A 288,358-nucleotide genomic window follows, 5' to 3' on the forward strand; every position below is an offset into this window, starting at 1 on the left:
AAGTAGAAAACAAAGGAAACCATAAGGCTACTTTTTCAGACGTTCCAGAGGGGAATGACCGATAAAGTGTTCTTCAATGGATCTTAATGTTAGCTAACAATTTTCAGCCATCACAGTAACGTGGGTATGATGATAAAGGGATTCCGTGTAAAAGGAATAATGGTGGTCTTTTTCACAGAGTTGCGTGCAGAGGATGTAACAGAATATAACGCTGGTGCCATTTGTTAAAGAAATATAGGCTTGCTGCCTCTTCACTCCTTAACATGCAGTTCTACAGTACATGCAACCAAAATTCTCAATTATCTGCTGCTGTCACTCATTTTAACACCACCACCAAAGCGCTCCACAAGCTCCTGTCCCATTTCTTGCGGGCTTCACTTTTAGGCCTAGGAATGGATGTTTGCAGGTTTGGGCAGTCGAATCTCCTCTCAGCAGAGTACAGAACAAAAAATTTGGGGATGTTAAAGATTCTCTTGTTTGGGGGCTTACATTTACAGCCTTCACTACTGAAATACCAGTTGCTTACTTCCTGGTGAAGCTCACAATTCTTCAGCATACTGCCCCTGAATAGCTCTGGGGAAGTGAAAATCTAGGGAGGACGAGCCAGAGAGAAGAGTGCTGTTGCTGGGCTCTCCTTGCTTACCTCAAAGACAATGCTTGGGTCGAAGCGGGGCATCTTCTGTGCAAAGACACAGGCCCCTTGAATCCATGGGGAAAAAATGCTGCTCCAACCTGACTTTGCCCAGCCCGTGTCTGATGTATTCCAAAATATATCTGAAGGAGTCAAGTCCAGCCAGTACCTGGGTGACACAGTGCAAGAGTCCACAATCTCTATTTGGCAGAAAGAGGGCCAATATTAAAACATCAACAACAGACGTGCCAATGAAGCACTGTTTTTCTTGGCTAGATGATGATCAGCAAATGACGGAATTTCTGAGCGGGAGTGGGTCACAGTGCAGTGAAGATGTCATCAGGATAGACTGATGTTGCATTTTTCTAGGAGAAAAATTATACTGATGGACAAGCTAATACCACCTCGAAACAGGATGCTGAATAAATAGGTATGAGATTGCAGGAGTTTTGTTGAAATCATATTGTAGGGATAAGGATTCTTTGAGGTTTACTTACTTTTTAGTTTGCTCTCTTCTGATTTGTTACTCTTTGCCAGTTAGAATGAGATGCATTGCTACGCCAATTTTCTAAACAACACAGTTTTATAAACTCAGAGATCTCACGAACCTGTGTAGTCCTTCCTATGTTCGGAACTATCAGCATTTTGTTCCTGTGGGACTTGTCTCTAAAGCAGTCACGCATGAATTCAGAAGCCTAAGAGCCATGTCTTTTCCCCCTTTTTACGGTACACACCTCATAAACTTGTTCTTTGCTGATGTTCAGTAAATGGGCAATCTATTAATTATACACAATGAAGAGTTTAGAAGAAGTTAAAGAAAATGTGAAAAAAGAGGTTAGTGACTCTGTATGACTGCCAAGTGCAATACACACTAAGGCAGCTAACCTCCAACTACGCCTTGTTGCACAGAAAAAAGGCTTGTTGGGACTGAATAGAACTGCTGCTTTTTAAAATAGTGAAACACAGAGCTGCTGGTAAAATCTTCTCTTCCCCTTCTTTCTGCCAATTTACCAGCTACAGAAATACATCTGTGATTTAAAGTGATAGCCTTACCTTCCACTTACTGTGAGGCCAATGCCATAGCTGCTGTGGGAATGTGCAGTCCTTTTTGGAGCCCCCGTAGTTCCACTGGTAAAATAGATGGCCATCGGGTCTTGACGCTTTGTGGTCACGCAGTGGTGATCAGAAGGAGCATGCCTTTAAAATGTGCAAAATGAGGAATACAGTGATTTGAAAGGGTGAATCACACATTCTTGAAAACGCTTGGCTAAAATAACTTCTGCAGCAAGCAAAAGTGTCATAAACATTGACATTTTCCCACTGTGCAGTCCTAAAGGGAGAAAAATATTTTGGCATGTGCCAACATTTCCTGTTCACAACCAATCACTGTGCTTGCCTTTCATTGTTTCTGTGGCGCTTTCACAGTAGTGGTTACTCACTTCAGGAGCTCTCTGAAGTTCAGCCATCCTTCTCTGTGGCCCTCTGATACAAGCAGCTTGGCTTTCAGAGACTGCCATTCAGGCCCACCTGAGCCCACAGCTGGTGCCACAGAACCATCAGTGATGACACACTTTGCCTTTGATTTCTGTAGTCCATGGAGAATGTCCTTTGCTGTCAGCTGCTGCCTGCCAGGAATCGGGACAGTTCCTAAAGGAGAATACTTTCAATATTTAAGAACAATACTTGTACCTAGAAACAGTCTCTAGCTTGCCTTGTGCTTATTAGTGGGACAGGGCTGCGCTGAAAGCAGGCTTTGGCTCTGCATTTGTAAATATACCCTTCTTTTTCATGCATTAAATTCGACGGGAGGATCACTGCAAGTTAGAAAATACTAGGCTCAACATGAGACAGCCAAAGAAACCAACAGAAGGACTTTTTTGGGGTGGAAAGCATTGCCACTGGGACATGCTACCCCTCTGGATTTGTATTCTTCACTAGTAAATACAGGTGTACCTGTCCTCACAGGGTATGCTGCTAGTGTTTGTGAGGCCCCGAGACATTCTGGGCTGTAAATACTGGCAAGCCGAGTATTTAACATAGCCCACAGGGGAACATGTGAAACACTCGGGTAAGTATGTGCTAATTGCATTGTAAGTTAAGAAGACGATGCATTTGCGATGCATCACAAGTGCTGGAAAGAGGAGAATGACAGAGGTCCACGGACTCCCAGAATTTTCTTAACAGCTAGAGCATGTTCAAAAAATCCTAAAAGTACCATAAAGACAAAACTTGGCATGAAGGGTGTTGACCAGCATGGCAGTGATGATCATCCCCGTTAGCATGTTTGTAGTTCTGAGTCTATTAAATAGCAATGATCGGTGTATGTGACAGCAGCTATAGCTATACATCATTTCTATGCTTTTACTAACCTGTTCGCATGCAAGCCACATTCAGCAGCCACCACTCCGGGATCCTGGGCAGAATCCAAATAACTCTGTCTCCCGGTTGCAGACCACAGGCACCAGACAGTACATTAGCCGCTTGCCTGGACAGGACTCCCAGCTCTTCAAAGCTCCACTTCACTTCTTCTCCGTCACCGCTTACCCACCACAATGCAGGGTTTTCAGGCTTTTTGCCCTCCTACAGGACAACAGGGCACAGTGCAAATGCTTCATTTAGGGAACATGTTGCCTTTAATTTAAGCCTGAGGAAGGAAAACAGTCATCATTTATTGAATGCTGAATAAACCTGGGGCATAATAAATATGAATGAATAAACCGGGGGGTGTAAGCCATAAAGTTCAACTGAATGGTTACAGGGCCAAGATAGAATGGATTAGTTTAAGACTGAGAGAAGGGATTCATGGTTCTTCCCATTCTGACTTGTTACAGGGTAAGTTACTTACCCTTATGCTTACTTACCTCAATTGTAAAACAGACACCTGACTTGTACAGTGACCTTGAGATTTATTAAGTGCGAGGTGGTATTTCTGAAGTCGTTTTTCCTTTACCGTGAAGAGGCTATGAAATGCTGTATATTAATCACCTGCATTTTTCTTCTTAGTTATTCTAGAATAGGAAGCCTAAAGGGACAAAAGGTGCCTTGCAGGATCTGGGGATAGCTTTTGCAGGACGGGAGCATTCTGGTAAGTATGATATGATGATTCTCATCTTATAGATATATATTTTTATAAAGCTAAACAGCTACTGTAACTTTTTCAAGTTACGTAATGCTCTGTTCAACAAAAGCATCAAAATAAGAAAGACCAGATGCTTCAAAGATTAGAGTTTGTCATCTCTAAGTTTATGCTTTTTTCTGAAATCTGGCCTAGTCCTTTGAAGTGTATGTTGCACAACACAGCCAAACGTCAAATTATTAGGGTTCAAAAGAAAAAGACAGTGGGGGAAGAATAAGGAAATCGAGGGAGAATCAAGGAAACTTGATCTTACTGGATAGGTCTGGACATCTTATTAGTGTAAGAGAATATTAGTACAATCGGAATTTGATATAAGTGATAAAACAAAACAAGAATGTTAGTAATCAGGACCATATATTAAACTCTGGTTAGATGACCATTAGATGTTCAGCAAAGGAAACTTCACTGCCACTGCCCTTTTCCGAACTTTCTCTAGAAAACCATGTGTCAGAGTTCCGTGAATCCCTTCCATTTATGTAAGCCTTACCTGAATGCCTTTTCCCCCACTAACAGTAGTTTAAAAGGAAGAATATGAACATAACCATTCTTTTCAAGGCTTGGATGATTCTCGGAATACTGCCCGTCTTGCTTGGAGGATGATTTGTGATGGATGTGTGCTGAAGGTTACTAAATCTTTGGCTAAGCTTAGTAACTTCCTCACATCTTCCCTTCTACTTGCTTCAGAGCCTGGCATCCAGATGAAAGATGAGCTATTCAAATAAACAACCCAGCATCTTGACTATGAATTGAACAGAACATCATTAGGCTAATATGCTTATTAATTTAGAGCATTGATTTCTACTTCTGGGGATTCATTTCCCCAAATCTCCATTTCTTTGGGGACTCCCTAGGCACATCCAAAGGGGAACCTGATTTCCCGAACACTGAGTATAAACTTCACTGACAAGACTCCACTGGGAAGTAATAGCAGACCTGAAACATCTGGAGATACAACTTGCAAAATAAGCTCTCCAGCGGAGGAAAACCACAACAGTGCTACCGGAGTTATGATAAATTCCAACGTACAAACAGGAGAACAACAGGAGAGAAGCACAATCAATTCCTCTACAGCCATCCATGTTGCATCTAGCAGCAGCTTAAGGACTGATTTACATGATCAAGCCCAAAGCTCTTTAACAGCATCTGCTGACAGATTTGCTTTTCCTCTTGGACAGCCACAGCTATCTCGCGGTACAGGCATTCAGAAAGGGTTCCGCAATGGGCACCTGACGACTACTGCCAAATACAGCTCTCCAGTACATGGCTCAGGACTAGTGCTTGTCTCCACTACCATCCCCTCAGTTAATATCTCTGAGGAGGATACTAGTACTAGTTCCGATTGTTTCTCTCTGCTGACTGACTGGGAAGAGGTAGCTTTCATACCAGAATCACAGTATGAACACAATTCAGATTGTGTTCCATTCAAAGATGACTCCAGTACAGCTATTTTAACAGCATCTGAAGAAACAACAATTTCTAGAGTATCAGTTGTGATGAGTTCAGATCTTCAAAGTTTGGGGAAAACTGTGGTACCTGTGGAACCTCGGAAGTCTATCGTTTACAAAAGTCCCGATACTATGATCTATAATGTAGGAATGGTCCAAAGGCAGACTTCAAACTTTTCTGCTTTTAAGTTACCACCTGCAAAGGCAAATGCTACTTCACCACATTCAGCATTAACTGGAAATGATTCCACTCCCGAGGCTCCTCAAAGAAAGCCAACAAGTCCAAAAATGTTCCCACCAGCAAAAAAACACTCTTTTGCTATCTAGAAAGAGAAGACTGCATCTTTTAGGCATTGCTTACCTTCAAGAAGTTCAAACTTGTCCAAAGTGTCTCCTGCCATTCTGAACTCCACAGTCAATTTGAATCAATCTGTAAGAGCTGCCAAAAATGAAAAACCAACCCCCCCTCGGTGTCATTGTGGTCGAAGAGCTAAAAGACTGTATGTATCAAATACCGGTCCAAATCACGGCAAAGCATTTTGTGGTTGTCCTGTCAGTAAGCAGGAAGGCAATAAGAAAGGCTGTGGATACTTCAAGTGGGAATATGCATTTCTGAAAGAGAAATCTAATGTTCTCACGGCGAATGCAGATGCTTTGACCTCTCCCGGAACTTCTTCCAACACTGCAGGAAATTCTTCCAACAGGAAATACTTGCGTCTTAGACCCTCTATGAGAACTTGAAAATTGATGGGGTTTTGTCCAGATCTTAAGCTTAATTACTTGTTGCTGCTTACTATTATCAGGACGGTCAAATGATCTTAGATATGTCTTCTGAGAATGGGACCAAAATGACATGCTTGGTTAAAGTAAATAAAAGTGGAAATTGCTCAAGCATGTCATAAACTATCTCATTAATGAAGTGAGAGAACTGATCAAGCTGCGAGTATGAACAGCTGATGGTAAATATTTTACACTTCTATTTTATCATCTATTTTAAACTCTTTACTAGTCCAGTCTTTAAACATCACTGTCATGATACAGATTTTATTTATACTCATTTTTCTAAACATACTTGTATTGAGCTGCAACTTTTAAAAATGTATTTATTGTTGCACTTCTGAAAAGTGATTCTCCAAGCAACAGCGCTCTCAAACTTTTCCTGTTTTATTTGAATTAAGCAACAATAAAGACAAAATGCCTACAATTGTTTATTACATTTATCTAACATGGACCAACTACGGTGCTCTTGTCGGTGTTTCCCATTTCATTTGTATCACTCTGCCTGTTTGCTTGCCATGGGCTGTTACTGTAGCATGTGGGACAGCCAAAGGGCTGGGAGTCAGACCAGAATTTGTGAAAACCTAAACTAAGAAGGCCGTAATATAATGTCTTTTACTTTACATTACAGGGTAAATCAGCAATATCTGACTTTGTAAAAGATATAAAAAAGCAGCAAGTAATTCTAAACTTTTCTCCACTCCTTCTGGCGCAGTTCATTTCTTCTGATCTTCCCACTAATAGTTTTTGGCAACTGTTGAACAAACTCCATCTATTAGGAGAGGGGGGAAATTGCAGTAAAAGATAAAATACCATTTACTGAAAGTTTGACTTTTTCTTAACCTCAGTAGCATATATTTGTGAGTCATATAGTAGTTAATGCCAACTCTTCTATGGTGATGAATAATTAAAAGAGTTGTGTTTGAGCACCCACCTTCCTAGGATACTTGCATGGAGCAGTAACTTTCCTAACATGGTCCTGTAGCTCATGCATCAGTTTTTCTGGATCATGTGAAACATACTTGGATGCTAAAACAACAAAGGCTTTCACTACCTTAAAAAAATAAGGGAGCAGGGGTTCAAATGCCAATGAAACAATAACACAACAGTAAGATGTGAATTTTAAACAAAACATTTGCAGACAAACTGCAGAATAACTAATGTATAGGGCAGACAGCTTTCTCAACATTTGTGTGTGCTCAGTATTTGTCTGGACTGGGGAGGCAGTTTATGCATGCTCAAAACATACCAAGCACTAAGTATTTCAGTGACAGGAAAAGCTTCATATGCTACTTTTGTCTTATTGGCAACAGGGCAATCATCTTGGACAGTTTGCTCCTATGTGGAGTCTCCAGTGTCTTCTAGGGTGCAAATACTGATTTAAATTTAGCTTAAAAATTCAACCAACAGCTAGGCAAATCCGCTGGGAGTCGGCCTTTATTAGCTCTGCCATGCACAAAGCTATGGATGAGACGATAAGCGTGTTTAACTTGTCTACCTCGCCTCTGATGGGGTCCGGACTGCTGACAACTGCTGCTTCCACCACTGCAGGATGCTCTATTAGGGCACTTTCTACTTCAAATGGGCCAATGCGATAGCTTTAAAATGGAAGAAAGGGGCTGAGTTATGCTTAATAACACAATGTCATGGCTGAATCACCAGGATTATCCAAGTTTAATGAGGGCTTGTTTACAAGCATTAAATTACCCAGCAGAATTGATGACATCATCAGCTCTTCCAACAAACCAGAAGTATCCGTCTTCGTCCAGAATCCCCCTGTCTCCAGTGACGTAAAACTTCCCGCGTATTGTTGCCTCGGTTTTCTCTGGATCATCCTAGGAAACATTACATTGCATTTCACAAACAAAATTGCCTGAAAATAAATGAAAATTGTACTCTAGCATAGTCAGTATTTAAGTTATAGTACACGCAAATATTTGAAAAAGTCAGCTTCTTAGACTGGTACATATGGTCATGTGCATTAAATTCAAGTGAGTTGTAATACAGGAAACGCATAATGCGGAATTCTTAATTCAACATTACGAAGCTACAAAACTAGGAATAAAAAACAAACTGTGATACATGAGTACATTTTACTAGTTGTGACTTCAAGTTCTAACAATACCATATTATGGCTTATGGCTTTAGGAACCACTGAAGGTTGCACGAAATATGCAAGCAAATGGTCCTGAGAATTTGCTTTTAAGTGATTATCCTGTAATGTTCTGGGTTTTTTTCCCTCCTTTGTACTGCTAGCATCTCCTATCCCGATATTTTTCATCCCAATGACAAGTTTAGGATCAGCACAGCTTAACTAATAAGCAGGTAAGTGCTCTTTGCATAGCAAATGCAGCTGACTGCTGGAAGAGGTTATCTAGGCAGCATACACACTTAGTACTTCTATTTTATCATCTATTTTAAACTCTTTACTAGTCCAGTCTTTAAACATCACTGCCATGATACAGATTTTATTTATACTCATTTTTCTAAACATACTTGTATTGAGCTGCAACTTTTAAAAATGTATTTATTGTTGCACTTCTGAAAAGTGATTCTTGATTCCTCGCCAACTTAGAACATTTCCAGGAATGTCCCAATCTGCAACCTTTTCCAGGGAACCTCGACCTGGAATGGCACTAGACTCCTGCTGACCTAAAACAGTTCTGGACAGAATCTCCAATTCAGTTCTACACTCACTCAACTACAATGGTTCTAGACTTGAGCCACACCTCTAGAATGCTTCTAGGTGCACTGGCTCCAGAACCTTTCCAGGAACCCCTCAATCTGGAACTTTCACAGGCACCACCCCCCCATGACCCAGAACTAGTTGACTGCAAAGTGTTCTAGGCCAGTGAGTCTGGAACCATACCAGGGGGAGTTTGCGAGCGGCTCTAGACTTGGCGACCTAGAAAGGTTCTTGACTTGTCGACCTAGCACGGTTCTCGACTCGGTTCTAGACTCGGCGACCTAGAACCGTTCTAGACTCGGTTCTGGATTGGCGACCTAGACCGCTTCTCGACTCGGTTCTAGACTCGGCGACCTAGAACCGTTCTAGACTCGGTTCTAGACTCGGCGACCTAGAACGGTTCTCGACTCGGTTCTAGACTTGCCAACCTAGAACCACTCTAGACTTGGCGGCCTAGGACCGCTCTGGACTTGCCGGCCTAGGACCGCTCTGGACTTGCCGGCCTAGAACCATTCCAGGGTGAGTCTAGCAAGCAAAATTTGGCATGCAGCAATGAGGAACACACCTTTTTTGTTTTACTTCCCAAGCCAAAAGCCCACTGGCATGAAAAGCAGTCCTTGGATTTGGGGGGCAACTGTTATGATTATTCTATGACTTATACAAGCTACATTTTCCCACTCTTCATTACTCTAATTGACTTCTTCACATTTTCTTGGCAACCCTAATGGAATTTATTGCTGTAGCTGCAAAGTGTCTGAACATACGGTTTCTGTCTGTCCGTAGCCTTCGTGAATATCCAGCCCAGTGTGCTCTTCCCATTCTCCCATCACTTCAGGGTTGATTGGCTCCCCGGCACTCACACAGTGCCGCAGGCTTCTGAATTTGTAGCTTGGTGGGAAAGAAAAAGCAAATAATTGGCAGAGTTAAGCAGACACAGTGATCTATCTGCAATGTCCCCTTCCTTATTGTATTCCTGGATCATGGAGTCCTTTCTACACAAAAATAAAATCTTCACCAAGTCCTATACATTCCATTCCAATTGTGTGGAGCTAAACATAAACAAATCTGCAAAAATGCAAACGCTCTTTTATTTCTCCATTATTTTAACATCTAGTAATTGATACAGTGTTTCTAACCCTAGAATCTAAACTGGGGTCTCCAACAAAATGGTAACAAAAAGTCACAGGAGAGTTGCCAAGCTGCACTGACACGCGCTATTCTTGTAGAGCATGGTAGTGGGAGAATGCAGGGGAAAAACAAAGGGAAGGGGAATCCAACTATAAAAGCACTTTGGAAAGTAGGTCAATCATGCTACGCTATCATTATTATCCTACTATTTCATCAGCTAAACTGCTTTTCAAAGTCTCATGCAAGTTTGCTACAATTTGTGGCATCTGTGATGGTTACGCTGTCCCTGAAATGTTTACTCTGGCTTTGTTCCTAATATGTCAGATTCAAGATGTTGAGAAATACATGACTACCTTTGCTGTTACATCATTGTAACTCTGAAGTAAAGTCAAGGTGAGAAGAGCATTTGGTCCACTGTTTTGATCAAATACACTAATAAGGATCTTTTCTTTGGCTTACCTGGACAGTCTATGTTGCACCAACATTCGATAGGCAGTTGGAGCAGAACAGAAGACTGTTATGGGAAATCTTGACAGACTCTAGAGAATTAGAATTAAAAAAAGGAGATGTCGCTACTGAAACACGTGAGGTCTCACCTACATCACAAGAGATAACATAACGATCTCTGTATTCAGCTTACAAAACACAAGAACAAAAGCAGTTAGCTTTGTACTCGCCAACACGAATATACAGCAGTTCTATTTAAACAGGTTCTTCTTCAAAACAGAATCTACATCTTTTTACAGCTAGTTCAACGCACCCAAGCTTTGTGCTCTGGAAAGCTTTTCAGTCTCCCTTGCAGAATTTCTTCATAATTCCAACTTAAGTAGAAAACAAAGGAAACCATAAGGCTACTTTTTCAGACGTTCCAGAGGGGAATGACCGATAAAGTGTTCTTCAATGGATCTTAATGTTAGCTAACAATTTTCAGCCATCACAGTAACGTGGGTATGATGATAAAGGGATTCCGTGTAAAAGGAATAATGGTGGTCTTTTTCACAGAGTTGCGTGCAGAGGATGTAACAGAATATAACGCTGGTGCCATTTGTTAAAGAAATATAGGCTTGCTGCCTCTTCACTCCTTAACATGCAGTTCTACAGTACATGCAACCAAAATTCTCAGTTATCTGCTGCTGTCACTCATTTTAACACCACCACCAAAGCGCTCCACAAGCTCCTGTCCCATTTCTTGCGGGCTTCACTTTTAGGCCTAGGAATGGATGTTTGCAGGTTTGGGCAGTCGAATCTCCTCTCAGCAGAGTACAGAACAAAAATTTGGGGACGTTAAAGATTCTCTTGTTTGGGGGCTTACGTTTACAGCCTTCACTACTGAAATACCAGTTGCTTACTTCCTGGTGAAGCTCACAATTCTTCAGCATACTGCCCCTGAATAGCTCTGGGGAAGTGAAAATCTAGGGAGGACGAGCCAGAGAGAAGAGTGCTGTTGCTGGGCTCTCCTTGCTTACCTCAAAGACAATGCTTGGGTCGAAGCGGGGCATCTTCTGTGCAAAGACACAGGCCCCTTGAATCCATGGGGAAAAAATGCTGCTCCAACCTGACTTTGCCCAGCCCGTGTCTGATGTATTCCAAAATATATCTGAAGGAGTCAAGTCCAGCCAGTACCTGGGTGACACAGTGCAAGAGTCCACAATCTCTATTTGGCAGAAAGAGGGCCAATATTAAAACATCAACAACAGACGTGCCAATGAAGCACTGTTTTTCTTGGCTAGATGATGATCAGCAAATGACGGAATTTCTGAGCGGGAGTGGGTCACAGTGCAGTGAAGATGTCATCAGGATAGACTGATGTTGCATTTTTCTAGGAGAAAAATTATACTGATGGACAAGCTAATACCACCTCGAAACAGGATGCTGAATAAATAGGTATGAGATTGCAGGAGTTTTGTTGAAATCATATTGTAGGGATAAGGATTCTTTGAGGTTTACTTACTTTTTAGTTTGCTCTCTTCTGATTTGTTACTCTTTGCCAGTTAGAATGAGATGCATTGCTACGCCAATTTTCTAAACAACACAGTTTTATAAACTCAGAGATCTCACGAACCTGTGTAGTCCTTCCTATGTTCGGAACTATCAGCATTTTGTTCCTGTGGGACTTGTCTCTAAAGCAGTCACGCATGAATTCAGAAGCCTAAGAGCCATGTCTTTTCCCCCTTTTTACGGTACACACCTCATAAACTTGTTCTTTGCTGATGTTCAGTAAATGGGCAATCTATTAATTATACACAATGAAGAGTTTAGAAGAAGTTAAAGAAAATGTGAAAAAAGAGGTTAGTGACTCTGTATGACTGCCAAGTGCAATACACACTAAGGCAGCTAACCTCCAACTACGCCTTGTTGCACAGAAAAAAGGCTTGTTGGGACTGAATAGAACTGCTGCTTTTTAAAATAGTGAAACACAGAGCTGCTGGTAAAATCTTCTCTTCCCCTTCTTTCTGCCAATTTACCAGCTACAGAAATACATCTGTGATTTAAAGTGATAGCCTTACCTTCCACTTACTGTGAGGCCAATGCCATAGCTGCTGTGGGAATGTGCAGTCCTTTTTGGAGCCCCCGTAGTTCCACTGGTAAAATAGATGGCCATCGGGTCTTGACGCTTTGTGGTCACGCAGTGGTGATCAGAAGGAGCATGCCTTTAAAATGTGCAAAATGAGGAATACAGTGATTTGAAAGGGTGAATTACACATTCTTGAAAACGCTTGGCTAAAATAACTTCTGCAGCAAGCAAAAGTGTCATAAACATTGACATTTTCCCACTGTGCAGTCCTAAAGGGAGGAAAATATTTTGGCATGTGCCAACATTTCCTGTTCACAACCAATCACTGTGCTTGCCTTTCATTGTTTCTGTGGCGCTTTCACAGTAGTGGTTACTCACTTCAGGAGCTCTCTGAAGTTCAGCCATCCTTCTCTGTGGCCCTCTGATACAAGCAGCTTGGCTTTCAGAGACTGCCATTCAGGCCCACCTGAGCCCACAGCTGGTGCCACAGAACCATCAGTGATGACACACTTTGCCTTTGATTTCTGTAGTCCATGGAGAATGTCCTTTGCTGTCAGCTGCTGCCTGCCAGGAATCGGGACAGTTCCTAAAGGAGAATACTCTCAATATTTAAGAACAATACTTGTACCTAGAAACAGTCTCTAGCTTGCCTTGTGCTTATTAGTGGGACAGGGCTGCGCTGAAAGCAGGCTTTGGCTCTGCATTTGTAAATATACCCTTCTTTTTCATGCATTAAATTTGACGGGAGGATCACTGCAAGTTAGAAAATACTAGGCTCAACATGGGACAGCCAAAGAAACCAACAGAAGGACTTTTTTGGGGTGGAAAGCATTGCCACTGGGACATGCTACCCCTCTGGATTTGTATTCTTCACTAGTAAATACAGGTGTACCTGTCCTCACAGGGTATGCTGCTAGTGTTTGTGAGGCCCCGAGACATTCTGGGCTGTAAATACTGGCAAGCCGAGTATTTAACATAGCCCACAGGGGAACATGTGAAACACTCGGGTAAGTATGTGCTAATTGCATTGTAAGTTAAGAAGACGATGCATTTGCGATGCATCACAAGTGCTGGAAAGAGGAGAATGACAGAGGTCCACGGACTCCCAGAATTTCCTTAACAGCTAGAGCATGTTCAAAAAATCCTAAAAGTACCATAAAGACAAAACTTGGCATGAAGGGTGTTGACCAGCATGGCAGTGATGATCATCCCCGTTAGCATGTTTGTAGTTCTGAGTCTATTAAATAGCAATGATCGGTGTATGTGACAGCAGCTATAGCTATAAATGATTTCTATGCTTTTACTAACCTGTTCGCATGCAAGCCACATTCAGCAGCCACCACTCCGGGATCCTGGGCAGAATCCAAATAACTCTGTCTCCCGGTTGCAGACCACAGGCACCAGACAGTACATTAGCCGCTTGCCTGGACAGGACTCCCAGCTCTTCAAAGCTCCACTTCACTTCTTCTCCGTCACCGCTTACCCACCACAATGCAGGGTTTTCAGGCTTTTTGCCCTCCTACAGGACAACAGGGCACAGTGCAAATGCTTCATTTAGGGAACATGTTGCCTTTAATTTAAGCCTGAGGAAGGAAAACAGTCATCATTTATTGAATGCTGAATAAACCTGGGGCATAATAAATATGAATGAATAAACCGGGGGGTGTAAGCCATAAAGTTCAACTGAATGGTTACAGGGCCAAGATAGAATGGATTAGTTTAAGACTGAGAGAAGGGATTCATGGTTCTTCCCATTCTGACTTGTTACAGGGTAAGTTACTTACCCTTATGCTTACTTACCTCAATTGTAAAACAGACACCTGACTTGTACAGTGACCTTGAGATTTATTAAGTGCGAGGTGGTATTTCTGAAGTCATTTTTCCTTTACCGTGAAGAGGCTATGAAATGCTGTATATTAATCACCTGCATTTTTCTTCTTAGTTATTCTAGAATAGGAAGCCTAAAGGGACAAAAGGTGCCTTGCAGGATCTGGGGATAGCTTTTGCAGGACGGGAGCATTCTGGTAAGTATGATATGATGATTCTCATCTTATAGATATATATTTTTATAAAGCTAAACAGCTACTGTAACTTTTTCAAGTTACGTAATGCTCTGTTCAACAAAAGCATCAAAATAAGAAAGACCAGATGCTTCAAAGATTAGAGTTTGTCATCTCTAAGTTTATGCTTTTTTCTGAAATCTGGCCTAGTCCTTTGAAGTGTATGTTGCACAACACAGCCAAACGTCAAATTATTAGGGTTCAAAAGAAAAAGACAGTGGGGGAAGAATAAGGAAATCGAGGGAGAATCAAGGAAACTTGATCTTACTGGATAGGTCTGGACATCTTATTAGTGTAAGAGAATATTAGTACAATCGGAATTTGATATAAGTGATAAAACAAAACAAGAATGTTAGTAATCAGGACCATATATTAAACTCTGGTTAGATGACCATTAGATGTTCAGCAAAGGAAACTTCACTGCCACTGCCCTTTTCCGAACTTCCTCTAGAAAACCATGTGTCAGAGTTCCGTGAATCCCTTCCATTTATGTAAGCCTTACCTGAATGCCTTTTCCCCCACTAACAGTAGTTTAAAAGGAAGAATATGAACATAACCATTCTTTTCAAGGCTTGGATGATTCTCGGAATACTGCCCGTCTTGCTTGGAGGATGATTTGTGATGGATGTGTGCTGAAGGTTACTAAATCTTTGGCTAAGCTTAGTAACTTCCTCACATCTTCCCTTCTACTTGCTTCAGAGCCTGGCATCCAGATGAGAGATGAGCTGTTCAAATAAACAACCCAGCATCTTGACTATGAATTGAACAGAACATCATTAGGCTAATATGCTTATTAATTTAGAGCATTGATTTCTACTTCTGGGGATTCATTTCCCCAAATCTCCATTTCTTTGGGGACTCCCTAGGCACATCCAAAGGGGAACCTGATTTCCTGAACACTGAGTATAAACTTCACTGACAAGACTCCACTGGGAAGTAATAGCAGACCTGAAACATCTGGAGATACAACTTGCAAAATAAGCTCTCCAGCGGAGGAAAACCACAACAGTGCTACCGGAGTTATGATAAATTCCAACGTACAAACAGGAGAACAACAGGAGAGAAGCACAATCAATTCCTCTACAGCCATCCATGTTGCATCTAGCAGCAGCTTAAGGACTGATTTACATGATCAAGCCCAAAGCTCTTTAACAGCATCTGCTGACAGATTTGCTTTTCCTCTTGGACAGCCACAGCTATCTCGCGGTACAGGCATTCAGAAAGGGTTCCGCAATGGGCACCTGACGACTACTGCCAAATACAGCTCTCCAGTACATGGATCAGGACTAGTGCTTGTCTCCACTACCATCCCCTCAGTTAATATCTCTGAGGAGGATACTAGTACTAGTTCCGATTGTTTCTCTCTGCTGACTGACTGGGAAGAGGTAGCTTTCATACCAGAATCACAGTATGAACACAATTCAGATTGTGTTCCATTCAAAGATGACTCCAGTACAGCTATTTTAACAGCACCTGAAGAAACAACAATTTCTAGAGTATCAGTTGTCATGAGTTCAGATCTTCAAAGTTTGGGGAAAACTGTGGTACCTGTGGAACCTCGGAAGTCTATCGTTTACAAAAGTCCCGATACTATGATCTATAATGTAGGAATGGTCCAAAGGCAGACTTCAAACTTTTCTGCTTTTAAGTTACCACCTGCAAAGGCAAATGCTACTTCAGCACATTCAGCATTAACTGGAAATGATTCCACTCCCGAAGCTCCTCAAAGAAAGCCAACAAGTCCAAAAATGTTCCCACCAGCAAAAAAACACTCTTTTGCTATCTAGAAAGAGAAGACTGCATCTTTTAGGCATTGCTTACCTTCAAGAAGTTCAAACTTGTCCAAAGTGTCTCCTGCCATTCTGAACTCCACAGTCAATTTGAATCAATCTGTAAGAGCTGCCAAAAATGAAAAACCAACCCCCCCTCGGTGTCATTGTGGTCGAAGAGCTAAAAGACTGTATGTATCAAATACCGGTCCAAATCACGGCAAAGCATTTTGTGGTTGTCCTGTCAGTAAGCAGGAAGGCAATAAGAAAGGCTGTGGATACTTCAAGTGGGAATATGCATTTCTGAAAGAGAAATCTAATGTTCTCACGGCGAATGCAGATGCTTTGACCTCTCCCGGAACTTCTTCCAACACTGCAGGAAATTCTTCCAACAGGAAATACTTGCGTCTTAGACCCTCTATGAGAACTTGAAAATTGATGGGGTTTTGTCCAGATCTTAAGCTTAATTACTTCTTCCTACTTACTATTATCAGGACGGTCAAATGATCTTAGATATGTCTTCTGAGAATGGGACCAAAATGACATGCTTGGTTAAAGTAAATAAAAGTGGAAATTGCTCAAGCATGTCATAAACTATCTCATTAATGAAGTGAGAGAACTGATCAAGCTGCGAGTATGAATAGCTGATAGTAAATATTTTACACTTCTATTTTATCATCTATTTTAAACTCTTTACTAGTCCAGTCTTTAAACATCACTGTCATGATACAGATTTTATTTATACTCATTTTTCTAAACATACTTGTATTGAGCTGCAACTTTTAAAAATGTATTTATTGTTGCACTTCTGAAAAGTGATTCTCCAAGCAACAGCGCTCTCAAACTTTTCCTGTTTTATTTGAATTAAGCAACAATAAAGACAAAATGCCTACAATTGTTTATTACATTTATCTAACATGGACCAACTACGGTGCTCTTGTCGGTGTTTCCCATTTCATTTGTATCACTCTGCCTGTTTGCTTGCCATGGGCTGTTACTGTAGCATGTGGGACAGCCAAAGGGCTGGGAGTCAGACCAGAATTTGTGAAAACCTAAACTAAGAAGGCCGTAATATAATGTCTTTTACTTTACATTACAGGGTAAATCAGCAATATCTGACTTTGTAAAAGATATAAAAAAGCAGCAAGTAATTCTAAACTTTTCTCCACTCCTTCTGGCGCAGTTCATTTCTTCTGATCTTCCCACTAACAGTTTTTGGCAACTGTTGAACAAACTCCATCTATTAGGAGAGGGGGGAAATTGCAGTAAAAGATAAAATACCATTTACTGAAAGTTTGACTTTTTCTTAACCTCAGTGGCATATATTTGTGAGTCATATAGTAGTTAATGCCAACTCTTCTATGGTGATGAATAATTAAAAGAGTTGTGTTTGAGCACCCACCTTCCTAGGATACTTGCATGGAGCAGTAACTTTCCTAACATGGTCCTGTAGCTCATGCATCAGTTTTTCTGGATCATGTGAAACATACTTGGATGTTAAAACAACAAAGGCTTTCACTACCTTAAAAAAATAAGGGAGCAGGGGTTCAAATGCCAATGAAACAATAACACAACAGTAAGATGTGAATTTTAAACAAAACATTTGCAGACAAACTGCAGAATAACTAATGTATAGGGCAGACAGCTTTCTCAACATTTGTGTGTGCTCAGTATTTGTCTGGACTGGGGAGGCAGTTTATGCATGCTCAAAACATACCAAGCACTAAGTATTTCAGTGACAGGAAAAGCTTCATATGCTACTTTTGTCTTATTGGCAACAGGGCAATCATCTTGGACAGTTTGCTCCTATGTGGAGTCTCCAGTGTCTTCTAGGGTGCAAATACTGATTCAAATTTAGCTTAAAAATTCAACCAACAGCTAGGCAAATCCGCTGGGAGTCGGCCTTTATTAGCTCTGCCATGCACAAAGCTATGGATGAGACGATAAGCGTGTTTAACTTGTCTACCTCGCCTCTGATGGGGTCCGGACTGCTGACAACTGCTGCTTCCACCACTGCAGGATGCTCTATTAGGGCACTTTCTACTTCAAATGGGCCAATGCGATAGCTTTAAAATGGAAGAAAGGGGCTGAGTTATGCTTGATAACACAATGTCATGGCTGAATCACCAGGATTATCCAAGTTTAATGAGGGCTTGTTTACAAGCATTAAATTACCCAGCAGAATTGATGACATCATCAGCTCTTCCAACAAACCAGAAGTATCCGTCTTCGTCCAGAATCCCCCTGTCTCCAGTGACGTAAAACTTCCCGCGTATTGTTGCCTCGGTTTTCTCTGGATCATCCTAGGAAACATTACATTGCATTTCACAAACAAAATTGCCTGAAAATAAATGAAAATTGTACTCTAGCATAGTCAGTATTTAAGTTATAGTACACGCAAATATTTGAAAAAGTCAGCTTCTTAGACTGGTACATATGGTCATGTGCATTAAATTCAAGTGAGTTGTAATACAGGAAACGCATAATGCGGAATTCTTAATTCAACATTACGAAGCTACAAAACTAGGAATAAAAAACAAACTGTGATACATGAGTACATTTTACCAGTTGTGACTTCAAGTTCTAACAATACCATATTATGGCTTATGGCTTTAGGAACCACTGAAGGTTGCACGAAATATGCAAGCAAATGGTCCTGAGAATTTGCTTTTAAGTGATTATCCTGTAATGTTCTGGGTTTTTTTCCCTCCTTTGTACTGCTAGCATCTCCTATCCCGATATTTTTCATCCCAATGACAAGTTTAGGATCAGCACAGCTTAACTAATAAGCAGGTAAGTGCTCTTTGCATAGCAAATGCAGCTGACTGCTGGAAGAGGTTATCTAGGCAGCATACACACTTAGTACTTCTATTTTATCATCTATTTTAAACTCTTTACTAGTCCAGTCTTTAAACATCACTGCCATGATACAGATTTTATTTATACTCATTTGTCTAAACATACTTGTATTGAGCTGCAACTTTTAAAAATGTATTTATTGTTGCGCTTCTGAAAAGTGATTCTTGATTCCTCGCCAACCTAGAACATTTCCAGGAATGTCCCAATCTGCAACCTTTTCCAGGGAACCTCGACCTGGAATGGCACTAGACTCCTGCTGACCTAAAACAGTTCTGGACAGAATCTCCAATTCAGTTCTACACTCACTCAACTACAATGGTTCTAGACTTGAGCCACACCTCTAGAATGCTTCTAGGTGCACTGGCTCCAGAACCTTTCCAGGAACCCCTCAATCTGGAACTTTCACAGGCACCACCCCCCCATGACCCAGAACTAGTTGACTGCAAAGTGTTCTAGGCCAGTGAGTCTGGAACCATACCAGGGGGAGTCTGCGAGCGGCTCTAGACTTGGCGACCTAGAAAGGTTTTCGACTTGTCGACCTAGAACGGTTCTCGACTCAGTTCTAGACCTGGTGACCTAGAACCGTTCTAGACTCGGTTCCGGATTGGCGACCTAGAACGGTTCTCGACTCGGTTCTAGACCTGGCGACCTAGAACCGTTCTAGACTCGGTTCTAGACTCAGCGACCTAGAACGGTTCTCGACTCGGTTCTAGACTTGCCAACCTAGAACCACTCTAGACTTGGCGGCCTAGGACCGCTCTAGACTTGCCGAACTAGGACCGCTCTGGACTTGCCGGCCTAGAACCATTCCAGGGTGAGTCTAGCAAGCAAAATTTGGCATGCAGCAATGAGGAACACACCTTTTTTGTTTTACTTCCCAAGCCAAAAGCCCACTGGCATGAAAAGCAGTCCTTGGATTTGGGGGGCAACTGTTATGATTATTCTATGACTTATACAAGCTACATTTTCCCACTCTTCATTACTCTAATTGACTTCTTCACATTTTCTTGGCAACCCTAATGGAATTTATTGCTGTAGCTGCAAAGTGTCTGAACATACGGTTTCTGTCTGTCCGTAGCCTTCGTGAATATCCAGCCCAGTGTGCTCTTCCCATTCTCCCATCACTTCAGGGTTGATTGGCTCCCCGGCACTCACACAGTGCCGCAGGCTTCTGAATTTGTAGCTTGGTGGGAAAGAAAAAGCAAATAATTGGCAGAGTTAAGCAGACACAGTGATCTATCTGCAATGTCCCCTTCCTTATTGTATTCCTGGATCATGGAGTCCTTTCTACACAAAAATAAAATCTTCACCAAGTCCTATACATTCCATTCCAATTGTGTGGAGCTAAACATAAACAAATCTGCAAAAATGCAAACGCTCTTTTATTTCTCCATTATTTTAACATCTAGTAATTGATACAGTGTTTCTAACCCTAGAATCTAAACTGGGGTCTCCAACAAAATGGTAACAAAAAGTCACAGGAGAGTTGCCAAGCTGCACTGACACGCGCTATTCTTGTAGAGCATGGTAGTGGGGGAATGCAGGGGAAAAACAAAGGGAAGGGGAATCCAACTATAAAAGCACTTTGGAAAGTAGGTCAATCATGCTACGCTATCATTATTATCCTACTATTTCATCAGCTAAACTGCTTTTCAAAGTCTCATGCAAGTTTGCTACAATTTGTGGAATCTGTGATGGTTACGCTGTCCCTGAAATGTTTACTCTGGCTTTGTTCCTAATATGTCAGATTCAAGATGTTGAGAAATACATGACTACCTTTGCTGTTACATCATTGTAACTCTGAAGTAAAGTCAAGGTGAGAAGAGCATTTGGTCCACTATTTTGATCAAATACACTAATAAGAATCTTTTCTTTGGCTTACCTGGACAGTCTATGTTGCACCAACATTCGATAGGCAGTTGGAGCAGAACAGAAGACTGTTATGGGAAATCTTGACAGACTCTAGAGAATTAGAATAAAAAAAAGGAGATGTCGCTACTGAAACACGTGAGGTCTCACCTACATCACAAGAGATAACATAACGATCTCTGTATTCAGCTTACAAAACACAAGAACAAAAGCAGTTAGCTTTGTACTCGCCAACACGAATATACAGCAGTTCTATTTAAACAGGTTCTTCTTCAAAACAGAATCTACATCTTTTTACAGCTAGTTCAACGCACCCAAGCTTTGTGCTCTGGAAAGCTTTTCAGTCTCCCTTGCAGAATTTCTTCATAATTCCAACTTAAGTAGAAAACAAAGGAAACCATAAGGCTACTTTTTCAGACGTTCCAGAGGGGAATGACCGATAAAGTGTTCTTCAATGGATCTTAATGTTAGCTAACAATTTTCAGCCATCACAGTAACGTGGGTATGATGATAAAGGGATTCCGTGTAAAAGGAATAATGGTGGTCTTTTTCACAGAGTTGCGTGCAGAGGATGTAACAGAATATAACGCTGGTGCCATTTGTTAAAGAAATATAGGCTTGCTGCCTCTTCACTCCTTAACATGCAGTTCTACAGTACATGCAAGCAAAATTCTCAATTATCTGCTGCTGTCACTCATTTTAACACCACCACCAAAGCGCTCCACAAGCTCCTGTCCCATTTCTTGCGGGCTTCACTTTTAGGCCTAGGAATGGATGTTTGCAGGTTTGGGCAGTCGAATCTCCTCTCAGCAGAGTACAGAACAAAAATTTGGGGACGTTAAAGATTCTCTTGTTTGGGGGCTTACACTTACAGCCTTCACTACTGAAATACCAGTTGCTTACTTCCTGGTGAAGCTCACAATTCTTCAGCATACTGCCCCTGAATAGCTCTGGGGAAGTGAAAATCTGGGGAGGACGAGCCAGAGAGAACAGTGCTGTTGCTGGGCTCTCCTTGCTTACCTCAAAGACAATGCTTGGGTCGAAGCGGGGCATCTTCTGTGCAAAGACACAGGCCCCTTGAATCCATGGGGAAAAAATGCTGCTCCAACCTGACTTTGCCCAGCCCGTGTCTGATGTATTCCAAAATATATCTGAAGGAGTCAAGTCCAGCCAGTACCTGGGTGACACAGTGCAAGAGTCCACAATCTCTATTTGGCAGAAAGAGGGCCAATATTAAAACATCAACAACAGACGTGCCAATGAAGCACTGTTTTTCTTGGCTAGATGATGATCAGCAAATGACGGAATTTCTGAGCGGGAGTGGGTCACAGTGCAGTGAAGATGTCATCAGGATAGACTGATGTTGCATTTTTCTAGGAGAAAAATTATACTGATGGACAAGCTAATACCACCTCGAAACAGGATGCTGAATAAATAGGTATGAGATTGCAGGAGTTTTGTTGAAATCATATTGTAGGGATAAGGATTCTTTGAGGTTTACTTACTTTTTAGTTTGCTCTCTTCTGATTTGTTACTCTTTGCCAGTTAGAATGAGATGCATTGCTACGCCAATTTTCTAAACAACACAGTTTTATAAACTCAGAGATCTCACGAACCTGTGTAGTCCTTCCTATGTTCGGAACTATCAGCATTTTGTTCCTGTGGGACTTGTCTCTAAAGCAGTCACGCATGAATTCAGAAGCCTAAGAGCCATGTCTTTTCCCCCTTTTTACGGTACACACTTCATAAACTTGTTCTTTGCTGATGTTCAGTAAATGGGCAATCTATTCATTATACACAATGAAGAGTTTAGAAGAAGTTAAAGAAAATGTTAAAAAAGAGGTTAGTGACTCTGTATGACTGCCAAGTGCAACACACACTAAGGCAGCTAACCTCCAACTACGCCTTGTTGCACAGAAAAAAGGCTTGTTGGGACTGAATAGAACTGCTGCTTTTTAAAATAGTGAAACACAGAGCTGCTGGTAAAATCTTCTCTTCCCCTTCTTTCTGCCAATTTACCAGCTACAGAAATACATCTGTGATTTAAAGTGATAGCCTTACCTTCCACTTACTGTGAGGCCAATGCCATAGCTGCTGTGGGAATGTGCAGTCCTTTTTGGAGCCCCCGTAGTTCCACTGGTAAAATAGATGGCCATCGGGTCTTGACGCTTTGTGGTCACGCAGTGGTGATCAGAAGGAGCATGCCTTTAAAATGTGCAAAATGAGGAATACAGTGATTTGAAAGGGTGAATTACACATTCTTGAAAACGCTTGGCTAAAATAACTTCTGCAGCAAGCAAAAGTGTCATAAACATTGACATTTTCCCACTGTGCAGTCCTGAAGGGAGGAAAATATTTTGGCATGTGCCAACATTTCCTGTTCACAACCAATCACTGTGCTTGCCTTTCATTGTTTCTGTGGCGCTTTCACAGTAGTGGTTACTCACTTCAGGAGCTCTCTGAAGTTCAGCCATCCTTCTCTGTGGCCCTCTGATACAAGCAGCTTGGCTTTCAGAGACTGCCATTCAGGCCCACCTGAGTCCACAGCTGGTGCCACAGAACCATCAGTGATGACACACTTTGCCTTTGATTTCTGTAGTCCATGGAGAATGTCCTTTGCTGTCAGCTGCTGCCTGCCAGGAATCGGGACAGTTCCTAAAGGAGAATACTCTCAATATTTAAGAACAGTACTTGTACCTAGAAACAGTCTCTAGCTTGCCTTGTGCTTATTAGTGGGACAGGGCTGCGCTGAAAGCAGGCTTTGGCTCTGCATTTGTAAATATACCCTTCTTTTTCATGCACTAAATTCGACGGGAGGATCACTGCAAGTTAGAAAATACTAGGCTCAACATGGGACAGCCAAAGAAACCAACAGAAGGACTTTTTTGGGGTGGAAAGCATTGCCACTGGGACATGCTACCCCTCTGGATTTGTATTCTTCACTAGTAAATACAGGTGTACCTGTCCTCACAGGGTATGCTGCTAGTGTTTGTGAGGCCCCGAGACATTCTGGGCTGTAAATACTGGCAAGCCGAGTATTTAACATAGCCCACAGGGGAACATGTGAAACACTCGGGTAAGTATGTGCTAATTGCATTGTAAGTTAAGAAGACGATGCATTTGCGATGCATCACAAGTGCTGGAAAGAGGAGAATGACAGAGGTCCACGGACTCCCAGAATTTCCTTAACAGCTAGAGCATGTTCAAAAAATCCTAAAAGTACCATAAAGACAAAACTTGGCATGAAGGGTGTTGACCAGCATGGCAGTGATGATCATCCCCGTTAGCATGTTTGTAGTTCTGAGTCTATTAAATAGCAATGATCGGTGTATGTGACAGCAGCTATAGCTATAAATCATTTCTATGCTTTTACTAACCTGTTCGCATGCAAGCCGCATTCAGCAGCCACCACTCCGGGATCCTGGGCAGAATCCAAATAACTCTGTCTCCCGGTTGCAGACCACAGGCACCAGACAGTACATTAGCCGCTTGCCTGGACAGGACTCCCAGCTCTTCAAAGCTCCACTTCACTTCTTCTCCGTCACCGCTTACCCACCACAATGCAGGGTTTTCAGGCTTTTTGCCCTCCTACAGGACAACAGGGCACAGTGCAAATGCTTCATTTAGGGAACATGTTGCCTTTAATTTAAGCCTGAGGAAGGAAAACAGTCATCATTTATTGAATGCTGAATAAACCTGGGGCATAATAAATATGAATGAATAAACCGGGGGGTGTAAGCCATAAAGTTCAACTGAATGGTTACAGGGCCAAGATAGAATGGATTAGTTTAAGACTGAGAGAAGGGATTCATGGTTCTTCCCATTCTGACTTGTTACAGGGTAAGTTACTTACCCTTATGCTTACTTACCTCAATTGTAAAACAGACACCTGACTTGTACAGTGACCTTGAGATTTATTAAGTGCGAGGTGGTATTTCTGAAGTCGTTTTTCCTTTACCGTGAAGAGGCTATGAAATGCTGTATATTAATCACCTGCATTTTTCTTCTTAGTTATTCTAGAATAGGAAGCCTAAAGGGCCAAAAGGTGCCTTGCAGGATCTGGGGATAGCTTTTGCAGGACGGGAGCATTCTGGTAAGTATGATATGATGATTCTCATCTTATAGATATATATTTTTATAAAGCTAAACAGCTACTGTAACTTTTTCAAGTTACGTAATGCTCTGTTCAACAAAAGCATCAAAATAAGAAAGACCAGATGCTTCAAAGATTAGAGTTTGTCATCTCTAAGTTTATGCTTTTTTCTGAAATCTGGCCTAGTCCTTTGAAGTGTATGTTGCACAACACAGCCAAACGTCAAATTATTAGGGTTCAAAAGAAAAAGACAGTGGGGGAAGAATAAGGAAATCGAGGGAGAATCAAGGAAACTTGATCTTACTGGATAGGTCTGGACATCTTATTAGTGTAAGAGAATATTAGTACAATCGGAATTTGATATAAGTGATAAAACAAAACAAGAATGTTAGTAATCAGGACCATATATTAAACTCTGGTTAGATGACCATTAGATGTTCAGCAAAGGAAACTTCACTGCCACTGCCCTTTTCCGAACTTCCTCTAGAAAACCATGTGTCAGAGTTCCGTGAATCCCTTCCATTTATGTAAGCCTTACCTGAATGCCTTTTCCCCCACTAACAGTAGTTTAAAAGGAAGAATATGAACATAACCATTCTTTTCAAGGCTTGGATGATTCTCGGAATACTGCCCGTCTTGCTTGGAGGATGATTTGTGATGGATGTGTGCTGAAGGTTACTAAATCTTTGGCTAAGCTTAGTAACTTCCTCACATCTTCCCTTCTACTTGCTTCAGAGCCTGGCATCCAGATGAAAGATGAGCTGTTCAAATAAACAACCCAGCATCTTGACTATGAATTGAACAGAACATCATTAGGCTAATATGCTTATTAATTTAGAGCATTGATTTCTACTTCTGGGGATTCATTTCCCCAAATCTCCATTTCTTTGGGGACTCCCTAGGCACATCCAAAGGGGAACCTGATTTCCCGAACACTGAGTATAAACTTCACTGACAAGACTCCACTGGGAAGTAATAGCAGACCTGAAACATCTGGAGATACAACTTGCAAAATAAGCTCTCCAGCGGAGGAAAACCACAACAGTGCTACCGGAGTTATGATAAATTCCAACGTACAAACAGGAGAACAACAGGAGAGAAGCACAATCAATTCCTCTACAGCCATCCATGTTGCATCTAGCAGCAGCTTAAGGACTGATTTACATGATCAAGCCCAAAGCTCTTTAACAGCATCTGCTGACAGATTTGCTTTTCCTCTTGGACAGCCACAGCTATCTCGCGGTACAGGCATTCAGAAAGGGTTCCGCAATGGGCACCTGACGACTGCTGCCAAATACAGCTCTCCAGTACATGGATCAGGACTAGTGCTTGTCTCCACTACCATCCCCTCAGTTAATATCTCTGAGGAGGATACTAGTACTAGTTCCGATTGTTTCTCTCTGCTGACTGACTGGGAAGAGGTAGCTTTCATACCAGAATCACAGCATGAACACAATTCAGATTGTGTTCCATTCAAAGATGACTCCAGTACAGGTATTTTAACAGCATCTGAAGAAACAACAATTTCTAGAGTATCAGTTGTCATGAGTTCAGATCTTCAAAGTTTGGGGAAAACTGTGGTACCTGTGGAACCTCGGAAGTCTATCGTTTACAAAAGTCCTGATACTATGATCTATAATGTAGGAATGGTCCAAAGGCAGACTTCAAACTTTTCTGCTTTTAAGTTACCACCTGCAAAGGCAAATGCTACTTCAGCACATTCAGCATTAACTGGAAATGATTCCACTCCCGAGGCTCCTCAAAGAAAGCCAACAAGTCCAAAAATGTTCCCACCAGCAAAAAAACACTCTTTTGCTATCTAGAAAGAGAAGACTGCATCTTTTAGGCATTGCTTACCTTCAAGAAGTTCAAACTTGTCCAAAGTGTCTCCTGCCATTCTGAACTCCACAGTCAATTTGAATCAATCTGTAAGAGCTGCCAAAAATGAAAAACCAACCCCCCCTCGGTGTCATTGTGGTCGAAGAGCTAAAAGACTGTATGTATCAAATACCGGTCCAAATCACGGCAAAGCATTTTGTGGTTGTCCTGTCAGTAAGCAGGAAGGCAATAAGAAAGGCTGTGAATACTTCAAGTGGGAATATGCATCTCTGAAAGAGAAATCTAATGTTCTCACGGCAAATGCAGATGCTTTGACCTCTCCCGGAACTTCTTCCAACACTGCAGGAAATTCTTCCAACAGGAAATACTTGCGTCTTAGACCCTCTATGAGAACTTGAAAATTGATGGGGTTTTGTCCAGATCTTAAGCTTAATTACTTCTTCCTGCTTACTATTATCAGGACGGTCAAATGATCTTAGATATGTCTTCTGAGAATGGGACCAAAATGACATGCTTGATTAAAGTAAATAAAAGTGGAAATTGCTCAAGCATGTCATAAACTATCTCATTAATGAAGTGAGAGAACTGATCAAGCTGCGAGTGCTAAAATTAAAGTATGAACAGCTGATGGTAAATATTTTACACTTCTATTTTATCATCTATTTTAAACTCTTTACTAGTCCAGTCTTTAAACATCACTGCCATGATACAGATTTTATTTATACTCATTTTTCTAAACATACTTGTATTGAGCTGCAACTTTTAAAAATGTATTTATTGTTGCGCTTCTGAAAAGTGATTCTTGATTCCTCGCCAACCTAGAACATTTCCAGGAATGTCCCAATCTGCAACCTTTTCCAGGGAACCTCGACCTGGAATGGCACTAGACTCCTGCTGACCTAAAACAGTTCTGGACAGAATCTCCAATTCAGTTCTACACTCACTCAACTACAATGGTTCTAGACTTGAGCCACACCTCTAGAATGCTTCTAGGTGCACTGGCTCCAGAACCTTTCCAGGAACCCCTCAATCTGGAACTTTCACAGGCACCACCCCCACCATGACCCAGAACTAGTTGACTGCAAAGTGTTCTAGGCCAGTGAGTCTGGAACCATACCAGGGTGCGTCTGGGATGGTTCTCGCCTTGGCGACCTAGAACGGTTCTCTGGGCTTGGTTCTAGACTTGCCGGCCTAGGACCGCTCTGGACTTGCCGGCCTAGGACCGCTCTGGACTTGCCGGCCTAGAACCATTCCAGGGTGAGTCTAGCAAGCAAAATTTGGCATGCAGCAATGAGGAACACACCTTTTTTGTTTTACTTCCCAAGCCAAAAGCCCACTGGCATGAAAAGCAGTCCTTGGATTTGGGGGGCAACTGTTATGATTATTCTATGACTTATACAAGCTACATTTTCCCACTCTTCATTACTCTAATTGACTTCTTCACATTTTCTTGGCAACCCTAATGGAATTTATTGCTGTAGCTGCAAAGTGTCTGAACATACGGTTTCTGTCTGTCCGTAGCCTTCGTGAATATCCAGCCCAGTGTGCTCTTCCCATTCTCCCATCACTTCAGGGTTGATTGGCTCCCCGGCACTCACACAGTGCCGCAGGCTTCTGAATTTGTAGCTTGGTGGGAAAGAAAAAGCAAATAATTGGCAGAGTTAAGCAGACACAGTGATCTATCTGCAATGTCCCCTTCCTTATTGTATTCCTGGATCATGGAGTCCTTTCTACACAAAAATAAAATCTTCACCAAGTCCTATACATTCCATTCCAATTGTGTGGAGCTAAACATAAACAAATCTGCAAAAATGCAAACGCTCTTTTATTTCTCCATTATTTTAACATCTAGTAATTGATACAGTGTTTCTAACCCTAGAATCTAAACTGGGGTCTCCAACAAAATGGTAACAAAAAGTCACAGGAGAGTTGCCAAGCTGCACTGACACGCGCTATTCTTGTAGAGCATGGTAGTGGGGGAATGCAGGGGAAAAACAAAGGGAAGGGGAATCCAACTATAAAAGCACTTTGGAAAATAGGTCAATCATGCTGCTCTATCATTATTATCCTACTATTTCATCAGCTAAACTGCTTTTCAAAGTCTCATGCAAGTTTGCTACAATTTGTGGCATCTGTGATGGTTACGCTGTCCCTGAAATGTTTACTCTGGCTTTGTTCCTAATATGTCAGATTCAAGATGTTGAGAAATACATGACTACCTTTGCTGTTACATCATTGTAACTCTGAAGTAAAGTCAAGGTGAGAAGAGCATTTGGTCCACTGTTTTGATCAAATACACTAATAAGGATCTTTTCTTTGGCTTACCTGGACAGTCTATGTTGCACCAACATTCGATAGGCAGTTGGAGCAGAACAGAAGACTGTTATGGGAAATCTTGACAGACTCTAGAGAATTAGAATAAAAAAAAGGAGATGTCGCTACTGAAACACGTGAGGTCTCACCTACATCACAAGAGATAACATAACGATCTCTGTATTCAGCTTACAAAACACAAGAACAAAAGCAGTTAGCTTTGTACTCGCCAACACGAATATACAGCAGTTCTATTTAAACAGGTTCTTCTTCAAAACAGAATCTACATCTTTTTACAGCTAGTTCAACGCACCCAAGCTTTGTGCTCTGGAAAGCTTTTCAGTCTCCCTTGCAGAATTTCTTCATAATTCCAACTTAAGTAGAAAACAAAGGAAACCATAAGGCTACTTTTTCAGACGTTCCAGAGGGGAATGACCGATAAAGTGTTCTTCAATGGATCTTAATGTTAGCTAACAATTTTCAGCCATCACAGTAACGTGGGTATGATGATAAAGGGATTCCGTGTAAAAGGAATAATGGTGGTCTTTTTCACAGAGTTGCGTGCAGAGGATGTAACAGAATATAACGCCGGTGCCATTTGTTAAAGAAATATAGGCTTGCTGCCTCTTCACTCCTTAACATGCAGTTCTACAGTACATGCAACCAAAATTCTCAATTATCTGCTGCTGTCACTCATTTTAACACCACCACCAAAGTGCTCCACAAGCTCCTGTCCCATTTCTTGCGGGCTTCACTTTTAGGCCTAGGAATGGATGTTTGCAGGTTTGGGCAGTCGAATCTCCTCTCAGCAGAGTACAGAACAAAAATTTGGGGACGTTAAAGATTCTCTTGTTTGGGGGCTTACATTTACAGCCTTCACTACTGAAATACCAGTTGCTTACTTCCTGGTGAAGCTCACAATTCTTCAGCATACTGCCCCTGAATAGCTCTGGGGAAGTGAAAATCTAGGGAGGACGAGCCAGAGAGAAGAGTGCTGTTGCTGGGCTCTCCTTGCTTACCTCAAAGACAATGCTTGGGTCGAAGCGGGGCATCTTATGTGCAAAGACACAGGCCCCTTGAATCCATGGGGAAAAAATGCTGCTCCAACCTGACTTTGCCCAGCCCGTGTCTGATGTATTCCAAAATATATCTGAAGGAGTCAAGTCCAGCCAGTACCTGGGTGACACAGTGCAAGAGTCCACAATCTCTATTTGGCAGAAAGAGGGCCAATATTAAAACATCAACAACAGACGTGCCAATGAAGCACTGTTTTTCTTGGCTAGATGATGATCAGCAAATGACGGAATTTCTGAGCGGGAGTGGGTCACAGTGCAGTGAAGATGTCATCAGGATAGACTGATGTTGCATTTTTCTAGGAGAAAAATTATACTGATGGACAAGCTAATACCACCTCGAAACAGGATGCTGAATAAATAGGTATGAGATTGCAGGAGTTTTGTTGAAATCATATTGTAGGGATAAGGATTCTTTGAGGTTTACTTACTTTTTAGTTTGCTCTCTTCTGATTTGTTACTCTTTGCCAGTTAGAATGAGATGCATTGCTACGCCAATTTTCTAAACAACACAGTTTTATAAACTCAGAGATCTCACGAACCTGTGTAGTCCTTCCTATGTTCGGAACTATCAGCATTTTGTTCCTGTGGGACTTGTCTCTAAAGCAGTCACGCATGAATTCAGAAGCCTAAGAGCCATGTCTTTTCCCCCTTTTTACGGTACACACTTCATAAACTTGTTCTTTGCTGATGTTCAGTAAATGGGCAATCTATTAATTATACACAATGAAGAGTTTAGAAGAAGTTAAAGAAAATGTGAAAAAAGAGGTTAGTGACTCTGTATGACTGCCAAGTGCAATACACACTAAGGCAGCTAACCTCCAACTACGCCTTGTTGCACAGAAAAAAGGCTTGTTGGGACTGAATAGAACTGCTGCTTTTTAAAATAGTGAAACACAGAGCTGCTGGTAAAATCTTCTCTTCCCCTTCTTTCTGCCAATTTACCAGCTACAGAAATACATCTGTGATTTAAAGTGATAGCCTTACCTTCCACTTACTGTGAGGCCAATGCCATAGCTGCTGTGGGAACGTGCAGTCCTTTTTGGAGCCCCCGTAGTTCCACTGGTAAAATAGATGGCCATCGGGTCTTGACGCTTTGTGGTCACGCAGTGGTGATCAGAAGGAGCATGCCTTTAAAATGTGCAAAATGAGGAATACAGTGATTTGAAAGGGTGAATTACACATTCTTGAAAACGCTTGGCTAAAATAACTTCTGCAGCAAGCAAAAGTGTCATAAACATTGACATTTTCCCACTGTGCAGTCCTGAAGGGAGGAAAATATTTTGGCATGTGCCAACATTTCCTGTTCACAACAAATCACTGTGCTTGCCTTTCATTGTTTCTGTGGCGCTTTCACAGTAGTGGTTACTCACTTCAGGAGCTCTCTGAAGTTCAGCCATCCTTCTCTGTGGCCCTCTGATACAAGCAGCTTGGCTTTCAGAGACTGCCATTCAGGCCCACCTGAGTCCACAGCTGGTGCCACAGAACCATCAGTGATGACACACTTTGCCTTTGATTTCTGTAGTCCATGGAGAATGTCCTTTGCTGTCAGCTGCTGCCTGCCAGGAATCGGGACAGTTCCTAAAGGAGAATACTCTCAATATTTAAGAACAATACTTGTACCTAGAAACAGTCTCTAGCTTGCCTTGTGCTTATTAGTGGGACAGGGCTGCGCTGAAAGCAGGCTTTGGCTCTGCATTTGTAAATATACCCTTCTTTTTCATGCATTAAATTCGACGGGAGGATCACTGCAAGTTAGAAAATACTAGGCTCAACATGGGACAGCCAAAGAAACCAACAGAAGGACTTTTTTGGGGTGGAAAGCATTGCCACTGGGACATGCTACCCCTCTGGATTTGTATTCTTCACTAGTAAATACAGGTGTACCTGTCCTCACAGGGTATGCTGCTAGTGTTTGTGAGGCCCCGAGACATTCTGGGCTGTAAATACTGGCAAGCCGAGTATTTAACATAGCCCACAGGGGAACATGTGAAACACTCGGGTAAGTATGTGCTAATTGCATTGTAAGTTAAGAAGACGATGCATTTGCGATGCATCACAAGTGCTGGAAAGAGGAGAATGACAGAGGTCCACGGACTCCCAGAATTTCCTTAACAGCTAGAGCATGTTCAAAAAATCCTAAAAGTACCATAAAGACAAAACTTGGCATGAAGGGTGTTGACCAGCATGGCAGTGATGATCATCCCCGTTAGCATGTTTGTAGTTCTGAGTCTATTAAATAGCAATGATCGGTGTATGTGACAGCAGCTATAGCTATAAATGATTTCTATGCTTTTACTAACCTGTTCGCATGCAAGCCACATTCAGCAGCCACCACTCCGGGATCCTGGGCAGAATCCAAATAACTCTGTCTCCCGGTTGCAGACCACAGGCACCAGACAGTACATTAGCCGCTTGCCTGGACAGGACTCCCAGCTCTTCAAAGCTCCACTTCACTTCTTCTCCGTCACCGCTTACCCACCACAATGCAGGGTTTTCAGGCTTTTTGCCCTCCTACAGGACAACAGGGCACAGTGCAAATGCTTCATTTAGGGAACATGTTGCCTTTAATTTAAGCCTGAGGAAGGAAAACAGTCATCATTTATTGAATGCTGAATAAACCTGGGGCATAATAAATATGAATGAATAAACCGTGGGGTGTAAGCCATAAAGTTCAACTGAATGGTTACAGGGCCAAGATAGAATGGATTAGTTTAAGACTGAGAGAAGGGATTCATGGTTCTTCCCATTCTGACTTGTTACAGGGTAAGTTACTTACCCTTATGCTTACTTACCTCAATTGTAAAACAGACACCTGACTTGTACAGTGACCTTGAGATTTATTAAGTGCGAGGTGGTATTTCTGAAGTCGTTTTTCCTTTACCGTGAAGAGGCTATGAAATGCTGTATATTAATCACCTGCATTTTTCTTCTTAGTTATTCTAGAATAGGAAGCCTAAAGGGCCAAAAGGTGCCTTGCAGGATCTGGGGATAGCTTTTGCAGGACGGGAGCATTCTGGTAAGTATGATATGATGATTCTCATCTTATATATTTTTATAAAGCTAAACAGCTACTGTAACTTTTTCAAGTTACGTAATGCTCTGTTCAACAAAAGCATCAAAATAAGAAAGACCAGATGCTTCAAAGATTAGAGTTTGTCATCTCTAAGTTTATGCTTTTTTCTGAAATCTGGCCTAGTCCTTTGAAGTGTATGTTGCACAACACAGCCAAACGTCAAATTATTAGGGTTCAAAAGAAAAAGACAGTGGGGGAAGAATAAGGAAATCGAGGGAGAATCAAGGAAACTTGATCTTACTGGATAGGTCTGGACATCTTATTAGTGTAAGAGAATATTAGTACAATCGGAATTTGATATAAGTGATAAAACAAAACAAGAATGTTAGTAATCAGGACCATATATTAAACTCTGGTTAGATGACCATTAGATGTTCAGCAAAGGAAACTTCACTGCCACTGCCCTTTTCCGAACTTCCTCTAGAAAACCATGTGTCAGAGTTCCGTGAATCCCTTCCATTTATGTAAGCCTTACCTGAATGCCTTTTCCCCCACTAACAGTAGTTTAAAAGGAAGAATATGAACATAACCATTCTTTTCAAGGCTTGGATGATTCTCGGAATACTGCCCATCTTGCTTGGAGGATGATTTGTGATGGATGTGTGCTGAAGGTTACTAAATCTTTGGCTAAGCTTAGTAACTTCCTCACATCTTCCCTTCTACTTGCTTCAGAGCCTGGCATCCAGATGAAAGATGAGCTGTTCAAATAAACAACCCAGCATCTTGACTATGAATTGAACAGAACATCATTAGGCTAATATGCTTATTAATTTAGAGCATTGATTTCTACTTCTGGGGATTCATTTCCCCAAATCTCCATTTCTTTGGGGACTCCCTAGGCACATCCAAAGGGGAACCTGATTTCCCGAACACTGAGTATAAACTTCACTGACAAGACTCCACTGGGAAGTAATAGCAGACCTGAAACATCTGGAGATACAACTTGCAAAATAAGCTCTCCAGCGGAGGAAAACCACAACAGTGCTACCGGAGTTATGATAAATTCCAACGTACAAACAGGAGAACAACAGGAGAGAAGCACAATCAATTCCTCTACAGCCATCCATGTTGCATCTAGCAGCAGCTTAAGGACTGATTTACATGATCAAGCCCAAAGCTCTTTAACAGCATCTGCTGACAGATTTGCTTTTCCTCTTGGACAGCCACAGCTATCTCGCGGTACAGGCATTCAGAAAGGGTTCCGCAATGGGCACCTGACGACTACTGCCAAATACAGCTCTCCAGTACATGGCTCAGGACTAGTGCTTGTCTCCACTACCATCCCCTCAGTTAATATCTCTGAGGAGGATACTAGTACTAGTTCCGATTGTTTCTCTCTGCTGACTGACTGGGAAGAGGTAGCTTTCATACCAGAATCACAGCATGAACACAATTCAGATTGTGTTCCATTCAAAGATGACTCCAGTACAGCTATTTTAACAGCATCTGAAGAAACAACAATTTCTAGAGTATCAGTTGTCATGAGTTCAGATCTTCAAAGTTTGGGGAAAACTGTGGTACCTGTGGAACCTCGGAAGTCTATCGTTTACAAAAGTCCTGATACTATGATCTATAATGTAGGAATGGTCCAAAGGCAGACTTCAAACTTTTCTGCTTTTAAGTTACCACCTGCAAAGGCAAATGCTACTTCAGCACATTCAGCATTAACTGGAAATGATTCCACTCCCGAGGCTCCTCAAAGAAAGCCAACAAGTCCAAAAATGTTCCCACCAGCAAAAAAACACTCTTTTGCTATCTAGAAAGAGAAGACTGCATCTTTTAGGCATTGCTTACCTTCAAGAAGTTCAAACTTGTCCAAAGTGTCTCCTGCCATTCTGAACTCCACAGTCAATTTGAATCAATCTGTAAGAGCTGCCAAAAATGAAAAACCAACCCCCCCTCGGTGTCATTGTGGTCGAAGAGCTAAAAGACTGTATGTATCAAATACCGGTCCAAATCACGGCAAAGCATTTTGTGGTTGTCCTGTCAGTAAGCAGGAAGGCAATAAGAAAGGCTGTGAATACTTCAAGTGGGAATATGCATCTCTGAAAGAGAAATCTAATGTTCTCACGGCGAATGCAGATGCTTTGACCTCTCCCGGAACTTCTTCCAACACTGCAGGAAATTCTTCCAACAGGAAATACTTGCGTCTTAGACCCTCTATGAGAACTTGAAAATTGATGGGGTTTTGTCCAGATCTTAAGCTTAATTACTTCTTCCTACTTACTATTATCAGGACGGTCAAATGATCTTAGATATGTCTTCTGAGAATGGGACCAAAATGACATGCTTGATTAAAGTAAATAAAAGTGGAAATTGCTCAAGCATGTCATAAACTATCTCATTAATGAAGTGAGAGAACTGATCAAGCTGCGAGTGCTAAAATTAAAGTATGAACAGCTGATGGTAAATATTTTACACTTCTATTTTATCATCTATTTTAAACTCTTTACTAGTCCAGTCTTTAAACATCACTGCCATGATACAGATTTTATTTATACTCATTTTTCTAAACATACTTGTATTGAGCTGCAACTTTTAAAAATGTATTTATTGTTGCACTTCTGAAAAGTGATTCTTGATTCCTCGCCAACCTAGAACATTTCCAGGAATGTCCCAATCTGCAACCTTTTCCAGGGAACCTCGACCTGGAATGGCACTAGACTCCTGCTGACCTAAAACAGTTCTGGACAGAATCTCCAATTCAGTTCTACACTCACTCAACTACAATGGTTCTAGACTTGAGCCACACCTCTAGAATGCTTCTAGGTGCACTGGCTCCAGAACCTTTCCAGGAACCCCTCAATCTGGAACTTTCACAGGCACCACCCCCACCATGACCCAGAACTAGTTGACTGCAAAGTGTTCTAGGCCAGTGAGTCTGGAACCATACCAGGGTGCGTCTGGGACGGTTCTCGCCTTGGCGACCTAGAACGGTTCTCTGGGCTTGGTTCTAGACTTGCCGGCCTAGGACCGCTCTGGACTTGCCGGCCTAGGACCGCTCTGGACTTGCCGGCCTAGAACCATTCCAGGGTGAGTCTAGCAAGCAAAATTTGGCATGCAGCAATGAGGAACACACCTTTTTTGTTTTACTTCCCAAGCCAAAAGCCCACTGGCATGAAAAGCAGTCCTTGGATTTGGGGGGCAACTGTTATGATTATTCTATGACTTATACAAGCTACATTTTCCCACTCTTCATTACTCTAATTGACTTCTTCACATTTTCTTGGCAACCCTAATGGAATTTATTGCTGTAGCTGCAAAGTGTCTGAACATACGGTTTCTGTCTGTCCGTAGCCTTCGTGAATATCCAGCCCAGTGTGCTCTTCCCATTCTCCCATCACTTCAGGGTTGATTGGCTCCCCGGCACTCACACAGTGCCGCAGGCTTCTGAATTTGTAGCTTGGTGGGAAAGAAAAAGCAAATAATTGGCAGAGTTAAGCAGACACAGTGATCTATCTGCAATGTCCCCTTCCTTATTGTATTCCTGGATCATGGAGTCCTTTCTACACAAAAATAAAATCTTCACCAAGTCCTATACATTCCATTCCAATTGTGTGGAGCTAAACATAAACAAATCTGCAAAAATGCAAACGCTCTTTTATTTCTCCATTATTTTAACATCTAGTAATTGATACAGTGTTTCTAACCCTAGAATCTAAACTGGGGTCTCCAACAAAATGGTAACAAAAAGTCACAGGAGAGTTGCCAAGCTGCACTGACACGCGCTATTCTTGTAGAGCATGGTAGTGGGGGAATGCAGGGGAAAAACAAAGGGAAGGGGAATCCAACTATAAAAGCACTTTGGAAAATAGGTCAATCATGCTGCTCTATCATTATTATCCTACTATTTCATCAGCTAAACTGCTTTTCAAAGTCTCATGCAAGTTTGCTACAATTTGTGGAATCTGTGATGGTTACGCTGTCCCTGAAATGTTTACTCTGGCTTTGTTCCTAATATGTCAGATTCAAGATGTTGAGAAATACATGACTACCTTTGCTGTTACATCATTGTAACTCTGAAGTAAAGTCAAGGTGAGAAGAGCATTTGGTCCACTGTTTTGATCAAATACACTAATAAGGATCTTTTCTTTGGCTTACCTGGACAGTCTATGTTGCACCAACATTCGATAGGCAGTTGGAGCAGAACAGAAGACTGTTATGGGAAATCTTGACAGACTCTAGAGAATTAGAATAAAAAAAAGGAGATGTCGCTACTGAAACACGTGAGGTCTCACCTACATCACAAGAGATAACATAACGATCTCTGTATTCAGCTTACAAAACACAAGAACAAAAGCAGTTAGCTTTGTACTCGCCAACACGAATATACAGCAGTTCTATTTAAACAGGTTCTTCTTCAAAACAGAATCTACATCTTTTTACAGCTAGTTCAACGCACCCAAGCTTTGTGCTCTGGAAAGCTTTTCAGTCTCCCTTGCAGAATTTCTTCATAATTCCAACTTAAGTAGAAAACAAAGGAAACCATAAGGCTACTTTTTCAGACGTTCCAGAGGGGAATGACCGATAAAGTGTTCTTCAATGGATCTTAATGTTAGCTAACAATTTTCAGCCATCACAGTAACGTGGGTATGATGATAAAGGGATTCCGTGTAAAAGGAATAATGGTGGTCTTTTTCACAGAGTTGCGTGCAGAGGATGTAACAGAATATAACGCCGGTGCCATTTGTTAAAGAAATATAGGCTTGCTGCCTCTTCACTCCTTAACATGCAGTTCTACAGTACATGCAACCAAAATTCTCAATTATCTGCTGCTGTCACTCATTTTAACACCACCACCAAAGCGCTCCACAAGCTCCTGTCCCATTTCTTGCGGGCTTCACTTTTAGGCCTAGGAATGGATGTTTGCAGGTTTGGGCAGTCGAATCTCCTCTCAGCAGAGTACAGAACAAAAATTTGGGGACGTTAAAGATTCTCTTGTTTGGGGGCTTACATTTACAGCCTTCACTACTGAAATACCAGTTGCTTACTTCCTGGTGAAGCTCACAATTCTTCAGCATACTGCCCCTGAATAGCTCTGGGGAAGTGAAAATCTAGGGAGGACGAGCCAGAGAGAAGAGTGCTGTTGCTGGGCTCTCCTTGCTTACCTCAAAGACAATGCTTGGGTCGAAGCGGGGCATCTTATGTGCAAAGACACAGGCCCCTTGAATCCATGGGGAAAAAATGCTGCTCCAACCTGACTTTGCCCAGCCCGTGTCTGATGTATTCCAAAATATATCTGAAGGAGTCAAGTCCAGCCAGTACCTGGGTGACACAGTGCAAGAGTCCACAATCTCTATTTGGCAGAAAGAGGGCCAATATTAAAACATCAACAACAGACGTGCCAATGAAGCACTGTTTTTCTTGGCTAGATGATGATCAGCAAATGACGGAATTTCTGAGCGGGAGTGGGTCACAGTGCAGTGAAGATGTCATCAGGATAGACTGATGTTGCATTTTTCTAGGAGAAAAATTATACTGATGGACAAGCTAATACCACCTCGAAACAGGATGCTGAATAAATAGGTATGAGATTGCAGGAGTTTTGTTGAAATCATATTGTAGGGATAAGGATTCTTTGAGGTTTACTTACTTTTTAGTTTGCTCTCTTCTGATTTGTTACTCTTTGCCAGTTAGAATGAGATGCATTGCTACGCCAATTTTCTAAACAACACAGTTTTATAAACTCAGAGATCTCACGAACCTGTGTAGTCCTTCCTATGTTCGGAACTATCAGCATTTTGTTCCTGTGGGACTTGTCTCTAAAGCAGTCACGCATGAATTCAGAAGCCTAAGAGCCATGTCTTTTCCCCCTTTTTACGGTACACACCTCATAAACTTGTTCTTTGCTGATGTTCAGTAAATGGGCAATCTATTAATTATACACAATGAAGAGTTTAGAAGAAGTTAAAGAAAATGTGAAAAAAGAGGTTAGTGACTCTGTATGACTGCCAAGTGCAATACACACTAAGGCAGCTAACCTCCAACTACGCCTTGTTGCACAGAAAAAAGGCTTGTTGGGACTGAATAGAACTGCTGCTTTTTAAAATAGTGAAACACAGAGCTGCTGGTAAAATCTTCTCTTCCCCTTCTTTCTGCCAATTTACCAGCTACAGAAATACATCTGTGATTTAAAGTGATAGCCTTACCTTCCACTTACTGTGAGGCCAATGCCATAGCTGCTGTGGGAACGTGCAGTCCTTTTTGGAGCCCCCGTAGTTCCACTGGTAAAATAGATGGCCATCGGGTCTTGACGCTTTGTGGTCACGCAGTGGTGATCAGAAGGAGCATGCCTTTAAAATGTGCAAAATGAGGAATACAGTGATTTGAAAGGGTGAATTACACATTCTTGAAAACGCTTGGCTAAAATAACTTCTGCAGCAAGCAAAAGTGTCATAAACATTGACATTTTCCCACTGTGCAGTCCTGAAGGGAGGAAAATATTTTGGCATGTGCCAACATTTCCTGTTCACAACAAATCACTGTGCTTGCCTTTCATTGTTTCTGTGGCGCTTTCACAGTAGTGGTTACTCACTTCAGGAGCTCTCTGAAGTTCAGCCATCCTTCTCTGTGGCCCTCTGATACAAGCAGCTTGGCTTTCAGAGACTGCCATTCAGGCCCACCTGAGTCCACAGCTGGTGCCACAGAACCATCAGTGATGACACACTTTGCCTTTGATTTCTGTAGTCCATGGAGAATGTCCTTTGCTGTCAGCTGCTGCCTGCCAGGAATCGGGACAGTTCCTAAAGGAGAATACTCTCAATATTTAAGAACAATACTTGTACCTAGAAACAGTCTCTAGCTTGCCTTGTGCTTATTAGTGGGACAGGGCTGCGCTGAAAGCAGGCTTTGGCTCTGCATTTGTAAATATACCCTTCTTTTTCATGCATTAAATTCGACGGGAGGATCACTGCAAGTTAGAAAATACTAGGCTCAACATGGGACAGCCAAAGAAACCAACAGAAGGACTTTTTTGGGGTGGAAAGCATTGCCACTGGGACATGCTACCCCTCTGGATTTGTATTCTTCACTAGTAAATACAGGTGTACCTGTCCTCACAGGGTATGCTGCTAGTGTTTGTGAGGCCCCGAGACATTCTGGGCTGTAAATACTGGCAAGCCGAGTATTTAACATAGCCCACAGGGGAACATGTGAAACACTCGGGTAAGTATGTGCTAATTGCATTGTAAGTTAAGAAGACGATGCATTTGCGATGCATCACAAGTGCTGGAAAGAGGAGAATGACAGAGGTCCACGGACTCCCAGAATTTCCTTAACAGCTAGAGCATGTTCAAAAAATCCTAAAAGTACCATAAAGACAAAACTTGGCATGAAGGGTGTTGACCAGCATGGCAGTGATGATCATCCCCGTTAGCATGTTTGTAGTTCTGAGTCTATTAAATAGCAATGATCGGTGTATGTGACAGCAGCTATAGCTATAAATGATTTCTATGCTTTTACTAACCTGTTCGCATGCAAGCCACATTCAGCAGCCACCACTCCGGGATCCTGGGCAGAATCCAAATAACTCTGTCTCCCGGTTGCAGACCACAGGCACCAGACAGTACATTAGCCGCTTGCCTGGACAGGACTCCCAGCTCTTCAAAGCTCCACTTCACTTCTTCTCCGTCACCGCTTACCCACCACAATGCAGGGTTTTCAGGCTTTTTGCCCTCCTACAGGACAACAGGGCACAGTGCAAATGCTTCATTTAGGGAACATGTTGCCTTTAATTTAAGCCTGAGGAAGGAAAACAGTCATCATTTATTGAATGCTGAATAAACCTGGGGCATAATAAATATGAATGAATAAACCGGGGGGTGTAAGCCATAAAGTTCAACTGAATGGTTACAGGGCCAAGATAGAATGGATTAGTTTAAGACTGAGAGAAGGGATTCATGGTTCTTCCCATTCTGACTTGTTACAGGGTAAGTTACTTACCCTTATGCTTACTTACCTCAATTGTAAAACAGACACCTGACTTGTACAGTGACCTTGAGATTTATTAAGTGCGAGGTGGTATTTCTGAAGTCGTTTTTCCTTTACCGTGAAGAGGCTATGAAATGCTGTATATTAATCACCTGCATTTTTCTTCTTAGTTATTCTAGAATAGGAAGCCTAAAGGGACAAAAGGTGCCTTGCAGGATCTGGGGATAGCTTTTGCAGGACGGGAGCATTCTGGTAAGTATGATATGATGATTCTCATCTTATAGATATATATTTTTATAAAGCTAAACAGCTACTGTAACTTTTTCAAGTTACGTAATGCTCTGTTCAACAAAAGCATCAAAATAAGAAAGACCAGATGCTTCAAAGATTAGAGTTTGTCATCTCTAAGTTTATGCTTTTTTCTGAAATCTGGCCTAGTCCTTTGAAGTGTATGTTGCACAACACAGCCAAACGTCAAATTATTAGGGTTCAAAAGAAAAAGACAGTGGGGGAAGAATAAGGAAATCGAGGGAGAATCAAGGAAACTTGATCTTACTGGATAGGTCTGGACATCTTATTAGTGTAAGAGAATATTAGTACAATCGGAATTTGATATAAGTGATAAAACAAAACAAGAATGTTAGTAATCAGGACCATATATTAAACTCTGGTTAGATGACCATTAGATGTTCAGCAAAGGAAACTTCACTGCCACTGCCCTTTTCCGAACTTCCTCTAGAAAACCATGTGTCAGAGTTCCGTGAATCCCTTCCATTTATGTAAGCCTTACCTGAATGCCTTTTCCCCCACTAACAGTAGTTTAAAAGGAAGAATATGAACATAACCATTCTTTTCAAGGCTTGGATGATTCTCGGAATACTGCCCGTCTTGCTTGGAGGATGATTTGTGATGGATGTGTGCTGAAGGTTACTAAATCTTTGGCTAAGCTTAGTAACTTCCTCACATCTTCCCTTCTACTTGCTTCAGAGCCTGGCATCCAGATGAAAGATGAGCTGTTCAAATAAACAACCCAGCATCTTGACTATGAATTGAACAGAACATCATTAGGCTAATATGCTTATTAATTTAGAGCATTGATTTCTACTTCTGGGGATTCATTTCCCCAAATCTCCATTTCTTTGGGGACTCCCTAGGCACATCCAAAGGGGAACCTGATTTCCCGAACACTGAGTATAAACTTCACTGACAAGACTCCACTGGGAAGTAATAGCAGACCTGAAACATCTGGAGATACAACTTGCAAAATAAGCTCTCCAGCGGAGGAAAACCACAACAGTGCTACCGGAGTTATGATAAATTCCAACGTACAAACAGGAGAACAACAGGAGAGAAGCACAATCAATTCCTCTACAGCCATCCATGTTGCATCTAGCAGCAGCTTAAGGACTGATTTACATGATCAAGCCCAAAGCTCTTTAACAGCATCTGCTGACAGATTTGCTTTTCCTCTTGGACAGCCACAGCTATCTCGCGGTACAGGCATTCAGAAAGGGTTCCGCAATGGGCACCTGACGACTACTGCCAAATACAGCTCTCCAGTACATGGATCAGGACTAGTGCTTGTCTCCACTACCATCCCCTCAGTTAATATCTCTGAGGAGGATACTAGTACTAGTTCCGATTGTTTCTCTCTGCTGACTGACTGGGAAGAGGTAGCTTTCATACCAGAATCACAGCATGAACACAATTCAGATTGTGTTCCATTCAAAGATGACTCCAGTACAGCTATTTTAACAGCATCTGAAGAAACAACAATTTCTAGAGCATCAGTTGTCATGAGTTCAGATCTTCAAAGTTTGGGGAAAACTGTGGTACCTGTGGAACCTCGGAAGTCTATCGTTTACAAAAGTCCCGATACTATGATCTATAATGTAGGAATGGTCCAAAGGCAGACTTCAAACTTTTCTGCTTTTAAGTTACCACCTGCAAAGGCAAATGCTACTTCACCACATTCAGCATTAACTGGAAATGATTCCACTCCCGAGGCTCCTCAAAGAAAGCCAACAAGTCCAAAAATGTTCCCACCAGCAAAAAAACACTCTTTTGCTATCTAGAAAGAGAAGACTGCATCTTTTAGGCATTGCTTACCTTCAAGAAGTTCAAACTTGTCCAAAGTGTCTCCTGCCATTCTGAACTCCACAGTCAATTTGAATCAATCTGTAAGAGCTGCCAAAAATGAAAAACCAACCCCCCCTCGGTGTCATTGTGGTCAAAGAGCTAAAAGACTGTATGTATCAAATACCGGTCCAAATCACGGCAAAGCATTTTGTGGTTGTCCTGTCAGTAAGCAGGAAGGCAATAAGAAAGGCTGTGAATACTTCAAGTGGGAATATGCATCTCTGAAAGAGAAATCTAATGTTCTCACGGCGAATGCAGATGCTTTGACCTCTCCCGGAACTTCTTCCAAAACCTCAGGAAATTCTTCCAACACTGCAGGAAATTCTTCCAACAGGAAATACTTGCGTCTTAGACCCTCTATGAGAACTTGAAAATTGATGGGGTTTTGTCCAGATCTTAAGCTTAATTACTTGTTGCTGCTTACTATTATCAGGACGGTCAAATGATCTTAGATATGTCTTCTGAGAATGGGACCAAAATGACATGCTTGGTTAAAGTAAATAAAAGTGGAAATTGCTCAAGCATGTCATAAACTATCTCATTAATGAAGTGAGAGAACTGATCAAGCTGCGAGTGCTAAAATTAAAGTATGAACAGCTGATGGTAAATATTTTACACTTCTATTTTATCATCTATTTTAAACTCTTTACTAGTCCAGTCTTTAAACATCACTGCCATGATACAGATTTTATTTATACTCATTTTTCTAAACATACTTGTATTGAGCTGCAACTTTTAAAAATGTATTTATTGTTGCACTTCTGAAAAGTGATTCTTGATTCCTCGCCAACCTAGAACATTTCCAGGAATGTCCCAATCTGCAACCTTTTCCAGGGAACCTCGACCTGGAATGGCACTAGACTCCTGCTGACCTAAAACAGTTCTGGACAGAATCTCCAATTCAGTTCTACACTCACTCAACTACAATGGTTCTAGACTTGAGCCACACCTCTAGAATGCTTCTAGGTGCACTGGCTCCAGAACCTTTCCAGGAACCCCTCAATCTGGAACTTTCACAGGCACCACCCCCACCATGACCCAGAACTAGTTGACTGCAAAGTGTTCTAGGCCAGTGAGTCTGGAACCATACCAGGGTGCGTCTGGGACGGTTCTCGCCTTGGCGACCTAGAACGGTTCTCTGGGCTTGGTTCTAGACTTGCCGGCCTAGGACCGCTCTGGACTTGCCGGCCTAGAACCATTCCAGGGTGAGTCTAGCAAGCAAAATTTGGCATGCAGCAATGAGGAACACACCTTTTTTGTTTTACTTCCCAAGCCAAAAGCCCACTGGCATGAAAAGCAGTCCTTGGATTTGGGGGGCAACTGTTATGATTATTCTATGACTTCTACAAGCTACATTTTCCCACTCTTCATTACTCTAATTGACTTCTTCACATTTTCTTGGCAACCCTAATGGAATTTATTGCTGTAGCTGCAAAGTGTCTGAACATACGGTTTCTGTCTGTCCGTAGCCTTCGTGAATATCCAGCCCAGTGTGCTCTTCCCATTCTCCCATCACTTCAGGGTTGATTGGCTCCCCGGCACTCACACAGTGCCGCAGGCTTCTGAATTTGTAGCTTGGTGGGAAAGAAAAAGCAAATAATTGGCAGAGTTAAGCAGACACAGTGATCTATCTGCAATGTCCCCTTCCTTATTGTATTCCTGGATCATGGAGTCCTTTCTACACAAAAATAAAATCTTCACCAAGTCCTATACATTCCATTCCAATTGTGTGGAGCTAAACATAAACAAATCTGCAAAAATGCAAATGCTCTTTTATTTCTCCATTATTTTAACATCTAGTAATTGATACAGTGTTTCTAACCCTAGAATCTAAACTGGGGTCTCCAACAAAATGGTAACAAAAAGTCACAGGAGAGTTGCCAAGCTGCACTGACACGCGCTATTCTTGTAGAGCATGGTAGTGGGGGAATGCAGGGGAAAAACAAAGGGAAGGGGAATCCAACTATAAAAGCACTTTGGAAAATAGGTCAATCATGCTGCTCTATCATTATTATCCTACTATTTCATCAGCTAAACTGCTTTTCAAAGTCTCATGCAAGTTTGCTACAATTTGTGGAATCTGTGATGGTTACGCTGTCCCTGAAATGTTTACTCTGGCTTTGTTCCTAATATGTCAGATTCAAGATGTTGAGAAATACATGACTACCTTTGCTGTTACATCATTGTAACTCTGAAGTAAAGTCAAGGTGAGAAGAGCATTTGGTCCACTGTTTTGATCAAATACACTAATAAGGATCTTTTCTTTGGCTTACCTGGACAGTCTATGTTGCACCAACATTCGATAGGCAGTTGGAGCAGAACAGAAGACTGTTATGGGAAATCTTGACAGACTCTAGAGAATTAGAATAAAAAAAAGGAGATGTCGCTACTGAAACACGTGAGGTCTCACCTACATCACAAGAGATAACATAACGATCTCTGTATTCAGCTTACAAAACACAAGAACAAAAGCAGTTAGCTTTGTACTCGCCAACACGAATATACAGCAGTTCTATTTAAACAGGTTCTTCTTCAAAACAGAATCTACATCTTTTTACAGCTAGTTCAACGCACCCAAGCTTTGTGCTCTGGAAAGCTTTTCAGTCTCCCTTGCAGAATTTCTTCATAATTCCAACTTAAGTAGAAAACAAAGGAAACCATAAGGCTACTTTTTCAGACGTTCCAGAGGGGAATGACCGATAAAGTGTTCTTCAATGGATCTTAATGTTAGCTAACAATTTTCAGCCATCACAGTAACGTGGGTATGATGATAAAGGGATTCCGTGTAAAAGGAATAATGGTGGTCTTTTTCACAGAGTTGCGTGCAGAGGATGTAACAGAATATAACGCTGGTGCCATTTGTTAAAGAAATATAGGCTTGCTGCCTCTCCACTCCTTAACATGCAGTTCTACAGTACATGCAAGCAAAATTCTCAGTTATCTGCTGCTGTCACTCATTTTAACACCACCACCAAAGCGCTCCACAAGCTCCTGTCCCATTTCTTGCGGGCTTCACTTTTAGGCCTAGGAATGGATGTTTGCAGGTTTGGGCAGTCGAATCTCCTCTCAGCAGAGTACAGAACAAAAATTTGGGGACGTTAAAGATTCTCGTGTTTGGGGGCTTACGTTTACAGCCTTCACTACTGAAATACCAGTTGCTTACTTCCTGGTGAAGCTCACAATTCTTCAGCATACTGCCCCTGAATAGCTCTGGGGAAGTGAAAATCTAGGGAGGACGAGCCAGAGAGAAGAGTGCTGTTGCTGGGCTCTCCTTGCTTACCTCAAAGACAATGCTTGGGTCGAAGCGGGGCATCTTATGTGCAAAGACACAGGCCCCTTGAATCCATGGGGAAAAAATGCTGCTCCAACCTGACTTTGCCCAGCCCGTGTCTGATGTATTCCAAAATATATCTGAAGGAGTCAAGTCCAGCCAGTACCTGGGTGACACAGTGCAAGAGTCCACAATCTCTATTTGGCAGAAAGAGGGCCAATATTAAAACATCAACAACAGACGTGCCAATGAAGCACTGTTTTTCTTGGCTAGATGATGATCAGCAAATGACGGAATTTCTGAGCGGGAGTGGGTCACAGTGCAGTGAAGATGTCATCAGGATAGACTGATGTTGCATTTTTCTAGGAGAAAAATTATACTGATGGACAAGCTAATACCACCTCGAAACAGGATGCTGAATAAATAGGTATGAGATTGCAGGAGTTTTGTTGAAATCATATTGTAGGGATAAGGATTCTTTGAGGTTTACTTACTTTTTAGTTTGCTCTCTTCTGATTTGTTACTCTTTGCCAGTTAGAATGAGATGCATTGCTACGCCAATTTTCTAAACAACACAGTTTTATAAACTCAGAGATCTCACGAACCTGTGTAGTCCTTCCTATGTTCGGAACTATCAGCATTTTGTTCCTGTGGGACTTGTCTCTAAAGCAGTCACGCATGAATTCAGAAGCCTAAGAGCCATGTCTTTTCCCCCTTTTTACGGTACACACCTCATAAACTTGTTCTTTGCTGATGTTCAGTAAATGGGCAATCTATTAATTATACACAATGAAGAGTTTAGAAGAAGTTAAAGAAAATGTGAAAAAAGAGGTTAGTGACTCTGTATGACTGCCAAGTGCAATACACACTAAGGCAGCTAACCTCCAACTACGCCTTGTTGCACAGAAAAAAGGCTTGTTGGGACTGAATAGAACTGCTGCTTTTTAAAATAGTGAAACACAGAGCTGCTGGTAAAATCTTCTCTTCCCCTTCTTTCTGCCAATTTACCAGCTACAGAAATACATCTGTGATTTAAAGTGATAGCCTTACCTTCCACTTACTGTGAGGCCAATGCCATAGCTGCTGTGGGAATGTGCAGTCCTTTTTGGAGCCCCCGTAGTTCCACTGGTAAAATAGATGGCCATTGGGTCTTGACGCTTTGTGGTCACGCAGTGGTGATCAGAAGGAGCATGCCTTTAAAATGTGCAAAATGAGGAATACAGTGATTTGAAAGGGTGAATTACACATTCTTGAAAACGCTTGGCTAAAATAACTTCTGCAGCAAGCAAAAGTGTCATAAACATTGACATTTTCCCACTGTGCAGTCCTAAAGGGAGGAAAATATTTTGGCATGTGCCAACATTTCCTGTTCACAACCAATCACTGTGCTTGCCTTTCATTGTTTCTGTGGCGCTTTCACAGTAGTGGTTACTCACTTCAGGAGCTCTCTGAAGTTCAGCCATCCTTCTCTGTGGCCCTCTGATACAAGCAGCTTGGCTTTCAGAGACTGCCATTCAGGCCCACCTGAGTCCACAGCTGGTGCCACAGAACCATCAGTGATGACACACTTTGCCTTTGATTTCTGTAGTCCATGGAGAATGTCCTTTGCTGTCAGCTGCTGCCTGCCAGGAATCGGGACAGTTCCTAAAGGAGAATACTCTCAATATTTAAGAACAATACTTGTACCTAGAAACAGTCTCTAGCTTGCCTTGTGCTTATTAGTGGGACAGGGCTGCGCTGAAAGCAGGCTTTGGCTCTGCATTTGTAAATATACCCTTCTTTTTCATGCATTAAATTCGACGGGAGGATCACTGCAAGTTAGAAAATACTAGGCTCAACATGGGACAGCCAAAGAAACCAACAGAAGGACTTTTTTGGGGTGGAAAGCATTGCCACTGGGACATGCTACCCCTCTGGATTTGTATTCTTCACTAGTAAATACAGGTGTACCTGTCCTCACAGGGTATGCTGCTAGTGTTTGTGAGGCCCCGAGACATTCTGGGCTGTAAATACTGGCAAGCCGAGTATTTAACATAGCCCACAGGGGAACATGTGAAACTCTCGGGTAAGTATGTGCTAATTGCATTGTAAGTTAAGAAGACGATGCATTTGCGATGCATCACAAGTGCTGGAAAGAGGAGAATGACAGAGGTCCACGGACTCCCAGAATTTCCTTAACAGCTAGAGCATGTTCAAAAAATCCTAAAAGTACCATAAAGACAAAACTTGGCATGAAGGGTGTTGACCAGCATGGCAGTGATGATCATCCCCGTTAGCATGTTTGTAGTTCTGAGTCTATTAAATAGCAATGATCGGTGTATGTGACAGCAGCTATAGCTATACATCATTTCTATGCTTTTACTAACCTGTTCGCATGCAAGCCACATTCAGCAGCCACCACTCCGGGATCCTGGGCAGAATCCAAATAACTCTGTCTCCCGGTTGCAGACCACAGGCACCAGACAGTACATTAGCCGCTTGCCTGGACAGGACTCCCAGCTCTTCAAAGCTCCACTTCACTTCTTCTCCGTCACCGCTTACCCACCACAATGCAGGGTTTTCAGGCTTTTTGCCCTCCTACAGGACAACAGGGCACAGTGCAAATGCTTCATTTAGGGAACATGTTGCCTTTAATTTAAGCCTGAGGAAGGAAAACAGTCATCATTTATTGAATGCTGAATAAACCTGGGGCATAATAAATATGAATGAATAAACCGTGGGGTGTAAGCCATAAAGTTCAACTGAATGGTTACAGGGCCAAGATAGAATGGATTAGTTTAAGACTGAGAGAAGGGATTCATGGTTCTTCCCATTCTGACTTGTTACAGGGTAAGTTACTTACCCTTATGCTTACTTACCTCAATTGTAAAACAGACACCTGACTTGTACAGTGACCTTGAGATTTATTAAGTGCGAGGTGGTATTTCTGAAGTCGTTTTTCCTTTACCGTGAAGAGGCTATGAAATGCTGTATATTAATCACCTGCATTTTTCTTCTTAGTTATTCTAGAATAGGAAGCCTAAAGGGCCAAAAGGTGCCTTGCAGGATCTGGGGATAGCTTTTGCAGGACGGGAGCATTCTGGTAAGTATGATATGATGATTCTCATCTTATAGATATATATTTTTATAAAGCTAAACAGTTACTGTAACTTTTTCAAGTTACGTAATGCTCTGTTCAACAAAAGCATCAAAATAAGAAAGACCAGATGCTTCAAAGATTAGAGTTTGTCATCTCTAAGTTTATGCTTTTTTCTGAAATCTGGCCTAGTCCTTTGAAGTGTATGTTGCACAACACAGCCAAACATCAAATTATTAGGGTTCAAAAGAAAAAGACAGTGGGGGAAGAATAAGGAAATCGAGGGAGAATCAAGGAAACTTGATCTTACTGGATAGGTCTGGACATCTTATTAGTGTAAGAGAATATTAGTACAATCGGAATTTGATATAAGTGATAAAACAAAACAAGAATGTTAGTAATCAGGACCATATATTAAACTCTGGTTAGATGACCATTAGATGTTCAGCAAAGGAAACTTCACTGCCACTGCCCTTTTCCGAACTTCCTCTAGAAAACCATGTGTCAGAGTTCCGTGAATCCCTTCCATTTATGTAAGCCTTACCTGAATGCCTTTTCCCCCACTAACAGTAGTTTAAAAGGAAGAATATGAACATAACCATTCTTTTCAAGGCTTGGATGATTCTCGGAATACTGCCCGTCTTGCTTGGAGGATGATTTGTGATGGATGTGTGCTGAAGGTTACTAAATCTTTGGCTAAGCTTAGTAACTTCCTCACATCTTCCCTTCTACTTGCTTCAGAGCCTGGCATCCAGATGAAAGATGAGCTATTCAAATAAACAACCCAGCATCTTGACTATGAATTGAACAGAACATCATTAGGCTAATATGCTTATTAATTTAGAGCATTGATTTCTACTTCTGGGGATTCATTTCCCCAAATCTCCATTTCTTTGGGGACTCCCTAGGCACATCCAAAGGGGAACCTGATTTCCCGAACACTGAGTATAAACTTCACTGACAAGACTCCACTGGGAAGTAATAGCAGACCTGAAACATCTGGAGATACAACTTGCAAAATAAGCTCTCCAGCGGAGGAAAACCACAACAGTGCTACCGGAGTTATGATAAATTCCAACGTACAAACAGGAGAACAACAGGAGAGAAGCACAATCAATTCCTCTACAGCCATCCATGTTGCATCTAGCAGCAGCTTAAGGACTGATTTACATGATCAAGCCCAAAGCTCTTTAACAGCATCTGCTGACAGATTTGCTTTTCCTCTTGGACAGCCACAGCTATCTCGCGGTACAGGCATTCAGAAAGGGTTCCGCAATGGGCACCTGACGACTACTGCCAAATACAGCTCTCCAGTACATGGATCAGGACTAGTGCTTGTCTCCACTACCATCCCCTCAGTTAATATCTCTGAGGAGGATACTAGTACTAGTTCCGATTGTTTCTCTCTGCTGACTGACTGGGAAGAGGTAGCTTTCATACCAGAATCACAGTATGAACACAATTCAGATTGTGTTCCATTTAAAGATGACTCCAGTACAGCTATTTTAACAGCATCTGAAGAAACAACAATTTCTAGAGCATCAGTTGTCATGAGTTCAGATCTTCAAAGTTTGGGGAAAACTGTGGTACCTGTGGAACCTCGGAAGTCTATCGTTTACAAAAGTCCCGATACTATGATCTATAATGTAGGAATGGTCCAAAGGCAGACTTCAAACTTTTCTGCTTTTAAGTTACCACCTGCAAAGGCAAATGCTACTTCAGCACATTCAGCATTAACTGGAAATGATTCCACTCCCGAAGCTCCTCAAAGAAAGCCAACAAGTCCAAAAATGTTCCCACCAGCAAAAAAACACTCTTTTGCTATCTAGAAAGAGAAGACTGCATCTTTTAGGCATTGCTTACCTTCAAGAAGTTCAAACTTGTCCAAAGTGTCTCCTGCCATTCTGAACTCCACAGTCAATTTGAATCAATCTGTAAGAGCTGCCAAAAATGAAAAACCAACCCCCCCTCGGTGTCATTGTGGTCAAAGAGCTAAAAGACTGTATGTATCAAATACCGGTCCAAATCACGGCAAAGCATTTTGTGGTTGTCCTGTCAGTAAGCAGGAAGGCAATAAGAAAGGCTGTGGATACTTCAAGTGGGAATATGCATTTCTGAAAGAGAAATCTAATGTTCTCACGGCGCATGCAGATGCTTTGACCTCTCCCGGAACTTCTTCCAACACTGCAGGAAATTCTTCCCACAGGAAATACTTGCATCTTAGACCCTCTATGAGAACTTGAAAATTGATGGAGTTTTGTCCAGATCTTAAGCTTAATTACTTGTTGCTGCTTACTATTATCAGGACGGTCAAATGATCTTAGATATGTCTTCTGAGAATGGGACCAAAATGACATGCTTGGTTAAAGTAAATAAAAGTGGAAATTGCTCAAGCATGTCATAAACTATCTCATTAATGAAGTGAGAGAACTGATCAAGCTGCGAGTATGAATAGCTGATAGTAAATATTTTACACTTCTATTTTATCATCTATTTTAAACTCTTTACTAGTCCAGTCTTTAAACATCACTGCCATGATACAGATTTTATTTATACTCATTTTTCTAAACATACTTGTATTGAGCTGCAACTTTTAAAAATGTATTTATTGTTGCACTTCTGAAAAGTGATTCTCCAAACAACAGCGCTCTCAAACTTTTCCTGTTTTATTTGAATTAAGCAACAATAAAGACAAAATGCCTACAATTGTTTATTAAGTTTATCTAACATGGACCAACTACGGTGCTCTTGTCGGTGTTTCCCATTCCATTTGTATCACTCTGCCTGTTTGCTTGCCATGGGCTGTTACTGTAGCATGTGGGACAGCCAAAGGGCTGGGAGTCAGACCAGAATTTGTGAAAACCTAAACTAAGAAGGCCGTAATATAATGTCTTTTACTTTACATTACAGGGTAAATCAGCAATATCTGACTTTGTAAAAGATATAAAAAAGCAGCAAGTAATTCTAAACTTTTCTCCACTCCTTCTGGCGCAGTTCATTTCTTCTGATCTTCCCACTAATAGTTTTTGGCAACTGTTGAACAAACTCCACCTATAGGAGAGGGGGGAAATTGCAGTAAAAGATAAAATACCATTTACTGAAAGTTTGACTTTTTCTTAACCTCAGTGGCATATATTTGTGAGTCATATAGTAGTTAATGCCAACTCTTCTATGGTGATGAATAATTAAAAGAGTTGTGTTTGAGCACCCACCTTCCTAGGATACTTGTATGGAGCAGTAACTTTCCTAACATGGTCCTGTAGCTCATGCATCAGTTTTTCTGGATCATGTGAAACATACTTGGATGTTAAAACAACAAAGGCTTTCACTACCTTAAAAAAAATAAGGGAGCAGGGGTTCAAATGCCAATGAAATAATAACACAACAGTAAGATGTGAATTTTAAACAAAACATTTGCAGACAAACTGCAGAATAACTAATGTATAGGGCAGACAGCTTTCTCAACATTTGTGTGTGCTCAGTATTTGTCTGGACTGGGGAGGCAGTTTATGCATGCTCAAAACATACCAAGCACTAAGTATTTCAGTGACAGGAAAAGCTTCATATGCTACTTTTGTCTTATTGGCAACAGGGCAATCATCTTGGACAGTTTGCTCCTATGTGGAGTCTCCAGTGTCTTCTAGGGTGCAAATACTGATTTAAATTTAGCTTAAAAATTCAACCAACAGCTAGGCAAATCCGCTGGGAGTCGGCCTTTATTAGCTCTGCCATGCACAAAGCTATGGATGAGACGATAAGCGTGTTTAACTTGTCTACCTCGCCTCTGATGGGGTCCGGACTGCTGACAACTGCTGCTTCCACCACTGCAGGATGCTCTATTAGGGCACTTTCCACTTCAAATGGGCCAATGCGATAGCTTTAAAATGGAAGAAAGGGGCTGAGTTATGCTTGATAACACAATGTCATGGCTGAATCACCAGGATTATCCAAGTTTAATGAGGGCTTGTTTACAAGCATTAAATTACCCAGCAGAATTGATGACATCATCAGCTCTTCCAACAAACCAGAAGTATCCGTCTTCGTCCAGAATCCCCCTGTCTCCAGTGACGTAAAACTTCCCGCGTATTGTTGCCTCGGTTTTCTCTGGATCATCCTAGGAAACATTACATTGCATTTCACAAACAAAATTGCCTGAAAATAAATGAAAATTGTACTCTAGCATAGTCAGTATTTAAGTTATAGTACACGCAAATATTTGAAAAAGTCAGCTTCTTAGACTGGTACATATGGTCATGTGCATTAAATTCAAGTGAGTTGTAATACAGGAAACGCATAATGCGGAATTCTTAATTCAACATTACGAAGCTACAAAACTAGGAATAAAAAACAAACTGTGATACATGAGTACATTTTACTAGTTGTGACTTCAAGTTCTAACAATACTATATTATGGCTTATGGCTTTAGGAACCACTGAAGGTTGCACGAAATATGCAAGCAAATGGTCCTGAGAATTTGCTTTTAAGTGATTATCCTGTAATGTTCTGGGGTTTTTTCCCTCCTTTGTACTGCTAGCATCTCCTATCCCGATATTTTTCATCCCAATGACAAGTTTAGGATCAGCACAGCTTAACTAATAAGTAGGTAAGTGCTCTTTGCATAGCAAATGCAGCTGACTGCTGGAAGAGGTTATCTAGGCAGCACACACACACACTTAGTACTATTTGAAAAACCTGACTATATGCTGATACCACTCATAAAATTTAATTAGGTTTCTAGTTGTCAGAACTAAAAGCACTGTGCATTTGTTTTTCCTGGCTGTTGGACCGAAACGAAAATTCTTACAAAAAAAAAAAAAAAAAAGAAAGAAAATCCTGCTGTGCATGAAACATTTCACAAAGCCCAAGTCTACCCTAATTCAGGGAAGGGATTTGAATGGAGGGCTCCTACTGCTCCTAGCCATTAGGCCATGAAGTATTATGGGACGAAGGGGTCCTTGACGCCTTTCACTTTATATAAAAGACATAATTATTGAAAGAAAGTGGATCTTGACTTGCCAGGCAGGACAGTCTCTGTGTAAGCAGAAGAGCATCTGCAGGAAGGAATGAAAACCCCTGTCCCCTCCCCACAGGCTTTTTTTCAAGCCAGGTAGCAGAGTATTTGTGAATGAAATGAGGCAGCGCGTTCCTCATGACGGATATTTAACAGGGCATATAATTTAACTGCAGGAGTGTCCTTACAGTATAGCAAGTGAAAAGACAAAATGGTCTTGTAGGTTTTACTCTGATGGCAATATCTCCTTCTTTTCCAGGAGGCAGAATGTTACTGTTTTCATCTATAATCTAAAAACAAACAAAATACCATTTTATTATTATTTTGGAACCACGTGACAAAACATTAAATTGAGATTATAGAATCTTGGTGCTTGTTTAAAATACTTAACTGAAATATTTTTCTTCATTGGAAAACAATTTAGAGAAGTGTGTGCGGGTGGGGGGGGGGGGGGGACTTGCCCTGACAACTGCCTTGTAAGAATACTAGTAATCCAGTGTACTTTGCATCATGTCTTGTCTCTGAGGAATTCCAAGCACTATGCAAACAGGGAATTAAGCTAGTAAGAGTTCAGAGAGGAAGATAAGTAATGTGCTGGGAAAATTTAAGAGCAGAAAGAAAGACACTAAAATCCTACCAATATTACAAATTGATCTGGTGCTAGAATCTGCCTCAGCAGTTCTGTTCTCACCATGAAACATTCCGTCCTGCTCTTCCTTAACTAAGCAATTTAATTCCAGTCATTATCTAACGGTTTGCTATCTAGTTGTCAGCAGCAGGTTGTCATCTCTGTAATCCTGGTGAGGATGGTGCAACAGAGTAGTCCAATTGCTTATTTTGTATACTCAGTTCAGGGCAGTAACACATGTATTTTTTGCATTCCCTGTTAAATGATGGTACATGGCACAACTGTGTTAGAGCTTTCAAACCTCTTCTGATAGTTATGCAAAGAGAAGGTGACAGAGAGCAAGACCAAGAGATGTTTCTTATCCATAGTGCCACCAGAGGTATGATACCTTGACATCATACCCTGGGGATGGCTTCCCCATAGAGCCAGGCTTAATTTTCATTCCCTTAAAGTTTCCACAGATCAGCACCTGTAACAAGTGGTTTAAAAAAAAATAAAGTGTGATTTGTATGTTCAGTCTTCAGCTTCAGTTTAAAATGCTCAGCTAGTAAAGGCAGAAAATGATCTCCATGAGAAATACTAACTAAGTCTTCATTATAACCACATATCCAATGATTACTTCTAGAAATAAATGGCAACTTTTCTAGGAATCCCCCAATCTAGAACCTGCCTAGGAATCTCCAGACCTAGAACCTTTCCCAAGAATTTTGCCACTGTAGACCCCTTCAAGAAATCACCGGAACTAGAACCTCCCTAGGGAGCCCCCTGACTGAGAATGTCCTCACCTCACCAACCTAGAACATTTTCAGGAATGTCCCAATCTGCAACCTCTTCCAGGGAACCCTGACCTGGAATGGCACTAGACTCCTGCTGACCTAAAACAGTTCTGGACAGAATCTCCAATTCAGTTCTAGATTCACTCAACTACAATGGTTCTAGACTTGAGCCACACCTCTAGAATGCTTCTAGGTGCACTGGCTCCAGAACCTTTCCAGGAACCCCTCAATCTGGAACTTTCACAGGCACCACCCCCCCCATGACCCAGAACTAGTTGACTGCAAAGTGTTCTAGGCCATTGAGTCTGGAACCATACCAGGGGGAGTCTGCGAACGGCTCTAGACTTGGCGACCTAGAACGGTTCTCCACTTGGCGACCTAGAATGGTTCTCGACTCGGTGACCTAGAACGGTTCTAGACTCAGTTCTAGACCTGGTGGCCTAGAACCACTCTAGACTCGGTTCTAGACTTGGTGACCTAGAACCGCTCTAGACTTCCCGGCCTAGAACCATTCCAGGGTGAGTCTAGAAAGCAAAATTTGGCATGCAGCTATGAGGAACACACCTTTTTTGTTTTACTTCCCAAGCCAAAAGCCCACTGGCATGAAAAGCAGTCTTTGGATTTGGGGGGCAACTGTTATGATTATTCTATGACTTATACAAGCTACATTTTCCCACTCTTCATTACTCTAATTGACTTCTTCACATTTTCTTGGCAACCCTAATGGAATTTATTGCTGTAGCTGCAAAGTGTCTGAACATACGGTTTCTGTCTGTCCGTAGCCTTCGTGAATATCCAGCCCAGTGTGCTCTTTCCATTCTCCCATCACTTCAGGGTTGATTGGCTCCCCGGCACTCACACAGTGCCGCAGGCTTCTGAATTTGTAGCTTGGTGGGAAAGAAAAAGCAAATAATTGGCAGAGTTAAGCAGACACAGTGATCTATCTGCAATGTCCCCTTCCTTATTGTATTCCTGGATCATGGAGTCCTTTCTACACGAAAATAAAATCTTCACCAAGTCCTATACATTCCATTCCAATTGTGTGGAGCTAAACATAAACAAATCTGCAAAAATGCAAACGCTCTTTTATTTCTCCATTATTTTAACATCTAGTAATTGATACAGTGTTTCTAACCCTAGAATCTAAACTGGGGTCTCCAACAAAATGGTAACAAAAAGTCACAGGAGAGTTGCCAAGCTGCACTGACACGCGCTATTCTTGTAGAGCATGGTAGTGGGGGAATGCAGGGGAAAAACAAAGGGAAGGGGAATCCAACTATAAAAGCACTTTGGAAAGTAGGTCAATCATGCTACGCTATCATTATTATCCTACTATTTCATCAGCTAAACTGCTTTTCAAAGTCTCATGCAAGTTTGCTACAATTTGTGGAATCTGTGATGGTTACGCTGTCCCTAAAATGTTTACTCTGGCTTTGTTCCTAATATGTCAGATTCAAGATGTTGAGAAATACATGACTACCTTTGCTGTTACATCATTGTAACTCTGAAGTAAAGTCAAGGTGAGAAGAGCATTTGGTCCACTGTTTTGATCAAATACACTAATAAGGATCTTTTCTTTGGCTTACCTGGACAGTCTATGTTGCACAAACATTCGATAGGCAGTTGGAGCAGAACAGAAGACTGTTATGGGAAATCTTGACAGACTCTAGAGAATTAGAATAAAAAAAAGGAGATGTCGCTACTGAAACACGTGAGGTCTCACCTACATCACAAGAGATAACATAACGATCTCTGTATTCAGCTTACAAAACTCAAGAACAAAAGCAGTTAGCTTTGTACTCGCCAACACGAATATACAGCAGTTCTGTTTAAACAGGTTCTTCTTCCAAACAGAATCTACATATCTTTTTACAGCTAGTTCAACGCACCCAAGCTTTGTGCTCTGGAAAGCTTTTCAGTCTCCCTTGCAGAATTTCTTCATAATTCCAGAGTTGCGTGCAGAGGATGTAACAGAATATAACGCTGGTGCCATTTGTTAAAGAAATATAGGCTTGCTGCCTCTTCACTCCTTAACATGCAGTTCTACAGTACATGCAACCAAAATTCTCAATTATCTGCTGCTGTCACTCATTTTAACACCACCACCAAAGCGCTCCACAAGCTCCTGTCCCATTTCTTGCGGGCTTCACTTTTAGGCCTAGGAATGGATGTTTGCAGGTTTGGGCAGTCGAATCTCCTCTCAGCAGAGTACAGAACAAAAAATTTGGGGATGTTAAAGATTCTCTTGTTTGGGGGCTTACATTTACAGCCTTCACTACTGAAATACCAGTTGCTTACTTCCTGGTGAAGCTCACAATTCTTCAGCATACTGCCCCTGAATAGCTCTGGGGAAGTGAAAATCTAGGGAGGACGAGCCAGAGAGAAGAGTGCTGTTGCTGGGCTCTCCTTGCTTACCTCAAAGACAATGCTTGGGTCGAAGCGGGGCATCTTATGTGCAAAGACACAGGCCCCTTGAATCCATGGGGAAAAAATGCTGCTCCAACCTGACTTTGCCCAGCCCGTGTCTGATGTATTCCAAAATATATCTGAAGGAGTCAAGTCCAGCCAGTACCTGGGTGACACAGTGCAAGAGTCCACAATCTCTATTTGGCAGAAAGAGGGCCAATATTAAAACATCAACAACAGACGTGCCAATGAAGCACTGTTTTTCTTGGCTAGATGATGATCAGCAAATGACGGAATTTCTGAGCGGGAGTGGGTCACAGTGCAGTGAAGATGTCATCAGGATAGACTGATGTTGCATTTTTCTAGGAGAAAAATTATACTGATGGACAAGCTAATACCACCTCGAAACAGGATGCTGAATAAATAGGTATGAGATTGCAGGAGTTTTGTTGAAATCATATTGTAGGGATAAGGATTCTTTGAGGTTTACTTACTTTTTAGTTTGCTCTCTTCTGATTTGTTACTCTTTGCCAGTTAGAATGAGATGCATTGCTACGCCAATTTTCTAAACAACACAGTTTTATAAACTCAGAGATCTCACGAACCTGTGTAGTCCTTCCTATGTTCGGAACTATCAGCATTTTGTTCCTGTGGGACTTGTCTCTAAAGCAGTCACGCATGAATTCAGAAGCCTAAGAGCCATGTCTTTTCCCCCTTTTTACGGTACACACCTCATAAACTTGTTCTTTGCTGATGTTCAGTAAATGGGCAATCTATTAATTATACACAATGAAGAGTTTAGAAGAAGTTAAAGAAAATGTGAAAAAAGAGGTTAGTGACTCTGTATGACTGCCAAGTGCAATACACACTAAGGCAGCTAACCTCCAACTACGCCTTGTTGCACAGAAAAAAGGCTTGTTGGGACTGAATAGAACTGCTGCTTTTTAAAATAGTGAAACACAGAGCTGCTGGTAAAATCTTCTCTTCCCCTTCTTTCTGCCAATTTACCAGCTACAGAAATACATCTGTGATTTAAAGTGATAGCCTTACCTTCCACTTACTGTGAGGCCAATGCCATAGCTGCTGTGGGAATGTTCAGTCATTTTTGGAGCCCCCGTAGTTCCACTGGTAAAATAGATAGCCATCGGGTCTTGACGCTTTGTGGTCACACAGTGGTGATCAGAAGGAGCATGCCTTTAAAATGTGCAAAATGAGGAATACAGTGATTTGAAAGGGTGAATTACACATTCTTGAAAACGTTTGGCTAAAATAACTTCTGCAGCAAGCAGAAGTGTCATAAACATTGACATTTTCCCACTGTGCAGTCCTAAAGGGAAGAAAATATTTTGGCATGTGCCAACATTTCCTGTTCACAACCAATCACTGTGCTTGCCTTTCATTGTTTCTGTGGCGCTTTCACAGTAGTGGTTACTCACTTCAGGAGCTCTCTGAAGTTCAGCCATCCTTCTCTGTGGCCCTCTGATACAAGCAGCTTGGCTTTCAGAGACTGGCATTCAGGCCCAACTGAGTCCACAGCTGGTGCCACAGAATCATCAGTGATGACACACTTTGCCTTTGATTTCTGTAGTCGATGGAGAATGTCCTTTGCTGTCAGCTGCTGCGTGCCAGGAATCAGGACAGTTCCTAAAGGAGAATACTCTCAATATTTAAGAACAATACTTGTACCTAGAAACAGTCTCTAGCTTGCCTTGTGCTTATTAGTGGGACAGGGCTGCGCTGAAAGCAGGCTTTGGCTCTACATTTGTAAATATACCCTTCTTTTTCATGCATTAAATTCGACGGGAGGATCACTGCAAGTTAGAAAATACTAGGCTCAACATGGGACAGCCAAAGAAACCAACAGAAGGACTTTTTTGGGGTGGAAAGCATTGCCACTGGGACATGCTACCCCTCTGGATTTGTATTCTTCACTAGTAAATACAGGTGTACCTGTCCTCACAGGGTATGCTGCTAGTGTTTGTGAGGCCCCGAGACATTCTGGGCTGTAAATACTGGCAAGCCGAGTATTTAACATAGCCCACAGGGGAACATGTGAAACACTCGGGTAAGTATGTGCTAATTGCATTGTAAGTTAAGAAGACGATGCATTTGCGATGCATCACAAGTGCTGGAAAGAGGAGAATGACAGAGGTCCACGGACTCCCAGAATTTCCTTAACAGCTAGAGCATGTTCAAAAAATCCTAAAAGTACCATAAAGACAACACTTGGCATGAAGGGTGTTGACCAGCATGGCAGTGATGATCATCCCCGTTAGCATGTTTGTAGTTCTGAGTCTATTAAATAGCAATGATCGGTGTATGTGACAGCAGCTATAGCTATACATCATTTCTATGCTTTTACTAACCTGTTCGCATGCAAGCCACATTCAGCAGCCACCACTCTGGGATCCTGGGCAGAATCAGAATAACTCTGTCTCCCGGTTGCAGACCACAGGCACCAGACAGTACATTAGCCGCTTGCCTGGACAGGACTCCCAGCTCTTCAAAGCTCCACTTCACTTCTTCTCCGTCACCGCTTACCCACCACAATGCAGGGTTTTCAGGCTTTTTGCCCTCCTACAGGACAACAGGGCACAGTGCAAATGCTTCATTTAGGGAACATGTTGCCTTTAATTTAAGCCTGAGGAAGGAAAACAGTCATCATTTATTGAATGCTGAATAAACCTGGGGAGGTAACTGGATTTTGCCTCTGATTCAAAATAAGGTTAAAAAACAAAATTCTCCTTCAGAAAGAATAGTGCATAAATTCAATTTTAGAAATATAAATTCATATTCCCTTCCTGAGATCATTGTGCTACACCCTGAAGAGGCTGTACAGTAATCAGCCCCGAGAAAGAAAAAGCCTTCCGGTTCAGTCCATGCCAGTGAAGCAGCTGAGGAATGTGGGTACCTCTGAGTTGTGCCTCAGATCGTTTCCTGAGCCCTCAGAGCTCACTTCCAGTTTCATCGGGAATCGGGTCTATTTTGTGCTTCTAAAATTAAAAGAAAGATTCAAAACCACGGGCCCACACAATGTGACCTTTGATCAATGTCTCACCTAAATGATGTGTGAAAGGTGAACTAAAATGTTTGTCTACAATGTGCTCCGAAGGGGGCCAAAATGAACTTAGCTGTAGCACTGCATAAGTCAGTGAAAAACTCACTGGGGCAGTAAGAACATGGGACCTTATTATCAGTTTGAAGGTATAACAACACTAAGGTCAATTTTCAGGGGAACAGATTTTAACTGTGCACTTTGGAGAGCAAAGCGTCTTCTCCAGAGGCTGTTCTGTGCTCCTTTTGTTTACAACCTGCCAAAATCTGTTTCTCCTGCAAAAGGAACAATGCTTACCTGGTGTCAGAGGGGTTATACCCCTGCTTTGTTCCTGCTGGCAATTGGGACATAAATGGGTTTAGTCCCTCATCATGAACAACCTGAGCCTACAAAACTCATACATCTACAGAGACCAGACCTACACAGTAACAAAGGCGAAAGACTTCACGGTTTTTCTATATTCCCTGTCTTTGCATAGACCTCATGTCTATTTTGGGAGTCACAATCATCCAGATTTGTATGTTCAAAGTCCCTGATGCAAAGACTTTACCTTTAGGATAGAAGGGTGATGTTTGACATCATTTATTCATGGCCATGTTATTCACTTTACAGGCAGGCCGTGAGACACAGGGAAGTCAAGTGATTGCCCAGCACATCCAGCTAGCATGCAATTCAAGGCAGATGGGTGAACTGGTGCCAGATTTAGAGTGGTTCGGTTCAGGGACTCATTCACCATACACTTATTTATTCACACTCACAGTCTCACTGGAGTTACTGATTAAAGGGAGGAACTATTTGACACGTGGACAGGGCAGCCACGTGGCACATGGGAACTCCAAGCTCAAATAGCACGAGATGATCACCAGATCATAATCAGAAGACAACCCCAGTGTCTTGCTTATTGGATTGGTACTGATACCCAGCATGAAGTACATTAGCATCACAGAAATCAAATAATTGTTACCTTTTCCATTTCAGTCCATCTGTCCAGCACATCCTTTGCAAAGTTGAAATACTCTGGCACTTCTGGTCTATACTGTTGCTTTATGGCTTCGTAATTCTTAGAGTTCTGAGAGGTGCAGACTGGATAGCCCTGGCTAGAAAGCTGGAGAGATCTTCTCAGGGGAGCCTGCAGGGACACAGCACTCGGGACCTTCAGCAGAAAACGCACAGCAGCAAGAACCATGATGGTCTCTTCCGAGGTTATTCTTTACTGATTATCTCTCTGAGAAATGCTACAGTGACACAGATACAATCCCAGTATTAACCGCGTGGTTTCAAAACAGTGTAATACAGGCCTTGCGCTTACACAGGAATAGCTTCCAACTGCTAACTGAAATAACTGCTGAGGACAGTTCCAAATCTGCCACTGTTGGTCCCTGCTCTCTAGTTACCACCATGCAGCTCAGATCCTGATTCTGCATCCAGCCAGCAGCGTTCAGTCCTGTCAGGGGGTAGCTGTCCTATGACTCATATTCCTTCCCTCCTCGCAAACCCCGCTAATCCAGTAGATCACATTTCAGTTGCCATCCATAACAGAGAGGCACTGAACACTACCCAAGCACTTCAGCTGTGACTTCTGTAAAGGAAATGAAAAAAACTATTGATCAACAACGCAGAAATAACAGCGTGGACCAAGACGCTTCACAGCTAATCCAGCAATTCACTAGTTACTGGCTGACCACTGTGTTACTTGGTGCAATGATATTTCCAGTTTTTCTAGTTTATCGACACTGGGGATATACTGGCTGCCAGAAATGAAATGAAGCCAGCAAAGCCCTGGAAAGCTTCTAAGTACTGATGCTTTACACAGCATTTTGATGTGTGGCCAGCAAAAAGCAACATTTTATGAGATGGGGAAACTTTAAAAGACTCCATGAAAAAGAATCCAAGATGCAGAGCCTTTCATCTTAAAAAAAGTCAACTTTGCAGAAGTTCTGAAAACTCTAGAGTTATTATTTTCATGCATTGTCAACTGTTTTTTATTTACAATGCAATATAAATACTGCTAGTCCTTACTGAATTAATAATTATCTAGCTGTAAAACCACATGATTTTAGTGATTTAGTGAAAGAAAGGGATATTTTCTGGATTTGTAACGTTGTCTGTATATAACAAACATAGTTGAGAAACCCAGCCAAAAGAAAGACAGAGAGGGACAGGGAGAAAGGAAAACACAGGCAGACAAGAGGCAAATCAGGACAGTTCCTGCACCAGAAAATGTCCTGTCCAGCAGTTTGCAGGGGTGGGTGGAGGACCAGCCAGTTACCTTGTCAAAAGATTGTCAGTCCCAGCTTACCGCCTCTCTGCCTCGCACGGAAACGGAGGCCTCTCAGATCTGCTGAGATCTGTCACAGCTTTGACTCCTGACACCGATTTCTGACTCCTGGCTGTGCACCCGCACCACGGAAAGCCTCCTCTTGCGATGTTACTTCGCCCAGCAGTGGATTCCTGGGCTCGTTCCAAGTACTTTGGACTCACATGAGGGGCAGCCAAGCCCTGCACAGCGAGAAGAGCCGATGTGCTTCTGCACAGCTCGGAGGTGAGGCAGAAAGCGTGAATCCCAAATCTCCCCGGTTTCCTTCTCCTCCCCTGTTCCCACCCACAAGCCCACGGAGGAACACAGTGATAAGGCCTCACTGCAGCCAAGTCACACCTGCGCTCTGGCTGGGGCAGCACAGGGAGCAACTGCATGGCAACCAGCTTTGTGGCTGCAACCCCCAGCGCGTAGCTTAGGGCACTGCAGGTAACCACAGCAGTTCAACCGTGATGACGCTGACTATCAGTCCCTGGCGTGCTGCAGCTCGTGCCTGGCCCCGCTTTCCTAATGTGGGTTCACCACACTGTGCTCAAACCTCAGTGTGAGTGGAAAGACTGCAGCCAGTGCCTCTATCATGGGATCTCCAGAGCCTTGGGAGCTTTTGTAAGGTCTCTGCCTCACATTCACAGAGCAAACAGCTACCTGGGGCTCCAGCATTACTGCCTCCTCCGCTCCCCACCAACAGGAGAGGCAAAAGGGAACGTGTGCCAGCTCCTTTGCCACCCAGTTCACAGCCCAGCACCTTGCACAGTGCCCTGTCATCACTGGGGGTTGGCTGCAGCATTGGTATGTGCCTCTGCCTTCAGCCTCTGCTCTAAGGGTGCAATCGCTAGAGAGCTAGAGACAGCCATAACTTAAATTTGGGCATCAAGATTCACAAGTCAGCTTGGCAGCGCCCTAAATCACTCCTGCTGGATGATCTGCATCCTCAAACCATGGCTCTAAGGGCAGCAGACAGACTGCAGACACTATCTACCTGTTCAGAGCAGAAGGAGCCTCTGGTGCTGGTCAGTGAAGACGACCCTACCCTCTCCGCCGGCACTCAGGTCTCGTGCTTTTGCCAGAACTCCCTGCTGGGGCTCTGCCCACGTCTGTGACAGGCAGCATCAAAGGAGACATTAACCAGCTCCCTGAAACGTTCACTGCAGCAGAAAGAAACTGATTCAAACCAGAGTCCCCCAAAACAGTAAAGCTGCTCTCTGCCTAGCAATAAGGGAAACCTGCAGTCAATCTGCAGGAGTGAAATTTTAAGCAGCTCTTTGAAACGCATGCAACAAAATCCTCCCGGAGAAAAGGCAGAGGAACGGCCTTAAAGGAATTCCCTACACACAAGATTACATTGCCCCAAAGGAGGCAGGAGATAACAGAAAACAACAGCAGCTGGATTGTGATGAGAAAGTCAGAGAACATTACAGGAGTATGTCGGGAAGAAGTCCTCCAGTTCAGGAAGAAAACCGGCATGTCCACAGTGACTACTCTCCTGCAATTTTTCCAGCGTATCGTTCTTTTGGTGGGGCACAGAACTACTTTTCAGAGCCCCCTGTGGTCATTTCCAACCCCCTCAGCACTTCTCAGCAGAGAAGCATCCTAGTTAAATCATCAGTGGTCCACTGCATTTCCTCCGCACCGCTCAGGGCTGCCTGGAGAAAACCCCCCTCGTGGGTCAAGCAGAGGTCCTGACACGCTCCGCTCCAGAGACCGCTGCTACGACCCTGCGAAGATTTACCATGGCTTTCGATCTACGAGCAGTGAATGGTCTCATCGACGTCAAAAAACTGCAGCGGAGTTACGTGAGTCTCAACGGCTTTGCAGGAACAAAGTTTTAGGTAAGATGAAAACACCCTCTGCTCTCGCAGGTGTAACTGATAATTTCTGCCCTGAATTCGGGGAGCTTTCTCCCTGCTCCAGCGCACAGACTCCGGGTGTGAACAGCGTACCAGTCCTCAGGGAGGTCACCTTAGCTCTCTCCTTCACTTCTTGTCACAAAATTTTTAGGATCTTAAAATTTTTGCAAAATTTCCTTAAACCGTCCAAGATGCTCGGCAGTTACCGGAGGGAGAGGAGGCCCTGACGGAGAGCGACGCGCAGAGGACATCTAGCTTTAGAAACCATATGTTTTTTTCTGTTTCAACACACGTTTTTTTGCTATTCGAGGCCCAAAATTACCTGCATAGAGCTTCCCTTTCAACCGGCCACTCCACACCACGAAAACGTGATGAGGAAACCAGAAGAAACAGCGCGACCCGGCCGCGCCTGCCCCGGGGAGGGGGGAGCCCGTCGGGGCCGTTCCGCGCCGCCAGGACGGACCCCGCGCCGGCCGCGGCCCCAGCGCACTTCCTCGTTAAACGCCGGAATCATTAACGCAAACGCCGGACTCCGACCCCGCCGCCGCAGCTCCGGGGAAGGCAGAGCCCGGCCGGGGGGGCAGCGCGGCTCCCCGGGGCGGGCGGGGCGCGGCCGCCTCAGCACCGCCTCAGCCCGCCCCTCGCGGCGCGGCGCGGCGCGGGGCGGGGCGGGCGGCGGTGACGCCATCGCGGCGCGCGGCGGGGCGGGGCGGGGCGGGCGGCGCGGCATGGCGGCGGCGGGTGCTGCGCGGAAGCGGCGGCCCAAGGCGCACTTCGCGGCGGCGGCGCGGGCCAAGCGCGCCCGCGGCGGCGGCGGGCGGCAGCTGGAGGCCGGCATGCGCGGCATCCTCATCACCTGCAACATGAACGAGCGCAAGTGCGTGGGGGAGGCCTACAGCCTCCTGGGCGAGTACGGGGACCTGCTGTACGGGCCCGAGCAGGTAACGTCCCCGCCCCCGTCACCGCGGCGCCCACGCCCTCCCCGCGCCGCACCGGCCGGGAGAGGATTAAATCCACTTATCCTCCCCGCGCGGAAACGCGACGGCCTGTGCGGCCAAGTCGCTTCGCCACAGCACAGCGGTGAGGCGACCCCGCGCTGCCTCCCGCGCAAGGGCCCCGCCAGCCCCCGGGGTCGGGCCCTGCCTGGCGGCTGGTTCTGCCCTGCCGTGCGGCGCTTACCGAGGCTGCGTCTTGTGTGAACAGTTTTCAGACCAAGAGGAGCGGCTGTCTGGGAGCGAAAGGGAAGAGGAGGAGGAGGACGACGACGACGACGTTGAGGCGGCCCTGAAGAAGGAGGTGGACCAGATCCGCGCCTCCACGGAGCAGAAGCTGCGGCGGTTCCAGTCGGTGGAGAGCGGCGCCAACAACGTCGTCTTCATCAGGACGCGGGGCATAGGTGTGAAAGCGGCACTGCCCGGCACCACGGGGATAGACCGCTTGCCACAGCGTGAGCGACACGCCACAGAGCGCGACTTCTGAGGAACTAGCTTGTACCAAACACACACAGGGCTTTTCCTTCCCTTTTGCTTCCCCACCAAATTTTGTCATTAACAGAATCACTACAGGTAGTAGCGCCATGGCTTTGGCAAAATAACCTGTGATTATCCAGTTCTGGTGCAATAAAACTACCCTTTTCAGAAAAGGATTTGATGCTGATAGCGCAGCCAAGCATGCATTTTCCCAGCTTATTATTTAAAGGGGGGAGAATGGAAGAAAACATCTCCAATTTATTCCTCATACCTGCCTGTTTTTCTTGTAGAGCCTGAGAACCTGGTGCACCACATATTAAAGGATATGCATACCACTAAAAAGAAGAAAACAAGAGTGATTCTGCGCATGTTACCCATTTCTGGAACTTGCAAAGCTTTTATGGAGGATATGAAAAAATACACGGAAACGTTTTTTGAGCCTTGGTTTAAAGCCCCTAATAAGGGTACTTTTCAGATTGTTTACAAAGCTCGTAATAACAGTCATATGAGTAGGGAAGAAGTAATTAAGGAATTGGCAGGTATGTATGTATTTCACATAGAATTAAAAACAAGTATATAAGCTGCCCACTACTGTATACGTAACTTAGGTCAGATTATTCCAGTAAAGTAGACTTAATGGGCGTATATTTTTGTTGCTAAAGTCTTAAGTATGTTGAATTACAAAAGCTTTTTTCTCTAAGACTCTGAAAAGAGCTTGACATCAGTGTTCCTCGTTGTGTCTTAAGAGATGACAAACAGAAGAGAGTGCAGGATTGAATTTAGTGTGGAGTGCCAGTTATACAGGCTTTGAAGTGACTGCTCTCAGAGTTTTTCCCTGAATGCCATATTGAAATAACATGTTGCTATTTCACTTGAATACATGACTCATGAAATAGCTCTCTGCCTTATTGCTTTCCCTCTCTAATTCTTTCATTAGGGTGCACTAATGCTATTTTTCCATCTTTTAAACTATTTCTTGTTTTATAGGAATTGTGGGCAGCCTCAATCCAGAAAATAAAGTGGATCTTAATAACCCACAGTATACTATTGTGGTGGAAATAATAAAAAACGTCTGCTGCTTGAGTGTGGTGAGAGACTATGTTCTATTCAGAAAATACAATCTACAAGAGGTGGTGAAGAGCAACAAAGAAGATGCACAGCAAAAGCCATCAAGTGTGACAGAAGAAACAAACTCAAAGGTAGTAAAACCAGAAGCGGAGGAGGAGAACTCAAAAGAAGTAACACAAGAGAACAAGAATGAGGGTGAACTAGAAACGAAGCCCAAGGGGAATGGTATGCTGACAGCGTAAAAAAATATGGTAGAAGGGGAAGATAAACAGAAAGGAAACCTATTTTAAAAAAAAAAAAGAAAAGCTGCCCTAGAGTTCTGAAAGGGCTTTTTAAAAAGGAGAATGGGTTTTCATTTGAAAACTTTTTTTTTAAATCCAGATGTGTAAGAATTTTAATGCTCACTATATCTGCAGGTGGAGCTGGCATTATTGCAGACATAAGTGCTCAAAAGAGAAAGGTGAAACTTGCTGTCATTTTTCTACACCTTTGTCCTGCATTGCCTTTACCAAGCACAAAAAGCACGTGTGTGTGCATGCATACATAAATGTGGTCAACCTGGTGTACACTGACTCTCCTTTATTGTATCTGATGACTACAGAAATCAAAAGGCAGTGCAGAATCAGCCCTAGCAGGATGCACTGACAGAAGTGAGAGATCTGGAAAAGACAGTTGCTTGCAGAAGATTTTTAGGGAAGCGGGTGATCTGACAGTTTGAGCAACTGCAGAACTTGCATATATTTTTGTATGTGAACAGAGCAAGATAAAATTCCTGATCCTTCCCTGTATGATGAAGGGATATATATATATATATAAAAATATATATATACACACACATCTTTCTACAAGGATATACTAAGTCTTGAAAGTATATGGGAAGAACTGCTATGATTAAAATACTTGAATAGTGTGAGAGAATTTACAATAATAGAATTGTGTTCTAGAACAGTGGGAGTACAGTGCAGGCATTGCAAAGAATTTTAGCAAAAACTACATGTGTGTTTATCTTAGCTGTGTATGCAGCAGTTACTGGCTCATAGCAAATGATCAATGTAGTTGCTGAACAGAATCCTTTCGAGTAATTTCCTGCAAAGAGCCTTTTGCTGCTCTTTCCAAAGACAGAATCAATGGGGGTGGGGGTTGGAATAGTTTTTTCTGTTTTTTTTTTCTTAGGTCTCAAAACTTGAATTTAAATATTGGTTGGAAATTTCTTATGAAGGAAGCTTACTATTATACCATATTGGATGGGGTGGGGGCAGGGGTAATTTTTGGTTATAGTTTTAGCTTTATAGTACTAATTTTGTTTCACACTGGAAATGATGTCTGTCAGTGTGTGTTTCCATTGTCAGCAGCTTTTTGGATATCCCGGTGAATTTAAAAAAACAACCAAAATAGTGTAGCTATAATCTGCTTTCCAATAGGGTTTGGAGTATGCTTTCTATACAACTGTCGAGCTTCAGTATTTCATTTCTAGCATAAAAACCTGTGGGTTGTAAATGGAAAAAGACTTGTCTTGAAGAACACCATGTGTTACTTGTCTTGGTTTAATGAAAAGGATGTGTTCAAGTCACTCAACAGTGTTTCTTTTATAATTTCCTCTTCTCTCAAAATTGTTTTAGAAGTTGGAAAATTAAGAGGACTTTTTCCCTACTCCTGCCACTTCCCCTCCATTTATTAAAACTCTGCTTTCTTACTTCCATTAGTGTTTTCTTTAAATCTTAAACCTTTTGTGTATGGATTAAAACCAGTAGTGTCTAGGTCACACCTCGGAAAGAATCATTTGAGACTAAACACAAAGGCCAGCTGTGAAAGTTTATTGGTGGGTGATGCTGATGATCAGGATTAAAGATGGCCTACTTGCATTACCCAGGACAAAGACAGACCCATGGATGGTTCAGGGTTTTTTTTCCTTCTACCGCTAGCCCTACTGTATGCAAGATCTACTGGTCTTGAGAAGAAACTGCCGAACAGCCACCATTTATTTGTCAAGCTTAGGTCTGACATTTAGAAGCTGCCTATAAAGATATCCACGTTTTTCTACTTCTGTTTTTTCATAATTCACCTTAGTAAATATTCATTGTAAATACATTCATTCCTAAAAATCTTGAGGCTTTCAAGATTCATACAAGCAGGGTACTCAATTTGGATACATGCAAGAGCTATAGCCTTCTCTGGGAACTTCATTACCTGCTATCACGATTTCCTTGTTAAATGTAATAAAGCCTCTTGTGAATTAAAATATCTGGTCTCAAAGTGTTAGGTGGCTAGAAGATGCTGGGTTTGCATATACCTTGTTAGTAGGCTTGATTTTTTGTTAAGCAAGAACACACACATTTAAAGTCCATACAGTTGGGTTTTTTGAAGCTTGCAAATTATCACATAATCCCTGTCTAATGAGTGCAGTATACTCCTATGCTGATACTTGCAATTGTAATGGAAAAGCTCCAGCATGAGGGGACAAGATTTTTAGGCTAACAAAACTAAATGTGTCCCCACTCCTTCTTCCTCAGTTCATTCCGTCTGATTTTTCCAGCGATTGTCTTTGGCAGCTGCTGGACAAATTCAATCTGATGCAAAAGAGGAAAAAAGTAAAATGAATAGACTTAACTTTCAAAATTTTGATTCAGAACAGCAGATGTCTCCACCTTATTTAGTTTAGATAAGAATATGATGACTGGGGAAATACTGCATTATCTGAAAACAGATGTGAGTTATCTATTTTCCACAATATGTTTGAAAATAATGTTTGTCATTTTTATTGTATAGTACATACTTAGCTTTTTGGTCTGTTATAAAATCTGATGCTATGAGCTGAGTCTAATCTTTTTATTCGTAGCCTTTCCCCAGTTAAAATAGGTAGATTTTTGTGGGTTTTTTTGTTTGTTTTCACTTGTATTTACTTGCCTTTCTGGGGTACTTGTATGGAGCAGTGACTTTCTTAACATGATTTTGCAATTCACAGGTCAGTTTCTTTGGATCTTGTGACTTAACAGAAGGAGATAAGACCACAAAAGCTTTTACCACCTATGAAGGGAAAATAAATAAGAATTACAGTATTAATTAAAATTAGAGCAAGCTAGCAAATGAGGCAGTTAATTGAGAATAAGTGAGTATTGCCTGCAACACAGCCTTGCTGTTTCAGACCTGTGCTGTAAGCAAATTTAAAATTGTGACTAAAGAATGTTTCTACCTTACATTAGTCCAGGTACTAAGTAGTACAAGATAAAGTTTCAAAAGCTGCTTCCAAATTTGTAAGAGTTCTCTGTAAAGGACTGTTTTACAGTTTTTAGACTCTAGGGCTTTTTTCTGTAAACCTATTTTGTTAAATTAAGGAATATAATTCTCCAGGTAGTGGATGAAATTGTGCTTCAGTTCTGACCAGAGTCACCTTTGTATACAGTGGCATGTTCTTTAGGAAACTAATGATCATACTGGTATATAAATATGGAATATGGGGCACACAAGCTGTATCCGCTCCCCTAGCTGTTGATAAAGCTATACTAAGAGTCTTGTGAATTCTGTGCAAGCTGAGTGTAACCTCTGTGACACAAGCTACCTTATGAACAGGAAAGGGACCATTAATTACCTCTCCCCTGACAGGATCAGGGCTGCTGACAACAGCTGACTCAGCAACAGCTGGGTGCTCTATCAGGGCGTTCTCTATTTCAAATGGTCCAATACGATACCTAGGCGAGGGAAATTAAATGCTTACTACGGGAAAGGTATACAGTTATTAAACATTTCTTGGCATTTTAACTGAAGTCTACAGACCCAGAGGAGATGATGACGTCGTCAGACCTCCCCATAAACCATATGTATCCATCCTCATCCATGCTCCCTCTGTCTCCAGTGATATAGAAGTTTCCACGGATTGTTGAAGCAGTTTTCACTGGATCATCCTGTTGACAAAGCAACAATTAAATATTCTAAATATTGAGCAGCCTTAAGCTTAGAGATGAACTTGGCCTCTTTGGGCACTATCCATAGTATCTTTCATTGCATTCTTCTTGTCTAAAGAGTGTAAGAGCTTGTGCTTGCTTTTTACAGAAAGGAAGATGTATCACATGGGCACATACAGAACTGAAGGTCAAACAGTAGGTATACAGAAGAAGGGGGGAGAGAATGGAGGTTTCTCATCACATAGTCCTTGCTCAGTCCAAAAAGAAATACCTTATTTCTATAACACTATGGATGTTTTACCCTGCCCCTATGAGGTTGTATCTTAGTTGGAATGTGAGAAATAGAAAAGTCACTATCTTTTTAGCTAGCCCTGATTCAGCTGCTTTTCCTTGGGGTGTTTATAACTGTACCCTGGCTGATGTCCAAGTTTGAAGAAGTTCAGATCTGAGCAGTGCAGTTCAGATTCTTATCAGCCAGTCCTTGCTGTAGACTTTTCTGGCTAAAAAAGGATAAAGATAAATTGTGGAAGGAACAAATACAGATACCCCATATCTGTGCATTATTTGGGGTACATTTCAAGAAGCTCATCTTGCCTTGTGAGCTGGCTGTAATTATGAAGAGGGTAACAGTAGTGAAAGACTGGTGTGCCTAATACTTCTGCACCACAAACAAGGGGAAGAACAAGCAGTGCAGGAGCTGGGGAGCTGCACACTGGAAATATGCTAGAAACAAGCACCCTTTCTTTTGAAATTGGAGAGAGAGGCTGCAGCTTGGCAACTTGTTCTGGTACTAGTGTTACAGGAGTCAAGGTGAGATACTCAGGGGAAGTGTTTGGGTGACTAGCTGAAGTCTCTGTTGTTGCATCTTGCTGCCATCAATACTTGAGCTAACACCTTTAAGTCAAAAAGTCACTAAGCCAAAAAGAAGAGCCACAGCTCGTTTGTGCTGCAGCTCCTACTGTTGGTATAAATACATTCCACCCTGCAGGCCAAAACCAGCTTTCTGGAAATTCGCTGTTGGCTTACCAAGTAGTGATTGAAAAAGGTAAAAGGCCGCTTGGCACTGATTTTGATAGCAATGTCTCCTTCTTTCCCAGGAGGAAGAATGCTGCCATTTTCATCTACAATCTGCAATAAGAAAGGCACATGAGTGATTATAGTTTCCCGCTGTAAGAGAAAGGCACATGAGTGATTACAGTTTCCCAGTGTAAGACAGCTGTGTTCTAAGCACTACCCAAGCAATGGATCAGCCAACACAGGTTGACTCACAGCCCTAAATGTGACTGTACAGTACTGAAAGCTGTACTGTACATTGTACTTTCCTGTGTTTTACTTCCCAAGAAATCAATGGCAAACAGAAAAGGAGACCAACATACTTGAACATCATAGGGGGTAGCCGCCTTTCCCAAGGAACCTGGCTTAATTTTCATTCCTTTCATATTTGCACATACCATTCCCTGTTGCAAAAGAGAAACAATCAGCTCAGGTATTTTATTCTTATCATTGCTGAGGCTATTCCTGTTCTTCTATTGCGCTCACTGTTGAGCTAGCATAAGAGCTAAATCTTCCTCCTGTGTGAGCCAAAGTGTTTGCGGACTTCACTGAGAATCTTGGACAAAAATTTCAAGATGTTTTAGAGCTAAAGTCTTAAAAGCAGTATCAAAACCAAGTTGTAAGCAAAATAACAAACCCTCTTGTAGGCAATTGCCATGTACTCTTAATGTGATCTTTTTTCTGGTCAATATATATAGCAAAGTTATATATTTACCAAAAAGAATGTTGTATACAAGTCCTCTGAGAATTTTAAGTGATAGTTGAGTTGTAACACTTTACAAATGAAGCTGAACATACGGTTTCTGTCTGGCCGTAGGCTTCATAGATATCCAGTCCTGTCTGCCTTTTCCACTGTGCCATCACTTCTGGGTTGAGTGGTTCCCCTCCAGTCAAACAGTGCTTCAGTGCCTTAAATGTGTAACTTCATAGACAAAGGACATTGCTGATTATCATAGAACAGCCAGGTACAAACTCTGCTCTGACTCCCATGTATTGAACCCTGTGACTTCAGGGCATGCCAGACTCCCTTAGTGTAAGGGTTACGGTTGGCAGAAAGCCTAGAGCTCCAGCTGGAGCAGGGCTGGAAGGGGGCTGCCAAAGAAAAGGGTGGGCAGCAAAAGAAATTGGGTGCTTTATGGTCTGGGCTTTGCTGGGGTGAGGGGGGGGGGAAGCTTATCTAAGGCTCAGCCTTAGATAGAGCAAGGTAAGAGTTAGGGTTGAGAAAACGCTTTGAGCTCCACTTGGACTGGGGCTGGAAAGGGTGAGCTGCACAGACATGGACTGATGCCAGTGCAGCCACACACGCAGCTTCCAGCGCTGAACAGTCCTCTGCATTTACTGTCTGTGACACCTCAGAATTCGTCTTGATTTGCCACCTCTCTGCAATGCTAAGGAAAAGGCTGTGCCTCCTGACAGCCCCCTGCATTCAGCACGTTCTTGCCACCACTCTGACTTTAAGTGGCTATATGGGCCCATAGAAAGCACGGCTAGAAAGCAGACAGCAGCTTGCACAGACATGGTGACAGTCGCAGGAGGGAGGTACCTGGTGATGTTGTGCTGTACCAACATGCTGTAGCTGGTTGGGGCACTGCACAGCGTTGTCACTGGATACGTGCACAAGGTCTGACAAATGAAAAAGAAAATAGAGGTTGAACAACATCATTTCGGGGGGGAAGAAATTTGCTGCTAGCTATTAATTTCTATTCTGTATTAGGACATAAATTATAAGGCCTGATGGTAACCTCGATTACATGGAAAGCCATGGTAATGGCTGTGACTGTCAGCATTCAGTTACAGTGCCACAAACATCAGCTGAAGAGGTGACACATCGACAGTGGTGAATCACTCTTGTGGCAGGACTGGTGTTTGTCCTAACATTCACTTCAACCACAAAGACAATTTCTTGGTGTGAAAACCTGGCTCTGGAGGCACAACCTAAGTTTTTCAGGTGACTTCAGTAGAGCTCACATTTCACCCTAGGGCAAAATCAGGCACTTCAAAATGTAAGCACCTAAAAATGAGGGGTTTCTTTGAACATTTTGCCTATGTCAATCTTTTATCTGGTCTCATACTCTCTGAGAGGGACAGCCTCAATGCTTGGGACATGCTGCACTGCCCTCATCTGTCCTGACATGCAGTACAGCAGGCAGAGATGCATCACCAGGAGCTCAGCCTGGGTCAAGAGTGATGCTGTATTAAAAGGGGTGTTTTTTGGACAGGTAAACATATATCCTTTGGCTAGAACTGAACACAGAGGACGTGAGTGCCTTGCTAACAAAATAAAGATCTCAGCTGAGCCTCTGTTTTCTAACATATCTTCATTTCTCATCCATAACACTAGCAGATGATTCACCATCACTCAGGCAGAACTTAGTCCCACTTTTTACCTTGCTTCTGTCTTCAATGACATTTGCTCAGCAAGACGGACCGACAAGTGAAATAAAAGCAAGGGGAAGGCCTCTCATTCACCAGTCTTCACTCTAGCCACCCCATGGATAGAGCAGCCTCTACTGTCCACTGCACTTTGCGCCGAGATGTGAAACCCCAAACACGTTGCAAGCAAGTGCTTGCAAGGCCATGAAATTTATACAAAAATGAAAACCAAACTAGCAGCCACCATTTTAAAAAGAAAATGAAACTGAGGGTAACAATCCCCAGATAAACCCTATGTGTTAGGAACATACAATTTTCCACATAATGTGCTTTGAGCCATTTAATAATAGCACTCTTTTCTCTGTATGTCACAAGATTAAATGTGGCATTGGTTTGAGAAGCTTAAACATAATTTCCTTTAGAAACAAGCCGATCTCACTCCTTCAGTTTCCCAGTACTGACTTGCCTTTCTTAAGGGTCATAGCAGCTTACTTTAAATATTAATTTACATGTAATTCAGCTCATTTATCATTTCAATACTGAAATACAGGAGGGGAGACGTTTAAGTAATGCTACTAACTCCCACTGATCGGAAGCAGCTGATTATATCCTATGCCCAAAAAAGTCATGCTGCAAAATGTACTGTATTCCTATTCAAAGTGCAATCGCCTTGTGGTTATGCTGTCCTAAAACAGCTAGTCCCATAAACCCAAGAGACTCAGTATTTGTGGCCTGCCTGGAAAACAATATGAAACATGAGTAACTGCTCATTGTCAGCATAGTGCTCTTACGTTTAAGATTGCTCTTGGATCAAACTGTGGCATGGCATGTATAAAAACACATGTACCCTGGAACCACGGACCAAAAACACTTCCAACAGCTGCCTTTACCCAAGCAGTGTCTGACATGTTCCACAGGATGTCTGAGGGAGTCACATTCATCCAGTATCTGTTGAAGACAAAGATGATTAATATGAGGGAGTCTGCAAGTGGAGAATTAAACTTTTTTTTTCTTTGCTTAGAAAGGCATGGTAAATCTGATCCAAAACTCCAGAGCTCAAACAAATACCTCTTGCTTATCTTTTATATTGATGGCAAAGATAAAGAGAAGCAAACGATACTGTAACTTATTCATTGAAATATGTTATTTAGCCTGGATTTAAATAGGTAAGCTGTCATTTCTAAAATGGTGCCATATACCATATCAAACAAGATCCTTGTTTCCTGGCTACAATTCAGCTGAGGACACCAAAAGAAATTACATGTTAGTACCATGGGAGGCTTGTCATCTATCAGAGTTGCATCATGCACAAAAACCTGTTTGTCTGCTTCACATTTCAGAGCTGTAGTGGTATAACTGAGCTGAACGCTTTACCTTCCACAAAGAAAAAATCCCAGACCAAAGCTTCCGTAGGAGTGTTCAACCATTTTGGGGGAGCCGGTGGTGCCGCTGGTAAAATAGATTGCCATTGGGTCCTGGCTTCTTGTCTTCACGCAGTCATGGACAGCAGGGGCAGCCCTTAGAGAAAAAAGAAGGTTACATGTAATAGTGGCTGATGTTATTCAGCGAACTGAGCTTGGATCCTTGGCCCGTGCCTTGCCCCCGTGGGGCTCCCAGCCCGACTGCCAGCAACAGTCTCTACAGGACTGCTGCAGTTCTAGACAATGTTTGTTTGTTTATTTTTTCAAATCAGTGTTATCCTCCACCATGGACCTGACCCCTGCAATGTCAGCGCAGCATGAAAACAGATTCATCAAATCCACTTAATCATATTTTAGTAGCTCTAGGAGGTTTGAGAACGCAGTGTTACTGCTTCCTTGGTCTTTCGGCTTGGTGACACTGAGGTGGGCAACTGTTTGAAGGAGCTGGCAGAAGTACAGCAAGACAACTGCTGTACAGGCTATGCTAGCTAAGATTTCAATGGCTGTGAGAGCAAATGCAACATCCTAGAAGGCTCTTAAAATGATGGAAGAGTTGGATCCCACCCTGAAACAACATGATTTTAGTTACATAGATACTTATAACAAAATGTTAGCTGGCAACATCACACCTAAGGCCTTGGGCACATTGCAGCAGGATATTTTGCTTTCCTTCCCCACAAGGCTTTGTCACCCCTTCGGTGGTTAAACGCGCTGTAGGGCATGAGCTGCCCATCGGGTCCTGTTTTGGTAGCTGCAGTTCAGTACGGAGTGAGGTGGATTTCTAAATGCATTAGGACCATTTTGCAATGTGCTTTTTCAGTCTTTCCTAATGAAAGGCCATCCATATAAGTCTTATTATCATCAAGTTTTAGGAATATAGATTGGTGTAATATGGAGATAATGTTTTTATTTGATCTTTAGAGGGTAAGTAGGCCACAGCTGTCAATGAAAGAAGCTTTCCTGTCCATTTTTTCCATATTATTTCCTAGTCATATATAAAAAACTGAAATGCTACAAGACTGTACTTATTTTTTAATAACTTATTTGGCTGTTCCCAAATATTCCCTTTCTTCATGATATGACTAAAGTGCCTTCTCTCCCACCCCCTCAAAAGTATCTAGTTCATTAACAAGATAGAAGTAGGTGTGTAAACAATATATTTTAGAGAAATATTCCAGTTGAGATAACTGTGATGGAGCTAAGGCAGAAGGCACTCACTTGAACAAATTGCTGAAGTTCAGCCACTTGGCCCTGCTGCTCTCAGATACAATTAGCTTTGTTTTCAGAGACTGGCACTTGGATGCAACCGAATCCACTGCAGGAGCAAGTGCATCGGTGGTAACAATGCACTTAGCCTTGGAAGTTAGCAATCTATAGCAAATGTCTTTTGCTGTCAGTTGTGTTGTCCCTGGGATGAAGATAACACCTAAAAGTGCAATAAAATGGAAAATACATTAAGTATTTTTCACTTTCAGTCCTTATCACTTCATAGCTTCCCCTGACTTGCTGAATGCCAGCACCATTCAACCCAGAAATGAGGCGAGGGTAAAGTGAGTCATACTTCCCTGAGCAGATGGACTCTGCTTCTACATGAATACAGATGTGCAGGTGGGAAGCACAAAATCGCTTCTGTTTCTATGAGATCCTTTGCCCCAGGCACAATGTAAGTATAAAATACTAATTTAGGGCAGTAAACTTCTCTAGCAGCTTTAACTTAAGTCCAGTTGAAGTTAATTCAAATTGATTTCTAAATCCACACAAGCCACAGAAAGTGAAGGAAAAGCAATGAAGGTAATTCCATCAGTCATAAGAGACTACCCCTGTCAGCACCTTTGATTGTCAAAAGTTCAAGCTGCAAAGTCAAATAAGAAATGTAATTGTAAATGAACTGTTAACCGGCTCTTGGCACAAGCGTTATACACACGACTAGGAATGATATAATTCACCTGTTCGCATACAAGCCACGTTCAGCAGCCACCACTCCGGGATTCGGGGTAGAATTACTATAACTCGGTCTCCTCTTTGTAGATCACAGGGGCCAGAAAGCACGTTGGCTGCTTTTCGAGACAGGATGCCCAGCTCTTCGAAGCTCCACTTCACTTCACTTCCTTTTCCATTTATCCACCACAGGGCTGGGTTTGATGGTCCCTTTCGTTCCTACATACAAGACAAGGGTAAGTGACATGGTGACTACAGGGGCTCCTGTAGTTCCTTGCAGATTTTCTGTGATACTGCAGACGGTGCAATTTGGCAACGTTACATGTTCTAGGGCTTTGCAGGGCAGGGATATTAAGCACATTTAGCTTTTGTTTAAAAGAGCCCTTTTGAAAGGCACCTATCTAATTTGGTGCATATACCTATCTGATTTGCAATGGCATTTCTGCTCAAAAATTATTTAGAGGCTTTTACGAACCCAGCACCGCACACACTGCTGAAGCAGAGTCATAAAGAGAGAGACAAAGCACCATATCCCCTTTGATGCTAAAGCAAATTGCCTTTCCTTTTTCTACAATGCAAGATTATGCTAAAATGAAAATATGGGAGGAAATTCTGGTCCTACTGAAGTCAGTGAGTTTTGTCCTCGACTTCAGGGAGGCCACAGTTTCACTTAAAATACTGAACCCACAGGGTCATAAATGCAACCTTTTCTATTTGAGACCACTTGTCCAGGACATCACTTGCAAAATTAAAGTATTCAGGCACTTCCTTTTCACAGCGATTGATGGCTTCATAATCTGAGAAATTCAAAGGTGCAAAAGCCCTGTGATACTGGTGGAATAATCTGCAGAGCGTCTGGATGCTCCAGGGGGACCGCAACACTTGAAATTCAAGGAAAATCTTCATGGCACAAAAGCAGGTCTACAGGTCCTTTTTGCGATGATAACCATCAGAGATTTTTGATTACTTCCTTCCTACGAGAGACAGAAAAATCAAAATAGTAGTATAATGTACAAATTCCATACTGAACTGTCAGCCAGAAATGGAAAAGATACATACAGAGCAGAAAGTCTACCTCTTTATGACATTTTATCCTACCCCTTAGGGGTAAGCTAGGGACCCAGTAACCCTTTTTAAGCCTCCTGTTTTCTCAGCTGTCCACAGGTTCCTCAGAGAACTCGCCTTCCAGCTGATAACTTCTCTTCTGCCCAGCCAAAGAAGGGACTTGAAACTTTGGACACATGTGACAGAGTTCTTGCTGCACTGTGTGACCACTGAGTTTGGATGGGTATGGTTGCCGCCGGATGTTTCAAAGACAGACCTGGATCCAAAAGATCGCGGAAGCAGCATGAGGATTTGGCCCATGATTGGAAAGGATGAACCCCTGGAACAAAATGTGCCCCAGCACTACATCCAGTACCCCTCGGGACTGGCTGCTCACTCAGTCCTGGAGATGGTGTACTGGGAACGTTATAGTTGTTACTAGCAGAAAATGGGCACCTGAAACAGCTTTGGACTCAGGAGAAACTGTTCTCAGCTGAGACACTGACTAGTAAACCCTTTTTACTTTTGATTTCCTCAAAGGCTTTTTGATTTGCTGATGTTCCCTGCTTCACAAAAAAGCAAAAGAGTTTCTCTTCGCAGGCTGTCGGTTGGTCTCCACTTGTTTCCCTTCTTGCTGCTATCTTTAAATAGCTCCCGTATTCAGCCACTCTGTGGCTATTCTTCCTGGCTCATTCTTCCCTTTCAGTCTCTGTTCTTGAGGTAACGCCCACAACCTTGCTTCCAGGGACTCAGATTATTTATTGCTTGGATGTCGTGTGCATGACAGAGAGCAAGCGAGAGGCCGAAGCCGGTAACGGCTGCGGGTACTCGCTGTGGATCAGTGCCAGGGACAGGCTGTGGGGTCCCGTCGGTCCAGCAGCTGGGTGCCAGCAGGGACACCTTGCGCTAGGTGCTACAGCCTCTCCCTGCACAGCGGGAGCATGGAACAAGCCAGTGAAGTGCCCTGCTACCAGCCTGGGGAGGTCCCACCTCGCCAGCCTGAGCAGAACACAGACGACACCAGTGACCCTGCCCCAGGATTCTCCATCTTTCTTCGTATCTGCAGGTGTTCTTTGGTGTACCTTTCCCATAGCCCATCTGTAAAGCTACTGTCCCTGTTTAGAACCTCACCACAAGCGTCTTGCTCTTGTGATGCCACTAGGAAAACAGACCTCATCCTCCCCATCCCTAGGATTTCTTTACTTATAATAGATTAAAAAAAAACCCCAAAAAACGTGTTCCAGAGATCCACAACCACCTCTTCTGTGTAGTTAATCTAAAGGTCATTCTGGTCCTTTTATACCTCTTACCCTCCCACCCCTATTCCTTCCTTCCATTTATGAGACCTTTTTTGGTGTCTGGTCCTCAATCCAGCTGTCAGCTTGTCAGGACTTGGATGCACTATTCCCATGTTTTAGGCACCAGGGGACTCTTACTCAGCCCTGCGGCTACCAATGGCAAACGCAGATTTATTTACAGAATGGATGCCATCTTTTGTCCCCGGTTTTGGCCTCAGAATCCAGGATATGACCATCACACACAACTATTTGAAGACCAAGGTACTTGCTAGCAAGCAGGGGCAAGGGCGCTGCAACGGCGCTGTGTACATTTAGCCAATACGGAAGATATGCAATAAACTTCCTTATTGTTGCTTTTCTTGCTACTGTAATAATCATCAAACAGAATTTGGTCCACATTGCTCTGTTTGCTCTGCTTTCCTTGCACCCAAAGAAAAGATTATGAATCCCGCAGCACTTGCCTTATTATATTAATTGAATAGCAGTGTATCATGAATAACTTAGAGGTAGTTTTCTACATTGATTGGCTTACTGGACTAATGCCTTCGCCATGTCCGCGCTTATCCCTAAATACACAGTCATTTGATTTCCCAAAATACCAATTGTAATCACGTATTATCCTGAAAATGCTCTGCAAAAGAGTGAACTGAATTAAAGTTGTATGTATGGGAACATGGTGCTCATGATACATGCAGCCTCAGAGACTAAAAGACAGATGGAGGCTTTTTCTTTTTTCAAATTGCCTGGTTGTAACATACTGATTCTTATCTTCATCCTTAGCACGTCATGCAAGAAAAGCCTGATTCCAGCACTCACTGTAAATCAGTGAAATCCTTGTACAAATTGGCTATTGTTTTGTTTTTCTTTTAGATCTGAGCTAGTGATTGGAGACTCAGACCTGGAACATGTTCCTGAAGAGAGAAGCTATTTCTTCAGTTTGCTTGATACAAAACAGAAACGTGTAACTGCTCTCTAGCTGCTTAACCTGCTTCATAAAAGTAAGACTCATGTGAAGAAAGAGGAATAAACCAGATCTGCTTTACAGATTTTTTTAACATTAGCGGAAGGCATCTTTCATTTTTGAGAAGATTAAGTATTTGAACAATTCTGAAATAAATACAAATTTCTTGGGATGTTTAAAAAACAGGTTGTCCTTACCTGGAGATGTTATTTCTAATCAGGTGAGATTTCTTTTAACTCTACCAAATGTATCTTGCAATGTCCTCTTTGCAGCATCCCTGTCCCCTCCAGGTTCACTCTAGCTTGCTGAACGGCTCTAGCCCTTCATTTGTATTGCAAGTCACGTTCCGTGGTGGGGATTATTTCCTCCTGAGAACGTAGCTTTTGTTTCTCCAATTACCTTTTGAAGACAGGCACAATCACTGAAAAAGGTAAAAGAAGATGGAAATAGTGTATGAATGACTGCACTTCTGGTTCATTGACTTTGGAGAATGGATAATCCACCATATATTAATCTATAACTCTATTCCACAGCACCAACGACTTTGGAAACCGCAATGGTGGGGATTTGTTTTCAGATCTTGGAGTTAAACATAGTATGAGAATTGCTATGATGAACAAACAGAAAGATTTTCATATGCCTGGTGCCAATAAATATCACCTGTAACATGCGACGGAAACTTCTGCAGAGCAAATGCATGCAGTTCAGAAGTGGTGAGGAGGACAATGAAAAGGAAGACGACAATGAAAACTCAAACTATAGAGCTATTGCTACGAAACAGGGTGACAAAGAAGGGACAAGACACACAATTCATTCTCTAGAAGGCAGCAAAACAATACACAAACTACAGCTATTCAATTATGAGAGACTTAGTTTAGATGAATTTACTGTAGTCATGATACAGTATGTTAGTAATGCTACCTCAGGCAATGAGTCCAGGAAGGGGAAAATAAGATCTAGATAAATAAAGGCTACATATAAATGCACATATAGACTATATATATCATAAAGACTATAAACAACTATGCAGAGAGGCAATAAACTCTATACAACTAAGGATCAGAGGCATGAAACAGTCAGAGATGATGCTGGAAACAACAAGTACAGACAGTGGCTAATGGAGAATCACGATCGAGTTGTCAGCGCTCACATGTGGGAGCTCTGCAGGCAGCACAGTACAGCAATGTATGCCCATCTTCCAGGAGGATCACTGAACTGCAGAAATGTTTGGGTTGGGATTTGAGGAAGAAGTCTGAGGAATTTCATGCCTTGTAGCAGGGACAGTATCTTCCACCTTCTCTCCTCACGCTGCAAATGACTTCTCCCATCCCTCACTTTACCTTGGTTGGTAAGTGGTCTTTGAGCTGTGTCACACAAAACCAGCACGTGTCCTGAACACATTATGTTTCCAGCACATGAACGTGAGGCAGCATTAAGCCATCATCTCAGTTCGGAGAAACTGGTATCAATGAGCGAGCTGGCTCACAGGTTTGTATGGCTGCCAAATCTCTGCCCTGGCCCTTTTCCCAGGGTGAAATGGGAAATGCCTAAGAGCACTGGGGGGTTTACAGCACCAACTCCAGTGACATCCCCTGGCTGCCTGCATCGTGTGAGTGCATTTTGAGACACAACACAGCTGCTACTGTTTGGAAATGTCATTAACCATTATTCAGTGCAATAATGAGGGGCAAAGCACACACAGATGGGGCAGACTAATTCATCCTCAAAGTCCCAGAACAAACAAATAAAAAACAGGACAACCCTCAAACAGTGCTGTTGGACAGCGTGTACTACAGCAGCCTTCTGCCAGCACATACAGAAAAAACAGCTGACCAATGATTTTCATGGCAGCAGTAATAAAAACCAGAGAAGTTTCTCATTTGCTCATCAAAACATAACTACCTGCTCCCAGAAAGTAGGATTCAGAGCAGCTGCCGATGAGAATATATTAGCGAAGCATCCAGGGGAGATGCTACAGTACAACACTTTGGACTGGAGACAGCCTAAACACTTTCTCTGGGGGAATGAATCCCCAAGGGGCTGATTAACAAATCCTCCCTCCTTTCAGTCACTTTTGTCTTTCCCTTAAAAAATATAATACTCACAGCATGCAAATATGCCAGAGAATGGGTTTTATTTCTCATTTGAGGTCTGATTCTGCTCCTAAAGAAAACAATTTTAAACTTTCCCCTAGTTTCAGTAGTGCAAGATCAGATCCAGTTGGATTGATGTATTCTACCTGGACGCAATATTTTGTGTTCTCTTTGTTTTTTACCTCAAGCAATTACGTGCTTAGTAGCTGGAAAGCAAAGCAATATCCATTTCAGAGCTTAAGGGTATGAAAGAGGCAAGATCCACCTGCACAGCCTCTCCTGGGACTCGTGTTTGTTTGCCAGTTAATAACGCAATTAGTCGTCCTGAAAGGTCATCAACAGCTTTACTATAAAGCATGTTTGCTATTTTCCTTCCCAAGCTCTTGATACAACAGCAGATGTGCTCAAAAGTGCCACATAGTGGGTTTACAGCAGAACCAGGAAATTCCGAGTTTAAATAACCCTGGGTTTTTGGTTCACTGGTGTTTTTGTGCTCCCAGTAAATGCAGCAAGCCTTGGCCATGGAGCTGAACTGTTACTCGTGTCTTCTGAAGCAAGACGAGAGTACACAGGCTGTGCTGCCGCAGGAGCGTGCGAGGTGCGAGCAATGTGGCGGGGTAACAAGAAACGTGAGACGAGACCTAACAGGGATGATCTAAACCTCTCTTTGCTGCACCTGTACCCAGGTAACTGTGCTCGACTGTTACGGAAATATCTCACAAACTAAACTGACTACTCAGCCCAGGAAATCCTTGATCATATTTAATCCTAAAATTATATGAGACCCAGCACTGGTTAAACCTAATGTGGAATTCAGATCATTAAAACCAGTTAAAGAACATTCTCACTAAATAATATTTGACACATACTTGCAGTTGTCCTAAAACTCATTGTGCCTTTCAGCAAGAAATAACAACGTACACATGAAAATAAATGCAAAAGCTAAAGGAAAGTCTGAGTCCCTTCTCTTATCATTATCTTCAATACAGTTTCTACTGTATGCACTTAAAATTATAGGGAATATATTGCTTTAGAAACACTCCAAAGCACCAAAACAAAAAGTGGCATCTTCTATTCTTGATGAGGAGGCTTTCCAGCACCTCTTGAGATTGACAGGGCATTAGATGCCAGAAGGCAGAAAAGCAATGCAGGACGAGGATGTTCTGACTGGGAGTGCAGCAGCAAAGCTAAGCTCTTCCCCACTCCTTGTTCCTTAATTTCTTCCTTCGGATTTTCCCAGAGATGGTCTTTGGTAGTTGTTGCACAAATTCAACCTCGCTTATAAAGAGGAATGATAACAACACAGTTTAATACAGCTTGATTCTCAGCTTTTTCTTTTGGGTGGCAAGCCTGCTTTTTTAAAGGGTATGAGCTCGTCTGAGGATGAACTCGGGCAGGCAGCACCCCAGTGCCAGTGCTCCACAAAAAGAGTAAGTTACTTTTTAGGGAAACAGAGCTTGTCAGTTAGGCGACTTAGTAATCCTTCAAATCAGTGGTGTGAGACAATCACACGCCACTGAATCTGAGCACAACATGGTTTTCAGAGGGAGCAAGAGAGGGTCTGTAGTGGGCTGCTTGAAACACTGGCAAACAAGGGAGCACTAGGACTGCTTCCCACACACTCAATGGAAATGTGCTGATTCCCTGGGTTTTTTGTTTGTTTGTTTTTTGTTTTTTTTTCTTTTCCCCCCTCGGGATGTTGCTGGTCAGGTTCAGTTTAAGATTTTATATCATTATAAAACTACTAACATGCTGGTGAGTCTGACTGACCCTATCTTTACATCGGGTACTCTGTGACTGCAGCAGAAAGGAAACCTCCTGGGCCAGATCTTCCCTGGTGTAAATGAGCGATTTACACCATTAGAACAGGTCCCAGGGGAAAATCCAGCCAAATCTGTTTAAAACCCAGTGTCAGTTGGTACCAAAAACAACCAGAATCTCTTCCAGCATATATCTTTTAGATTGCTCTTAACCCGATTACTTCCCAAGGTCATAATTAGATTATGTTAAAAAAAAAAAAAAACCTTATTACTTACACAGAATAAATGGATTACATGAACAATCTGATTACTTCACTTCAGAAAAAGTTAAGTGGATTACCTTGCCAGAAGGTATTTACTCATATTCGAGATCTGAATGTGCTTAAAAAGAATCAGATTCTGAAATGGTGACCAGATTACATTTTTCAACATATTTTTACAATTGCTGTTAAAAATCTAATGCTATTTATAATTATTCCCCTCCAAAAATGGAATTATATTTAAAATCTCCAACATATTTTCCTTCTGCTCTGTTTGAATGAAGGAGATAAAAATTAATCTCCCAGAAAAAGCTATTACTCAGGAAGAGGGAAGAGAAGCATAGGAAAATATAATATCCTATCTTAGTCTCTAGAAAACCTGTGCAGAAACTGAGGGAAGCCAAATGCAGATAACCATATCCAGTGATTTTGGTGGCAACTGGTGTGTTATGGCTTATCCAGATAAGGCTTATTCTGCTGCTTCCTGACAGACTAATCATGTTTAACACTGAGTGTGGACACGTTGGGGTTCTTTGAAGCTATTCTGGATACAGTGTTGGTGGAGTTTGATTCCTGCCTCATATGCAAAAGCTGTGTTACTGTTTGCCTTTGCACACTCCCCTGACACCAGGAACCAGCTGTGAAAAACCTGCTGTGATTCCCCAAAACCTGCTGTACCAGTGCAAACTGCGATAACTCTACTGAAGAGCTTGACAGGCCACTGACTGTAACCAGCCAAGGCTCTGGCCCACTCTGTAGTATCCAAACCCTCCGTTATTGTAACATCCAAAGCATCTTCTTTCTCTGTTCAGTGTGTCATTAAAAATGTCTAGCAACATTGCAATATTCTATAACTGTATTTAGCCTAAATATTTTAAACAAATGAATCAGAGTTTACAAATCAAATTTACGCTCATAGACACCGTTTGATCAGATGAAGGAGCACTTCATTTCCATGTACATAATCACAATGAAATCTGAGATAAACTTATCTGTACTCTCAATGTAAGATGACAACACCAGATCTTATCAGCGTAGGCCTATGAAGTTCAACTGAGCTGTGTTTATTTATAGAGCTTGGAAGGAGCGACATCTTTCAATGTTATATTTCAAAACCTGATTAAAAGCCAGTGAGGTGCCAGGAGAAAAATGGAGATAAAATTTTACTATTCCAAAATGTAATCTGACTGTATTTCTAATCTGATTATTAGGGTTGACTAGAGCAGTTTTCATTTTAAGGTGCATTGCCAGGAACTATTTGTATTTTCAGAACTCTGTGCTACTTGCCTTTCCGGGGTATCTGTAGGGTGCTGTAACTTTTTTTACAGGTTCTTGCAGTTGAAAAATTAATTTTTCAGGATCATGAGTTGTAAATTCAGGAGACAGAACAATACAAGCTTTTACCACCTAAAAAGAAAGCTAGAGGTAGGCAACACTCAGCCATCACTAACTTGATGAATAATGTTCAATAGAAAGACTAAGATGAATACTGCAATTTTCTACCATAAAATTGCTTTCAAGCTAGTGGAAATGCAAGCTCCCAGCCAAATGCTGGGTTACTTTTTTTGGTTTTTTATTGCTTGTCGAGCTCCACAAAGGGGCCTTTAATTCCCCACAGGAAGCACAGTGGAATTCCCAGCATCCAGGAGCTCTTCACCAGTGTTTGAGCAGCCATGCCATGTCCGTTCAGGAGACAGGGGCTATTTGGGAGAGAGGTGACTTAGGCATGCCACGCTTGCTTAACGGCCTTCGTAAGAATAACAGCCAGGGGACATTGTTTCAAGGCATTGGATCTCACTGGGATTCACAGAAGCCACTGGCAGATTTTCAAAGTGGCCTAGCTGCCCCTAATTCTTCCTGAAATCAAAGGAAGTTAGATGCTTAGTCTCCTTAAATGTATTTGAAGATGTCTGTCTACACCTTTACTATGTTAATACCAGCCAAGATTTCCCCCACGGGTATAGTTATTTCATCAACAGATGTTTTATATAGCTCCTAAAAGCAATGTCCTTACCTCTCCTCTGATGGGCTCTGGGCTGCTGCTTCTGCTCCCGCGGGGTGCTCTGCCAGGGCGTGCTCTGCTTCAGACGGCCCAGAGCAACACCTAGGAGAGGAAATGAGAACCTGGGATTTAGGAGCAGAGCTGGGCAAATCGTTCTGAAATCTTTGGTTTGGTGGCAAAGCAAAGCAAAGCAAAGCAAAGCAGCTACTCATGAACCTCAACACATTTCCTTGCTTTCTTTCTAGTAAAATGAAGAAATTAAAAGATTTCAATCGATTTCAAACCGAAACATTTCATTCAAGCAAAATGAAACACAGCAGAGTTTTTTTGGTTAAATAAAATATTTAGAGATCATTCGATTCTTCTTTTCTTAAATTCAAATGAATACTCAAAAAGGTGTACTGTTCTAAACGAAGAGCCAAATCTTTTGATTTCAACAATATCAGAATACAATGTTTCACTAAATGAATGCTGTAAATTAAAAATTAAATGAATGGTGTAAATCAAAAATTACAACCATTTTGAGCAATTTTTTTCTTTCTTTAGATTCAAAGTCACATAGAAGTCCAATCCTAAGTCACAATTTTGGTGAAATTCTTATTACAAGTCTATTACCATTTAATATCCAGTCATAGCAGCTGAATTTGTATTTTTCAGATAGCTCAAAATTCTAACAGAATAATATGAACCTTCTGACAACAACCAGAAACATACCCAGAAGATGTGATGACATCATCAGGTTGCCCAGCAAACCAGAACTATCCATCTTCATCCTCCTAACTCCTGTCCCCAGTGACAAACTGCCCCCCTCCAGTGTTACCTTTACATTGTAAGGTGGAACTGCTTGTCCTAATGCACCAGCTTTAATCTGCATCCCCTCAAGAGCTGCACATACAACGTCCTGCAAAAGAAAACTGAGTTTATGAGGTTCGCTGTTCTGTACGAATGGACAATTTTGTAGCTGACTCTAGATAATCTCCTCTAGAGAAAAGATGTTCATTTAAAAACATGCTCTCGCACTGTGATTTTAAAGCCAATCACCTGTTCCTCCACTGGTGTAAACCAGCACAGCTGGGAGAAATCCATGCAATAACACTGACTTACATCAGTGAGAGATCTTACTCAGTGGGAAAAATCCTGTTTTCATTCAAAGCGTTGTTTCAGGTTAAATCAACTGGGCTTGAAATGCTTCTGATTTAAATTTGCTTTACACTAATTTGTCTCCATTTACTTCTCAGAAACGTCCTCCAATTTACACCAGTGTGCGAGCAGCAGCAGAACATTGCTCCTGGCTATGGTGTCATTAGTGTGAGCATTTTAAACTGGAAACATATATTTCTTGTAGGGAGACTAACAAATCCACAAACTTGGATTTATGGCACTTGAGGTTTCTCCTCATCTATACCACTGAAGAGGCTCCAGGGAACAACGTGACGGATTCGTTCTGAATTCAAAATTTGTTCCAGGGAACTTCTACTCTAGGTGTTGCTAGGGAGGCATCTTCAAGTTATACGCTGTCTGTGAGTGACTGCAAATATACTGGTTTGGTCTGGCTGTAGCCATCATACATATCTAGCCCTGCTTCATTTTTCCATTCTGCTGTCATGCCAGGCTGGTCTGACTTCCCTCCACTCACGCAACGTCGCAGGCTCTTGAATTTGTAACTTCATTTATGTTGGGGGGGGGGGAGGGGGACTCAAGAAATAAACGCATCAGAATCACTGACAATCAGTCCAGAAGGAAAGAATGTGGCTTGAATCTAGGGCCCGGCTGCATACAAGCAGAAACAGATCAAAACCATGCAGGTTTCTGTGAGGATCCCAGCTTCCGAAATCATTACACTGTGAGAGCGTGTGACCGAAATGGCATGGGATGGGGCTGGAAGGAGGAAACTGCAGGCGGGGACGTGGTTCTGGTGGAAGGGGCAGGATCATGGTGGAACAGTGGAATGGATAAGATCTGGTAAGATCATGCTGCACCATCATGCGCTAAAAAGTAGGTGTACCGCACAACTTTGTGATGGGAAACGCAGACAGACTCTGGGGGTTAAAAAAGAAGAGTTACCTTTGCTGTGAACTCACTGAAACGTCTCGTCACGTACAAAGCAGTGAGGCCATGCTGTGCCACATTCCTAGCTCTGACCTATCGTGAGCAAATATCAGACCTTCTCCCCCTGCACACACTCGCTCACATACACTTTGAACATGGCTTAAGTATACATACGCTGCCCCAAGTGGGCAGACCATGTTTGACAAGTGGAACTACATGTCTCAAAGCAAATGAAAACCTGAGACAGCTGGATCTGCACAACTCATGAGAGCTTACGTAGCCCTTCCTTTCCTCTGCTATACTGAAATAAAAGTTGCAATTTTTGTTCAAGCCATTCCACTCCAACAAGCTAACACCAAGCAATAATCAAAGAGACAGTGACAACATTATTTAGTGGGAACAGAACAGATTTCAGAATAGTTTACAATGGAAAGGAAAATTTCATTATTGATTTCTGCTAAGGGGGAATCCCTGATACAGCAAGAGATATGTCTGTGGGTGGTACAAAAGTTGAACCCACGTTTCTGGATTTCCACTCTGCTGAGTGCACCGTCTCCCCTCATGCCCTGCATCTGACAGTCCTTCTAATAAAACAGCTTCTGCATTCAATCACACTGACTGGTTTTAGTCTTACATTCAAAATAGTTGTTGCATCATACTGTAGTCTGCCATGTGCAAAGATGTATGATCCCTGAATCTATGGAGCAAATAAACTGGAAAAGGCAAATTTTATCCAGCCTGTATAAGATAGACCCCACAGTACATCAGAGGAACTCAAATTCATCCAAAGCCTGCTAATAATGAGGAAAAAGTTGTAAAGGAAACATTTAATGGAACAAGAAATGAATTTTTCAAATAGGATTAAGTGAATGCAGTCAGTTTATTCACTGTGAGTTGACACAATCCTTTTTCTGTTCACTAATGGGCCTGATTGCTTTCAGCGTTCATAGACACTCTCTGAGCTATTTGCACTAACAGTTTGCAGCCTGGAAGAGTTTTGCCAGCTGCCCAAATCACCTAGCCCTTTTTTCATATGTGTTATCTGACAGTTCACTTATATCACGTCTCTGCTGTTTGATATCTGTATTTCGAACTTTTCTGAACTGGAGAATAAGAAACCAGAAAGAAACAGGAGACAGAGAGTATCAGTTGTCAAACTGAAGCGAGTAGCTGTAGACATCTTATCCGTCCTCAGCCCGAGGAGCCTGAGCTGCCGGGGTCACGCTCGCAGCCTTGCCTGACTGTCCTCTCAGCTGAGCGGGCAGGTAGGGACGGCATATTGAGTAACGTCCAGGATGCTCACTCACTTAAATGCAGAAACGCTGTTCCTGAGCAGCTTGGCAGCGCTCGGAGAGTCCTTAAAAAGCTGAGCCCCCGGTGCCCGCAGCCCGACTCCCTCAAGCGGGCACAGGGCGGGGAGCCGCGGGGAGCACGGGCTCCTCAGCGCACACAGCCCCTCGTGCCCGGAGATCTGACCACAACGGACTTCTGCTCAATTTTTTTGTGGCAGAATCACATTAAAGAAAATCCCTGCTCTCATGGGGGGTTTCATTTTCTGCGCTCAGAGAGATTGATCCCTCACTAGACGCCTGTGAGATGGTGCTTGAAGGTAATTTTCTCTTGGCTTGTAGGACTGTAGAGGAGTCTGCCAGGAAACAAGCAGTCGCTGGAAACTGGTGCTCTGCCACAGACAACGAAAGCTCAGACAGCAATGGTGAATTCTAGTCTGCATCTTAAACCCAGGACTTCGACATGAAGGCCAAAGCCAGCAAATTGCCTCTTCTGTAACTGGTCTCTTCAGTAATGAATCCCCTCCCACGTGGGTTTGCTTAGAGCCATTCTGTTTAAAAACTGTGTTCATGCTTGTTTCTGTAAGCGGACTGTTAGACTCGGATCATGCATTAGCGTAATAATTGGTTTAACATCAACAATCTGAAATGTCTTATGAATAACTAAAACCAAACTCACCTCATCGCTGCTCTGTTTTTCGTTATGCCATTTTTTTCCAGTGTGGGAAAGGAGACGAAGTTGTAGATCACTTACAAAATGTTCCTGCTCAATGGAGTGGCAAAAGTAACGCTGGAAAAGTCACAAAAATCACCACCCAGCAAATCTGCAAGACCAAGTTCCAAACATAATCTGGAAATCCATTACAGATTTCTAGACATAAAACTAAATATTAACTTTCTTACCAGTGCAAGCAGAGCAATTTTATGTGCCAAAACACACAATATATACACAAAAGATACGCATATATCCAATATTACAACTCATTATTAGTTTCTCATGATTTATAATAGCATCGTACATGAAGGAATTATTTCTCATATACTACATATAATCTCAATTCTCAATTTGTTTTTTTGAATAGTTTTGGAGATTCTTAATGAAATATACTGCTGCTCTCATGTCATCAACCTCAGAGGGTTTGTTAGAGCACAGCACGTGGTCCCATGTTCGTCTCCATTTTAAGACAGTCTTTAGTAAATACATGTTGTTTGTGCAATTTAGTATTCCTTCATTATGTTTAATAACATGCCTCGCAATTAAAAAAAAACAACAACAAAAATTCCCAGTCGAACTTTGCATTGGGAATTCCCCTCCCTGCCAGCGCTTGGAGGACCAGAGCCACGCCATCGAAAGAAGGGGAGTCCTACACGCGGCTCTCAGCCTACCACCAACAACGGAGATTTCGAATCTTGCTGAAATAAAACCATTCATCCCCCATATGGAAGAGTACAATTTCAGGACTTGTGCTTTCACTATCTCAGACCATAAAAAATTGGTATCACCACTAAGGGGAAAACAACAAACAAGAAACTTGTTCCCTGTACCCAGCTGAAACTGAAGCTTTCCAGCTACTTTGTAAAACTTCAGAAGAAGGAAACAAATCATTTAACAGAACTAGAATTTTTTCCACTTTCTCAATCACTGAATTACTATAAATAGTCCTTATTTTTAACCAGAAAAAAAACTAACTTTGATAATAAGGCTTGCTTTTATATCTGTTCAAACTCTCTACAGGAGAATGGTAGGTATCAGCTATCTTACCTGTTTGCTGTCCTTAGAACAGCTGTGTCATCCGTTCTAAAAACACTTGAAACACCAAGAAAAAGGGCTAATTATCTTCTGAAGCACATGGCTGGAAATCACAGAGTCACAAAAACACAACCGATTCCTCTTTGTGATCCATTTCTGTTTAGCGGGTGTATCCTTTACAACAAGAGAAAACAGTCTGGTCTTTGCAGAAAAGTTACACAAAGCGGGCAGAGGCACCGGCAGTATTAACACCCGGGGGAGGCTGCTTTGCAACTTCAACGTAAGGATGCACTTCTGCAATTCCAAAACAAATAGAGACCATATGTAGCAAGATTTCCATGCCACTTATACAAGCTTTGGGTGAGAAGCTAATCCCTAAGGAAACAATCCTAATAGGAAAAATAAATTTGAGACAGAAATGTAAATCTGTTACCTTTTCTATTGCCTCTGAGAATAACATCAAATTGAAGCTGGGCTCTGTTATGGGTGGAAGGAGGACTGAAAGGGAAAGGCCAGTCTGTTGAAAATTATATATTTCAGCCAGAGGGATACAATCCAAACACGTTTCAACCTCTGGGGATCCAAAAGAGAGCTGCGTGTTAGAGAGACTTATTTTGCTTCCAACTGCTTGTAGCTGGCAAGCTTGCATTTCTGAAATCATTCCACATGGATCAGAAGAAATTCAGTGGCGACTCTCTGATCCTGAGCAGAGGAGAAGAATTAAACAAACTATCTACCCTGAACATGAGACAACAAAGTATACTCAATATTACTAACATGACGTAGCTGCAGCATGGAGCAGTGGCACCTAGCAGGACTGCAACCACAGGATATGGAATGAATGACCTGGCAAGTTGTTTGACTTTGAACCCAGCCCATTCATGCAAAAAAATAGATAACCAAAGCACAATGGAAACCCAGTGCTGGGTCAGCTAAACATGGATGACAACAGGCAATAGTTCCAGTGCTGAAGCCTAGAGCAAATTATCCTAATTAACCACACAATAATTTAGAAAGACAGAAGAGTCTCAACCACACTGAAATCATTAGTAAAACTCTGGTCTTCTTTGTGGTATGGTTTCATCCAGAGCTTTTCTTAGACTTTTGACTTTCCAAACTCTGGGTTTAGCTGCTTGATTTTAGGCCCTTAAATTTGGGGAGAAAAAATAAAAACCCCAACCCTCGAACATGACTTGAGTTTAACTGCCCAACTGGCTAAGTGCAGGGCCAGGGACAGGTTCTAGGGGCTCTGAATTCCAGTCTGTACAGGTATTTATCATCCCACTTTTTGTGTCTGGCTGAGTGCACAACAGTAAAACACTTGACTGAAGCCAAGCAGAAAGACCTAGAGGATGTAAAGAGCCCCTGGGATGTCCAGGAGTACATGACTTTTAAAGGAAACTGAACTGTGTACAGAAAAGAGCTTGAGGCTGCAACAAGTGACACTTCCAGACAAGTGCATTCAAGAAACCTGAGGACGAAGATGACTGGTAATTTGATGATTAGTTTTATAATAATGTAATCTGTGTGCCTAAAAACCTGAAAGTGTTCTGAAATCTCTGTGAAATGCTAAGGAGCATGAAAAAAATGAAGCAATTGTCAAAAAAGAGGAATGAAGTAAATACTGTATTTATTGACATTTGCTTTCATTTCAGTAGTCACTAGTACAGAAGTTATTTCATTGACATAACCAAATAAAATGTTTTCTTTTCTCAAAAGTAGCATTCTCCAAATCTCACTCTATGATGGTAGCAGACAGAGAACTCCAAGCAGTAAGACACAGCTGCAAAAGACCTTCTTACCTGCCCAAAGACACTGCTGTTCTCCAGCAATGTCTTGTTTAATGAATGGGACTGCTGAAGGCTGGAGACATTTTTGTCAACTAATGAAAATTCACCTCAGAAAATGAAATCTTTTTTGAGTAGACAAAATTAAAAAAAGCCTGAGGATGAACAGCTAAGAACTAATACAGCCTTAAAACATGGCACGCTATTACATGTGCAACTGTGACAAGTAAGGCTGTGTACAGTACATGCTTCTTCATAAAGCTAAACATTAAACAGAGATGTGATCATCCAAACCAGATTACAGAAGTTTGTTCACTGATTTCACCGCTATCTGAACGGCTGCTGTGATGACCTTGTCCTGCAGCAAGCAGCCAGGACGGCAAACAGCTCTGGTCTCTTCTACAGATTGCATTAGTCGTCCAACAGCAAACTTCTTTTCACAGACTGTCAGAAGCAGTACAGGAGTTTTGTCTATGCATGAAGATCAGTATAGAGGGTGAGCAACAAAGCTATGGCTACTCTTGGTGTCAGACAGTACTTGATGAACGTGGGAGAAGCTGGCCCTGCTTGTCATCAACACACGTATTAAACAGAGAGGTCTGTGAAGGTGATATGGTGATATCAACACAGAGGAGACTTTCCATTTTCAGTAAATGCTAGGACAACTGCATTCTGCTGAAAGCACGCTGCTTTTTAAGGACAGAGCATTTGAACCACTCAGACCCATGCCTGTCCTTTTCTGAAGCTTGGAGTTAGGCAATCACTATCAGCAACAAGTTTTCATGGATCTAGATGCTAAATAAAAGAGATGGGTCACCAGCCAATTTCTGGTGAACTTTGGGACATTCAGGGCTATAATGGAGTTATACAGTTGTTTCTTTTTCCCAGCAGTACTTCAGGAGCTGAAACCCTGGCACTGACATTAGAGGCTTTGCAAGCAGACTTGAACGTCACATCTTGGCTTTATCTATGATTTTAGATACTCAGGCTTTTAAAGAAAACAGATAAGAAGGAGGGCAGTTATATCAGAGAAATTTATACAGCGTTAACTGAATGAAAGAAGCTCTGTTAGCTTCCAACAATGTTACATCCGTCCCCACTCTTTGTCCCTCAACTCGTTCCTCTTGATCTTCCCAGTGACTGTCTTCGGCAGTTGTTGGACAAATTCCATCTACATAAAAAAAGACAGAAAACAATGTAGCATATTCTCTACAGAGTCAGTTTGAGTTGGTTTTGCAAGACTGGCTCTCAGCACATGGGAAAAACTAGGAGCACTCCATCGGTGAGAACTGCTTGCCTAAAGGACCAAGTCCAAGCCCAAACCAAGGCAACACAATGCGCAGCTTGTGAAACAATTTCTTTGGCTGCCTAGATGGCCAAACATCTGTGTAGCTGCCTCCCTGCTAACCAAACTGGGTACTGGAGTAGAATGATGAAGAGCCGAAGGATATCAGAGGACAGAGATGAATGGAAAAGAAGAGAGAAGGGATGTTATTGGGACAAAGTCTTTAATGGTCCTTAGTTCCTTTGAGTTCTGCACAACTGAACCAAAGCTCTACCAGTAGCTCCTTTCCTGCAGTGCTGGGATTTCTGAGAAACACCAAGTGTATCCTCCTATATTCTTCTTATTTGTTTACTGTGAGGATCAGCGGATAAATCCTTATTCAGATTCAGTCAGGTACTTCCACTAATGTCACTGGAAGGTGCTTGGTTACAGATGAAGTAAAAGATGGAGAATTATGATTTTGACCCTGAGTCAGAATATGGAGAAGATCTAGCTAGCATATCATACTCAGCCTAGAAATATTTGTAAGGTTTAAACAAACAACTATATTCTAAATAAAAAACAACATAAACTAATGATACATTAGAAAGGTCTTCTGGAGTCAGTACTCTACCTGAATCTTGACCACTGTCTGTTCCAGATCAGTCATGGAAGCCCAAATAATAATTCACCTAAGATTTATGGATGTGTGCCCTGTATTTAAAGTTTTATGCAGAAGTGTTTACCTTTCTGGGATACTTATATGGAGCAGTAGTTTTCTTGACATGCTCCTGTAACTCATGGGCTAAGCTCTTCAGGTCACCACATGAAAAGGTGGAAGACAGGACCACAAATGCTTTCACAACCTACAAGATAAAAGCAATAAAAGTGATCTGACACCACCAATTTTTAAGAGCTGATACAATGTTTACCAGTGCATAGTATTGCTCTGAGTCATGACATGCAAAAGGGAGGAACAAAGAAACCAGCACAATGTGTGAAGTGGTTGTGCCCAACTTCATGTATGTGGAAGAAAGAAAAGTTGAAAGTGCAGTTTTCTGACACTCATTTCAGAGCAAGAGCATTTGCTTTATCCTCTCAGAGGGCGTCTAGAAGAAGGGCTTAACAGGTGCCTCTGCAGAGTTCTCCCTGAAGCTGAGGGATATTTTATTTCTCCGACATTCACACTGGGGACAATAGCCCTGTATCATCCCAGGGCAGATCTGTGCGTTCCTTACACATTTCGGCTAAGTCTAATGCTGAATCAGTTATGGTACAACTCTGGCTACACTAAGATAGCCAGAAAAGACAATTTCAGTGTGTAGATAAGTGCTTAATAACAAGGTCTGGCGAGGGAAAAAAGCATATGTCACTGTAATGTTCTCCACAGCGATGACCCTCTTGGGATGAACAAAAACTAAGAAGAGCAGAGCATGTAAATGGGAAAGGGTGTACTCATCACACCCAGTAGGATTATCCATGGTGACATGACTGCCTTATAATCGTACATTATTCAGTAAAGCAGGAACTGCCTTATATAGTTACATATTTAGACAAGCATATTGCTTCCTCAACTGCTGTTCAGCATCATTACCTCTCCTCTGAGGGGATCTGGGCTGCTGACAACAGCTGTTTCTGCTACTGCTGGGTGCTCTATCAGGGCACTCTCTACTTCAAATGGTCCAATGCGATACCTAGGTAAGGAGAGAATAATGAAGGATTTGGTTTTATGAAAACCAGTACCAAGAAATTTTTTAATTGCTGTTTTTTAAAACAACACTACAGAATCTTTAGGCAGAATGGAAATTTGTTAGAAAGCAGGAGTATGTCATGATGGTCACGTAATGGAGGACTGTTTGTGGCACTGGCTACTTCTCCATCTCTCCCCTTTCCTTGGGGGCTCCCTGACTGCGCCTGCATCCTCCTCATAGTTGGGGTCTGTAGTACTAGTGATGCCATGTTACGGCATCACATAATATAAGGGCTTCATTTTGCCAAACACTATACAATATCTAATCGTTTCATTTCAGTATGTTCAAAATACAATGTTTCAATGCTCTTTGACTTTGATAGAAATGACCTTCAATTCTAGTTAAAAAAAAACCCAAGAAACAGAACCCCACAAACTAATTAAACTAAATTAATATCCCTCCTCTACCACAGAAGTCTCCACTCTGTTTAAACAGATGAGATATTGAAGGGAAACAGGGGTGCAGAGACACCACTGACATGATCAAGATGATACTGCAGATATATGAAAGCTAATAATAAAAGCCAGTATTCCTAAGTCACAGACCAGTGCATTCACTGCAGGACTGTCATGTCAGGAACTTGTCAGGAGCACAACATGTAAGTTTATACAACAACAGATTTAGAAAAGAAGCATGCAAACTGACCCTGAAGAAATGATGATATCGTCGTCTCTTCCAATAAACCAAAAATATCCATCTTCATCCATAGTCCCTTTGTCCCCAGTGACAAAAAAATCCCCACGTTCACTTGCTGCTGTTTTCTTAGGGTTATCCTTGCATGGTTTACAAATAGGAGTTTAAATTTTGAGTATGTGTTAGCTATACATTATGCTATGATACATGTAATGTTAAATTCATTGGAACTTAATTTTTAATTCAAAGATCTTCAATAATTGTACTGACATTGCTATAAAAGACAATAAAATGGCTTTAAAAAAGCACTTTGTTTGACTGATGACTTTTTACAAATTTTCCAGTTTCAGTGCTTGAAAATACTTTTTTTGCCTCAAAGTCAGACAAATTCTTCTCTTCCCTTTTCTAATTGCCACGGATCCAAACAAACCAGTTACTCAGTTGTGCTCTAGTTTTTTGGATCTCTTGGTCTACCCTTAACACAGATATTTATATAGCATCTCAGATAGTGTACGCTTCACATATGGTACTCCTCAGTGAGATCATGGTCACTACTAAGGATATGTTAGGGAAATGCTTTAAGCTGCTTTTTCAGATCCCGGTTTTAAAGGTCTTGAGCCAAAATTTGAATCAAAGAATTGGATGAACTGAAGCCTGGATCTACATTTTCCCACTCTATTCTGAAGTGAATCCTCTCAGATTCTCTCTAGAAAGTCAGATTGCTACTGTAGTTCATGAATCAAAGACAGGCTAGTAAGCCTGGAAACTGGAGAAAAATATGGAGCCTCTGTAACCACTACGGAACTGGAGAGATTTTTGGGAGATCGGGGGTGTGGGGAGGGGAAGGATAAAATAAACTCCTTACTACATATTTAGAGAAAAAACCAAGCGGTCTTATAGGTTTGCTTCTGACAGCAATTTCCCCCTCTTGTCCTGGAGGCAGAATATTAGCATTTTTGTCTACAATCTAGAATGAAAAACAACATGTGTTTTACTCCAGGGGACAAAAAAACACTTATGAAAACCATGTACACAGCAGCCAAACTACATTAACAAACCTGAACATCATAAAAGGGAGCTGCTTTTCCCATTGATCCAGGTTTAATCTTCATTCCTTTAAAAACAGAGCAGATTATTCCCTGCAAAAATCACAATCAAAACCAAGTTTTAGCTACAGTAAACAAGTAAACTACACTTGCATTGAATTCATTAAATGTATTCTCTAGCATACCTCTAAAGTGAGGAATTAAGATCCACAGGATCCTGTATGTTAGTGCCATATGGTACAAATAAGCAAGATCAAAAAACTCCCCAAAAGAACTCTGGTCCATTGCCTGCACAGAAGTCATGCCTCCTGCTAGCCAGTCTTTTTCCTTAGACACAGGCTATACCCTCATCTATCACAGTCACTTAGAAACATTTATGGAAAAATTAGAGCACGTCCTCTCCCAACGACCCATGTTTCTGGCAGGTTTTGTAAGAAAAGCCATGTAAGGCTGTTCTTTCAGTGATTATCTCTGAAAGAGGTTACTGCAACATTCATAGAAACATGAAGGAAGAAATAGGCCGCGTTCTTGGAAAACAAACATGAAAACGCAGTAAAGCAAAAAGGAATTTAAATGATCTAAGAGAATATTGATCCTATGAATATACCATTTCAGTCTGGCCATATATTTCATGGATGTCCAGCCCTGTCTTGCTTTTCCACTGCTCCATGACTTCTGGGTTGAGTGGCTCCCCACCACTCACGCAGTGCTTCAGGTTCATGAATTTGTAGCTTCACAGGGAGTTAAAAATCAAGAGAGGTGCTTGAATCCACTGGCCAACACAAGGACCTGTTTAGTTTGCAGCTGTCGCTGGTAGCAAAATGGCATGCAAGTATAAACAAATGATACTGGAGAGCTGGTTACTGGGACAGCTATTCTCATGGAGTGTAGAAATCAGGGTATTCCTGCTACTTTAGCTCCTGATAAAGCAAAGATATTAGTCTGGGCTCAACATTATGCACACCAGTAGTAAAAGTCAGAGTTAAGCATACATGAAACCTAAAGTAAAGCTTCTGCTGGAGTCAGCTGGGATTTAAGCACATGTTTATAACCAACCACACAAGGATTTGCTGAGCCACAGCCCTGACTGCTGACCCTCTGCAACAGCCCAAACGAAAGGTGTGAAAGGGGAGGAATAAGCAGCAGCAGAGTCGGTGAGAAACTGGTGCAGAGGACGATGTACAGTGGCCACATGAAGTCACGCACTGAGGGAATCAAGTTCCTCTGCACCTGACCATGAAACTCTGCAAAATCCACACATTTTGTATGACTGTTTTTTCATGAGGGTTATTTTAAACTAAATTACTCCCCTATTTTGGGTCAAATAGCTAGATCCGGGAGATCATTAAAGTGTAGTTAAGGTAATTAAATGCTAGTAAATCATCTCTTGACGTACCTGGAGAGATCATTCTGCACCAGCATGCGAAACAATGTTGGAGCACCAACCAGAGTGCCCACAGGGTGCCTAGAGAGGGTCTAGAGAGTTAAATAACAAGGATATATGAAGTTTCGACAAAAAATTGCCACATGGAAGTACAGTAAACCAGCAATGTAGGGGGCAAACATAGCTCTCCCTTCTATGTGAAAAAACACTAAATACTCCCTGTTGGGATGAGAAACCCTCCTACGGTTGGTGTAGCATCCTGAGAATCACAGTATACTCAATTCAACAAAATCCCATGCTAACATGTCTACATATCATTCACACTGCAAAGCTCAAGCATGGGCAGAATAAGCCTTTCTCTGTCCATATCACGGGGAGATATTCACTTTCATCTTGGTCAGCATGGAGAGAATCGCTTCTGTTTCAGTAGACATTAGTACTAGCTAATATTTCCAGATTCACTGGAAGAAAAGGCAAGCAATTCGTGCGGTGTTTGGGATGATTTTCATTCATGTGCTTGCCAGCTATGAGTGAAGGGTATCAAGGATTGGCCCCTTCTGTGTACATTAAAAATCTAAATGGCGGCTCTAGAGAAAGGATACAGCATCTTAAATAAAACAACATGCACAACCTTCAATTAAATCTGTATATGAAGCTGAGAACTAGTTTTGCTCCCTACTTTGTGCACACTAACACATCTCCATAAGCTTTTCCTTACATTTAGGATGGTGGCTGATTCAATCTGTGGGAGGTGGTGTACAAAAATGCATGATCCAAAAACCCAGGGATCGAAAAGAGATGCCAGTGAAGTTACTATCCAACCTGTGTCTGCTGTGCTCCATATTATGTCTGAGGCAGTCAAATCCAACCAGTACCTAATACAGCAGAAAACAATGAAAGGTAATGAAAAACTTAAAAAAGCTTAAAAACAAACAAGAAAAACCCACAAGCCCAAGGTTTTTAACTAGGTACATGGGCAATGGGCACTCTCAGTAAATTCATTTTATGAGCTAGCTATTGGGCAAAAGAACACCTAAGGTTTAAGCACCTGTATATGTGCATATGTGTATATATATATATATATATATAAAAATAAATAAATGATGCCAGTCACAAGACAGGGTAGAGTAAGGGAAAGAGAGGAGTCCAAATTCCAATGAGGTGACTTTCTATTAGGGAGGAAGATAAAGCTGAAGCAGCAGCAGGCATGAATGCTGTGTTGGACAGCAGGTATTTCACCATGACTTGTAAAGCTGCTGAGGCACCAGGGGGATCTGTGAAATCAATATTAACTCTGCCTGTTTGCAGCTACATGTCACAAAGCTTTCTGTAGCCCAAATAGCATGATATCTCTTGGTGCTGTGCTCCAGACTATTCCCAGCTGACGGCTGTCCTTTGAACCACTCTAAGGAAAGGTTAGGAGACATTCACTGACAAAAGAGAAATACAGGGGCTGATCTCACTCCCCTGGAAATCTGCTGGAACTTCTAGTCTGATGTTGGAGGGAGTAGGACTGGGGCCATACATGAAGCACTTCTTACTCAGTACTTTTTAATCGTCTTTACTATGCAGCTCAAATTAACGCTTGTTCGACCAGGCCCAAACCTTTCATACCTTTCACTTAACAGGGGTCTGAAACCAAGACTACTCTGGGAATGTTCAACCATCTTTGGAAAACCTGTGGTTCCACTGGTAAAGAAGATACACACCGGGTCTTGAATCCTTGTTTTGACACAGGAATGGTCAGCAGATTGGTTCCTTTAAAACACAGAATGCAACCATGACTTCAGTAGTTACTTTACATAGACTTCAAAATATAACCACGGATTACATGTTGCAGAACTCCTCTTCTACCCTAAATAAGCTTCACAGAAGCTTTTGACCAAATTAGACTAAAGTAACATAGAGTTACACTTTACTCTCATATAGACTTCTCTTAACAAAAACAGAATAGAAACTTCCTGGTATAAGACCACTATTATTAAACAACTCTGATGTGGAAACAGCAACCAGGCAGTTATGATTAACATCACAAAGGCTTAATGTCGGTATTTGATGAATACCTGTAGTCAAGGAATACTGGTAAATGAGCACTTGTGGACAAAACTCTGCTTTCTTCATCATGACCACAGTGTCACTAATGCATACTCACTTGAACAATTCAGTGAAGTTGAGCCATCCCTCCCTACTGCCTTTGGATACGATTAGCTTGGTTTTCAGAAACTGGCATTCAGATGCCACTGAGTCCACTGCAGGAGCCAGCGTGTCATTGGTGATGATGCACGTGGCTTTTGAAGCCTGGAGTCGATATAATATGTCTTTGGCTGTTAACTGGGATATCCCTGGAATTAAGACAATTCCTGGAAGAGCAATAAGGTTATTTTGGGATGGCAGTTTTTAAATCTGATCCTTTTCTAAGAACATAAACTCAGTTAATTATTCCCAAACTGACCTCTGAGATGAATTTGCCCTGACATTCCCAGCCAAACAGTTACAATGGAGTAATGTAGCTGCTCTGTGCTCTCCTGTAAGGAATGAAATGCAGACCTATCTGGTGACCTCCATGGCCTTCTGTCATCTCCACGCTTGCTGCACAGGTCACCCATCCTTTAGTACCTAGCGCAAATCCATCAGGACTGCCTGCATATTTGGTAGCTAGGCCAGCGACTAGGTTAATAATTTACACTATTTTTTTCATCATAAACAACAGAAATTCTTGATTGTCTCAACCTACTTGCATTATGAAACACTTCTCCAAAGCTCAGATATGCTCACTGACCTGCTCGCATGCAAGCCACGTTCACCAGCCACCATTCTGGGACCCGCGGCAGGATCACAATAACTCTGTCCCCCTTTTGCAGCCCACATACTTTAGTCAGCACATTGGCCGCTTTCCGAGACAGGAACCCCAGCTCCTCAAAGCTCCACTTCACTTCTCCTCCTTTTCCATTTACCCACCAAAAGGCAGGGTTTGATGGTCTCTTTCCAGCCTACAAAACAACACAAGGATTCAAAACAGAAATAGTTTCTTCTGAAAGACAAGGAAATTATAATGCACAAATATCTGCAAATTATAGAAGATCCAAGTATCTCGCAACTTGCACGTAAGCTGTTACTTTTCCTTTGTCCTTAGTGGGTATGGGACTCACTATGGCCACGGATCAAGCTCAGATATTCCCGATAAAATTGCCCTTTCTAAACCCTAAATCTTTACCAGCCCAGTTGTCTCTAGACGCAAGTACTGCTCCAGACCTGTTTCAGTTCAAGCCTCATGCTGAGCATTAATGCTCCTATATTGTGAAATATTTCACCTAATAACCCTGATATTCTGGACACAGTTGTGGAATGCTAATAAACAGAAGTAGCACAGGCAGAGGACAAAACAAAACAACAGGAAGATGCAGTATCACAGGACTCATTCTAGCCTGAGAGGTCAGGAAGAGGGGGGATAATTGAGGGAAAGGATACTTTTACAATAAAGGAGAAAACAGTGAGATTTTGTACAACTTTCTAATGCAAATTGTTTTTAGTAATTGATTAAGTAAAAAAATTGAAATGAATTCAAGTATCTCATCTGCACAACAGAGATCATCTACCTTTTCAATCTCAGACCATTTGTCCAGTACATCACTTGCAAAGTTAAAGTACTTTGGCATTTCCTGCGCACCCCGCCTGACAGACTCATACTGCGAATATAAATCAGAGGCACGCAACCCGGGGTGTTCATGGAAAGCTCTACAAGGAGACTTCAGAGTCCACGACGATTTTAGAGTCCGTAATTTAAACAACATCTTCATGGCAGAAGAGGATGTATATGTAGATGCTGTAGACTATATAAGAAAATAGGTAGAACTGTTGCTATGAACCCTGGAACAAAAATAATGGAAAAGAAAAGACAATCATTATCCTGAAATTTTCCAGACAAAGAAAGAAAGATCATCCAGTTATGAGCTGATGAATTATTAATTTAAGTCACTTAGGCTAATCATGGCAAAGCTGATGTTTTTAACCATTCAATTAAATGGAAAGCTCCCCATCTTGCTTTTTTATATTTTGCACTACCAGCTTTTTAAGGACTTAATCCAGCACACTGATCCGGCATCCTGTCTGTAGCTCAGCTGATCCTCATGGATTCATCATGTGATCCCTGGGGCTGCTAATTGCCCACAACTCTCATTACTCGAACACAAGATCAGATGTGTTTTCTGCACTGTAAGAAGGTTACTTCTTCTTACACCAAAGCACTAGTAGCTGATTCTCTACTTCTCTTCCATTACACAGAGCTGGAGGATGTTTCCAAGCTATTTCCATCAAGTTTCTCACTGCCTTAGCTTGACCATTTGCCGATTTATCCATTCACCACATATATCCCAAGACCCTATAACTTCAGTATTTCTATCATATAGGTTCCCCAATTTGATTTAGACACTTCTGCATTTGTTCACTGTGAATGCTGTCTTCCATCTGTACTCGCCATATTATTCCTAAATGCTCTGAAGTCCAATTACTCTCTTCTTTTCCACTGCCACTCTTTTTTTCTCTTTTTTTATTTTCAACAGCCTGGAAGCTCGTTTCAGGACGTTGCCAAACTGAGATTTTAATGCTATTTAGCAGCTTCTGGTAAATGTCCATGAACATTATCAAGCATGGAATAAAACCTGGTTCCTCTCTGGAAGGCCCTGCAGTGGGAGCAGGAGCCAGTGCAGTCCTGGAGGTGTAAAACCAGGGTCCATCTACTGATTTTCTTTTTTTAACCATTAAGCACAAGCAACTAGGATCAATACAAAGTTAAGTGAGTTGCTGGTGATACACAGGTTTAATTTTCTTTCCTATTCTCACAAAGGATGAAGCCATCTACTAACTAGGAAAAAAATGACATTTATAGGTATGCTCTTGATTTAATTCTTTTCCATGTGGAACATCTCTGGCCTGAGTGAAGTTGCAAAGAGAGTGAGTTTTGCCTTTGTCCCTATTTTTTAAGTTTTGTATTCAGCACCGTACTTACCCCTCGTCCCATATCTTCAACCATAACCACTTACCCTCACATCCCTGATGTGGTACATTCCCCAAAGCCCTTCCCCCGGGACCGACTCTTTCTACTTCCCCAGGCTCATGGTGGCAATCTTCTCAAAGCAGACCAAGAGCAGCCAGACTAAGCTGGAAAATGCCCAAAGGGTGAGAGCCAGGAAGACCCCAGGGTTTGTCTTACAACTGAAACATCAGTTCATGGCATTGTGATCATCATTTTACCCAGCTCAGCCACTCTACATCACATTTACGACTTGCTACCTTTAGGAGGCATCCCCAAGTGAAACTGCTGCTGTGGAACGGACCAGTCCCTTGACAAACCTTACTCACTTTGCGCAGATGTGCCTGTAACTTTTTCACACCATCTGTCACTGTCATAAACTGTCTGCTTGCCACAGTGTGCTACAGCACCTCTTACACTGATCTCAGTTTTGGTCAAACCTTTATTCCCCGAGGCAAAATAACTCATCAGTGTGTTTCTTTTCTTATTCCTCAGCAGGAGCTGTCACAGTAATATTTAATCTCCCTATCAGGAAAATGAACTCAAATACGTAGAGCTTGCACAATTTTATCTTTTCAGTGATATTTGACAGCATAAAAAATCTGTTGGGCTGGATGCAGAATGGTTATTCGTCTCGTCACAACTGTGATCTTAATGAGGCACTGAAATCTAATGAAGCAATGAGCATCTTTCCCAATAAACAAGCATGACTTACTGGATATACGCAGTACAGAAACTCTCCTGTACTTAGGCAGGACCTGCTGCAGTCTAATGCATGATCATTTCCCCCATGGTAAAACATTTCATGACTAGCAGTATCATTCACTATCATCACTGGAAATGGTGATACCAGACACCCTCACAAGAACTACTGATTTTTCACTTCTAATTTGCCGAGGGAAGGAAAATTCTTATCATTAACGAGGAACTTCTACAAGGGCCGAGACTCTGGTTTTGTACCTGAATCGCGAGTTTCACCAATGTACCTTCGACCTAGCAGAACATCGCATATGTGCAAATAGGCAAGGATTAGCTGACCCTAGAGTCAGCAGGGTCAAAAAGAAACATGGTCTTGGCCACAGTGGCTGATGGAAAGGGCTGAGCCAGGGCTCGCAAGCATTCCCCTGGGGCGCCAACGCTGCTTGCCCCCAGCTGTGCCTGCCCACCCCCAGTAACGCTGGCTCGTGCTTACCAGCAGGGTTCAGGCAGGAAGGGAGCTACTTGCACCCCCACAACCACTAAAAATGTGCAAAACTTGATCGGATTAAAACCAATTAATTTGATTCAGACTAAACATTTCAGTGACCAAAAGAAAGTGTTTTGCTTCAATTTACAAAGCTTTCTTAAAGATATAAAATTGGAATACATTAAAAAGATTGTTTTAAGAGAATAAATAGCTTCACATAGAAAATAGGATTTTTCTCGAATTTTGGACCTTGTTTTTTTCCCTCCAGAACAGATAATTTGGCAAAACCAACAGTATTTCATAGCGTTGTCAAGGCTACATAGAGAAAGGTGATGGAGAAATACTGACCAGCTGTAAATAAATCTATAGCTCCTGAACAAAAATGATAGAACACAGATATAAAAATTGTTATTATGTCTTTAAGTGCCCTTTTTTACAATGAGGGAAAGTAAAGCAGTCCTCAACTCAAAAAATAAACCCATTAAAAATAACAGAACCAGGTTAACAGCACTAAGAGGAATTTTCCTCTTGACAGAGAGAGTCAGGTTCCCGCGTGGCTGCTTGATACAGGGAATGGACAGCAAAATTGATTAAAACCCAGCACATGCATTCAGACAACTACAGTACATACACTGGAGGGATCACGACAGCAGGGATACAGGGGAGCCATCCCATCCACAGCAGAATTAGGTATGCCATCCACTTCCGAATCAGGTTTATAGAGCAGAAAATTAAGAACTTAGATTGTACTTAGCTTTCAAATCAAAACTCTACTAACGAAGAAGCTGGTGGAAAAACATTAATCTAAAGAGGTTTTGTTGGTGAAAGGTCATCTTTTAAATATCCCCGAAATTCTATACCAAAAATGGACATTAATGAAGTTCTTTTTATGTAATATTCTAACTGAAATATACGTTTATTTTAATGTTTTTCTCAAAAAAAAGCTTGCAGTAAAAATACCAAGCTTTTTGTTAAATGTAACGTTTCTCTGAGGTTGTGACCAACACTGTTAACAATGAAAAAGAACATATCCTCTTTCATTCCTGTAATAGCAAAGCTTAATAAATTTGATAATTCTTTTTAATAATATAGTAAGATATTTCCTATTTCTTAGTCTGCTTTAATTCTACAATTTAGCTATAATCTATGGATTTTTAACAGCATTGCAATGACAAAATCTATACAACCGTAGATAAAGAAAAGAGGAGTTTAAGAATATTCAAGAACAGCATTAAGACTGGAAACAGTATTCAAGATTGGCAAGAGGAAAACGTTCTAAATTCAGGATTCCCTAGGGGTCCACAAAAACGTCTTCAAAATTTTGAGAGAGTACCTGCAACAGCTTTAACACTTTTTCACCTCCAAACTTAGAGGTGGAAATGAAACAAGAAAGTTGAGGGAAAGATCCAGCAATGGCAGAGTCCTCTGAATACTGCAAGAATCAGAAATGATTATTCCTGATTAGTACCAAGTGCTTTTTCTCAATGACTAGTTGCGACAAGCAACATGTTTTCCTGACCTGTTTGCTGTGGACAGCAAAGACGGAGAGCTGCCGGGGTTCTTCGCCAGTCTTCTTCACTGGTTCATTCGGCTTTCAGGGCATGTGCTTCCCAGAAGAGGCACTGTAAAGATTAGCTTTTGTTTGGAGAGGTGAAATCTGGACACTCAATCAGAAAGGATTTGTAGAGAAGCCCTTTCTGCTTTATCATTTGCTTCTTTTGAAGTGATGAGAACAGAATATTGTACAAAACAGACCAGGCAGTACAATACTTTTTCTTGTAATCATTTACACTGGTGTAAAGTGTGTACAGTTTGCACCTTAACCCAAAGCACTTTGTCTCTTCTCTTTTCTCCCATTTAAACCATTTAACTAGAACATGAATTCATCAAGGCACAGAGAAGTTGTTTGAAAAATGTGTCCTCCTCCTTCCACCCAAAAAGACTTCAGGAATGTTTCAGTGACAGTTTTTGAAGGGAGAATACCACGTCATCACTACTGATACTGATTACAGGACAAACACTTTTATGAATTTCTCATTTCATTTATTTGTAATTGTCAAAATGTTGTAGTTAGAAATTTTTTTTAAAAGGAAGCTATTTATATTAATTCTAGTAAAAAACTGAACCTTTGTACACTCCCAAATCTCCCCATCTCTCTTCCTCATTCTTCTTAATTATTTGCATTCTCTTCTTTCTTAAAAAAAACTGTAAATTTATGGCAAAAGTGGTCCTAAAATCACATATCCTGCTATAGTCGTAATGGAATTATTCTTCAAGATATATGAAAGTCATGAGTGCTGTCTCCTTTCTTTTGTTTCTTTGGTAGCTTGTTCTCCCATATGTTCTCTTAGTGCTCTGGGTAATGATAACATGCCAAGTCCAAACGCTGTGCTGTGGCCAGTATAGATGGTAGAAATATTGTCTCCTCAGTTTCTGGATCACATTATGCTCTTCCCCACTCTTTGTTCCTTAGAACCTTCCTCTGGATTTTCCCAGCAACAGTCTTTGGCAGAGCCTGAACGAACTCAATCTGAATGGCAAAAATGATCACTTTTAGCCAAATACATTCTGAGTGATCTCTGAGACGCAAGGAAAAGCACACCTGTATTATGGCCACGGCATAAAGGTGGGAAGCTGCACAGCCTGGGCTGGGACAGTGAAATTCCTTACTATACATTTTAGCCAGACCGCACAGGCAGCTGCAGGGGCAAGTACCACAATCCCAAAGAGGTCAGTGCTTAAGCTGTCGGGGTCAGGGAGTTACTGGCGTCTTCGCTGGGTATAAGGGATGGATTCCACCCCCTGATGCCAGCAGGAATTTCTCTCTTGCTCGGGCTGGGAGTCTGAACAGAACTCAAGGAAGGACTTGGTGAGGACTGAATGTCCTGTCTATTGGAGTCCCTTGAAAACCCTATTATCTCATGAGAGGAAGACTGGAACCTGGCAAAGAAAAATCACATCATTTCCTTCTCCCTTTGGGTCCTTTCTAGCACACACAGCGAATCCAAGGCTACAGCTACAAAAGACTATTTTCTTTATCTTTATTTTACCTAACTATGTTTGGAGCGTTTGTCAGAAAACAGTTGACAAAGGAGCTGAGGCAGGACCAAACCAGTTCAGTTTCTGGCACAATTAGAAGACCTGTCTTTTTATGGTGAAGATGGGGAAAAGTGGTGTACTTACCTTCCTCGGATACTTGTAAGGAGCAGTCACATTTTTGACATGCTGCTGAAGATCGCGAGTTAGTTCTTCCGGATCATGTGATACAAAGGCAGGGGCCAAAACAACGAAGGCTTTGACTACCTGTACCACAAAAGTTAAGGGACTCCGTTACTTCCAGATGTGGGAATAAAGGCATATTTCTATTGCCAAAACTCAATATCAAAATTGAGAAATGTGAAAATTTGAGTTTTCTCTTTAGTTTTCTCTTTTTATTGGCTGTTTGTTACGGAATACAATATAATGAAGGATATATTCTGAATTACGGAGGTTGCTAAATTTTTTTCATTTTTTTTCTTCTTAACTTTAAACACACTAAACTTTTAAAAAGTTTCAGAACAGAAAAAAGTAGCTGAAAATCTCACTCCAGAGCTCAAAGAAATGTTGCAAAGTTGAGAAACGTAAGAAGAAAAATGATACCCTCTGGATATCATTTCATACGCTTAGTGGCAAAAAGAGAGAACTAAAATCCTGAATACAATTTCTTGGACAAAAAAATGCCACAATAAATCTGAAAATGCAAACCTTTTTTCCATAGCAAACTCTGAAAACAGGGGAGTAATTCTGAAATTCTAAAATCTGTCAGGGCATGATTTTTAAAAAATTTTTTAACCTACTTTGATTTCAAAATCTGAAACATATTGAATTCCAGGTAAGCCTAGTACACATAGGGAACTTGATGCTTACAGTAAAATGCAATTCTATTTTTTTTTTTTTTTTTTTTTTTTTTTACCTCCCCTCGAATTGGATCAGGACTGCTGACAACAGCTGACTCTGACACTGCAGGGTGTTGTATTAATGCACTTTCAACTTCAAATGGACCAATACGATACCTAAAAGAAAATGCAGATATGAGAGCAGTAGCAAGCTAGCCATTCAATTGGACTTTCCCAACTGAATACTGTGATAAAACACAGTATCATTAACAAGAAAATGAGAGCAAATTTGAAGGCAACCGACTTACCCAGAGGAATTAATTATATCATCAGCTCTTCCAACAAACCAGACATATCCTTCTTCATCCATAATCCCCCTGTCCCCAGTGATGTAAAAATTTCCACGCACAGTGGCAGCAGTTTTCTCTGGATTATCCTGACAACAGTCAAACAACATTTCAAAATATTTACCTAATGGTTAATGAAATCTAATTCTCACTTTGCAGTGGTGCTAAAAATGATCAAGACTATTTTATAGCTTTTTTTTTAATGCCTTCAGCTAAAAAACCAGAACCACATGAATTAGCAGTTGTGCAGTGAAATATGAGAGAGCTGGAAAAGATGTGTATTAATGTTCTAGAGAAAAAAAAGCTGTGTTCCATCAGAATGCCCATCCATCACAGCAACTAATTTAAGGGTATAACCTACTCTCCTTAGATAAATTATTTATTATTGCAGGGGGTCTCCACAATAACCTTTTGTCAATGGAAACTTTTCACTTCTGACTTTCAGGACCAAAGCACAGACCAGGTGATCTACAAGAAAAACTTCATTAACTACATTGATTTATTGGGGCTAGATTGTACAGGAAAAACAGCTTGACAATGGAAGACAATGAACTAAAGGGAAGGTTTTTTTTTTTTTTAAAAAACACAACAAGCAATTAATTTGTGCCAATTGCAGACAGGAGATGTTACAGAGACTCAAATACTGTGTGGGTTCAGAAGGGGATTAAGCACATGGACAGGTTCCCTAAAGGTTTTTCAACATGATGGTCCAAATGCAATGGAGAAGAATATTTTTATATTTGCCTGATCCTAGTTTTTTCTTAAGTATGTGCTACTATTCAGCACCACCAGAGAGAGTACGAACCTACACTGACCTTTGACCTGAACCAAAACAGCCATCCTTCTGACACATTTTTTTAGCCTGTTCCACTTTCAGGCTATTTGAATAGTCCCATTTGAATAGTCATGTTAGGTCATATACGCCACTACCATAAGGCCATTAGATTATCTACACTTGATGGTCTTGTGCTGTAGTTCGTTTTTGTGCTGCTGATCTTGCGCACATCATGTGTGTGATGGGTAATTACACAAAGACCTGCTCTGACACCAGAGACACTGAAATGTGTTATTTTTAAAGATTTAACAGAACAATATTTTACGTGCCTCAGACGGTTGTATGAGGCAAAAAGATGCTTCTTCTGCCCTTTGGAGAGTCTACCTGAGCTAAGAGTGTATTACAGCAGCCTTTATGGGGTTGCTTCATTAACCCTTATCCAAGAATAGAGGTGGAATAGATGGGGAGTGATGCACTGAACATAAAGCCCATCCTAACTGTGCCAGGTACAGGTCCGGAACAAGGTATCTCCTGGTTCACATTGGATCTTGAAGTTACACCAGTCAGTCAATCTGCTCTAGGAAGAGCAGCACAATGTACTCATCAGGCTCAAAGTGCTCAAGGAACCTAGTGAGACCTTGTGAACACACCGGATGAAATCCTGCTCAATAAGGATTCAGTAAGTCAACAGAGCTTTGCACTAGCTCTCTCTTCAGATTCTCAACAGGCACAGCCAAGTCAACTCAAACCTACCAAGTACTGAGAGAACAGACAGAATGGTCGCTTAGGTTGGATTCGGACAGCAATGTCACCTTCTTCTCCTGCAGGGAGAATAGCCCCATGGTCATCTACGATCTGCAGAAAGGACATATCATTATTGCTTGGATTAGCTCAGGGAAATATCTGTGATATCACACAGGGAAGACAGAGAGGGGCACAGCCAGCATTCTCTTACTCACGTACCCACAACTGCAGCTGAACTCAGAAAACGTAACGTAGCAACATACCTGCACATCATAAGGGGTCAAGGCTTTTCCCAAAGAGCCAGGTTTAATCTTCATTCCTTTCACATTGGCACATATTGTTACCTGCATAACAGATGGTAATCTTTTTTTTTTAATGCAGCATCTTGTAAACTTTATCCTTGACTTGGATTAGGCAAAAATCTTCCTCCACATGACTGTGTCATGACAAGGACCGAATCAGGAGCTGAGAGAATGCCTGTGTCATGACAAGGACCGAATCAGGAGCTGAGAGAATGCCTTAAATCTGACTTTTGGTAGCTCTGTTATGATCAGTTACGGAGAGGTCTTGGATATAAGTTGATTTAATACTTTCCATTAGACCTCCATACAGGGCAAGTTGATACCCAAAGCAAATTATTTTTTATTTTTGATGTCTAAACAAAGATGAATGAATCTACTACAAGTTATCTGATCAGGATTTGTGCACGGTTTGTGCAGGGGGGTGGACTCTGTAGTCATCATACTTCCTATAAACCTTAAAAAATACAACTAGCTGATTTTGGAACTATATAATCATATTATATAGAGCTAATTTCAAAAGTTTATCTAAATGATTCTCACCTTTTCCACTGATTTATCAAGCACTTTGTGCCTTTAGTATTGTTACCTTTGAAAGGGCATATTGCAGGAATGAATACAAACATACCGTCTCTGTCTGGCCATAACCTTCATGGATATTCAAGCCTGTTTGGATTTTCCACTGCTCCATCACTTCAGGATTGAGTGGTTCCCCTCCAGATACACAGTGTTTCAGACTCATGAACTTGTAGCTTGAGAGACATAGAAAAGAACAGTAATTCTCTTAACTTTTGAAAAGAGCAGTAAATGGTCTTGATCAGGCAGCCTCCCTCAACTTTCAAAGGGTATTGCATGCCTAAAACTTCACAAGCTACTTTGGAAATGACAATAATAATCCTATTACAGAATCCTGAATTAGGCTCCTAGATTGTTCGTGCTACCACCAAGGGCAGGGCGGTTTATCTCTGGAGTAGTCTGGGCAAAAAAGTGTTAACACACTTTGTTGGAAAGAGAGTGAACAAAGGTGTTTTCTTGAGGAAGCTTACAAGATAGTAGAAAAGATTTGGACAAGCACATCAGATGCTGGTGGAAAGCAGATTCTGTATGGGGCTACATGCCAGCATCCAAGATTAAATAAGACAATCAGAATTTTCCAGAGTAAAAGGAAGGCTGAAGGATCTGATACCAGCAGCAGAGAGCCTGGGCACAATACTAAAACACAGTTGGTTTGTGTCTAGATGAAAGACCTGTGTGAGAATAAGAAGTGCATTGCTGAAGGTGTGAAAACTGCTTACAAATCATTTTGAACATTTCTCCTGAGCTGAATATTTTATAGTGTAACAGGTCAGTGGGAACACCGGCTAAATAACTCTCAGCACGTGAAAGTCCTCTAACAGCTCATTTCCATCTTCAGCTATCTGGGAACTCCACTGTGCTCCAGAAATTCCCTGATCCAGTGCTGTCTGAAACCCTCCCTAACTTAAAGCTAACTGTGAACCCTAAGTTCAGATGAAGTGACACTTTAAACAACTCATTTATTTCCATTGCACTGTCTTTTCAAAGACTCATTCTTGGAGCCTGACTGGCCTAAGGTATGACTAGTTATTCACACACTTCAGAACATAGCCTTCTCCTTTGAGAGCAAATTTTTCTCATTAGCTTTCTTTTAACTGAAAAAATAAAGCAACATAAGCAACTAAACAGCCACAGCTGTCATAGCATTACATCCCAGCCTTTCTGCTACTCCTGCAGTAGAGAGGCGTGCAGTACCTGCTCAAACCATGTTGCACCAGCATGCGGTAGGCTGTGGGGGCTGTGCAAAAGGTGGTAATGGGGTATCTTGAGAGAGTCTAGAAAAAGAGAAAGTTATTTTGTTGAAAGGAAAAGGCAACAGTGGATCTGACCTTGCAAACATGTGGGTGATTAACATGACTTACATACTCGAATGTTTGCAAAATGAAACCTATAAAAATGCAACATGAATTCAACACAGAGAATTACTGTGTCTTAATGAGAGATCCTGACTGTGGAGTGGTTCTATCAGCCAGTCCTGCTCTTGTAGAAAATAAAATACTTTCCCTCCAACAAACACCACTCATGGAAATGTATGACCACTGAGTGCATCTAGTCGTTCTAGGTAAGACTGCTTTTGCTTCCTGGGGCAACTATGTCCTAGACTCAATGTTAAGTGAAAACAGTGAACTAGAATGAAGCTTTTCCAGTTTTATTGGAGAAGACTGGTTCTCCTCTCTACAGGAGAGACTGATGTTGAGGAGAATAGGCCAGCTGACTGGTTCTGAGAAACACAAGGGAGGAGGAATAGACATGCTGGTGACTCATTGAAAATTCAGGTTAATAGGGCCCCAGCTCAGGTCTATGTCATACTCTGAGTACTGACCCATGCCCACCCTCAAACAGGCTGGATGTTCATACTCAGAGTGAGCTTTAGGCTAAGTATGGGACAGGACAGCAGTAACCTTGAGCTCACTTTATCCTCCATCTTTCACATCACATCTCTCCCACTTTGCAGCAGTATCACATGGCCTAATCAGGAGGGAAATGCCTTGTTCCTTTAGTTTATTGGGCATCAAAGGACAGGACAATTGCTTTAGAGGAAAGATGTGGGAAGTACCATGAACGCTGCTGCAGAGCAGTGGGTAGGTATGCACTGGAGTCCAGCTAGACTGCTTCAGTTATGCAAAATGGAAATAAAACCCGCAGTATGAAATGTTATGCTTACATCTGCAATAATTGCTGGTTTAAACTGAGGCATATTGTGTATAAAGACACATGATCCATTGATCCATGGAGCAAAAACACTGCCCCAAGCTGACTTTACCCAACCTGTATCAGAGGTATTCCACATTATATCTGAGGGAGTCAAGTTCATCCAGTACCTGATAAAGCAGAGAGGAAAAAAAATGCTTCACACAGTGTGAGAGACCTTAACACAGGTCACAGCACAATTAAAGCAAAGGACAGGAGGCTTCCCTTAGAAGATGTGGTGTCAGCAAGCAAGTCCAAAGTTCACAAAAATTAAAGGGAATCTTAAACATTCTCTCATTTCCCTTCACTCCCTCCTGTTTAACATTTCCAATGTTTGCTTTACTCCAGAATAGTGCAAAACATCCATGGCTTGAATTACAGAATCTGGTTCCAGATCAAAAACTGAACATACCATTTGGGGTAGGCTTTCCCCACCTTGTAAATTACAGAGATCTGCTAAATCACAGCTTATTTCTCCAAGAAACTAACTAAATTCTATTGACTCCATACTACCAAGTGCCAACTCTGAATGTCTTGGGAAATATATTCTTTGGTTTTCATGATATTTCTCTCTCCTTGGGATGCATAAATCAGAGGGAAGGATATTCAGTGAAAGCAAAGCAGTGCTAAGCCATAGATTGCAATCTATGAACTATGACTTTTAACAGATAAGGCTATGGTCCAAGGGGCTCTAGTTTTCCAGAAATGTCCACGTAATACTGAAGAATTCAGCTTTGTCTGGTTTTGCTATAAGCAGGTTATCCTGACTGCTACTCTTCAGTCAGCCCTGTGAGCGATGGAACAATGTAGCTGATGATCTCAACTGAATCTATAAAAAGCTTTTAATAACCAGTGTTCTACTGCGAGAGGGGAAAGGTAAGGAAAAAAGTAAGATCCTGCACTCACGAAATATCTGCATTTACTGGAGTTTTTACTGTCACACTTTCATTTAATTGTGATCATGTCACTTAATCAGGACATTGGGAGCAACTGTAAATTATACCTGCCACTGACAGTAAATCCAATGCCATAACTGCTGTGGGACTGCACCACCATTTTTGGAGAGCCTGTACTTCCACTAGTAAAATAGATCAGCATCGGGTCTTGACTCCTTGTCTTGACACATTTATGGTCAGCAGATGCCATCCTTCAGAAGGGAAAGTATATGACAGTTACTGTTTGAACTTTTTTTTTTTAAACAAAGGAAGCAGTATTGTTTAAGGTTTAGGAGATAAATAGGAAAATGTTCAGTCCAAAATTATTTAAGCTCACAAAAACAGTTGGACCAGGTATCATACGAGAGTGACAGAGCACTTTCTGCTAGTGACTAGTGTGCTTTGTACATCATAACCTTCAAGATATGAGCACCTAGAGCATATTCCACTGCCTTTACCTATAACTATTTTGTAAGGGCTCTCGAGGTGCTTGTGGCTAAGAGCAGGTAGATGCAAAAAGAATTTCTGCCTCAACAAACACAGTCTCCCAATCTGAAATCAATAGGTGCCATATACAGGCACTGATTATGGTCTTAGGGATACATTACTTCATTTAAGTTCAAGAGACTGACGAGCAATCCAGACTGTCTGCGCTACCAAGATTGTCAAGGAAAAGAAATAACTGACACCATGTTAGCTGAGCACCCAGAGTCAGCAACGGATATCTTCTGGTTGAATTCAAGAGGCATTAGGGCACTGCGCTCCAGAAGACGGGCACAAAATGACTGTTCGCAAGATTAGTACTACGTGCACTTGCTTTGTGATGACAGTGGAAGCAGCGAGGTGTTAGAAGCTGACAGGCTGCTGAATCAGGAGAAGCTGACAGACCTGAACCCAGCTCCCCAAAAGTGTGTTGGAAGAACTTGTACTTAATACAGCGATGACAATGAGCTGACAGAGGGATACAAAGATTTAACTCATCTGTATTTTGGAAATGAACCCCAAAACAAAGGATTCCTCCAGAACTCAGCAATGCCACCTGATTGATGCAACATCTTTTGTCTCACAGAGGTGCTGATAAGACAGCTGATACTCACGCAAGGAGTTCTTTGAGGTTCAGCCACCCATCTCTGCTGCCTTTGGATACAATTATTTTGCTTTTCAGAAACTGGCAGTCAGGCATGATAGATTCCACTGCAGGTGCCAGTGCATCACTGACAATGATGCACTTGGCCTTTGAGGCCTGGAGTCGGTATAAAATGTCTTTGGCTGTTAATTGAGATGTTGCTGGAATAAAGACAATTCCTGGAAGAAAAAAAAAAAGCAGCAATTTAGAAAAATGACCATTCCTCCTTACTATGTTTATATGAGATGACCCCAGCCATAGAAAAGTTGAGTTCCTTGCCAAGAATTTATTCCTTGAGAAACAGAAGTCATATACGAAGGCACAGCTTGGGTAAATCTGCAGCCAAGGAATGACCTGGGACACACCCAACCTGCCAGATCTTAGCTGGTTCTGAAAGTCCCCAAAATCTGCAACACTGATGCTGGGGTTTGTGTCACCCATACTAAAGGTATCTGCATTATCAGTAAGATCTAGATTTGGGGTGTTTTTCAGAACCTTCTTTGTGCTTCATAACTCAGGAAGTCAGTGGTGAGATAATTACCTACTTAATTGAGTATATGAATGAGGCCAGCATTTGGATTATATTTACATTTGGGATAAAGCTATTGTTCATTTCAATATGGAACTAATACCTCTGATGTGGGATAAACAGATGGAAGTCAGGTATCTTAAGTATTTAAATACATAGCTCAGTCAACACATCCCTCAGTTTTATAACACAAACAGATGTGCATTTGGATAATGGGCACAATGTGATTGAAATCAAGTTTTAAGAGGAAAAAGATCAAGGTACTGGGCTTCTATGCCTCCTTTTCCCAAGGATTATAGCAGACTTGTTCTAAATGATGGATTTTGGTCATCTTGCACCTTCAGGAGTACCTATCAAGTTCTACAATTGGAAATCTGAGGCACTGAGATTCTGAATGACAACCCTGAATCATGATGCAGGAAATCTTGGATAGATCAATAAGAGTCACAGAGCTTAAGAGTGGGACAAAATCACCTAGCCACGTCCCTGTTAATGCTGAATTGTTTCATTATGAACGTTCAGCCAATATTTTGTTCAACCCAATTTCTACTAAAAATGCAATGAGGTCAAATTCTTCCTAACAATTTACAAAACTGTAACAGCAAATCACAGAATGTTTGGGGTTGGAAGGGACCTCTGGAGATCACCTAGTCCAACCACTCCTGCTCAGAGTCACCTAGAACACGTTGCCCAGGATTGTGTCCAGATGGCTTTTCAATATCTCCAAGAAAGGAGACTCCACAACCTCTCTGGGCAACCTGTTCCAGAGCTCAGTCACCCTCACAGTAAACAAGTTTTTCCTCATGTTCAGATGGAACTTTCTGTGTTTCAGTCTGTGCCCATTGCCTCTTGTCCTATCATTGGGCACTATTGAAAAGTCTGGCCCCCTCCTCTTTATATCCTCCCTTCAGATACTTCTACACATTGAGAAGATGCCCCCACAGTCTTCTCTTCTCCAGGATGAAGAGTCCCAGCTCTCTGAGCCTTTCCTCATATGAAAGATGAAAAGATTGAAATCTGCATTATACTGAATTGTTAAACGGTCTGGGTATATAATTTACTGCATTAAAAATGTCCACACTGATAACGTGACTGTCCAAATTTGGCCTTAGACTGTAAGCATTCAGCCTCCACTGGCTTCAACTTAGGATGTGATTTGACTGACTGGTGTTTGCGTAGCACCTAGTATAACGTGGCTTCAGTCCCTGTGCAGGTGCTGCCAATTCTTCCACTGTACAAAGAGATGAACTGTACAGGGCACAGCAGCCTCACTCCTGTTTATATTTTTTAAATTAATTTAGTGTGTTTTTCACATCTTTTCTATTTTCTTTCTTTCTGTCCAAGAGATCAGTAAAGTTACTCACCTGTTCGCATACAGGCTACATTCAGTAGCCACCATTCAGGGACCCGAGGGAGAACTGCTATAACTTTGTCTCCTTTCTGCAAACCGCATGCCTCAGAGAGTATATTAGCTGCCTTACTGGACAGAAATCCCAGTTCTTCAAAGCTCCACCTCACCTCCTGTCCCTCATCATTTATCCACCAAAAAGCTGGATTTGCTGGCCTTCTTCCATCCTAAAAGGCAACAGAAGAAATTAAAATAGGAAGTCAAACTTTAAAATGGTTAATACAACCCAAACTAACTCCAACATCCTTGGCAAGTAGTTTCATAAGTGATACCTGTATTTCTGAAAAAGAAAATACTGAATTTTACTTTGTAGCTAATGCTATCCAGCATCCATCAGCAAAATTGATTTCCATCATCTGAGATTTCCATGAAGTAAAAGAAACTACCTTTTCCAGTTGTGACCATTTATCCAAGACATCACTTGCAAAGTTGAAATATTCTGGTGGTTCCTTTTCACACTGGTTTATAGAATCATAATATGAAATAATCTGAGATGCAAGAAGCCTGTGGTATCCGTGGAATAATCTGCATGATGACTTGAGAATCCGCAAGCACTGAGGAATCCATAATTTAACAAATGCTCTCATGATAAATGATGATTTATCAAGCAACGTGAAAAAAAATCAGATGAAGACTTACAGGGATCGGTCATCTGAAATAAATAAGTAAACAAAACATTTAAAAGCAGTCAGGTATTGGAAGCTGTCTAATTTGTGATGCTGGATGAATTAATACAAACCAGCTTAAATAAACAGGTTGTTTTTGTCTCTTCCCTTTCTCCCCCAGGATTCTTTGCAACTCTTAAAATAGGTGTTCTGCCTCTGCTGGCAAAGAGACTGTAAACCTTTTTTTTCATTATAATCTTTGTCCTCCAGTTTATCAGCTGATGAAGGTGTCTCATACCTCATCTCTAAGATTTCACTTGCAAGTCCTTCTCTAAATATCTAGCTCTTGATTCCTATAAGTTTTACTTTTTGCTTTAACCGCTTATGGAAAAACACTAATGAAACAATGCACTGCCATTAGTTAGAAAGTGTGTTGAGCTCAGAACACTTTGTTTACTACGTTGATTTAAAATGATCCATATAATTATGCTATGTCTTAAATATACACTAGATGGCGATTCACCACACTAAACACACCAATAAAACTGATGAATTTAGTTATTTATTTCTTTGCGAGTTCTGTTTTCATTGGAGGCATGGAATAAATACAAAATTTTATTCTGGAAGTCACTATATGATGACTTAAAAGGTTTTGTAACACTTTTTCAGTTTAGCTGTTATTTCTTTGTACGAGTTTTTCAGAAGCTCTTCATTTCCTCACCCTTAAAACATGCATCATAGCAAGGATGATGTAACACCAGGCAAGCGAAGGTGAAATTCTGAAGACGTTCATTTGCTTTTCACCTCAGCAGAGGTGTGCAACTTGGAAAAAGCTACGTGTTGTAAAAACGTACTTGCAAAGAAAGTTCTACCACTTCCACTCTCTCCTAGTCTTGGCTACACAAAATACAGGAAGAGACAGAATAGATGATACTATAGTTATTTAAAGTTGCACTCTAGAAGTCAAGAAAATCAGGTCTTTACTCATAGATCCAGAATCTAGTCTGGTGTGAGTCTAACCAAGTCCTTAGGGATCTACACCCTGTTAAATCTACGGAAACCTTTCCCTCAACTCAATGGAGCCAGCTTTTAAATCTTCCTGGACCTTCCCCTTGTTTTACAGGCAACAGTATGTACCCATCTTACAGGGATACCGTGCAGTTACTTTCACCTTGGCATTATGTATTTCAAGTGTAGTTGGAGAGTGGCAGCTCAAAATGTTCAAATAAAAACGAGTAACTAATGTCACTAAAATCTCCATTTTTGTGAGACAAATGAGCAATGGAAAGAAAATTCACTCACATATGAAACATGTTTCATTGGTTTTCAAACACAAAACAACTTTTGTGGTGTGAATGGCCACAAAGCAGAAGGCCCAGCCACTGTATTTATACCGCACCGGGCCCTTCCTGCTGGCTGCCCCGGCAGCTCTGCAGAAGGCGGACTTTCCACAGACAGCACTCTCACACGGTAAAGCACAAAATGAGAGAGCCAGATCTAGTTAGCACTGATGAAGAAATGAGCAGAAACAGTGACCTAATTTGCTGTGCACCTAAGACAAAATATCATACTCCTAAAATGTCAATTTTATGTTCAGCTTCGCAAAATTGTAACTTGATCCCTCACTGGAAACACGTCCCAGCAGGACTGACTTCTGTATTCTCCCTTCCTCACTTCAGTTTCCTTCCAGGACATAGAAGTCGACAGCCCTTTCCAATATGGTGCCTATTCCCCAACTGGAGGTTTCCAGGAAGGATTTGAGGTGATTTGCTTCAGCGGCAGCCAGGGGAAAACCAACTCTCTAAGCAAATGGCTTTGTCATCCCGCGTGTGCTCCAGGAGCCTTAGGCTGCCTTCTGGGCTAACTTAAGAAAGGGCCTGTGCAGACCAAACACGCCTTACTGTTTTTTTCCTGCTCTTCTGGAAGATGCTTTTTACCCTCCTAGGATACTATTTGAAAGACAACTTTGGAAAAGAGCCTGTTACAGACAACAAAGTCAAACAGGAGACTCTTATCTTCCTGATTTATTTTTCTTTAGTATCTGATTGTTCCATCTGTATTTATGTGCGATCTTATCTTGCAAGCAGCCTGAATACACAACTCCTTATTACCCCATTAGGTGCCCTGCAGGAGGGCTAACAGGGCATGTCTCACGGTGCATTACGACCCAAAGCTTTTGAGAGTGATAAGAAAGGGTTCGCTTGAAACCAAACCCCACTCACACCTGGCACAAAAACAAACTAATCTGAATGTCACCTGCTGCCCCCAAGAATATGGAGACTACCATATCAACCACAATTATGAACACTTCTGCCTCTCACTCCTGTCCTCAAGTCAGCTCAGTCCTTGCTTGTACAAATGAACCAACCACCGGGAAGGAGATGCTCGATCTCCTCTGGAGAGGCTGCAGCTTCCAGTGTACAGTCTAGCTCCAACTTTCAGCACAGTTTAAGGCTGGGTCAAAGATGTTTCTGCTACAATTAGAGATTGACAAATATTTACAGAAAGAATCATTTGTTAGTAGATGGCATCTTCTTAATATTCTTGCAAAGATACTTCTTAACATGTTTTGAGAAGACTAGCTAAGGAGGCCTCATACACAGACGTACAGTTTATAGCTGTCCTAAGAATCACTAGATGATTAATGCGGGTCACAAGCTCTTCAGGCCAGATGAAATTCTGCCACCACTGAAGGCCAATGGCAAAATCTTCCGTTTTAACCCACAAAGTAGTACCTTACTTGACCTATAACATGGCACTTACTTAAAGCAGAGATTGGAGCCTCACAGACAAGGCACAGGAGAAACACAGACATCGAAACTACTCATTCAAAGCAATGAGAGTTTTTCCTTGAGTTCACTATGCTCTGAAACAGATCCACAATAAGTAGCTCCATAAGTGCAACGGACAACCAAATACTAATCAGAGGAGCAACCACCAAATACTTTCCCAGGTACCTTACTTACTGCTGTGTCTCTAGGTCTGTGCTGGGTAACAGCCACAGAAGCAGGTTCTCTAACTCGAGAAGAGCATTATGAATCAACACTCATGCTTCTCTGGCCAAGTATTTCTTCACGTGCTCCCTCACTTTCTCTCCAGATATTCTGGTTATTTATAGGACCAGAAAGAACCCACCTTCCCCACTGAAGCTGTTTTTCCAAACATTGCTAAAAATGAGAAAGTATTTAACTGCATTAATCTTCCAGCGAGGAGGTACATTTGGCTCCACTGGTGGTAGACTCTGTTATCGGCCTTATCAACCACTTAGTTTGGCTGATATAGCAACGGCCATTTGAGCAACAAACATTGCCACTTAGTGCTCCTTTCCTTCTTTTCCAGTGCGAATAAAGGCAGGGCGGGATGAAGGCACATCAGTTTTTCTTTCTGGCATTATTATTTCTCACAGGCTTCCCAGCAGTAAACAGCATAAGTCCAAATGAAACGAAGACGAAAAAAGCCAAACTCCCAAAAATCAAAAAGGAGAACGACGTCCTCCTGCTGAAAAAGAACAACTTTGACCAAGCACTGAAGGAAACGAAGTACCTGCTGGTGGAGTTCTGTGAGTACCCGTCTCCCCTGCCTCTTACCCTGACGGCTCTGCAGAGCATGACTAATACCAGGGCACTAATGCATGCTTATTTTACTGTTGTCTTGCCCTCCAGTAGTCCTTGTTTGTTTTGTCTACGTGTCTATTTCTCACTAAAACTACAATCATTTATTCATTTTTGGGGTGGTTAAATATCAGCCTGCTACATAAGACAGCTATTGATATGAAGATGGGTCCACACACATGCACAGTCCTGACTCAGCTCTCTCTGCTTCCACGGCCTAATTTTGCAAGCATGTGTTTTGCAGCAGTAACGGGTGAAACTCTAGTTACGCAAAAATCAGAGAGGGCTTTTCTCTCTCTCACATTTTTGTCAGTGCTTTTACGAGGTTTTTGCTGCATGGCGTCTCTCCTCTATAGGTCTTTGGCCTTCAGGGAATGGCTCTTTACAACATTCTGGTGTGTGTAATTTCATTACATAGGACTGCAAGACTCTTTCCTTGAAATTAGCACTTGGTTAGGTGAAGGCAGGCTCGCGGTCTTCTATTAGTTTCACGTACTGCGTGAGGGGAGGAAACAAGCAGGGCATCTTGAGTAATTTTATTAGTTAGAAGGTCTGACCATCTGAGCTGCACCTCAGAGCCTTACAGAAAAAAATGGTAGAGGCAAATGCCAAAATCTATATCCCTGTGATGTTACTCATCTAGAAGTTCAGATGCTGCATCATTTCCCACTCCACACACACGGAGCTATATTTCTTGGCACTCGGCTGGCAGCAGAGAGCCCCACTGCCAGAGCAAAACAGCTCCAGGGGATTGTAAGCTGCAATTCGTGCCCTCTCCCAGCCTGAGGCTGCTGTTTCATGCTCAGTAATGCAACATAACGGTGAGCTGCCACGGGGGCAGAAGAGCCAGCCCTTGCACCATGCACGCCGGATCCCTCCCAGCACCAGCACGCCTCTGGCCTGCCCGCTGACCACTCTGGCTGAGCAGGCAGGGAACTGAGCACTTTTTGGTAAGGTTAGTTATCGGCTGGTTTAGCTCCCTGAAGTGGCTCCCTGACCAGTGCTGAGGAAACAAGGGCAATACCTGGCCTGAGTGGGAGCGGGAGTGCTGGGCCTCTCTGTGCGGTGACAGCTGGCTGCTAGAGTGGCTTAGCCGGACCACGGAACCACATCTGAGGGCCACCTTACAGTCTCTTTAACCTGGCAAAAAGTCATGTTGCATCTGAAAAGAGCAATTCGGCACCCCTGGCCAGTGCCCAAAGTCACATATTCCCATTCCCACACACAGAGCAGCAGCTGGAGTGACAGGGCGCAAGGAAAGCCTCTGCCTGGCACAGGGGCATGATTTTCTGATCAAAGGAGGTTGGCCAAGTTCAAAGGCCCTTCTGAGTTTCATTGCCAGTGGCCCTAGTCATAATAAGCCCATATATGATCTCTGTGCAGCTCGTTAGAGAACAAACGTTGCTTTAGAGCAGATTCCCCAGCAACCAGCACAGCTGGAGGAGAATTCAGCTGCTGGGGAACTGTTTAACAGTAACACATTTTTAAAGATGTGATAAACATTGATGCTGTGAACACTTCCTGGGCATGGCTTTACCTGGGATCCAAAGAGGACGACGGCCCTTCCATTAGCCTCCATTTGCCACTCTCACAGAGCTGAACCTCACGGGCTCCCAGTGTGGTCTCACAGCCCCACAGTAAGACACAAGGAGATGGGGTGGCTCTGATTACACCACCCTCCTGCAGCCCCCCTCTCATAGCACCACAAGGTACAAGATGTAAGTGGGTTTATGGAGCATCCCCCATTCACAGGGGCCTGGGGATAGTATTGATTTTGCATTGATATATTCCTTCAGTGCATTCTTCTTTCATTTCACGTTGCCTACCAGGGAGCCCAGTCTCATGGGGCAATGCTCATTCTGTCCCTTCTCCAGACGATCGCTTAAGCTCACACTGAATTTGAACGGATATGCCTGTGATTTCATGTGTACGTGCCTTGTGTTTAGTGCCTTGCTGGATCATGAATGATCATTCAGCCTGTAGCAGGACTGAGGTCAAAATGCATAGAGACTTCACATTTCACATTAGACACCATGTACTGGGACCAGTGAGGAGGGAGGCAGAGATAAGGCAGTCCTGTAGGAGACAGCAGTGTAACTAAAAAGTGATGGAAATTTCCAGGAAGAGCCATTTCTGCCAAACAAGCAGGAAAGGACAGTACTTAAGGCAGGAACATTTTCTGAAATAGGTTTATTATGGACATGTCTAAGGATTATGGGCAACAGACTCTTTAATCTGCATATGACTGCAAAAGCCCTGGCTCTGTTCCTTGGGCTTGACCTTGATCTGCTGCACTATCGACTGTGCCTTGCTCACTGAGCTCTGTACACACACCCACTGGACTTTTTATACAGCTTTTTAATCTTAAATGATACAAACACCTTTCAAACTAGCACTCATTTGGAGGAATTGTTAGAGAGAGACACAAGCTGAAAATCCCAAATCTATTCTGAATTTGAAAGAGATATTTGAAATTAAGGCAATAACCTAACTTAGCAGAAGTGTATATAATTTATTCTTTTGCCTCCCCAGCAAATCTGAACAGCAACAACAATAAATGTAGGTCAACCTGAAAACACTTGTATTTTTTGTAACAAAAAAAAATAAACAAAATAATAAAATAAAATAATTTTGGATCATACCAAACATTTCATACATCCTGAAACAATTTTATGAAGCTTTAAATATTTTAAAAACTTTTAGAACTATCACTTTGGAAATTTCTTTAAATGTTGATTAAAAACACTTTTGAAACTGCTGAGATTAAGTGAGACTATTTTTATTTGTTTAAAACTACTTGCCAAATACAGCCTGCAGTTGTGAATTGTTTTGATCCCTCTGAAGATGAATTGTTTTGGTGAAAAATAATTTACCAGAAAAACCCTGGTAAGCTCTATTCGCAGCTCTGTGAGAGCTGATTCAAACCACAGAACCTAAAGGCCCAGGACTAAGAGAAGTTTGTAGCCAAGCCTCACTAGTACCGTCCGAGCTGATCAACAAATCCATTCTGCAAACAGTGCTGAGGTTTCAGGATTTCAGCCTAATGCCAAATGGAAAGCAGACATGTGGAAATTTTCCTAAAGAAATGAGAGATGAAGAAAGAATTATTCAGAACATAGTAGTCCAGGGATTTGAGCACTCACAGGATGTGGGAGATCCAAATCAAGACTTGTTCCACCTACTTCAGGGTAGAGTCTTGGACCTCTCTCTCTCTCTCTTATATCCCACTACCCTCACTACTGGCTTTCTTCAGAAGCAAGAACAGATCTTCCCCTTCTACTCCTCATCTTCTGAAAAAGCCAGAGATGAAACACTGTTCCCCAACCTCTCCTGCTCTAGTCATCCTCACTGCATTCTGGTTTGGATTCAAGGTTGCCATGACTATCTGAAGGGCTGACCGAAAACTCACGGATTGCCTTTCCTCCCACAAACCATACAAGCATCTACAGTCCCTACGGAAAATCATGACATCAGTCACAAGACCGACTGGCTCCAGAGCCCAGATACATCACCTGGAAATCACCAGCCTCACTCTCAATAGCACCCTTTGGAGTCACGCCACTACGGAGCCCCTGGGGCAGTGAGAGACCACCCTGCAGTGATGAGGGAAACCTGAGTTCACAGTGCTCAACCAGCTGGTTCACGTGCTGTAATCATTTGCATTGCCACAGCACAGAGCAGCTACAGACAAGATGTGGACATGCACTTGCACACAGAGGCCATAAAATATTTTACGTCCTAATATTTTATGTCCTGCTCTTTAAAATAGGCTTTGTAAATAAACAATCTATGTGAACATGGAACTATTAATGGAAACAAGATAACAAGAGATAAAGCAATATTCCCCAGATCACACAGGATATCTGTGGGGCTGCCAGGAATTAGTTTCAGAAATCCAGAATTAATGCAAGACCTCAGACCTTTCTCCTTTTGACCCCTTCTCAATTACAGAGAGACAGAGAACGGGAAGGAATACCACATTTCCCAGAAAGTGGGATTTGTTCTGGTGCTGTACCAAGACAGAGCAAAGTTGGAGCTGCAGACTCTGACTGAGTGCTCTAGGATCTGCCGTAGGCCCAACTGTTCTGAGAACACCCCAACCCTCTCCCTGCTGTATATCATTACCTACTTACCAGTCCCACAATACTCATCAGATGGGGCCTGCTCTGATGCCTTCTGGCCAGTGACTCTCAGCTCCTCCTAATGCCCTTCAGCTCCACCCTCCCTATGTCCCAGCTCTGCTTTCTTTCAGCCAATGTTTACTATAAAAAGATATGCTGATTTCTGCCAAGCAGCATGAGGCTACGCTAATGAGCTGAGCAAAGTACACAGGGTGAAGTTTCAGCACGGACACAAAGCAACGACCCAGAAATCTGGGTCCCTCCTATTCTCATCCCAGTTGCTTTCTGCAGCAAGGAAATAACCAAAGTTCCAGCTTCTCTTTGTGTTTTTGGAAAAGAACAGAGAACAACATCTAAAAACCATGCGAGCAGCACACAGCAATGTGCCTGCCCTCCTGGGGACACAGGCTGCGCTGCCTGCCGCGCTGGGCTACATGCCCTACATGTGCTCTTAGCACCTGATCTCAAAGCTCACACTGCTGCTGCCTGGTCTGTGGCATCTCCCGCCATGTTAAACAGCTCTAAACATTACTCAAATACCTACCAGCATAGGGAAAATAGAGCGCTTGTCACCAGCAGAAAGTAGACTTTACGTCCGCATGGGAGAGTTTTACCATTTACACCATACGTTCTTGGTTGACCTTAATTGCAGAATAAGTGTTGCTTTTTAGTTTGACTTGCATATCTTGGAAAGAGGAAAAACTAAATAAAAAATTCCGAGCGCTTTGATGAAAATAAGTCACCACAGGAAGGAAAAACTGTACCCACAAGTATACTCAAACACGAGCACAACATCACACCGCTACAAACTGTAAACATTTCAAGTCGCGTGTTAGCTTACTGCATTCTAATTTTCCCAGGCAGAGAAGGAGCAGGACAGCAACTGTGATTAAGCACTGTCTGAATGCAGGAAAACACATCTCCGAATGCATTTCTCTTCAAGGCAGGAGGAAAGCCTTTCATAAATCTTTGCCATTTTTTACTGTCAGAATGGTTTTCACAGGACTATGCAACTGTGCCACATCTCTCCATGAAAGAGCAGCCTTCGGTTCCTCCAAACAGCATGGCGAATACCAGCCATGTTTAAGGCTTTCCCAGCCCTGAGAGGCAGGAATAGCCCCCACAACACGCCTACTGCCCAAAAATAAAATGCAGTGCATCAGCCCACATCAGCAACTGACCACGTGGCAACTGAGAGGAGACATGTTAAATGCATTCAAATACATTAACTGTTCCTGCAAAGAAGCAGGTACTAAACTATTCTTCATGTCCACTGGCAATTCAACGTGTTTGAACATAGCAGAGCCACGTTATGGTCAGGGATAAAGACCACCTTCGAGCTGGAGGGCAAATGAGACACTAGAGGAGAATGCCCAGGGTGGCTCTGGTATCCCTATTCATGGTAATATTTAAAGCCAGATTAGTCAAATAGCTGTTAAGAACGGTTTAGATATGGTTAAGCTTGCCTTAGGTCAGACCAATGAACCCTTACAGCCTCTTCGAGCTCCAGCTCTGTAATTCTTTAACCTGCTGGTTGCATACTTTGGAACTGGACTGGCTGCTGAGCACACGCTGCTGCCACTTTCTGCCGCATGTTAGAGGCGCCCAGGAGAGGACACAGACACGAATGAATATTCCACTCCCCAGACCTTTAGGAGAATCAGCTCTGGTCTCGTTCACTCCAAAGTCTTTAGTCCCTGGCTACACCTGGGGAATAACCTACAGACATAAACACACAAGCTGTGCAGACCTTGTGCTGCTGCTTTGTATTCCAAGTGCACTCACACTTACAAAAAGTGATGCTTATCTATTCTCACACAAGGTCTGTGCATCCAGTGAGGCACCGGGTCAGCTGGAGCGTTCCTGCAGCCTGTGAATAACAAACCATGCTGAGACAGTGACATTTAACAGGCAAGATGGGGGTTACTCTTAAAGACAAACATGGCCTTTTCAAAGCACAAAAGCTGAAGGTAATATTACTGAAAAAGCTTATTTTGTCCAAATAAGTAGCTCATAAGAATGGTGATTTCTAGGGAGCAGGGCGAGCACAACTGATTTTAAACCAACGTGTAAACCAGATGGTCAGCTCACTCACAAAGCCAATATCCAAAATATACTCCTGTCCCAAGAACTGATTTCCGCATACCATGGTCTCCCTCTCCATGCTTGGCTAGTCTGGGTGAATGCAAACAGTTCAAAACCATCCGGAGCAGGTGCATCTCACAACTACATTTCTTACAGGAACCTAACGCACCGTGAAACATAGTGGGATGTGGGTGCCTCATTTCTGTAGGCTTCTTTGGCAATCCCTGTGTCAGCCCTTAGGAGTAATTGTTCTGAAAAGAGTCACTTGTTTGCACAATACACATACCAAAAGTGAGCAGGACAGTGGAAACACAGGTCTGGGCAGGTATAAGAGTCAGTGGCTGATGTTGCAGTTGCCTGCTGCAGAGACGCATAGCATGTGCCATTTAGGTAGATGTGTCTTACACATGCTCATTTGACTGAATACTTTGAATAAGGAGCCAAACTCTAGAATAATCCTCAGTATTTGCAGATTGGAAGATCTTAAAGTACACTGCAAACTGCAAACATTAGATTAGCTCAGTTTAAAACTATAGAGGTTGACACAGGAGATTATGGGCTGTATTCGGCACTGGGAAAGAGAATGGGAACTCACTCAAGGTCACACAAGAAAGTTTGCAACTGAAGCAAGATTAACATCCTGCTTTTCTGAATTCTACTCTAATACGTTAAACAAAAAACCGTCCTTCCTCTCAAGAGTCTTCTACAGAGAAAATTATATATCTGTAGAGAAACTGTAAAAGCAGCCTACGCATGAAAGATGAAAAGTGGGACTGCTGAAATTATTCCCTGACCATGCCAGAAACTAACAGCTAGGAAATCGGTATTTAGCATGACAACAGGCAGACTCACAATGCTTTCAGCAATCACTAGGCCATCAATATAGACTGCAGAATGAAATTGGAGGCCAACAGCAATTAACTAACTTGTCATACTTTCACGTACATGCACTTGAAGAATGCTTTAGGGCTGTTAAACACATTTATGTATTAGCAAAAATCACCTCTGCCCACATTTCAATATATTTTAGTTCAGTAAGTTGCGCTATGAAAAAAACAGCAGTGGCTTATGCAGGTTATTAATGAGTTCAAGAGAAATAGTCTCCCAAAGTATAAGATTTCTGATTCTCTTCCCACTTTTACCACATCTATTCAATGCAGCTTTAAACAAAATACACTATGACTCTGACTCCATTTCTAAGGTAGAGGTGATGATGTTTGACGATACCCCCTTGATCTTGATCCCTGTGCAGTCGTGCTCCAACTTCTTCAGAGCAGCAGGGCTTGTTTCTCACACAATGCTTTACATTGCCTAGAACAAGAATACTAGGAGTCTGAGCTATAAAAACTACTCTTTTTGACAGTTTGATTAAAAATATGTATTTTCTTTCAGTTCATCAGGCTTTGCTTTGAATGTGTATGTGATTTCACATTAATCAAGTTCTCTGGTTGTCCATGGAAAACAAAACTGACGAAACTGAAGTTGCTGACATATGAGACAGATAGACTATAAAAAGGGCGTTTAAATCCTCAGCTATGCAAGCTTTCTCATACATCAGGAAATAGAAAATGTGGCAACCCTCCCACCCCATCTCTCCTTCGGGGAATGAGGGTGTATCTAAGATTTGCTCTACACGATCATTAGAGGGAGGTGTTCATACAGCAGTGCCTAAAATAAGAGAAACTTTAGAAATCAAGGGAGATGCTGAAAAACACAACCATAATTCTTCAGTGTGGGGCTTCCCCTTACAAAGACAATATGCCAGTACTCTGTCTGTGGCTATAAAATGGTGCTTGAGGCAGGACCCTCCTCCCCCCCGCCAAGTTTTTAAAAAAGTGACTGGTTGCAAATCAATTTTTATCAAAAAGGAAAAAAAAACAGCGAAAATTCAAGACAATACTCACAGGTGCTTTTAACTCCCGTAGTTCCACGGCTCTTTATTCTTCTTCCCACATCTGAGCCAAGGGGCTTGAGTTGTTCTCAGAGGCTGGATAATTTATTTTCTGTATCTTCTGTGCCCATGCTCAAACTCTTTCCATTTGCTGACAAAATGCTCCTTGGGAGGTTCGTGTCTGGTTTGAAAAGGACACCTCACAAAACTGCAATGACACAGTGTGAGAGTGAATTTAATGATGCTTGCAAGACACAGGAGGTCAAAAACACTATCTAGGAAAAAGGAAAAAAAAGAACTAATAATGCCTTAAATTATCCTCTATTTATTTATAAGTAAAATAAAACTACTGAAAATGAAGACATTTTCCTGTTATCAAATATCATTACTAAGCTGACAGCATTTTGAGGGCCTCTCACTTCTGCCAGCTGTGGCACAGCACACCTGTATACGAAGGAGGGGGTCTGTGTGTAGGTGTCCCACCGCCCAGGCATGTCTGCCCTGGTGACCTTGCTGCTCACTCCATCAGGTCTCACCTGCGCCTGTCCTTGTACTCTGCCGGTGGGTGCCCTGCTCTTCAAGCGTGAGCCTGCAATGCTGGGTTAGCCTTGGCAGCCGCTTCCTTGCCCCCAGGCCCAAAGTGATCAGCGTCAAGAAGATCTAAAACAGGGGAAGTGAAACAAAACTCAAGAAAAAGCTCCTAATAAAAGGAGTGATGATTTCCTGCGACACTGAAGTGACTTGAAAAATAAAGCACCTGGCAGGCAAGCAGAGAATGAGTGGAATAAAAAGGAAATGAAGGAAAGCTGAAGAGGAGTCTAATCACTCAGGAAAGTGGGGGAAGGGGCATGACAGATGCTTCCACATGCTTTGTGGGTAGTCAAGGAAACAGTCTTTATCTGTCTGATGAAGAAGGTTGTTGGCTTCCTGAACTTCTCCATTTCACAGTTATCAGATTAATGGTGCTCGGATTTCTCCTGGTCTCCGAGGGCAGTCATTACCTTTCAGGGGATGGAGGCATCCACTTCTCCCAGCTTCAAACCAGGAGCTGGGCTGGAGTCCACAAATGCTAACTCTGAATATCTAAACAGACAAATTATGCTTTGTACCTGCAACTCTGCCTCTTCAGGATATTCAGTGATGAGAGATCGTTCTTAAAACAAACTATTTATTTGGATTTAAAATATTTCAGAGGAAAATGGATCTTAAGAATACCAGACAATCAACATATATGTCTAACATCCATAAAGTCTGTTATTCTCTGTATATCTGGGAAGCCTCCAAGTATCTTCAGACAGTCCTGAAGGGCTTGCTTCTGTCTGGACTTAACCAACCATTATATGGCTCCTTCCCAAGAGAGTCCCACTTCACTGTGAAGTAAGCATCTGAGCTCCCAGCTGTGGTAAAACAGCTGTGCAACCTCAGGTTACCAGAGAAAAAGTCTTATATTGAAATTGCCTCTGGTGTAAACCATTGCCTTGGAACTAGCTAGAAGGTGCTGGTCTCTAATTGGCTTCTTGCTCGTTATTCCAACAGCAGTCTGCTCAGGCCAATATATCCCTCTAAGTGGAAAGCCGAATACCTCAGTCTAACTGTTCTAGGCTGACTCTGTCACATGCAGTATTCATACAGTTATTATCAGCATTCTTAAAGGGCATAGCAAGTCCATGCTCGCTCACCACATCCTATGCCATTAAAAAGCCCACGTATCTTTACACCCATTTTAAGCAAAAATATTCCATAAAGGCTCGACACTGCTCCACAGAAATAGCAAGGTTTTTATATGGTTTCTGATGTTGACAGGCCAGAACTTCTATTAGATAGCCTGCTTTTCTGTAGTTACATCTACCAAACTCCACCTGGACTGAGATACCACTGACACTCTTTAGTGATGAGAGATAACACATTACAGACTTGGGGAAAAGGTTGGTAAAGATCATTTTTATAATTAGGAAAAAGGAAATTGAAATTAGGATAAAAATCTATCAGAAAATCTCTCTGTAAAATCAAAATACATTTATTGGATGAAACAGGAATTTTACAAGCAATTAGAACACAATTGCTTTAGACTGATGCCTTAAGCCTCATTTACTTTAAATAAAGTATCACCTTCTATTCGTCACCATGGTAGTTGAGTGCCCCCTGAAGAGAGGCTAACTTTTGTTCTACTAGTAAGGATCCCATTTGGCATATTGACAGCTGGAGCAGCTGTTCCAGCACTTGGGTTCATAACAGCTCTGAGCCAAGACACGCTTATATGTGTAAGAATCTGGAAGGGTCTATCAGGTTAATATTTTGAAAAAATAACATTATTTAATGCTACTTTTGATACCCCTCACTGTAGCAGTTGGGTGGAAGGAAATGATTGATGGCTGGGATTCAGAGTGAGACTGATGATGAATAATGCAAGAAATGTGACTGATCACCGAGTTAGATGAGAGGTTTTATCTTTCATTCATTTACTAGAGCTTGTATAGAAATGATCATTTGCTTGTTGGTTACAGTTATGTAGGGCAATGTCTTAACCAGGCAGGCTATAGAGAAATGCTTTTGTTGTAATTCCGTGAAAGAACAAAAGATAGTTACTTTGTTAGATTTATGATTTGGAACATATATATATATATGTGTGCGTATGCATGTGTATGTATATATATCTATATCTCACACATAAGCTCATATATATATGTATGAAACAGACTAACTGGATGTTTTTCATATGTTATTTGAAGAGTACATTGATGAAACTAAAAAGTTTCTGTACAGGGTCTAAAAAAAGCTTTTGCTCTTTATAATAAAGCAAAATTAACAGATAGGGCATCTCAATTTTATCAAGAGAAAGTTATATTAATTTTCTTTTCAACCCAAGTTGCAAAATTGTAAAGCTCCAGGCCTTTTCCTCTTATTTACCTTTGAATAAGGAGCAGCAATGTACACCTAGTTTCCTTCTCTTGCCTTCCTTCATGAGACTACAGCTTACAATCACAGAGCCCAGATGCAAACATGCCTTCTCCTTTCTGCAAACACACAACTGCTATCTAAGCTTGAGGATGGGCTGGCGCACAGCAGACAGAGATATCCGTTCTTTCAGATCTACAGCCAGTCTCTAAAAGACTCTAAAAGTTTTCTTTTATTCTCTCTTCTTCTCTCCTCCATATCTTATCTGGCAAAAGTAGTTCCTGCATTACAAAAGTTTGTTCCAGTGAAGTGCGTTAAAGAATCAGGTATCTTATCAAAGAGTCTCAACATGAAAATATCTAACTCTACCCTTGGACTCCCTTTTTAAACTCATACCCAACCATGAGGTATGACTCATGCGCATATTCAGTTAGTCAAATTATTTTTTTAACCCTATGTGATTTTTCCCCACAAAAGACTATTCTAACAGCATAGTCTAAAGACGATTCTAACTAATAACCAGTACTATTGGCTGCTCACTGTGACCACTCCAAGCATACGTGGAATGGTGAATCATCAGAACCAACGGAAAGAAGTAAAAAGTAAAGATAGTTTCTCAATTATTTCAGAGTCATAAACAAACTTATTCATCGCTTCCAGCTATTATCTGACACAACAATTTCCTCTAGCAAGCTCCACACTGCAGACTGTGTAACCCATTCTCTCTTGGTTGACGCCTTTCAGATGTTTCTTTATCTCAGAATTTGTCCAAAGAATTTGCTGAGGCTGCCCGACAGCTTGAAAAAGAAGCTCCAAGAATCCAATTTGGCAAAATTGATGTCACAGACCAACATGATTTGAGAAAAGAATTTAATATCCAGCAGTTTCCTACTGTGAAGTTTTTTGTGGATGGCAGCAGGAAAGACCCCATTGACTGCAAAGGTAAACCGTCTTTTGCACCGATGAGGATGTATAATTACAGGGAGTACTAATCTTTTATACTGCTGTGCAGGCAACACGTAAATGCTCAGGTAAAGAATATGCAAGTTACCAAACTGATTTTACCCACGATATTAAATGTACAGTTACCTCTGTATCCATACAAGAACTTGGATTTGAATTCACCTCCCAGGCTTATAGCTGAATACGGTTCTCTGTGTAATCCACACGGTCTTCCAAATTCATTGTTGGTATAATTCCACCGAGTACAGATAATTACTCCAACAAGATGACTTATTCCCGTTTACTACAATAAACATGAATAAAAGTTACGTCAAAGGAGAATTTGGTCCCAAACCTGCTCATTTTGCACTTTTACTAGTTCACTGCAATTTCCATGGAGAGTGTGCCTGCAGAAGTAGACTGGAGCAATACTCTATGTATTTTAGCAATGAATTTAGAATACATTAGGTTCCTTAGTATACAGGTTACACTTCTAAACCAAAGAAAAGAATTTTGCAATTAGCCATCAGAGGGAGCTCACATATGTTTCAGAAGAAAAAAAAACAATAAAATTATTTCTTTTTTTTTCTATTTAAAATTATTAAGCAAAGACCACAATATTGGAATATGACTGACTTGAACAATCCTGGGAAATCCAGACCTTATTAGAGCTTTTCTCTCATTGAAAATGTGTACAAGTAATTTTTTTTTCCTCTAAAATGAGGAACTTTGTACGTACAGAGTTGACCAGAAATGCATGCCTTGGCCAAGTGTCTGTCCATGGAATCTGCACAGAGCTGGGTCACAAGTTTCATACAACACCCCCCCCCCCCCCCCCCCCAGGAGAGGAACCTAAAGTTTGCCTCCTGAGCCTGTACACAACAAAGAGCGGTCTGATTTTTCTAACTGTTGAGCTCCCTGTGGCTGCTGCTGCTGAAAGCTGATCTGAAGTGTTTCAGTAACTTGCTTCTTGTATATCAGCTATTGAATTTCTTACCAAGGTCCCATCTAGATTTATGCAAACAACAGCTGCTGCGCAAATGCCACTGAAGGCACGATTTGCCCCGCTGACTGTTTAATAGGAGGGCTGACACATGAGAAGGAAAGCACCCAACTCGAGCCTCTGATTAAACCTACAGGGTTGACAAGAGAACATCTTTTAAACTGGTGAACTTGACAGATAGGCTTTCGAGAAACAGTGACTACAGAGTACCACAACACAGCGTGCACACAGTCATATTTCAGCAGACAGCTGTTATTTAAGGTCACCCATTAACAAGGAGCAAGAAGTTAAGAAACTGTTTTCTGTTCTATGATTTGCCCAAGACGGTACTAACTGCTCAGAACACATGTACTACAAATAATGGCTTCAGTGTTTTCTGTTGACTGGTAAATGATTATGTACAACAACTAGTAAAATTTCACCTATCAGGTACAATTTTTAAACCAGCCAGACTTGGCAACTGAAAATGCACAGCCACCGCAGAGTGAGTTATTATACAAAACCTATAAATAGCGATACAAAAGAAACTCTAGACATTGCTTAAATTAAGAAATCCACTCAAACATTTGATGGAGCTTTCTGAACGGTGACAGTGGACCTGACAGTGCACTTAACATCAATGCCAAATTTCAGGCTTTGTAAAATCACCGTTTACAGCTCCAAGGCCAGAATTTGGCCCGAAGAAACTTAACTACAAGCTGTTTAAAGCAAGCCAACAGAAAGATTAACCAAATGAAATATGTGCTGAAGGGTTTTACAGCTGATGTTATAAGTTGCCAGAGCTCGATTCTCCATTTAGACAGCGGAAGTCAAACACTGTTTGGCCACTAGATACTGCTCTGTGCTTTACTCTGCAGCCTATACACTCCTGTGTGGTTGCCTGCCTACTTGGCCTTAAAAAAAAGTAGTATTTTGAACCAGTTGCAGTGAAGGCTGCTGCAAAATGACTTGATGGCAGTAAAATGAATTGGTCTGACTCAATCTTGATCTTGTCATATTGCTAAATTGCACAGTACCAGGACTTGCATCTTTGAAAACCCACTTGTGCTGTACCTCTTGACTCTAACACTGCACAGCATACAGGTATACATTTTCTTCTTCATATAAAATTTTCTTAACCCTTTGCTGGACTCCTGCTCTACTTCAACAAGGATGTCATACTCACAGAAATGAAAGGGCTACTTTAAGGCTGTGATTTTCAACTGAGCCTCAATTCATGGCTCCAGTTCCTCTGAAAACATCATAGCTATAAACTATGTATTTTAAAGAAACTCAAAAGTCCTAAAACTCCTGAAAGCTTGAAGAAAATCTACCAAATACAACAGACTAACTGTAAACTCAGTAGAACTGACAGCTGTAATTTTGGGCCCAAAAGATGGAACAATCAAGAACTAAAGGACAACTTTGACAGTTTTCAGCTTCAGTTCTCATGTCTAAACTAAACAGTGAAGCTACAACACCACACAGGAATTTTAACATGTCTCTGTACCTATCAGATCCCTTCTGCAGCAGCAAAGGAACAATTTTGACACCTAATTTAATTGAATAGACAGGTCAATAGACTCTGCAATTGGTTTGAAGTCATTTTGGATTAAACCTCAGGTCAATAGCGCTTTATACCTTACTGTGCCTTTGATTCACTTGTGGGACACGTGAAATCTTACAAAACTGGTTTTCTACTTGTCCAAATTTCCTCATTTCTATTTTCCACCTGTGATTAAGAAGTTAATTAAAAATACAGTAATTTGTAAAGGTCCCCAAAAGCACAGTGCTGATCCATCAGTGATTTTCTAGAGTCCGAAGAATGGTGACTAGATGGTGGCTAGCACCTGAGTGTGAATTTGGATGCCCAAGCCCACCTTGAATTAACTCAGACCTCTGCCCTCAGGAGTCCAAGCCTGTCTGCACCCAGCATCCTTCCACACTTCCACTGCTTCTGCCTTGATTGCTCAGAAATCTGTATGTCATTCTGATGGTCATTTAACCCCTTTCTCCTTCCAAAGGAGTCAGAGAGGCCTCCGCTTTTATTACATGGGTGAAGAGAAGAACAGGACCTAGCACGGTGTTAATTAACTCTACTGCTCAGGCTGAAGCCATGATAAATGCTGAAGATTTGGCAGTGATTGGTTTTTTTAAGGTAATTCACTGGAAAACTCAAAAGGCTGGTCTGATTTCTGAATTTGGGATATACTGTTTGCCACTGTCACCAAACCCCAGACATGCCAAAGACCTAGAATTAGCCTGAAAAATTAGGCCATCGGTTTTCTCTGCATTTTGTTATATTTAATTATTTCTATCTACATCTCTGTACTCACAGATAAGCAGCCCAGGCAGAGGTGAGAACATCTCACTCGGCCGCGTTTTTCACAAATAGGTACCCAGGCACAGAGACCTACCATCTTGTCAGCAGCTTCTGAGAGCATGATGCCACAGCAGTGTTTTCAGAGCCCTGGCCACTGCAGACTCTCCTGTGTCCTCGCAGAAAAGGCTCCTGCTAAATCATCCCAAATTTGGTAGCTGGTGGGAACAGGGCAGACCGATAGACTTGCCTACCCTTATTTTATTCCATCCTTTCCTTTCGAGAGACTTAGCTCATTGCTGCTGTGACAAACACCCTCTCCAGAGACAAAATGTTGTAATCCCTGCCCAGAGTACTAACTGACCTCAAAATCTAGGTTAGCTGATTTCTATTCAAAGACAGTATAAAATCGTAGACATGAACAAGGCTGTTCTGGTGAAGAAATGGTACCTTCCTGCTTAGCTCCATAAAAAAGCAGTAAATATTGTCTAATATGCTAAGAGAGCCTTTTCTTCATCTTTTCATTTGATGATTTAAACAGCTTCAGTGAAACTGAGGGGGGTTGGAACAGAGTTTCATAAATATCATGCAAACTGTGTTTTTTAGCTCTTGCCAGCTAAAAAATCAGCATGGATAGGAAATCATAAAAATAATATATTGTATATGATCCAACTCATGCAGTTCTTTCTCAAGCAAACTCCCACTAATTTCCAGAGCAGAATAAGGTTCTCGGGATTTGGGGCTGAATGATATAGAACAATAGTCAAGCTGCACAGAGTAAATACAAGCTGTCATGGCAGGCACTCAGAAGCCTGTAATACAGAAATAATTTTTTCTGCTTTTTCAGTCCTCGAAACCTTTAAAATCTGAAATGCTCTATCAATGTTTTTTCCTCACTGAGGAATCTGTTACCTTTCTGCCCAGCTACCATCACAGTGTCTGGCTTGTATCCAAACTGATAAGATCCCAAATACCCTGGCTACAGCAGATAGTCCAAGTTTTATGGATGAGGAAAACAGGATTCATTACCAAATTGCTCCAGAGTAACAGAGTTGGTGAACACGTGCAGCATGATAGGACAAATGGGGAAAATGCTCAGAGTGCCTAGAACGCTGTTTCGCAGCAGTCTGCCTGCAGCCATTTGTTTCCCAGTCCTGGGCCAGACTGTGAAGCCCTCGGTATGACAGTGATGTTGGAGAGCTCCCCGAACCAAGCTGACAGCAGATAGCGCCTGCAGATGTGTCTGACTGGATTCTGCTTTCATCTGGAGGCTGAAGTGACAATAGATGACCATCAGCATGAGCTAGGGCACGCCAGAAATGCAATGGGTAGAAACCAACAAAATACTGTCCAAGTAAATACAAGCTTGGATTTGGCCTCCTATTAGTCACAGTCTGCTCACAAAAGCAAGTGCCAGAATGTTTTGGGAGGTCTCAGCATATAAATTACTTTTCATCTAGCACGAAATAATTGTCTGATTAAATCAAATCTGGAAGAGCTGTTGCCTTTCATCATGCTTATTTAGTTTGAGGGTGGACAGCAGAGTGAACATTTGACAGATGTAGGAGCGGAGGTCCGTGCCTTGGAGAGCACTCAGTCAGAGCGCTACACGCATCAGTCAGGTGCCCTTGCAAGCAGAGCCCCTCTCTCATCCGTCGCAGCCCGTCGGGGTGGACGGCTCGCTCCTGTGCCGACCGGCTGCAGCAGGGAGCAGCTGCTGGCGTGATCCTTCCCCAGCTGCAGCTGCCTTCACGGAGCCCAGCAGATACCAGCTGGAAAGGAGAACACAGTAGGGCTGTCACAGCTTTCCCCCTGACCTCCTCTGTGCTGAAGATCTCCCCTTGAAGGCAATCACGGCAAACTACACACGTTTTACCCTCTGCTCTGTACCTTGCAAGCCTTTAGGGGCCCACCTCACTGTGGCTCTCACTCCCTCACATCCTAGCAGGACGAAGGACGCTGGTCTTTATAAAACACTGTTTCTGGGACTAGGAACTTCACAACGACAGCGTGGACGTTTTCTGTGAGACAGCAAGAGACGTGCCGGAGATGCCTTTTGGGATGACCACCAGCGAGGAGGTCTGTGCTAACTACGGCATCCAAAAGAGCACTCTTGTGGTGTTCAAGAAGGTAGGAGCACCAGCCCCGCGGGCAAGGTGTGACAAACTGCAACGGCAGCTTGAGGCTGCTGGGGAATTTTTCAGGTTAAATAATTTCCTAGAGGAAATTCACATAGTTTAGCATAACAAACATTGTATTTGCAGACAAGAGGAGGCAAAAAACAACCTTGGGACAACTGATACTTTCAGATCTGGCTGCCCACATTCAGGTTCCCAATTTATATTTAGGGACCTGGATAAAACAGCTTGATTTTATAACCAACCAATTATCTATAGGTGCTACTAGGTTCAGGCAGTTTTGCAGATTTTCACCTCTTTTCCTTCGTGCCTGTTTTAGGTCAGGAATCTTCTTTTCTTCCAGGTCACATCAGAAGAAGGGCCCAACAATAAGAAATAAAAACACACAGAAGTAGCGCCAATATTTAGGCTACGAAGTAGTCAGACCAAGGACATCCTGAGTTGAAGATTCATATGTCACAGATAGTGTGTCCAGATATAGAAAAGATTTTTCAGGATGTTAAGATTACCCAGCAAATCAAGTCAGCTGTATCTTGAATTTTAGCTATAATCTTGTTCTGTAACTTAGCTGTGACATTTATTTTACAAGATACATAATTTCAGTTACTGAGGATCATAAAAAAGCAAAGTGGAGAATAACAACATGTTAGAGTAAAGACTTTATGTTTGCTCCTGCAGTTGATAAAGCCAACAACCTTACAAAACTTTACTATTTATCCAAGGGAAAGCCTGTGCATAATGAAGTGCTTGAAGACGGCAGCCAAAACAAACTGGATCTAACAGGATTAATCAAAACCTTTACCTTGGATTTGGTCACTGAATATAATCTTGAGGTACAGTTATTTCATTCTATTAGCAAAAGCCGAAGAGAAAGAAGGCCAGTAACGTTTCGCAGATGAGTCTATGAGAAATCCCCCTTTATTTCTTGTGCGTAGGCTACCAGACTGCTAGAGGCAGTATGTGACAGTACTGCATATACACCTTGGCAAGTCAGGGCCGGGAGCAGAAGGGGGATTTGATTAACACAAACACATTATTTCCCATTTGCTACAAACTTTCAGCTGTAGTACCTCTACAACATATTACAGAAAGGAAGGAAGGAAAGGCGGGGGGGAAGGAATGGGGGGAAAAAAATACCCAAATGTAAAACCTCCACAGAAGAATTTGGGGAGGGAGAGGGCGCTTGGGTCTCCTGCTTGTCCTAACAGCTGTTATCTTGCACTGCCTTAGAGCGATGACCCCAGCAGCAGAGGAGCACAGGAAATGAAAGAAATAGACCCAGTTCCAACAGCTACATGGCCACTTGCACTGCTCAGCAAATGTTTACGGGGCTTTAAACCTACCAATTTTTCAAAGTAGCTGAATACAAAACAGCTGGAGCCAAGATTAAGCCTGGCTAACCTGCTCCTTAGCGTTTGAGAATTTTTTTGTTCAACCAGGCCAACCATACACAAATCTAGAAACATCAGCAGAACCCAACAGGCAGCTGTTGGCAAAGCCAGAGCAGGGAATGCTTGTCTCTGCAAGATGCTGTTTCTTGGAGGAGACAGGGAATGGCTGGTCAAGCAGCGAACGTGGCTTGAACATGCAGAACCAACACAAAGGCTCATGCTGCTTCTGCAGAAATTGTGTGGGATAAGGGGGCTGGAAGGTCAGTCCCTACCCTGGCTCCAACTCTTCCACTCCCACGCAGCAACCCAGTCCTTGGGCCAAGACGAGGAAGGAAGAAACTGGCAGTAACAGTTGCTAATACAGCTAGAAGAGGAAAAACGTGGAAGTAGCTACTTGCTACTTCCCCATAGCCTCTGATCATGGAGGGGGATGACAAAAAGGACAGCTCTTTGTGCAGGGAAGGAGACGTAAGCTGCTGATGCCACCCAGAAGTAGTGAAGCAAGTGCTCCTACCAGCTCTAGCTGCTGCAGCTGGGCCTCCCTGGGTAATACCGCCTTCTACTTTCAGCACATCTTTAGTATTAATTCTTCAGCATGTGTTTCACAGGAGGTCAGACTAGAACAGACTAGTCCCTTCTGACTGCAAAATCTATGAATAATGATGAGATTTTTCCTGGAACAGAGCAAACACTCAGCAGCTGCTGATTCTTCTCACTTTATTTTCTTTAAAACAATGAAAAAGAATCTAAGGGTTATGGAAATGATTGGGAACTATCTGAGTCTTGAAAAGTAAAATTTGCTATACCAGAACTGAATGACACTGATACTCTGAGCATCTGATTCACTGTTCTGCTTACAAAGAGTAGAACAGATGTTGCATCTTTTGTTTCTCAGACATCTGTGAAGATTTTTGATGTCCCTGTTGAAAGCCACATCCTGCTGTTCACCCCAAAGAGCTCGCAGACATTCAACGCGACTTATGAAAATTACAAGTCTGCTGCTGCGGAATTTAGAGGAAAGGTTTGTAACGCTGAACCCTGCTTTGCAAATACCAACTGCCAAAAGATCAGCTGAAAACACTCACCAGTGCTGTTGGTAAAAACACACTGCTGTCAGTCTGTCTAAGTCTACCAAACCACTTCAAAATAGTTGGAAAAACTAATTTTCAGCTTCGGTCTTTAGCAAATGATCTGGAAATTTCAAAGAATAAACTCGTTCTAGCTGCTCCCAGTAAACCTCTTTCTGATTTTGCATACATGACTTTCTAGGAGCAATTTCCAATCAAAGACATTTTTAGCAGGGTTCTGGCAATTTCTGTCACCACCAGGAACTGCCAGGAGGGTCTCAGTGCATTGCCTGAACCAAGCGTTGAGACCAACTACAAAACCTGAAGGGGACTGCAAGGAGTCTGCACAGCCTTTTGCCTGCAGCACACAGGTGTATTCGTACATGCAAACAGCTATAGGCAGTCATATACAGAGATCTTTCAGCTTCCATCATCAACCATTATGGTGCTACTCCTGCTCCGAATACACCGAGCGCTGCAGAATGGTAATTCATCTCGTAATAGACCACTCAGCTTTAGTAGTGGTAAAGATATCTCTATTAAAGTATTTCAGCTCTTTTGTCCTGCTAAGTTTTATTATGGCAAGCAGTAAGAGTTGTGCAGGGTAATTTAGATGTGTTAGCAAAATTAATTTAATAGATTATAGCAAACCAGTGTGAAAGCACAGAGTGAAAGCCTCCATCCCTTTTGCTTGCTTTAGCGTTTGTTATGAGCTTGGATCAAAGTATCATAAAGTCCACAAAGCTGCTGGTTGAGCTGATACCAAAAACATGGTTCCACACAATTCCTCCCATTTAAGGCCCGATCCCAACCACTGCCAAACTTCAAGAATGATCCATTTCTCTAAGATGTCTGAACCGAGGCCAGGGGACTCAACCAGATGTTTGACTGCTTCTTTATTACCAGATAATGTTTGTCTTGGTGGATACTAATGAAACAAGGAATGGACGAGTTTTTGAGTATTTTCGCATCACTCAAGCTGATGTTCCTGCAGTGAGAATCCTAAATTTGACAAGAGATGCAAAGTACAAAATGCCGGCAGATGAGGTGACTGTGGAGAACTTAAGACATTTTTGTCAGAGCTACTTAGACGGAAAAGCAAAGGTACGTCCATTACTAATGAGATCTCCCCTTACACCAGTTAAAATAATAACAAATTTGAAAAGCTGAAACATCCCTTAAATTACTAAAACAGTGTGCTGTTCTGATCATCAGCCTATGAATTTACACTTGCTCTAATGTATTTACCTTCACTTGTTGACAGACCAACTGAGATCGACTACAAAGTTCTCCAGTCCTCCTATGTAAATTCGGGAAAATCATTTATGGCCCAATATTTCAGCTGATTTCAGCTGACATATTTTAGTGGCTTAAAACTTCTCTGTGCCTCAATCTTTCTAATCATATAATGGAGATAATATTCCTCTTCCCCAGTTGGGAGAGATGAAGTTTCATGACTGATTTGGCATTTGTTGCAAATGAGTTTAAAATTAATTTTGTGACTCCTAGTGCTCCTTGTCACAGAATGAATTTTAACAGAGAGTATCATTCCCAATTGATAATACAGCATTTGTTGTCATAATGAGGTGTCATCCTCTATACCCACGTGAAAAATACATTAAAATGTGTTGCTTATTCAGTGCTTTTCAGGGCGATTTACTTTAGTTTCCATAACAAGAAGAGATGAGGTGCTCAACCTGACAGCAGACAGGGTTTAAGAGTTCCAAGCAGCAGATCCTGACTTTGGTATCAAGGGAGAGGAGGAGGAGAGAAGAGATGGGGATGTCTCCATCTCTTCTCCAACAAGAGCTGTTTGAGTGGCACACTTCCCCTCTGAAACAAGCTCCCGTGGGGAATGCGCTCTTTCTTCTGTTGCACTGCCAATGTAAAAGAAAAGAAGTGGCCAGCAAACTTAATGTACATTGTAGGAGCCATGTGGTGACTATGTTTGAGGGGGAAGGAAGAAATTTAGGCAGCAATGTATGACTCATCTTCTAATGGGTGATACACCACTCTTTTGAGAGACTGCAACATGTAAGCTCTTCAGTACTCCAGCTTTTGTATGCTGGACAACAAGAATGCAGGACAAGGAGTTCATCCCTGTGCCAGAGTCATTTTCAGCTCATCTACTATGATGCCTGTATTCAAGAGAGGGATAGGTAATCCAGACTACCAACTATCCAGGGGTGCCAGACCCCAGCTTCCCACTCAAGGGAGAGAAGAGAGTAGCACAGAAAGGCTGGATAAGATATAGAGATAGCAAAAGTAATGTACAGTAATGATGGACATTAGTTAGAGAAACATCCAACCAGTCCCACATTAACTTGAACTGGAGTACAGTTTCTCACTGCTCCCTGCACTTTCACAGCTGTGTTTCTGCTTCTGATTAGCTACATCTCTCCAGTGAGGAAATTCCAGAAGACTGGGACAAGATGCCTGTCAAAGTGCTTGTCGGGAAGAATTTCAACAGGATTGTCTTCAACGAGACCATGACTGTGTTTGTAATGTTTTGTAAGTGTCTTTACCGTATTCAGATACTAAGTCGCTTCAATGTGATCACTGGGAGGTGAAAAAAGAAAGCTCGCATTTCCATACCAAACTAAACCTTGTACTTTACAGAAGCCCAGCTTAATGAATTTTTGCTGTCTGATGAAAGCATGAAAGAAAAGCCTGCGTTATATCAATGGAAACACCGTGATGCTTCTGCTGACTTAAGGTTGCACTGAATAACAGTGGATCCCTTAAGTAAATATTTGTCAAGATAATATCAAATCTCAATGTTGAAATACGAAGTGATATTAGAATTTCATGCTGGACATTATAACATGCTGTACAGCATGAGTCAGGCTGCTTCCAAGGACAGAGGCAGAGTAAGCGTGGTTGTATGGCTACAGCACTCTAGGATTAAACCCCAAAGAGGAGCTGTGGTTTAGCAAGTAACTCCTTCTCTTCCTCCTCTGTCTGCAAAGGGAAGTCATTTTCCTGCTGACCCTTCCCAGCAACAAGCCACTGCCCTATTCCATATCAGCCAAGAGCAGCAGTAGCTTGGGCCTTAGTTACTTCAGCATAGAAAATATGCAGCATGAAAATAAATATAGACAACTAGCTGTACTCCCCTGAACTCCGAGACTTTTATTTGGGTTGTACCGGCACTCGTCTCTAGCAAAGTCATATGATAAGTGCTGTGTGTTTGCTGGCGTAATGATAGGCTAAGCAGAGCTACAGCAGCACTGCTATCAGAAGTAGCTGGTTATCATCAGAGTATTGGTGAGTTAGGGCATGAAACTCATGCAGGTTGAATGGTTTCAAGTAGAGAGTGGCCACAGCTGAAATCTAAAACCCTGTGAACTTTATGGGCTAAATGGATCCCAGTAATTGCACCAGTATATGCTCTTCTGCTGCACTGCATACTTCTATTTTTAAATTGCAGATGCCCCTTGGTCCTATGACTGCACAGAACTCCTGCCAATCTGGGATAAACTGGGAGAGGAATACGAAAGTCGCAAAGACATAACCATTGCTAAGATAGATGTCACGGCAAATGACATCCTGTCAATCGTGTTGGATCGCTATCCATTCTTCAGGCTGTTTCCAGCGGGGCCCGATTACCAGGTGAGAGGCTGAAGGGGGAGAATGCAGAGGCACATCTGCACATGGAAGGGAGATGCGTGTACGTGCAAGTTGCAGCGGGCAAGCATGTGAGATAGCAGCCTTTTAAGCAAGACGACTATTCCTCATCTACTCAACCTTGGACTCCTTGCTGCCAAGAGCCTGAGCCAAAGATAAACCCTTTTACTTTTCTTCTCTTATGAGTGAGGTTGCAGCAAAAGTCCATTTATTGTTTACCAACTTGGACTTAGAAAGTACATTCTGCTGATCTGTTTAACAATCTCTAAACAGCCTCTTGGGTTCTAGAAATAGTCTTAACTCAGAGTGAACTTACAGGTATCTTCCTAATCACTGCAGCGTCTTTGTGCTTCGAACCATGAGCCCATTCACAGAACTACTCTGTCCACTGTTTCCGGAGCAGCTGTGACTGTGACAACAGCGTGGTACCAGCATTTTAGAGGTTATACCCTCTGAACTGTTACAGAAACCAAATTATGGAACCTTCTCTTTCTCCTATACACTTATGCCAGTAATTTCATTTCATTCCAACATCACAGAAATGCCTCAATATAGAATAAATTTGTTGCCAGATTAATCATTTTTAGAGTACGCTACCTAATGCATCAGCTATGTTACAGCATGTTCAGAAAATGTTGCTGAAAGGAGACACAGAAAAGTATTACACAGATGGTTATATTCCTCCATCTACATGGACAATCTGATTAAAAAATACCATCTCTGAAGCCAAAAAAAATTCAATTCTAAGATATTTTTATAATTAAGACATTACTAAGCTTTTCATTTTTCTTCTTAGTCCCAAACTTCAATTAAATTCCAAGACATTTGTCCATTACCTCATTTAATCTTTTAGGGAGAGATTTTCCTCTTGGATGTGCATGCACAGCTTCCAACAAATTGAACTGCAGTCCTGCATACTCACGCTGTGCTTAGGCTTTATGCAGAAGTGCGGAGACCCATTAAATGTTCATAATAAATGTCAGCTTGTCAAAAAAATTAGCAACAACTTCCATTAAATAGTAAAGGATTATTTTATACTTATAAACACCCCAAAACTAAAGAGTGTTTGCAATCTCAAGTTCTTCCTTGCACGGCCTGTTTTTACACCAGGCACTTCAGCGCCAGCGTGGGTGTCTTGTAGGTGGATGTGGTGGCTGATCCAAGTGTTCTGGCCTTCTTCCTTGCTGCACTATGTGAACAGCTGGCCACAGAAATCTTTACTTACCACAGACAGCCATAAATGATCAGAGACATACTCAGGCCATTAATACACAGTTACTGTAAGAGCTCTCAGTCATTGCTACCCAGTCATCAGCTATATGTGGAATTCTTGTACAGTACACTTTTTAAAAATGAACCAAAGTTAAGGACACCAAGTCCTCCCAAAGTCAGGACGCAGGATACACATGTAGTATCAGAACGTGCCAAGGGTCAGAGTTCTACTGCACTTTGCACTGTACAGGCACTTCTCTAAAATCAGAGTCCCTACTCCCTTATTCTGGCCATGAAGAGAAGGCCAGAAGCGGCTTGGAGCCAAGGAGTTACACTGGTATGTTCCGAAGAAAGAAAAAGAACAAGAAATATATACAGTCCGATAACAACACCTGATGTAATCTTGATTTCACACAGGCACCTTCTCTAGCCCTCTGTACTTTGCTGGTGCTGGAAACACAAACACATGAGCTTTCCAATAATCTCTACTGATCCTTCCTATTTGTAAAGGCCTAAGGACGCATTCAACGCTAGGGCAGAAGCAGTGGGAACTTTAATGATGAAATAATTGCCAGAAGACTCTAAAGGGCCTCATGATCTAAATTCTCTCAAAAAAGCACATCAAATGCATGTAAACATCTCTGAACCTGCTCCTGATCAACCGATGGAAAAGTTGCTAAGAAGACGACAGAGACCTGTTTTCTAGAACTGGGACATCATGGTCTCTGGCCACCACAGCCTGCCCTTATATCTCATTAAAGGCAGAGCCACATGCAGAACACATTACTCCATAGTCCCCACAAGGCACTCTCACCTGATGCGATACTGGATACTACCTTCCTCCAGACAGAAGTATCTGCTAGGTCTCCAGGATATGAGCTGCCTTCTTTCTAGTGGACAGTCACTCTTTGGTCTGTTCAAGAATGGATTCAGCTTCTCCTGAAGTTAAAGACAAGTCACACTCTTATTTTCAGTGGGTGCAAAACTAGATACATGACAGCACTTTCAAACCAGGAGCCACTTGGGGTTAGTACTGGAATTACATGCAGCTAGATGGGCTCAGTGACACGGATCTACAGTTGGGCATTTAAGCATGTGCCCAGTTTTCCAAAGCATCAGCTCCGTTTTTTGACATTTGTTTTTTCATTCTCGCTCTGTTCAGTAATCCTTGGTTGCAATATAAAGACATATTGATTCTAACACATAACTAAATGGCTATTGATACAAAAGAAAACTTTCCATGTCAAAAGCAAAAATCAGCGCTCTCAGTGAGACAAGAAGTCTTTGCTTTTCCTCCCCAGGAACAATTACATTTGGCACCTGGCTCTTTGCTGGGCAGCAGTTATAGTCAGAGCTGAAGGAACCAGAGCGCGAATCTGCTGAATTACGCGGAGCAAGGAGAAGTGGCCAGGCAGCACTGGAGTTACATCTGCAAAGCAGATGAACAACTCATCCACTCCAAATTTAAGAGGAAATATGCAGTTTCTGTATTAAGTGAGGGAAGCGTTGACAAATTTCCTCAGGAACCAGCACATGGATCAGCTGCTTCTCTGGCTTTAGAGGTCTTTGGGCTCTGGGAACTTTCAGTTCCAGCCATCAGAGTCGATCATCTGAGAATATTAATTGCCTCTGGAGGAATCAAATAATGATCTTAGTCAAGAACCTTAAGCCTGCAAGCACTAAAAAATAACTTCAAGGCTGCTACACTTTTTCTTATTATAAGAAAATATCTCACTGTATGGGAAAAATTAAATCTATGTGTATTTCTACAGAACACAGCAGAGAATAGCAGTGTTTTGTTTACAGTCCTTTGAACTCAGTTTGGGCATATTAGCAACTAGTGTAAAGCAAAACAGCACTGTTGGTCTCAGTGGACGTAAGTCAGCTTACCCCAGGTGAGAATAGGCACCTGCTTATTTGTTACTAAGATAACAGCGCACAATTCCCAATATCACTCACATGAGCTTCCACAAATGTTGGTTAAAAGACTCATGCAAAATCCTTTTCAGACTTCCAGAGAGCAAAAGTATTTTAAAAAAAAAAAATCATTAAAATATAGAATGGTGCTAGAACTATTTAGAGAATTTTAAAGCCCTAAATTCAAAGTGCTTTTTCCCTTAAACATCCCCATAATAAAATCCTCAATAAACCCCCCACGTAAGGTGAAGTATAAGACAATCAATGTCACTGTTCATCTTCCTCCTGCTCTGACTCAACATTCAAGCTGTGAAACAGCTGGTACTTCTGGACTGAGGTTTTCAAAACTCTTTCAGGATTTTGAATTTCCATAAAAATTATGTCTGGACCCTTAAAAGACTCTGCTCCTCAAAATGTCTTGCAAATATTTAACAATATACATAGAAAAGACACTGAGGTCAGTCGCTGGCAGGACCCAGGCCTTGTGTTATACAATAATGGTTCTGTTTTTAGTACGAGTCCTTTTCTTCTTAGTGATATATTTATTTTTTCTTTACACTTGACTTTCAGATAACCGTGGAACGTGCTGCGTCGCTGCCCTGGCTGCCTAAGCTGCACACAGGCGTCTAGACTTTGGTGAATCTACAGAATTGAGATCCTTCAACTGATTATGCTGCGACTTCAGGCACTTTGTGCAGACAGCTAAAACTTGATCTTCAAACTCTTTTCAGGTGGTGGCTTATGCTGGGGAACACACCTTGAAGGCATTTTCTGAATTCTTAGAAGAACAAAGCAAGACAAAAGCAGAAACAAGAGAGAAGGTAGGAGTTGTATCCACCCACCAATCAGTCTGCTGTGCAATCCAAGGCATGTCCACACCTTGTAGAGATCCGCCCCAGCTGGCGTATAGCACAGCCCTGGAGCATGGGCTTCCGCCGCAGCTCGCGCCTGGACTGCTCCTACCAGCTCTTAGCCAGTCGCAAGCTGCCCAGCTTGGCACGACCACGTGAGCTGCCGCCGCACACTGCCTGGCGGGCACGCTCCCATTCGCGTCCTTGTTTCCCTCGCACAAAAGCTCCTCTCCCGCTGCTCACGTTCCCCCGAGCGCTGTGCTAGCACACTGATAGCACTGCTTGGCAGAGAGGAGCCTGCGCTTTGAAAAGCATAAGCCAGACCTTGTCAGTGTTTCAGCTGGGGTGGGGGGAAGCCTCAGCTAAACTGGTTTAAGCTAAGGTTGGAACAGTTTGAATATCCATGCCCACTTTATCCCTCTGCGTTCAGGGCAGCTTCTCTTCTTCGTAAAGCAGTGGCACAACTGAGGGCAGATGCTGTCCTCTCTCTAGGCAACCTGGTTATAACCACTGCCCAGCTCCTCAGCCCTTTCTCCTTCACTGTAAATCAGACCAGATGAGCATCTGCTGCCCCAGATCAGCCTCTACTTCCTTCCCAACTTTCAGTGAGAAAAGATCTAATATAAGTGAACAACATGATCAAGCCCTGTGCAGACCACTCCAAGTAGCGACAACAACAAAAAAGATGTATGAAAGGAGATACTGTCCACCCAGTATGACAAGCAGGGGCCTATTCTGCCTGGAAGGGAAGTACTAAATCCACAAGGTAGCAATACTTACCATCAACACTGCATCTTCAGCTAGTAGGAAAACTGTCTGTGGGTGGAGAAATGATTCCACCAAAAGCTTTGATTCACTCCTGACTTCATTGCTCAGATGGGTGGTTACAGATGGAAGGAGATGACTAAACTAATATTGGGAAACACAAGCCCACAATGAATGATCAGACATCCTGTCTGCCAGTCTGTCATTGCGCACTTTTGTTTCCAATACCCAAAGCCTGAATTTGGTGACTACCTCTGATGCACGTTCTTTAGTGATGTGTTTGTAGCAAATCTGCTGAGTCCCATACGCAAAGTCTCCTACAGGCAATGTTACAGAGCTGTGTAGAATCTGTCATCTCTTTGTGCTTTATTTCAAATTAAAGTACAACTAAAAGAGCTAGCTTGGGAAATACCATCCCAAAACCATGTTTTGTCTGGCAAAAGGGGAAAATAATTTGCATTTGCTCTTCTGTTCACATCTTCCATCCTTACTGGACACCCTCCAAATTGTCCCAGAAGGGAGCAGTATTATGCCATTTGCAGCAAAGTGCTTGATGTGAAAATTCCCTTTTAGGAATAACTTTGTCCTGTCCTCAAAGCATTCACAAACAGGATAAAGAAGAGGGTCGCTTCCTTTTAGATTGTCTAGGAAAAAGTCTCTTATGTCCATCAGCTTAATGAAAGTGGTTTCCAAGTTCTTTTTAAAATTTCACACAAAGCCTCATCTAAACTTCCCCATAAAACAGTGTAGGCGTGTGAAAACAAAAGGCTTTTTGGTAATAGCTGCACTACTTCTGACCTCATTAACATGCCCTCAAGTTCCTCAGTTGAAAAGATGAAAATCTACATTTCCTATAGTCTTAAAAATATTTTGGAAAGTAAAGAATTACCAGAAGGATTTTCTTTTTTGTGATTGTCAGTAATAGGCACCTTTGCTCTTGCCTCTGCTTTTTTGGAAGGATCCTTCAGGAGGAATCAAAGAGGATCTCAGCCAGGAAGAGAATGTAATAATGCAGAAAGCAGAACTTTAACAGTACAGAGAAAAAGAAATTCTGCGGATTGTGGAGAATCCTTCCTGGAAGGACAGGCTGAATCATCTCAAGGGAACAGAGTGCTGGATCAAAGAATAAAAGAATTAAGATATCAATGGCTCATTATTTGTGACCTCTGTTTTGAAAGCAACTTTACTAATGGTTTTACTGGGATCAGCTGTCACAAACTGTGACAAAATTATTGTCCATTTTGCGTAAATAATGCCTTTATTATCAACATAACTGTTCTCATTTAGAAAGGTATGTGTCAGGGTAAAGAGATCAAGGCACAAAACTATTCTTTTGAACAAAATCTGCAAAAGGTTTGCAGCCACTTGCGTTGTGGTTTGCCCCAGGACAGCCCTATTGTTTTCAGGGGAGACTCACTCCCCAGAAGAAGGGGATTAACATGGCTAACAACAGGTCCATTATGATCTTAAAAAACAAGAAACTGCAGCTAGCGGCTGTGCCCAAAGTGGCACCAACGGGCAGTTTGTGATTTTTTGCTTATATCAAGCAGCAGAAAATGCAGAAATTAAGATCTAATTTAATTCCAATACAAAAAAAAAAAATCACACCTCTTACACAAAATCAGAGCTATGATTCACATTTTAGTCATAGTAGGTCCCCCTGACCACCCCATAGGCATCATACAAGTATGGCCAGTGAAACTGTTCGAGAACAGTATTTTCTTCCTACAAGGGGTAGATAAAGCAGAAATAAATCTGAAGACTTGAAACCTTCTCTTGCAGAATAAGAGAGGGAAGACCACTTACTAATCTTTCCTTTCAAAAACAGATTACCAAAGTTGTTGTTCTCAAATTATTAATGCTACTGAAATAAGTTATTTTCCTATGTAAACAGAGAAGAAGGTGAAGACTAATGAAACGAAGGCATACCTATTTGAGTAGAAGGAGCATTAGTCATTGCACTGAAGAACACAGCACTGAAAGAATAGTTGAGCTTTCACCTCTCTCATGCAGGTCAACGAGAGATGGATGATTTTTAAACTACTGGACCTCTCACGTTTTATAACTATTTGCTAAAAAATGCAGTTCATGACAGATGGCTTGCTTGCTTGCTAACCAGGTTGCAATGCGTAATTAAATATCTGCACTTAAGAGACTGAAGATGAAATATTAACCTCTCTTTACTTCACGGTTCTTACAAATAAATAACAGTCAACACAGCGTTTTACCTCATTTTGCTGTTAGTTGGCCTTCAGTATGGAGTGTTAATAACAAGGACAAAGAAAGAAAGACTAGTTTATGTCAATACTTCACAGGCACAATTTAATCTCTACTGGAGCTAATCTTTATTGGGACTACAATTAAATCCTCCTGGTCTTCTGCTTGTGGAAGCACATCCAGTACTAGATCAGCATTCTTGATAGAACACAGAGTCCCCTTGGGTTTTGTAGGTCTTGGACCTTTTTTCATAAGCAATTCATTTAGAGTATCTCAAATAAGTGAAGATCGCTGACAAAATAGGTTCCACACGTGGAAGGGTTTCTGCCCACTGCAGCTCCATCACCTCCAAGGGGACAAGAAAACTCTGAAACACCTCTCCTAGCCCTACCTAGTGTGCAGCAGGCACCCACCTAAGTGCTACTGTCCCCTCCTGTCTAAGGGGACTGTGCTTTCCTGCGAGGGCGGCTGGAGGAATAACAGCATGTACTTTTTATCTTGATTCAAAATGCTGTCATTCAGCTGAAACGTGTACAAACTGCAGTGAGAGTTAGTCCTGCATATGTCTAGATGGGCTGGAAGGTAATGGCCTACACCGCAAAGCAAACAGTTATGTCATGAGGTCCTGAAGCGTGGGAGCTGCATCCCAGGCCAAAGCTTTGGCAACACTTCTGACGGAGCTCAGGGTCCTTAACCACACCTGCCTCGGCACTTCTGGCAAGGAGGATACTGTGGGAGCAACAACGGAGGCCTGCATGGTCTGCAGGCCAGGGGAGGAACGCATGCCGGGAGCCTATATCCACCCACAGCGCTGCAGCACCCATGCTCCAACGGGAGCTCCATCTTCCTGCTGATGGTGAGACAATGGCCTGGAAAGCTTGTGCTCACTGAGGAGATGCAGCCACCAGTCACCTACCGTCCCGATCAAAGCCTGCTCCCCGTGGACATGCAGTTTCTAAACCAAAGTGAATCCCAACCTGCTGTTTTTCTGCTGCACAGAAAACCTGCACAGATAACCTAAAACTATTGCAGATGAATAACAAACAAGTAAGTCACCCGTGAAATCAGTCAGATACCTGCTCCTTCTCTCTGTCCCATCCGTTCTGACACAGCCTACATCTACAGTCCCTGCTCTTGCAGTGTGGATGAGGAATGCAAGCTAAACGGAGCCTGGGGCTCTTCTTGCAAGTAGGAAATCAGCACCACTGGCATACACACTACGCAAGCAAATTAGGAGATGCCATTCCCCACAGCTGAGAAGGCACAGGGGATTCCTGGCGCCAGCAAAGTCTCCGACTAGACTCCCAATGGATCCAATATGGTCAAGACCTCACCCAGTCTATACGGGGGGAGACAACAAATGGTTGCCACAACAAATGGTTGCAGTATCCTTTGCCACCTTACCCACCCACTGCACTTCAGGTTAACTCTTCTAAGCTTCTCCACCCTACAGGCACGAAGGGAACCAAGGTGCTCATGATGTCCTACCCCCTCTCCTACAGTCAGTCCCACAACCCAGCTGGCTGGTTAGGTAGTAACCTAACTGCAAGACCGGCCAAACTCTCAAATTTTGCATGCTCTGCTTTCCTAGTTCAATCATTATATTTTGAAAGATTCAAATGCTCAATTTACTCTTCTTTTTACCTCAAAATCTTTGGCAAAATGTTTTCATTTCTTACATTTTAAAAGTCACTAGAATTAGCAACATCTATAACTGTAAACTGCGGTAGATCTGAGAGATCTAGCCCACTCCTTCACTTGTAATTGTGAACCACAGTTGAGCTGTTATTAAAACTCTTCTTTGCAAATGCCAAGTACTATTTAATTCTCATGTTTTTAGGACAGAGCAAGTTTGCGATAAAACTGCAGTACAGTACTAAGTGAAACTTCAGTTTGACTTGCAAGTGGCAATAGGAACAGATGGGATCCCAGATACCAGGGTGCTGGTTTTGAAGAGATCAACCTACGTTTGCTATCAGCAGCAACTCCCACTCCCACTGGAACGACCACAGTTAACAGTAGGTATTTCTCAGCATTCTTGCTAAGGGGGACTTATTTTAAAAATATCACACAGAAACAATGACTTGTTGATACAAGCTCTGAAGTGTGCCAAAACTGTATCTATTCTGCAAAATGCAAGAAGTCAGTAAATTCTCTTTTGGATATCAAATTCAAGTTTTCTGGGACACTGCCAGTGGGGCCTTGCATAAAATAACCCTGACCACTACTGGATTTTGGAAATACCACTGGCATTCATTTAACAAACAGAAGCCCTCATCTGATATCATAGGAGATTAGATTAGACAGAGAATGAGATGGAAATCCCAAAGAGAGGGAAGTGTCAGCATGCTTTCCCTTTGCTGCTTGCAACATTATGAAATTTGAATGGCAAGCAGTGCTGCTAATATATTTTGAACAACTATTTAACACACAAGCTATAATCATTTAATTAGTTTCCCCCCAGAAAAATGGAAAAAGACGTCTACAGCATCACTCTGTATCTGGCAGATGGGTTTACCATCCAAGATAATGAAATAAAAATTAATTTTCACTGCTCCTACTCACCATATACGAGACTCAATGCTCAAACAGCTATCTATCCTATTAGAAGGTGCAAGATTACATATTAATGAAAACATGGGCCATCTTGACAAATGATGCTCTCATTTCTATTCCAGCCACTCTCACATGTGCAAGACAGGAGGCCGAGTGCAGACTCACATGCCATGCCCTGACACAGGTTCTGGTCACACGCGAGAGAGAAATCTACTTTAAAGAATCTGGCAAAAGTCTCCTTGTGAGGCATGTCCTCCGGTGGTGGAAAGCCTGCCTCATTCCTGGCTGGGCTGGATTCTCCCAGCCCTAAGCTGCGTTGGGTTGGGTTCCTCCAACCCTCAACCATGGCAAGATGTACCCTCAGTCCCAGGCAACTAGTCTTGCACATTGGCTCTTTTTCTGTCCGACTCAAATCAGTTTCATAATATTTACTGGAACCAAAGTGGAAAAGTGTTTTAACCAGATTCAGGTAACCCACTAACCTGTTTTCCCCTACCATGCCAACTTCTTTTAGTTTAATATACAAAGCTCATAACACTCTATATAGCAGCTCCCCAACTGTCACCACCAGAATTGAGCCCTAAATACCTGAAACTGGACTGCTTACTCAAGCTTTGCTAAGTCAAACACTACTCCTTTTACGGGTGTCCCAGCCTATGGATTCCACCCTGTCCAAAACTGGAGTCTCTACACAAGGGCAATTTTCCCTCCAAGTATGTAAGTTTGTTGGATGCTGTCACCTTGTTTATATGCACTGCCAGATTCACCTCTGGGACCTTAACACTGAAGCATACAAACCAGTAAGTACACGTATGACAATTAGAAATTGCAGTTCACTGATGTGGGAATGCTTATATATTATTGTAATAGTGATGGCTCTGAAACTCTACTAAAGGATCTCCAAGCAGATTTGCTTAGGAATTGGAAATCAGACTTTTCAGGCAGGCTCCCATTTGTTCTAGGATATAAGAACTCTCAGAGTTAAAAAATACAAAGATTTTATATGGTGTAAGTAACCATAAAAAGTCCCTGATTCTTTTATTTTAGTCTAAACATGAAGTGAACCTGTTTAACTCTAATTTTAAAGAATATTTCATTATAACTGTGCTCAGACATTCTCTGAAATATTTAAATCTACATAAAGATCAATGTTTATTAACCAAATTTGTTCCTGTAAATGAATACCTGTGAATAACACCAATATCACTAGTTCTCAATCATATGAAAAATTTCCCAGGCACATAAATAAGCCCTATCAATCAAGATGGACAGGACCTAAGTAAAAAGCTAGCAATGCACACCAACGGTAGAACCAGTTTAATCTTTAGTATCAAGATGGTTTAGTTATCAACATGGAGCAGTGGAAACAACATTTCCAGCTAGGATTCTTATTTATAAAAGTACTTACAAATGTAAAGTGTGAAGCATATCAAAGATTAATACAAAAAAAGTGCTATCACGAACTACCCACAAGAAATGTTGACTTTTACTAGATGGCAGCCCATTCTGCCTTCAAACACAAGTTTCAAGCATCTCGCAGATAGCAATTCATCTCCTTAAGCTTTTTCCTAAGCAGAGAATCCTGGGGAAGGAAAGTGGGGTTCAAAATTGACAGTTATTCCTAAATGCTCAGATGCACAAGGAACGATCCATCCTGAAGAGAAATTCAATAGTTCTTTTCGTCTTTACAACAGCTTCATACTAGCTTAACTTTGCTGGAATTACTCCCAATTGACATCAGTATAACAACAGAAGCAGAGCTACCATGCATTAGAAGAGATTCATATAAATGCACAACCAATGCGTTGACAGTTCAAAAAACCCTAATGTCAGGAAGTGGCAAAATTGGGAGATTCCTGCTCATTATGCATATTGAAATACACACTATATTTGTGAACCTTTGTGTTTTTCCCTCCCAGGTACTCATGCTTCCTGAACAACACTGCTGGCAAACTGCATTATGGCTTTGCCTCTCCATGCAGTCCCAAAACAAAGGCGAGATGCTACTCCAGAAGAGGTTAGGAGAGTTTCCTCTTCTGCAACGCTTTGTCCTTTGTGTTACTAAATCCTTCCTGGGCCTGTTTATTCTTTGCTGCTTCAAGGACTGAAAATATGCTACAGAAATAACAGAATATTTGTCCTTCTTACAGCTAAATACTGTTTCCTTATTTCAGAGAAAAATATATTAAAGCAACATACTTTCAGGTATGTTTAGCACAATTTTTCCTCAAAAGATCCTGTAATTATACACATTAATAAAACCTGGATTTTTCCTGAATTCACAGAATTACACTTACATGCATCCAACTTCCTACTGAAAGGTAGAAATCAAAAGGTCTGCCTCGGAGGTCAGAAATTTGTTTCGGTTAAGTGGTGATCACATGTGCTATACAGTTGAAGACCGATACTGGAATGGCCAAAGGAGGTGTCTGAATTCAACTTTCAGGCACTTAATTCAAAGACTGGGATTGTCAGACTGTGCATGTTAGGAAGCCTTTAACTCTGTCTTGCTTTTCTCCCGCACTTACTCCTGCTAGCAAAGAGAGGGGCCTTTGCCTCAAGGCTACAACCATTTTGTACGGAAATATTAACAAAAAGGGCCAATCCACTCTTTACTAAAAATGTCCAAATGTGTTGAGTCAGGTGGACACTTGGGAGCCAATGTGACCGAACAACCAAGCCAATTTCAGCTTTTTCGGTAGTCTGAGAGGAGGCAGCTCTTTTTCTTGGTACAGTACTGGACCAAGATGAAAATGCATTGCCCAACATGTCCTCGCTTTTCAGTTGCTGAAAGTCACTATTGAAAATATTTGCTTTGTATAAAACACTTGACAGGACTAATACCATTCCAGTGCCGGCTGCCGATCCCTCTCATTGCTGAGCATCTGGACAACCAAGCGGTGGCTGACCTTCCACCAGAGACTGCCAGTCATACCACACTGCGCGGTGGGGGGGTAATTCCCAGGCAGGCAATAGGACAACCAGTATATGCGGATGTCACTAATACAAGACAGTTTTATTGCACAGCACCAGTGAAGTCTTTCCTACACCTAACAAGCTAGTTTAATTGGTGACAGAGGGGGAAGGATTCACCTCACCTAACATCGAAGATCTAGAGTGCAAGTCCCCCTCTGAGCTGGTGCTCTAGATATCCTTTCTCTCAGCAGAAGGCAGACGAGCCATGCCTTTGAAGGACCATCGACTGGAAAGGGGGCCAAATGACTAGGTAAGATGGAAACATCTGTCAGGAAAGGTTAATCCTAGTCAAGGTCTCTTATCTTCAATGAAAGTTAGTTCTTGTAGTGAGAGCAATCACAGCAGACAGATCCTCTGGCATACCTATAAATCATCAGCTGGTAACTTTCAATATTGGGACCTGATTTAGCTTCAAACCATTAAATTTCCTGTTCATGGTCAAGCACCTGCACTTCTGCTTTACTGAACGGGGACCCTTACAGTACACATGGTTGGATTTGCAGCAGCACTTAGACACCACACAGTAAACGTGAGCAACTGAAGAATCATTTTCTTCCCTTCCCCAGCAAGCAAAACCTTGCTGCATTTCATTTGAGCTCTCCTGGGCAAATACGAGTTACCAACAACTGCAACCAGCAAATAATAAATATTAATAAAGCATTTAAATTGGAATCCTATTGAAAAGCACTTTCAGCAGCACAGCTGGCAAGAGTCCCCTTGATCAAATGCTGTCTGCTTGCCAAATACAACATAGGTAGAATCATAATTAGCCAGCAGAGACAAAATAACACGTATGTGCAAACATCACTGCTGAAGCATGAGCTTTTCAAAGCTTGCATTTAATAAACTGAAATAAAATGGGAATTCTACCTAAAATTTCCCTCTCTGGTCTTGTCATTTTCTGAATATGTGCTGGATATTTCTTAGCATTTAGTGTGCATGCTAACATACTCAGACACTGTTCCCAAACTAAATCAGCACCCTGGGAAGGCCTCCAGCCTCCACATCAGGTCATCTATAGTGGTCAGAAAAACTGTTCTTTAAGACCAGTAATGGATGTAAGCATGCCATTAGCCCCTAAGGTGGCTTCCAAAGAACAGGCTCTTTAAATATCGGTTAACCATCATTTCCCTTTACTTATTTTGACACTGACGAGTCTGCTTTCCTCCACATCACTCCATTTTCCTTCAAAGCATTTGTATTTGCTGAATCAGGAAAAAAGCCACCCTCTTTCACCACCCCCTAATCCTTTTTTTAAGCACCAATTTGCCAAAGTCTAGTAACAAAGAGCCAGGTAGAGCTGGAAGGTTACCACCATGAACATGTTTGATGCTAGCAGAGGGGGGATACGAGCTCAGCTCTGCTCTGGAGGGGATCACTGCATTTGGGAGGCCCATGGGAGCCATCCCCCCTGCGGTCCTGCAGGCCAGCTTAGCGAGCAGGCCAGCTCTGCAGCCCTTGGTGCTCAACTGTAAGCATTGCTGATTTATGGTATTTTGCCCTTTAGGAGTCTAGAGTTCCTGGCTCACAAGCCCTGCTGCTCTCCACGCTGAACTGGAGCAGCTTCTCCTGCTTGGGAAGACAGGATTTCTCCCTGCCAGACTGCCTAAACTCTACTGGACTCTGAATTCAGCAGTCTCACAGCCTCTGGTGGTTACAGAGCTGAGAGCCAAGAGCCCACTGCTCTCCCCAGAGATGGGACTTCCCTTCTGCACCAGGCAGCTGGTTCTGGCTCTTGTTCCTACTAAGGTTGGAAGTGGCCTGGCTCCTTAGCCCAGGTCTTCTTAAGCACAGACCAATCCCACATTTTTCACTCCAAGTATTGCACACACCTACATATTTCAGCACTGGCTTTGTCTCTGCACATGCCTTTCTCACTCAGATGCCTCATCCAAACACAAGGAGAAAACTTAGCTCTGTTGAAGATGATGGGAAAACTCCCCCTGACTTCAATGGACCAAGGCATTTGCCCAGAAATCATATTTACTTGGAGGACTCTGACCACACTAGAAAAAAATCTGTATCACTCTTTTACAATGTCTGCACAGCAGCGAGTGCCTCTAGGAATACCTGGTTTATGGGTGGCAATTACAGCCTTTATGAGAGCAAAGTGCAGTACTTAACAACCTTCCCACTCACATTAAATACATGTGTGTCTAGTCTAAATTATTTTTGTTCTAGTCCTTAATAGCTTCCCATTTAATCCTTGATTAAGACTCTCTGAAAGAAGAGACTGGACACCTTTTAGTCTGCACTTGATCCACAATCTTTGCTGTAAATCCATTAGTTTATCTGTCCAGTTGAAACCTTTGCACTGAGATGCTGGTTGGCATAAATGCATTGGAAGCTTTCTCAGAGAGCAGACCAGCGTGGAAATGTGAAGGATTTGTTTCCTCAGCAACTGAAGGACTTCATACAGGACAGGGAAGTTAGCTTTCTGTCGAACAGTAACTGGGGAAAATGAAAAGTAATTTGAGGTACCTGAGAAGAACATCCATTTGGACGAAAGAACGCCTTCAGTTTGAAAGCTTCTGCGATCCCAAGTCTTCTCTTCCAGCTGACAGTAACTGCAGTGACTGGCTATCAATGAACAACAAATCTAGGTATACAAATTTTCATTCACATTGGGAGCATCTACAATACTTTTCCAAATCTGTTTATTCTTTTACAAGTTTGTTCCCAGTAATTCATCCAAGTCTGGTACAGTAACACTCCAGTCATCCAGTCAGAGAAGAGAAATAAGGCCGTATGATTTGGGGGGGGGGGGGGGGGGGGAGGGGGGGGAGAAATAATCACATAGTGGTGGACAACAGAAACTGAAGGCAATTATTCAGCAAAAGATTTCAAAGTGGCAGAGGGGCCAAAAAAGTGCAGTCTAAATGACTGAACTGGTGAGTAAAATGGTAAAAAGAATAAGCCTAACTTCCCAGGAAACCAGATCAGCTAATTTCTTCCCTGGTAAAGCCCAAAGCATGTCGTCTTTGACTGCTCTGTTAATGCCACCTGCTGGTAAACTGAAAAACCTTATTTTGTGTGTTTGCTCCTTGAGGGACTTCCCAACCTTGGGAAGAGAACATGGAGCAGCAAGGGCCAAAGACCATCATCTTTGGGAGGGAAAAGATCTCATGGGCAACACCCATGGGGACCCCATTGGGTCACAGACCCATCCACATATTCTCATGAAAAAAAAAAAAAAACAGAATGAAGATCTACTGGCTCCTTCATATTCACTTCTAAGATACTTACCAAGCTCTAAGACTGCTGGGAAGATCAGTTACGTGCCAGTGCATTTTTGAATAAGGCAGGGAACTAGGAACTTCCAGTTCATTAATGACGATATAGAAACATTTAGAAGAGGGGTAATTTTGGTCTGCTGAAAATTGGCCTGATATATTTTTTGGCAAACCAGCATCAAGGCAAAAAAAAAAGTGCAAAATTTCCAAAACCAAGAAAAACTCTCCAATTGGAAAGTTAAAGTGAAACCTCAACCTCTATCCAAAGCCTCAACATGTCAAACTTACCGTTACATGTGAATATGCAAAAATAAAGCAAAGCATCCTTGAGAAGTATTAACCCATTTCACCTAATTCTGCAAACTTAAAACAATTGACTGAAATGGAACATGTGAAAACACATCTTTTCACTACAAAATTCAGAGCTGCCATACAGTGAGACGCTTCAAACACAGCACCGCTATGTGCACTGTGAGACTAGACTGCAATTTGAAGAACATGCCTTCTCTGGAATACAGCAGTGTTTATGTTGGTGATGTTTACAGGGCAAGACAGAGTTCATGTGTACTGAAACTATGTCCTGACAAAACAAGTTCACAACAAGGGTAACCTCCAAATATAGCTCCCTGATCCTAGAAAACCTTCCATTATACATGGTCTTGATTTTCAGTCTTTTTAGTATCCCACTGGCTTGTTTCTCTAAGATGTTCCTATTTTGGAGGATTTCCAAAATCTGCCAAACTGTTCTTTTCCCTTTCTTTGCTACTATTTTTCCCCCTCTAACACTTCTCCGACTTCCTGACTCTAGCTCCTTTGATTCTTCTTATTCATACAGATCCCTCCAGGCTTTATCCTCTCCCTTCCTTCCAGGGCTAACGCTGTTGTCTCCGAAGGACTGTGCACTACTGCCTACAGAAAGCTGATCTTTGGAGACAGGGATGTACTGATTCAGCTGTAGAGTACATTACAAGTAAATTTGAAGTTGTAGTACTTTAAGGGCAAAGGTGACTACCGTACAAGATGAACTCTTTGTAGGTGGTGAAAGTCAGTCCCAAGCACAGAAATAACAATTGATTTTGTTTTATCTGCATTTTTCAGAGCTAGGTCAAAAACATGAGCAAGAATTTGTTCCTAATGAACTAACTGATCGACTGACTGTTAAAACTCCTTGTGCATTCACTATCAAGTTTGGGGGCTTCCCTTCTCCCCTGCTGTCATTTTAATGTCACACAGGTGCATTTAAACATCTCTCAAGGACAGCAACACAAAGCCATTTTACCATCAGCATAGCTCAACAGCAAGTATTTGAATTAATATTTGCTTGAACTGGTTAAAAATAAAACCTTTACAAGTTTATTTCAATGCTATGAAGCACATTACGTGTTGGGCATTTTTATCTCCCTCAGCCTGCACTACGACAGTTTCTCATGAGCGACATTTTTCACCCGGAGGGTATGCATCAGCTTACCTGCCTGGCTTTTCTTGTTACATTTGCTTCTGCCATTGCACAGGACACCAATCCTGCAATGTCCAAGCCTGATGAAAGTCAGCCACAGAAAGACTACTTCCCATGCACCAGTTAATACAGCTGACATGGATTGTCCTCACATTGAAAGGCATTCTTATACCACCTGTACATAGCCTCTTTATGTACTTAGAGCTACCTCTGTTACATAAATATGGATGCTCTACTGTATAAGGATCTCGGACTGTCACCTACTGGGAAAACACAACACTGTTACAGCAGGGTAGGATACCTCTGGTCCCAAACCAGTATCTGCAACTTGATGCCACCATCTCCTTGCATTAATAGATTCAGGCTACCCATCTAGCACTGATGATCATCTGGAGATATAGGAGCAGGGTAGGTCTAGCAAGCTAAATAGGCAGATGAAGCCAAGGGTTGAGATTCATTATGCATAAGAACTGCAATTATCTTTGTATGTGGGAATCTTCTTTGGACTTCTCAGAGCTTTCAGGAGCAGCAGGGGTCCCCACTGTTCATTCTTCTCCATCTTACCAGCTTGTTGATTTTAATGTTCCTGTTGCAAAAGAGCTCTGATGACATCAGCAACAGGGTCAGACACATGCGGTTAGCTCTTCAACCAATGGAGCTAAGCTGATTGACACAAGTTGAGGATCAGGTCATTCTATTAAGTTAATTTAACTGATATTATCCAAATTCTAATTTTCATTTGCTCATGAACATGACTTGCTACTAAACATAGTCAGCTAGAAGTTGCTTAAGATGTTGTCTTAGATGAACTCTTCCCAATTCCTTTGAGCATATTTTTGTCCAAAGAAGTCAGTTTTCTTCTCCTTTCCTCCTCTCCATGAGGAGGCAAAAGAGAATATAGGTATGTTACAGCTTTACAGTTGCTTTCTGTCATGGAAATGAGAGAGGCAGAGTTTGCGTTTTCCCTGCACAAATCAGCTTTGTTTGTACACAAACACTACTAATTACCTTTTCTTCATTCCTGAAGATCAGAAAAATTATCTATATTTAGAGGATTGAATATAACATTAGCAGGAGGATAAGGCTTCAGAACAAGCATGACCCAAAGAGCATCTTGTTTAGGACAAACCAGTGTTCCTCAAAGCTTAACACTATCAATCCATTTGCTCATAGGGAGAAGAGAATGAATTTGATTAAAATCTCTACCACCCTTTCAAGCTTACGGGTTCTCAGCATGAGTCATAAGAGAGGCCAATATGAAGGGCTTGTGATCTGTTCTTTCTGCTGATACTGCTTTTCTAAATCCTCAAGCATGGCTGGAAACAAATGACACAATCTCTTATTCTCATCATGTTGTGTTCCTCCTTCCCTCCTCCATCCTTCTACTGTCACAAAAAATACATCTCAGAGGGAAGGGTAGAGTGCATCTGGAAAGGCGAGGGAGATTTGTGAAATGAAGAGATACCACGGGACTGGTGGGAGAGCAAGCCACTGACTAAATACAGACTCTGAAAAAGAAGAAAAACCTGGAAAAAAAAAAAAGACAAGTAGGAGAGCCCAAGAAAAGATCATGGGAGGAGATATATATTTAAGCATGAAAAACTGAAGAAGAAAAGAGAGAACTGATCTCATAACAGGGGAGAAGCGCTGCTGCTGGCTAGTCCTTGTATCCAGTCCTAAAGGCACAGCCCTATCGTACCTGCAACAGCTCACACAGAGGACCAGCTTTCAGTGCAAGTCCCCCATCCAGTAATGTTTTCAGAAGAGCCCTTAGACTCCAAGAGGGAATTATTCGGGTTTCATTTACAAAGCCTCTGCTTTGGAAATACTCTCAGTGTACTTTTACTGTATCCTAGAAGAGTGTTAGATAGTGGAGAGCCTAAAGCTAAGCCTAAAGTGAAAACCATCAACATGATATAACAGCAGTTCCCTGAAATTCTTCTGACCATGGCATTTCCGTTAGACTCGTGCAGTATGCACTGTGGATATATTATACCAGGCTGTACCGGGTTATTTTTCCAAGTACATCAGTTTCCATGTTGTCAGGCAACAGATCAAGCACAGCTAAGAGATCAGTACATCTCATGGCTGCACTTGTCTTGTCTCAAGCTATGACAGGTAAAATGTGTGTTTCAGGAGTGGGGGAACAGACCTCATTCACATTCTACAAATCACCAACAAGTGAGTTTTAGTTAGAAGTACTGTAATTATCCACTTTGCAATAGATAATTACCAGTGTATCTAATTAGAGATGAAACAGTACAGGACTTTGTAATTATGCGAGATAATCTTTGCATCAAAATAAGACATGGCCCACACTTCCCCATTTTTGTAGCATAGCCATGTAGGTTCAGAGCAACCAAAAATATCTCTAGCCAGCAGTACTGCAAAGGCAGAGGTACAGACCTACACCAAGAGGATCACAGTCTTCTTTTGCTTAGGAAACTAGCATACATACATTAGTTTGGGTCATATAAGTAGTATCAACACAAAGAATTTGCCAGTCTGGTTGCCATCAAGTATTTTCTAGTAGAAAGGTCTAATGTTCTGCATAGTAATTCGACTGTATTCTTGTGCTTTCAGAGTAAAAATTCAGTGTTGGCGTTTGCTGTTATATTCCATGAAAAGGCAACAAATTCATAAAGCAACCCACTCCACACCCAGAAAGCACCAATATATAAACGGTAGAGGGCTCAGCACATTTTTTTGATGGGCTGGTCACGGGCCCCACTCTCCATCCTGACCCACGTGCTGCTACTCTGCTTCGGAGTTCACCGTTCAGGAGCCTTGCTCAGCACAGCTCTCAGCAGAGTAACTCGCTGCTCACTTCCTACCTCTGCGCTCTCTCACCCTGGTACTCAGCCGCCTCAATTTCCCTGCTGCAAGCAAACTCCGAGCTTTACTCAGAGAGTGTGCCAAGCTCCAGGGCAGGAGGTGGTCTGCAACAAGCATGTCTGAACCTGGGCTGACTGTAGTTGGATAATGAATGCATTAAGACTGTCCATGTCCTGTTGCCAGCTTTTCCATATTTTTAATCACTTATTTACTCCATTAGTGTGTCTGCTAAGAAAGTTGTTGGTCTACTGACAGCTCCTTACGTCTTCCATGTCTTTTCCCAATACTATTTCAGTAAACACCTTTCAGCAAGGACCATAACAGCTCCTGAAAATACTTCCAACATCTTGAGCCAAGAGAACTTACAGCACTGCTGTAGAGTCATACCACCACCTAAAAACCAGCCATAGAAAGATATCCTTGGGAGAGCAACTACTAAGAGCAAAGGATGTGTCAAGATGGTTATTCCAGTTAGTATGTGAACAAGGTATCACACAAAATAGTCACCCAATTCTTCTTCTGCTTACTGCTTTGTAAGGTTGTAGGATGTGGTAATGCGGCTTACCACACCACCAATTTAGTTACAGCAAAATCAAAAGAGACTCTCCAGAGATCACTATGTACATAACTGAAACTTCAACAACATGGGCCAGGCCTATTTCAATGAGTTTACTGGCATCACTTCACGGAATGGAGCATCTGGGAACTGGCAGTGCAGGCATTACATCTCAGCTCCCTTCAAAGGGTCTCTACAATCTTGAGCCATCCTTTGAAACAAGCCCTTCACCATATGACCCTTAGCTGGGCTCTGTGGCTAGCCATAACCCAGGTAGAGAAACCTCAGGCAATCACATCCCTGAAAATCCTGAAATTTCAGAGGCATGAGCAAAAGCTGCCAAGTCAGGGAATGGGCCGTGTGAGGTCAGCCTTCAGAAAGCTCGCGCTATTGCCTTGCCAATGACCAGACGGGCTGCTTCTCAGCCTACGGAGATCTAAAAACATCAAGTAAAACCCTGCAGGAGAGCTCAGACATAGAAACAGAGCCCTTCCTCCACCTGCCTAAGGTAAGAGCTCCTCTGTCATCACGGACGAAGCGAAAAGGAGAGGGGAACTCGCTAGATGTCACAGGACTGATCACGGCCACCCACAGTGCTGCCATTGGCGTGTAAGATGTGCAGTGATTTATTTAATCAGAACAAGAGCTGCACTTTCCAATCAACAACCTGTTCTTTCTCTGACGAGCTTGTCCCCCAGGCTAATAAACCTGTCCTTGTGTACTTCTGGCCATTCCTCCAGTTTCTCCGTAATTTCTGCCCTTGTTTCAGCACAGCAATAGGAAGAGACAATGATTGCTTCAAGACTGCGGTAGAAGAAAGGTAGCAGGGAGCTGCGATCAAGGAATGTGGCTGGGAGAAGTTGCCATGGCAACAGGGTGAACGAGAGCTTTCCAGGTTTAGGAAAGCAAGTGAATTTTTCATTATACTCTCCTCAAAACACAGCTTCAGTCCTACCCCGAGCTCTGAGCAGTCCTTGTGACTCTGGTGTGGGGCGTGACAGCTAAAACAGCACTTGGCCTCGGGCACAGTTACATTGCAGTGGAGGTACAGCGTCTGCCAGAGCAGTTGAGCAAATTATGAAGAAATTCGAACTGTTGTACAGGTCAGCAGCTTAGCATAAATTCATGCTACTGAATTTTGCAGCAGCTCCATAAATCCATCATGTTTCAGAAGCACTAATAAAAATCTCATTCCTGAAGTAGTTGCCCTTTTCTGAAGCAAAATGTTTAATACCATATACCCAAGTACTGGCTACATTTGCTTTATATATGTCATGTGTGCACCGTAAGGTCAGTATCTCCTCACCAAAACTGCCTTAAAGAGGGAAGAACAGTACATAATGATAGCCATGGAACAATCACGTTAAAAACAAGGTATACCACAGGTCTGTGACTGATTAAAAGCATCTATGCACGGCCCTAGAACACTGCTCTTTTGGCTGGTATTTGCTCTTTTGGTTGGTACAACTTTTCAGAAGGGCAACGTAGTGTGTGGGATGCACAGATGAGCTACACAAGCACACGTTCATGGTGCAGCACTGAGTATAACGCATTCCCTCTAGCAGACCTAACAACGATCATACATTAGTTACTTGCCCCGGCTACTCCTTTACACTCACTGTTCCTGAATAGCCCAGCATCAGCGCACAGAAGGCCAAAACCAGAACCCCTTTCCTCCAGTAACGATCGCACACGACTCAGCCAGTGTGTTTGATCAACAGCGTGGCTGCAGAATAAAAGGGAGCACTAGTTTTCATTTTAATGTATAATGACACAGCAAGAAAGTTGCAACGCTTTTATGAGTTCAGATGAAAAAGTCACTGTGAGGATGAGCAAGTGTGTGTGCGTGTGTGTGTGTGTGTGCTTAAACATAAAGAAGCTGTTAGCCTAAAGGAGGAACCACATGAACTCCACAAGTTGGCAGATTTACAGAGAAGCAAAGCTGCCAATTTACAGAGATCACCTCCTGGGGCACACAGGCTACAGCAGTTATAATTTCTGAAAGAGACGGTGGGAGAGCTATTAGAGGGAATTGTCATTCGGTGTAGAGGAATAAAATGCAAAAAATTGTATTTGAATATCTAGGTCTGCTGATGGCAGATGTCTCTGGTGTTCAATGCAAATACATTTTGGAGAAAATAATGATAGCTCTAACGTCACAGTAAAGGCTGACAATAACAGCAATAAGATGCAAATCTTGCACCTTCTGAGGGGCATGATACAGCTGACAGTGATATACGATATAAAAATAGCCCCCCTCATTGCTCAGGGAAGCTGAGCATGATAAAATAACCTCATAGGGCTTTTCAGAAGAGCAGATAATTTCACCTTGTGAGCCAGAAAGGCCCTTCTCGAGGTCACAGTAGTTTTCACAGAAAGTCACACTGCAGTGGTAGTCCTTCACACTTTCCAATTCCTTTCAGACCCTCCCCATAGGCCCCGTGGAACAGAGAGCAGACTGCTTTCAAAAAACGAAGCAACGGCCTGCGAGGCGCGCAAGCAAGAGGCAGCCTACCATTGGAAGCACCCAGCGAGGCACGCAGGCTGCTGGTCAGCTGAAACAGAAGCATATAGATAAAGATATGCTATTCCAATTCAGACACGGCCTGCCTCTGGCCCACAGTTGAGCTAGGGCAGGAAAAACAAAACCCTCAAGACCCTTAACTATACATAGTACAGCTATATACTGCCTTGCACCTGTGGGATGGGGAGCACTGAAGGATCAACTCGATCCCTTCACCTGCTGGGGGTGAATGCAGCTGTGATCCTCAAGCTGTCTAGGACCAAGGGCTGCTCCCTCCAAGGTGTCCCTTGAACAAGCGCAGCAAACAGCCCCAAGCACGTTCTGATTTTTGTTAGCCCCCTCAGCTGTTCTCAACTGCACTGCCAAGCCTGCAAGGGAGTCACTGCAGATCTTCGGAGCAAACTCTGCACAAGCAAGCGCCCTATTAAGAACACATACCCAGAGAAGCTCTGTTATCAGAGGCAAAAACTACATTCCCAGGCATCTTGTACATCACACTTTTGCAGGCTTGGGGAGAAGAGATCAATGTTTAACCTCTCGTTTCCCATATCTGGTCTTTGATACATTCCACCTGCTGGTAAATGGGTACCACAGCCAGGAGAATGGTCCCTGTCAGCTTCAGTCAAATTATGCATGGAAAATAGAGCCTGATGTTTCCTGAGAGGACACTGCTTCGTCCTCTGATCTGAGGTGGGGGAAAATCTGGAATGACAGGTTTGTCTCAGTCAGATGATATGGAGACATTTCTCCTACATTTGCCTACATGTGCCTCTGGGAAAGTGAGAGGGCACAAGTGAAGTGACTGTAGGCAAATGGATATGATCACTAATAGCTTTGCATCTCCCACTTACATCCCAGAGAGCTGTTTTCCGGCACTACATTAACTCCCAGGAAGACTGAAATTATGTGGACTGAACTGTGACAAGCAACCTTATCAGAATTAACTCCCATCACTCCTGAAATGACGACATTTAGAGCAAGCAGAGGACTCCGCTCCCCTTCCCTTATTACCTCAAACACTAATCCTGCAATTTGACAGATAATAGCACTTAGAGAAGCAGCCCCTTGTATTTATAAAGTGGTCCCTGACAGTTCTACATTCTCATTAAGAGCATGTTTATATTCACAGTGGGACAGGGACCTCCTGATCTGGCAGGTTAATACACTATCAGACCTTTCTAAATCAAGATTTCACTTTTCCTTATTCAGATCTCAGTCCCATAGGGGATTTTCTGTTACCAGCCTGTTAACAGTGGTCTGGATCAAAACAATGTGCTGTTGGCAGCCAGATGGTCTGGCAGGAGGGTTTCTATCAACACACCCAGCAGTTTCTGTGGAACGAGGACCTCGGTTATGCGTTGCAGCCACAGGAGCGGATATTACAGCGCTGTCCAACGCATACATTTTTGGGGAGGATACAGGTTAGGTAACAGTGACTCACATCGGGGTGGGGGTGGTGACAGAGTACACTATAGATTTCCAGGTTCCCCCTGGCCAGTAGCAGTGTTAGCACTGGTTTATCTGAGCTCTGCTACATGCAGAGCACATCTATGCCCCATCGCAAGTACGCTGCAGTAACGTCTGAACTAGCAGCCATCACCCAAGGGCCAAAGCCAGAAGCTGAATAACAGCATTAGCATGATGCTGGGCCTGAAGTCATTAAGCCCTCTTGACTGCAGCTTTTTGATTTTAACCAAACCAGTGCAAGGGGACATAGCACCACAATTCACTCTGGCTTTCTGTGTTGTGAGCTCCCGTTAAGTAGTCTGGTCTGCAAGATGGGGCACTGATGGACTGACTCCTCACTTCATCTCCACCCCAGACCTCTTGGCAGCACTGCTGTGACCACCAGGCTCTCTAGGACACAAGAGCTGCTCCATCCAAGGCTTCCCTGCAGCAAAGCCATGCGGAAGATTAATGCTTGCTAGAGTTTATCCCTACAGTTTCGAGCTGATGTCTCCAGGACACTGCACTGGGTATTGCTGCTGGTACGACCTCCCTCCCATTTAAGATACCCCCGTAATGTCTGCTCTATACAAGAAGCCGTACAGCAACTGTCCTCAGCATGGAAAGATGCGGAAGCAGGCCCCTTACAGGTTGGAAAATATCCAAAAAGCAAATTCCTAGAGTCTTTGGGGGAACCACAGGGAACTAGGGTGGCAAGAAGGCACGCAGAATGCAGAAGTTTCAGGTGAGGGACTCTGGAAAGAGGTGGACAGCAAAAAGAAAACAAAGCACTTTCTGGAGGCTGGTTTTCAGCATGAAGAGGATAGACAGATAGACAGAAGTGGGAGAAAGCTCAACAGCTCTAAATTCGAACTCCCTTCCTAACCACGTCCACGTGACAATTGGGAACACTGACCTCAAGGCATCAGGAGACTTCATCCTCCAGGCAGCAACCCGACCAAGCCCCTGCATAAGTTGGGTGTTCTAAATACCTTGGGCAGATGGTCCCCAGGTGCTTAAATACCTTCTTCTCTGGTCAGGCCCAAAAAGGAAGGAGAGCTGTTTCTCACTCAGCCGGCTACTGCCAAGTCACATTTCCAAGCACAACAATGAGTGGTATCGAAAACATTTTGTAAATGCCTCACTAGCTGTTCCAAATAACACTACGACAACAATTCAAAGTAAAATAAACCATGACCACAGAGTTTTATCATGCAACCATCACCCTGCCTTGTCCCAGAAGAAGAGACGAACATCAACATTTATGGTTGGGGGAAAAAAACACAACAAAGTGAAAGGAGCCAAACAGCAGAGCAGGCAGAGAGAAAGAAACCTGCCCTTTGCTGTTCAAGGCTTCTGGGGCTCAACATGGAACAAGCGCCTTACTGAATCAGAACCATGAACTGCAAGTTTCTGCCTTTGCTTGCAATAGCCTTAAAATACTATGACTACTCTGCAGACAAACACAGTGCTAGCAGCTTCACCTTACCATGGGGATCACTTCTGGCTTGAACCATCAGTGATGAGCAGATGTTTTACTTTTGAAAAGCTCCAGAAGATCCTGTAGATCTGCTGGGAAAGGAGCTTTCCCAGCTCAGGGAGCCATCAAGTCACAAGTAAGCAGAAACCCCTCAGCAGCAGGGGCTCGTTCGGAGCTGTGGGCACCATGTACTGCAGCAAAACTCTCAGGGATGCAGAAGGGAAGTCTAGGCTGAGCAACTGAAAACTCCTACAATCCAGACCCAGGCTTGTTCAATTAACACTGAAAGGTCAGGCTACCATAATGATGTGCTTCCTATCTCAGCTTTCAACCCACCCTAATATTCTGAGAACTCTAGGCCTCAGGAGAAAAGCAGAAAGGATTTGATCTAGAAGCGTGATGTCCGACCTTTGCTGGCCCACAGGCAACAGTACCGAGCCGGTAACGGACAAACTGCTGCTGCACATGCCAATATGCCTGCTCTCCCTTTTAACCCAGGCAAGAGCCTTGGCAGTGGCTTCCCATGGCCACAGGCAGAGTCTGACAACAGGAAACTGGGAAAACACTGCGGTAGGAGCTGGAAAGAAGCCTACAGCTATGTCTGGTGCAAGCCAGTTGATATCTATTCTCCTCCCAGTGATGATCCAGCAAGAAAAACAGTCACTTAGCTGTTTTTTGTTCAGATCTGGAAATCAAGGCTAGGAAGAGGAAAGTTAGCATTTGCTCTGGATCACCACTGCACCCCACTGCTGATGCAGAATATATTTTCAGGAGGATCTTGATGACAGCACAAGTGCCATAAAACTGGAGGGTTTTTTTTTTTTAATTTTTTTTTTTTATTATTAAATCACTGTGAGTTAAGGAGGAGGAGGATCAACTATAAAGGAGTCAGCCAGGGACAGAGTATTTTTCAGGAAACAGTTATGAAAAATGCGCTGTAGCTTGTGAAGAAAAAAAAATTACCCAGAAATGTGAAAATGTATTCCAGTTCCTACTGCCTTTCCTGCTCCATCCCCAAGGCACACGCCAAGCCTGGCTGGCAGTCCTCCCCCCTCCATCATTAAACAAACCTCCAGGTAAGACGACCCAATGGTGCAACAGAGCACATGCTCCGAATTGATTCTTCCTTGCCTTTATGCCGACTTCTAGACTTTGCTTTATTCAGTTAGTGCCTGTGATTATTACAGTGCTGTTACTATGTGTATTCTCTTCTGATCTAAACATCTCTAAATAATGGTGAATTCAGACTCTGTAATGGAGGAGAAAAAAAGAACAACGGTAAATAATTTCATTCTTACAGAAAAAAAGAACAACGGTAAATAATTTCATTTTTACAGAAGAACCTATTTGCAGGAGAATAGAGCTGGTAAATTGTGGCCTTTCTACTGTTTTGTTTGAATAATTTTCTGCAGGTGAATTTTTAGTGTCTTGTATATCAGGTAAGGGTAGCTCCCACTCCCGGCCCCCCCCCCCCTTTTTTTTTTTTTTTAAACAGATGGCTATTATGGTATGAGGCACTGATACAATTTGGAAGATGTATTATCGACTGTTGTGAAATGATGCTGAAAATGATGCAATCAATTTAATTCTCTAATGGCATAAGGAAAGGAGGTAAAACTTTCTGGGCATTGTTTGACCTGCCTTATAAGAGGCTGAAAATCCTATTCTGAGTAATCAGAAGATGGAGCTCATTTTATACAACTTTTTTCAATTCAGAAGCTGAAGAAGGAAGAACTGAATCTCAACATATTACCCCAGTTCCTTCCACGATTACTGAGAATGGATGGAGAGGACAGTTTTTGTACCAAAACCAGAAGTGCTTCAAGCCTCTAGATGACCTTCAAGAGAATTGCAAGATATTTTGACTTGATCAAAACTTTTCTGGTTCAATTAGGTCTTATAAAAGTGTGCCATTTCATCAAATATTTTGTGGACAGGAATGAGTTTGAACAATGTTTTTTATAGAGCAAGATGTATTATAGAAGGGGGAGAGACACCCGTTCAATTCCTTGCTCTAATCAAGTCAAGGATATCTGGGCTGAAAAATGACCCAAACGCATGAATGTACATGTGTGCGCATGCATTTTAAAACCTCAAAAGCTGCTAAAAATGGAATCGCTGTCCTTTCATCAAATCAAATGCTGACTTCACAAAACAGGGAAATCATCACATCCTCTTAATTTAGGTTTCTTCAGAAAGTGAATATCCCAAAGAAACAATCATTTCTATTACATTATTTTGTACTGCAGAAGCCAATGCTTATGTTCCTCTTCCCCCCCCCCCAAGAAAAAGAATTTCTAAATTGATGGAAAAAACTATAAATGATATTTTTACCTCACAGCTGGTAAATTTGAGGTTCTGTGGACACACTCAAAATAGGTATCATTTAAACAAACCAATCCTAAGGTCTGAACATCGTCTGATGGTCTGCATCAGAAGAGTTCCTACGCAGCTGCAAGGTCACTTCTGAACCATGACCCAGGCAATACTAATGTGTAGGCCATGGTATATCTTCTACCTATTTATTATACCATGAATTTATTATCACTTTGCCTGGTCTTCTGAGCCTAGACACATTAACCTGAGCTGCACTCAATCACAGCAAGGTCCATGGAGTAATTCTAATCCAAAGTTTGTTTGGCAAAGTTAGTTTGGGGCTGTACACGAAGGGCAGCTTGCCTGTAAGGCAGGGGACTAGGATTCAGGAGATCCGTATTCAGTTCTCTGTTCTGCTACAAGTTTTCTGAGCAGGTCATTTAATTTCATTAGAGCTTTAACTACCCTAAGCATACACTAGCTGCTTAAACTGTGAATTACTGGAGAACAAGACCACCTAATGCTATGTACCTGTAACAGCTGGCAGAGAGCGGGGACCCAGTCGCAGCTGGACTCCAGTACAATACTACATTGCAGACATTAAGGTACCAAGCAAGGTCCTCCCAGCCGGTGCCTCCCGACTGGGCATTTCTTCCGCACTTCTTCCACTCTTTCACCAGCAGTCACAGACTGAACATGCAGTGCAATGGTCTAAACAAAAATTCAGGCTTGCAGCTTTAGAAACCTCCTTTTTGCACAAGGCCATGCGCAGAGTCCAGGACCCCATGGTCACAGGCTCAGCCTGCCTTCCCTGCCTCCATCACACACACTCTTTACGATGACTTTTCAGGGTAAACGATGGCTCAACATTTTTGATTAAATGCTTTTCAAGCTCTTGAAGTCCCTAGCAAGCGAGTTAGTTTGGCCTGTGATATTGCACTATGCAATAGAATGATTGATTGAAACAAACCTTTTCCCCTTTCACTCCACAGCTATTTCCACAAGTATTTTGATTCTGGCAAGAAGTATGACATTATTGATTTGCTCTGCACTGCTTGGTCTGGAGCCTCATCTGCAAAAGCATTATTCTTTATTGCTTCAATAATTTCACTGAGTGCAGAGAACTCCATTGTATTTTTTTTTTTTTACTTAGTGTTTAGTGATTCTTTAAATTTTTTATGTGCTCTGAAACTGAGTATCAGCCATTTGCAGAAATGCACTGGAAGGTAATCAGAAACTGAGATCTCTTCATAGACATGGGACTACTACTCTTGCCGATCCAGAGTTCCCCACAGAGGGTTTGGCTTCGGCTGGGACACTGACAGCACACAGCATCTCTGCGAGATTTAAAGTGGTAGGGAGGACTGAGCAGGGAGGGGAAACAGGTTCTGAACTCAGGACATCACTTTCTGTACCTAAAGGGCTCCTGCTCAGCGGAAGGAGTAACAGTCATGTTTGACACCAGACCCACAGCAAACTCCAGCAAAGGGTCTCCAAAAGCATGTTCATTTTACCCTTTTCCTTCCTAAACCCTTCTAATTATGGTGCTGGATACAGAGCAGATTCCAGACCTCTGAAAGATCAAAGGGTGCCTTGTGCTTATATTTTCTTGTCAGGCTCCCCGCTGGAGATCTGCTCCTGTACTCTGAACTGGTGGGGACACTGAATATAGAATTTAGCACTATATGGAGCTTGGTTGTCTTCTGTCCCCTTCAGCCTCCAGATTGAGATTTTTTTTGGGGGGGGGGGGGGGGGCGGGAACCACAAGAAGAGAAGACTGCAGTTGATGCATTGATAGCAAAGGATGTCATAAAGCTCTGCCACTTGGGTTTTTCTGATGGTTTATTTTAGGACAATGCCTTAAAAAGCCTGCCTGCTTTGAGCATCTTCTGCTCTGTGAGAGGTGAACTGTAAACTCTATGGGCTCAGAAAATGGGTGCTGAGGGAAAGAGCTTCAGGGGGCCTCTGAAAAGCAGGGTTAACAGGCATTGGTCCTAGGGGCCATCCCCAGGGCAGGCTACAGACTGACACTGCTCCAAAACATACTGGTGGCTTGAAGGAAAGACACTGCTATAGCCCACTCAAACTAAGGAAAGCCTAAGAAAGCACAAACCCAGCATGGCATGACTCAAAGGAGATGTGGATTTGTAATGGGCCAAGATCTACCAGGAGGACCAGTGATTACTGCTCATTTCTGCAGAACAGAGCTATTTCTTTGTGTCAGCTACATGCTGTAACCCAGCCTGCAGGCTCAAGGCCAAAACGATTAAGATAAGATAGAAACCCTCCCACACTTATTAGAGATGTGAATGAGCTGTGATCTTCACATTATGTAGCATTTCGAACTTTCTGGGATACTGAAACACAGGGAGTTATTTAGCAGCCTGAAAAGGTCAAATCTACTCTGCCTCCCACCACTGTTTACAGAGCACAGTAAGCATCAAAAGCAATAGGTCATGTATATTCATTCTATAGATTTAAGGGGAATGGGAATTAGAAAAAAAGAATATATTTGTAAAATAACACAGCTGAGAATGGGCAAGCAGACAGCCAGTGCTTCCTCTTTAATATGAAATTTCACTTTCATTGGTCTTAAGTGGAACAGCAAACATTTTCCACATCTGAGGAATCAGACTCAAGCCTTGAATACCGAGCAGAGAATGAATCCCTAAACTAAGATTTCATTATACACAACATCTGCCCAGAAGCCATTTTGTACCTCTAAATCTTTCCTTTGATTATGACCTAAGAAATTAAGGACTTCATATGAGGTGTTAAGACAACAAGTTCTTAAAACCTAAAAACCCAAAAGCTTCTCTTTGTCGAGATGCTAACTTTCCTGTTTTGGATAGCAAAGGTTTTTCAAAAGAAAAATACATTTTACCCTGAGATATTATACTATGACACTTCAGAGAGATATAGGCTGATAACAGATTGTATGGACATTCTCTCATGTAGAAGATAAATATCATAGCATTTAGAGGAAGGAGAACACTATAAAATGTGCAATGCTGCAAGCATATATTGGAACTCAATACATAACCTTTTCACACGCTTTTTCTCTCTCCAGGTAGCTGGATGATCTGGTACAGCATGGCTGACTCGATCCAGTCTCAGTCACCCTGGACTGTATTTCCAAACACAGTCCTAATAACCAACCGCATCCAACTCTGGAAGTGCTTCACTAACAACCTCCTTCCCCACTTCAAAAGTGGGAGATCTGCTTCCAGAGCTTCCACCCTGAATCCTCAAAAAAGCAACTCTCCCATGCAGGCACACAGTCCTGCCCGAGCCCTGCCTGAATTCACGGAGCCCAAATTGCCAGCGTAACCGTGCTCCACCAGCACGGCTCTCCTGTACCCGGAGCTGCAGACACATGCACAGCCATGCTGCTGAAAGATTCAGAGCAAAGCAGCATTACCACAGTAAGTTCTGGGTTTCTATGAGTTAAAATTGGATCAAGCTCCATTGAGAAATCAATAGAATTCTGCCTCTCTCCACCAGTGAAGAATTAGGCTCAAAATTAATCCTGTCGTGCTTTTAAAGATTGTCCCTGTGGTTTCAAGTCTACTTCTTTGGCTGTGCATTTGTTGACCTCACTTAAGAAACTTTCCAGTAGTTCTAATCTGCACATTTGTTCAATGCAACAACAGGACAATTTCAAAAGCAGTTTCAAAGGATGCTTTTAGTATTTAAGACTGACAGATTCGTGCAGGTGACAGCTGTTTTGCCACACTGCCAAGTCCACAGCAAACTTCGTATCACACCCACAACAGCTCCAGGAAACAACACGTGCCAAAAGTCACTGAAGCAAAGTAGAGACTTCTCTGCAGGATAAAATGTCACATAGTGCTGTCAGGGCAACGAGGTGGCTCATCTCACTTTCTGAACTGAAAGCCCAGGGACAGTTTTCTTCCCACACCAGCACTTCCAGGCTTTGTGGCCACAAAAGGCATCCCCTTTCTTCCAGGCATGGTTGCCACACACAGCATCTTTCCAGGTAACAAAGCTAGGAATTGGCTTTGGGTTTTTTTTTTTCCCCCCTGTCATTTTGCACATTTACAGATTTAGCGTAAGCCTTTAGTTTGCAGGAGAGATTTCTGCTGATTTCACAGGAATTGGGGCATCTTTAAATACTTTTTAAATTACCACCTGCACTTCTGTTTCAAGATGTAGCTCAAACTTTGTTGATGATAGCAGCAGCTACAGCACAGGACACAAACCGCCATCCTGCAGAGCATCAGCTGACCCTGGACTAAGGGGAGCAGAAGACATCACTTGCACTTCTGAGGTATCTGCTACCGATCGGTGCCAGGCCGTCTACTACACCAACAACTCTGCTCCAACTGACTGACCAAACCTTTCTTTTCTGGGCAAGTTCAGGCCCCTAACTTTTTATCAGAAGCAGGTTAGGCCCTTAGCCTATTGTGAATAAATTAAGTTTACTAAACTATTGTCAAAGGCTCTTCTCTAGGAGGTCATGAGCCACTTTCTCAGTAAGTGAACAGGGATGCTTTCTGTGCGGTACTGAACACTGCCTGCTCTCATCATTTCAATACAACAACTGTGATGGAAGCAAGCTTTCTAAGGCAACAGGCGAGTTTGAAGGGCAACATGAAGCTCAGACATTGTGATGCTCCAATATCTAATCTGGTATTTATCACTACTGCAGATTTTGACCACAGGTCCTTTTGAAGTTGGATTTGTAGAACCAAAGGAGCTTATCTATTCGTTGTTTGCAAAGTCCAGCCTCTCCACAAGTGCAGGATTGGTACCTAACATATTTCGCAATGGGAAACATCAAGGAGGACCGATTTTCAGAAGTGCTAAACATCTACATCTTCTCTCAATTTAAGGTTGAATCAAAGACATTTAACAGATCCTAAAAATAAGATCCAGAACTCAGTGGATCTTCCCACCTTGGGGAAGTTCGCAAAGCCCACCTTGCTCATTTACTAGGCTGAGACAAAGCAAACCTGAAAGCTGTCACAATTTGTGTGTTTGATTCTCTTCTTTTACCTTAGTTTGCAACAAACATTTCACACTTAGGGGTTTCATTAATTTTTTTTTGACATTAGATACACTTTTCAGTTGTTTGTGCAGCTATAAAACAGCCAGAAGTAGGAAACTGTTTTACTCTGCTGAGTGATGTATTCAAGGTTCTCGTGTAAAAGGCCAAGATACTATGAATATGTCTAGGAACTTATCTGAGGTATGTGTAAGTTCACAGTATGCGCAGTTGCTAGTGAACCCAGCATGAACTGAATGAGATTGTTCCCATCGCCTGCATTATGTTTCCTAGACAGACACCTTTGCTTCTGTGATACCTGTACCTGCACTGCATTCACAGGAGTTGCTCATTAGGGGAGGGCAAAGGGAAAAAGGGAGGACTGTCTCTCTCATGAAAGGTTTATAAAAACTCCCAGACACTTCCTGATGTTCTGCTAAGACATATCCTGCCTCTTAACATAATTGATTTCTCCATGAAAGTTACCCACTTCAGAGTGCTGGTAGGACTGGGGCTTACAAAACATACACCAAAGATGTGGAAAAGACTGGAAAATGCAGAGCAAAGTTAGGTTGGAATGAAGAATTTTGCTCCCTCTGTTGCTGGTTTCTTGATGACATTTTTTTTTCATCCTAAGCAATACCAGCTGTATGTACCTACTCTTTAGACTCATTTCTTGATACTTCAGAGCTGTGTATCAGAAAAACCTAGGTGTAATAACAACTTCATTTGTTGACTGTCAAGTACAAAAAAAAAAAAAACCCACACACTCCACAGCTAACAGTAGCATTGGTTGCCAATGCAATGGTATTACAAGCTTTTGCTTGACTTATTTTAAAATTATACGTAGTCCAGAAGATACACTTTCCTTGTTATTTCAATCTGCTTTAAAAAACGATGGAAGAAAATAAATCAACAGTGGTGGATCGTGTAGGAGACCTGCTTTCCTGGACAGAAAATTAGCATACAGCCACTCTCCTCTCTCACACCAGCATGTCAGTTAACTGAATCCACCATTTATTATTTCATTTACCATCAGCAGAAATGAAGCAGGGTATTGATGTGCTTTGTCAGATAAGAAAGGGCAGAGAGCTGTTTAGCATTTCAATAAAAAGAGAAGGCTTGTGTTGACTTTTGCATCTACAGGTGTAGGTAGTACCCAGTCCTTCCCCCTGCTTTGCAGCAGGAGGGCAGATGGGGATTCTCCCCTCTACCCCCTGCCAAAAGTCATCTCAAAGTTGCTCATTTCGCATACAAGCTCTTTACCTCTAATAAGACATAATCAACACTTATTAGACTGCAGTGAGCAGATTTGTCACTCTCTGCGCCAGCCTATTTTCCCCACAGCCCATCCTCCTTGTTTGGTTGTTTCTACACCCATTAAGGATGGCAAATCAAGTCCTTTGGAAAAAGAGCAGCTCTGGGCTTTTTTGACATTTACACAACTACTTTTAAGAGTGTCTACTCCCACTAGTTCAGTTAATTCCCACTGTATTTGTGCTTTTATTCCAAATAAGTATAGCATAAACCCCTTTTGCCTCTACATTTTACCTGGTTACATCTGTCATTTTGCTAGGAAGAGGTGCCAAGCGTTACATTTTCCACAGCTAAATATTTCACAAAGCCCATATTTCGCCTAGCCAGGATACAGCACTCAGTCCAAAACGCAACGCCACTCTTCTGGAGGGTCTCTGTTGAGAGAGCAGGAAGATACTGAAGCGATCCTCTGCTCCTGCCGAACAGGAGACCTCAAAACTACAGCAATGCAAAATGGAGCACTCATTGCAGAGCGCTTTTGGGGCTGGGAGAGCCGTCACGTCCTGTTTGGACTTGAAATTAAAGCAGCACATCCAGGCCCTTGATCAGAACTCTTTACACTTATTTACACTGAGCTGATCTGGGAAGAACTGCTCAGACATCTCAATGCTGGATGACAGAATTCGGTCCCAAGAATATAGCGAGATCCTAGAACACTTCCTCTATTAATTTTCTCCAAGGTTAGCCTGATTTTTTGAAACAACTGAGCCATTTTTTCAAAAAAGTCAAAACAGAAGAATAGCATGATGTTTTTTTCCCCAACAGCTCACATGTTTACTGTATATCCAACTTCTAACTAGATTTGGGTAGTGTTACATCCAACCTACCGAAGTCTGACTTTCTGTATGGATTTGTGAAGGAACATAACTCTAGCAAATTATCATAGACCCATTTTTATTTAAAATCTAATTTTACTTTTGGAGACTAGTGCCAATTCACATAGTAACTGCATTTTAATAAGCAAATTTACAAGATAGAATCATTCGAAAATGTTTTTAAATGCAAAAGCTCCATCCAGACTGGAAGAACATTCACAGAAGACAAGCGAAAATGGAAATATGCATTAAGTAGGGTTCGATTCCCGACAAACTGAGCAACTACTGAGCACGCAGATCCCATTTCCATTGGAATCAAAGTTGGATCAAACTCTAAACAAAATTAATGGACATTGTAGGCACTCAGAACCATTCAGGATCGGACCATTGTGTTCTAACTTAAATGTAAAGACATACTAAAGATGTTCAGAGTTAACTGCTGTAAGCAGCTTTTTCATATGCATCCTAACAGGGGCATAGCATTAGCACTAAAGAGTTTGGCAGGACTTCTGAGAAAGCAGGAGCTGCCCTTTAGCAGTAACCCCCTATATCATGCCCAGTTTTGATGAAGGATTCAGGATATTTTATAGTATCACATAACATTTACTCTAACAGCTGAGAATATGACAATTACGGTTAAATGCAGCTGTTTCATAACAGAATTTATTTTCTTGTCAAGATAAAAATTAAATTGTTGGGGTAAGTTTTCAGTGCGATTCTCAGGGATTTAGCTCCGTGACTCATTAGAAGCGACTTTCCTTAAGCCTTCAATGTTTACTGTGAAATATTTGCCATTGCTCAGTTGTGACTTTCCCTGTCATCTCACCTCTCCATAGTTTATATCAACAAATTCCTTATAAAATCACCTTTGTGCTTTCATCTTGTATTAAAGACAACCTCCAACCTGAGTCACTCAAGTCATTAAAGGGACCCTGACACTGCGCATAGTCAGTCCTCTCCCTCACCTCCACAGGAGAAATATCCTGACATGCCTTAGAGAAGGCCTGCGGCACAAATCTATGCATGAATGGTACATGGAAGGCACTTTAAGGAAACAGCTTTTTACTACAGATGATTCATTGATAAACAGACCTTTATGGCAATATATATATTTGATATATATGGGACTTACAATGCCTCATGCAAGAATTGTTCTTCAGACAGGTATAAGGACCAGGTTCTCAAAGTCACTAAAGGCTTCTTATTCCAAAATGACTAGAAATTTCATTTCAGAGGGTCATTAGTTCTCAAGAGCAGGAAGGGAAAAACTCATCTCTAAAGGCGATCAACTCTGCAATGTATACCTGAGTCTGCAGACAGCCTGGTGCTCCAGATCAAAGCACCGTGCTAACTGTGCTGTTTATTTGAACTTGTAAACTGTCAAGTATATTGATGATTTCAAGTGTCATTGCTAATTAGGTCCTTGTTGATCTAAGGAATTCCAGAAGCTATTTAAGATACATTCAGTAAGAGAATCCAAGCAGGGCAGATCTCTGTTCGTGGGCAGAGCTTGCAAAAGAATCTCTTCTCCAAAGCCCTGGTCCTCAAAATTCTGCCCAGGGCAGACAGCCTCTGCTTATGGCATGGCATCCATGTCTCAGGAGACATAAATGTGAATAAAGTACACAGCTTTCACCGCTGCAGGACGCTCCTATATGTCTGACACTGTTGCTTACTCGTCCTTCCACCCTCTCTGTTTTCATTTAAAGACAGAATTTCTTGCTAAACAGCCTGTAGATAACCTCTTGGCATATTCCAATATGAGATCAGAAAAAAAAAAAGGGGGGGGGAATTGTACACCATTACTAATAGATAATTAAGAAGGATGACCAACGAAAGTCTAACACTAAATCAGTCACATGACTGAAATGGTACAGGAGGGTAATTAATAGCGGACTACAACATTATTGCAACACTAATTCAGTGTGGTCATATGGGAATACTGAAATCCCTGAAATGTGAGAAGAATTTAAAAGCCAGCTGATATGGCTGAAAATCAGCACTTACTGAACAGGGCTGCAGATATGAGTCAGGTTGAAAAGCTGAACAGTAACAAAACCCCGTCATTCATTTCATTATAGTCTTTCCCCTTGCACATCTCCTTCTCTTCCCAAGTACAGGCAGACTTTCAGTCAATTTTCTAGCAAAATTCATATCCTCTTCCACTTAAATGCACTACCGTCTCTTTTAGCTAGCACTAACTCTTCAAAGCAAGAATTGATTTCTTTTTCCACTGATTTTAATAATATTTAAAAGCAAACAAATTAATCTGCAACTGCTATACAGAAAAGACGCAGTGCATGCCAGCTTGCAAATGATGAGCTAACAGCGAGGACAAGGATCAGATGAGGATGATATGGCCAGGGATACGCCCATGCTTTAGAGCAATTTTTATTACCATTCCTTTGTTAAGCAAACATATCTACTTATTAGTAAATAAAATGGAGTCAAGGGCTCTACAAAGATACAGTATTTTAATCTGAATTTGGTCAGAAGCAAGAATCTGAACCAAATCACTAACTGTTTTTGTCAAGATTAGAAAAATATCACCTGAGCTACAAAATGAAGATAATGTACTAAAATGTCAGCTGGACTGGGAGATTTTGTTCATTGCAAAATTAAATCATTGTAAGCTTCAATGAATTTTAAAGTAACTAACTTGAGCTTACTTAAACGCAGTTCTGCCTTTCCAATCTACATTCCTTTACTGAGCTCCTCCTACTACTTTGGATGTGTTTTATGGCCTGGGCTGGCAAAAAGCTGTTAGAAGGAAGGTCTTTTTCTGAAAAAACAAATCTTCCTAAACAATCAGTCTGTACACTGAATCATTTCCACGCCCTCTTGTATACATATGATTCTGCCTACTACCCTGCCCAAATGACAGTTTAAGGGGTAGCAACCTGGACTACCTTCTACCTCAAGTTACGGACACTTTGCTTTACTAACTTTTTTTTCCTCAGTTCATGCTGTCTTTCCTCCAAACTGCAGCCCACTCCCAAGTCTTTCCAATACTAACAGGGACTGTTATTTAGTAAGACAGTATTAAGGTTTCAGCTCTAGAAAGAGTGTATACTTGTTACTTTACAAAGACATGCTACAGAATATTGCCCCTTCTGACAAGGAAGGCTCTTTACCATCAGGTTCTGGATCCAAGCCTACTAAAGATGTGATAACTCTTGCTTTCAATGACCTCTGAATCAGCTTCCTACTACAAACTAAAGATACAGGCCATAGCATCTTTTGCAGAAGTCAGTTTGCAATGATTTCTAGATCAGGCATTTTTATTTTCTTGTGAAGTTTTCCATTCAGTTGATACTGCAAGGTTTCAGATAATTCATACTATGAGAAGAGAAAGAGAGACAAAAATCCACATGCCACCTTATGATGCTGCCGCTGTGTCAGAGTTACACTAAGTGACATACACACACACAGAAGGCCGGCTCTGCTAGATGATTAATACTGCAATTCTTAAGACACCCTATATGCAATAAGCTAAATGAACTGTGCAGAACTGCACTAAATATGGCAGGGAAATAAGCTGGACCAGTCTGCACTGCCTCAACTTGCAGGATGGTCTGAAATACGAACCAAAATGAGAAGGGCAGTGAAAGTTACCCCTTGGCTCAGTAAGTCTTCTAATATCCTGATGGCAAGTTATAGCGTGTGAATGAAAGTAATCACTGTCAGCTAAAGCTGTTGGAGAAATCATCTATTAGCACCTACAACATCGCATCAAATTAGCCAATTATTTGCCCAATAGCATCCACATGTTTTGCAACAGCTTTTACAGCACTTGATACCACCCGACGAAGCCTTTTATGGTCCTGGACTTATACCGCAGTTGTAGGCGGTATGTTAGACTTGGCATCCATGAACATCTGTCTCCAAAGAAACCGCACCTGGGAGCCGTTATTAGCTACTATGGTAATGACTGGAGGGACTGTAGCCAACTTTGGATTTCAACTGCTTCCTGACATCCCCCCAACTGTCAAGACCAGCTTCTTACAGGCAAAAATTCTTCATTCCACTAACTGACAAGCTCTGTGCCAGTCCTCTGCTCTCTATGCAGGCTGTTCCTTACCCATCACAGCTAGAGGAGGGTATTTTCTCCTTTTGCTGTTCCAGGAACATAGGTAACATGGGGCAGGGATCAAATAATCATCCACATAGTAAAAGTGAGAGGAAGTATTTTGGAAACATGAAGCCATAGCTGTGCTATTCGCTGTGACATAACCAAGACCCTGATAGGCGACAGGTCATACCGACTGTAAGCCAAAGAGAAACAATACTTTTCAGGAGGCAGGCTTTGCCGGTAGAAATGCTGTCTATGGAGAGGCTTGGCACTGGTATTTGCAATCAGTGAATACAGTTCTAAACACATATAAGATATTTGTGAAACCAGGACCTAAACAACTTGTTTCACAGACTGAAACACTCACTACATTACTGATGTATCACACATTGCTCAGTACATTTTATCTTATTTTTTTTACCAGCACTGCATGAAAGCACACACGCACTATTTGTGAAATGAGAGCACAGCAGAACCATTAGTTTATTTGGAGGTTTAGTGGCATTGCAGTGTATTACCAAATCTGAGTTGTCACTAAATCAAACATACAACACTTTAAATTGGCATTTAATACAGATACTGTAGCCCACAGGAATAACAAATGAAACTAATTAAGTTTAATAATTCAAGAGAACCTGGTATGCTTGATTGCTACGTAAATGCTAATTATCTTTCTCCTTCTCTTCTTATTCCCACTGCCACCACACACGTTACACACAACAAATAAAAATTATTTGGGAAACATCAAAGGTAAAAGCAGTAGGAAAAACTGCCACTGCAAAGCCCTTACAACACACAGAAAACACACTAGGTTAGATTTTCAGCTGGTGGAAGCTTAGATAAAAATCCTACACGTTTTGACAGAGCAAGCCCGTTTTCATAACGAGTCAGCTTAGATATAGAAGAGATTTATTCTCTTACACATCTTCACACCAGAGAAATAGGACTCAAAAAGCTAACCGAGACAGATACTACTAAATCCAAGTCAACTAGCTAGACGGTAGCAGAGACTTAACACATTGGATATCTATACCATTTGGATCTCATGTGGTAATTTTAATGAGGATCTACTTCATTCAGTTGAAAGCATGAATATTTCTAAAGAATTAGCTTTCTCCTCTTTCCCCACATTTCCCAGTCTGGGCTACTATGAAAACACAAGAATAGCTGTTTAAAATGTGTAACTGTTTCTTGGACTGCCAGGCAGAAAATTCACCTGGTAAAAGAAGATAAAATTAAAAGGTTTTTATCAGGAGCCCTGGACTCAGGAGGGAAAGGACACACGTGAAGAGCTTGCTGTGGATACAGGTTACGCAGTGCGAAGCACTAGCAGCCATCCACACAAGAGACAATATGCAGGGTGGTTTTTTTTTTTTAATAAAAAAATGAACCACTGAATTCAAAAGAATGAAAGAGTTGCAGCTACATCTGTTTATTTTCTTCCAAACTCCACTCTAAGCCAAAATTCTTTTGCTAAGGTGAAGAGTTAAGGAAAATACTCCTTAACAGATGATTAATTTCCTTTGCTTTTTATTTCCTTTGCAGTACGGTGAAAATCTTTAGAACCAGAGGTTGACTTAGATTACCTTGCTAACTAATAAAGAGAGTTTTGTACAGGTTTTTAATTAGGTCGCCTAAAGCTAATTCTTCCTTCATTATTTATGATTCTTCTTCTCCACAGTGTAATTACTACCAGTAACTTTCTGAGTAAGCATGGGCGCATGGAGAGAACGACATGTCAGGGAGGAGCAGAGGCATTTCTTCCTCTTGCATGAGCATCTACACCCAACGGTAATGGTGTGAAGGGACTTGGCACGTGCAAAGGTCAGCTTTGCTCTTCTTCAGAACCCTCTTTTGCTGGGATACCTACAAGAGACAGACTAGGCAGGCGGCTGGGACATCCAACGCAACTACTATCCTAGCGTTTCCCCTCTCATTGCCTAAATCCGTTTGGCACCCAGAGTCTGACTGGAAACTCTTCTGGGCGAGGCTGCCCTCGCCTGTACGCTGCCTAGGATATTGGGTCCTGGCCAACAGCAAGGCGCTCTCAACACCATCATTAAAACCACCATCATCTTTCATTTGTATAGTGAGTTCAACATTTGCCAGGTAGAATACTGAACAGAGCAGGTTGGCTCCCATAGTCATGTTTGAAATTACTGGAGAAGTTAGGTTTTCAGGGGTACATAGTGTAGTGCAGAATGTGGCAAGAGCTGCATAAAGTGAATTATTTATACATGTTTACCATTATTCATTTCAAATGAATTGCCTTTGCTGGGCTCTGCGTCCCCTGTCTGCTCATTTACGATCGCCAGCAGGGAGACGGAGTTAAGCTGGCAACCATCAGCCCAAGGCCCGTTTTAGACGTGCACCTCACAGAGGAGCAGGCTGCAGGAAACAGGGCTGTGACACGCAACCACGGTACCAAGGCCAAGCAGCTCAGCTGGAATTTCAAGGTGTTATCATCATCATTTACAGGCAAGGATGGCTACTGAATACATGCAAGCAGGATATAAGCGTGAAGAGTCCACATGACACTAAACCAAAGTTATTTCCCAGGCTAAAAGGCTTATTACTTGCCAACTTCTCAATTGCATCAACCACTGTTTATCTCAAAACATGTAGATGCTCCACACCTTCCCCTATATCCACTTTTGTAAGAGTCTCTGGGACAGGCACTGCCATTTTGTGTGCTGCACCTCGCGGCAGTTTTGCTGCGATTTCTCCCTTAGCCATGCCCAGACAGAGCATTTAAGGCCAGCAGTTACATATGCACAGCACATCTCCTTCTATTGTGTACTATGCTTTTTGGGAGTTTAATAAGCCTCTGGAAAAAAATGGGTATTTCTGTTCAGTTGCATTTGAATGTAATGATTTCTTTTTCCTTTTGCAGAAATCGAATTAATTCACTCTTGCACCCTGATTGGGCAGGTAGAGCATTAAGTCTATCTGGGTGTATGGAAGGGGGGGGAAAAAAAAAAAAAAAGAGTTTGCAGTATCATTTATTTGCATTGCAGTAGCTCTAAAAGCTGTCACTGATTAAGTGAGACCTTCATACCCAAACAGCTCAAGAAGAACATCCCCAGCCAGTGAGCTCATAATCCAATCTCACAGGGAGGCTTTTAAAGCATTTTTTATTTTACATTCAGGAAAAATATTAATTGTAGGAATGACTTTCCGACATGTGCTTCATTAGCACAAATTATGAAAAGTCTGATGGCAGTCGACTAGAAAAGAAAACCACACACAACCTCTCCACACCACATTTGCTTCTTGCTTGCATGCACAGAAAAGCAGGGGAGGAGGAGGAGGAGAGAAGGAAGGAAGACTGGATATCTGACCAGCTTTAAAACAGCATATGGTACCATAGCTTCCCTGCAGGAACATATAGGCTTGGTTTTCTACTCAGGAGTGCTGGCATGCGAGGTCCCTGCTGCAGCAGTAGGGAAGGGCACTGCTAAGGGCCATTTCTTTGCAGCCTGGATGCAAAGACAAAACTCAGGATGGTCAGCCCTGCAAGACAAGCAGTAACAGGACAGACTTACTGTTTCCAGGGAATGCAGAGAACTGCTAGAGACCTTCCCAGTTCATTCAAGAGAGCTTTTCCCTAGCTGAGTTTACAAGATTTAAGCTTCCTAACTCCCAAACGATTCTTGTTACATTCTGGTTACTTGCCTTTGTGAAACTGATATAAGGCTTTCACTGCTTGAAGTGGGTCAGATCTTCATGCAAAAGGTTTTATGTTTCTACAGGGAATTTCTCAGCAGCAGTTTGGATTCTCAAAAGAACTATGTTACCTAGATTTTTCCCTCACTATATCTCCAATAACAGGAGCCCTTGCTTTGGCAGTTTGCCTCAGCTAGATAGTGGCTCCTCAGATGTTTGCATTTTGTATTTCTAGAAATCTGGCATTCAAGTCTTCGTAAAACACCACCTCGTCAGAACACGGGATGTATTTCTAAGACACAGCAATGAGAGTCCTCTCCACTCAAACCTGATATGCTAAAACATAATTTCCTGCTACAGATTCTTACAGCCACATTTCAGGCATACTTCAAAGGAACAGAAATGAAGAAAATTAACACAGAATTGCATGATATCTTAAGAGGAGATACTTTCTATTTTGTTTTGCTCACAAAGGGCCCCAATCCAGAACTGTGACAACCAGTGACTGTTCTTCCTTCCGCAGTGAGCAGAGATAGGTACTAATGCAGCAATTTACATGCACACACACACGCATATAAGGCTTTAAAAATAGGAAAGATGCACTTACACTATTGAACTCCACGGACATTCAACGCACAGCATGTTCTTGCCTACAAGCATACAGTCATGTGCTCGCAGCACTCCTAATTTACATGTCGCATTTTAAACACTAGAGCTGAGAGCAGAAGTCGCCTGCAGGTCTGAATCCTTTTGAAAACGTTGTATATCATGGCTGAGGAGGCAGATGAAACAGTTCTCCGACAATATAACAGCAGGGAGAAGGTTCCCTCCAGTAGTCCTGCAGCTTCTATTACATACATCAATGACTAATTTGGACTACTGTAACTTCACTTAAGCCAATACAGTTGGACTGGGAGAAAAATTAAACCACCGTGTCTGTACAAAGGCCTATTCACTGCTTGTTGCAAAAACAAGCGCCTTTTAAACGCATATTGGTGAATTCAGGTTAGGCACGTGGACTACTGTTGACTGGCAGAGACTATCAATAATGGGACAGATTCTGATAGCTTTACCAAAATGTTTTTGATACTGCATTACTTCAGGCTGCTGTGGGGAACACAGTACTCAGTACGAGTAAGGCTATCCAGAATCTAACCCAGTATTAGTTATTCACACATCAAATTATGTGAAAGGCTATCCTTTAAAGTGCCAAAGGCATATTTAAAAGTAGAGAATTATGGATATGATCCCGCACAAAACTGGTGTACACATTTTCCTCCCTATTCAGAATACAACCTTTGCAATACCTGCTTAAGTGCATGCTTAAGTCTCAATTAAATTAGTGAGATTTAAATGCCATACTTTGAATAGATCCTTCTGTTCACTAAGTTTCCTGGATCAGAGCCTTAATATTTACCAAGATGTATTTTATTACTTATTAACTCCCCCCCCCCCCCAAAAAATCCTTTGATACCTCTTCATGCAAATTTTAATCACTTTTTCAATGTCAAAACTTTAATTAGGCCCTTCCTGGGAAGCAGGGTGAACAGGCCATTAGTAATGCAGTCACAGACCAAAACTCCATTAGGAAAATGACACTTTCACTTCACTAGACTGACATACACCAATGTAGCTAATCTGAATTTTACATTCCAAGTAAAAGCAAGAAGATACTGCAGCAGCGCTGAGTGTTGGAAAGCTCTTGATAACTGTTCATCAGAGCTGTAATTTGTATGTGTGCATTACAGTATAGCTGTATAGAAATGCCAAGAAGAAAGTCTGCTAAGTTTATGGTGAAGCAGGGACATGACACTATTTCATTTTTGCTACTATTATGAAATTTTTGTCAGAAGCAGCACTTGCTTCGTTTGCATCCAGTGCAGGGAAACAGACAATTCTTCATGTTTTTTTAAAAGTGTACTGGGGCAACCTGTAGAACAGTAAGTTTGCAATATTGAAACACTAAACAAGCAGATATGCAATTGTTATCATGGCTTAAGTTAACACATAAGCTATTCTGTAGTATCTATTCTGTAGTATCTATCAAAAACCTGCCAGCATTATAAAGTTGTTCTCTTGCATCTTTCTTCAAACGCACTTGTTAATACTCCAGGGTACGAACTGGACTGCAGAGAATTCCAATAATACACACTATCATAAGGGTGTGGCAAAGCAAGAAAGATGGTAAGCAAGGAGAACATCAATGAAAACAGGAAAAATACCATCACATCCAAGTTCTCAAAAGGGTGAGCAGAAAGAACAGATTTGAAGTAGTACATGGAAAAAAGCAACACAGTTAAATCTAGAGATTAAAGAAGTACATGGCTGGACCAAGATGACCTGAAAAGAGTTTACTTGAAAAGCTTGAATTGAAACAAAAGCTCTTCAGCTTAAATCAGTAATGGAACAATAATCAAGCCTCTGGGCAAAACAGGAGAGCAAGGCATATCACAGCTGAAGTACAAAGCATACTGAAATTGTTGTGCTCAATCTTAGAAGTGAAGTATTGTCACCTAAAATGCTTATTGTAAACAGTTTTGTTTTAGAAGCTGTCTTGAAAAGCTGCTATACAAAAGTGCATACAGAAGAAAGTAGAGAGATGCTTTTCTTTGTCTGAACTTTGCCTTAAATAAGGAGGGCGGTCAGAGAGCCATCGACTCTTAAAGTACACGCATGCATTTCAATGCCTTGCTATACTTTTAAAAAAACAAAGTAATCAACATTATGAGACTCATCAAGAGCTGCTGAGTTTCTTACTGCAAAGCTGAAAGTACAACCTGTGCGAGGACAGCAGAGATATCCCATCTCTGCTTCATACACTTGGAAACATGGTCCTAATTCAATTCTGTTTACCCTAAGATTGCACTAATTTCAATGCCTACGGTTGCAGATGTCTGTATAGTTCTTACATGAACACAAGCAAGAAAAAATAGTCTCCATGAATTTTCCTTCTCTTCAATAAGCAAGAAAATACACCTTAACTGGTTTGGAGGTTGATAGCATTCACTAGTCAAAATGGCAACACAGGAATTGCCAAGTGGTAGAAGAGCAGAAACACTAAACAAGATGCAGTGAATTTCACGGGAGATGGTGACTGTTATTTTAGGAATATTAAACTGCACAAGCATCGGTTCTCTGTGACACTGGGGCTGGCTGGCACAACGAACCAGCTCTTGCTGGAGACAAGGTTAACACAAGTTCATCGCAGCAGTTACGCGACTCCAGGACAGGGGCTGCTCACACTCAGCTCCGATATTGAGGAAATATCCAGAGCCTAAAGCACCAGGAAAAAGGATAAACTCTCTTTACTCAGTCGGGGACCATTTCACTCCACAGAACAGGGACTTCTGGACTCGGCCCCCTCCCTCCCTCCCGTCTCAGCTCCTAACTCCCCTAACGTGGCACTGGGACTGCCAGGCTGCAGGCCCCAGCTCACGCCTCAGCCTCTCCCCTGGCACCTTCCTCGTCTCTTCAGCAGGATATCTGGCCAATCTGAATTACATCATGGCAGAAATACTGTTCATGGATTTCTCCACAGTACTTAATAATTAATTCCTTTTTTTCCTCCATCATAAAACCCTGCAAAAAAAAACACTCTATCAGCAACTCCCCCCTCCCGCAAGGGGATCTAATTCCAGCTTCTTGCTCCAGCCCAGCTAATTCCGGGAAACGGAGCGGGGCTCAGGTACGCCGCTCCGAGGCGAGCATCCCCAACCGGCCACGGGACGCCGGGGCCCGCGCCAGGGAAAGCGCCCGCTCCTCCCCGGGGCGAGGTGAGCGGCTGAAGGCGAGAACGACCGCAGGCTGCTCGGGGCAGGGCCCGCGGCCCCTCGGGGCAGGCGAGCGCCGCAGCTCACGGGCGGCCTTACCTCCCTCCGCGCCACGGCGACGAGACGGCCACGGCCGAGCGCGCCCGAGTCCCTGCCGCGGCGACGAGCCGGCTGCGGCTGTCCCCACCCGCGGCGCCGCGGCCCAGGCAGCGCCTTAACGGCCGGGCCCTTCCCGGCATGCACCGCCGGCGGCGCCGCCCGCCCCAGCCCCGCCCGGCGGCAGCCGCCATGGCGGCGGCCGTCGAGGCGGCCCTGGCGCCGGCACCCCGCGGCGCCTCTGCGCCCCGCCCCGCCCCGCCCGGCGAGCCCTGTGCCCCTCCTGCCCTGCCGACACCTTTCTGCTTTTTGGAAGCCCTGAAAGATCAACGAGCTGAAGGGAACTGAGAAAAAGAGCAGCAAAACGTGGAAAGAGCCCGATCGGTCTGTCTTAAAGGTAAATATATACATATATATATATATGCACACATGCTGCTGCATAGCCGTTTGCCCTTAACTCCCCAGCTTCCTCGCCCTGCTCTCCTGGCTGTATCGGCCCCCGAGGCACCGCTTCTGGCCCGCTGCCCTGCGCAGCCCTGGCCCCGCTGGCCGTTCCCCCCAGCGGCCCACACCGGGCGGGAAAGGGGGGGAGCAGAAGCACATCCATGTTGAACTAATCCCCAGGTCCCAATGCCCTTGTTATCTCCTCAAAACGATAAAAAAGATCTTAGCAGAAAGGCCTCTTCAGCCCGTGCAGCGGCTGCTTATGGGCTTGCAGCCCGCGAAGGGTTTACTGACCCTTGACGGAGATGTCAGCGCCCCATCCCGCGGACCTTTCTGATGCACCTGGAGGAACGCGGAGGTGCTGTCCTTGAAAGGTCTCCTCGCAGAAGCGTCTTGCTGGCTCTATATGAGACAGCAATAAATTCAGTGACGTACTCAGCACGTACAGATCTGGGACCAAGCGTAATTATACTGACATGCATGAAGTTACACCAGAATTGATTTACCCCAGGAAGGGAGACTTTAGCTCACTGTCTGCATCCCTGCTGCCCTTCAAAAGAGTGTGCCCAGCCTGCCCCCAAGGACACATCCACTGCCTGTTCAAACTCAGCCCCCAAAGCGTGCTCCCACGCGCAGGCAGCACGCCCCTTCCCCACGGATCCAGTGAGAAGCCTCTGCCCGAGCTCACCTGGTGCCTTGGGAGGTTGTCAGCGTTGTGTCCGGGGCGCAATAACCACCCTAGGCATGTCCGGTTGGGCTATGCAAAGGCTTCAGCACGCCAAAGTAATGCAGATGAGCGTTTCAGGTATCTCTGAGACTGCGCTTGTAAGAGCTGTAAATAAACAGACCCAGGATCAGATCTGGAGCTCTTTTATCTCATGGAGTAGGAAGTAGTTACCCAAGGAATCTCAATAATTTTGGTGGGACTGCTTCTGAGAGTCATTGGTTAAAAAAACAAATAAATAAAAAGGAAGAAAGCTTTGTTTCTGACTTTCCAGAACCTCGCTCTTTCGGGTAGTGAGGCAATGTGCCCTTGGTTTCTTCTGATCAGTGGGACACTTAGCAGCAAGCACTTTCTGTGAGTTTCATTGATATTTTCAAGAGTAGGAAAGAACTTCACTCCTTTTCGAGTACCATTCAGACAAAGATGAAAAGCTTGTGAGGCTGCCAATTATATAACCTGACCGAGTTGCCTTGTCAGTAGAGAGTTTTGCAGGATGCATTCTGGCTTCACAGGATGGAAATTCAGTTTTTATTCAAGTGGTTTGATTTGGAGACTGCACTGTTTTATGCATGTAGATGCTGTGATCAATCAGGAACAGTAACTGAAAGGAAGGTTCCTCAAATTAATTCTTCCAGCAGGATTCTACTGTGTCGAATGCTCTGTATCCCTTAGGTAGCATGCCAGTGAAACCATTTCAAGACATGGGTTGCTGCATACTGCACTGGAGACAACATATGCTTACACTGCACGACAGAGCCCAAAGCTGTGATACTTGGACTGGCCCCAAGTAGGTGGGTTCCCACAGTGCAGTGGGCATACCAAATCTGGCCTGGAAGTTGTATAGCCACATTCATGCTGTTTTACATCCAAATTAGTAAATCCTATCTCTTGATTTATGAGTTTGGGCCCAGCACCAAGTCTTATACAGCCATAGTGTTTCCTTGCCTAAAATGGCTTGTGTACAGTTGACTGTGTCTCTCAGGGACAGCATTTCTCCTCTCCCTGATTGATGGATTCGTGCACTGCATTATAGTGCCTTAGGTCTTTGGGACAGGGACAGTCCTTTGCTTACGAGTCCGGGTGGTGCCTTCCATCTTGCGGCCTCACTGCTGACATGAGTGCACGAGTGCTCCGGCAGTGTGAATAATGACAGCTGTTCCTTCTGGAAAAGGACAACAGAGCAATAAAACTGCTGCCCTTATGGAAACAAAAAGAGAGAAGAACTGCCAGTATCTGAGGGAGAAACAATGCTGAGCTTATTAGCCAAGTTACATGCAAGCTTAAAAATGTATCAAACAATCTAGACCTGAAAATTTATGTTCAAAGCCATGAATTCAGAGTTAATTTATTATCCAGTAGATTTCCAGCTTCACTGAACATAATAGGATTTGTTACTCTGCTAAATGGGCTTTTCCCTCACAGCACCTTGTTTCATTAGACCATTTAACAGAGGTTTGCATGAATGAGGTATGTAAACACAACACAGCTACACACCAGCTGCCCCTTTCTTTTGCACTCTGAGGTGCTAATTCCTCTTACAGGTTATGAGCACACATGTGCTGCACTCCATGCACATGAGGGCATGCATGCACTGTACTCGCGGAGGCATAAGGAGGTAGTGGGATTCCTCTTTGCTCAAAGAGAAAGGAAAACTGCAGGGAATTTCACAGATCCCTTGAGAGAAGGATTTGATTTGCTAATGGTCTCCAGAGCATTTAGAGTTCAAAACTGGAACTAGCTTGCCTGTACTAAGAATGCTGACAACAGATTCTGCATGAGCCAACTCGCATTTAGGGACATGCCAGATGTATACAGAACTGTCTCTAAATAATGCTTTGATTCATAGCAGTGCCAAGTGGACCCAGCAAAATCAAGGCCCCAAGACCCCCTCTGTCTCCTATGAAATGCCTAAAATCTAAGTGACAAAACAGAAAAAAACCCATGAGGTAGGAGAAAGGCCAAGCTTCATTTCATGGAAGTAATACTGAGGCATGGAAATGGCATGTGACTCTGCCAACAGACCCAGGAATCAACCCTAGGCCGGTTTGCTCCCTCAGTGCCTCAGTGAAGCTCCTTTTTTGATGGTCCTCCTAAGATCCTATCCCAGTGTACCCAGACTACATCCTGGTCTTACGTCACTCTCCTTGATGAGAACAACGCTCCTTCTTGTCCAGGGCTAATCGGAAAATTAATTTTCTGACAACTTTTACTTTTGTAAAATGGGAGTTCCTTGCCATTCTGATCAGCAAGTTGAGGGCAAATGCTATAATCCTTAGTCAGGCAACACATCCAGTAAGAAGACATTTTGTAGCTTTTCATATGTTACTACACAACTGACTGACCTTTATATTCCCACTGTTTACAATAATCTAATTTGCATAGATAATATTATGTTTTCTGAAGAAAATTTATAAACCATTTCAGCAGCTATTAGATATTGTCAGCTAACCTTCATTTATGGTGAAGAACAGAATAAGCCCCAGCAAACTGTCAAAGAAAATAAGAAAGCCAATGTCTAAATTCCTGACTGCATCAGTAACAACATGCTTAGTGTGAAATGGCATGAGTTTTCCCCAGATATCCATTTTGTGACATGTATAGAATAGAAATCTTGTTGAAAATGAAACTAGTGTACAGAACTAGGACTGAACAAATTAATAAAAGCTGTGGGACCCGAAACAAAATGATTTCTTTCTCCATCACTTTCACTTGTGTGTGTATTCATGACTGTGTGTAAATCTAAATACATTTGCCTGAGGGCAACATTGATTCGGAAACGCAGTGAGAACAACAGTTAAAGAACCAGTGACCTGTTGAAATAAATGGCAACACCCCCATGATTTCAGCAGAGACAGAATTTCACCCCAGATATTTGGGCCAAACTTAGCAACAGCCAGGAGCAGTAAGTTTGACCCTTGAAACCCAGTGAATAGGAGAATAAAAAAGGTCTTTGGATTGTCCATCATTGCTGTAAAATTTTCCTAAAAAGGTGTGAGGCAATGCACAAAACTTTCTTCCCTCTGCAGCCCCCCAGTCATAATCTGGTGACTCCTCTTCCTCTACTACCTTAGAGGCAGTGTAAGCTCCTTATGGAGATGCCTCAGTCTAGAGATAGGCTAAAGTAGAATTTATTTTCAAGGTGTGTTAGATGACTTTACACTTTGTTTGCATTAGGAGCATGCAGGAGGGAACCAGTGCAGACCAGCTTGTGTAGTGTACATCCATAGCATCACGTACTGCTTACTAGCTTTCATATGGAGACAAGCCTATATTTGTTCTTGTGCCTCCATCCCTGAAGTATCTCATCATTTCATACTTACACTTGCAGGTGCCATCCTGAGATACAGAGAAGAACCACTGTCCCTCATTTCCAGATGGGGGCATTGAGGCAAAGAGAGATCATGATTCAACCTAATACATTTAAACTGTTTTCAGAGCCTGAGTTACAGAGGACATAGGCATCATTAAGTGTGTGATGATGCCTGCCAAAATATCTGTTGATCTCCCTTGTGGCCCACCAAGGCCTGCATGACGTGTTCTTGCAATTTATGTAGCTGTAACTGTGCTGGACCACGCAGTGAGCAACAGTGTGGATGCCATCAGCAGATCCCTCAGAGACCGAGGAGCTAGGATGATTTCATTGGTGTTGCCCATGCACATTGTTTGAAGGAGGGCGTTTGGAAGATAGCCTCAGAGATCTGAGTCACTGTCGTGACACCAGTGGACTTGCACATCCCAAACAGGCTATCCACTGACTGCCTGGGGTTGGAGGCTGCACAGGGACAGCCACTCTTCTGGATGCTTCAGAAATGCATACCCATGAGGATGGTGACAGTGTGGCATGAGCTTCCTGCACAGAGCCTGTATAGTGCCCTTGAATTTCTAGCAGTTTTGCACCCACTGCTGGTCATCCCATATGTGATGGATAATGCAGTCCTCCCCAGCCAGGCTTGTCTACTGGGCCCAGAACCTCTGGTTGACTGGGGCAAAGCGTAGAGGCAAGGCCTAGCAAGAGCCCACTCCTCTTCTCTGCTTCATGAGGGAAAACAAGGGGCGGAAGGCTGCCTGATCACAAAAATGAACCCTCTTTTTTTTACTGGCAGGAGCCTAACTCTTCTCTCTGCTTGTTACTGTGATACAATGTGATAGTAACACCAAAAAGCCACCAGACGGTAGGATTTAACACCACCATTATAACAACGCTCTTCAGACAGAGTAGAAGTCAGTGCAGAAGAAAACCCTAACTTAAGCTGGAATGATGCATGTCTGGGACAACCCCTACTGCTCTCATTTTTTGGTATTCATGTTTCATTAGCTAGTGGTTCAGAATGACTCTGGGAGTAAATCCCTGCTGGATGAGTCCCAAGGTCACTTCCATAGCTGCAGGATTGAGAAATGCACTGAAGTCTGGCCAGCTGATAATCTTTTGCCGTGCTCATGCCAATTGAATCCTTTCTTCTTTTGGACGAAACTTATCCTGAAGCGAGCTAGACTGTAGGCCCCTGTTAAATAATGATGATTATGTTCTTTTGCTCACTGCAGACAAAGAATTATAGCCCCTCATTTAGAACTCATTTCAAAACCATGAGATTCTGTAATTGAAAGTGGCTGAAGCTAATTTGATAACCCAGTTCTGAACACAGCCAACTAACTACTTTCCCTTTGTCCTTTCAACAGTAATGGCCTTGTCAGGAAAGTCTTCTGTGCTACTTTTAAGAGGACAATTATGATGGAAGTTGAAAACTACTGTTCTGTGACGGACTGCAATTTCAGCATTGCCTTCAGGTTTTCAGCAAAGCCACGGGCACATCAGTAAGTTGAAAAGCCCTCTGGCCACCTCTGCCCCAAAACACCTGCCCGGTGCTCACTGGCTCGGGTGAAGACTCTAGCGAGTGCACCGAAATGCAGAGCTCGGTCCAGGAGAGTGGCTGACACCTCACAAGCCTACACTGCTATTAGCCTGCTTCCTCCACCGGCGGTTGGAAGGGAGAGCAGTATCTCAGTGCCCTTGTCCTGGTTGGCAGTTTGCTCAGACGCACCTGACTATCAACCCTGGCCAGCTAAAATCCCATTACCGAACTGGGGCACCCTGAAAGCTCCTCGTCACTGTGTGGGGAGGCTGCACGAATGGTTAGATGTAACAAATTCTCTTCTTGCGCATAAGGAGAGGGTAAAATTTATATGTACAGATGGCAAGGAGACAACCTCTGTTTTCCCCAACAAACAGCTGCATGTGGACAAAGATCTGCAGAGGCACACTCACACACTCATTCACATGCGCAGCTGACTGCACTGGCAACAGTAGGTGAAATACTTTGCAGATCTTACTAAGACTTAATATCTAGGTATCATTTACATGCCACAAATACTTACATGGCTTTTCAAAATATACCCTATTAAAGATCTTTTGCATAGGGAACGCTGAAGGTATGGCCATAAGTAGCAAAACAGAAGACGTTTTTCCGTTAGGAACATCCGCACTAAAACAGAATACTCTGGAAATGCTTCCTGCCCCTAAAGGATCAAAAGAGCCTAAACAGGCAACACGAGGAAAGCGAAAGTGCAGAATGGGAAAGCAACCTGCACCAATATCAGATGTTTGGCTAGAAAATAAAGCCTAAATCTGATGCCCACGCAGTGCTTTTTCTGCTAAACTCCTGTCTCTGACTCCCTTGCACTGGTGACTAACAGTCCTGGCCCCTCAACACTGTGCTACAAGCATCAGTGCAAGAAGCCCCCTTTAATACCTAGTTGCTTTTATACCTAGTTTCACATGTTCGTCTAGGAGTGCAATGGATTCTGAAGACAGAAGAGCTTTCTTTGGAAGCCTTATTTGCAGTGATCACCAAGGGAAACACGCTGACTGCAAAATATATACCTTTGGTATCTAAGTAAATTTTTCTTAGTGCTTCTAGGATTCTGGGCCTTCCTTGTGGTAAATGGGAGAAATGTAAATAACATGGCAAACATTTCTCTAGCCATAGCCTAGAGCTGTACTCAGAACTGTTCTGGGTGTTGTAATAATTAGCATAAGCAAATTGCTAAACTGTGTGCTGTGATAAAATGATGGATTACAGCATGGGAGAAATCATTAACACATTGATTAGCGGCACATGCCTTCAAAATCACTGTCTCAGCAAATTCTGAAGATTGTGTGAGCTTTGTAAGTGTTACAAGCCCTGCCTTCCATAAGTAGGAATCAGGAAATATTAATAGACAAATCACTGAAGTACCAAAATTAAATTTTAACTAATAAAGCCAGTTCTCAAATGGTTTTGAATACTTACTGTAGCTGTTCATTTGGGGTTCCTGCTCTGTGTCCTTCTGTATTCACACAGAGGGGACCGTAACGATGTCTGCTTGATGCCGGGTCTATCACTCAGGGAACTGCCTCCAGGTTTTCTGCTGCACATCCCCTCCTTATCTCGCTCTGCTGCATATATTTCAAGCATTACACAGTGGTGCTGATGTGTGTGTGTTCATACCATGCAAGGTGTACCTCCTAGCATAAAAAAAGGATCATTTATATTATTAGAGCCTGGATAGGAACATTAATTTTTTTGCAGCATAGTTTTGCTTTGAATATAGTAGGAATTTGGTTTTCTTCTTTTTATTAAAGGAGATGCTTCCCTGCACTTATATACTGAAAGAATCTCTTGACCAGCAACTACTTGGTTCACCAGCAGCTTTCTGATGCTAGGTGTTTCCTCACAGTGGCTTTAATAATCAAAGCAGCTCTGTTATTGCCAAAGCTAACAGCAAGAGGCTTTACTTCTTATTCAGCACAAGTACACAGGAGTTTATAAAATTATTCATTTGAATGGGTTTCCTTTTACTAGGATCAGCAGGCCAATCTCATCCCCCCCCCCCCATCCCTCCACCCTCCCTTCTGCTTTGTTTTAAATAAGAGGAGACACACATATTGAATTTTAATACATCATTGTAACAAAACGTGTGTGTCGATAGTGGCTAGCTGCTGTGAAAAAGAAATACAGGAGCCTACCCCATAGCTCTATGTCAGCACGTTTACCTAGTCCCAGAGGATTCCCAAATTCATTATCAGCAGAACATAAAATCAATACAAGGCTGTGATTCCACTTACTGACTTTTGGTACTACTACAGTAGAGAAGATTACAGATATGGGCCTTGCTGTTGTGCTTTTTGCCATAAAGTGCAAATACCTCACAACCACTGATAGTGATGAGGAGAAATAAATCTCCATTTTTATACCTGGGAGCTGAGGTGCAGGAACACCAGAGGCTGTGCTGTAGAGATACTCAATGCATTCCCCCCACCACCATCAACCACACTCAAAGCCCATGAAAGATGGGGGAAGGCGTGAGCCCAGGCTGGTGAGCTCACCTGGGAGTGCAAGTCAGAGAGCAAGCCCAGCTGATACAAGCCCAGTTATCACAGCTCAGACCTAGAGAGGCCTCCTTTTCATTCTCATAAATCCTTCTGCCGGTATCTCCTGGTCTTTTTAACATTTCCCTTCCTTACTTAATATGCAGAATGCTGTATGCCAACTCCTACACCTGTCTACTGCTTATTTCTTTATTTCTGATGTTACTCTGCTTCAAGATCTTCCCCTGTGCTTCAGGTGAAAATGGACATAGATCATTCTGCCCCAAAGAAAAACTGGGACGTTCCCAAATGCGTGATCTCTCTTATCAGCTGCTGGCCCAGTAGGGCCAAAGGTTTCATTATTCTGATTATATTACTGATCCCGCTGCCTACAGCTCCTCGTCCTTAAATGTTTTTTGAGCCCTACACTGGACTGGAATGGGAAGAAGAGGAAGAAGAGCAAGAGATCTGAAAAATGTTCGCACTTCCTTTGGCAGAAGTGAACATCTCAATGATTCCCTACGTTTCACTGTCAATCTGAATCACAGACATGGATACTGGTGACTTCAGGGTCTGCATCTGTAAATGAAAGAGTGTTTCAATAGGAAAGTAATTTATTTCACATAATTAAAACCACTGATTTATGGTAGGAATCTATTCATTAAAATGCTCTTTTAATAACACAAGTAAAAAGAATACTTTTGAAATGTGAAAGATTTGCAAATGTGATCTTCAGTTCCTGCAGTTCCTACTTCACTTCAGTTCCTAATGCAAGGCAGCTTTCAGAAATGAAAGACAATAAATTCTTCTGCAGAGAGTCCATTTTATGAGTGCCTGGTGGTGTACTTAATGGCTCACTGTTTCTCTCCCAAAATCTATCATCTTGTTGGAGTTTTTTTAATTAATTGGGCAATTTCATACTTAGTTGCAAGAGCACCTCTTAGGACAGCATTAATTTTAATAGCATTTTAAAATGGCAAATTCAAGATAAGCCACTAACAATGAATATATGTAGTTGATAGGTTTTGTTCTTGCTACGCTTGCTTGGCAATACATTTGTCGTAGTAGTGGCCCTGTTTTGGCACCATCCCCATCCATTCCTCATCCACTCATTTCTTATACTATAACATATCTTTAAGTAGCAAGGTAATTTCTGCCTTACCGTACAGGCAATGTCACATAGTTCAACAAACTCTTCTTAAACATTTACATCAGCATCTGTCTGTGTCAGACATCAAACATTCTTTTCTGGAAGAGTCTGTAGTTTCACCTACCATAATGGTATATCATCTCCCAGAAACAGTCTCAGAAATATCCGTCACAAATCTAAGTAAGTGTCATAACATCCATGAGCAGCCTTTACCTAAACAGATGTAGGAAATTGTCCTGATTCTTCGTCAGTCATTAGGAACGTTCAGGCTGCCAGGAAAGGAGATGAATACTGCAGCAGCCAGCTCCACCACTAGCTAGCCTATCTCAGACCATTCAGAGTAACAGCCTAAAAGTACAAGTCTTTATTTTTTTATTTTTAGGAGGATCTTCCCCTTTTTATCTTTCTTTGGAGAGTCTAAAGAGCTTGACATTGTTTGTGGCTGTTTGAAGAATGCCTGCTGTTTTGCACTGACACAAAGCAGCACAGTACTTCTTAAATTTGTCTTGTATCTCCTTTCAATTAGAAAAGATAGTTGGTTAAGACTAGACTTTGGGCTACTTAGTCAAATGGAGTTTGCACCTAACAGCTGTGCAAGAGCAGAAACAGGTTCTTGTCATTAGCTTCAGAATGGAGACATTGAAAATCCCAGAACCAGGAAGAGCAGTCACATTTTCCAAAGTTACATGTGAGTGATTTCATTCGAGTACTTACACACTTTTTTGGTACTTCATGCTGTCCGCAGCCAGCAATGGCGCAGGACTGCAGAACTAAAACCACTTAGGGCTTTCCAGCGCACTGAGCTATCTAGTTATCTGCTAATGCACATGACACTTGTGTTCCTTCTAGAGCCACCTAGAATTTGATGGAATGACCAAGAAGAAACCTTGATACGTCCTTTATACTATCAAGCAATTGCTCCGGTGTTTTATGTACGTGACTTCCTAGGTTTGCCTGTCACTGGAGACTAACAAAGTCTACAACTGAAGATCTTACATGATTCAGCTGGGGCAAGGAGAGGATATGAACAAGGCTAGAGGCTGAAAAAAGGGCTCATGTTTTCTGACCTGTCTTCTCACTGTTAAAAAAGCAGGGGGACAGTAAGATATAGGGGATATAGGGGGTGGGGGGAAGCTCCTTTAGAAGGTCTGGGAATTAGCCTTCAGGACTGAGAGACCCCATCCTAGGGGTTCCTGGAGATGGCGGAGCTGGAGGGCCTCACGTGCAGAAAGAAAACATTTCTGTAGCCTTCCTGAGAGGAGGAAGAAAACAGCTGGCCTAAATGCAGAAAATGGGAAGACCGCCAGGCAGCAAGGCTCACACAGCTGCGCAGATTTCCACTTCTCCTTCACTGTTTCCCTGCCAGTGCTCAGCAGCATCTAGCTACCAAAAGTCAGCTAATGCCTACCAGAAAGAGAAGGGTTTCAGGCCACAGCATTCTCCTTAAGGCAGAAAGCAATAAAATTCTGGTGTATTAAACATCAAATTTGATGAAAGCCTCATTCCATGGAAGACAATGCCAGAACTGACTTCAGTGGAAAAAGTATTTTTCCCATTCCATCACTGTCTCTCTTATCAGATTTCTGTTTTCAGTTGCTGCTGCTGCTTTTTTTTTTTTTTTGAGAGTCTCCTAAATGTTTTCAAATGAACTGAACCATTTTCATCTCTCCTAGTTTTAACACTTCTGTAATATAATTGTAGTCTTTAGACTAAAAGGAAACTGTGACAGTATTTGTTTCAAGTTTTCCATCTTGCACAGTTCATTTTTGTAAGAATCAATAAAGGTCATGTTATTTAAAAATGCACAGCCTGACCAGAGTGCAGAAAAGACCACAGAACTGCTCAGTGTTTCCACAGCGATGCACATTTTTTTTCATCAGCAGATGGTACAGCTGACATCTGCAAAAGCAAAGGGCACAGCTGGGTTACATCTCAGGTTATGGAAAGCAACAACATCTACTATGTGTCACCTGTTTGGACTACATAATTCACCTTTCTCTGAAAACAGTGCTTCCCCTATGCATAGAAAATAACTGCATGTTTCCTATTTATAACAGAAGTGATGCCTCATACCCCAGTGAAGGCAGAAGAGCAGTGGCCCTTAGTATTAACGATCAGGTAAGGTACTCATGACAAAATGCAATGCTACCAACATCCAAGGTGTTGCTTTTGCATTCTGGACTTAAAACTGTCATCAGGGAAGACTTTGTTAATCTAAAAGAAATAAACAGCATTTTGACAAAACAGCAAAACCTTTTTTCAGTGGAAACGAAAGTGTTTCAGGACTGGACCTTTTTTTTAAAGCAATGGTGGTATTTGCATTGAGGACGTCAGTTCACGGGGTCTTGGTCTGGCTGCAGCATTGCAGGGGCAATGCGGGCGGGGGGCAGGGGAGAGGAGTGCCCACGGGCCCCGGGTCTGGCTGGCACTAGCAAAGCACCACCACCCCAGCCGTCTTCAGGTACCGAGTGTCGTTTGACCCAAATGGAGACAAAATCAGCATATAGTCCTAGTGACAAAGTTAGGACAAAAACCCAGAGAAAGCCTACAATAAGTTTCAAGCCACTGAGCAGAAAACGGTGAATTTTATATCACCCTAATTGTCTTTCTGTCTTCACTGTCCAGAATTGCTGAAAAGATCTCTTTATAGCTCTGTTGTGATTCAGCCTGTGCCAAGTGCTTCCCACCCTGGACTCCACCCCAGGTATTCCACTTCTGTGGCCTTATTTGAGTGTACTGACCAAATATACATTATTACAGATAAGGGACATCTGTGGAGAATGATATTCTTGAATGCAGAACAAACATTTGATGCTGTCAGATGCTTTAATCTCTGCACCAGCTATGTGCGTTCAGAGCAGCTGATAATGCAGTTCGGTGTTTCCCTGGAAGCAGGCAGGAGGGCATGCACTTTCAGAGAAATAGGTGGCTTGACTGCAGAAGCACCCCAAAGTTCACTTCCACCCCCTTATTTGTACTGTATTAAAGACATGCCGAATGCACGCTTTCTCTCAGGGACTTTTCTGCATGCTGATGATAATATTGCCCTGCTTAGAGGGGTCAGCCAGAGCAGTAAGAGTATTTTCCAATTAAATGGTCAGAATTACTTAGCTGAGCCCTTTCTTTTTAAAAAAAAGTCACTTAACATCTTTGCAAAACAAGGTCTCTTTGGCGTGATTCAGGCTTGCATCTAAACACAAAAAGGGAATGAGTGCGAATGGCATCCTGTGCTTGGAGTGGGAAATAAACCCACAAGTATGATTATGCCTTTCTCTTACCTCCAAAACAAATATATCCAGATTTTAGCTCTTAATGTCATAGTTCAGCACTGAGGTATTCATGCCCAGAGCATTTTTAATTTTTCATCTGATCTATGGTATAGTCTTAGTAATGTGGCACTTCAGCTTGATGTGAAACTGTAGGGCCGTTCACAGCTTTCAAGAGGGTCCAGGTAATCCTACAAAAGTGCAATGAAATTAGACGCAAGCAAGATCTGTTGAGGTTTTCCGTGTATACATAGTTTGCACTATGGCAATCCAATCAGTGTCTTGTTATCATTTTTCATATATTAATGAATATTATTAACTATTAAGAGGGTAGTACTGTACCACTAGACAAATGATCCTCATCCCTTACATCGGAGAGGCAGTAGCCTAGCAATTAGGAGAAACGACAAAAGAACAACAAAGCACAGTGACACAGGATTAGTTTTGGAGCCTGGATGAAGAAAATCCCAGGTGCAGGATTTTCAAGCATAATTCATGCCTGTGGGTGCCCTTGGCCTCTAACTGGACACAGAGAAACGGAAGCACTAGAAGTTGGAAAAGCTCTCCCCATTCTTACCTGCCAGAACAAGAGCTCTTTCTCAGCACTGAAACACAGGCTGGGGGCATCCTGGGCACCCTTCTCAAACGAGAAATCAGGCCATTGTCCTGCAATCTCAAAAGGAAAAGGGATCTTTCTTAGAAAGACACCATAACTTACTGAGAGGATCTCAAAACTGACAGAACCACATGTATTTTAAGCAGCCCCGTGAGCTCCTCGGCCAGCGCTGTCTCCAGCCATACCAGGGGAAAGGGTCAGGACTGGGTCCCTGCAGATACACAGTCAGATCCTCAGTTCCCGGGGACATGTCGGTGAAGTGACTGACACTGCGAGGGGTCTGAGGAAGAACAGAGTTGTCTCTAGCTGTTCTTCCTCTTTTCTCTGTTGGCTTAAGAAACTTTTCCAAAGCAGCTGGCCCTGTGAGCAGATAAAGAAATAGAATGGACGATGCCTTACAGGGTGGGGGTAAGAGCAGGAAGCAATAAACTGTCCATTATATATGAGGATTAATACTGTCATTAACTAATAGCAATATGTATTTCAGAGTCTCATTTTGCAGGGCTCCAGATCTCATTTCGTGCTCTTGATTCACTCTCTCCTTATAACAAGCCTGTACCCTGTGTTACTGCGTATTTCGTTCCTGAGCACTCCTGCTGGTTAAGGGTGAGGAATAATGGACAACCGAGTGTAACTACCTAGCGTGATGCTATCAGACACAGCATGGGTTTAGCAATAAACATTATGTGCCATCAGCATTCATTCTGGGTGAAAGACAGTTTCTTCCTTTGTGTGCTTCCTGCGTTCCCTTTTGCAACAACCCTGCCACTAGGGCTTCTGGCAAAAACAGGAAAGATTTCACAGGGAAGTTCGTCTGACATTAACACTTTTCACTAGGGGAACAGTCCCTGCTAAACCCGGCAAGGCTGCTCCACTGACCGGGACCCCTTCTCATTTGCTTGGAGACAAGAAGTCCCTCTTGCTCTGCTGGGATGTCGTTGCTCCTGCGCCTGCAGCCACTGCTTACCGCAGTGCAGAGCAGAGCGGGCCACTTAGACTACCTTCAGCAATCACAGCAGTATCTTTCTTTCTTTGATGCTGTCCTCACTAGGGCAGCTTTCTGGATGTGGGAACGGGCTTGGCAGAAATCATCTGAGGAACATTGTGAACTAAAGGCCATTTTTCAGCTGAAATCAGTGGGAACGGTGATACTGGATCCTGGTCTCTACTGCTCCCTAAACTGGCCAACGAGCCTGTCCTGAGGAGGTGTGTGTGCAGCACCCTCAGATACTTGCCTCCTGGGCAAATTTAAGTGGCTCAGGCAAGGTTTCCTGCAGATCCCATGAAGGTCCCTGTCCTCCTTCCTCCTCAGGCCCCTGTAGGAGAACACGGGGAGATGCTCCTCACTGGCAGAGCCACATAACCATAATATATGCATTTGCTGGATGAAATTAAACAACAGCAGGTGTCCTTCAGAGTCCTGAATGGCTTTTAGAGGAATTTACATTTGTGAATAAACAGCGGTAAAAATTATTTGTCTGACAGTTTCTCATTATTAAAATTAAGACCTGCTTAATCCTGCCAATTTTAGTGGGACCCAGGATGACCTGCTAAGTGCTGGTCACGAAAGTTAATGTTGCCTTATGGAAGTTTTAATGGAAGCTGTCCTTTTTTTTAACATAATTTCAAAATATTTTGGAGCTGTCTTTGCAGCTGTTAAAGTCAATGGCAAAAGCCCGTGGCTTTCGATGGCAGCAGTGAAGCAGAACTTTCAGAAACCTGGTGCAGCGATGCCAATTTGGGGCCTTCCACTGGGAAGAACTGTGATCCCATATAGGCAATCTGTTTCTCTCCCAGACATGTGCCCTACTATATAGTGCTGGAAGCAGAAGCTACACATCCACTTGAAGAAAAGTCACTAATCTGCTATATGGCCTTCCTATCACCTCAACATACCTTTGTTTCTCTGCCTGTAAAACAAGGATGCTAGTGGTCATCTGTACTTTTAATACGCTTTTAAGGTTTAATACACTTGGAAAGTTTCTCCCTAGTGTTATTGTTAAATTACGCGATTTGAGGTATTAGATATCCCACAATGCCATAACTTCAAATGAGCCCTTAAATTCAAATATAGATCATTTAACAGAAAGCAGATACCATATACATTCAGTGAGGCTTACTGCGACCAGCATTAAGTAAGATGGGGGAAGGTTTTATGCTGACTAGCTTTCCTTTTTGCTTATATTTTATTGCTGCTTAGAAGTCAGGGATTGATAGGTAGAACCATCCATGTGAGGCATGTTTGTCAAAATGTAAAAACATTGATTTTTGAAGATGCTTGTTCACAGTGTAAAATGTAAGGCAAAGTTAAAATCAATAGGGATAAATTAGGACTTTTCCTGCTATATAAATGTTGCAATAACAAAGCCTTCAATGCATAAAAATCCTGTGCAGCAGATGACAAAAATAGTTTAAATTTACTTTTTACTTCAATTTTTAAAAGACAAGGTAAAACATCAATTATCTGTCATTCTAAATTTTGAAGAGGAGAGTATATTATCTCTTTCCAGAAACTGAGAGTACTGTTGATGCTCATTATCCCCATGATCACTGTCAGCCTCAGCTGTAGTAAGGGAATACTCTGTATTCTTATGAATATCCTTATACTGAACATGGAGAGGGAAAAAAGCGCATGATCAGCTTTGTAGGATGTTTGAGAGTTCAGGTGTTTGAGGAAAGAGAAAGGAGAAAAGTTTATTTTCAGAGTGGCTGCCCGACTTCCTGGCAACCTCACATTTGGCCAGAACTCGTCTTTGAGAGAAGTCAGCAGCTATTACCCTTGGGTCTGAGAAAAGGCTGTTTTAACTACTTATGATGGGTTTTCAGACTACATGTTTTTACAACAGTTATGGTCTGGTTGCTCAAATGGTGCTGGTATGGTAAGTTGCTCAAATGAGACTTCAGTTGCTTACGGGGGAGGAAGCATTTGGCAACTGGACAGAGAAAAACAGATTTTTTTAGGAGATGCTTTATCCCCAAAGTACAATTGTTTTGTCACACATTTCTTTTACTCTCTCAAGGTTGAAAAGTTTTTGGCAACAAAAACCGTAAAGCTTGCAAAAGACACAGTTTCCAACACAGCGTGTCAGATGAACCTAATGAGACAGATCCTTGGCTGCTGTAAACGGGTACAGCTCCATTGACAACAGCACAGCAAGGCTGATTTACACCTGCAGAAGATAAGTCCAGCATGTTTTAAACTTGGAAGTTGCACTTACAACTCTGGATACCATTTTATGGCCCATACTTTTACTCCACTTAAATACTGTGTATGATGCCGTTTCCATTAACTGTGATAATTGGATATTACACCATTACAACAGTTCTGGTTGGCTTCCTCTTTCTCCCCTTCTTTTCAGATGAAGTATTCATGCAATTGCATACACATAGATTTCTTTTATAGCTCTTGATTCAAAAAGATTTTTTATAGTATTTTCGTTGTACATGATCCAGTTGATTATTAGGCCTGAGAACAGGAAACTTTCTCTAGTACACTTTCTTGACCTGAGGCTGGTAATGGTTCTTGTGCTGACAAGAGTGGAGATCTGCAAGACAGTAAGCCTATAGGCCTAATCTGGATAACTGCAACTGTCTATAGGCCTAACCTGGATAACCGCAACTGTGCAATTACGCATGCAAGAATACATTCCTGGCTGCATGCAAACTGAGTTCTCTTAAGCGGCACAGAAGAATATTTCCTTCACTAGTAGATAAGGTTTTACAGGCTGTGTCATACTGGATGTGACACCACGTGGCCACATTGGTTCTTTTTATCCTGATAAATGATGAGTCTAAGTATTTACTTAATATACTTGACATACACACTCACATGCACATAAATATATGCAAAATCGGGAATTTCCCCTGCAAATAGCCATTTCTGAATGCAAACAAATGCACAGTTTAACAATGCAGCTTTGTGCTCACTTTTACTCTTAAAAGCTGTACGCAGATGGTTATAAACAATACTAAATTGACATGCATGAACAATCGATGCAGATGGTTTACATAAACTATGAGGGATCTGGGGACATGCTGTACAGGTGCATTCATCTGTTGTTCCTCCCTGGTAATATATGCCTAGGAAAAGTTGACTCTGTGGCCTCTTTTATTTTCCTAAAAAGGCAAGTCTCCCATTATCATAGCTTTTGCTTATTAGCAATGTAGTAGTCAGGTGCTGAGTGATCAGCAGAAATTTAAAAATCTGTTTTTCATATTTATTAAAATTCCATAGTGTATAGGACCTCTAAAGAGTCATTAAGTGATGAATTCTTTAAATTAAATTTAATTTAATATCCTTAGAAAATTCTCCATATAGAGTTTCCCAAAATGTTTACCAGTGCAAAAATCCATTATAGGGATTGTTTTAAGTCATTTGCCTCCAGACAAAATAGAATTTTTGGAACATTTTGATTTCTGCCATCTTATAAATGAAGTGCTACAATTCTAAACTTAATATCTGGCATCTCCATTATTTTTTCTTGCTTTACATCCTTCCTAGAAATTCACCACGACATAAAAAGATAAATTGTTGTAATATTTTCTGCACAGAGAGAAACATTAATTTTTCCTCCAAGTTTGTCGCTTCAAGATGACTTACTGTAGGTTGCCTTTTTTTGAAGTATGTTTAGTTTATAAAAGGTTGACCTCTAATTAGAGGATAATTCACTGGAGCTGAGAAATGTTTAATAAGTGAGAACTGTGCATTTTTGGAAAGAACCCCAATGACTGTGAACAGACCTTGTCCTTGATGTACAAGAGTCTAACAGACCTGAAATGTTCTTAGTTTATTAAAAACATTGATGTTTTTAAGCCTCATCTTATTTACAGTTTTTCTTATATTAGCGATTATTCTAAATGAGATCTTGCCAGTGCCTTATACATTAGTACAAACACTGCCCCATCAACAGCAAGGATATTTTAATTGATGCACTTGAGCATTATGTCAGCTCTTTTCGGACTGGACACACTGGTAGTTCTTTGTCATTTTATTGCTGACCAACATACTCAGCTTTACTGTCTCCAGCTGATAGGTCTGCAATTTGCAGCAAAAGTTGCTGCAGTCTCTGACTCTCTGTCCGTCTTGTGGGACACAGATGTCAATGTCCGGGACACATCCTCATGCCCTGTTTGGGAGAAACCCCCGTGCTCACCGCTTAACGCTCGCTTCACTCCATCCCTTAGTTGCCATTGCCAGCACCAATTATGCCAGTATCAAAAGATACTTCAACTGGTGTTGCCAGCCATTGGCAGTGCCAGAAAGAGGATTTCTGAAACGTAAAATCTCTTTGACCTTAAACTAGGGTTAGAGACACAGACTGTAAAAAAGTCCATTTCATGATCTGATCATCCCTTCTGAATCTGTCCCTCTGCATGCCAGCAAAAATGAATGCTTTAGCCCATAGAGAGGTTCTCATACTTCTTTATGAAGCCCTACTGCTATAGCATCGTTTCACCATTCTAGCTGCATTCAGTCATTCATCACATCCCATGTCACTTATCTCATAGCTTCTTGAATCATTACAGTTTTAAGACTCAGATTACATGAGCTGTAAATACATTTGATGCAGCTTCCCTGTTACTGAATATAAAACTAAGAGTTTGGAAATGGAGAAATACCAAACCCAAGGACACTTTGTATAAATAACATCATATGACACCAATGATACACTGGAAAAAAAATGCAAAATTCAGCTGAGTTTCAAAGCATGTCCACTAAACACATACAATTTAAGAGTCTTCCTTTATAGTGGATACCATATTTCAAAACGATTAGTTAAAATTAGAATATCTTATACTTTTAATGCCTAATTTATACCTGGCACAACCTATTTACATCATCTCTTACTAAAGCTCCCACCTGAAGATTTAAGACTGCTATGCTCAGAACAGCAAAAGCTCCCTAGTTAACCAGCACCCCAGCCTGTTGCAATATCATACCAGGCTTTCTGCAGTCCCTTTGCATGCCTTGCAAAATAGTTTGCAAAATACTTGACACAAATATGCAAATCCAGCATCCTGATCCTTTGACTTCTCCAGTATCATCTTCAGTTTTAAGCACATTTTTATGGTTTAACAAGGGCTGCATTAATCCAAAGAAACCTTGCTGAACCTGGTGTGATTCTTGCTCCAAAATGCTTCTGGATATCCAATTTGTTAGAGTCTTTATACAGACATTTCAAAGGAGGGTATGGATGTCTTAAAAAGCAGGAGAAGATTTGAAGGTCGTTAGAGCAATGATGTTTCTGTTCTTCGTGTGAGCATTTATGAGGATATTGTATTAGAGACACTTGATCTTTCTGCTTGGACACTCGCTCACCCTCACTGAGCTTTTCTGAAGGAACTTAAGTCTTCCTTTTGCATAGAGTTAATATGATAACCCTGACTATACTGGGCCAGGAACAGAAGTTCCTCCTTGCCCACAAAGCCAGCTGAGCTCCTACACAGCTGACCAGCAGAGAAGGCCAGAAAACCCTTTTGTCTTTGACTCTCCTTAGCCTAGCTCTCCTCCTGACACCCGTACATGCACCAGCCCCTGCAAACATGTCAGCAATAGGAAAGAGTTGAGGGCAAGCTCTCCAGAAGGCACACGCTAAGGTATGGGAAGGATGGGGCTATCCATACCGTGTGACAAGACCTACACCAAACTACTGCAAAAGAGCTGGGTGCGATGCTGGCACCCGGAGGAGCATTAAAGGTAGAGAGAGTTGAATGGGAGGGTTATGGCCAAGTTATGCGGATGCTGTCCTGGTTCTTCTCCTAAGCTGGAGGACACTGCAGTGCCCTTTGGAGTACACTGGCAGGATGTATTATGATGAGCAACAAGCTTTGAGAAACCTATAAACACAGCAATTTGATACTAAATTAGAGCCATTCTTGATCTTTTTCTTCAGCCATTTACCTTTCAAGAAAGTCTCAGCTCCTAAATGCTGGCTGGGTACCTGCCAAAAGAATTTCTTCTCTCACTTACATGCTGTAGTTCTGGAACTGATATTAGAAATCATTTGTTACTACCAGTTTCAGAGCAGCTATATCAGCATTTTATAACTTCAACAAAATCTGTGCCTTATTAATGAAATGTCCCTATGCTTACCTGTAACTATGTCACCTCTCTCAATACTCTTTTAATTCAAAACAGATTGTCTTTGTATTGTGGGTTTAGCTTGAATATACAGGCCAAAATTATCAATGCACAATCAGGGCATGTGAAGCCAATTTGCCAAAAAGTGACTTTATACAAAGTCAGCGTCTGCATGCCTCAGTATCTGGTATATGCTCAGCTGCACTAAAAGTGGGTTCTGAATAAACGCTGGAAGGAGATAACAAGAGCACCAGCTACTGAGTCATGCAAGCCCTAATTGTGTTTGCATAAAATCTACCTGATTGGCTCACTAATGACGTGTGCCAGAGTTTCCACTGATTGTATCTGCTTCTGTATTAGAATCAGAATGTGCAGCCTCAAGAGCCATATTTAGAAACATTTAGATAGGACCTCTAGGACAGGGTAGGTGCAAACTTTTAAAACATGAGTTTGGCGTGGGACTATCTGGTTCAAAAGATAACTAGGGACATTTCTGCCAAAGCGACATGCTGCTCTATCACCTCAGGAAGCTCTCCACTCCCCCCCATCTGCCCTCTTTCCTTTTATAAGCTCAGTCACGGCATGATTAGGATGATTTTTGCAGATTTTTTGCTCCCTCTCACATCCGTCTGGGCCAAAGCTCCCTCTGAATACTACGGGCACAGCTGTCTCCGTGGACCAAAGACGCGTTCTGAAAAGGTTATATGTTCACTGCACGGGGTATGCCTACACTCATCGGTATCCGAAAGAGCTGCACTTCCCTTTGCCTCTATGTCAGTATTGATCTTTAAAGTGAGTAAATAAAAACTGAGAGAAAAAAAATTCTCTTCAAAGCTCCATTTGGAGGATCCCAACTGTGGCACTTGGCTCTCAGTGGGATTTTGAGATAGTGTAGAAAAAGAAATAATATCAGAGTCAAGGCCTATCTTACAGGTAAGAGAGAGGAACACTGGCCCTTGTATTACAGAGCCATAATGAATAGAAGAAAATATATATGGAACGAAATTAACTGGAGCAGGTGGAGTTTCACTCATGGCTTTCTAAATAGATTACTGAACCTTTCTTGTATCTAGTTAAAAAAAAAAGTTTAAAGCCCTCTCATTGTCAATAACTATAAATATAAAGTAGTCATGGAGTACATAGGAAAAATGTTTCAGCAGAAAACTAATAAAATGAAGCAGTGAAGTATTCAGAGACAAGACTATATCTGTATATGAATAAATTAGGATTATCTTCATGTTGTGTGATAGGAAAACATATTCAGATAAACTCACAGTAAATTGTTTTTCCCTTTAGTCATATTGGTAAAAATTCATTAGTACTGGAATCTCTGAAAAAGTCAGCATGCTTCCCAAGAAAAGAACAGCAAAGGTACTTCTATTATTTCTGCTTAATTAAGTAGACTAAGGGATAAAAACCATGCAATGCATCACAATAGTGCTCCATATTTCATATTTCTGCAAATAAGAACCTGACATATACAGTCTGCTAGAGCATAGGACCAAGCTTTCATCTAGTGTAAACTGGTATAACTCCACTGACTCCCGTGGAAAGTACTGATTTACACCAACTGAGCACTGGATATAGAAGTCTGGATAGGTACCCTTTCAAATTTCTACCTTACATATCCAAACACTGGGCTTCATCTCATTAATATGGGATAGTATTAAGTAAAGTGAATGCTTCCACTTCTTTTGCTGCTTCTAAAATCTCCCTTGTAGCTAGCAATATATCACCCAGGCTATAAAATCTCTTTGAAAAGTAGCAGTACTCTTGCTCAGGAGTTGGGATTCCAACAACTCATTCAGACTTTAATTTAGGAAACATTATAGAACACATATTAGTTTTTAATGAATTTTCCCCTTGAGAATCCCACTGCAAATCTGATATAAGAGCCCAGATGATCATTAATCGGGTATCTTTCTTTTAACATTACTTGAAAACTACTGCTAGATGGGAATCACAGATGAACAATATGCAGAGCATAATTTCTCACTTTCAGTAACACTGTTTACCAATGCATTATGCCATCAGAACACCATCCAGATGTTACTGCAGCCCTTTTAGAATCTCTATGCATATGTCTCAGTGCAGAGAAACTCGAGCAGGATACATAACAGCAATTACAAGACACATCTGCCGTACGCCTTATCCCATTTGAAAGTTCTTCAGCTGTTCTGTGTTCTTTAAACATGATTTGGCAGCATAAATACAATCAGAGAACAGATCAGTACTCTGGGTGGAAATGCAGTGTCTTTTATTTATTTGAAGGTATATATTGCTCCCTGCTTTCTAGTGCCACTGGATTTCATTTCTGTGTCAGTGAGTGTTTGTGGTATTCATGCATGGCTGCCAAACCTTGTATTTTACATGGTAGCCTTGATCTCTCTTTCTTCTGTTCTTGACCAGCACTCCCAAAGTTAAAATATTCTCTAATCTCAGAGGCACAGTCTCCTCCTGCTTGTGCTAAGTGTTAGACTGATGTATGAGGAGAATTGCACCAAATGCTCCTCCCCATGAGAAGGCTGACGGTTCACTTACTTCTCCCTTCTGCTCATCACTTGGGCTTTTCTCCAGAGAGACTGACTCCTTCTGTATATATTCAAAGTCACTTTGTAGACTTGAATCTAATTCATACTCCCAGAATACATATCGAAGCAAGCCTTTGGGTCAGAAATACAGTGCAATACACAGTCCACTTGTGGAGCCAGGAAATAGCTGTGATATCGCAGTCTCCCACGGGACAGGTTTGAGCACTGAAGTGATGCTCCCCATGTGCTGCAGTTTAGCAGCCATCCAAAACCCAGCCAGAGTAACAGTGTAAACACAGCCCACTCATCTGTCTTACATCTGTGTAGCAAAGCCAGCTACCTGTAGGCCTGTGCATACTGAGTATATTCCTCACAGCTGTTTACTGGGGAAAAAGCAAAAGATACAGCAATAGGCTAGGAAAAAGGCAACAGAGTTCAGGAGATTGAGAACTACACCGAATCTGGCTTCACACCTTTAGTAGTCGAGGTAACACTCTAATAGTGAAGTTAATGAAAGACACAGACTCCACTTTCTTCAAGACTACTGCAGTCTGTTTGCTATAATCCAAAATGGACTACAAATTTTTTGTTACTCTGAGGGCTTAACTGTGAATGTAAAATCCCCATGACCAAGCTAAACTGATGAGTCCCCGAGATGATTGCTGGGCAGAACCTAGCTGCAGAGAAAAATAATGCAAGTGGTAGAAAGATGTAGACCTCTGCACCTATGTTTAATGTGACTAATGAGTTCGGATGTTAGTCTTCCGGTAGCACTGAGAAGGGCGTCACTTCAGAATTTGATTTAAAATGATTCACCAAGAGATAGGTGAATATGTTAGGTTGCCTTCTGCTCATTTCACTGGGATCACAAACCTGCTGTAGGGCATTCTCTGACTTTTACAAAGGGGAGTATCAAGCATGCAGCTCCATATAGAGACAATAATGTACACAGAAATCAATGCACAGAGTCCCCAATTAGAACAAGTCCTAAAATACTCTTTAAAAAAGACACTCACAATCTGCATGTCAAGGCTAGCAATACCTTTCTCTTCCCCAACTCTTCATGAGCATTTGTCGTGATTCTTGCCTTCCCGGTCCTCAGCTACACAGATACGTCAGGTTGGGTTTGTCCTCCTCCATATTTTCCCATTTGGAATCATGACATTTCACATTTCAGAGGACTCAAAACAGATTAAAAAAAAAAGTTTAAACACAACAGTGGAAACAACACAGAACAAAAGATCATGAATGTTGTACAAAGCCTAAGGGAATGGCTGTCTTGCCTGTATATTCAGAAAGTCCAGCAGAAATCCAGCAACCTACGCTCTGGCAACTAGATTTCAGTCTGCTTCCCAGTAGCTCCTGACTGAATTTTTGCCTCACCCTCTGCCCTGGCAGTTTTTTAGCCATTCATAAATTCTTTGTTCCAGCTTTTTCTTACTTAATCTCTCCCATTTGCAGGTATGAGCTCAGCTGCAGAACACAGCTTAGTCAGAGCTAACCCTTACAGAGAAATGAAACCCTCGCATGGCTGAACAGGGGACTTGCCTAGTCTCTCCTCTCCTGCTTTAAGTGAAAACAGCAAGGCTGCTGTCATAAAAAGAACAGGCTGGTAACAAATCTGCAGGCAGAACATGCAGTATTACAGGCAGCTCCACAAACTTCATTAGGTCCCTAAAAGGTTATACTCTAACTCAAAAACGTACCTGACCCTTCATTCTTTACATCCAGTTTTCAAAAAGTGGTCTTTGGGAAAGTCTGTGTAGGATAGTAAAAGGTGAAAGGAAACCGCTTCCCATCCAAACATTTCTGGCAGCAGCCAGTTTGTTGGCGCTGAAAGCAGACACATGTACTTTCAGTTGCTGCGTTTTTGGTGTCTATGGTGCTACGGCCCATGTACTCTAAATCACAGAATGAGATTAGCTAATATATATTTTCTTTATAAGCACAGAGCCATGGAGATATGCAGTGCTTCTGTGGTCCAAAGTTTTTTGGGGGGGGGGGGGGGGAAAGCCTGTAGGGAGTTACTTTTCTCTAAGCATGTGGAATAATTGCTGTGTAGCCAGAATCTCTGATTTGAAAATGAGGGTTTTTCTTCTCATTTCATCCTTCCTTTTATTAGGACACACACTAACCCTTGTCCCAGCAGGCAAAGTCATGCATTTGCCAGAGCTGACCTTCTGGGAGTGACCGCATTTACTTATCTCTCTGTCATACAGGATATAAGAGGGAGCCTGCATTCAGTTTTACAGAAAATAGCATTTATCATCCAAAAGAAGGCCTTATCATGCTTATATTAAACTGCATTAACAACACCTAATGGGGAAGGGGGAGCAGATATGGCAGATAATGCCCCAGCTGAAGCTGGGGATTGGGGAGCCGATCATCTGCTGAACCTCATCAGAATCTGATCACTCATAAAGTGTAATCTATCATTGAAAAATACAGCTTGAGTGACGTGGCTCTTGGGACAAGCAGCAATGTATCTCTATGCTGTGTAGTCATTTTGACCATAATGACAAGTGAATGACATTATCTGGTGATGATCACACTTTCTCCTAGACAAATCTGTGCACTCGGATGAACATTAAGCTAATTTGATACACATTGATTGAGGATGAGGCTAGAGACAGTCATCTAGTTTCTCTATGCTTCAGCTTCCCATTTGTAAAATGGATATGATATTACTTCAGGGGTGATGCAAGGACAAGTGAGTTCAAATTTGCAAAGGTTTACATAACTGTTACTGATCAAGAGCAGCAACAGCTATGATACAGCTGCAGTTCTGACCAAGACAGCACGTGCTGCAGCATAGCACTACATGGAGTGCACTGCATACTGCACTATGCCAGGTCTTCCTTATACATGATTCTCATTTTTTCATAATGGTGTATATATAGCAATGCTTGAGAGGTACAGATACATGACTCTAAAAACACAGACACCTTTGTCACATGGCACAGACTCATCTTGAATTCAATCTCTTTGCGCGACCTTAATCCAGCAAACCATCACAGTTCATATCACTGGTCTTTGGGGTTCTCCATCTAGGTAGGTTTCTCAGATTAAAATTAGACTGCATTCCTAGCTAGTGGGTAGATGAATTGGTTTACTCATTCTCATGCAGATTTGCTGACATGATTTACCTCTTTATGTCCCGAAACAATATGCAGCATCCAACTAGCACCGCTCATCCAACCAAAAAGGTAAATATATTTAACACAAAGACACATAAAGATGCCTAGGTGTTACTAGATCACTGCTAAGCTACCAGCTACAGAATATCTTCATGATACATGAGGACACCTAATTTACACTTAAATCAAGAAATAATTCCTACAAATAATTGGACTATTCTAACACAGGAGTTATTTTACTGCTTTCAGTGGAGCTGTCCTGAGCTACACCAGCTGAAGCAGCCACCCACTGCAGATACTTAGGGTTGTAAAACTGTTAAATAAAAGGCTCCAGACAAAAATGTCCCAGGGCATTACTCAATTACTTCAAAAGTTGTACTGTAAATCATCAAGATTATATACGTTAGATTTTAGATTGGCTAGATTCTTGGCTTTGCATTAGTTTATTAATGCCAGGGAATGTCTGGGATGTGACAATTCTGTGTATTTACTACACTGTTTGGAAAAGCATCTTACATGCTGCAGATAATGTCGCTCTGCAGCTAGGCTTTCTAATAACAGTTTTGCTTTGCAAAAATATATGAGAACTATAAACAATGAAAATATCTGGTTGCTCATCTTTTATTATTTTTCCTTCATAGCAAAGCAAACTCAAGCATATGAGTCAATAAAAATGGGGAGCAGAATACAGAAGGCTCTTATGAATCAAATAAATAAATACATGTAAAACTATGTCTGCATTATTATGCAGACATGTCTATGCCTATGTCTATGTCAACTTCTTTTGTTCAGTTAAGACGCTGCCAGGTTACTGATTTGTGTCTGCACCAGGGAATCACCCACCAGGAGACATTATTGATTTGCCTGGGTAAGTGTCATGACCTAAACATAAGGCTCTTTCTCCTAGGGAATGGGCACAACCAGGAATATGGCTATGGTGCGAGGACAGAGATTTCTGCTTCAACTGCCAGGGAGGAGGGGGAAAGGGATGAAGCCAGCTCTGGGGGTGCTGGTGATGGCCTCCCACTCCTCACTCCTCCCCTGATGACAGGCGCAGGGGGCTGCAGGATCCGGGAGCGGGGCTGGGCTCTTCCCGGCCCTCCCCACGGCTGATTCCCACCAGCCCGGTGCAAGGAGACATGCCCTCCACAGCCTGCCAGCCCCGGCTGCTGCCTCCTTTGCCTGGCCTTTGGACCAGCTCTGTTCTCAGTTCCAGCTCAAAATATTATATTCAGAATTACATAACTGAATTCATGTCTAATTTAGCCTAACCTCATCAATGATTAAATAATTAAACTTATTACTACTCTTCGTTCTAATCCAGGAGGCATCATAATGAAATAGTGCATCTGGCAGAAATGAAACAATAGAGCAATTCTAGACAAAGGTCCAGAGGAAGGATAAAACCTAACAACGGAGTTTAAGGAGAGTCTCTGTCACCACTTCAAAGAGCTTCATTGTTTTAGGCTTCTCTGTTCTCTCTACGTCTTGCAGACAAGATCATTATTATCAGCTACCAAATGCTGTTTTTAAGTTTAAGGTGAAAATCAGTGCAAACATGACCAGAGAAGCTCGGGTGCAATGATTCGCCTGACTGGCCGGGGTTACTGGAGAGGCAGTTCTCTCGCACTGGCTCCGGGAACCCTCCCATCGGTGGGATAACAGCAGGCCTGAGGCTCTGCACTGTAGGTGGGTTGGGACCTGAAAGGCGGCCTTTCTTCCCAAACTCATCCGAGATACAAAAAAGTCAACGGAAAGACTTCCAAGAGCCATGAGACCACCCTTACGTTGCTGCAAGCGGGAGTGCTGGAGCTGCGCTGGGGTAATCAAGACTGTGCAGCGATAAGGAACTGCCAGGGAAAACACTTCACCTTCTGACAGTGCTTCTCTCCCTTTTCTGCCAGATCCCAGACTTTCTTGGCACACTGTAACACTCATATTTTCTCTCAGGCATTTTGGAGAGTTGGTCATTTAAGGACAAGGAGGAAGAATCAGTAATGTGGTACCTTAGGAAGGTTTTGAAGTTCATTTTCATTTAAAACCTGCCAGTAGTCCAAACAAATGTAAGAAAGTTTTCATTAAAATATTGCCAAAAGGCAACTCATTGATTTAAAGAACATATCCATGTCAAGAAAATTATACACAGATGCGTTACTGAAATCTCGACATGGAAACTTAAAGCCAACATGCCTTTTTCAGGTTTTCTAGAAAGCTGGAGGAGGTTGAATTAAAATCTCTGGACCTAAATCTCTCTTTAAAGCTGTCAGTCTGGGTCGCATCCAAACTACAGGCTCTCATCACCAGCTATGATTAGAGGCAGTCCAGGCAACAAATATTATTTGAGTAGTTGGCAACAACAAAAACCGAACCTTCTCCTTGAGTTTGTAGAAATGCCATCTAAAACTAGTAGGGATCTTAAACTACATCCTCTACCACATCTGTTTTTTTGGTTCAGTTTTATCCTATTATTTCCCACAGTCACATAGTATAATTAGCTGATCTATAATTTATGCTGTTTTTCAGAGCAGTATAAATAGTTTACTTTATTCTTGCAAGAGCACAGTATGTCCAGATAACATCAATATTTTATTTATCTCTGTTTGTGCATGTATTTGCTTATCTAGGTGCTTATTAAGTATGGAATTATTATAATAGCTAAAAATAAATATTAACCAAGAAGATGCAGAAGTAAGACTGGAAACAAAATGTGTCTGAAATGGTGTCTGCAGCTTCTCGCTCTCCCCTGCCTACTGCATACCTTATAAAGAGAGTGTTTCCAGAGCATTTCCAAAGAGCTGAACCCATCTCCATGATCTCAGAGTGGTGACATGACATCTTATTTCAGGGAGCAAAAGGTGTCTTCATAAAATACAGGCCGTTTTCAAAAAGGTGCCCATACCTCTCACACCTCTTGCTGCTAACTTTCTAAATACAGCCCTCCCAAACAAATCTGCACCCCGCTTAGAAGATCCCCACTGTGTGCATTTGAAGTCAAAGGAAATCTAAATATGAGTCATGCCGGATTAGGACGTGTTATTCTGATTAGTGGTGCCTATCACATTTCCAGAAACTATTACAACTTTATCTTAACTGGCAAGTCTGAATTGAACCACTTGTATTTTCAGAGTTCTTAAAAGCAAATGAGATCCTTAAGGGTGTCTTTTTTAATCACCAATTTAAATTCCATGATCTTGAAAGTGATAAAAAGTTATACCCAAAATTCAAGCAATAAAGATGGTTTGACAGGTTTCCTTGAATTAAAAGGAGCTTCATGCAAATAGACATATTTACAAGAAGTGAAACAACTTCCTAATTTATTAAAAAGTGACTTTAGTAATTAAACAAAAATTGGAAAATTCTGTATTGGCTCAATTTTATCTTAATACAGCAACAGTACTGAATGACTTTTGACACATAACATAGCACTGGTAGCTCCTGAAGCATATAGCTTTTAATGAGGATTCTAAGTGGGCTAAATACAGACAGAGAGCAGCAGAAAAATTCAGGTTTATGAACCTGATCCTGCATGTCTTGCATATCATAAGCTTGAACAGTCTCAATTCAGTGTGCGAATATCCTGTACAAATTCTTCAGTCATATTTCCTTTGGACCTTACTTTGAAAGGAAAAAGAAGGATTGTGGTCAGGATTCTCTGAGAGAAGGGACAACGAAGAAATGTAATCAACACTGATAACTTGCTATTCAGTTACTCCGCAACTTGGCCATACGCTTATTAAGGAAACTAGGAACCTCTCCTGCTCTCAAAGCAGCTATGCGCTTTACTGTTACTCCTGTGTATACCTTCATGTCTCCTCTCCACAAACAATAAAACAATGTAAATTATAATGCAGATACAGAATACAAACCTTTCTGTTACAAGCATATGCTCTCACTCAAAAAATCACAAAAGTTCTCTCTCTAAAATACAAAAATGCTTTCTGAGACATAATGATATTCCTACAGAGATAGCAATGGGCAATTTCAATAAAAACTCTGCCCTGCAGGTGGTCAAATTTTGTAAAGTTTTAAGAGAGAATCTATCGTATTTTTCCACTATTACAGCTGATGGAGAAGTAAGGGAGGAAAAGGCAAAGATCCAACATTTCTACCGACAAACTACTGAACATTTTGGAGTTGTTTGCCCACCCATAGAGTTGGTTGGAAATTTTGAGCAATCAAATTATTTACAAAAAAATCTAAATAGCTGGTGAAGAAATGTAAAAAAATCCACTTCTCTTAAAACTAGATTTTCCCTGGTTTTTTTCCTTACTACAGCATTTTCAGAAGCTTCACAAAACCCAGTTCATTTTTCTAGCTCTCCAAGGACTATAATACGTTGTCATAGCTCTCCTGTAGCGGTACATCATCTTTCATGCCACTATACAACCACCATAAAGACAGCATCCCTTAGTGGGAATGCTGTCATGACGTAATAAAAATAATTATAAGGATTGCTGGGAAAGGAAATTTCAAATCTCACAGTCCCTCACCTTCTTTTCAAGAAATATTGGTGGTTCTGAAGAAATGAATAATATGACTTATGTGCAGTTTTATCATGTCTTTGAAGGGGTTTTTTTTGAATTTTCTCCTAATTTTTCTAATATCATATCGTGGTGTTACTAAAGTACAGGCAATATAAGGTACTTAAAGAACAAATGGGTACCAAAGGGAGCGGTTTTCTGGGAAATATATATAGACTTGTGCAGGTAGCCCATCATTACTACAGTTAGCTTTACACCGCTCCCTTCCCACTAGAATATTCAAGTACAAGTACTGTAGGCAGCAAAACGGTTGCCCTGCCAGCAGGCCATTAGTTAGCTCATGCCAGACACTACATACATTATTTGTGGCAGGCTTCTACTTGAAGAATAATGATAAAAAAGCTTGTAATGAGAATAAGCCCCAAATGGTCCATCGCGAGGAACTGCATGGCTGTTGCGAATGCTTTAGTTATCTAGCCTGATGTGCCGGATTAGACCTGACTCCAGCTGGACAAAATACCAGGGTCTCGGGCAGAACAATGTGATTTATTTAAAGGAAGGTAACGTTCAACTCTCCCCTATCGGAAAGTTTCAGAGCACCCGGGGCTGAGAGACCCTGCCGCGACGAGCTGCACCACCACCCACGAGCGGGTGCGTTCAGACTGTTCCTACCTACAGCCCGGGAGTGCCAGGGCCCCCAGAAGGTGCCTGGGAGCACACGGGAGCCCAGGCGTGCCGCACTACTGCTTCACGCAGTAGGACCTACCAAAACACACAGAGGGCAGAGCGACCTGAGCCAATTCTGCCCGCACTAACCCCAAAACCAGAAATGCTGGTGCAAAGCCAGCAGCGTAGCTAGTCACTCCGGTTGGGAAGTTGTTTGATGGCATTCGAACGCTGCTGCTGGTTAAGGTCTCCCAAAGGCACCGTGCCGAGCGGCTGAGGTCCGAATCGAGCGAGCAGCGGCAACCCGCCGCGCAGCGCAGCCCTGCCCAGAGGAGGATTCACGCGTTCGGGTCTCCTCTCCGAGTTACGCATGGGACACAGCTCCTTCGGGGAGGGGAGCAGCGCGACTGCGGCGTGGGCAGACACATATGCAGCGTGCACACACATATGCACGCCGGTGTTGACAACTGAAATCTAAAATTGTCAGTACTGAGACATGGGGGCAGGGGAGTGAATTACAGGATCTTAAAATTCTTACGGGGACGTGTTCCATGATAGGCAACGGGGACTGTGCCGAAAGGCAAAGCGCGAGCTTCACCCTGGGAGGATTTTCCCGGTTGCCCAAGCAGCGCCCAGCCTCTGCACGGAGCAACGCTGTTTGGCCTCTCGCAACAACCGCTACACAATTGATGGGCTCAAGAATAACAAGCTGACGAGTGGATCTGGCATCCCCGGAGCCGGAGCCCAAGGATTTATTGCCTGCAGTGGTGCACGTCACTTTTCTTTATCACTGGAGTCCCACAGCAGATTTATACCCGATGACGTTAATTGAAAAGAAATAAATTCTCCTAACAACTGGGCCTCACCGAACATCCCGCAGGGCAGCCTGACGAGCAGCCCAGCAGTCTCCCTCTCGTCTGGGGCAGGCACCTGGCGAGGAGAACAGCCACACCGAGGAGCAGGGTCGCGGCTGGCCCCTTCGGTGAAGGCTGCTCTCACCCAGGCGCCAGCTATTTCCCAGCTATCTATTAATCTTTACAGGCCTCACAGAGACATTAAATACAGCCCTTTCCTTGCTTCTTGTGACCCAAATGGTAAATGTCTTCTTTATATCCCTGAGAGAGGACGGACTTCCTCTTTGTAATTCAGACTAATGTTACACTTCAGAGAAACGGGAGAGCCTTGCCCCTTCCTTAAAGGGGTTCCCTCCCCGGCAGCGTAACCCGGCTCCCACCCGGTTGTGTGAGCCTGCCCACTGCCACCTCCGTTACTACAGAACGGCTACTCCACACCTTCTGTTCTCTGGGTCGCTTGCCAAGTCTATGGCGAGTACTGAGTGCTAGGAGGAACACCTGAAAGACAAAGCAGGGTAAACAACCAGCACACTGCTGCCTCTCCCGTGCGTTCAAGAGAAGCGGGAGGTGTCCTTGCTCAGCTTTCTAGGAGGCCAATGTGAACCTTCAACAGGAACATGGAGTCTGCTCCGACAAAATACAATTTCAGGCTTGGAAACATGTTAAAACTTTGGCTTGCTCTCTGTCTCTCAGCTAATCCTGCCCTTAGCCGTGGACTACAGCTAAGGTGACACAAAGAAGCATCTCAGCAGAGATGACCCAGGAGGGGGGATCCAGCCGTGCTCCTGCAGAGCCCAGGTCCTCCCTCGCTGCCACGCCAGGACAGCAGCTCTCTCCGGACGGGACAAGCTGGCCTCACTCTGCTCCCTTCGAGGCCCATGAGATTCTCATGGGAGCAGAGCCAAGGCAGCTCCACTGAAAATCCCACCGGAAAGCCCAGGTTCGGGAAGGCGCTTCAGCAGACGCTAAGGCGACAGGACCGCTGAGCCGGCTCACGCTCTCCCGCAAGAGGCCACTTGTCTGAACGCGGGGAAGCGCCTTGCTCTCGCTGCTCCGTTACACTTCACAGCACCTCTGTGCTGACCGTACCGACTACTGACTTCAGCGGCGAGCAGCCGCTTACATCTTTTGAGATGTTTTTCAGTTATTCTGTCCTGATGGATATCTGCAAGTCCTGCCACCGAGCCAGCCTGCCTCCCCCAGTGTCAGGGGCTCGCCAGCTCCCTGTGGAGAGGAATATAAAATGCTATTCCAGAAAAGGCAGTTTTGTTGCTTCTTCCCCAGATCTTATTGGCTTTTTATTATTTCCATTCACTTTTATGAGTTTAATAAACATGCCTGATTTAAAAAAAAAAAAAAAGAGGTATCTTCTCAGCCTTACAAATTTGATTTTCCATCTAGTCCAAATGCAGCAGCCTTTCTAAACTGCTCTCCAAGAGAAATCATGGAAACAACACTTTTGAGCATTCTGCATTATTTCACTGTGAGGAACATGTAGATGATTTGGAATACAGCCACTGAATTAATTGTGCTTATTATTGTATAAACCAGTGAAACAAAATAGAGCAAAAGTAGCAGAGTAAAGTCATTATTACCTACCTGATGACTTCTTAAAGTCTTTTCTCTCCAGCTGCTCATTGGCCAAATCTTAAGACATACTGACTCCATTCACTATTGCGTTAAATCTCTTCCGTGACAGTAAAAGTCAGAATTAAAAATAGCACGGCTACTTGATGAGTCTCTTTTGCATAACATCAGTGGATTAATGGTTCCCCTGTCTCCAAAGCATGTAGATGGTGGCCAAGGAAAGGTGTCACAGTCAGATATAAGCTAGCCCCTTCCAATTTTCCTTCAGAGCTCACCATCTTACAATTAGTGGAGCACATTCATAGTTCAAAGTCACCTTTGTTAAACCAGCCCAACTTCAATATATGCATGTCCCTGAGGCCCAGGTTCTGCACCAAAATTTGGCTGAGTTAAAACAGGTGTGGACCCTTTGGAAAGCTTGAAAGGCCCTTGCAAGAACTAATAGCGTTACTTGATTGCAAATATGATGTCAGATGAGAAGAAAATACAGCTGATTTAAGGCTAGCAGGATCTGAAAGGAAGCCTGGTTGTCCAGAGAGCTCTGGAAAAAGTGGGCAGCTATAGCGTGCTCCCTAATTACTCACACTGGGCTAAGTGAGGGCACGAACAGTGAGACACTATTAAAAGGCAATTCCACTGACTGCTAATAGCTCCAGTACTGAAATGGGGAATTACCAAAAATCCTTTCTGAAAACACAGTGTATATTTAAATGTCATTCCAAATCCCAGAATTGTCATCTTAGGAATACCTGGATTTTTATTTAGCCTTTGTGGAATCCTATTTTATCCAGCCAGTCCAAAACAAATCTAATTGGGTTACAGCTACTGCGAGCCCTAAGAGAAATAACGCCAAGTGTTGGAAAGAAATTGAGCTGTCTTTCCCCATGACTCCCAAGCCATTGCGTGAGGCTACGGTCTAACGAGATATGGGCAGTGAGATGAAGACCCTCCTCCCTCCTCAGCACATGCTCAAATTATTATAAAACCATTTTCAAGCAAAATCATATTTATTTGGCCCAGCCCTAGGGCAGAAATTCACTATCTGATGTTCAAATAATGACAACCAATTTGCAGGATACTTGTAATCTTAGATCAATTGTCCACAAGCTGTTTTTAAAAAATATTACAAACCCTTCTCTGCGCACTACTCAGCAGAATGTGAGCAGCCTGCAAAGCAGTGAGAAAACGGCAGAGCAGAGAGAAAATAGAGAATCAGACCAATGAACTTGATGACGTTATCCAACGAGCAGCCATAATCCAGAAAAAAAAGCTATTTAAAAGTCTACTTCCAATGTAGACATTTGTCTTTAGACCTGTAAGCTATGGATGGTAACTAGCTTTCTCACACTATGTTCATCCTTTGTTTTTCTCTCTTCTGGCTGAAAGGTCCACGTTTCCGCTCCAAAGGAACACATCTCCCTTCAATCTACTTCTAAGTAAAATAGGGTAAAATGTGAAAATATTGATCTGAAGTGGAAATTGTGAAACGCACGGCTCAGCCTCCCTTTGAGGCAACGCGAGTGGCAATAATTGTACTTACAGTGACGAGGTCAAGACAGCACCAGCAGTTCCAGGAGGTTAAACAGTATTGATTCTACAGGAGACAATCCTTGCACCAGACAGAAAAAACAGGAGGTCACGAGAAAATGCTCGAAGCTTCATTTGCACTCACCCAGCTTGGCTACCCTACATCTGCCCTTTAATGTGCTGCATCATGAACTTTGCCCTATACACACTTAATTGCTGGCAGCACCAGCGGGAGCTGGGCATTTGTGTATTCATTTACATGAATTTCTCAAAGAAATAACAATAATCTTTCCACAGAATTGTAAAACCACCTGATAGAATTCCAGTGTGAAGACAGAATTCGCTATAAAAATCTACATGGCATCAACGTCATTTCTACAGACCCTGATTCCTTCCAAGCTTGTTTCATTTTACAGGCCTGGTACTTACGGATGAAAATAAGGATCACAGTAAATTTATTTTGCCTCAAAAGCAAGAGTTAGTCACAAAAATACTTGGGGATCAGGGGTATTGTAAGTGCTACACAAAATATTTTGTTTTCTAACTTCCAATTCTCAAAGTTAAGATTAAGTCTGTCCCTTACCCTTGCTGTAGGTTTATCTTGACCAGTGGGCCGTTTCTTAATCACTCTGAAACTGGACACTTTGTTTCTTTTCTTTCTGATTGCAGCTGATCAGTTTAAGATTTTTAATTTCAAAATACTCTGCTAACAAACATATCAGTCCATATTCTCGATTTGACACACTTTAAAGCGGCAATATATAACTACAGCCGCTGTCACCCACCTACACGCCCGGCTAACAAGAGCCTACTATCATCAAACCCCAGCAGTCACATCCAAGGGATCTGACCAAAACTCATCCACAAGGATGAAAATTAGAAACAATCCTAGTGATTTGAGTGACATTTCGATGACCAAGTGCAAACCAGAGGAAAGCGTGGTGCTGTGCTCTTTCTGACGGTTCACAGCTTTCTTCCCTCGCCAGCAAACAGGACATTGAACGACGTCAGGCAAGTGAGCCACTCCAAAGGCTTTTGTTCTTCTTGCTGCACACGTCCCAGCCAAAGTCCTACTCTTTACTTGCGGAGTGTAAAAGCCCCAGACTCAGAGCTGCAGGGTCCCTTCCAGCAGTAATTCAGCCTCGCTAGAGACAGCCAGCTTAATGCAATCTTAATGTGATAAACTGCTAACTTGATTGGATTCAATGAGATGTAAATTATTAGATTCAAAAAGTACACAGAGACCATTTCACCTGACACGCCGCTCAGGAGGATTCTGCCTCCAGTCTCTTCATCATTCCTGTTAATTATATATAAGACATCATAAAGATGAGAAAGGTTTGCGACTCTGTTGTTATCTAACTTCTCCCAAGACACAACAATGTTTCCTTTCTTAGTAGCTTATCTTTTTAAAGAACTTTTTTCAGAACAACTGAAATAATACTTAGGGACACAGGTTGATCTGTAGCATGGTCAAATTTGAATGAAAGAAATCTTTATTAATCCAGATTTCTGCAAAATTGCCAAATATTTAAGCCAGAGAATGTCTTCTGATGTGGATTGATTTTTAGTGACAAAACCTGCTGCTTTGCGGCAACAGAAATTAGTGCCACCATTCCAAGAAAAGGGAAAAAAGTATGGGACACCATGAAAATATGCACAAAAATATTCACAAAAATAAGAGTCCAAAGCAGTGTCTCTGCGCTTATATATCTCAAGGTAGATTTACATTCCCCTGCGGTTTGTAATCATTTTGAAATGATTCGTCCTTATAGCCTCTTCAGATCCTGTCTCAGACACGTGATGTTTCTCAAGTTTATTTAACTGGAGTGTTTCTGCTCAGAAAGAGTACTGGGTTACACTCTGTGCACTCTGCAATGCTCACCTTCGCTTCACTGTAAATTTTCACCATCTGCCATTTGGCGATTTTCTCACCACTCAATCTCTTCACACAGTATTTTTAGAAGCTCCCAATTTATCATGATGTAGTTCATTACTACTGCTCTTTTTGACAATTAATCTTTGTTGGGATGAAGGCACACTTCTACTTTACAGATGTTACTTTTTTCATTGAACTAGTTCCACAAACTTTCTTTAATATATAGTCCTTCCATTTTAAGAGCCTTTGATAAAATACCTTGAATATATATAACAGATGATCTCTTAGTCCTAACATGAACATCAAACTGTGCCCACTTAACCAAGATGTAGGAATACCTATGCTTTAGGCATCTCTGAAAGGTATTTTTTAAACAAAGCACTCCTACTTGAATTTGTTTAACAATTCCATACTGAGTAATTTTCTGTGAGAAAATGCTCTGTCAAAATCAAAATTCTGATTGATGTTTTAACAAGAATTGTTTAAGGTTCAGAAACAAATTGGAATATTTAATTTCAGACTCTACATTTCATGTTGACTTTTTCGTTTTGCCTTAGAGGAGTGTTTCAGTTCCTCGCAGGATCAGATCCCAAATGATTTTGATAACATTCCCATATAATCCCGCAAATACGGAATGTCAGTATGACATGCATCATGTCATCTATGATTTCATTACATGTTTCTATGAGAAAGGCTAACCAAAGAATTAACGATGCAAAACAGATCTCTTGGGAATATATCTAGTGGACGGAGCAAGGGACCCCCAGTTCATCTGCACGTAAGCAGCCCTCACAGGAGTTTCTTCAGGGTTGGCTGCTCTGCAACATGCACTGAGTGTTATGTTCAGCTTAGCAGAGAGGAAGAGCATGAGGCCAAAGCAACCCCTCCTGCAAGGCCGCAGCACTCAGCCCTGATCCCTGCTTGCACTAACATTATAGCTCCTCAGTTTGCTAGCTTGTTTTCCTCCGGGCTTGGCACGGATCAGAGCAGCTCAAGGTCTGCTATCAGCCAAGCTAGTTTTTCAGAGCCCCAGGTGACTCCACACCAGCCAGGGACAAGGCAGTGCCACAGCCACCACGGACCAGCCCTGCAAACGCTCAGCAGCCGCATGAGAAGGCAGATTCCTCACTGCCATCTGTTAGGAATCCAGCTCAGCTGTGAGAGACAGCTATCGGGCTGATAATTTGGCCCTAGATGACTGGAGCATCACATATGATCCTTCTCATGGGGTTTCCAAACTGGCACTGATGCCTCCCTCTTTGAAGTTATCATCTCTGTCTCTCCTCTTTCAACTTACCACTGAGATTTTGGACATTGCAATGTGCAGTTGCTAAGCAGTGGCATGGCTAAGAAGCCAGTAATATCAGCAGTACCTTTGAAACGACACTTCCGTGCATGCAAGAGCTTCTCGCGCTGCTCTTTTTGCTCCGACTGGAACTGAGTTTCACATGCTGCGCAGCTCTGAAAAATGCAACCTGCTGGCTGGCTTCGTTGGCATTCAGGATCTCATTTATTTTTCTACACTTGTGTGGTCAGGTGGGCTATTTTTAGTCTATTACTGCTAAATAACAAGCAACTGCATCCCAGATTAGAACATCCCTTTGGGATCCAGAGCCACACATGCTGCAGTGTGGACACACGGATAATTAGAGACTGGTTCAACTCAAAATACAACTGCACTGAAATCAGGAAGGAAGAGAGAAAGAGGTATCCTGAGTAATTTCTGCCCTGAGGACACAGTGCAACTGGCATTTTTGTGGTACTGGATTAGGGAAAAGAAGGCACAAAAACATGGAAGAGATCGGGAAGTCTCTTCAGCTTTCTATAATCATTGTCTCATTTAGTGAAGGGGAACACAGGCCTCTTAGGGACAGTCTGCTTCAAGGAAGCAGCTCAGAGCATTTTTGGGGCGTGAGGTAGCTTCAGAGAGAAGTAACGCCTGAGTCTCCCTTTAGCAAGCAGCGGCTTGTAGGCTTTGCCTCCCGAGCGCCCAACACTTGCCCAGATCTGGGCGTTTCCTTCCCGGCCCCACGCTGCCATGCGCTGCTGTAAAAGGTCAGGTAGAAGCATGAGAACATTGTTTTCCCACAGATTGTTAATAGCCACTCTTGGAAACCCGAAAGGAAGGCATAAAGCTCATTCTGCTATATTAATATGAAAAGGGACTTTTATTTGCCATTGACTTATGTATACTTAGCACGAGTATCAATGTGCAGCCCCAAGGATAAGATTTGAGTCCGGCTTTAATTAGTTTACCGTAACGAGGTAAACCACGCTTTGGCTTTCCAAGGAAGTCATTATTTGCACTATTCCTGCTTTTCAGTACTTGCTCCACCTTCATCAGCTGCAATGGGGGTGAAGCTAGTGCCTGGTTATTCACAAACGCAGCAGAAATAGTACAGTATGCACAGAAAGAGCAACGATGAGGATATGCCACACAAACCACCACTGTGGACCAGAAGTAAGCAAAGGCTCAAATCCAGTGACAAGACACACCGCTTTTAAGAAACGTCAGCTCGCTGGTGTGCAGCGATGGCAGCGAAGAGCCTGCTCCGCTGCCCTCTGAGCCTTCGGACACAGCCCCACGTGTCCTCGAGGCACTTTGCAAGTTGCCCTTGACACGAGCGTTTCCAGCACACGTCACTCCCGACCCCTGCGCTCCTTGGGCGGGGGGGACCCGAGGGACAAGCGTGCCTGCAAGCGCTGCAGGGCTGCCACGCTCCCAGGGACCGCGCGGCTCCCCTGCCCCAGCGGCCTGGAGGAAGCGCGGAGGAACGGAGGGAAGAGAGGTGAAACGGGTCTACGGTAGAGTTGGTAAAAATTATATCGACAAAATCACCACACTCAAAAGTGTAGACTTTGCAGTTGTTTCCACTTCCCCGGGTAATGAAATAAGGCAGTTCCCCACACTTGGGAAATCTTTGCCAAGCTGTTTTCATACTAATACTCAGAGTAGAGGAATATATTCCCTCTTCCCTGTTCTGAATGCAGTAACGTGAACGATCCCCAGACCTGAGCTGCCTCCTTTTCTCCCCATCATTTTCCTCTAACTGCTCAACTACGTATCCACAGATAAGGACTCAGAAAGCTTACAGAGTTTAAAAACAAAACAAAATTAAAAAATCCAAACCTTCAAGAAATATTTGGGCATCAATTAATATATTACATTCAAAGAGGTTAGGGGAGAGGGCTTATGTGAAGTTTTCAGTTTTTACAAAAAATAGGCAAATAAAATGTTTATTTATTTCAAAAAGGGCATTTTTCTTTCAAACTGCTTTAGATCCTGTTTCCATGCAATGCGAGTCCCTGCAGGTGCTAAGATGGAGCAGCTCCTGCCCTCAGGGGAGCAAAGAGGCTGCGGCTGTGTTGTTAACAGTGATTTGTGTCTCCGTGTGATATAAGGGCCAGCTTTCAAACGCACTTATGGGGGGGCTGCTGCCTAAGTGATTCTGAAAATCCCAGGTGACGGTCTCCTCTATAGACACCTAAGTATCTTTTAAAATCTTGCTCTAAGTAAAAACTGAGTAAGACTCCCTCTGGCTTAGTATACTCTAAATAATCTGTACCTGGAGATTAGCATTTTTTTTTAGAAAACGGATTGCTGCTGCAAAAATTTATCTCCAGTTTTAACAGCATCTCAGCATAAAAAAGGATAATATTAAGAGAGAGAGTCATGAAATAAGAATGATCAAATACTCCCAAGCCTTATCATCAATAAAACTGTAAAGTTAGCCACACCGGTTCACTTCAGGGCATCTGCTCGCATTTAATTGAATGATTGTTTTAATTTTTCATTGTTTAAAACCACTCAACCACTTATCAAAAGGCAGTGCTTCTGCTTACAGCTGAGCATAAAAACTTCTCATTGAGCTGCACTGCAAAGCGCGTGCTTTTTCCAGGGAATTTGGACGCTGTAGGAGCGGCAGAAACACGACGGTCAGACGATATCCTCAGGCCGCCGAGGCAGCACTGCCGACAGAGGCAGCGCAGACCGGCACTGGCGGGGCCCAGCGATACCTTCTTGGTGCCGGCAGCGACATGAGAAAGGAACCGCAGATGTGCAGAAAGAGGGATCGGGGCCTCAAACTTCTAGCGAGAGCCATTGCTCACTGTATCAGAGGAAAGTGAGGTGCGGTTTCTTCTCCGCAACTTCCAAGAGGCCGTTTTTCTCTCAGGCGTTGTTTTCCTTTAATGAAGCTCAAAGGTAGAACTTTCACATGAAATACTGCAGATACAAGATAAGCATCCTTCTCCAAATCGGCTTAGTACGTGGATGGGTTCCTCTGCTGCCAGGTATTTCCTGACAGCCTGGGCTAACACTTGCAGCAACGTGTACCAGGCACTGGAAACATTCTCGTTATGTTATTAATATGAGTCATGCCACCAGTCAACACCTGCAAGGTCTGAAGTCCCTCGCTGGCACTGGGCACTGTACAAAAAGAGAAGCAGACTCTGCCCCAAGGACCTTCCACTCCATGCACCTGCCGTGAGCAAGAGAGGAACGGCTTGAGATGGGCATTTTAATGCCCTGCTGGCCAGACCTAGGACAGTGAGGCATTCACGGTAACTCAGTCTGTGGCAAGGTGAGAGAGCTAAAGCAAATGAAGCTGCATGCACTACAGCATGCATGTCTATGTACACACGCCAACAAAGTCTCCACTCTCTTTAAGAAACAAGAGACTAGATCCAGAGAAGAACTGATTTCATCTCCTGTGGTACTAAGGCACAATCCAGTGCAGTCTGTTTCAGGTCCAGTCTGAATTTACTTTTACAGGGCAGCTTTGCCTGCAGCATCCATCCCCAAAAGATCCAGCCAGGTCTCCAGATTAAGAGTTGTGCATACATGGGCCTTTTAGCTTGACAAATCAAACTTCCTGCACCTTCCACATTTTTTGAATCATCCTGTATTGTTTCATTTATCTTCTTTGTTTAATTTACTTTTTTTTAATAACAGCTCAATTCTGGAATGCAAACACCGTATCAAAGCAAAAGCTAGGATGTTTGAGAAAGATAATTCAGCTTCTCCAAAGCAAATGTCTCCAATTCTCTAGCCCAAAGTATTTGCTGAATAGCATCTGAATTCACAGAAAGTTTCAGATCTGCAGAACAGGATACTCGTGGAGGTTGACCTGCAAACAGAAGCTAGAAGTTTACCCTTCCTCATCCCATGTGGCACGGACAGGTTGGAATCACAGGGAATAGCCCACCTGAGACGACAACAGGGGCTGAGAGGCACCCAAATTACACTAGACTGATGGCAAAATTGAGGCAAGATGTTAATCCATAAAATTATGAAATCCCTATGGCCCAGCGCAAGTTTAATTGTCTACAGTGAGTCTTTGAGCTCAGTTATCAGAGCTAATGGTTGCTGAGACAGATTCTGAAAGAATGCTGTTTGAAACTTTCTGAACTGGAGGGCCTGGGATAATTCTAAGACCAAATAGATAATCTCTAGAAAAGAAGAAAATAAAGCTGCAATTACAACTAGACCAAGTTCACTAGCTATGTTAAAGCAAATGATTGTTATATGCAAGGAATAGAACCTTGACAAGGAACAATCTGGATTTTTTTGCAAAATGCTGTTGGTGGTTGAAATCCAGACATTGGTCATTAGATCTAGTTTTATTATGGCCATAAAAGAAGTGAGTCAACAGCTTAGTCATATCAGGCAGGATATGCTTCAAGCACAGGCTGAATCAAAGAATGAACTTAAACACTGAGAAATACAATGTAATTAAAAAAGATCCCTAACAGTTTCTTCCCTACAACAGCAAGAGGTAACGCATAGGATAGTCTCTGAGTAAAAATGCAAGGTGTAATGAGAGGGAGTGGAGACATATCAGCATGGATATCATTATGGCAATTTGTAAGCTACCAACAGACCTTCTGGTTTTCAAAAGTACTGGGTATCTTTCTCTTGCAAAAGAAACGTAAAGAAAGATATGGATCTGTTTCTCGTCTTACATCAGTATAAAATCAGCTGCCTGTTAACTCCATTTGACCAGATATCTAATTAGCATAAGCAGACAGTGCCTTATCAAAGTCACTGACTGAGATTTGAGTCTGAGAATCTGATAGAAATGATGTTACTTCTGCTTTACACTGAGAGGAGGAGAAACAAGGCAGCAGACTCTCTCTGATAACTCCGACATGCCCAGTAAGTATGGAGTGACTCCTCAAGAGTGATCCAGAAGAGTCTGACTGATACGTTACAGCATTATTTATTTATTTTAAATTGCACCAGTAACGTAGCATTCGGCCCTCAGGAAGCGAAAAGAAAGAAACACTGATCATGATGGGAAGACAGCAAGGAAGGAAATCTTTGCAAATAAGCAGTCAAACTGTAACTGCTAGAATAAAAACAACTCTTTTTACAGATAGCATGCCAGATTTATGCCACTCTAGGTTTGACTCTAGAAGGCTGGAAAGTTGGACTGAGCTTTCAGCATGTCATTTTTATTTTGGTGTAGATACATGATTAAGACTCAATACTGAAGGAGTTTTATGACACTGGATTCTCCAGAGAAACATTAAATATACAGACACAATCACATACGCCCTTCTAACATATGCCCTGATGGCAAGAACTCACATTTTCTATTGTGACGGAAAATGTGAATCGGATTAGTGTTTCAGGAGCAATACGCTGAGCAGCACCTTCCACGGTAGAAGGGTGAGAGCCGGGGGACTGCCACGCTATTCCTGAGTCCCTGGGGGCCATCAAGGTCTGCACGTTGCTGACGTTACTGGAGGAGACTAACGAGGTCTGCACATCTATTTTTCACCATGTGCAAATAATGATATTAACTTCTCTTTTGGGATCAACAGATGAAATGGATGCTATATTTGTATGCGAGAAGGTTATATATCAGGAAGAGTGAATATGCCACCAGAGGGCAGTGAATGAAACAGGTAGTTATTTGTTTGTAAGAGACAAGTTATACAGGTGAAACAACTGAACAAGATAAATTCTGCACATACACACATACAGGCACATCTCGTGGTCCGATTCAATGCTGTTTTACACCACTTTGGTGGTGGTATGGCTTGCTGTGAGTCACTGCAGTTGCACTGATATAAAATTGTTTTAAAGAAATGCTGAGTCAATGCCATTGTGTTGGGAATTAAGCCACGAAAATGTGTGAAGCAGTAAAACAATGACTTAGGGGAAAAAATCTTAATCTAAATACACACACAAAGCAAAAATCTTCCAGCAGAGAACCCTCAGATACCCAGCACACGCTGTATCGGTCATGTAGCCAGGGACTGATGCAAAGCCTCTGTCTGATCTCTGAAGTCTCAGAGATCCTTAGCCAAATTCAGAGGACAACCATCTCCTCCCAAGGCCAGAGGGATTCCCCTCCCTGCCCTCCCAGGAAACAGGACAACCCCATCACCAGACTGTCCCCCGCAACCTCCCTCTCCCAGCAGGGAGGAGAGGATGGAGCTTCAGCGAACACCACTACCAACCTCAAGGGCTTTGCAGTATCTGCTTCTGTTTGTGTCTTTGGCATACGCTAGCTACGGTCACTGCTTCACTTCTCCAGTCCTTCCTTGCTGTCAAGGCAGCCTTTTCGAATGACACAGGAATGTCCTCCTATGGACTCAGAGAAGGAAGGGGCTGCTTCTGCAGCTCTGCTGTGTTACTCTGCTTTGTCCTCAGAGTGCAATTACCCGAAACACAGAGTCATCAGACACAATTTACAATCCCTGCAGCTTTTTGGCATCCCAGTATATTGGCTTACAGATAGAATTTGTAGTAGGATACAGCAGATAGACAGAGCTCTCTAATTACAGATTTACATTAAGAGGAAGGTTTAAAAGCTAATAGGACATTATTAGAATAATGATCCCTAGATGTTCTTCCAGCTGAACATCTGCCATTACTAATTAAAAACAAGTTAAAGACAACCTGTTTAAAGAGAAATCAATATTTACAGAAACTGGATACCACACTAATGTTAGACGTGGTGACGACCTACAAGAACCTTCCTACATGCCTTACCAAATCAAAGATTTCACAAAACACATTGGTTATAAATCAGTGGCAGTGCAAAAAAAGCCTTTGTAAAACGGAGTCAGAAATTTGACTCATGTACAGCTTGTTTGTCACTCTCGTTAGTCAGCTGCCCAGCAGTTTTAAATGATTATCCACATAAAATGATACGTTACCCACTTTCTGAGATTGGGGTGTCATTTTTTCCAAAAGCAGGCTGGAAATTACATTTCAAGTAGCAGATGAAAATAATCCTCTTGCAGCCTCTGTCTTCTCTGTCTGCATCCCTGATTTCTACTGAACAGAAAGTCACTTTGTGGAAGTGCACAGAAACTGCATCAATCTAGCGACATGGGAATGTAAGAGTAAATCCTAGAAGTGGAGGCATACAGTTACAGGGAGAAAACAATTAGGCAAAAAATTACAATAGCAAATAGCTTTGAAATCCATTAGCTACCTCAAACTGAAAAGCAAATGCCCATTTCATCTGTCATTGTACAACCGTCACAAAACAAACCCCTGCAAACAAAGAAACACTGTGCTGTCTGATCCAACGCATATTTTAAGATCTACTGCCAGTATCATGCAGCAGAAGTAAAGTTCAGAAAGACGCGGGTTCATTCAAAGACTAAAATAGGAGTATCCAACCCATGGGCTGCAGGCAACTTGTTGCTGGCACAGTACTCTGCCAGTGCTTGCATCCACGGGAGGTGGATTATCTGCGCTGACACAGGGGCACTGAGCAGCAGGAGCAGAGGAAAAGGGATGAGTCCTTCTGCTTGCCTGCCTTTCCCGTCCCACAAAAACCCAAATCTACCGAAAAGATTAAAGCCCAGTCTGATTCTGGAACTTAATTTTGCCACTGATCTAACAAAGCCCTTGCATATCAACCTTCAGGAGCGGGAACACGGCTCTCTATTAATTTCAGGCCTCATACTGGAAGTGCTGATCACGGACAGCATCCACTGACTCCAGGTGAAGATCAGCGGCCCCTTGGAAAACACTGTTCTGTTCATCAAGTATCTGGAAGAAAAGCTCTGTAGTCCAGTAAGTGCCCTCGTGTTCCCAGACCAACAGCAGTGGAAGAGAGAAGAGTCAATGGCAGAAGAGGCTCTGCTTTTATAGCAGTGCCCAAGTTGGACTTCAGGGGCCAATACAAGCACTGTGTGACCTTGCATTTGTGATTTCCATAGACTGTATTATTGGAGACTTCAGTTTGGTGTATGTTTTTGCAGTGTGGGAGCAATAAAGAGCAAAGGCAAGAAATAAAAGAGCCTCAGGGTGCTGACATAAAATTAAATCCTGACTTCTGTTTCAAGCTCAAGGTAGGAAAATCACAGCCATATGTCTTTGTCGAAAGTGTGCCCAGGCACCAATATCATCAAGGACAGCCACTTTTGCCATGTAATCTTACCACACTCTGTATATCATCCAGTGCCTTTGTGGACTTAGATGTAAAATAAACCACAGAACCCTCTTTAAAACACACTGGCAAGCAGGATTTGGCCCCATGTAAGTAACTTTAGATTACAGCTGCCTGATCCACAGGGAAACCAAATCTCCCTTCAGGGCAATATCTGATTAGAGGAGAAACAGTTGTCGGCCGCTAGGAAACTGCAAATCATTTTTTGTTCAAACCCACAGGGATTTTTGCAGGGCCTGCTGAGCCAATTTAAGGAGGGGAAAAAATCTGAGAACCGTGCAATAATATTCCCTGCAGTTTTCTAAAAGCCAAATCCTGCTCATCCTACTCAGTGAAGCGATCTTATTGAAGCTAATGAAACTGGTCCCCATACAGAAGATAGGCTTACTACAGCTCTGCCCTGCACAGAGAGTTGTTTGATCGTCCCTGTTGCGCTGAACTGCATCAGTTATTTTGCAGTCACACCACTCCCCCTGGTAATACTGACAAGTTCAATTTTCTGTTTGTTTTCTGTCTTTTTTTCTTTCCATCAGTGATGCGTTCCAACATCTTTTCCTCCTGCTAGACAGCACTAGGTGAGCTGTAGAATAAGCATAAGGATATCAGAGCGCTGCACCTGCCTATGAAATGACATGAATTTAATCAAAACCATTTCTAGTCTCAGGGCTCACGCACACTGCCGGTCTTGTTGGACTTCCCCTAGGCAACTGCTTGTTTTGCCTCTGCTGTAGGCTTGGACATATGTTTGATATCACCAGCAAACGACTAACAGGAAAGTTAGAGAGCGTGCATTATTTGATTTCTGGTTATGTACCGATTCCCTATTTTTGTGCTCTCATTGGCCTTACAGATCACAGAACAGCTTTCGCTAAACTGACCCTGGTTCTGCTCTTATTCATGCCAAGGTAAATCAGGAGAAATTGAGGCACAGTCAGTGGTACTATATGAATGTAAGGCTGGGTGCAAAGCTCAGAACCTGCATTAACTTTTTTAATGACACTGCTTTTTGAATAAGCACTCACTTACCTAGAACAAAAAAAAGGCAAGTCCACAGCAGAAAAATACATCTCCACTGACAGACAGGTTACTCTTGATGAAAATTTCAAATATGAGTTTTTAATTCAAGGAAATAAAGCCAGATAGACAGTGGGTTTTATGGTATTTAAAACCTTTACCTGCAGAAAGGTATTTTTGCTGTATTTGCTAGGTGTAATGCCTAAAAATACCCACAAGACATAGAAAGTGAGAAAAAATTAATCTTTTGCTTTTGATATATGTTTTATAATGGTTACATCTAATTCAAAGCGTACCAGACAAGAAAAGAGGAGTTTGAGGAAGCCAGAACCTTTAATCTAGTTAATTAATAGGGGGAATAGCGTATGAAAGCCTTATGTAAAATGAGAAAGTAATCTTACTCTGTTCAGGCTGGCTGCTCGTTTGGTAGACGGGCAGAAGTTAACAAGGGGCCTCACCATCTCTTTAATTGGCCACAAGATCAGAGTCGGCATCAACCTTAACCTGCCCGGAGCCGGGCTCTTCCACGCCTCCCGGCCCTCCGCGGCGCCGACGGAGATGATCCCGCGACGGGTCGCGTGGGCTCTGCCCGGCGCGCTGCAGGCAGCCCCAGCGAGCTGCTGCAGAGGCTGGAGCAGCTGCCGGCTGCCCCGGCGCCCGCCCGTGACAAGCACGCGCGGGGCAGAGCCACGGCGGTGACAAGACGCTCTCTGTAGGCGCCTCGTTACCAGGCACTGACGACTTCTCCCTACAGCAACCGTGCCCTGCTCGCATGAAGAGGCGCATGGATTTTGCTGGCACTCGCTACTTGCCAGCAACGCAAAGGCATCGACAAGTAAATGTGGGAAAGGATTATGTATTTTCTTAAAGTGAAGATGAGGTCCAAATCTAAACAAAAATCACGTAGCTTTGTCTTGACACATACAGGGAGAATTTAACCAAACCAACTAAACGTGTCGTTTGCGTGAGAAATCCAAGACTACGGAACAAAATACGTAACTGCGACTGGATCCCGGGATGGGATTTAGCACGACAGAACATGAACGCTTTGTTGTGTTGCTAATATGCAGCACTTGGTCTGAAATGTCTTTTGCGCTGCAGTATAGACAAGGGACTGTTTGCACTTATTTCACAGCATTCTCTTTTTTGCAGGAAGCTAAAAAGAAGGGTTTAAAAAAATGACTTGCTAACCTAGATATGCTTTGCATCAACTGCAAACTCTGAAGTAAAATCCTAATATTTCTTTAAAACACACGTATTGACTTTTGCAATAATTAGTAAAAATAACTGGTGCATTTATTTTAAAATGGGAGATAATCTCATCTATTTTTCACCCTTCTTTTTGGCATCCGCAGGCCAAACTTCATTTTTGCTAAGTAGTGGAATAAGAAAGTTTCGCTTGTGTTTGTCAGCATCCAAGGTTTAGGTTTGTGCACAGGCTACCTTTTCACAGGTAAGCCATGTGGAATTTTCAGCCAAAGCAAAAAGATAAATATTCAAGTATTTTATTATTCAGCTTTTAAAAATTCCAATAGAGGAAATGCAAAGAATCTTTGTGACCTGAATCTCATGTGTTTTCCTTTCACCTTGGGGAGAGATAAATTAACCTCTGTCTTTTGAAGGATTTGTCAAGTAGTTACATTTTAATCCTAATTTATTTATGCCTCAATCCAGCAAAGCACTTAAGCATATGCTTATGCTAAACATATGAATTAGCCCATTAACTCTAAAGTTAAGTATCATACAAGTAAGCTCTAATGGATTCCAGTCCTGGAAAGTAACAGTCTGCCATATTTGATTCTCTTTACTTCCTTAGCTTACAGAAGAGTCTCATTCCTACTGTGAATAGTGGATTATTTTTACCTTACACACCTCTGATACGCTGACTGTTGCAAAAATAGTACAAACTTGCCATAACCATTGCTAACTGGCTGGGTCAAACGAGTTTACCTCAGTCCACACTTCTGCCACATGTTTTCAACGTAACCTGAAAAGAATACTATGGAAAATCAGGTGTATTATCTACCAATTAAATCCAAACAAAACATGGTTACCCTCTCCTGTTTTGCAATACACATCTTTAAAACAACAGACGCTAGTTTAAATCTCATGTTCAGGCATTTATCACATCTGTTTTCTGTTCCCTTGGAAAGTATACTCATAATAGCGCTCAAATGAATTACAATGAGATTTGTCAGTTGAAACCAAAAGGGGAGTTCAGGGAATAAACATTTAATTTTAGCAAAAAAAAATGGGTATTTAAAAGCTTTAAAGATGTTTTCAGATGGCTCAATTTGGCAAAGCTCCACTGCAGCCGCTGTTTGAGATCTATCGTAACCTTCATGAGGTCACCTTCCAAGCAGACGTAAGGCCAAAGCAAGAAGGAAGGAGGAGAAGTCGATAGCAGTGTGAAGCCTTAGGGTGCAGGCTATGAGTTTATAGCACAATTTGAGAGAGTCATGACGCATTGGCGTTTTGGCCTCACAGCCCCTCCCAGCAACAAGCAACGGCACGACAACTTCACACCTTAAAAATGAACAAATCTTCACTACTCTCTTAAAATCTGTTGATTCAGAGCCCCAGTAAAGAACTATCATAATCATATTTTCTTCCTGATGACTTTCATGAGAATGCAGGAAGGTCTCCCTCTCCTTGCATGCCTGGAGAGACCTGCAGAACGGTATTGGCAAAGACAGTCCTTTAACGCAAAATGAGGAGAACCTGACTTGATTCTTCTGTGAGGGTTGACGTATTGTTTTAAAGAGAAGGGCTTCATTGCAGAGAAATTATATGCAGGCATCTAATAAAACTAATAAAGTATAGTCTAAGAATTGTCAGTCTTACAGATTATATCATTTTCTCTGCAGTAGCTCTGAGATGGATCCCTCCAGCACCGCTACACAGATAGGGAAATCCTGATCAGGACATAAACCAGTTCTCTTGCCAATGTCCCTTGCCTCTTGCAACTGTTCCCCCCCGATTTTTTTGGCCAGAGGATCTCTTCCTTTGTGAGACTTTTCTCCACCTTTCACATTCCCTCTCCTAATCCCCCACAGAGACTCCACGCTAGTCTTCCAGTTGCACCTTTGCTATCTCCCAGGCCGGTTACCCATGCCAGTCTTTCAACAACAAGACATTTAGTTCTTCTAGATTCCTCGAGTCAACTACTCTCCTCTCCTGAAGTCACCACTGCTTTGTGCCACAGTCTGACAGGGTGGGGTGTATGCGACTCGTGTCACTCACGCCTCCTGCCCCACGACCACTGCCTGTCGATTTACGGGAAGGTTCAGTTCCTCTGAACAGCAGCAAGCTAACAAAGTTCAAGTGGCTCCAGAATTTTAAAAGCAAAGTGTACTCATCTCTTATGTAGCATGTCATACCAAGAACAAACGGCTCTTTGGAAAAGCACAAATGTCATTCATTGTCTGAGCATGGGGCTCTTTATGAGATACAACTAGATTCAGAAACCATCATCCCATAAACTCCAGAGGTGTTCCAGTATCACTGTTAATTGAGGAGAAGACCAAAGCTCTTCTCACTGGAGGCCTGCTGTCACACATAAATGCCATCCCTTTAGAAACAGGCTATAAAATAGTGAGAAGTTTAAAAATAAGCATCTTGAAGTAGATGCAAGCACTGTGGTTAGTTTTGAACTGGCTTTATTTATGTTCAAAGTTCTCTTACTGCAAAGTTCAGAAAGCTAGAATAACAAAACTCATTTCATTTAGGTTAAAAAGCAGTCTGAAAGGCAAAACCCCCCTCAAATCCTATTTTACACATTGAATACAAGAGCAATCTTCACATTTACATAGGGCCTTTCATTCTGATATATTGCAAAGTATTTCATTAACTTTAGTGAAGTAAAAGCAAATCAGACCTGGAAACCTGGTCCATTCTGTATTAGAAGCTCTTGGCTCACCATGAAATGCATCTTTTTTTGTGTAGATTTGCACATAAAGAGGCAAAGAATCTCCTTAGCTGGCTTTAAACACACTAACTGAGGTACCAGGAGCAGTTCAGCTCCAGTAATACTGCATTTAGTGCAGATTCATTTGCTCTTGTCTCTCTATTTGCAGGGCAGGCTAGAGAAAGTGTTAGTGAACATGCTACTGTACAGGTTTTCCAGTTTTCCCCTTCATACAAAGGAAACGCATCAGATGCAACAGAGCCTAATACAGCTTGGAGGCTCTAGTGAGAGCTCAAAGCATGAAGACAAGAAAAGATTCCTTCTCTTACGACCAACAGCTTCCCAGCACACTGCCAGCTACCTGAACTGTGCCCTGGAGACAACTCTAACTCGGAGGAAACTAATGCAACTATTATAGGAACCTCTCCAGGGAAGTCCCATTGCTCAGGATGTTTAAAACTAGGCCAGAGAGAACAGTGGCAGAAGCACAACAGAAAAGGGATGGCAGAGACGTTCCCTTAGCCTCTAGCTTCTGTGGAACCTCACTTCTGTTAACTGGCTAGCTGACAGAGCCAGGGTGCCGCAAACCCAGCGTGGCAGGCTTTCCAGCCACCGCTACAGCAGTGCCAAGCCACTGCTCCACTGCCGTCTCCTTCTTTTATATATTTCTTTGCTGATAAACTTCGCTGAGATTTGAGATGGTGAGTCATGCTTCCAGTCCTCCCGACGCACTTACGCTGCCTGACAAAAGATTCCAGGAATCACCCCTGCTCACGCCGTAGCCAATAAAAGCTCTCTTTCCTCATCAGCTCCCTTGCAGGAACATAAGAAATTACACTTTTTAAAATAACAAGAAGAAAACATTTAGCATGAAAATTTGGAAAAAACAGGCAGAGCTGAATTCCCAAAGCTTCGTACTTCATAAACATACACCCCGCCAGTGCGGGGTTATGTAATTTAATTCTGTTGGTTATTTGAAAGAACTGCTTCAAAAGATTTCTTTTTCAAAGGAACACCTCCAACTTAAAGACCAGAACAGCAAACTCTAACCATCTTTTAGTCTACATTCACACGAAGAAAAAGGATAGGAAGAACGTATGTTTTTCCAGCATGTTTAACCTGTACAACTTGACAGCAGTTTAGATACAGCTCACAAAGTCCTCTTCTAGCAAGGATTTAAGCATGTGAATAAACTCGTTAAGTCTTTTGGTAAAGTAACTTTCTCAAGTCTTTGCAGGATCAGAGCCTGCCCTGCTCCTTGTTTGTGTTATGAAACAGAAGCTAAGCCACTTTTCAAACAAATTCATGGAAACACAAAGAGATGCATGTCTTTGCTTAGTAACCTGATGATGTTACAACACTTGCCCTAATGGTACCTTCCCATCTGTAATACGCTTCTTACGCTATTTTGCTATTTACACTAAATGGTCAGGTGTTTTCAGAGCGCAAGGACCACATCTTTGCTTAGTTTTGGAAACCATCTAGTATACTGTTGTGTGTATACTGCTGGGACCATTTCATTGACCAGCCACACACATTAATTACACACGTACTTCTTGGCCTGCTCTGGCAGCCACAGAAACCAATGCAAGTCGTTCCAGACTCGGTGCTGAGCTGTGGACTCCATCCTACACACTTCTGGTGAATCCAAGTCGTCTTTTCTGCTGAAGGAAAATCCTGTAGTCAAGCATCTAACCACGACCCCCTGAGCACATCAATACGCCATCCTTCGCCCAGCCCGCTAGCAAGCGGCACCTCCTTCCTCGCAGAGCACCGTACTCCACCAGCTCAACACAACCCGCTCAGTGTAAATCCTTCACTGACCACGCGTGAGACGATCCACCCAAGCACACCGCTGTAAGGGACCCGTGGAGAACCCTTCTGGTGGCCCAGTTTCCCTTTCGCTTTGCCACCCGTGACTGACACGCACACCCGTAGCTCAGGGCAGGGAACGGTGTACATCACCCCCAGCAACACACGTACCTCATCCCTCAGCGCTGGGGGGAGACCAGCGGCAGCGCCATTAACCTTGCTTTTATATTATTTTTTTTCAGAAATAAGCCCTTGTTTGCGGATTTACCGCTGTCTTCCTAGCCTGTTCTGATGCTGAGAGCCGACCCGCAGGTACAGCGGTGGTAAATCCCGTTTGCACTTTGTTACGCTATGGACTCACGGGCTAACTCAGAGAAAATCTCCCGTTCCGTGCCCTCCCCCGGGCACACGGCGGGCCCTCTGCCCGCCCGCACTCTACCGCCGTTTCCCTTCCGGGAAGGCGCCCGCGCGAGCTACAGCCACCCGACGGGGCTCGCGGGCCGCCTGCCAGCAACGCCAGCGATGCCAGCGACCCAGCTCCCACCGGCCCCGCGCGCCGCTGCCTCGGCCCACGTCCCCCCCGGGCCGCCCCATCCGCCCGGCCGCCCCAGCGCCCCGCGGCCCCGCTTCCTCGCCACGGCGGAAGGACCCCCGACAGACAGCGCCGGAGGGGATGGAAGAGGGGTCGGGGGGCGCGAAGGAGCAGCCCGGAGCGAGGCCGCCTGAGGCCCTTCCCGGCCCGGGGAGCGGCCCGGCCTCGCCCCGGGCGGCGCGCGAAGGGCCCCTCGCGGCAGGCGCCATTACGCGAGGGGCGGCGGCGGGGCCGCGACGCGGGGGGCGAGGGCGCGGCCGCGGCGCCGGTGGCAACGGCTCCTCCACCCCGCCCCGCCCCGCCCCGCCCCGGCGGCGGGAGCCCGGGCTGGGCCGGCCGCGGCGGCGCCGCCTCCCCGCCGCCCCCCCGGGCACCTCAGCGCGCCGCGCCGCCGGGGGCCGCGCCATGTGCTGCCGCCGCCGCCGCCGCCCGCCGCGGGGGCCGCGCCGCGCTCGGCGCCGCTGAGCGCGCGAGGGGCGGGCGGGCGGCGGGGCCGGGGCGGCCCGGGCGGCGGAGCGAGCGCCGGCAGCCGCGGCAGGAGCGGCGCGGCAGGAGCACGTCCATGGAGCACAACCACCTCCACCTCCACAACGGCTCGCTCCTGGCGCACCACCAGAATGGCTGTGGCCTGGGATATGCCCCCGTCGTCTACTACAGCCTGCTGCTCTGCCTCGGGCTGCCAGGTGAGTGCCGCCGCGCTCCGCCGCCGCCCGGCCAAGTTGGGAGGAGGCGGCGGCGGCGGCTCGGTGAGCCGGTTCCCTGCGCGGGGGGCGCCGCGCGGGCGGGCCGGGCCGCGGCTCCCGGCTGCGGCCGCCGGGCGCTCGTCAACTTCTCCGGGGCGAGGGAGCGCGGGCGCTGCGCGGGGAGCATCCTTCCCCGCCGCCGGCTCCGGCCGCTGCCGCTGCCTCCCCCTCCGCCTCGCCGCGGCTACAGCCGCCTGCCCTGCGCGCCCGGAGCGCCGCGTGCAAAAGTGCCGGTCGTTAATGAAGTTTCTGATGCAGCCGGCGTGGCCGCCGGGGCACGGAGCAGCGCCGGGCGCGGGGGGGCACCGGTCTGTGCCCTGCCCTGCCCTGCCCTGCCCTGCCCTGCCCTGCCCCGCCGGCCGCCATGGCGAGCGCGGCTGCCCGCGCCGGTCCGGCCGCGCGAGGAGCAGCACCGCGGCGGGCAGGGAGCCCGCTGTGCGCGGCGCAGGGTGGCCGGGGGCGGCTCGCCGGGAGCAGCCCTCAGCCAGTCTCCCTCCCTGAGAAGCGGGGGGGACAATACAGAGACGCTGGGGAAAGCAGGGAGTGAGAAGAGCAAAGGAGACCCCGAAGGGAAGGAAGGGGAGTTTCGGGCCGGGGTGCCGACACCAGTGAGGGACCCTTGGCCGCACGCGGGTATGACCACGCAGTGTCACAGGAGCGTCAGACCGGCGTCCTCGTCCCGGCCGGGTTCTTCCCCCGGAGTCGCTCCCTGGGGTGGTCGGCGAGGCGCGGCGGCAGGCCGGGCTGCGGGGAGCCGCCCGCACGGTCCCATCCTGCGGCTGCAGAGGGGCTTCAGCACGCAGAGCCACCGGCCCGCGCAGGCGAGCGTCGCGGCTCGCGCCCCGGCTCCGAGCCTCCTGCCTCGGTAATCGCAGCGCTCCCGAGGACGGGGAGAACGAGCTGGGGAAAAGTTAGAGCAGTCCGATTTGTTCAGGTGAATCTGTACTCCAAGGATGCAGCACATGAGAGTTGGGTTGTAGTTATGTGCAACTGTAGCTACACGCTTAAAGTGTCATACAAACGGCAAGCAGCAGTGATAGCGAATAGGTCTACAATTTCTAGATGTTTTGTTCACCTTAATTCCTTTGGCCTAGAAAATAATATTCTTCAAGCAATTAATTCATAGGAAAAAATTTTAATCAGAGAACCGTGTCTCTCAACAGAACGTATGCAATTGCTACTCTGCATATGAATTGATGTTCATTGTGTTATTTTTTTCCCTCCCTGGTTTATAATTAAATTTTGAAGATTGGCTAACAGTTCAGAGAACTGGAAAGTTAAGTCTTGCATTCACCACAGAACATGCAGAGCATACGCAATGTCTCTGCTCCCCGGCATCGCTGAGTCTCAGCCCTGACCTGAAGGGACCCAGCCAGCAGGGATGAGAAGGTAGTTTTCTGTTCATTAAGTCCTTAGGGGCTGCTTACATCTCCAAAGTAATGAAAGGCTCCGATTTCAACGTCTGTTCTCTAGGAACTGACCAAGACCCTCTCAAGATTATCCAGGGAAGAAGTTGTTCTGAAGCAGTCTGTGGCTAAGTTTGCCTTTCTATGTCTCTGAAACTAGGGAAAATCTTACATGCGCAGGCAAGAAAAGTCAGTTCGTGGGGTTCGATACATACTTGTACCGGTTCCCTAGGATTCTACACGCAATTACAGACCTAACACTGTCATCCTAAGAACATGCTTAAAATTGGTGCACGATCCAAATTAGCAGTGGTGATGCGCGTTTCTCAAGAGATCAGACATCTGTTTGATTAGAGGAATGGCACCAACAACAGCGCTCAACAGGACCAGCCAAAACATTTGGTGGTGCAGCGCTGCTGAGTTCAGTGGATTTACCTCAGGTATTAATTTGTGTCAGCTCGTTCAGTGCTTGTTATCTGAGGATAACATTGGCACTAGCGCCTGGAAACACTGTTCACGCACAGGATGCTGTGGTATGAGAAAGTGTAGTGGATGGGAAATTTCCGATTCTCGTTCTGAGCTTGCACAGGGATGAGACAAGGTGATAGGTTTTGGGGGAAGACTCACACGGCCAGGCTTTATCAAGCATGTGGTACAAGGGGAGAACAGTGCTAGAAAGATGTTTTTATGTTTTAATTTGATGTTGCTTTTCAGTTTTACATTAGAAAGTTGTAAAGGTAACACACCTATATGTTAGACAAAGAGCTCTAAAGTCTGTGGGATCCGAGTAATTAGCTTTGTGTGATGCCAAAAAATTTGAAAGAAACATCATCTAGGATCTATCCTCAAATGCAGCATTAGTGCCATGTTTTGCTGAAATGGAAATGGTTAACTCCTTGCCATGAATCTTAGAAGGGTGATGAGAGGGGAAAACATTTAACTGGTTTTGCCTTTTCTGCTCTAGTGTCTAAAGAAAATTTTCACTAACTCAACAACTCCACTTTGAGGCCAAGTTGTGCCAGGCCTGATTGTGTATGCAGAGAAAGCATCGTTTCCCCTCGCTTGTGTAACGCAGGCATCTGAGCAGATCCTTTTCTCAGCAGCGGCTCTTTCTCCCTCCCTGTTCAACCAAGCTCCAGAAAGTCTGAAAAAGGCAGGGAGGAGAGAGAAAAGTGAGTTCTCTCTACCCCTTCAGCGAAAGGGTGGTAGCACACGCAGACAAACGCGAGCCTGCACCCTAAAACCAGGGCACCGAGAGCTGAAGCGCTGTGCCCTAACCTCGCCTCCGTGCAGGCCGGGGTGCCTGCAACCTCTTCCAGACACAGCTGTGCCTTACGCTCAGCTGAGACATGCGGTTTCTTCTTTTCCCTCTGCACGTAAGCTGACGAGAGAGAGAGCGTTTTCTGAAACGTGTTTTTGTGAGTTAGTCCTTTGGAGCTCAGATGTGCCCATTCCTGTTCGCAGAGGTGGCCCACAAGTGTTCAGCCCCACTGGCAGGAGCAGTGGGGTGTCGGGGAGCAGGCTGCGCGGGGCGCAGTGAGAAACTGCCTGTGCACCTGCGAGGAGCAGAGGGAGGGAGCAGCCCTGGAAGCAGGATCATACTCGCAGCATCTCACAGGTGTGTGTGTGTGTGGGGGGGGGTGTTTCTAAAATTTCTGCACCCCCTGCTCTGCCATCCCTGCAGTCAGCCTTTTTTGTCAGTTGGAAAGGACTTCTGAAGCATCTCCAGTTAGCTGGGAGGTAAGAGAGGGGCACAGAAAGGCTTAATGGAAGCATTTCTTGATTTATCGAGAGAAAATGTCAGAGAAGAGGTGTTGTCGGATGTGGGGGAGGGAAGAAATTGCTCTGATTCAATCAAAGAGGGGGCTGGTAGGGTGAGGAAGCAAAGAGCAACGAGGCTCCCAAGTTATCAACTCTCAGTCCATTTCTTTTTCAGAGAGCTGCACAAGCAGCTGCACCGAAGAGCTCTTGCTATGGCAGTGCCATCAAACACAGCCAGGAAGGTCAGGCACAGAAGCTGTAGTGCTCACTGCAGAGAGCTGGCTTTGACCCTGATTCCTGCCTCATCAGAAGATGCAGCAGCAGCAGAATTGCCTTGCGTACAGTCACCTTCCCCTTTGGGGGTACAGTGTACTGCCGCTGAAAGGAAAAAGTGGCAGCGTTTCCTAGGCCTGGGTCTGATCTGGTCCGTGCTTCCAGGGGCCTCCTTATACTGGCAGTGCTGGGAAACTGAGTAAAATCTGGCTTTCTTATTTGCATGATCTCTGGTTTCACTTTGCTCCTCAGGCAGCCTAGGAGGTGTCTCAGCTTCAGGGATGACCACATACCAGTGACATAAAGTAAAGGCACATACTCAGCACCCCTATAGCCCTCCAGCAGATAAAACTCACACAGGTGCCCCAGAGAAATGTCACTCCAAACTGGCTGTTTTGAGAGTCAGTTTGAGAGTCTACAAGTTTGCTTCTACTCAAGTTTTGGGCTCCTGCTTAATTAATAATAAAAAAAAAGATTTAAATGCAGATTCAGGACTCTGCAGGCTTGGGAAGGTGGCCTGGACACACTTGGCAGATGGGGTGCTTCCAGTGGCGGGTGTAAATAGGCAGCTTTTGTGTCAGACCTACTGCTGAACAAGGTGTCACGGAGGTGGGGACAAGCTACATCATTCAAGCCGCAGCCATACGCGGAGCACGCTCAGTGGGCTTCATGCAGAGTGAAGAAGGCCACAAACCCTGCCTAGAAGAGTGTGTAAGCTCAGCAGGATGCCTAACCTTTCAAACACAGTAGACCTCATACTTCTTTTTATTCTCAAGGGAGGGCTACGCAATATGGGCCTTTCCCTATCAGATGACAGGCCAGCTGCCCTTGCACAGCAAACCAGGCGTGTAACACTTGCCCTGTGCCTGTGAAAACTGCCACGGACAAAAATGAAATGATGGAGAACAAGGTCCTCCTCCCTCAAGAAAGATGGTAGCTGGGAGCTGACTTCTGCCACTGCCAGAACAATTCACATGGCCTGCAGTCTTCTCCCCATGTGCTTCTTGGGAAAAAGTGAGCTATTCAGAGAGGTCTGCAAGCCAGGGTAGTTGTCCTGGCAAAGCACGTACTGCCAGTGGGTTGCAGGCTGAGCATCCCTGATCTAAGAGGACACCACCATACGTACATCTGGGAAGGGGTTTGCAGTCTGTACACAGTTTTTATATACATGCAAAAGATGTGGGTATTGTCCAAGTCATTGTTAGCTGGCTGATTTCCAGGAGAATTTGAAGGAGGAGGAGGAGGCAGACAAAGAGGACAATGGAAGAGAGAATGGACAATTTTTACAGAAGATAGAAGCGAGAAGAGGTGATGGAGATGATTGTGGGAGAAGCTTTTGAGTAGTCCTTCAAGGCTGTTACCACTGGCAGGAGGGAATGCAGAGGAGTCAACAGTGGCAAAGCTTTATCAGATGGTGAGGCTAAGGGCAAGAACTACGAAATGATGTGAACTTGTAAGCAAAGGAAAAGGAGGTGGAGATGGGGTAGCGGTGTACTAGGAACAAGTGTGTTCACAGCCCAGCTTTCTTCCCTCTGCTCCCTGGTGGTGTAGAGGGAACAAGACCTGAAGAGCTTTAGTGTCTTTGCCATCTCTCTTGACCTTGTTAGTGTGACAAGTGGGAAGGGGGACGGGTAGCAATTTTTGTTGACGACTCACACGGCAAGTAATACGCAGTAAATACCAAAGCAGACAATAGGTAGATGTACATACTGCACAGTTATTCAGAAGTGTGTCTGACCCATTTTGGATTCTTACCATCTACTGCCTAGCATATTCTTCTCCAACCACAATATAGGTTTCTGATTAAAGAAAGCATTTCCAACACCTGAATAAATCATAGTGTAGCCTTTCTCATAACAACACACCTGAACAATAGAAGTACTGAAGGAAAATCTGAAAATATGAGTGGGAGAATTGTTACGTGCAGAGTTATGACCTTGAGAAAACAGCATACTTCGGCTCTTGTTCATTAGATAAAGTTCACACAATAGATAAGTTCTGAACTCTCCTGAGGCTTGATTCAGCCTCCACTTTATTCACCGACCATGCTTGCTTTAACAAAATATCAACTGGACTCAAAGCCAGTATATTGCAACCTGCTTAGAGGAGGACAAATAATTTGGCAGAACTTGTGACCTGCATAAGAGTAAGAGTAGAATAGGCAGATGATGAGCTCAGCTAAAAGAGCTGCTGAAGGGCACTGCAGCACATTACAGTAGCACTAGTGGACAGAGGGGAACAAAACTGCTGCTAACATTCTTAAAATGAGTCACTTCCTATTGTAAAATGAATGCTTTTTCTTTAAGGAAAGAAGAAACATTGTGAAAAATGATAGATTCATTACAGCGTTCCTGCACAGAAAGAGTGACAGCAAGGCATGCATATGGGAGCTGTTTAGTTTTGTCAGTATGTCTGGAGAGTGTGTCTGTAAAGCCCTGCAGCCTGAGCGGAAGCGTATGGCAGAACCCCTGCTAATGCAGAAGAGGACTTGATTGTGCATCTGTGAATGCCGCTGCAGAGCACAAGTGCTAACTTTGGTTTGGTTCTGCTAGATCAGTAGGAAACAACACTGGCAGGGCTGTAACGATAACGAGATGCAATATTTGGAAGGTTCAATAGACTATGAAGTGCACAACCTTGCATGGCAGGCTGCTAAAATGGATTGGGAAGGAAAAGCTCCAAGGGAGATTTTTCTTTGAAATGACAATGATACAAAAGAGAGAGCACAGTTAGTTTTCACGGTAGGTGGGAAACGCGGAGCCCCCAGGAGTTGTTAAGAAGTCAGGCCGTTCAAAAGCACTAGGCAGTCTGATACCCTGCTGTTCTTCATCCACCCCATTACTCAGTTCTCTTCTCTCCTCCTCCTCTCTGCTCCCCTCAGTAAAACAGGGGTGACTCAGCAGCGAGAAGCCAGAAGGAGCATGTCTTCATCCGCATACGTCAAAACAATTTACCATCAGGCAAACAAAATGGGGAGACTGCCTGACCAGATGCTCTCTCTGCAGTTGCACACCCAGGTGCAAAACAATCCCTGGCCACAAGAGCTTTTGCCTTCTCTTTCAGGTTGTCTTTCCTAGACCTTAATCTCTCTTTCCCACTAACTTTGAGATGCAAGAAAGGGAAACAAAGCCCCAGTTAACCCCTTGAGCACAGACAACCTTGCACACAATTCCACTTTCATTTTGCAAAGATGCATACATATGTAAGGATCCTAAAGCCAAAGTGTGGAGCACTGTCTGTACTGTTTCTGGGGGAGACCTGACTGGAGGGGACTGTAATTCTGCTGGGTTGCCTCCCAGGATGCCGGTTTGGCTGTGCAGAGGATGAAGGGGGGGGGGGGATGAAATAGAAGCAATCAAGCAGGACCAGGATTAGCAGTACAGAAGAGGACCAGAAGGAGTTTTATCCCTTTGTCTATGGGAAAGAAGCCTCCCTGTTAACACACTGAATACATTTTCTTCACTGAAATTGTTCCTTTGCATCATCGGAAACACAGAGTCCCTGGAACATACACTTATTTACCTTCACCATCGTTACAGTCACATGGTGCATGGGCTGTATGGATCATTCCACTAGAGATTGCTTTTGGTTTCAAGTCAAATTACTTGTCAGTTAGTTACTTCAAACCAGGATGTTTCACAGATGTTTGTTGATGCCAGGTGTTTCATTCAAAATCCAGACTGCCACACTGAAGAATGACAGCTATCTAGTGTGGATATTCTTAGTGGGGGAAAAAAAGCCAAATCCTGATGGTTTTATGTAGTCTTTAATTTGCTCCTTATTGTGTAAAATTGGCATCCTCTCATGAGAAAGCTTGGCCATGGGATTTGCAAGCATGAACTCCTACTGTATTTGCTAATGCTTTAGGGAGACATAAAGACTTTGTTTACCAAATCCACAGTCAAAGGCAAAATCCTCTTAATTATTCATGTTTAGTAAAGGATTCATGCTACTGCCCTTATGAAATCGCGTCCTGCCTCCATCCTAGCCATCCTGTCAAAGACCTTTGGCACTCACCTTGGTGCTTTGACCTTCGGTGTTAAGGGGGAAGAATAGTTTTGTCATCTTCAAGCTCTGTTTACTTGAGATCTCTTAAAGTTTGCTGACCACCAGTCCCAACAGACACCTGCCAAAGGAGACATCTGGGTCACCTTGAAAATCTCAGTCTGTCCAGATATGTTGGATGAATGATAAAAATCCCTTTCTGGATTTCTGCATTATTTTGCAGATTGTTTTTTTGCCTCTCAACACTGATTTCCAATACAAAGCTTTACTGCGCTGGTAGCAAGATGTGAGGCTAGATTTTGAGATGTGGGTTTTACACATTTTTAACCTTGTGCAGGTGCTTCTATGAAAGGCCTCATGAGGAGGCGTGTCCAAAAGTCTTTAGAGGCTTTCTGCATTGCAGGCCCAAGTGAAGAAGGGGTGTATCCATGTCTGTCATCCTGCCTCAGTATTGATCTGACTTCTATAAAAATGCACCAGGACATAACACCTCTGAGGGTTAGTTCTGTTCATGTTTCTGTATGTGCTTGAAGACTGCATGAAAAGCCAGTCCTTTGAAATAAAATATACAAATATACTTTGCGCTGTGGTAAGGTGTGCTGGAATTGTGCTTACTGTTACAGATCTAAAACAAGAGAACAGCCTTATTGGTGCCCTCTTCTGTATCTTTTCTGGAACCTTACAGCTGTGTCACTGTGGTCATCTGTAAACACAGAGAAAAGGGAAGGAGTATTCCCCCAAAATAGCCTTGGCAAGATTGTACCTGCTTGGGAAGGGCCTATGGGGCTGCTCTGGAGGCTGCAGTGAAAGACATGGCATGGAAGTCATGCTCTGGCTCCAAGGAGGTCAGATGAATTAAGGGCAGACCCCTCACATGGGTGAGGAGGGGGAGACAGTGAGAGGAGAATCAGTTCCCTGTTATACTCATACACGTGCCCACCGGTCACTACGGACTGGGCCCTCCGCTCGGTCTTAGTCTAGTGTTCCTTCTGGGCAGTTTTCGTATTGCAAAAATAGCCCTATTTTGTGAAGACTATGAAAAAAGCCTACTTCAACTGTATAGGAAAACCAAAAGCAAGTGCAATGTAATTACACCTGTCTGCCAGACAAGTTACTGCACTTAACAGCCCTGAGTGGTTGGCAAGGCAGAAAATTAATACTGGCCATCGGTTTCTCCACACCATTACTGTGTCTGTGTCCTTGAACAGCAGAGGAAGTGCTTTTGGCTTGGTTAAAATCTTCCCCTGGCCTCGATGACCCAGTTACGGCCAGTACCCGCCATTGAGAAGAGTACACCATTCACAATGTTCTGCCTCAGCTAATAACTGCTGTCAGTGAGAAAAATGACCCCGGAGGCCCGATTTCATTGTCAGGCTCCAGCCTGTGACACCAATTCATCCCTTCACCTGTGATTCCTGAGTGCAGGGTCGTGCTGCATTTTCCCCGGCAGACAGTTACAGTCGCAGTCTCCCATGTGTAAAGGGGAGTTTGGGCTGTCCTGGGCAGCAGGGTAGGTTTGATGACTCTCTACCTCCCGTTTCCCTTTTACCCCCAGAGTACGTGTGGCCGGTCAGTGCATGTGGGATTTCTAAGGGCAAATCACCCGAGAGCCTTTCCACAAGGTGTGAAACCTCCTCCAGCCCTGCATCCAGTCACGCTACAGCTTTTGTGCTGCTCATGTTTTTGGCTTAGATCTCCACATGGCCTAGGCCTGGCTCAGGCTCCGGGCTGCTGCACGTGCCGAGAGGCGGTGGGCACGCTGGGCGATGCCGTGCTGCACGCCGGCAGCACAGGTCCACTGCTCTCCCTCCCAGGGCTGAGCGGCTGCGTGCCCTTCGGCGGTGCTCAGAGAACCGAGCAACAAGTGGCTTTTTTTTAAAAAAACTGGCTTTTAAATCAGTTCCCACAGGAACTCTCAGAGAAGGCAAAACTTGTATTCCACTAATTATATTCTGCAAAGTATCTCTTTACGCTTGGCAAGTGGTTAAGAAAGGATCTCAAGATATGATAATGAGAGGAGAAAAAATTACATTTGCCACGAACAGGCAAAGTGCTCACAGAGGTCGTTGCCGTTTGCTGCTGTGTTGAGTTTGACCTAGACTGGCCGTAAGAGAAATACGGAACTGCCCTATCTGCTTTAACGCCCAGTGCGATCCCTGTGTCATTTTAAAGGACCATCTAACCTGCTCTAACCAACATCATTAATAGACAGCTGTTTACTCTGCCACAGCATTTGTTGTATAAAGTGTTTTCTATTATGTAACATCTGTGAGAAATCACCAATTGTCATCGGTTTCTGCAGCGAGCTCTCACACAAAGCATAAAAGCCATGGTGATCTCAAATCTGCTAACTCTTGGCAAATGACTGTATCAGTAACCACAGCCAGATTTGACCGCTGAACATGGTACGTGTTAACATTTTAATATTGCCTGCTAGTTTAGAGGAAATCATCTATTCCCATCAAGCCCAAACATCCCTTTTTTAACATATATTCTTAGTGTATTGCACTTACAGGATTTCTAAACCTATGAAGGCCCTGTGTCTAAAGATTTTTAAAGCAATTTAAAATTTCATGTTCGTAAACAATCTCTCTAGTATGTTACAGTCAGGTGACTAATACGTGGCCTGTAAAGTAGTTTTATGCATTGCACAATAGTTCTTAGGGATCCTAGCAACAACTGCATTTGGTAAAAGGTGTCCATTATATTCAGTGACCTAATGTTTACCACACTCAGTAAGCGACACTCATGGCTACTTCATTTAGCTAGTTTATGATACTGAACTACTGAACCACACAGTGTGCCTTATTCACAGCACAGCAGCACTACCACTTACATTATAAAGGCTATTTCACTGCAGAGTCTGCAGTGTACATGCAAAATGCTCTCAATAAAAAAAGCCTACTTCTTGTTTAGACTCATACAATTGCTCCTGCTTAAGCTCACATGCAGTGATAATAGGCAATGGAAGGATTTCTGTAAATCCTCACAAAGGCCACAGTTAGATAGTATTTGAGCTATGACTGTAATCCAAAAAACAAGGCGCTGGGGAATAAATTGTGTCTTTAGGTCACAGGCACTGTTCAGGGAGGCACAGAGGACATTCCTGAAGGCAAAAGGGAAGGACATTTCATTGCCCTTTGCCAGGGCACAGCGTCCATTTGCCTGTGCTCCCCGGTGCATTCTCCCTTTTTCCTGAGGCCTGGTGCACTGTTAAGCTTGCGGGGACGAAGGGGACGCAGCCTTTTGGGGGGAAATTGTTATGCATAGCTCCTGAGCCCCACCAGGCTCCTATCTGCTGTCTTCTGGAGCTGTCACTGAGGTCTCATGCCAGCTGCCCAGGCTCTGCAGGAGACCCAGCAAGCCTTGATGGCCTTGGTAGGGGAAGCAAAACTAAATCCACTGAGAACCAAGGTCACTACTAAAGGATGATCCCTCTTAGATACCTAGGACCTCCAAACACATGGATTTCAGTGCTGCAGTCTGTACCCAGGAGCTGATAAAGTCAGGAGATGTCAAAGGAGAGATATAGTAGTCTCCCATGGCAAAGCTTGGCTGACTTAGCAGGGTGCCCTATTCAGCTGCAGCTCCGCAGTGAATGAATTAAAGACCTGGAGCTGAAAGAACAAATGTCCAATAAGGAAAAAAATTCTCCAGGAGACCAACAGTATTTAGATATCAGAAACTTTCAGATACTCTGTCTCAAAGGCAACAGAACCTGATGATTGAAGGGGAAGAACTGAGACTGCCTTTTCTTACAGTTGTTTCTCATAATCCGCCAGTGGCATCTCTTGAGGCTTCAGCCAGCAAGTCCCTAATCAAGCCCTGGTTCTCAACCAGATATTTATAAATTCAGAATACTGCAGTGCAGCAAGCAGTGCTGGCATAAATTCCCGTCTGTCATCCCCTAATCTACTCCCAACACAGCAATCGATCTTTTTCAAATTCAAATGATCTTAACTAGATCTGTACCTAGAAAAAACACAGCAAGAAATGGCCAATCTAGGGGCATTGATCTGTCCAGCAGTTGTAGCTGCAAATGCATTATAGTAGAGACATTTTTATATCTCCATCATCATCCTTGCCATACTCCACACCTGGACTACAGTATTAGTGCAAGAAACAGGCTAAAAAACATTAAAACGTGGTCTCTGACTTAAGTGCTTTTCCTTCCCGTTTCACCCACAGTAGGTCGTTTTTGCTCGCAGGAGAGCTCTCCGGGCCCTGGGACTAGGCATCCAGGAGTCCCCGTCACCATGGCACAAGGATGCAGAGGCTCGCACGGAGCAGCCTTCCCGCGCATGTCCCATTTCACTGACCATTAGACGTTGTCTGAGGACACACCAAGGAATAACTTAAGGCTGGCTAGGAAATGAGTGAAGAACTGAATGAGACTTATCCCTAGCTGCTCTTTAGTCTGCCTGTACAGCCTGCAGCAGGAAAAATATTCCCAAACTCTCGTGCTAAGATACTATGATACTGGCAGCTTTCTGCTGCACCCTAGTATGTATCTGTTTTCACTAAGTAAATGATATTACTATATTTCATATCATCCAGCCAGCAAAAGCCCTAATGTGATTCCAGGGAAGGCATTTCCAATATGAGCTACTGTAACCCTTGCAGAAAAATTGGATAGAGCTTGCATGTACTTTGTCAGATCAATTTTCTAATCCGGCTCACCAAACAAAGCTAGCTAGCATTAGAGGAATAACTTGCACTTCAATACATGCTGTTAATGCTCTTGCTAGGAACCCTGAGAAAGGCGGGGAGGAGGTGCAGAGAAAGGGGCTGCTCGTAAATCTGCTCCTTTAGGCAAAAAGGAGCGGGGGATTTTGAACGAAACAGTGGAACCCCTAGAATGGGCAGAAGGGATGGAGAACAACACGTAGGGTGTAGCTGCTGGTGGGCCTCGGTGTGATGCAGATTCATCATCTCCATTAAAGCTCCCCTGGAATTGAGGCCAAAATTTCTAGCAGGGGCCAACATCCCTAGACAGTCCCCATCACTGCATGCTCACCCCAGCTGTTGTTGCTGGAGTGAATCAAATCCAAAGGATTTAAAGAGAAGATGAATGCCATGGGTCACATCCAACATGCGAGAAGCCAAGCCATTCAGCCTGGCTGGCCAAAACCAACAGTGACTGCACGGCTGTGTTAAATGTTCCAACTCGAGGATTTCCTTGACAGTACATCACTCACCGTACCTCTAGGGCGCATCAGCAGGCACAACAGAGGCATTTCGTAAGCAAGTAAGTGAAAAATGACACAGCACTTCTAAGTATATCACCTCCAGGTCCCCTCTAAGCTGAAATCGATGCAATTGCACTCATGTTAACAGAGGGCAGAATCAGGAAAATTCCTCTAAAGGTGATTTGAGACAATACTGTTGGAAAGAATATACTTTTCTATATATAGGGGGATTCAGCAAGTTGATTGTCATGTTCAGTTTAGTTTTCTTCCAAGATACAAAATTAATAAATTCAGTTAATACAAAAATAGGTGACACTTATGAGGGCTATTACTCAAGACCAGCCATTCTGCTGCAGTTCATTTCCCTGACAGCAGAAATTCTGCTCCCAGAAAGCAGGCTTGAAAGGCATTTATGAACAAGGAGATTTTCTCCAGTACTGAGTAAAACAGTTAAATAATACACGTTTTCAGTGGTAGGGTGTATGTCCTAGGCCATCGTTACTTTAATGTCAGTAATTTCCTCTCTCTAATTTAAAGGAATCTTTACAATTATTGTTGATTTGGTTTGGGTAATCCATCAAAGCTGGCAGAAACGTTTGAAGCACTGGATGTACAGAAGAGGTGATTTACAGAACACTTACAAAAAATGTTGAATACAAATATTTGGCAGTCTGTTATACAGTAAACCAGATCTCTGATTTTTAACCGCTATTTCAGGTATTCTAGCTAACCAATTTAAACTTCTAATGGGAACAATCTAGTCTGTCTTATTCCAGCCATACTTCTACTAGGAACCATAGGATTTTTTCCTGAGTTAAGGCTATATGGTAAGTTGTAGAACAAGTTTGGCTACACCTTGACCCTCCAGGAAGACTCTCGAGGACTGCTAGGGCTGTTCTTAGCCACTGTGGGGAACTCTCTCTGGCTGGGGGGGGTGCAGGACCAAGCCCCGGTAGAGCATCTTTTAGAGCCTTGGTTCACCCAGCAGTAACGTGTATCCTTAAGTCGAATCACAGCTTTGGAAGAGCAAAACAAAATGGACTGTGAGAATAGCAGAGACAAAATACTTTAGCCATTTACCACATATTATTTAAGTGTGATGCAACATTCTAGGCATAGTTTAGGTGATGGGTCTGTACCCATGGCCAGAGTTGCAAGCAAAAGGGTTTTCAGGAAATTCAGGGATGTTTACAGTTTTGCTGAATCAGAACATCCATCACGTCTAATTTGACAAGCCAGATTTCCTTAAAGGCTTGCCGGCAGCACTCCAGAAGAAAAATCCCTTGCAGTTGGAGGAGGACTTGCTTCTAAAGAGCAGCCCTGCATAAGCAAGCAGTTCTTCATGGAGCAGGTGGTTCTAGTGGTAGGAACAGAGACAGTTCTCCAGAGTCCGTAAAGAGGAGAGCAGGTCGAACAGGCAGGGCTAATTACAGGAGCCTCACTCTGGGCAGATCTGAAAACTCCAGAGTGCCGAGAACTACATCCAGCTCTCAGTAAGAGCTGAGAACACCTGCTTCCCGGGAAGTCCTTCTCTGGACAGGCATCCCACTTAGCGAAGAGAAAATTACCTAATCCACACCACTTTGATTTCAGCTTTTTTTTAGCTGGAGTTCAAAATTAAAACACGTAGGCACCATGAGCTGGGACAAGGAACAAAATGTCTCTCTCCAAATCCCATCTCACCCCCCTTCTCTCTCATTTGTCACTGAGACAGAAAAGTGAAAAAAGGAAAGAGGAAAATAAGGAGGTGGGGGGGTGTGGGAGGTATTCAGTTTTTCCTCGAATTTAATTTTTCCTTGTTAAAAGTTTACACATGAAAATAAGGCCATTTCCCATTAGAACTAAAGGCAGTAGCTCTTCCTGTACATCCGCTCCAAGGAGATGGCAAAGGGCTGCCAGAAACCACATAACCCCATATGCCTGGATTCGAGGACCTGACTTCCTCTCTTTCCCCAGTTCTGGTGCACAGGGGTCCTGGGTGACAGCATATCCCATAGCTAGGAGCAGGGCCACATGCTCCTCTCACTACAAGGGCTTCTTTGAGGGACCCAGCTTCCATGTTTCCCTTTTGGTTTCTTGTACTCACTTAGAGGAAATCGTGTTGCCAAGTGCTTGAAGAGGAGCTGCTGCTCTGAACAAACACTCAGAGAAAGCTGATGTTACATCTTAACGACCTGTGTGTTTCTGTCTCCACAGCAAACATCTTGACAGTCATCATCCTTTCCCAGCTCGTTGCTCGCAGGCAGAAGTCCTCCTATAACTATCTTCTAGCTCTAGCTGCTGCTGACATCCTGGTTCTGTTCTTCATTGTTTTTGTTGACTTTCTCATGGAAGACTTTATCTTAAATAAACAGATGCCTCAGGTACTGGACAAAATAATCGAGGTCTTGGAATTTTCTTCCATCCACACCTCCATTTGGATTACTGTTCCACTAACAATTGATAGGTATATAGCCGTGTGTCATCCGCTGAAGTATCACACAGTCTCCTACCCTGCTCGTACTCGAAAAGTCATTGTAAGTGTCTATATCACCTGCTTTTTGACCAGCATTCCCTACTACTGGTGGCCCAATATTTGGATTGAAGACTACATAAGCACATCAATGCATCATGTCCTCATCTGGATCCACTGCTTTACTGTTTACTTAGTGCCCTGCTCCATCTTCTTCATTCTGAATTCTATCATCGTGTACAAGCTGCGGCGAAAGAGCAATTTCCGACTGCGAGGGTACTCCACAGGGAAAACAACAGCCATTTTGTTTACTATAACTTCTATTTTTGCCATACTTTGGGCACCAAGAATAATCATGATATTGTATCACCTCTACGTATCGCCTATAAACAACAGCTGGGTGGTGCATATTGTGTCGGACATTGCCAATATGCTAGCATTGCTGAACACTGCAATTAATTTCTTCCTCTACTGTTTTATTAGCAAAAGATTTCGCACAATGGCAGCTGCCACACTGAAAGCCTTCTTTAAGTGTCAAAAGCAACCTGTGCAATTCTATACAAACCATAACTTTTCAATAACAAGCAGCCCTTGGATTTCCCCTGCCAATTCTCATTGCATCAAAATGCTTGTTTACCAGTATGATAAGAATGGAAAGCCTATAAAAATATCACCATGAAAAGGGCAACTGTTGGAGTTTCTGGGTGCGATTACTTTTCAAGTGGTTACATCTTCAGGATGTAATTTGCTGAAATGGCTGTTTTAAAGAGTGGTCATTTGATTTCATTTCCCGAGACGACTGAGGTCAGATCAGACTGTTAGAAGGGAATGGGAGCACTCGATTTTAGAAGTGGAAGTGCGAAGGCAGATGCCTCCATCTCTTACGCAGCATTTTGAATATGCTTTGGAGTTCGAGTCTTAGTGTTCAGTCGCACTCAAATGTTTTGGATTCAAGCACCAGTGCAGTCCAGAGTCATTAGAGGAGGGAAGCCACAACAGTGTTTAATTACAACCATTTAAAAGACCAAAAACTAAAAAAAAAAAAAAAATCTTACTTGACCATGTAGTTCATTATTGACAGAGCAAATGGATGCTTTTATGTACTGTGGAAGGTGCCATTGCTGTTGTGTGCACTTGCTGAAAGCGATGTTGTTTCTGACATGAAATATTGCCACACACAGACTGCTGTCAAGAGCTTTTCACAACAGGCAGTCTATAGGACACTGGAACTGTGACAAGACCTTTTTGGCTCATTTGAACAAGGCTCGAGGACTGATATTTTACCTGTTATAGCCTTGGCATGGAAAGCAATCCCACAAGCTGCCAATATTTATATGTTTTAAGTTGTTAGTTATCTAAGGTTGAGACCAAGACGGGAGCTTGAGGGAGGGAGGGAGGTTTCTAGAGCCAAGAACAAAAGCAACGTATTTTCCCAGCTATTTCAATTATGGTGTCTAAAGACTTTCAAGTGTGAGGCCAAATCCTGCCTGATACAAAGCTCCCACTGAACCTGGTCCTGTGAGGTTTGGAGTGATTACAGCCTTCAGATCCCTTCTTAATCAGTAAAGATACTCAGTCACCCCACATGTTCCAGCCTTTAAGGATTATATATATAAAAACTCAACCTAAGACTTTCTCCTGACAGATTATGCCATCCTATTGCAGATTTGACATTTAGTTTTAAAAAACTATTTGTGAAGGAAACACATTAAATACCCAACAATAGTAGAAACACTGACCAGCTTGGACTGAGCCTTTTAAATATTTATCTTATTTAAAGTAGCTTAACTTCTCTTCCTTCCCACTCAGAAATAGCATCTCAGTGATGCTGAGTGTAGAAAACATGGAGAGAAGAGATGTACAGCAAGGCTGAGAGTGCACTTCATTTGCTTTCTCTCCTCTTAGATCTTGGTATGCGGTCTCTCAAAACGTGCATCACAGCTGCTTTACCTTCTTGTTGGGCACTTAATGGAGCCTTCCTGAACGTGAGAGCAGACCTGCACGTGAACACAAGCACAGTCCGGTCAGCGAGCACAGCGGCTCCTCGGTAACCGCAAACAAGACGCAGCCTGGTGCTGGCCCTGTGTTCGTGTGCGTGCACGTCTCCATTACCGGGGGGAACTCGCCTCGTGTCTAGGACTCATGCACTGAGGTCTCCTAGAAGGGATCCAGTCGGTCCCACTTGGGTGGGATCTGAGGGCTGAAGGCATCTCTCAAACCCATGGACAGCTCAGCTTTGGTGCGTTATCACCTCTTAAGAAATGCCAAGTCTGCACAAGTCCCGCTGAGGACAACAGCCTGATTTCTTTCTGCCAGGAAGGTTGACTCTTACTGGCGCAACACAAGAGCAAAACCCATGCCAAATCCGAGCCCACCCTACCCCGGAGGAAACGGCAACGTAAGGCGCGAGAGACCGAAGAGCTGGGCCCAGCGCACACGCTGGCTTGCACGCGGAGGGGCTTTCTCGGGAGAAAACGAGACGACCCAGGTGCGCGAGGAGCTGACGCGGTGGCGTGTCCAGCCCCTCGGCGCCCGCCATAGGTGCGAGGGGCTAACGCAGCCCGCGGACCGTGCCAGCTTCTCCGCGGAGGAGAGGGGCACGGCTGGGAGAACGGGGGAGCCAAGGGCAAGAGCTGCCCCTCTCCAGCGTGGCCTACCAAAGGAATGCAACACGTAAATCTCCCCAATTCGAAGGGAAACGAAGAACGCCCCATCTTCTAGGCTGCTTGTCCCTGTAATCTCAACAAAACGTCACACTTACTTGCAATAATAAGGTGCAAAAGGGATGCTCAGCCTTTCTGTATTTGTCACAGCAAGGGTAAAATTCTTACTCCCTTCATTGTTGTTTTAGATAAATCTAGTTTTGTGGCCATGCCTTCTACCCTACTCTCAGAAACCTCTCTCTATTCTTTCTTTGTAAATTGACAGTAACCAAAGTTACCTTATGAAAAGGGTACTGTATGTTTCATTTTGAGGAAAACACTGTATTTATATCTTATTTTTATTCTAAATTTGTTATGAGGAATGCTAGTCTACGTTACATGTGAATGAGTCTGAAGTGCAATATATCTATATAGATAAGTGGTTCATTTTTGAGAATGTATCTATTGAAAAAATTATTTATACAAGAAATTCACTATTCTACTTAACATAATAGTAACCTTACAGAAAATAGTGAATGTTTAGGGCTTTTATTTATTAAAAAAAAATTCAATTAAGTGCATGGCATATGGTGCCATGCACATGGTGTGATTTATTAGTTTTTGTAACAATATTTATCCTGCAAACTAGCAGTGTCATCTGATTTTTCCTGTCCTGATGATGTATTTTTGTAAATTGCCATATTTAAAAATAAAATCTTTTTGCGTGAATATTTTATTTCCAACTAAAAATAACCCATTAAATTACTGCAACTTCATTTGAAAAAGAACTCGCAACCTTTTTCATTATCATTTTAGAAATGACATGGTGCAATTTTCATGTACAGTGAATTGGTCATTTCATTCCTCATCATTTAGGGCGTTAAGAGCGTGCTTCCAAAGCCCCTTGAAGTCAAAGGGAAGGTTGCTTGTGGGTTCTGTGGTTTGTTTTTCCAACCACCATCAATTTAAGAGGGCTTTGGATCAAGCCGTATCTTGTTAACAAACATTTGAAGCCTTTTTAGAGACCAGTTTGGAAAATAAAGCCTTGACTTTTTAGTCTGCCATATGGGAGCTGCTGTTGATAATACTTGCCTTATTTTTGGTTTTGTGAAGCATCTTGCAATGGCTGTTGCTAACTAGCCAATGTCTTGCTGTTATTATTTGTACCTCCTAATTTTCCAATAGTTAAAAACTTAACCAAGCACATGCAGTATCATTATTTAGGGAAAAATATCCTGGAGACAAAACCATCTTTGTTGGAGAGGTGGTCTTTTGTACTCTATTTAATTTATATTTCAAATATCTACAATTAGAAAAAATAAGCTGTGAATGGACCGTCTTACAATTACTTATAGGTGTATGTCCTTGAAGACCACAGCTAGGAACAAAATACTTTTTAGATGAGTTGTTGGTATATAAAATTATGAGACCTATCACCTATTTAAATTGTGAATATTGATATTTTCATAAGTAGACAATATATTGTGTTTGACAGACTTGTTTGTATTATAATAAATTATGAGATGATGCATAACTTATTACAGTGTTTGGAGCTATTGTGTTTTACAGCTTTTTATGATACACTACAAATAAGACCTGCCCTTGCAACTCAGTACTGAGTAAAACAAGAGCTTGAAATACGGATGTTCACTCATTTGTCCAAACAAATAATCTCTGAAATACAAGATGCATAAGTGATTACCGGCCCAGTTCTTCATTCTGAACCAAAGTCTCTGCTGCTGTAAATTAAATTTAGCCTTTAAAGTCAGTAATCCCTGCCCCAAACATCGGTGCAAGGCTTGAGCCGCAGAGATCACTGACACCTCTCTGATGGGGGTGTGATGCCCTGCAGATGCCAACGGTGCAAACGAGCTACCATGACACTAAGAAATCAGGTCTGCTGTCCCCAGACGCAATGAAATATCTAGACAATCAGGCCCAAATGAGCAAGACACATAACCCTCACTCCAGCTGCAGGTAAAAGACACAATTAACGGCATGAACTTCCCTGCAGATATGAATGGGCTGTGTTATACTTTTACGTAAGGGCAAGGCAGAAGAGTGACTTCTTGCCTCAGCAGCAGTATCGCATCCTGCAGCTGCAGAAGCTGAAGGCTTTGAACCTGCTGTTACCATCTCAACCAGGAGACACACTGCTAACGGCTGTCCAGCCACTGACAGGTCTTACCTCCAAAATCGCTACTCCTAATGGTAAGGCTGAAACATTTCAAATTCCATACAGAGCAGATTTCTTCACCAAATAAGGACCAAGAGAAAAGGAAATAACAATATTCTCAACTTGGCTTTCTTGGCTCACTCAGAATAATTTTAGCTCAAGTGATTGCAAGTTAAATTAGTCTGACAGACAAAATAAACTAATCTATAATTAAGGTTTTCATTTCCAAAAAGACATTTGATAAACTAGTTAGTGAAGTGAACTGCATTCAGGACCTTAGGGGACTGCAAGTGGAGAAAGCCTAGAATTTCTTCAAGTGAAAGATACTAACACTATATAGAATTTGTACCCCAAGCAAATGCAAAAATATCGTGGGATCAAATTCCTAGCTTCCCTGGAGAAGTAGTAGTATATTAAAAGAATATTTTAAAAAGTTAAAAGTAAGCAGAGAGTGAAATAGAGAAAGGACTGATCAGAAAAGACCTGTGTCTTGGAGATCAAGAAAGGCAGAGAGAAAGAAGAAATTGCCGTAAAACAAGTTGAGCTAGAGCTTGTGTAAGATAGTACATAGTAAAAGGTTCTTCAGTCATATAAAAGGGGAACAAAGATAAAAAAAAAAAAAAAAATTGAGGTTTGCTGTCTAGTGATGAGGTAAGAAATTAAGAATGAACTAGATGTTTTTAAAACTAGTGAATCCTCTGTCACAATGTTTAATAAGGATCATCCTGGCACCTCCGAGACAAAGGCAGAAAGGTTAGTAAGGATGAGGGCACGGCGAGAGGAGCTAGACCAACCAACCCAACGCACACGCAGCGCCCAAGCAGCTGAGCCAGGAGCCCATCCAGCCCCTTCCCCAAATACCGAACCACCTCGCGCAGGGAGCTGCCGAGGAACCGGGTGGAAGCCAGGCCGCCCGTGTATTTAAGCGCTCGTGTATTTAAGAAAGGAGAAAGTGATCTAAATAATTTCAGACCTGTTCCTCAGACCTCAGCAGTATCAAGAACAAATTTTGCAGGACGTCATTAAAACAAGAAATAACAGTAGGAAGGGAGGAGTGTTGAAACAAACAGTGTCAGATTTGAGGGAGCTTACTGGAGAGATGTTCCCTACGGAGCGAGCTCGGGATCTGCCTGTCTCGATATTGTCATTAACGGCTATAGCATGAAAACTAACTGATGAAATGTACAGATTAGTAAAAAAACAAACAAACAAACAAAGAAAACAAAAAAGGCTCTGTACTGCCAGAGGACTGAAGGAAAGCTACGTCAAAATAAGAACTGGATGACCTTGAAGATTCACATGATAAAAATGGGATGAATTCAACAGTAATAAATGCAAGTTTCTCCACTTGTCTGCCTATAACAATACATTTGCTATGAAACCTCGGCAGCTAGAAACAATTGAGAACCCAGCTGGGCTTGCTGGACTTCAGTGATGAGTCACCAACATAACACAGCTGAGAAAAATCCCAGAATTTAATCACAAAAACATTTCTGAAGATTAGCATGGTGTTAGTATTAGTATTTTGCAAGAATTCATCTGGAATATGCATACATATCAAGGGATAAATAGCAGGAACTAGGGAAGTGCTTGATAAAGAAACAGAGCTGAAACAAGAATAAGTGGTTATGAACTTGCTACAGCTAAATTTAGGCTGAAAATTAGAAGATGGTCTCTAACTACCAAAGCAGGAGGATCTACCAAGGTCTTTGTGGCATCCCAGACCTCCCCAGTGGTTTTAAATGGTGTGCACTGTTTGTGAATGGGGTTATGGGATGAGGCTGCCAGCAGAACGGGATGGGACCGTCTGTCCTCAGCAATAGTAGTCCCACAGCCCTGACCTGCCTGGGGTCCCCCTGCACCTCCTAACCGGCTCTAAGGACAGCAGAGGTGGCCTCTGAGCCCCCTCCGCCCACTTGGGCTGCTGCTGAGGGAGAAATATCCACGACGGGAGCCTTGAAATCCACTAGCTGCTTGTCGGAGTGATTCATGCATGCAGCAGCCACAATTAATTTGGAAGCAATCACTGGGAATGGCACAGACAGGGCGGGGGGACCACGGCTAACGCACTCCCTGTTGAACTCATGCTGACTTCTGCTTTAGCTGTTCAGTTCTTTAAAAATCTCTTTAAACTCACCAAGTGAAGTAGAATAAAAAGCAGCCTCACAGAGCCTTGAGCTGGTAAATAATAATCCCACTATTAGCAGGCTGGGCTGGCTTTGTGAGACCTGCCATTACGGCAGCATGCAATTAATCCCCCGAGCTGCCAGACACAACAAGGGGGTTGAAAGGCTCCAGCCTTTGGTAATAAAAAGGCATTGCAAATGAATTTACTATTAGCCTGCCACAGTGGACCAAAGAAATGTAAACATTTATTATAATTACAAAATTGTGTCAAAAAATTTAAAAGCTCATGTTTTCCTGCCTTATAGACAGGCTAGAAGTCCTGCTCCATGCATTTCACCCTCGACAGCTTCTTCTGCCTGCAGTTCGTCTTCTCCATTCAGTCTGCTGCAAGTATGATACTGAATATCCTAGTCAGAAGATGAGTTTGCTGTAACACCGCAGCACCACAGCCTTCAGCTGGGCACGGCAGCTCACACGGGTGCTGTACAAAAACATAATGAAACAGCCGCTAGCCTGAAGATTGTGCAGCCTGGCCAGGCAAGACAGGAGGGCAATGGGAGGGAAGGTGTATTCTTGCTATCCCCATTTTACATAATGAGAACCAAGGCTCAGAGCTATTAATCCACTCCGCCAAAGCCCCAAGGGGCTGCACAGCCCCAGCAGTGACAGCCCCGGCTCCGATGCACCCAGCCCCGGGGGAGTCACTGCTCAGGAGCCCCTGGGTGAAGGGAGACTGCAGCAGCTGCTTCAAACCTGCCTGCAGACACCAGGCAGCAGTCACAGATGAGAAAAAAGCAAAGTGCCCTGTGTCTTTATGGTTCCTACCTCCACAGACCACAACTGCTTGCTCAGAAAAACATCTTAGAAGAAGTATAGAGAATTCAAATAAATGATTTACACACTTTTCCCTGCTGGACTTCATAACTAAGACACAGCAGCCTCGGGATAGCGAGACTTTCCAACAACAGCAACAGGATTAGGAGACATTCAGCCTTCAGGAGTGAACGTCACTATGAACACCGTGATGGGTGGCTTCCAGCAATACCTCTTATTCATTTGTCATGCTCATTTTTTAAGTGTAACTAATGCAGCTGGACCTGCCTCTTACAGCTTTCTGTCCCACTAGCATGGACCTCCATCACTGTTGCTGTGCTTCTGGGACAGACAAATAAATAAAAGCCAAAATCCGAGGCACTGGGCTCATGAGCAAATCCATCAGAGCCTGTGGCTGCTTACAACAAATCAGAGGTGACTGGCGTACTTCAGGTCAGCACGACGCTAAAATCATACATGGATGCAAACAAACCAATGTGTTCATTTTCGCAAACATTGTTCAAAATGGCCTTTAATAGAGAGCATTTTCCCTGATTTTCTTCTACATGCTTGTGAGGGAAACCCCCCCATGCCCTTCAATGAAGAAAAAAAGAACACACACTGCTTTTTTCCCCTTTTTCTTTCTTTTTTTTTAAATCTACTTAGCACTTCAGCAAAAAGCTTTATCTAATTGAATTGCAGGCTGTTTCGAGGAAGGGATAATTATGCGTGATAATATAGGAGCAACAAAGGAGGAATTGTATATCTTTTAGCTGTATCGCTGGGGGGCTCAATTTAAACAAAAACAAAACAAAACAGCCCCCTATCATGCTATGAATCCTAAACAGGCCCCGCTGAACTGGGGTTGGGTGACAGTGGATGATAAATGCTTCGTGCACGTTTTCTGGAAGATAAGAAACCCACGTCAGCAAAGCTGACCCATAACGTACAGCCGGCCCTGGCTCACCCGGAGCCCAGCTCCCACCAGCAGCGCGTTTTCCCTGAGCCCCAAGCCCTGCTCCTACCACCTGCCTTGTTCCCAGCCACCCGCTTTCCTCCTCCGCCTCATCCGTGCAGCGCCCGGCGCGCACCCGCGTCCCTGCCATGGCCTCATGCCTGGCCTCCGCCCGGGAGGGACGCTGCCTGGATTTTGCTAAACAGCACGGTTTCAAATTGGGGAGAAATGTGGAAGTTTGGGGAGGTGCTGCTAAGAGCAATCTCTTGTCTCGAAGATTTAAAGCACGGGGTGGGAAACAGCTCTGGCAGCGTGCTAGAGCGTGCGGAAACCAAGACCAGAAAACGCTGCTACTTTTATAATAAACTGTAGATGTCAGATGAATCACATCATCTGGTCAAATAGTCTTTTTTAAATGGCATCTATTGTTATTTATCACAAGTATTAATAGCAGTTATGTGGGGAAAAAAATAGCGGAAAGCTGCTTTATAGATTACACCTGACTCCGTTCAGAAAAAGAATAGACTAAGTCGAGAGGACAGTCTAGTCTCTTTCTCCTGATATATCCGGATAGATAAAAACGTTTAAAACGACAGGCCCCGTTCGGCGCGCGGCACAGCCCATCGCTCTGGCACTCCGACAAACGAGCCGCGGAGGCGGCTGCACCGCGAGCCAGAGGCGTGAACGACGGGCAGCCCTCCCGCACGCACCGCCGAGGAGAGCTGCTCCCCGGCGCGTTAAAAAGTAACACGAGTCCAACCCAGCCGGCAAACGAGCTCAACTAAAAGTCATCCAAACAGTCTCTTAAAGATGCGTTCACCCCGGAGGATCTCCGAGAGACAGCTGGCCACAGCTGGCTGGCTAATCAGCTGCCTGCAGTAACAGACACATGCATAATAAACCAGTCTTCATTTAAGCCACTATCGCACTGGTGTGACCTTTTCTGTGAGTGCGTATGTGCAAACTCCAGCAATCAACAGCATTAAAGCTCAGCAGCCGCATGTGGGAAGGCTCGTGCCCAGCAACGTACGTCTCAAAGCCGAGCCCTGCCCGCGCTGAAGATGACAGCGGCAGCTCGTATTCGAGCCTGGGAGCACGGAGAGGGCAGTAACACTCGGAGGGTGAAGATAAGGATACACCTGCAGATGAGCTGAGGAAGAGACCTGCTTAACATGCAAACCCATTATGCGCTATAGGAACAACTGCACCAGTGATTGAGAGGCGCGAATGAATAGGGAAAGGATGAAATTTGCAGTTTAATTAAACTGCTAGGAATTATCAAGAGTTGAGAAAACAGAGGAACAGCACAAGGGAATCCATGGGCAGAAAACAGTAGCCATTTTGCTGAACTGGAGCTAATACAGTAGTACATGAATATAAATAACAACATTGTAATATCTCAAAAGCATCAGTTTGGGCCTGTGTGAGGAAGAAATACAGGAGGCACAAAGGCAAGAACGGAGCTACCATGGCACAGAGCAACAGAAAGGCCATTTTTTCCTCTGGATCACAACCTCAAAGGGATCCCAACAGATCCCTGCAGATCCAGGGCGACGTACAGCTAGAGACCCCAAGGGGCTGTCCGTTAGGGGCTGCCTCATAACGCGCCTCCGCCACGTAAGGACACGGCTGATCACAGCTTGCTGTGCAGGATGCGGTGACTTGCAGGAGGCCCACGGTCCCGGGAAGGTCTTCCTGCAGCCCCAGTTGATTGCTACGAGCAGAAGAAAAACAAATATTCTGGGACTGGAAGGGCAGAGAATCAAATAAGCTCTTGAAAATCAGATTTGGAAAACATCCTACCCAGGCTGAAGAGAGAAAGGAATGGGCAAGGAGGAACAGCAGAGAGAGGAGTTTAGCAAGTCGAACTTAAACAGGACCAGAGGGGGTAGGAGAAGAGTCCTGCGCAGCGAGGACAGGGCAGCATCCTGTGCGTAATCCACACAACCCAGAGCCCCTCGGACGGGAGCTCAGACAGCTGCACCACGAAGGAAGCAGTGCTTCTTCCATGCATGTCCGCACAGCACCCAGGAGGCATCTCAACAGCTTCCGCCCCTCGGCAAGCTGGATGCCACCAACCGCCAGGTACTACATCACTCAGCAGGGCACCGACTTAAAAGCTCGCACATGGGTTGCACGGAGGCAGTTACCTAAGCTACCACTGTTTGGTAGCTATAGCAATGAATGAGTTGAAGAATCAATAGGTGCAATTATAATGAATAAAACTGCTGGAGTTAACCAGACGGTCCTAAGATTGGAGTCTGGTATTTGCTGCTGCTGTTCCTTTTGCTGCTTGGGAAGGCAGGTGTCCTGTTTATTTATTTATTTATTCCCTTCTTTATTCTGACTTTAACTCTTTTACTTCCCTTCGGTCTGACTGAGCTCATGCTCCTGAAACTCTGGATATACGTGGGCATAGCAAGTCTCTGGTTTGGACAGTGCTGGAAATAGTCACCTCACCTGTTATCAAATTAATATCCTTGCACAATTCAAGATCTCAAGCTCTTGTCTTGCAGGACTTCCCAAGGTCACCTTGGGATTGCTGCTCTATATTTATCACTAAGCTCCTTCCATTTTTGTGGTTCATATTTGTCAGCTCTGCCTTCATGAAGTGGCATTAATGCTTGTTCAGCTTTGTGCATCCCAGCTGGACCCTGGCCAAAGTCCATCCTAGGGTGGGATAGGATCAGCCCCTTAAATGCCTGACCCAAAGGCCCAACTCAAAGTGTGGCAGAAAGAGGTGAGAAAATGGAAATTCATAGAAGAGCAGATATGTTAAAATACCTCACCAGGAGCTCTGGCAAGTGAGTGATACAGTATATGCTACCCAAGCAGCTACAGTCCTTTAATACCTGATCGGCCCCTTTTCAGCATCCCCTAGCTAGGAGCCTTGTGTGCACTGGGAGTTTTAGACAGCCTTTTCTTGGGAATAGCTCCACAACCAGCAACAGGGTAGGACAACTGCCAGTTTCTGACAACTTTACTGCCATGCAACCTGTCCTGTTTGGAAAAGGGCTGTTAAATAGGTGTCAAACAAGGCTATCAGTCAGGCAAACATTTGGGTACTGTCTCTGCTGGCACAAATACTGAGCAAGCAGCCCCAGCACTCAGCCAAAAAGGAGGAAAGCAGTGTAAAACTCTCCTCAGCTCTGTTGTCCTGGCCTGGGACTGCACACAGCAATGCGCAGTGCCCCGCTCTCTTCGGCAGCACAGCTGGAGCTCAGTGCAGCACACGCTGCCTACGTGTCCCTCCGGAGCCCTTGTGGCACTCCCAGTCCCCTTCTGGAGCAGTTACTCTAGGGAAAGCCCTTGGAGGCATCTCTCCTTATGCCTAGGACAAACTGCCCCAGTAGAGAGCAACCCGTGGCCAATGGCTCAAAGGACTCAGAGCCTTTTCTTCCCCTGAATTTTTGGCGTTTCACTATTCTGTTTAATTAATTATAAAAAAGAAAAAGAATCTGAACTGTGTGTCAAAAGGAAAATGCTGGGGCCAGACAGCTGCATGTCTCACTGGTGTGATCGCCAGGGAGAGATGTCCCAGGAGAAGTATCGCTGTTCTCCAGGCCAGAGGAAACCTCAGGAAGGGAGAGCAGTGCTGAACACTGACACAGATGTGTGGGGTGTATCTTGAGTCCCTGTCCCAGTCTCAGCACGTTGCTCTAATGCACCCCATGCCCCTTCCTTCTACAAAACAGGCCCTGAGCAAGGGTAGCGCAAGCCTGCATGACAACAGCACTACCAGCTTCTGCAGGGAGCGAGGGAGAGGAATGAGCATGTCTCTCCCTCTGCACCCACTAATGCACTACCTACCTGGCTGTGGATGGCAGCCCAGCCGGCGTGGCCGTATCCAGCCCAGGCACCTGCTGCCGCTCCAAAGCCTGCTCATCTCCCAAGGGAAAGGGAGCTGCCTAGGCTACACAACCTCCAGGAGAAACACACATTGTCACATTAATTTTAAGGGTCTGTGTTTAATCAAAGACATTAAGTGCATCACTCAATAAAAAGAAAGAAACTAAAGCTCATTCTGTAGCCACCCTGTGTTTGCCAAGGCTGGAGCAAATGGCATAATTACTGCAGCGTGCCAAGCTGATCTACCCCTGGAGCATGATTCTGCCACAGTCTGATAGGTAAAGGCAATGCCAGAGATGACAATTAATCAGTGCTGCTAAAGTATTTTAAGCAAGAAGGGGACAATAAATCATTCTCCATTCAGATCTCTCTGCACTAGTTATCCTCCATGGAGCAGCAAGAAGAAATACCTAATAGGCTTCCTTTTTTTACAGCTAGGTTTGTCATCATCCTTTCCCTGTCAAAGTTTGGGGTAGAAGTATGAGGACAAGTTATGTTTTCTCTGCAGTGAGTCATAACAGCTCATCCATAGTCATGTCCACTTACAAAGTTCTTTGATTTATGTCAGAGAGATAAAGCCTCGAAGCGGTGGAGATTCTGCCTAAGAGCACCAACTTGGTGCCCCCAGTGGGACCTGCCTGGAGACCCAGGGCTACCTTTCCAAACACAAGGGAACTGCCTGGCTCTGCTCCCAGAACCCCTTTCCCAGCTCTCTGCCAGGCTCCCTCAACAGATAATACAACTCTCATCAACAGCAGTCTTCATGTAGGAGAGCTCAATCCTCTGTGCAGGTGGGTACCACTGGCCACCAAAGTACTGCACTTAAAGTTCACCACCAGAACCGGGGCAGCATAAGATGTGTTTGCTCTTAGATCCCATTGCAAACTAAAAACTCATTGCATTTTCCCCAAAAATAAGTCTTAAGGAGTCAGGAACATCAGTGAAAGGTTTGATCTGTACCACATGTCCAAGGAGTCACACAAAAAAAAAAAAAAAAAAAAAAAACACACCACACACACACACCACACAGGCAAAATTCACTCCTCTCTCAGGTTTGCCTTTGGAATCTGGGTTTGATGGTGCTTCACTCTATATTGAAAACATTCATAAACCTAATTGTGAAGGGAAATTGCTTCTCCAGCCCCACTCATGCTCGGGTGCCTCTAAGAAATCAGTCACATGTAATGGCTAGACTGAGGGGCAACTGGAGAATTTTAATACTTCTTTTATGACAGAAAGTATATAAAAACTTCATATAATGGATTGTCTCCCCTACCTGCCCTTTATAGTTTGCTCATCTCAGGTTTATAAGCTTCTAAAAGCACAGACTGTAGCCACGGTCCTGCCCTAACACACCAGCACTTTCTGTTCATGCAGCAGACTGCCAAAAACCCTCTCATTTTCAGAATCAGCACATATGCCTGCATAATCCACAAAATGACGTGGGTCCAGACCTGACCCGAGTCTGCGGGTGCTCCTTCGCCGCAGCCCTCAAACGCGCGTGTGCACGGCCCTCGCAAGCATTGCTGTGGGCGTTGAGCACCGCGGAGACACGATCGCAGCCCGGATGTCGCAGCGGCGGCTGAACGACAGGCATCGACTCAAGACCTTGCAGACAAGACTTCAGGCAAACCATCCCTTACCGTGAGTGTTCCCAGTGAAACTGCAGTGTTTAGATCACTTATTATTTTAATGCCACTGCGAACATTTGGGCTTCCCTGCTTACAAGGTAGCCAGAGTCTAATTGAATTTTCACTAGGAAAAAAATCTTTCCCCATTCCTATATTGAACACACTCAGGTAACTAACTCTTTTCAAAAGATGAAACTGCAAGTTGGGCTTAGAAGGAAAAAGTTTTGCTCTTTCTCTTCTAGCCTTTATCATGTCTGATACCAGGTTTTATAGCTTTAATATTTTCATCTCCAGGAACATTTAATTACTAAATGTATTCAGCAAAACTCTTCATTTTTCATATGTGCAACAAGAGGTCGAACATTTAAAATTTACATTGTACATTTATATTCTAGTAACTTTCTGGAAAACAGACCAGTATAAATTTTGGTTTAAAAGGCTTTGTTATACTGGCCTTTGTCTAACAAGCAAAGCTCCGTGCGTGGCTAGTTTACACCGTATTTTCCTCCTGTCTCTGTGGCCTTCATCACCCTCCGTAGCCTGTCAGACACCTTTCTCAACCAACACGCCACGCACATCTAACCTGCAGCTAGACTAGGACCACAGTCCGTTCCCTCTGTGTCCACTTCTCCGACGCATCACTGGTCCACAAGGAGAAATGCAAATCCCTTCCTCGTTAATCAGTCACTTACCTCAGTAGGCATTAGATGAGGAAAATGCAGCTACCTTTTGTAGTCTCACAGAAGATACTCTGATCTTGTCATTAAAGAGCTGATTTGTGTATGTGGAGCTCCAGCGAGCATCTACCAGCCTTACTTTGAGCCACACGTGCCCTTCGTGGCAAGCTGTTAAACTGACTCAAGAATAAACCTGGTGGTCTCAAACACAGTCCTCGCGTTATGGGGAAAGCGGGTGGAAAAATTAATTTTGCCTCAGATTCTGGAAACAGCACACCAACCTCTTGCCCGTTAAAGGGCCACCACCCGGACTGAGGCTCCCAAGGAGGCCATTCCCTGCACCTGCAATGCCTTCATCGCCGCAGTCAGCAATATCACAGTCCCATCTGCCACCTCATGCTCATTGCTGAAATTTGTGATCCAGTTCAAACATGCAAGGGATCAAAATACAAACTGCCAATTTCCAGTAAGCTCTCAGAAAAGATGATCAGAAGAATATCTATTGGTCAAAAATATATCTCAGAAGCAGCTTTTCCGGATCAGCCCTTTAACTCACATGCATTGCCTTTGCCAACATGTCTGGATTTTACAATTTTGAAACCCAACCTTACTTTCACGTAAATAAATAAGAAGGAACTGAAGGTTGAATTAGCACAAAACCAAACAAAGGACACACTGACATCTGCAGCCACAACAATGCTTTGTGAACAAAGTTTATAATGAACCACACACGCTATTGTGGCTTAGCTGGCCAGGCTAGTCTCGCAGCAGGTATGGAGATTTGCTTGATTTTGGATTGGGATAGTTGCTCTTCGTGTATGCGGTTACCCCCCAAGAGCGCTGCCTTGACATTTTATGAATACTCTGCTTTGAGAGCCACACTGATCTGGAAATTTGCAGTAAGGATTACTGCAAATAGATGAAGCCACGTTATACAACCACCCTAAAGTAAACACATGATTTCCAGAAGAATCTGCTACCCTTTTATCAGGAAACCGGGAAAAGTACAGGCCTTACATACGGAGACAGCTGTGCTAACGTCTGCGCTATTTGAGAGTGCTGTACCAGGCTGAACAAGGCTTCATCCATGGATACGGTTCACCTGGGACGAGTTTCTGTGACAAAAGCATTTGATCCTGTAGGTTAACTGCAGAAGAAAGAAGTCACATTCTCCAATGATTTAAAGACTCAGGAACAAGAAATCTGCATATCTTCAAGGAACATGTGCTGGCATCCAGGTCAGCAATTTAGGTCACGCTGGCCTTGTTACATTGCTCTCTTCTAATCTGTAAGGAGAAGCCAGCTCCAGAGCACCAGGGCCTTAATACGCAGCAAACCAGGTCAGTAACAGGAAGAGGCCAAGAACATTGTGCTACAATTTTTGCACTGAATACGTGTGAAAGATGAATAGGAAACACTATGAGAATTTATAAATGGACAGAAGGCTACTGACTGCAAAAAGGGACCCAGGACTGTAAAATCCCAGAGACCGGGACAACAGCATACTTTTCAGAAATGGCTATTAACACATTGGTAAGAGTTTCTACCATCTTGTCAGGTTTTTCTTTCACGGATAAAGTCCTGAACAGACATAATATTGAAGCACAAAAATAAGATTCACTGTGCCTAATATTAACACATCTCTATGCTCATAAAGAAAGCCATGGACACTAACTGCAGTTTTAACAAGTTAATGGGGTAATTATTAGTTCTCACACTTGTTAAAATAGAGCACTTGATTTTTATTGCATCCCAGATAAAAGCACTGAGAGGAGATCTCAGCTCCCTTGGCATGCAGCATGCTGTAACCCTCTCCTGCTTCCTTACCAGGGGTAAAGATAATAAAAATTCCAGGTGAATTATGAAGACCAGTTGCCCTTAGGTGACCATCTGCCTTCAAAAAGGAGGTGACTGAGCATCTAATTCCCACCTTTGTTTTTGAAAAAAATCTCTGCTTCTGGGTACAATGGAAATTTGCCCAATTGCAGGCACTGATGCTTAACCTTAGTGTAATTACACCAGTGTGAACAACTCGCACAGAGAAGAAAAGCCACATTCTGCAGTGAGTTTGCCAGGTGTTGATAATAGGAACTGGTATTGTGATGTGAGAAACGATAAAGGAAGATCAGCATAAGGGTGTCAGCCAGGGAATTTAGGTTTCCAGTCTCAGGTCTCAGCTCTGCCACAGACTTCTTATGTGATCTTGAGCCCATCCCTTAATCTGTCTTCCTCAGCTCTATAAATGGGAACTAATCTCACTCACTGCTTCACAGCAGCCTTTTAGGACATGAGCATTTTCTTCACATACTCAAGTATTTCACTTCTGAGAGCTAAGTACCATAGATATGAAAAACAGGCAGGAAATTATGTTGAACTAAGTCTCTTGATCATCAGTGGACTTAGCTTCCTGGCTTCTCAGGGCATTTAAGGAGCTCTAGTCTTGTTACTTATCACCAACATCCCTGTTTTCTCAGTAGATTTCCCCATAAGTTATAATAATTTGATGAACTACCTACAGAGCAGAGCCTCCTTCCCAACATGGGAACTTGTTGACTGACTTCTAATGAGATGTGTAGATATTTGAAAATTGTTTCTGCAGGTTTTTCAACATAAGCACATGCCCATTCTGGAAATTCTTCTTCCAAATTCCAGTCGTCTTTTTCACTACACTTCTGTTGCCTGTGTGAAACCACTGCCAGACTATTATTTAGAGATAAATACCCTATGCTATACAAAACCTGCTGTTATTAACTGGATCCTTCCCTAAAAATAAGTGCCATAACGTCCTATGAGATCAAGTGACAGAGTTGCAGTTTAAGTACTCAGGAGTTGTATCAATAGGAGAAGCAGAAGTGAGAGGAGTTAGATCAGCTCAGAAACAGGATAGCGCAGGGCTTCCCATCAGAGGCTGGGACACCACTCTCTGGGATCACTGCTGGCTACCTATTGGTCTCCTGCACAAATTTAAAGGTGTCCGTTGTGATTTCTAAGCCCTCTTTGCTCCCTGCATGTCCCTTCATCACACTCTGCATACATTTTATCAGAAAGCCATTTTCAATCTCAACAAGAGACTGTGCTGGCACATCTTGCAGTCCAGCATGAGGTGGGTGATCCACGAACAAGCACAGGACAAGTCAGCTGCCGGAGCAGAGCAGCAAACTGGGGGCAGCTCTCAGCCAGCAGCAAGCGCCCAGGCCTGGCGGCTTTCGTGGCACTCAGGACACAAACACCCAGGTCATCTCATCATCACCACACACAACCCCAAAACAAAAGCATCAAGTTTCCACAACTTAACAAATCACCAGCTGTCATTTGACTATACGCTTGGTCCCAGCTCTCCAACAACATCAGCTGCACTAGCTCACAGCATCAATGAGAGGTTTAAGCTGAAATGTTTTACTTCATGCACAACAAACCTGCTGACAGGTACAATATACATGTGTGTATATATATGTATTTATACACACACACTAGAAAACATTGTGGTGTCAAGGCCACTGTCAGTGACAGCTACTAAGGCAGTCCAATCTGAAACAGTCACATTGCAGATATGATCCTTTTACACAGCTCTTGGAGCTTAGTGATCTAGAGAAAGGGTCTAGATGGTACTTCTGGCAGTATTTTATTTGCCATGCCCATCCCTGAAAACAGCATGCAGGCATTGAGTTAATAAGACTAGCTGCTAGACATGAAGGGTTAACAGTTCATCTAGAAAGATTAATTTATTCTCAAAACCCATTCTGTTGTCACTTACCAAGGAAAAAAAAGTTAAGCACTGTAAAATGGGCAGCAATAATTGCATTTCCTTAGGGACGTGTCTGGCAGGAGGTCGCTATCTGTTTCATGAAGTACGTGACCATGATACTGTCATTTTGACAGCATCAATGTATGTAGCCATTAATCTTAGAAGTTAAAAACCCATAAATCTCTGTTAAACCCACTGTCATTGATTAGGAATTACATTACCACAATACACAGAAGCCTTTTAATTTTGTTTTTTCTCCAAAATGAATAAACAAATCTGTTCGGTTTATCTTCTCCTATGCTACAGCGATAAAGGGCAAAGCCATTTCATGGCTATGCATCATTGTTTTGGAACAAAATCATACCTAGGAAGGTTGGGGGGGGGGGGGAATGAGGAGGAAAGAGGTTTACAGGGATGTAATTTAGCCTAAACACTTACTATCACTTTTCGAGAGTATTAAATGCTTCGGCAGAATTCATCAAACCCTGAATCTTGCAAATGTTTATCCATGTGGTTGATTTCAAACCAGTGAATAATCCAGCAGGCCTCCTCACATGAGGAAGATACACACGTTTATTGTGCTGGATCTTCGTCCACTTGCCAAGTCTTCCTTCTCTTTCTTAATGCTTGCAGCTATTGAAAATATTGAAGATTGATAAGTTTCGTTATCCAGTGAATCAACCTTCCAAGACAATGTCGATGATTGCTCCTCATTACAGTAATGACTCAGTAATTCACACAAACATCTAGGAAAGCCACTGCTATCTGCTGAATTTTGACATCTGGGTGCTGCTCCAAAACATATAAACAGGTATGAAACTTAGGTATACAAATAATCCCATTAAGGTCAGATATCGATATGCTGATAGCTCAACACATGCAAGTGCTCTATGGGAAAGGCCTGACTCCATCTTCACTACAAAACTGCCATCAGTTTTGGTGCTATCAGGTTGCCATTTCATTTCGTTCAAGTATTGGATGAGTGTGGGGAGAAGGAGAGGAGGGAGGGAAGAAAAGCAAGGTCTTTTTGGTAATTCGCTACAAAACTGGGAACTCTACTGTTCTAAACAGATTTAGCCATCTGTTTAGGTTATTGGAGGGGGCTGCACATAGAAGAAAACAAGCAAGAGTAAGGACTCATTAACAAGTGCTTTCTGGATGATGTTCTTTAAAGGATAGCCAAAGGGCATAAGAACAGGATAGCAAGCACTCACAGGTGTATTCCCAAGGCAAAACAAACACCCCGGTTACACTAACAGTTCCAGCACTATGTAAAGAACAGAAATGACAAACTTGTTTGACTCCCCTACCTTCTTCACCGACCTTCTTTTGCAATGCCATTTCCTTCCCTTCTCCCTTGTTTTAAGCAGTGGGTAGTTAAGCTGCTCAACCAGTTTGTCAGAGTTTGGATACAAGCACTGTATTTGGTAGTAATTAAATATGGCATATGTTCTCTTAGTTGTTTACAGCTGGAAGATCAAATGATTTTCTGAGACTTTGATCTTGATGCTTCTTTGGGAAAAACACAGACAAGTTCAATGGACCCTAGTTGCAACTTTGTAGGGATGTGGATCAGATGCGCAGTTCCCCTTAGCAGAGCTGCTCATCTTCAAGACAGGGAAACAAAGTCAGCTTTCCCCATTCTGCATGGGAAGAGATTGCTAGTTAAGCTACACAGGAATGGAAATTCAGGATGAGAACCCCCAAAAGGTGACTTAGGAGCAGAAATAAAAGCAATTGCCATTCAGTGGCTTGTCTGAGGCACCTGCCTGCCAGAAGGGGACTGTTCTCCCCAGCATGCTGAGAGCTGTTTCATCCAATACCTGTTTGAGGTGTCCATTGACATGAGAAAGGACTGACCACATCATCATCACTACAACTACTACTAAATGCAATAGCACTTTCTTCCTTTTCTTCTTCTAATAGAAAAAGGTGTATCTTGTATAGGAACTCTTATTGGCACAAATGGGCCTTATGTAAGGATTTCATAACAATTTCATATAGTTACTGCCAGGAAGCTTTTTCTGATTTTCAGCCTAAGCTCTTGCTCTAAGGACACAGGGCTGGTTGTGTAACTTAAATAGTCCCTTAAGACCCAGGCCAGCCCAGACTAAGGAAACTATGGAAGACTGACAATAGTCAACAATTTAATTTGCCTGAGGGCAAGAAAGTCAGAGAGTAGTATAAGATCCTCTGAACACCTAGTGGCCTTAATAAATAGCTGCCTTTGGATTCATTACAGCCAAATCTTGCTTTTCACTGTATTACGCAGACACCAGGAGTCACTTATAAGCTTGCCAGCTCTCAAATTGGCCAGCAAACCAACATCAATCCAATTGGAATAGGAACATAAACATTTGCTAGACTGAAGCAGACCATATAAGATCAATAATATAGATCCTTGGAAAAGGGAAAATTACTGCATCTGCAGAAGGAAACAAGTAAGAGAAAAAAGTCCCAAATCAATTATTGTCAGGTATCAGGTTCTAGGGAAAAATAAAATAAAACAAGAAATAGTGAAACAGTAGCCAAGGAGTGTGTGTGTGCATGTGTGAAACCAGAAGACATGAGGGAAAAAAACCATATATTTAGTGTTTACCTAGTTTACCTGTTTCAGAAGACTAACTCACACTCTGCATTTACACAGCTCGTTTCATGGTTGTATCTATGTGTAGAGAGGACATGTACATTTAAAGGGAAAAAGGCAAAAACCACAATAAGATTGAAAATTCATTCCTGAAAATACACCTTTCTAAAGAGCACAGAATCAATAATCAGGGGGCTTTGGAGAAACACTAACTCCATTTGTAAAGAGACTACTTCAAATGCAAAATATGGGTTTTGATAACTCATTACCTTAAAAAAAAAAAGAAAAAAAGATGCAGAAAACAGGTAAAAGGAGCAGCTAATGACTCTCAACCATCTGCTAGCCAGTGCCAGAAACAGGATGCCAAAAGACATGGACTTTCAGTGTGATCCAATACAGTAACCCCTACAAAAAAATGGGAGAAATCAGTAAAAATTGCAGCTACATGCTGAGGCCAGTCAGATATATATACACATACATTTGAGATGATCCCTTAATCACAGGGAGACATTTAAAACCAGTGGCTGTTGACCTAGCTATGATTTATAATGCATAGGGTGCTATCACACGAAGAAATCAAATACTGTGTACAGTATGATCTTTTCCTAGGAAAAGATTTATTTATTTAACACATTCCCTGCTCCAGCAAGGACCTTGAACATCAGCAGTACTCTTTCTTCCAGTGGTTTAAAATTGCTGCTGTGGTTTGAGTTTTAAGTTTGTTAGAGGGCACAGGGAAGCATTTGTGGCTGATGCACATGTGTGTGCACGTGCACATACACATGCATATATAGGTTCTTTCTATAGCCAGATGTCTAATTCACACAACAACAAGGAGTCCTGTGAACAGTCTCTCCCTATTCAGGCACATTTCAGTTCCCCCATGTGCCAAATTCAAGTCTTCACAAACATGTTCATATCAGAGGACTAACTATGAGCCAACAGCTCTCAGCTGGCACAGCCTGCACTGCATACAGTACAAGGAAATACAAGCAGCACAGGTGCCAGCCAAGACGACAGGATTAATGCATGCTTCCCCTACAGCAAATAGGACTTCCACATGCACGGTGCATGATCAGCAACCATTCTGGTAATACCTATTCAGCATGAACAGCATCAGTACGGAGACAGGAGCATCTCTCCAAACACTTACTGAATCCGTGCCGATGTCAGCAAGACAGCATGTGGTTTGCCTGTAGCCACTGGAGTTCTTAATCTCATTTAAGTAAAGTTCAAAAGTTTTAGCATATTTTAATATAACAAAAGGATTCACTGTAGCATAAATTTGCTGCTGTAAAAGCCAATATAATAAGTTAGAGCTAATGGATGCCTGTGAAATAAGTGTGGGCTACTAAGTTAGTCTGCTATGCACAGCAACAAAGATGGGGCTGCGACAAGACACCAGATCCTTCGCTGGCATAATCACAGGAGCTCTATCAAAGAAGCTCTAATAGAGCTGCTGAAGTCAGCTGAGCATCTGAACCAAAACTTGTGTCTAGAGACAACTTTCATAAAGGTGGGGAAAAGACTCCTGGTGGAATTAAAAGCTTGTGTTGTTTTACAGTGACAGAAAAAAGCTATTTTTAGTACAACTTTTCATGTGGGCCACTGCTCTATGTTGCATTACTATGTGCCTATTAGTTTTGCAGTGATGTTACTATGGTTATTTGGAAAAACAGGGACTAATCAAGTCCCCAGAAGTAAAAGGAAACAAAGCTGGCGCCTTAGATAACAGGCATCAAACCAGTACGACAAGTTACCTGAAACACAGACCCTGCTCTGGACACACCACAGCAGTAAGGGGAGAAGGCGCAGGGCACCCGCTGCACGATTTACGACCTCACGTGCTCTCAGCAGAGCAGTCGAGCTCCTTCCCAGCTGAACCCTTCTGGGGAGGGCAGCACCCACCTCTCCTCTGCCAGGGACCGCGCTGCTCCGCCTGGGAGCACCAGGCACCTACACAAGCCAGTGCTCTAACACACAGCAGCACAGCCAGGGGCACCTGAGCCCACCCCGAGTTTGGGGAGATTCCTGCTTCTGCAGGGGTCACTCACAGGCTGAGCACACTGAGCTCTTCAGCCTGAGACAGGGAAAAGAGGAGGATGCTTGGCGCAACGACATCGCCTGCCTTTAATGCTTGCCAAGAAGCAAGCAGGACGGGAAGCGCCAGGAAAAGCTCGCTAAGAGCTGGAGGAGAGCA

General features: G+C 42.9%; 12 protein-coding genes across 22 annotated transcripts; 3 read left to right on the plus strand and 9 right to left on the minus strand.

The window, feature by feature from the left end:
• Positions 1-6,236: 6,236 nt before the first annotated feature.
• On the minus strand, positions 6,237-13,828 carry LOC135329939 (acyl-coenzyme A synthetase ACSM3, mitochondrial-like; the record flags this gene model as incomplete). Its single annotated transcript, XM_064520299.1, has 10 exons — positions 6,237-6,761; positions 6,924-7,043; positions 7,488-7,587; positions 7,697-7,824; positions 9,440-9,563; positions 10,263-10,342; positions 11,270-11,426; positions 12,311-12,454; positions 12,697-12,904; positions 13,627-13,828. Coding segments are annotated over 10 exons (1,350 nt in total), but the record flags the coding sequence as incomplete, so codon positions are not given.
• Positions 13,829-16,862: 3,034 nt separating this feature from the next.
• Positions 16,863-24,454, minus strand: LOC135329940 (acyl-coenzyme A synthetase ACSM3, mitochondrial-like; the record flags this gene model as incomplete). The annotated part of the gene is made up of 10 exons (XM_064520300.1): positions 16,863-17,387; positions 17,550-17,669; positions 18,114-18,213; positions 18,323-18,450; positions 20,066-20,189; positions 20,889-20,968; positions 21,896-22,052; positions 22,937-23,080; positions 23,323-23,530; positions 24,253-24,454. Coding segments are annotated over 10 exons (1,350 nt in total), but the record flags the coding sequence as incomplete, so codon positions are not given.
• Positions 24,455-28,166: 3,712 nt separating this feature from the next.
• LOC135329941 (acyl-coenzyme A synthetase ACSM3, mitochondrial-like) lies at positions 28,167-32,698 on the minus strand (the record flags this gene model as incomplete). Its single annotated transcript, XM_064520301.1, has 6 exons — positions 28,167-28,433; positions 29,133-29,212; positions 30,140-30,296; positions 31,181-31,324; positions 31,567-31,774; positions 32,497-32,698. Coding segments are annotated over 6 exons (948 nt in total), but the record flags the coding sequence as incomplete, so codon positions are not given.
• Positions 32,699-36,404: 3,706 nt separating this feature from the next.
• On the minus strand, positions 36,405-40,936 carry LOC135329887 (acyl-coenzyme A synthetase ACSM3, mitochondrial-like; the record flags this gene model as incomplete). Its single annotated transcript, XM_064519932.1, has 6 exons — positions 36,405-36,671; positions 37,371-37,450; positions 38,378-38,534; positions 39,419-39,562; positions 39,805-40,012; positions 40,735-40,936. Coding segments are annotated over 6 exons (948 nt in total), but the record flags the coding sequence as incomplete, so codon positions are not given.
• A 3,766-nt stretch (positions 40,937-44,702) lies between these two features.
• LOC135329888 (acyl-coenzyme A synthetase ACSM3, mitochondrial-like) lies at positions 44,703-49,176 on the minus strand (the record flags this gene model as incomplete). Its single annotated transcript, XM_064519933.1, has 6 exons — positions 44,703-44,911; positions 45,611-45,690; positions 46,618-46,774; positions 47,659-47,802; positions 48,045-48,252; positions 48,975-49,176. Coding segments are annotated over 6 exons (948 nt in total), but the record flags the coding sequence as incomplete, so codon positions are not given.
• Positions 49,177-52,334: 3,158 nt separating this feature from the next.
• On the minus strand, positions 52,335-66,374 carry LOC112990397 (acyl-coenzyme A synthetase ACSM3, mitochondrial-like). Its single transcript, XM_064520307.1, has 15 exons — positions 64,858-66,374; positions 63,831-64,060; positions 62,526-62,796; positions 60,873-61,083; positions 59,943-60,150; positions 59,557-59,700; positions 58,516-58,672; positions 57,687-57,766; positions 56,864-56,987; positions 55,713-55,793; positions 54,885-54,986; positions 53,671-53,798; positions 53,462-53,561; positions 52,897-53,016; positions 52,335-52,735 (listed from the first exon to the last, which is right to left on the minus strand). The coding sequence occupies exons 3-15, from the start codon at positions 62,745-62,747 to the stop codon at positions 52,649-52,651; spliced, it is 1,764 nt and encodes a 587-aa protein (XP_064376377.1). The 5' UTR covers positions 62,748-62,796; positions 63,831-64,060; positions 64,858-66,374; the 3' UTR covers positions 52,335-52,648.
• Positions 66,375-66,393: 19 nt separating this feature from the next.
• THUMPD1 (THUMP domain containing 1) lies at positions 66,394-69,959 on the plus strand. The gene is made up of 4 exons (XM_026112068.2): positions 66,394-66,666; positions 66,929-67,121; positions 67,485-67,733; positions 68,182-69,959. Exons 1-4 carry the CDS (start codon positions 66,454-66,456, stop codon positions 68,502-68,504), a joined length of 978 nt encoding a protein of 325 aa, XP_025967853.2. The 5' UTR covers positions 66,394-66,453; the 3' UTR covers positions 68,505-69,959.
• Positions 69,960-70,060: 101 nt separating this feature from the next.
• Positions 70,061-88,394, minus strand: LOC112990392 (acyl-coenzyme A synthetase ACSM4, mitochondrial-like). Of its 2 annotated transcripts, none has more exons than XM_026112061.2 (15): positions 88,377-88,394; positions 82,447-82,670; positions 79,652-79,920; positions 78,955-79,165; positions 78,227-78,434; positions 76,962-77,105; positions 76,478-76,535; positions 74,758-74,837; positions 74,013-74,136; positions 73,538-73,618; positions 73,188-73,289; positions 72,034-72,161; positions 71,849-71,948; positions 71,167-71,286; positions 70,061-70,829 (listed from the first exon to the last, which is right to left on the minus strand). In XM_026112061.2, the coding sequence occupies exons 3-15, from the start codon at positions 79,850-79,852 to the stop codon at positions 70,743-70,745; spliced, it is 1,644 nt and encodes a 547-aa protein (XP_025967846.1). In that variant the 5' UTR covers positions 79,853-79,920; positions 82,447-82,670; positions 88,377-88,394; the 3' UTR covers positions 70,061-70,742. The 2 variants fall into 2 exon arrangements, with proteins under 2 accessions (XP_025967846.1, XP_025967845.1); XM_026112060.2 differs by having other exon boundaries at positions 76,379-76,535.
• A 6,669-nt stretch (positions 88,395-95,063) lies between these two features.
• Positions 95,064-109,208, minus strand: LOC112990394 (acyl-coenzyme A synthetase ACSM4, mitochondrial-like). 3 transcript variants are annotated; one of them, XM_026112063.2, is made up of 15 exons: positions 109,052-109,208; positions 104,914-105,184; positions 104,188-104,307; positions 103,770-103,842; positions 103,470-103,677; positions 102,932-103,075; positions 102,036-102,192; positions 101,330-101,409; positions 100,541-100,664; positions 99,946-100,026; positions 99,753-99,854; positions 98,900-99,027; positions 98,098-98,197; positions 97,250-97,369; positions 95,064-96,410 (listed from the first exon to the last, which is right to left on the minus strand). In XM_026112063.2, the coding sequence occupies exons 2-15, from the start codon at positions 105,112-105,114 to the stop codon at positions 96,324-96,326; spliced, it is 1,725 nt and encodes a 574-aa protein (XP_025967848.1). In that variant the 5' UTR covers positions 105,115-105,184; positions 109,052-109,208; the 3' UTR covers positions 95,064-96,323. The 3 variants fall into 3 exon arrangements, with proteins under 3 accessions (XP_025967848.1, XP_064376372.1, XP_025967847.1); XM_064520302.1 differs by lacking the exon at positions 103,770-103,842 and adding an exon at positions 108,866-108,964 and having other exon boundaries at positions 104,097-104,307; positions 109,052-109,197; XM_026112062.2 differs by lacking the exon at positions 103,770-103,842 and having other exon boundaries at positions 104,097-104,307; positions 109,052-109,207.
• A 664-nt stretch (positions 109,209-109,872) lies between these two features.
• LOC112990395 (acyl-coenzyme A synthetase ACSM4, mitochondrial-like) lies at positions 109,873-196,994 on the minus strand. Of its 5 annotated transcripts, XM_064520303.1 has the most exons (18): positions 196,228-196,994; positions 195,834-195,941; positions 136,634-136,790; positions 133,186-133,309; positions 132,663-132,857; positions 120,723-120,988; positions 120,293-120,503; positions 118,371-118,578; positions 117,342-117,485; positions 116,313-116,469; positions 115,343-115,422; positions 114,201-114,324; positions 113,537-113,617; positions 113,283-113,384; positions 111,716-111,843; positions 111,485-111,584; positions 110,716-110,835; positions 109,873-110,062 (listed from the first exon to the last, which is right to left on the minus strand). In XM_064520303.1, the coding sequence occupies exons 6-18, from the start codon at positions 120,921-120,923 to the stop codon at positions 109,976-109,978; spliced, it is 1,743 nt and encodes a 580-aa protein (XP_064376373.1). In that variant the 5' UTR covers positions 120,924-120,988; positions 132,663-132,857; positions 133,186-133,309; positions 136,634-136,790; positions 195,834-195,941; positions 196,228-196,994; the 3' UTR covers positions 109,873-109,975. The 5 variants fall into 5 exon arrangements, with proteins under 5 accessions (XP_064376373.1, XP_064376374.1, XP_025967852.2 ...); XM_064520304.1 differs by lacking the exon at positions 195,834-195,941; XM_026112067.2 differs by lacking the exons at positions 195,834-195,941; positions 196,228-196,994 and adding an exon at positions 150,038-150,162.
• PDILT (protein disulfide isomerase like, testis expressed) lies at positions 124,127-159,782 on the plus strand. Of its 4 annotated transcripts, XR_010391608.1 has the most exons (12): positions 124,127-124,500; positions 136,289-136,486; positions 139,493-139,626; positions 141,781-141,918; positions 142,649-142,759; positions 144,213-144,338; positions 145,291-145,488; positions 146,775-146,895; positions 147,815-147,996; positions 151,872-151,961; positions 156,814-156,991; positions 157,652-159,779. XR_010391608.1 is itself a non-coding variant. In XM_064520305.1 (11 exons), exons 1-11 carry the CDS (start codon positions 124,302-124,304, stop codon positions 156,832-156,834), a joined length of 1,518 nt encoding a protein of 505 aa, XP_064376375.1. In that variant the 5' UTR covers positions 124,127-124,301; the 3' UTR covers positions 156,835-159,782. The 4 variants fall into 4 exon arrangements, 3 of the variants coding, with proteins under 3 accessions (XP_064376375.1, XP_025967861.2, XP_064376376.1); XM_064520305.1 differs by having other exon boundaries at positions 156,814-159,782; XM_026112076.2 differs by lacking the exons at positions 156,814-156,991; positions 157,652-159,779 and adding an exon at positions 153,715-153,920.
• A 52,639-nt stretch (positions 196,995-249,633) lies between the features above and the next one.
• Positions 249,634-269,136, plus strand: GPR139 (G protein-coupled receptor 139). The gene is made up of 2 exons (XM_064520308.1): positions 249,634-249,810; positions 264,701-269,136. The coding sequence occupies exons 1-2, from the start codon at positions 249,690-249,692 to the stop codon at positions 265,633-265,635; spliced, it is 1,056 nt and encodes a 351-aa protein (XP_064376378.1). The 5' UTR covers positions 249,634-249,689; the 3' UTR covers positions 265,636-269,136.
• The last annotated feature ends 19,222 nt before the right edge of the window (positions 269,137-288,358 follow it).

This window comes from Dromaius novaehollandiae, chromosome 14 (assembly GCF_036370855.1).
Source record: "Dromaius novaehollandiae isolate bDroNov1 chromosome 14, bDroNov1.hap1, whole genome shotgun sequence".
In the NCBI taxonomy this organism is placed as follows: domain Eukaryota; kingdom Metazoa; phylum Chordata; class Aves; order Casuariiformes; family Dromaiidae; genus Dromaius; species Dromaius novaehollandiae.

Bases quoted from the DNA above. Each gene is read 5' to 3' on its own strand.
- LOC112990397 (XM_064520307.1), bottom strand. From the start codon at position 62,747: ATGGTTCTTGCTGCTGTGCGTTTTCTGCTGAAGGTCCCGAGTGCTGTG. The intron at 59,701-59,942 runs GTGAGTAACCAC...CACATTTTAAAG, and splicing joins AACTTCAGAGAGCTCCTGAA to GCATGCTCCTTCTGATCACC. The intron at 53,017-53,461 runs GTAGACAAGTTA...ATTTTTTTTAAG, and splicing joins CGGACCCCATCAGAGGCGAG to GTAGTGAAAGCCTTTGTTGT.
- THUMPD1 (XM_026112068.2), top strand. From the start codon at position 66,454: ATGGCGGCGGCGGGTGCTGCGCGGAAGCGGCGGCCCAAGGCGCACTTC. The intron at 67,122-67,484 runs GTGTGAAAGCGG...TTTTTCTTGTAG, and splicing joins CATCAGGACGCGGGGCATAG to AGCCTGAGAACCTGGTGCAC. The intron at 67,734-68,181 runs GTATGTATGTAT...CTTGTTTTATAG, and splicing joins AGTAATTAAGGAATTGGCAG to GAATTGTGGGCAGCCTCAAT.
- LOC112990392 (XM_026112060.2), bottom strand. From the start codon at position 79,852: ATGAAGATTTTCCTTGAATTTCAAGTGTTGCGGTCCCCCTGGAGCATC. The intron at 79,166-79,651 runs GTTGCATTTATG...TCTTGTATGTAG, and splicing joins AGTGGTCTCAAATAGAAAAG to GAACGAAAGGGACCATCAAA. The intron at 71,287-71,848 runs GTAATTAATGGT...TTCCCTTCATAG, and splicing joins CTGATCCTGTCAGGGGAGAG to GTGGTAAAAGCTTTTGTGGT.
- LOC112990394 (XM_026112062.2), bottom strand. From the start codon at position 105,114: ATGAAGATGTTGTTTAAATTACGGACTCTAAAATCGTCGTGGACTCTG. The intron at 103,076-103,469 runs GTGAGTATGCAT...TGTGTTTTAAAG, and splicing joins AACTTCACTGAATTGTTCAA to GAACCAATCTGCTGACCATT. The intron at 99,028-99,752 runs GTAAGGAGTTTA...AAACCATGCAAG, and splicing joins GTTTTTTCTCTAAATATGTA to GATAACCCTAAGAAAACAGC.
- LOC112990395 (XM_064520304.1), bottom strand. From the start codon at position 120,923: ATGAGAGCATTTGTTAAATTATGGATTCCTCAGTGCTTGCGGATTCTC. The intron at 115,423-116,312 runs GTAAGCATAACA...CTCTTTTTCTAG, and splicing joins AACCAGCAATTATTGCAGAT to ACTCTCTCAAGATACCCCAT. The intron at 110,063-110,715 runs GTAAGTACACCA...TTTGCCATTCAG, and splicing joins CTTACAAGTATCCGAGGAAG to ATTGAGTTCGTTCAGGCTCT.
- PDILT (XM_026112076.2), top strand. From the start codon at position 124,302: ATGAAGGCACATCAGTTTTTCTTTCTGGCATTATTATTTCTCACAGGC. The intron at 141,919-142,648 runs GTAGGAGCACCA...TATTTATCCAAG, and splicing joins CTCTTGTGGTGTTCAAGAAG to GGAAAGCCTGTGCATAATGA. The intron at 144,339-145,290 runs GTTTGTAACGCT...CTTTATTACCAG, and splicing joins CTGCGGAATTTAGAGGAAAG to ATAATGTTTGTCTTGGTGGA.
- GPR139 (XM_064520308.1), top strand. From the start codon at position 249,690: ATGGAGCACAACCACCTCCACCTCCACAACGGCTCGCTCCTGGCGCAC. The intron at 249,811-264,700 runs GTGAGTGCCGCC...CTGTCTCCACAG, and splicing joins GCTCTGCCTCGGGCTGCCAG to CAAACATCTTGACAGTCATC.